Below are 283,505 nucleotides of genomic sequence, written 5' to 3' on the forward strand. Positions count from 1 at the left end.
TATTCAAGAACAGGGCTTTTCTCAATATTGCGGGCAGACTTCCTCTTCGCAGCCTAAAGCCTGCAGAGCAGATCTCCGCTGTCACTTGACTCCTGGCTGATCCAGTTTTCCAGCGCTCTCTCTGGGCTGGCCAAAGTCAGCGCTGAATGCCAGCCTGCCAGCCTCAGTCTGCACTGCTGTGCCATAAGTCCGGCTCTGCTTTCAGAGTTGATTTGTTGAGATCAAATCAAAGTTTATTTATCAAATGCACAAGCATACAGCGTGCAGCAGTAGTTGCTGGCAATGAAATGTCTTTTCTGCGAGCTCACAAAAATCACAAAATTTAGGTTATGAAAATAAGGTTACATAATAATAGATGTAATAGAAATTGAATAAAACTCAATACGAGTAGGGCTGCTATGTTTCCATGGTGTGTGCAATATATACAAGTAGTGCAGTTATGCTGAATATAGTGAGAATTGTGTGTCCATGTAGTCATTACAGGTGATTTGCTAAGGAGCTACAGGTTGGCTATTTAGCAGTCTTATTGCCTGGAGGTAGAAGCTGTTCCATAGTCTGTCTGACTTGGACCAAATGCTTGGTACCGGACGGTAGGAGGGAAAACAGTTTGTGACTGGGATGACTGGGGTCCTTGAGAATAGACCTGGCCTTCTTCAGACATCTAGCTGAGTAGATATCCTGGATGTTTGGTAGTTCACAGCCGGTAATGGCTTCAGTGCGGAGACATCCTCCTCACTGGAGCAGAGCCTGCAGGCAGCCAGCAAAACCGACTTTGTTGTGGATTTCTCCAAACGATTTAACGGGGAACTGCAGTCTCTCACACCAGTTATTAAATCTCAGTAACAAAAAATAAATTCATTGACAGTATGGGGGGGGGAAACACACCAATGTTGAATTAAACACAAAACTCGAGAGTTCACTCGCTCTGCAACATGTTGTGGCCCTTCCTGCTAACTAGTCACTGTAATAACGAGTGTAACGTGCTGCACGAGCGAATACGTACAGGTTGTGCAGCAGACATTTCGCCTCAGAAATGTTCCAACGTGATCTTCATGCAGAGTAAACGAGTAGTATTCTATCGGATTTAAAGTGATATATTCACAAGCTGGCTTGTTTATAATGTAATAGGGCTGCATCACTTTCTTGTCTGGTTCTGGGCCGCAGAATATTACACTATGCATACCTGGAAGTTTCTTCTATTTTGTGTTGTAAACGGGAAGTTTTACAAGTTACTACTGTATACATTTGAAATGCACTCATCAATACTAGTCCTTTCTCCAAAATATAAAAATAGCGTTGCCGTTCCTCTTTAATTGTACAAAAAAGGCACTCTTACACGACCTAGAAAATGTAGAGAAGAGGGAAAACGTTTTGGATGATTATTCATTATCGGAAATTGTTCTGCTGTCCTATCATTTTAAATTCTTTCCTCGCGGAGAGGGTGCCGCCCAGCTAGGCCGTGAACGGGATCGTCAGTGTGATTCAGTGCTTCTGTCACCATTTTGCGGCATTGTGGTGCGACTCTCGACCACACACACACACGCCACCAGTCTGAAAAGAAACCATCAAGGGCTGAAACTGTGGCTTTCTGAGCGCTGCTCTCTGCTAAACACCCCCTGCAACTCATCCTCCAGACCCCCTTTTTTACATGACAATAGTCAGTCTCCATCACAAAAACAAGGCACAACTGTTTGAAAAAACTCTTTCAGGTACATCTCGGAGAAAGCCGCCCAGCCCATCAAGGGCAAAGAAAAGAAACGTGTACAGGGACTGCAAAGGAACAAGTAAAGGTTTATTCCGTGCTGAAGAGAGAAGAAAGGAAACACAACGAGCTATCTTCAGGTGTGGGGGAGAGAGGAAAACCAGCAGCAGACGAGGCACGAGAGAACCCCTCTCCCCCACACCTGAAGAAGGCTCCACAGCCGAAACCTCTGTTTCCTTTCCTTTCAAAATGTTTCCTTTCTTCTCTTTTTAGCACGGAATAAACCTTACTTGTTCCATTGCAGCCTACGCATGCTGACCCAGCTCCCTACTTGAACTACATGTACAGGGAGGTCTTGGGGAGCACACTTCTCTCTGCCAGGCCTCTGCTATTATTAATTCCTCAACTTCATTAAACAAGGTGAATCACATGCTTTTGTGGAGCATTTAAAGCAGAGTTACAGTAGACAAAGGTGGGGGGCAGGTCATTTAATCAGCACAGCAGGACTGTACACATTGACACATTTTTTCACAACACTGTACCATCCTTATTCAATTTGGGTGACTACATTGATTTGCCAGGCCTCTGGTCTGTAAACTTAAATGGGAGACCTAGGCACAGGCACTAGGCATTATTAGAAATGACTTGAGGAGTCTGGCCTGTCTGCGGCTGCTGGATTAATTTGTCTAATGCACCCGTGTCAGAGCTGGGGTGTTCACGAATAGACGTCACAGACTAGCGAGTCCAGTGAACCAAGGGGTCAACCCATTTTTCTGTTGACAAGAGAGCTCTGGCGACGCAGTGGCCTGATCAGCTCGTGGCGCTTTTGACCTTTTCTTTAAAACTGAACAACGAATTTTGACCTTTTCTTTCAAACGGAATAACGAATACTTGTAACATCATAGAAATTAGTGGACTTTAAAGATGCCAGGCCAGCTTCTGCTCAACCTCTGTTTCCTATCAACACCACTTTTTTTCTGAACTGTAACTGAATAACATTCCTGAAATATTTTTGGAGTTTTTCTCATGTCGTTCTACTGCTTTAAGAATAACGGGACCAAAACCAGCATTCAGGGCTGTGTTATGAAAACAGCTGTACGTTTAAAAGCAGCACAAGATGTAATAAAAACAGAGTAAAAGCATGATATGAAATCAAATGCAATAACTAGTTTTAAGATTGTAAAGCATTTAAAAATTAGGGATAGCAGAGTGGTGCAGAGGTCAGCAAGTTCCTCCCAGGGTTTTTTTTCTCGTGTCTTTGAATCTGGCCTGTACTGGGTACCTTCTGTGAGGAGTCTGCATGATCTTTCCCTGGAAATCAGTGGCACTAAAGTGTCCCTGAGGGCTTGTAGGCCCCTTGCTATGGACTAGTGCAGTCTTGCCCTGCACCCTGCGCTTCTGGGATAAGCTCCAGGTTGCTATGACCCCTATCAGGAATAAGTGGATGGGTGGGCATTCAATACAAATGACGCTTGGCTTTGCTGCGCTAATTCTTCTACCCTCTCTGACTGTGTCAGACTGTGACGTTTAATGATGTCACCTTCTGGCTTGTGATACTGCTTCAGAAAGCATTCTGACATCAGGGTTACTTCCTTCATATTCCTTCAACCCACTGATATTGATGATGATGAACCTGCTTCGTCCTCCATGTGCCACTAGCTGTCACTGCACCGCAGGTCAGGATGGGAGGTGAAGAATCGCTTCACCTGTTGCATGAAGGAGGACCTTTATGAAGGCCAGAACACAATTTTGCCTGGACATTAGGGTTTGTGTCCTTATGCTGGCACATAGCAATGGGATCCCTCTCCACAATAATGAGTGGGTAGAGGTTTAAGCCTCTCTTTCCTTTATAGCTCAAGCTCCATCACTTTGCTCTTTCTGAATAGCTGCCGTAGCCTCAGGAAGGCAGAGGAATGAAGGTTGTACTTCTGGGTCCTGTGATTAGCGGAACAGGTCCACGAAACAGCAAGAGAGAGAGAAGCCAGGCAGTGACAATGACGTGGGGGAATCAGTGTCTCTCCTCAGTGTGTTACCTCTGTGTAACACCAGTTTACGCACTGTGTGGACATTCTGGCAGTGAGCCCCAGAAGTCTTTCCTGGTGATGTAATTAGCATGGCTAGTAACTGAGGCTGAAACAAAAGGAGATAAATGAGCTAAACCTTTTGATCAACAATCTCATTTAGATAATTTGATCTTTTCCTTGGAAGCATTTGTAAGAGCCTCCAATGTGTTTTGCTTGGCTGGGAGGTCAACCCAGGTGTGAAACTGCAATCTGTGTTGCCAGGGAGCAGTGGTGTTTTGTGTGGGGGGTGGGGGGTGAGGGGGGATTTCAGGAATTGCAATAGGAAGCGTGAATCCCTGTGCTTCCTGACTTTCAGCTTTGAAAATTCCTAGGTGTCTGTCAAAAACATTATTTATACAGCTACGATGGCAAATTCTTAAAAAGTGAATACAACAAAGAGAAGTTGAATTCAATAAAACTTTGTGAAATAAACGACTGTGCCTTCAGTTGTGCTTTTTTTTTATAAGCAGCTGTCTGAATATCTGAGTAGGGTGTATGAGAAAATTACATTCATGTTCTCCAAAGCAGACCTTGCTGATCATAAGAGACCTGGAATGTCCTATCCTGCACAGAACGGGAGCTGCGAGGTAGTTTTAAAGGATAACCACTACAGATCAGGGCTATTATCCTTGCTACATATTGCCTGTGTCACTACAACTGATACTACTACTACTAATAGTAGTACTTGAATGACTAGCTCTTGTGTTTTGACCTGATTGTAATAACACAATAAAGGCTGCTGGGAATGGTTTAATGTGCCTTCCCTGCTTACAGGCCTGGACGGTAAGTCTTCAGGGAACTCTTTCACATGGAAAGAAGGATCTCTTCGAGGTCATATGTGATGAAGAGGTGTCGATCATAAAAACCCGGGCTGTGTGGCCTGATCTGCAGTCCGAAACCTGTAGTTGCCAAATTACGTTGCACCCCAGTAACGACGACAAAAGCCAGCTCCTCTGTGATGTCTTCTGTCTGTTTAGAAAAACACTAGCTCCCTGTACTGACCCCTCCCGGTGTTCCAGCTCACACATCACGATCCTGGTCTCTTGGTTTCACCTGGCTGTCAGCGGCTGTCAGCTGGAGCCCAGGGTGTGCCGTTGTTAGAATGTAAGAAGGCAAGAAAGCCTACAAAGGAGAGGCGGCCATTTTGAGTCTAACTCACTTAGCGGCTTGTAGCTTATTGATCCAAGGAGGCCTAAAGAGTTTGGCCAGGCAGCTTCCACACTAAATCCTTAGCATAAATAAATGACTATTGTTTCAGTCCTAAATTCACCTAACCCCCCCTTGTCATCTTCTCTGTTCAGAACCAAACTGGTTTACGGACAGCATTAAACTCTGTCACTCTTCTTTCATCTGATTAGATAACAGCGATGTCCTCGTGTGAAGGGAAACTACTCCAATTTACACATTATTTTAAATCAGAAATGACTCATTTGTTGAGGAAACAACATGTTTTTGCTTGTTTTGCACTTTTCCCTGCAGATCCGAACACACAGAACATATGCGAAGCTGTTAAATCCAGTTCAAGGGACAGTTGCCCTACTCCACAGGCCATCAGAGTGAAAGAGAAGCTGAGACTTGATGTCAAAGCTAGTAAAATGGTATATGTCACACGTCTTGGCCAGTGGCAGGACTGGGCCCTGTGTCAGGTAGAGAGCTCACGGTATTCACCCTTCCCCCCTTCAGATGGACAATCAGCAGCTCGGACGAGTGCAGACAGAGCGCTTTGCGTTTGAAAGCAGAGGAGCATCAGTCCAGCTATAGGTGTGAACGACTGCATACGATGTCAAATCTCTTCACATTTCAGCCCCGGCACTTCTAAACAGATGAGGCCTGTTTTGTCATTCGCTGCAGTTCAAGACTAAACATTCTTTTGACACTTTTGTATTTTTTTTATAAAACATTACTTATTTGTAGATTTCAGCATACACATGCACTTTTACATCTGGTTTTATTCCTACTTGTGTTTCATAGCACATATTTTAAACAGTTACACTATCCCACTGGCCACCACAGTGACCAGGACTTAAATAAGACTTTGAGACTTGATATGTCTGATCTCTGTGTGGCCACTAGTTCGAAGCAGGTGAGTGTTTTGTAACTGTACTTGTGAAGGAAAATATGTAGATCAGATGAGGCCTGCAACATCATCCACTGAAGTTGAAGATGAAATATTCTTGGGACAGGACTAAACTCTGTCACTCTGCTTTCATCTGATTAGATAACAGCGATGTCCTCGTGTGAAGGGAAACTACTCCAATTTACACATTATTTTAAATCAGAAATGACTCATTTGTTGAGGAATCAACATGTTTTTGCTTGTTTTGCACTTTTCTCTGCAGATCAGAACACACAGAACATATGTGAAGCTGTTAGATCCAGTTCAAGGGACAGTTGCCCTATTCCACAGGCCATCAGAGTGAAAGAGAAGCTGGGACTTGATGTCAAAGCTAGTAAACTGGTATATGTCACACGTCTTGGCCAGTGGCAGGACTGGGCCCTGTGTCAGGTAGAGAGCTCACGGTATTCACCCTTCCCCCCTTCAGATGGACAATCAGCAGCTCGGACGAGTGCAGACAGAGCGCTTTGCGTTTGAAAGCAGACGAGCATCAGTCCAGCTATAGGTGTGAACGACTCTGCATACGATGTCAAATCTCTTCACATTTCAGCCCCGGCACTTCTAAACAGATGAGGCCTGTATTGTCATTCGCTGCAGTTCAAGACTAAACATTCTTTCGACACTTTTGTATTTTTTTTATAAAACATTACTTACTTGTAGATTTCAGCATACACATGCACTTATACATCTGGTTTTATTCCTACTCATGTTTCATAGCACATATTTTGAACAGTTACACTATCCCACTGGCCACCAGAGTGACCAGGACTTAAATAAGACTCTGTGTGGCCACTAGTTTAAAGCAATGTGTCTTGTAACTGTACTTATGAAGGAACACATATAAATCAGATGAGGCCTGTTGTAGATTCTAACATTTACCAGCAAGACTTGAATAAGACCCTGAAACTTGATGTGTGGTCATTAATTTTAGCAAGTTAAGTGTTTTGTAAGTGTACAATACTCTAGACAGTAACATTCATTTGAAGGAAATCTAAATCAGATTAGGCCTGTGATGTCATTCACTGAAGATCAAGATTTTTTTTTTTACTCTTGTATCTTCTTTAATGTATTTTATAAAGGATTACTTATTTGTAGATTCAAGCATAAACCAGCCCTGATATTTATCTGGTGTTTTTATTCCTACTGGGCTTACAGAGCATAGTAGCTATTTTGAACAATGATTAACTGAATATCTGCAGGTCTGGATAATAAAATATCTCCTGTATATAATACAGTAGCAACTTTTTTTATCTCAAAAACCCTCTGAAATTAATACATTTTTCGGTTATAAGGACCAGACTAAGCTCAATGAACCAGTTTGCGATTCCCAGTAAAGGTGCCCAAATTATCGTATTATTACACTGCTCATTATTTCTTTCTGTTTTCCAAGTGATTCTACCACCAGCTACTGTTCCAAGCTTTCTGGCTGACATGGGGAATCGGCATTATAGCACCCGCTGGCAAGATAATGTGGCGAATATAACCACACGCTTTTCACTTCAGCCCTGCAACAGTTTGTATTGCTTCTCGTCGACACTTTGCCGTGCAGGAAGTTCGATCGGCACAGCCCGACCGCGGGACCGGCGCCCGGGTCGCAAGCAGCGCAGCTGACGGGGTGCCCTGACGGGGTTTGGGGGTGCCCTGACGGGGAAGCCCGCAGCTGACTCTCGCAACGTGTTCCCCGGCGCACACGGCCGACAGCGCCGAGGGGAACCGAAATCGAAACAAAGCGGGCTCCCGCTCCGTTTTAACACGGCGGCGTGGTGTTCCCCCCAAAGCAGTCAGATTCGCCCTGCGTTACTTAATCAGTTCAAGCCACAGTTTCGCAGCAAGTTGCTGGGCCTTCTTGACTTCTGAATGAGGTGCTGCGCCTGTCACTCACTCCATGATACCTCCGACGGGCTCCCGCTTTCCTCGGGCCGTGATTGGATCCGGCGGGCGCCGGGGGAGGGACCTTCCCGACTCGGGCTGTCAGATTGGCAAACCGAGGACAGAGCTGGTGTTTGCCTGCAGGTAGACGGGCTACAGCGACAGGAACACTGACACAATTGATCAAGACTAATTTCTTTCAGGACCGTCTCCAGGAGCTGGATTTAAAAGCCGGACGAGGCAGGGACGCTCTTCAGTGGGGGGTTTCGGCCAGGGAGAAAGCAGAAGCGGTCGCATGCGACGCCAGGCGCTGGAAATTCCCGTTTTGTCAGTGACTTGTCTTGGTTCACGGGCTTTTTGCGAAGAACTTCAAAAAGACTGCAGCCTGGGAGCGAAAGGAGCCCTCTTCCATCACAAAGAATGAAACCTTTCAAGAGAGGTGGGTTGCATATTTCGGCCTGGATCTTGTTCTTTTTTGTGTGTGTGTGGCGTTTTCGAAGCGGGGCTTGTTGTAGGCGGACGGTGGCGAAGCCGCAAACGAGCCGTGCGCTCGGCTGTTGTTTTTAAAAGGAATGCGGCTTTTTGTTGCGAGTAAATGCAGCGTGTGTTTGGGTTTGAATTTGGAGGGACAGTTATGTTTGGAAGCAAGCATGGTGTCCATCTGGCGGAGCCAAGGAGAACAGTAGGGAGAGGGGAGGGTCGTGTGTGTAAGGGGGCTCTTTGTACTTTTTTAATGTATTTTTTTGGGGGGAATTGTGTTGAAATGCACGGGTTCAGCTCAGGATTCCCCCCCCTCCCCACGGTTTTGTAAGTCGTAAGCACAATAACATCGAGCTGTGTCCGGGCCAGAATATTTGACGGCGTAGTCCGGTTTATATATTGAATAAATGGGAAAATGTGACCACCCAACAAAAGGTAGACTGGAACGGCTCCGTCTTTTTAAAGTTTTAGGTCTGTTTCTCTTGCGGATTCGCAAGCGATTCTATTTGTATTTTTCGAGTAATTAAGTAATTGCTCAAATTTAAGGCGCAAACTACCGATGACCATAAGTACGAGGGTAGCCCTGATTTAATTGTAAAATTATGACTTGTGTGCAGCAGTTGGGTCATCTAGCTTGTTTTCCTCTCCAGTTGTGAGGATGTGCAGTTTGACGTGCTCTCCCAGAATTATTTTCCGAAGCCACGTTTCTGCCGCCGAACTTTTTTGACAGCTTGAGAAAACCGCGCAGCTTCCTTTTTTTCCTATTTACTATAAACAAAGACGGTGTTCAGGCTTCTGCCAGGTTCGTTTCACATCGTCTAAAGCGTGGAAAGGGGGCGATTTGGGGATGAATGTTTGACTTTTAACATTCCTGCGAACTATTAATGGCAGCGTAAATGCAGAAGTGTAAGCTGCTCCAGATACTAATTCCGACAGCCTCTTTGATTCAGCTCCGTTTAGATTCAGCCCTGTTAATCCAGTGGATCTTGTATCGAATCTTACGCTGTTTTTATTTTTAAAAACGTTTCCGAGGTAGAACAGGCCGTCCTTGTCCACCGGAGCTCGCTTCCACAAGTTACCCTCACAAGTTATCGCCGACTTCGACGAGTCCATTCAGAGCGACACAACTTGTAGCTTCTCTCCCCTGTGGGAATACACACGTGTGTCTCGGGCATGATAGCGTTTCGAGTTTTGAACGGGGCTACAGCCAGCTGTAACGCCCGTTGTTACACGTTTTCAGTGCCCAGACCCGCACCTTTCCAAGGCGGTACAGTATCGGCCGTGGCCGCTCGGTTATACCTGCCCCGGGGCCACGGGATTTACGGCAGCGCGCCGCCGTGCGAGACGTGCTCGGCTCTCCCCCGGGCGGACGGGGGATGCGCATTGTCCCCTTTGTCAGGGCTGCCCGGAGGAATTCCCGTATTCTCCGCTGCGCTGTGGATCAGATTACAGGAGGGGGGTTACAGCTTCCCTTGCACAAGGGATAGCAAACGATTCAGTGCGCGCAGACCCGCAAGACTGCTGGCTCAAACGTGTCACTCGGAGTTGTCTTCTGGGGAGGTGCGAGTACGCAGAGTAACGGCTTGCAAATCAGTTTGTACTAGCGGGTTTGGGTGAAAGTGGTAACTTTTTGTTTTTCACGCGTTCGTGGAGTGTATGAGAGGCAAACAAGCGTTCCTTTCATTCAAAAACATGTCCCACCAGAGAAAATCGCTGTTATTACAGAATTTTTGTTTTTGCGGGTCCTGCATGCTGGGCTGGGTCACCAGGTGTGTAGATTAACCGCGGCGCTGTTTAGTGTGTTGTGAAAGGTACGTGTGGTTTTGTGGAGCTCATTCGCCTTGGGTTTTGGGTCTGGCCTTGGGCTCGCTTCGAGCTGAGGAGGAAAGATCCATGACGGTACAGTATACCGCCATGGGAACACGTTTCTTGTCAATAATAAGTACGTATGAAAAGGAGTATCCAAAAGACAAGACATGAGTTGAGCACATACAACGTATTGAATACATAAACTGTTGATAAACTATCAAATCTCTCCATAAAATTAGATGTGCTGATTGAGCTGCCAAACTGTTTGATATTCACTTGTAGTCATTTACAAAGAACCAGAGGTTGGAGGTCTTGCACATAATTACACAGCCCTTATTAAACTAAAGTCTGAGTTGATAAAAGATGCCTTTGTAGGCGTATAGCATTTAGCAACATTGCCCCCTAGTATCCCAGAGCAGTCCAGTCCTGCCACACTGAATAAAATCCTTTGAAGCAGTAGCCACTGAAGAAGAGCTGGTTAAAGCAGTTAATCTAGCCATCATTTACTAGCTGATTCTGCTTTCTTTAATAGCTGAGCTGTAAAGAGTATCTGAAGGCGCACCAGCTGCCCAGTACCGATTGAACACTTTTGTTGTATCTTTAGTGTCCTCCCAGAAACTAAATGCATCAGGTCTGGCTGGTATCGGCATGGGGGACTTCTAAAGAACGGTTTTGGTGTTGCTGGCCCGGTAGGTGGCACCCTTCCTCCTGGACTAGAAAATTGTCTCGCGGTGGTTACTACAGACACTGTCCTGTAGGAGGTGCCCACCTTCAGTTCTGACATTAAAGATCCCATGGCAGTGTATAACCCCTGTCTCCTGGCTAAACTCCAGGTCACAGGGCCCAATCTGGCCTCTCAAATGTCTTCTTCATGTGATTAGTGAAGCAGTTTCTCACTTCTCCACTCCATCTGCCTCATCCTGGGGCTGCTGCTGTTACCCAGGCGAGATAAGTGAAGTGGCTTTCCCTCCTGAATGCTAAGTGCTTTTCACCGGTCAGCTCTTTCCTGCTGGTCTGTGATGGCCTGCTGCACACCTCGGTGATCTGGATCAGGTGGCCGTTTGCCTTGCCCCATCTTTAACAATGGAGGCGCTAACGAGCACTGGAGACCCTGCTGTGCTGTGCGTCTTGACTGGCCGTTGCTGCTCGATGGTAATGCACACAGCAACAGGCCTGTTTACAAATGGCCTGCAAACAGTGAACACGCATAGAGCAACCACTTCACTGGGCAGAAAGCTGCTGGGCCTGGTCAGTTTCCCTTTGCCTCACACTGAGCCCCCATTCAGCCTTTTTAATTATATTTCTAACAGTTTCTGAAAGCGGGTTTACCTACCTCCTTTCGCTCCATCAAGGCAGTTTATTAACTGTTGCTCCCGTTAATTGGCAAGTTCAGCAGTGCCGTTAAGATGCTGCTCTCTGTTGGAAGTGTGGAGCTGGAAGAATCTGCTCAGAAACCGGTTCACGTGCTTTCTCGGTCTCCAGCACGGAGCCCGCACGACCTTGTGCGTCTCTGCGCTCTCCAGGTGCGTAGGCCCCAGAAAACCGTTGGACGTCGTGAAGCACAGAACAGTATCTGGGGCTCCCACTCTTAACTGGAGAGCTCCAGACCTTCAGTGATCATGGGGTGGGTGGCCTCCAGTCAGTGGGTAAAGCACAACCTTTTAATTTGCTTAATTGAGCGATTGGAGCACACTCCCGAAAACTCTGTAGGATGCAGACTGGGGATCCTGATACTTTGTTAAATGGAACCTGTCTGAGCCACTGTTGCCCTACCCCCCATCTCGCCACCTTCGCTCTTCTAATTCTGGTCCTAATCTGTCCCCCAAGCCCGTCTACACTCCATGGGTGACTGGGCCTTCTCCTGCTGCGCCCCCAAAGCTCTGGGACTCTCGCCCAAGTATATCGAGGAGTCACCTTCTCTACACCCCTTCAAATCCAGACTCAGACCCTTCTTCTTTAGAAGAGCCTTTACTGAACTGGTTCTGTTCTTTCCCCCTCTGCTCCTACTGTATTCAGTACCCCCATCTACTGTCTCCTCATTGTGTATTCTCATTGTGCATATCTTGTGTATTTTTTTGTTGTTGTCATTCTGTAAGACACTTTTAGAAGCCACGTTTAAAGGCGCTGTACAAAAACAAAAGTTTACCTAGGTTATTTAATAATAATAATGTAGTGTGGACAGGCCAGGACTAGAAGGCCTCAACGTGTCATTCACCAGGTCTCGCGGTTTCTAATGTTTGACTCCTCGGCCCGCTGTCTTCCAGCCCCCCAGGACAAGCGCCCCTCTCCGCCCGACCTCTCGGCGGTATCGGACAGCGACCCGTGCGAGGACGACGGGGACGGCGACGGGTCCCCCCTGGACGCGCAGGCGGGCCCGGGGAAGCGCCGGCGCCGCGGCAACCTGCCGAAGGAGGCAGTGCGGGTGCTGCGCGGCTGGCTGTACGAGCACCGCTTCAACGCCTACCCCTCGGAGCAGGAGAAGCTGAGCCTGTCGGGCCAGACCGGCCTGTCCGTGCTGCAGGTGAGACCGCGCCGGGGGCTCGGAGCAGAGCTGGTCCCGCGCCTGGTAATAATGATAATTCCTGACGCTTATATAGCGCCTTTCTGGACACTCCACTCAAAGCGCATTACGGGTCATGGGGATCCCCTCCAGCACTGCCACCTGGATGATGCGACGGCAGCCATAGTGCACCAGTACACTCACCACACACTCAGTGGGGAGGAGAGCAGAGTGAAGAAGCCAGTTCAGAGATGGGGATTATTAGGAGGACATGATTTGTAAACGCCAATGGGGAAATTTGGCTCCTGAGTCAGTCCCGCAGGCCGAGCCAGTCTGAGAGGGGATCGGGAGGACCGGTCAGGCTCAGGAATAATAATTCCTTACACTTATATAGTGCCTTTTTGGACACTCCACTCAAATCACTTTGCAGGTATTGGGGATCCCTCCACCACCACCAGTGTGCAACCCCACCTGAATAATACGCCAGTACTCGCACCACACACCAGCTCTCAGTGGTGATGAAGCCAGTTCAGAAATGGGGATTATTAGGAGGCCATGATTGGTAAGGGCCAATGGGAAATTTGGCCAGGACACTTGGGTTACACCCCTACTCTTTTCGAGAGACGCCCTGGGATTTTTAATGACCCCAGAGAGTAAGGACCTCTGTTTAATGTCTCATCCGAAGGACAGCGCCCTTTTACAGTGTAGTGTCCCTGTCGCTATATTGGGGCATTAGGACCCCCACAGACCGCAGTGAGAGCGCACCCTAATGGCCCCTCTAATCCTGCTTCCAGCAGCAACCTTAGTTTTTCCCAGGAGGTCTCCCCTCCAGGTACTGACCAGGCTCACACCTGCTGAGCTCCAGTGGGGCTGCAGGGTGATACAGCTGCTGGTATAAGATGTTTTGGCTGGAATCAAGTGCTCCATCTGTTCTTATAAGTTCAATTCAAAATAGTTTATCCATCCCCAGGGAGGGCACTTTAAGCACAAGTTATTAATCGGAAGAGGGATTCGGACCCTCGTCTCCAGGGGAGACTGCGAGCTGAACGTAGAGCCCTAGGCCTTGAGTGAGGCCCTGTGCCCAGTGGCCACAGTCCACCCAGCTGAGGAGATGTGGAAACAGAGAAGCGCTTCAAGTGCTTTCTCTGTTTCCACCTCAGCCCCTGCCTGGGTGTGAGGAGCTCAGAGCGGGCAGCTGCCTCTGACTGCGCTGTTAGGGAGCCCAGAGGGGTTTATCCTCCCGAAAGAGGGAATGATGGTACAGGAGAGAGGAATGATGGTACGGGTGTCTGAGGTGGGGCAGGGCACACAAAGCTATACCTAATAAAATTAGCAAGGAGCCTTTATTCAGGTACAGAGTGCCTGCTGGTGCACTTCACTGCCAGTACAGCTTTACAGTGGGGATATCCACAGGTGCGCAGACTGCTTAAGTGGTGCCGAGCTGAAAAGCATTCAGGTTGTGCCTGGTGCCCTTTAGGCTGAAATTGTCAGAAAGATTGTGAGCTTGGTGATTTAGGCCCAGGGCCTTGTTAATGCCAGCTGTTGGAAGCCTTTGTGACCACTGGAGGGCGCCAGTCTTACTCACTTGATGGAGGAGAACAGCCAGGCAGGGAAAGTCTAGAGGAATCCGCCCGTCTGCTATTGGGCTTTTCTTGATAAACGGAATTAAAGCCCCGTATCTGTTTTCCTTCCTTTTTATTTCTGTAGCTTTTCAGTTGCACCAGGCTTTTCTAAATCTTCCTCGGTTGAATTTTATTCCTGAAAAGATGGGAGATAGGCCGGAGTCTTCTCAGCTATGATATTGCACCTGTACTGAGCTTTTACTATTCAGAAAACTACGAACAGTGGCGGGGAGATACAGATTTCACTTGAGAAGGTGTGGCCCTTGTGAAAAATAAAAACGTTTTAATCTGGCCATAGCTTTTTTTTTAAAAAAAAAAGAAAACAAAAGCGGCTTTTGTAGGAGGTGGGAGGCGAAGGCGTGTTTGTTCCTCCTGCTGACCGCTCTGTGTTTTCCTTCCCGCAGATCTGTAACTGGTTCATCAACGCTCGCAGGAGGCTCCTGCCCGACATGCTGAGGAAGGACGGCAAAGACCCCAACCAGTTCACCATCTCCCGCCGCGCGGGCAAAGTCCCGGAGGTGCGCGGGGCAGGGAGAGCCAGCCCCTCGGACAGCAGCCCCTCCCCGCTCCCGGCCCTGCGGCCCTCCGTCATCCGCCCCGCGCCCGCCCTGGACCTCGCCCTCCTGGGCAGCACGGCCGCCGCCATCTTGGCGGGCGCCGGCCGCCTGACCCCCGCGCCGGGCTTCCTGAACAGGCCGTCGGCGCAGAGGCTGGTGGACTTCTACAGCCCCGCCCCCCTCCTGGGGAAGACGGGCGAGCCCGCCCCCTCGTCCCCGGCGACCAGGCCGGATTCCGCCAGCCCCACGGGGGGGCTGTTCAACACCCCGCCCCCCACGCCCCCGGAGCTGTGCCCGCAGGACTTCAGCGACCTGCGCATGCTGGTGGACGCCGCCCTGCAGCGGGCGGCCGAGCTGGAGAGCCAGCAGAGGGCCCAGACTGGCGAGGGGGCCCCGGGGAGACCCCAGAGCCAGCCCCCCACGGCCGGGCCGGACACTGCCGCCGCTAGCGCAGGGGGAAGGAGCGCTGCCAACAGCGGCAGACAACAGCGCTCCTCCGGCCCGGACGGCGCTGTCAGGAGGCCGGAAGGGGGCTCCCTGCCCTCTGGGGGGCGCGTGCTGCTGGAGCAGAGCCCGTGGAGCGCTGAGGGCGCCCAGGCCAGGCCGGGGCCACACGCCTCGGCGCCCTGTCTGTGGGGCCCCCAGCACAACCTGCTGGCCGTGAGAGAGGCCGTCAACTAGCGCCGAGTCTGTGCTCCTGCCTCAGTTCTTCTCTCTCCCCGGAGAGATCCATTCCTTCTCCTGACCCGTCATCCTGTTGGGAGAGAAGATGCGGGCTGGGCAGCCTCTACTGCATGTCGAGTACTTCCAAAGTATGCCTTCGCAATCTTCGAGATCTTTCTTTTTTTCAATCCAGGCGTCCGGACATCTGCGAGTCCCTTGTTACACATGGTGCGAGCAAACCTGTGCCCAAGAGGATGGACCTAGAGGACAGTCTTTCTGCAGGTGCTCTGGGCCGACTACGTTATTAGGGCTTTTTAAAAAAAAAACTATTGCAGTATCCGGAAGATGTCCTGGATTTCAACACTGTAAAACCGCATTCCAAGGATTCTGGCAAGTTTCTGGTTTGAAGGAAGGAATGTAGATGTTTTCCTAATGAAATGGAGAAACTGCAGTTGGATGTTCTTTCGTAGTCTTGCCCAGAATGGATATAACTAAATGTCGTTCTGATAAGATTTTTTTTTATTTTATTTGTATTTAATTTGGGGGGGAATTTGAGGGGAGGTTCTAAAACTATTCTTGGATTATTCCAATATCCGTTTTCTCAAAACTAAAGATGTGAAGACAGGCAGGAGATAATCTGTGATCGTGATACCGTGAAGCTCAAATAAGGCCTGTTGGAGTCTGAGGGAAATGCTGATGTTCTGTTTTTGTTAGTGCTACCAGCCCAGTTTTAACCTGATCACGACCAGCACTGGACTTGTGTGGGATTGCATTAAAACTAAAGGGTCCTGCTGTTTGATAGGTCCTGCTGTCTCCCTGTTAAAGCTGAATCTTAGCACCATGAATGTCCTTGGCAACAAACGTGCCCCTTTTTAAGAAACCATCTCCTCTGCATATTGCTGCACAGTGGGCAGATTGATCGTGTTCTCTGTCCTGTTTGTCCAAGAGGCTGCTGAGACGGTCGTCTGCTCAGGTTTAAAAGTAAAGCCTCTTCAAGTCTCTCTTGTTATCTTGTAGAAGAACAGGACTCTGTCCCTCTACTGTAAAACTGTGAAGTTCCCTCAACAGTAAGAATTTAATGTAAGTGTGTTGCTGGTGACAAACTGTTGAAAACCACGCTCACTCATAAAAATCAACCACACCAGGCTTTTGTACTTTACTTTCTCAGTTCCTTCGCACTGCTTAGAGTGAATCTTGTATTCGTGCCTCTTCAGGTGACTGTAGTTTCCATTGAAACAGAACTATTGTTCCTATGTTTTCTGCTGCTGCTCCCTTATCCCCTGTTCTCCTGATGCTGACTTGTATGTGTGAGAGTCTGTGTGACTTTGTTTTATGTGCTTACGCTTGATGCAGTGTAACACAGGGGCACCAATGAATGATCTTGACGATTTAGGACTTCTTGAAGAAGCGACCAGTAAAACGAATGAGTTTGTTTAAATTTTCAGCTGATTTGCTCCAGCTCTTCCAGCCCCATGAGAATGTGGTGCGCTTGGTCACTGGGCATTGCCAGTGACTGCAGAGACACAGACTTTCAGGTAGTAGGAAGGGAGATAGGCCCAAGGGAAAAGCTTTTCTTGTATGAAGACCTTTTGTCAGTGGGGATCAAAACCTCTCTCCAGTTTTATAAGGGAAGTTTTTTTTGTGATGCTCGTCTTGCAGGTAAAGATGTGTATATATAATGTACTTTTTTTTTTGAGGGTGGGGGTGAGAGGAATGGACCATACAAATTAAATTTTAGATATTCCAGTCGTTTTATTTCCATGTAGCTCCATGATCTAGATTCTCTCTCTACCCCCCCCCCCCCCCCCAGTCCTGTTTTCAGTTTTACCTGCTATAATACTGGATTTTCAGCTTTTTGTTTTTCCCTTTCTGTAGAATGTAAAATTATACATCAAATGTAGCTGCTAGGTAAGTGTAAGTGCTGAAGGTGCCATATCTGCCTATTTAAATGCGTGTGTCCATGACTTATTTGGGCATTTACTGTGGCATACAGTTCAGTGTAGCTTATATCAAATTTGACCAAATGTGTTTGGACTGCCTGGTGCTCTGGAATCCCTCTGCCAGAGGAACATGCTGATCATCTGGACTGTCTGATGTTCTTAAATCACTCCTGCGCAGGGACACGCTGATTGTTTGGATTCCCTGGCGTTCTGAAATCTCTCTTGCCCAGGGACATGCTGATCGCTTGGATTCCCTGGTGTTCTGAAATCTCTCTTGCCCATGGACATGGTGATCGTTTGGATTCCCTGGCGTTCTGAAATCTCTCTTGCCCAGGGACATGCTGATCGTTTGGATTCCCTGGCGTTCTGAAATCTCTCTTGCCCGGGAACACTGTTGGAATGTGGAGTGGCAGGTGCCTTACAAGGGAACAGGATGGGGACATGCGTCCCTTTTCAAATAAAACTGTTGGATAGTCTGTGCAATATATGGGGGAAAAACTTTAAACTCCTTGTTTTTGTAGCCTTAACTATAAATGTTTTTGTACAATTATTTCAGAGAATAAAAGCTGAATTTTCATAGTGTTGTTTATTTCTGTTTTTATTTTTATTGTGAATCTTTCAGTGGGGCAGTAGTTTGCATTGCTGCCTCACTGCCTGGGGCTCGGGGTTCAATTCATGGAGTTGTATGTTTATACAGGTTTCCTCCCATACCTCCCAAAGACATGCTGGTAGGTTAATTGGCTTCAGAGAGAATTGGCCCTGGTCTGAGTGTTTGTGTATGTGCCCTGTGATGGACTGGCATCCTGTCCAAGGTGTATCCTGCTTTGAGCCCGTTGTTTGCCTCGGTAGGCTCTGGCTTCCCCTCAACACTGAACTGCAAAAAAAAGTTAGGAAATGGATGGATGGAACTTTCACTATGTGAGTTTTCAAGCTAGTTTTATTTGTACCAAATGTAATATGGAATTCAGCACAACAAACTAGAAAGGATTTAGTGAATTATTCATCCTTATATATATATTAAAGTTTAGATGTTTTCAATAATACTACCTCTGAACAGAAAATAAAGGCTTAATTCTACACGTGGTAATTATCCTGAATCAGAATCCCTCAGGTCTCCAGCATTCATTGGCAACTCTGTCTGGATCGATTAAAATTGGGTTAAATAAAACTAAGAACCTTGACTAGATAGGGTTATGATTTTATTTCTTCCATAACAGGTTATAAAAGAAAGAAGAAAACTGCATGAGAGGTTTGGGAGTACAATTCCCACACCTGGAGTAAATGAGGCAGCTTGCTGGTTCTCTTGGACACTGTGCAATCTTTGGTTTGGAATAATGTGGAGTATATAGGTCCTCAGGTTGGAGGTAGGTATCTTAGTATTGGATTTCAGATTCTTGTTATACTGCTGCTACTGTTATTTATTTCTAACTTTATAATATATATCTAGTATGAAACTGCACAGCCCCTGCTTCTACAAGAAGGTAACGTGGGGGGGAGGGTGACCGAGAGGGGGTGCAGGTTCACCCCTTTCCTTTCTGACCTAATTTCATGTTTTTGGCGGCCGGCTCTGGCTCTCTCCTTACTGACAGGATGCCGACATCCACAGTGTTTCTGTCGCAAGCACAGCACGACACCGGTTTAAAACGAGGAGCTGAAGATGCATTTCTGCGCGCGGAGGTTTTGTTCTGCTTTTCTTGGATGAAGGTGTGCGAGGGATCTTTGCGCGGACTGTGGTAGAGCAGGGGAAAACAAACTGCACCCTCGGGGCCACGATCCCAGCAGGCTTTCCACGACACCTGGCCGCTACCTAAAAAGGATCGACTGCTGAAGAGCCATTGAGAAAGAGCTGAAGTGGCCCAGTGAAGGCTTTTACTAGACCAGCTTCACTGGCCTGGAACTACCGATTATAAAAAGAGCTGGTCAGCCTGCCAAGCAACAGCTGTCTGATAACTACATCTCTGTCAGAGTTTTGGGGAGTGGGAGAAAACTACAGCAGCAGAAAGGTGAACAGGTACACAGATGAGTGAGGGGGACCTTTTTACTGGCTGATGGAAAAGACAGGAATCCTGTTTGAGAGGCTGCACAGAAGAAAGGTTCCAATTCACCAGCGTGGCCAAGGGCAAGGAGTCTTAGGAGGCAGTGTGTGTCCCAGGAAGAATGGGAGAAGCTCTGGGCGGAGTAGCCAGGGGAAAGAGAAGAGTCCCAGCTGGGCAGCAGTGCTGTAAGGGCCAAGGGGAAGCAGGGAAGCAGTCCTAGATGTCGTCCTTGTCCTTGGCGCCATGCTTCAGGATGCGGGTGAACTCAGTGTAGTTGAAGTTGCCCTTCTTGTCGATGGGCGCCTCGCGGAACAGCTCGTCCACCTCCTCGTCAGTGAAGCGGTCGCCCATCGTGGTCAGCAGCTCCCGCAGGTGGTCCTCGTGGATCACGCCTGCGGAGACCGAACAGCACGGTGACCGAGAATCCCCATGGGAAACCCCCTGGCTAAAGAGTCTGTCGGGTGTTAAACTTCAAAGAGAAGTGTTTTAAGGCTGGGGAAAGCTGAAAGAAAGTGTCAGGGTGGCACTGAGTTTAGCACTGTTGCCCCCCAGCAGCGGGGCCCTGGGTTCAATTCTGGACCTGGGGGTGCTATCTGTGTGGAGTTTGCATGTTCTCCCAGTGTTGACATGGGTTTCCTCTGGGTACTTGGATTTCATCCCACAGTCAAAAAAAAAAACATGCTGGTGGGTTAATTGGCTACTTGGAAAATTGGCCCTGGTGTGAGTGTGGTTGTCTGTATCTCTCTGCCGTGATTGGCGTCGTGTCCAAGGTGCAAGGTGTACCCTGCCTTATACCCATTGCTTGCCAGAATAGGCTCCAGTTCCCTGGCAACTCTGAACGGATAAAGAGGTTAGAAAATAGTTGGATGGATAGAAGAATGGGAATCTGAAAGAAGCGCCTTGAGTCTAGACCAGGACTTCGGCTTCTTCCTGTTTTTGACTGATGCAACTCTTAATTGAATTTCTGATTTGTCAATCTAACCTTTTTGTTTTCAGCTCTGAAAGCTATGGAAGTTGAAATCTTAATCAAGGTCTAAAATAGAAGGAGCACAACATCCTAAGGACCAGGGTTGTTACAGTTGTTATATTATTATTAATAATGTTACCATAGTTAGCAGCATTTTATATAGTGCTTTTCATGTGCAATTACACTGGACATCAGATAAAGATTTGAGGACATACTTCACCTACTTAACCAAGGGGGATAATAAGTGAAGCCCAGAGTGAGATTTCGCCATGACACCAGGTTTAGTACCCCAACTAGAAGAAAGTCTTTGAATGATCATTAATGATTGAGAAGTCAGAACCAGTGTTTAATGTCTCAACTGAAGGACAACACCTCCTGCAGAACAGTGTTTACTACCACACTTTCACTGGTTTACAAATTATGGTCCAAATGGAGTAAGTCCATTAACACTGCTTTATCACCAATCAGGTGTTAGGAATATGTTTTCCTTAGAGATCTCACAGTACTGGCAAGGCACAGCCTTGCTGAGCTTCTGAGATTCAAACAGGTCAGATTACAATGTGATAAATCCACTCTTATTTAGCATATAGCTTTTTTCTTGCAGGTCTCCCAGAAGGGAAGAGATCTAAGTATCCAAATTCTTTAAAGTCAACCCATTTGCATTTTTTAACCCAGAGCAGAAGGTACTGCTTTACCCAAAGGGTGGTGGGAGTCTGGAACAAGCTGGCCAACCATGTTTCTGAAGCAGATATCCTGGCTTCTCTCAAGAAACAGCTGCATGAGATTCTTGGATCGATGCACTGCTAATTAGAAAATGGGCCAGATTGTCCCAGCAGTTTCATTGTCAAATTAATTGTGTCATTATTTATGAATGGAATAATTAGGGGGCTAAATGGAGCAAAAAGTGGAGAAAACTGGACGGGCTGCAGGTTAAATGTTTCTGCTCTGAAAGAACGATCTTGAGTCCTGGGCCCTGAGAGGCTTACAGGTTGCATTAGGGACTCAAACTCCTCACAAGACATGCAGTTCAGGCAACAGAATAAATGAATAGACCCTTAAATAGGTAGAATGAAAACCAGGTGACCCAGTGACTCTCAAGAAGCAGATGTGAGAAGCACTACTTTAGAAGATCTTGGCATTCAGGCAGAGATTGTTAGATTTGTCAATTTACTAGAGTAATTTCAATGCTGTGGTTTTGTGGCTGGACTCTGTAGAATGTGAAGAGCAGAAATAGAGTAGCTCACAATAAGGACTTATCTGCAAACAGTCTCAGATATACACAGATACACAGATATGGCAGCTGTGCGATCATGCACATTTCTAATTATTTCGTATCGGCTCCAAATGAAAGCACAATGCAATGAGCTTTATTATAATGCCTGTTTTCCATAATTTATTTTATTCAGACCAGAGCACTAACGGTGTTCATGTGACAAGATTCCTCAGGAGAATGATCCATCCATCAAATTTTCCAACCTCTTCTTCCAATTCCGGGTCGTGGGATTTGAGAGTGAAGTATTGCTGTAGCCGAAGCCCATCCCTGCATGCAACGGGCGCGAGGCAGGATCCACGCTGGATGGAACGTCAGTCCATCACAGGGCGCACACACTCACACCCGGGCCAATCCTTCCAGAAGCCAATTAACCCAGAAGTGCATCTTTGCACTGTGGGAGGAAACCGGAGCACCCAGAGGAAACCCACACAAACATGGGAAGAACATGCAAACTCCACACAGACAGCACCCCAGGTCCAGGAGCCCAGGAGCCCAGGACCCCTGGCCTGCAAGGCAGCAATGCTGACAACTACGACACCAACTTTACTGGAGCACCCCGAGGAAACCCACACGAACACGGGAAGAACATGCAAACTCCACACATATAGAATTGAACTGGAATTGAACCCAGGCCCCCAGCACTGTGAGGCGACGATGCTGACCATCGCTCTGCCATGACACCCTGAGGGGGGGGGTATTTCTTGTTCAATTAAATGACATGAAAAGAAGCCTGTCGGGAGTCTTATGTCCCCTCTCGTCTCCGAAAGGCCAGGCGCCCCCAGTGTTACCTACCGGAGCCCTCCTCGTCGAAGCAGGCGAAGGCGTTGCGGATGACGTCCTCGGGGTCCGTGCCGTTGAGCCGCTCGCCGAACATGGTGAGGAACATGGTGAAGTTGATGGGGCCGGGCGCCTCGCTCATCATTCCTTCCAGATACTCGTCCGACGGGTTTTTACCTGCCGGGGGTGGGACAGTTCAGGAGCCGCCTGGGCTGTAGGATGGTGGCCCGAGCATTGTGTGTGTGACGGGTTGTATTCTGAACCTGGGTAAGGTCTGTGCATGCTGAAGCAAGGAGACAGACACCGGGGGGGGCATTTGCAGAAACGTAATGCGAAGCTGCAGAGATGCTGGACAGCGAGGAGAGGTTTTGTCAGAAATAGCATTGTACTTTGCGTGATCACCTTAGATGTTCAATCAAAAATATACACTGGTTTTAAACAAATGCTCATGAAGCATCTCTAAATTTCAAAATAGATACTGGTCTAGTATGTATTAAGTTAAAATATATACTGGTCTCAAATGCTCAAGGAGCATCTCTAAAACTGTTATTTCTAGTAACTGAGAGAGATGTTTTAAAGTGTATAAGCTGCTTGTAAATATCTACAGTATGTACAGAGCAAATAGGAGGACCTCATTGTATGTTTCTATTCTCTGCTCTCCAAAGAGGCCTTTTCGAAACCTATTAACCCTCTATTCAAAACTTCACTGAACTGTTCTATGACTTCTAGCATCCCTACATAACACACAAATGTGTAGGCACAACCAAGTGGAGCCCTTTGCTTTTTATTGGGGTAACTACTGGAACTCCAGACAAGCTCTGTTTCTTCTGAGCAGCGCCAGATTGCTGTTAAAGCCCCAGGATAGCATCCACTTTCAAAACGTCACCCAGCATCTGTCCTGCCAGTAGGAAGTGCAGCTCACAGCTTTTAAAACAGCTGGTGTGTGCAGGTTCCTCTTTAAACCTGGGCAGGAGCATTTGTACGAATACTTTTCTATTCCGCATCCCCCTCAAACTTGAAGGGGTGGACAGAGTTGGGATCTTTGGTGGGTAGTAAGGAAAGGATGCTTGTACACATCTCTTGTTACGTTATGTAAGCTTTTGCAGATTTGGGGGGATTCAGAATAGAATTTGACTTGTTCTACGTAATTTTTTAAACCAGCTGTGTGTGCAAATGAAAGAACTAGTCAAAACAGAAGATCATGACTTAAATGATCAGACGCCGTCCCCTCCCCACCCCACCCCACCCCCCTGGTGACGATACCTGGAAAGCTCTGATCAGGGCTTACTCTGCCCTCTCTATTGTCGGGAAGGCAGAGATGGGCAACTTCAAGTGTGTCAGGGACAATAAGCAGTGCCTTCCCAGCTTGTGGGGCTGCTCTGCACGCCCGGGCAAAGAAATCAAGTTGAATTTTCAGATCACTTCCAGGGTGGGTGGTTGGTTTGACGTGACCTGGATGCCGGGCCAGGTCGCATGAGGGGCCCCAGGTTGCCCACCCGCTCTGCTCTCCCACCCGGTCTTACCCAGCGAGGCCAGCATGTCGTGCAGGTCCTCCTTGTCAATGAAGCCGTCGCGGTTCTGGTCGATCATGTTGAAGGCCTCCTTGAACTCCTGGATCTGGGACTGGTCGAACATGGCGAAGACGTTGGAGGTGGCCCGCTGAGGGCGCTTCTTCGTCGTCTTCCCCTTGGCGCGCTTGCTCGACATGGTGGCGGCTGGCTGGATCTGGGCGGAAAAAAACATCAAAAGGAGAGACAGGGGGTCAGGAGGCCTGCAGGAACCACTGAGCTGGGGGCCACAGAGACACCCTGACACCGTCAGGTCAGGTTAGATCAGATCACTTTACTGGCCTTATACAATTTCTTGCATTAGGAATTTGTCTTTTCACATAACCTAGCTTGCTCTCCATGAGACACACAGACAGGGAGAGAAGCTTGGGGTTAGATTGCAGGGTCAGTCATTTATATGGCACCCCTAGAACAGTTAGGCTTAAGGGCCTTGCTCAGGGGCCCAACAAAGTAGGATCCCTCTACCAACCACGGGATTTGAACTGGCAACCTTTCCAGCCACAGGTGCAGATCCTTAGCCACAGAGCCACTGCTCCGCCCCAGGTCACGCTCATCCACTGAGCACATGACTGAGCTGTGGGAGGATAATTCAAATCAAGCACAGCCTTTCAGAACATCAGTTTGAATTACTTGCACTGGGGGACACCCAGTGAGGAAGGGATAAAGCCATGGACATTAGCCAGGAACCTCTTTAGACTCTGTTCTCCAAATCCGACAGAAGTGCAGAAACTTGGGAAGACAATCAGGAAAGGTTACAACAAACTCCTTACAGAGTTACAGCAGAGGACAACTGCATATTGAAGTATTTTGATAGAAGTGAGAGGCGAAAACATACTGAATGAAGCGCAAAGACTTATTCGTGAATTCAGGACACAAAATTGATGTTAGGTTACCCTACATCGTCCTGTTGGAAGTTTAATTTAAAACGCTTCTGTTCCTTTGCACATTTGGAAGTCCAGCCCTACAGCAGCTTCATTTCCTACTGCTTTCTTAAAACAAGTCAGTGGGCACATTGTTCTTTCGGGCTGGAAGGACCACCTGGTCTGTTTTCCTCTGTCTGGGAAGAGAAAAACTCGAAGCCTAATAGAAATTTGGAATTTGACCTGACACATTGGCTACTGGGAGGAACGCTTCCTGCCAGTGTGCCGTCTCCAATAACCCTTTGACAGAACAATACCAATCTATCAGGTATTCTGCAGTGTTGGAGATGTGGAAAGATGCCCCAGACACAGTGCCTTCCCCTGAACTGAAGCAGAGAACAGCGTCCCATGATTTTGGAATCATCTCTCAGCTGTTTTTCTGGGTCCAGTCCTACTCCCTCCCCATTCGCTCAGGCCGCTGCCCTGACCCAAACAGGAAGGGCCTGCATGTCAGCTACAGCAGGCGTTGACAGGATTAAGAATTTACAGTAATTGCAGGCAGAGGAAGGAGCATGTTATTTCAGCTCGGTAGATAAGAATCCATTTCCCTCTGCCGGATTTTTCAAAGGGCAGAATGAAAGGAGCTTTTTTTTTTTTCGTTCTCGTCTCACCCTCAAGTGTTCAACAGACGACATGTACTTCTCTCCTGGTGTCCATGGGTTTACAGCAGGGGTGTACAGGGTGCCCGCAGCTTGTCCTGCAGGACTGGGGGACTTGTTACACTACCCAAGCCAGTAATGATCTGATTCTCATTCTGAATAGCTGAGTTGAAATGAAAACCTGCAGAGACCAGGACTGATCAGCCCTGGGTTGCAGAATCATGGGGTCTGTTGTATATGTCACAGTTTACTCCATCTCGGGCTCGTAATAAGACCCTATGCAAGCGTTAGAGTCTGGAGGAAAAGGAGACGTACTTAGGTGCAAACAAGCAGGGATTTATTCGTGCAGAAACAGGGACAGCTCATGAGACGGGGAACAGGAGAAAGAGACACAGGTATCCAATCCATAGAAGAGTCAGGGCACAGGCCAGGGGTCCGAATCCTAGTAATCCAGCCAGCGATGCCGCGAGGTTAAAATCCCCGGGAAGGGGAAACACAGACACGACAAGACTAAGGGATCACGGGGTGAGGCCCTCCAAGCCCCGGGCTCAGGATGAGGGAGATGTCGGGGATGAAGCCTATTGTCACGACCACCAGGCAGTCAAGACCAACTCTTAAGCGAGCTAATCAGCACCAGCAGCGGGTGATTATTAACAAACGCCGCCGCACGAGTGCAGACACTCCACCATGCGGTGCGCAGTGCTATTTATCCCATCTTCACCTGCTCCCGCTGCTCGGTATTGAGTCTACTCCTTGAGAGCTCTACCTGGCGTTTTTTCCCATACCTCGTTTATTCTGGTTATTGGACTCCCCTTCTGCCTTTTCGACTTTGCACCTCGCCTCTCGCCTCGGACTGTTTGCTACCGGAGATCTTCCTGGATTACTATTTGCCTTACGCCTTTTGACGACGACCTTGCCTCTCGTTTTGGTTTGTTCGCCTGCCTCATCGATTACCCGTGCCTGCGTCTGCACAGGATCCTTGTATCTTCCCACCAGGGATTCCTAGCACCTATGCCCTCAGGCCACGGACGTGGGGCGGCCTGGTGCCAGGCGGGCCTCACGACATCCATATGCTAATGCTGAGCCCTGGGCTTGGGAGGCACTGGGATTAAATAGAGAGACAAACAAGACACACCGGGAGGACATAAACAATCGCAAGGAGCTAGTGAGAAGGGAGTAGTGGAGCGCCCTTTAGGGGAGGGAAGTACAGCTGTCAAAGCTATCCCAACATCAGCCTCCAGGCTGACGCCTCAGAACCACAGACATCAGAAGCATGAAAGACCCCTGGTTGTACTTCCAGCTCCAGGTCAGACAGAGGTTAACGTTGTTAAGATGTTTTTACCTCGGGGATCCAGAGCTGTGGAAAGTGTCACGCCCTCTGCAGCCCTCTCCTACTCTGTCCAGTCCCTAGTTTCCTGCTTTGCTGTCCTTCCGGTTTCCCTCTTTCCTTGGGCTAGATATTTCCGGGTCACTTATTCTGCCTCGCTCGGCATTGACGTTCGGATGTCCTGAGACCCGCCTAGCACCAGGTCGCTGCTCCGTCCGTGGCCTGAGGGCACAGGTTTCTATACGGCACTCCAGAACTCTTTGCGCTGCTGAGCCCGGGCTAACTTCCCGTTCTGCCGCCTCACATAGGGCCTTTTTCGCTCTCCTGCCTCTCCACGGTTCGTCCCTTCCGACATCCGTGACAGAAAGATGATGTCTTACCACAGCCCTCTGCACATCAAGACAGATTCCCCAAGAGCGTGTTCTAGAGGCAACAACACCGCCTGCTGCTGTACCCCCGAGAGCACAGTCTCACACTGCACCAGCAGCAGACTGTTTATCCAGAGCACCAAGTCAGAGCTGGCTCTAGAAAGCACCCGCTCAACAGGGTGTCACACTTCAGAGAGACAGAAGCCTGCCTGAAAACACCCCTGGAACCTCAGGTTCGTGAAGGTCTACACAGTTATTTCTTCACCCTGGTTTGATCCTGCTCACACCCCTGGCTTTGTGTCTGTGTTACTATACCACAATGTACCATAAACCTGCTTTGACACATTTTACTCTGCGTTTTTGATACTATGTCAGAGTTGATGCAGAGAGAAGTAGTTCAAGTAGGCAGCTGCGTCAGCAGGCGTGGGCTGCAAAGGATCAAGTACAGGTTTATTCCATGCTGAAAAGAGAAGAAAAGAAACACAACGTTTCGGCCGTGGGGCCTTCTTCTTCTTCACCCCAGGGGTCCTATTGGGTCTACAGAGTCCATTCATACCTGCCCCTGCAGGTGTGGAGTTTTTAGCTGTTTTCCATGTTGCTATTCATGGGTTCATGACAGTCTTTAGTCTTCATGTGTGCTGCTATATAAAAGCTAAATCGCAACATCTGCTCCCCTTGCAGAGCTTGGGTTTTAATATCCTTGCTGTCAGCAGCTATAATAGTACAAAAGTTCTATACGTTCCAACAGCTCCACCTGTTAGATAACACTGGCTCGGAAGAACACAAGATCCTATTGTGCTCCTGTATCATTGCCAAGCTGTAAAAACAAAACTAGTGTGAGAGAAACTATGCAGCTCTAATCATTAACACAATGTCAGCAAAGGGTATCAATCCCTGTGCTGTGGCAGAGGACAGTGCCCATCTCGCATGTCACCTTCCAGAAACAAGGCCACATTATGTACCTGGACCTCAACTCTACCAAATAGGCAAATCCGCCCTCTAATCACTCAAGCCCACACACAGCCAGCTAGTGTTGCCTACAATCAAGCCAGCAAGGCCAGACACTAAAACTACGCCTCCCTGCCATGTTTTATCACTCAGTCAGTTGAATTATTGACTCACCACTGAATTATTTTATTCATGTGCGCAATTTCACCCCTGTAAAAACCTTGCTCAATTAAGTCATCTTGATATTTTCCTGCCTTTACTGTAGGTTTATTTTACTGTTCGACAGGCCTTCTCTGTGCTTTATATAGCAGTTTGGAGAAAAAGACGTGCAGGAAGTAATTATAGCATGGACATTATAGTGTGTTACCTGGTATTACACTGTTAAAACCAAATAAAAAATCACATCATCTTCGCATCGCCTTCAATAACAGCTTATACAATTCAGAGTCATGTTGGTATTGGGCCCAAGGCAGAATGGGACATTTTTATTCCAGGGCACACACAAACACAAACACACACTCACACCACGGCCATCTTTACAGAAGCTAATTGCCAATGAACGTACCAGCATGTCTTTGGGCTGTGGGAGGAAACTGGAGCACCCCAGGGGAACCCATGCGAATGCAGAGAGAACATGCAAACTCCACACAGACAGCACCCCTGGAGTTGAAGCCGGGGGCCCAGCGTTGTGTGGCAGCAATATTAACCCTGTGCCACCATGCCACCCACCACCATAAAGACGCCGAACAAAATGCACAGCAGTTACAGTCAGTGGCACAAAAGCATCTTCGGACAGACAGGAAGAAATCCAGGGTTTGCTGACAGTTCCAGGTGTACAGGAGCTGGAAGCACTGTGCTGTACAGGAAATGTTAGGAATGTACAGGATAGGAACCTCCTGGAGATAAGAAGAACCGCGTGCATAGAGGACAAATCCCACCCGAAGATAAGATGACCACAGCCCACCACAGTGCAGCTTGTCAGTAGCCTTTTTCTTCTTTTTACCTTCTGCTAAACCCGACGATGCTTCTGATTCAGCGGAAAGTTTCGAACCCAGTGTGTATTTCTGCCTGTGTCTGCTCCATCCTCATTTTCCTAAGCTGTGCTCTTTATCATTACAGTTTTTTTTGGGGGGGAGGGTCTGAAGCCAGCTGAGCTACAGGCGGGCTGTTCTCACTCTGCTCCGGGAGCCTGCAGTGCCGGCTGAGGAAGTCAGGAAGCGAACTACCATTTTGAAGGAAGGACTTTTGAGCCTGATGGCGCTGGAATCCCAAGGGCCCTAGATGTCCGTGTTTTACGTTGTTTAAAACAAAACAGGCAGCGCCGAGTTCCAGCAGTGGATGCCTGGATTCTGAAGCAGTACAGTTCCTCTGGGAGGCAGACTGGGGATGTCCTTTCTTTCTTTCACTGGCGGCTGTGGTAGGGCGCGTACGTCGTAAGTGAAAACCTTTATCGCAACTGCTTGCTAAAGCAAAGCACCAGTCAACCGTAAACACCGTAACACAGTGTCCCTTGCCTACTGCCCGTCAGAGTCACACCTTTCTACTCTTTCCTGATGGAAAAAGCAAAGAATATGGTGTCTAAATATAATCCAGACAGCAAAAAAATCTCATCACAGTCATCATCTTCAGTCTCTTTCGATCCATTTGTCATTTGAAATAATGTATACTTAAGCTAAATTCAAACCACGCTGTGCTGTTCCTTATGCTACAGCTCACATTAACACCAACTATGCGTCTTTCCTGTAAAGGTTAACAAATCGGCACGCACCAGTGAGAGACTTTAATTTCCAGGCTATTTTCGACCCTGTGTGTCTCGTCATCACAGCTAGGCCATGTCGTCGGTTTTTAACCTGACAGACCAACCTGGCTAACAGTGCTGAGTGCTGACACACAGTCTCTTCGTCTGGCTCACTTCTAATACCCTGTAAAAGAGGACAGACTGCAGTGCCCTTTTACTGAAGCAAAACCGCTTAGTGAATCCTCTGGTTTAAGGGGGGAAAAATCAATCAAAAACCCGGTTTAAGAGAAACTTCCAGAGAAGAGCTGAAACACTTTGAGGATAGTGGAATACTTTTATCTAATCCTGAGTCAGCAGGGATGGAGCCACATAAGTCCACAGTCAGGCCGGGCTGAAGGATTATATTACCTGGAAGAGATGATGCTCAGGTTTTTCTGCACCTCTTGCCCTGTTCCTGAGCTCCCACCCCTCACACAGCTCCCACCCAGTCTCTGAGGATTACCCAGAAAACTTAGCCCCATCACTCCATGAGATCTGACACTGTACAGAGAATCCCAGTTTCAGTGAAGAATCTATGAAAAAGTGGGGAGAATACACTGCAGCAGGAGAAACATTTCCAATAACAGAAATAACAGCTTATCTCACCTCTGGGTTTCGGGTGGTGGTGAGTTAGGACGTCTCTCGCCTTTGTCTGGAACTGCTTCCAAACCGCTCAGTGAGCTAAAAAGTTTGTTTAGAGCATCAGCTCGGTGAGCCACACCTCCTCTCCCCCTCCCAGCCAATGGGCTGCTGAGACTGTTCCCAACAGGGCCCGCCCCTCCCTGGGATTTACCCATAGAAGGCAAAAGAATGTGTGAGCAGAGGCCTGCTGCTACCACAGTGGATTTTGGGATATTTGGGAGTTATGCCGAAGTTCCAGGAACGTAGATAAGGCTGCCTTATTTAGAGAAAAAAAGGGGCAGCGTATGTTTGTGAAGGCTCGCATCTGGAAGAGGGCAAGAGGGGGGCTGTGTTTTCCTGCTCTGAGACACAGACCAGACAGACTGACTTCCCAGGCTTCACACTCCTTAATAAGGCACTGAGCTCCCTGCAGCTCCGGGGGTCTTGAGTGCCTCTGTTTGAAGAACCTCCATCAGGCGCACAGAGCTCCCTTCACTGACCTATTCCCTTCCTGGGGCACAGCAGACCTTCCCTGATCGCAGTCATAAAGCAATCCAGTGAGCCAGTGAACTCTTGTGCAGAAGTAACTGGAATGTCAGGACTGCTTGAACACGGCCATCTGAGCTCTGAACATTGGGAAGGAAAAGTAGGGCTCGGTGTCTACATTACCGATTGCTTGTCCAGGAAAGGTGTCACAGATTAGAGATGATATGAAAATATATTCTCTTTCTGGAGTTCACATAACAGAACTTTATTACCCACATACAATTTCCTTGCATTAGGAATTTGTCTTTTCGCAATACCCCAGCTTGCTCTCCATGAGACACACAGACAGGGAGAGAAGGGAGAAGCCTGGGGTCAGAATGCAGGGTCAGCCATTGTGTAGCACCCCTGGAGAAGTTGGGGTTGAGGGCCTTGCTCAGGGGCCAAACAGAGTAGATTTTCTTTGCCAGCCATGCGATTTGAACCGGCAACTTTCCAGCCACTGGCACAGATCCTTAGTCACCGCTCCACCCCTTAAAGGGTTTATCCATGACTAACTAAATTAAAAAGGTTGGAATTTAACTGAAGCAGAAATAGACCTAGGTGCCAACCAGATATTGAGTCCACGGAGCAGACTAGAAATGTCTTTTTGATGTATGAGCTCGATATGAACTAAAGTCATTGGGTCTTTAGACTGTGTGCAATTAAGATCAAGTACATCTTATTTAAGATGATGGATTCATCGCGTTGTGTTATACAGAAGCATCAGAGAATAGGAATATACAGTATAGATGTAAAAGCTGACAGTTTCCACTTTATCCTCACAGTTTTAGTAAGACTACAACACCTTTAATAGGAATTGTAACAATAAAAACTGTTAAAAGGTTTCTTACATCTTTTCCTTTAACTTTATGGTCGACAGCCCTTAATTAAGTCACTTTAGTGACAGTGACTCTAGGAAAGTTTTCCTACAAGGGTTTACCATAGTATAGAAGACAGTTCTTTACACAAAGGGTTGTGAGAGTGTGGACCTGGCTACACAACAATGTTATTTTCAAGAAATTACTGGATGAGATCATTGTATCAATTAGATACAAAAAACCAAATGGACTAGATAGGTCAAAAGGTCTTCTCTTCTTTTATAACCTGTCTTGCACTTGGACAGCATTGTACTGGTCTTCTTTGGATTTAATTGATCTGTCTGCTGTTTACCACAGTGTTCTACAGCACACATGGAGGATGGGCAAGAACATGGCTGAAAAGGGCAAGATGGGCTCTCCAGTAAGTCCACAGTAACACTGGAACTTCACCCCACAGCTCACAACTGGCTGCCCACTGGAGCTCAGCAGGTGTGAGCCTGCTCAGTACCTGGATGGGAGACCTCCTGGGAAAGCTAAGGTTGCTGCTGGAAGAGGTGTTAGGGGGACCAGTAGGGGGCGCTCAACCTGTGGTCTGTGTGGGCCCTCATGCCCCAGTAAAGTGATGGGGATGCTATACTGTAAACAGGCGCCGTCCTTCAGATGAGATGTAAAATTGAGGTCCTGACTCTCTGTGGTCATTAAAAATCCCCAGGAATTTCTCGAAAAGAGTAAGGGTGTAACTCTGGCATCCTGGACATATTTCCCATTGGTCTTAATTATGTCCTCCTAATAATCCCCTTCTCTGAACTGGCTTCATCACTCTGTTCTCCTTCCCACTGAGAGTTGGTGTGTGGAGAGTGTACTGGCGCACTATGGCTGCCGTCGCATCATCCAGGTGGGGCTGCACACTGGTGGTGGAGGGGAGTGTCCAGAAAAGTGCTATATAAGTGTAAGGAATTATTAGTATTATTATAGCTCTGGCCATCTCAATGGAGGTCAGCGTTGACTTCATGGTCAGGCACATAGCCACCCCTAACTGCCTCTCAGGGGATGATTATAACTGGGGCACACAGGAGACTACAGCTCCAGCACGCAAGTGGGAGTAAGTGTAACTGAAGACATCCTTTGCTGGTTGAGAGGGCAGAAAAACTTCTAAATTTGGCAGTGGCAGCTCTGCTGGGTGTAGTTTATTGTGAGCGGAGAGGCGTTGAGCCTGCCAGCGCACTCCCTGCAGCGGTGCTCCAGTGTGGTGTCTTCTGTTGCCTCTGTCACACCCGTGTGTGAACACACTCGGAGGTTGTGGAATTTGGGTTGGGATTCAAAGCTATGGAGTTCCTGGCTGTGCTCCTCTGCCTTTAAGACAGTTGGGATATATTCCCTATGGCATGCTGTACCTTATTTTATATTCAGAAATGGGCACAATGTACTTCTGTATTGTGAATAAAATTCTGGTAGGTCTTGACTGCCATCTGAGCAAATTCTGAATTAAGAAGAAGTTAAAAACAAAAGGCAGTAATAGGCACAGGAAACTGTATATTAAATAAATTAAGAAAACATAGTTTCTGAATAATTGAATTCTGTTTTCCAGGGGCATTGACTCTTAAATGAATTACACAGTGCTTTTTAATTAAATTTTAATGACTGTGACGTGTGATATGTACACAGTAAGACATACAAGTGCATATTAAAAAATTCTTAAAGTACATACAAGTAAAAGCAGCTTCAAAAGAAACTAAAATGAATTGGTAACTTTGTTACAAATGCTGGGTGCCATGTATGCAGATTTTCATTGCAAATTTTCGATCTCTGAAATGGGCATTGCTGAGGTCAGAGTCTGCCCACCCCACTCCAGCAGGAAGACTGAGCTCTTAAATCGCTGACTGATCTGTTTGTTTAGCGATGTCTGCACTGCGTCCTTGGTTAAAAAAACAACTTTACTTCAGGAGTGTTGTTTTTAATAGTTTCGGCACGCAATGTCTCCTTAACTACCTGTTTGCTCTCTTAATTCTTATTAAACAGCTCTTCATAAATGATTAACACACAGCCGGGAATAACCTGTAAGTCTCACTCCAAAAATAACTCTTTTCCCTTTTCCAAAACCATTTCAGATAACACACCTGAATCTGGGAAATTCCTTATCTCGGAAACTAACTGGTAAAAGTCTGGTATCAATTACCAATCCCAATAAATGTTTCAGAAGCTAAAAGCTATTTACGAAATGCCCCAAAAGGTTGGATGGAATAAATTGGTCTGTGATTAAGAAGTGTGGTAGAATAAAACATAGAAGAGAAGACTGTCCACGGAGATCAGGTTTGGAATCTGTTGGTTTACGTAGCAAAATTGTAGTAATTTCGTGCACAGTAAGTAACGGTCGCCCTCTAATGGCCTCAATAGTAATTAGTAGTTCCCCGTTCCTGCCTCGCAACGACCAGGTATTATTTGTGCTATTACTAGCAGTAGTGGTGTTTTATTAGATTTTACAGTTTCTTTTTTTTTAATCTCCAAGGTGTTTCAAAGGTGAAAGAGGCTTATATAAAGTGAATTCCAAACAGGACTTGATACAACTAGGGTAGACAGATTTTGAATTTTGTAGCTCACTACGAAAATACATACCGTAAAACAAATCTAACATGAAATTTATAGCATACACTCTATAGCTAAATTGTAATGTAGTGTAGATGAGGAAGTCTCCCATGACACCTGTTTTCTCGAGTTTGGTTAGAGGTCAGATAATGGTCAGTAGCATAACAAGGAATAAGAGATACTGCTTCGGATCGCGTCAAATATGTGAAAAATATTTTATTGTTCTTTTTCTAACTGTAGCCACGCACATACTTTGCTGTATTTTTAATTGCAATTTGTATTTAAACTTCTGGTCGTATATTTGACGTGCGGGCTTCACAAATCTAAAATTGAGAAATCCCGGTTAAAGACTGGGATTTCAGCACCTCGCTCTGTCACTAGCTTGATTATGAAATTCTGAATTTATTTGAACTTATATGCAGCTGTTAGACGTGGTTTAAAGCAGATTATGCTAAAAGGAGAATTGGTGAATTCGGTAACCTGCTCTGAGCAGATGTTATTTTTTAAATTCCCGCTGATACACTGCAGTACTACTATTTCTCCCAAGGTTCAGCGTCCAGAAGTAGGAGGGACTCAGATTCCTTATTTTCTTTCCGGTGTGTCCAGAGGCGGGGCTAACGTCTTCTCTAGTTTTGTGATTGGTTACTGAAGTTCAGTGACATTAGAACGCACCATCTGAAAGTCACCGGAGCTCAAACACAGGAAGCCGGAAGTTGGACGCTTAGATTTCACGGTGGAGTTGCTTTCCTGATGTCAGAGTTCCGTCTGCAGAGGTAGGTGGCATCTTGTAAGCAAAATTAGATTTTGCTGCTGTAACGTATTAATAACTTCCAAATGTAGTTTTATCTAAATGCGTGAATAACTGCGGAGAACTTCTATAGACAAAACATCCTACTTACACCACTGTTGAGTCCCTACTGTTAAGTGAAGTCTTGTTAAATAAGATTGTCTTGTTAATCGAAATGTAGTATTATACTCGCCGATTTCTGCACGAAAGGTTACAATGTATTGTGTTGTTTAGTAGTGTCATTAAACTGTCTGTGGTGAGGACATGGTTGCAGGCAAGACGAAAGGCAGATGCGTGTAGAAATCACCAAGCGTGCTCTGTTCTGTAGTCCGTCTCCGTCGCAGTTTAGGACACGTTGAGGGGTGTTATCAGACTTTGTTCTGTAAACAGTGTAAACAGAGGGTGGTGTTTACGTGTATGTACCCAGTAACGTCAGGCACGACTGTATGCAATAAAGCAAATTGACCACAGTTTATGCAAGTGTTGTTTGCTAATTTACGCTGACTTAAATAAATTAACTTAAAGTAAATATCAATCAAAATTGAAAAACCTTGGGGTTATATTCGATTCTGGCTTAACATTCGACCCACATGTACAGCATACTGTCAAAACATCTTTTTTTCACCTTAGAAATATCGCAAGACTACGCCCTATGCTATCATTAACTGTGGCTGAAAAGCTGATCAACATATTTGTATTCTCTCGAATTGACTACTGCAATGCTCTACTCCCTGGGGTATCTAAATCTACTCTGAACAAGCTGCAGTATGTCCAAAATTCAGCAGCCAGAATCCTGACCAGGTCTAGTGCAAGTGTTCACATTACTCCTATCCTGGAGTCCTTGCACTGGCTTCCGGTCAAATTCCGCGTAGACTTTAAAATCCTCATGCTCACCTATAAGGCTTTACATGGCTTGGCACCTCAATACCTGTCTGAACTTTTATCGCCCTACTCCCCACCTCGCAACCTCTGCTCTTCAAATTCTGCCCTCCTTACTGTCCCCCAAGCCCGTCTACATTGTATGGGCGACAGGGCCTTCTCCTGCTATGCCCCCAACCTCTGAAACTCTTTGCCCAAGGATATTAGAGAGTCACCTTCTCTAAACTCCTTCAAATCCAGACTCAAAACCTTCTTCTTCAGAAAAGCCTTTACTTAACTGGTTCCATTCTTCACCCCTCTGCTCTTCTTAATACCACCTTCCACGGTCTCCTCTATTGTTATTGTTGTAATTATAATTGTGTCCTATCTTGTGAAATCTTCTTATTTATTGTTGTAGTCTTCTTATTTATTGTTATTGTCATCCTGTAAAGCGCTTTGAGAAGCCACCTTTAAAGGCGCTATATAAAATAAAGTTTATTATTATTATAATAGTGTAAAATTTAGTAATTGGTTGCAAATCCTTTGCACGCATAACTGCATCAAGCCTGAGACCCACCGACATCACTAAACTCTTGGTTTGTTCTTTTTGAGATGCTTTGCAGAGCCTACAGCTATTTTCAGTTCCTCTTTGTTTTGGGGGAGGTTGTTCTGACTACAGTTTCCTTTCCAGCACGTAAAATGCATGCTCGACTGGATTTAAATCAGGAGATTGCCCTGCCCAGTCTAAGACTCTCCACATTTCCCATGGTGAACTCCTTGGGGTGTGTTGGCAGTGTGCTTTGGATCATTGTCTTGATGCATGATGAGGAGCCAGCCAATGAGTCTGGAGGCAGACAGGATGTTTCTGTGCACTTCTGAAGTCCATCTGCTGCTACAGTCATTAGTTACATCTTCAATAAGAGACAGTGAACCAGTTCCAGTGGCAACCAAGCATGCGCAACCTATGCCTACCTCCACTATGTTTAACTGATGAGGTGGTGCTTTGGTTCATCTGTAGTTTATTCCTTTCTCCACAGTTCCTACTTGTCCTACTTTGGTAGAGGTTTATCTTTGTCTCATCTGTCTATAACACTTGATGTTAGAACTTATCTGGCCCATTTCTGTACTTTTTAGTGAGTTGTAATCTTGCCTTTCAGTTTTTGGTGTTTGCATCTTGCAGTGTAGCCTTTATAATTTTGCTGCTGACGTCTTCTGCAGTAGATTGTGATACCTTCTCCCCTGCATTATGAAGGCAGTAGGCAATTTCAGCGAGACTTGTTTTAATGTTTTTCTTCACAGCTCTGATATCTTTTCTATCATCAGCTGCAGCTGTTTTCCTCAACCGATCTGGTCGTTGCCAATTGCTTTGTACACCAGTGGTTTCTTTCATGTTCGAGACTCCAAATTGTGTTTTTTGCCATGCCCAGTTTCTGTGACTTGAATGTCCATGTAATGTATAGAGGGCAGTGCATATTTGTTCATACAGTATATACAGGAGCTATTAGCTGGCGTTATGCACCACGTCATTTTCTCTTCTGTTTGCTCAGTGTGCTTTGCTTTTAATGCTAAATGTGTCACGCTTTTCGTACAGGTAGAGTCTTTCATGTTGAACTGGATAGAGGAGAATTTCACTTCCTTACATTCTGCAGAGTATTGAATACTAGATGACCTTAGCCCATCCTGAGATCTATGTTGTAACAAAAATAAAACAGGGCTTAAAGTCAACTCCGTACTGCATTGAAAATGCACATCGTGATCCGGGTGTTCAGAACCCTCTAAACTGTTAAATCAAGGAATTGCCTAAAACAAAGGAAATTTTAAAAATCTGCCTGCTCAGAGTTGAGAACAAAAGGCATATTTTGACACAAAGAGTGATGTCTTGCTCAAGGTTCCTAGCTGTGTGGTTGCAGTACCCTGAGACCTTTTTTAACAGTGACTGGACAAGATTTTGGATTTGATTAGAAATGAAGAAAGAGAAGGTCTTCCTATTCTGAGTAGTGTGTGTTCTTTCATCACGACTGCAGCCACGAAATGTTTGCAGTCCGACAGGACTGAGCCTCGGCTTTAATTTCTGAAGACAAGGAAGACTGAGCCTTAAAACAGCTTCAACAATAACTATATCAGCAGTGAATGTTCTAGCTGTAACCAAGACTGCAATGTTCCATCGTTTGTTGGACAGAAACCGTGTCAGGGAGAGAGTTACCAAGCTGGGGAGACACTTTCCTAACTCTGTAAGTACTGCTCTGCCCTTCCTCTTATGATCTCAGACCTCCATGGTCAATGTAGGTCATCATCCACCTGGATAGAGTTGATTTTCACACCGTCAGCTGCAGCCCAGTCTGTCCCAGCTGTGTGCTTGTTGATCTGTAGGCCAGCTGACGGTGCATCCTTCCCCCTCCAGCAAGTAGAGTTTAGCCAGAAGATGTGGGCGCACTGAAAACCATTTTTGCATGGCTGAAATACATATTCCTCTGGCTTTTGTAATACTTGCCTGTTGGTCATGAAGGGGTGAGTCGTTGTTCACAGCACTGTAAATGAGCCCACGTGCAGATTAAATGAAGCATTCAAGCATTTCTCTTTGTGTTCTCCACATCTGGGCATGCCGTTCTGCTTAGTGCGGTGGTCATATCACCTGTGCAGTGGAACAATGCTCAGGGCCTCACAGGTGTGCATTCCCCCTTTACCCGAGAGAATTGCTCAGACGGCGTGACATTATGAACTATTCAGTGTTCTTTTCTGAACCTGAAATACCCACAGGGAGGTTTCTTTTGTCTTTACGGCTGTGCAAATCTTTTCTCCATTGCAGCGGACACGCCTAACTTTTATGAAAACGAACCAGCCACAGACATAACATACCTTCCAAATTTGTGCTGGGTGGAAGTCATAAGACAATAAGTCAATAGTAAAATGCAAGTCCTATACTGAAGTTGCTTCACTTGCTAAATAAAGGCTTTAAATGAGATGAAGCCATTAGTAGCTAATTGATCCAAGGATCTCATTCAGACATTTCTTGAGAGAAGTCACAGTATAACTACATGGCTCAGTAGCTTGTTCCACTCTCTCACTCCCCTTTGTGTAAAGAGGTGCATCCAATACAATAATACCTTATGAGTAAGCTTTCTCCTAGTCCTATAGTGCATCGATCAATAAACTGCATCCCGATCCATCTGTGTAAAGGTGAAATTTCCACATAATGACATCGTCTGTTTTACATGCCGTACCCTCAATTCATCGTACAGTAAGTTACCTGTGCATGTCTGCATGAGGTTGTCGATAACATTCTGATTTTTAAGACTGTAGAGTTATTTTCCACTTGCTGGGGATTAATCAGCCAGGACACTCGCGCTTGGTGATGACGGTGAGGGACGTGCCCCTGATAATCCTATTCTTTTTCCTATTTCCAATGTCACCACAGAGCACATAATGGTGAAGAGCAACACTGGCCCTGTAGGTGCAGTGTCTCTGCTGGTTTCATTCCATCTCTGCTCTTAATGGCGTTAATCAGATCCTTATTGGCTTTTGTCTCCTAGGCATCTCCGGTCATAACATAAAAATGTATTAAACCATGTCCTGTCCACTTTATATAAGGCCTAATGAACAGATGACTTGAATTAAATGAGTGAGAGACCCACACACCAATCAGCATTTTTAAATAGGCTTTCTTTTAATTTTTTAAGGCGTCACTGTATTAAGAAAAAGTCTATGCAACTTTGTTGCAAAAGATGCATTTCTTAAATTGTTTCACAACATTGTTTATCTGGTTCACTCAAAAGCACTACTTCTACCATTTCTGTTCTGAAAATGAGTCAATTCCAGAACTTTTAAATGACTGTAGATCCATCTACAGTCTACATCTACAATTGTGATCTAATGCCTTTAGGTTTGGTGAAATCAAAATGGATTTTCCAGATTGACCCATTTTGTTTGGTCAATTAATTGGGTTTTCAAGTATTCCACTAGAGACAACATACTGGAGTACTGTTACTTCACCATTAGGGCACAAAACTGCACAAAAGATCAAGGTATGACCCAGAAAAAACTATCAAGCTGCCTAAAGTGGAATACAGAGACAAATGAGAAAAACAGCTTTGGGACACCAACTCGGGGTGTGTGGTAAGGCTTGCAGGTTAGCACTAACTATAAAGGCAACACCAGTGGTATTTCCCCGGCTAATGCATTTCCAGGTGAACTGGACACCCTTTACTCCCCCTTTGAGGCTCACCGAGCCCACTATCAAGGCTCCCAGCGAGCCAGGGGACTTTGTGTTGCAGCTCTTTAAACATGAGGTGTGTAGAGTCTTTAAGAGAGTGAAAGGTGGTGTCTCCCCTCGTGTCCTTAAAACCTGTGCTGGTCCGCTATCTCAGATTAATAATAATAATTGCTTTCATTTATATTGCACTATTCTGGACACTCCACTCAAAGCACTTTATAGGTAATGGGGACTCCACTCCACCACCACCAATGTGCAGCCCCGCCTGGGTGATTACTGATCACAGATTACTGCCTAGTGCCTCTCACTTTGTGGCTGTAAAGTGCCTGCAAAGGTTAGTCTTGTCATATATCAACTGTACCTTCCCAGACTCCCTCCACCCACTTCACTTTGCTTACCACTCAGAAAGGTCTGTTTATGATGCAGTAGCTCTAGCACTTCATACGGCCCTTGGTGAAGAGCATTTAGACAGGCAGAGCACCTGAGCCAGGATGCTATTTATAGCTCACAGCTCAACCTTGAACACAGTTGTCCCTGCCATGCTGGTCCCGAAACTCAATAATCTGGGCTTTTGTAGCTCCGTCTGCAACTGGATACTGGATTTCCTGACTGGCAGACCTCAGGTAGTGGCAACTGGCAATAAAATCTCCTCTACAGTGATCCTTAATACTGGAGCTCTCCAGGGCTGCTTGTTAATTATAAAAATGTTCAGATTTGCAGATGACGCCGCAGTTACTGAGCTGATCAGTAACAGCGATGAGTCCGCATATGGGAGTGCGGTGGTGCCATGACAACGACCTGGCTCCGCACGTCTACAAGACAAAAGAGCCTATTGTGGACCTCAGGAGACCCAGAGGGAGTCGCGTCCCAATCCGCGTCGAGGGCACAACAGTGGAAACTGTCAGCTGCTCCAGATTCCTCTCTGTGCTCTTTTTCTGCAGCGGCGTAGAAAGTGTCCCCACTAGTGGCGTCACTGTGTGGTACAGCGATACTACCATGCATGACAAAGACGCAGTTAAAAAAGGTCCTGGCAATGGCACAGAGAGTTATAGCATGTGATTTACCACCAATCAGTGAGATTCACACCATCTGCTGTCACAATAAAGTCCAATCCGTCATTCATGATCCCAGCCATCCTGGCCACAAACTGCAACATTAAAACACGCATTTTGTGCTGGCTTACTCGTATCTATTGTCCTGTGTGTTCATTGTTTTGTGCTACCCGTTTTATGTTGTTGTGACTCAGTATTTATTGGTTGAAGAAGTTCGAGTAGGGAACGGTCAGCTTGCATAGGCTGCAAAGGAACAGGTAAAGGTCTATTCCATGCTAAAAGCTGCTTATTCTCTTTTCTTTTACTTTCAACATGGAGTAGACCTTTATCTGTTCCATTACTTATTATTTACTGTTCTGTAATGTGCACATCCCCAGAGAACAGCATAAATAAGAATCCCAATGTACATGTACACATGGCAAATAAATTCGGGGTGTCCAGCCATGGCCCAAAGTATTCCCTCTATTCTTACAGGTGACCCTAAATCGCCTGTTATTCAAGATCAGGATCACTTGTTGAAAGCAGTTGATCAATTAAGGGAGTAATGTTTGAATGAAGGAAGTGCTGGCCCTTGATGGATATTCTGATTTTGATCCTAGATGACCTCTAAATGACTTAATTGGCAACCCCACCTTTTTAATTGATAATGGGAATATTTTTCAGTTCTTGGTAAATCGGTGATTTAAAAGCTACCCATCACACGTCCTGGAGAGCACCAGTCCAGGATCAGAGTTAGAGGGGTCCAGTTTTTCCAGAAGCAGTTTGGGGTTTTTGACTCTGATTACTGTGAATTGCCTGTTTAAGTTTGCATTTTGTTTTACATAAAGGGCGTTTGTACCATTTCGCCTTCTCACAGTATTTGAGGTACAAACCTGCATCGTTCGATTTGTTTGTGTCCAATTTGGCAGTTCTCACAGTGCCTTTCAAGGGCTATTGCTGTCTGCTTTAGCTTTCCTGTGCTTTAACTTGAACTTGAACTTTATTGCCATATGTAACCGGTACATGTACTGTTACAATGGAATTCTTACAGAAAGTCTCTCGATTGTAAAACAAGTGTAAAAACACAAAGTGCAAACAGTGCATCAAGACAATATACAAACAAAAAGTAGACAGTGTACAAGTAAACATGTAGACAGTTTGAATGTAAACAATACAGACGTGTAAACAATGACTGGAGATGTACAATAAATAAGAAATCATAAAGAGGTAGATGGTGATGGTGTAGGTGTGGTCCAAGGGGGTTGGCTAAATGTGTTCGCCTATCTCACTGCTTGTGGGTAGAAGCTATTGAAGAATCTAGTGGTAAGTGTCCGTATGCTCTTATATCTCTTGCCTGAGGGCAGTGGGGTGAAGAGCTCATGCCCGGGGTGGTGACTGTCCTCTGTGATGGCCAGAATTCTACCACGGCAGCGGTCCTCATAGAGCTGTTTAATCTCGGTGAGACCACAGCCGATGATCTTCTGGGCCATATTGACCATTCTCTGCAGTGCCTTTCTTTCTCGGGAAGAGGTGTTGCCATACCGCACGGTGATTCCTGTGCTCTCGATGGTGCAGCGATTTAGTTTTTATATTTTTAATTCTTGATTTCAAGCCGAATTTCTCACTTTTGTCAGATATGGTATAGCCACATCCTCGCACCGGAAGAAGGCTCCACAGCCGAAACGTTGTGCTTCCTTTCTTCTCTTCTCAGCATGGAGTAAACCTTTAATTGTCCCTTGGTTTGATATGGTGTTTGGGAATGGATTCAGTAATATCTGAATTCTCTGATCTTTCGGTGCATTTCTCCAAGATGACTGGTTCAGGTCATACAGGGGTGCTGGGCTGTCAGTGTGGGGTGCTGTGCCCTTTTAATGTCAGATCGGGTGTTTCGCGTTTTGGCCTGGTAGTGAATGCGCTCATAGAGAGAGGTTCAGGTCCGTGACAGCACGGTCCACCACATTACCGCCCAGAGCTGAGCTGCTAGTGAACTTTCCCAGAGAGTCCCCCTCTGATCCAGTCATCGACGATATACGGAGCAGGTCCAGCCCACGACGGACCCGTAATGGCTATTGTTGGCCTGTGTTTGTCACAGCAGGTCTCTCTCAGGGTGGGTTCTCCCTTGGCGCTCGGTTGTAATGCCTCAGGAGGAAGCTTCGCCCCTTTGGCTTCTCAGCCAAGCACAGACAGAACCTCCTCTTCCTCTTACACTCCGCAGGCTTTTTTTATTTGATTGCGGCAACACCTCAACAGCAGGCTAAAACCGACCCCCCCCCTCCCGCTGTCGGTCTCTCTGTCCAGCCCTCTCCCTGTCTGTCCGAGCTCTCTCCCCCTCCCGCTGTCGGTCTCTCTGTCCGAGCTCTCTCCCTCTCCCGCTGTCGGTCTCTCTGTCCTGCCCTCTCCCTGTCTGTCCGAGCTCTCTCCCTCTACCGCTGTCGGTCTCTCTGTCCTGCCCTCTCCCTGTCTGTCCGAGCTCTCTCCCTCTACCGCTGTCGGTCTCTCTGTCCTGCCCTCTCCCTGTCTGTCCGAGCTCTCTCCCCCTCCCGCTGTCGGTCTCTCTGTCCTGCCCTCTCCCTGTCTGTCCGAGCTCTCTCCCTCTACCGCTGTCGGTCTCTCTGTCCTGCCCTCTCCCTGTCTGTCCGAGCTCTCTCCCTCTCCCGCTGTCGGTCTCTCTGTCCTGCCCTCTCCCTGTCTGTCCGAGCTCTCTCCCCCTCCCGCTGTCGGTCTCTCTGTCCTGCCCTCTCCCGCTGTCGGTCTCTCTGTCCTGCCCTCTCCCTGTCTGTCCGAGCTCTCTCCCTCTCCCGCCGTCGGTGTCTCTGTCCTGCCCTCTCCCGCCGTCGGTGTCTCTGTCCTGCCCTCTCCCTGTCTGTCCGAGCTCTCTCCCTCCCGCTGTCGGTCTCTCTGTCCTGCCCTCTCCCTGTCTGTCCAAGCTCTCTCCCTCTCCCGCTGTCGGTCTCTCTGTCCTGCCCTCTCCCCGTCTGTCCGAGCTCTCTCCCTCTACCGCTGTCGGTCTCTCTGTCCTGCCCTCTCCCTGTCTGTCCGAGCTCTCTCCCCCTCCCGCTGTCGGTCTCTCTGTCCTGCCCTCTCCCTGTCTGTCCGAGCTCTCTCCCTCTACCGCTGTCGGTCTCTCTGTCCTGCCCTCTCCCTGTCTGTCCAAGCTCTCTCCCTCTCCCGCTGTCGGTCTCTCTGTCCTGCCCTCTCCCCGTCTGTCCGAGCTCTCTCCCTCTCCCGCTGTCGGTGTCTCTGTCCTGCTCTCTCCCCGTCTGTCCGAGCTCTCTTTCTCTCTCCCCCCGCACACCAGCTGACTCCACTGATTCGGGGCTTTGCAGCTGGACTCTGAAAGTGCTGCCTGCTGCAGATCCTTTAACTGAGCACTGTGTCTGTACACAAACGGGACAACAACAACAAAAAAAAAAAGCTCGCACCAGCCAGAAGCCCCGGGTGAGCCAGCAGCGGAGGGGCACAGCACTGCTGCCCGGGACCATTCCAGTCAGTTTTGTACTCGTTCACATCTGCCTTTCTACCCGACGATTCCTCACACAGCTCTGCCCATTGGTGAGAAAATCGGATTCCCCAACAGGGGCACTTTCTCAGTCCTGTATCCCCCCGCCCCCACACACACACTCACACACCTGTCTTCCTTCCTGTGCCCGTAATGGGATCCAGATACTCTACCTGCCTGCCACCCTCGTGGTCAAGGACAGCTCCTCCTCCCTCTGGCACCCCACGATCGGAGGTGCCACACGCCACATGTACACGGTGTTTGGTTGCGCGGCTTTTTATAAAAGCCCCGTGAGGCCGCTGGGTGCAAAAGTGCCCGATTTATTTAGAAACTGCTGGCTTGCAAGCGGCGGTCAAGCTGTCATGTGCAGCACGAGAGGAAGTGTGAATGCACAGAGCTGGGAGGGGGGTGGGTGGGCAGGGGCTGTGTGTGAATGTGCTGGGCCCCTCTCTCTCGCTCTCCCACTCTCTCACTCTCTCAGCGCAGTGGGGCTGCAGCCAGAGAGACAGGCCCAGGGTGGCGGGGGGGACACAGCACAGCCCGGAGACCACCAGCGCGGCGCTGGCCTGGGGAGTTCGCAGATCTCGAGGAAAGGGAGAAAAGCAGGGGGGGGCGTGGGAGACGTTCACCGCAACGGAGGCATCAGAGAAAAGGAGGGTCTGGGGGCCAAGCGATTAGGGTCACTTGATGTAGCGCCCTGTGAGGAGCTGGTCCCCGATTATAGCAAGCGAGACCCAGAGAGGCCTTGTCAACACCCGGGAGCGCCGCAGTGGGGAATGCTGGGAGTGTTGTCCTCTGATGGCAGCTGGGGGGACCCAGGGACAGAGCGTCGTGGGGAACGAGTCCCTGCACCCCTCGCTGTGGGTAAGCAGCTCAGCAGCTTTCGGGTTTATTTTCAGCTTCACTGCTTCTCCGTGGTGATCTTATTTTCCTGCAGGACAGCGAGGGTTGTCTTAAGTTGCAGAGGGTGTCCACCTTTTTCGAAAAAGGAAACAGGCTTTCTTTTCTTCTGGCCACCTCATCTGCTTGGAGTGCAGAAAGGTCTTCATCTGCCCTTTAGCTGTGAAGCTTGAATGCAGCATGATGCTCTTCAGGCTTGAGCTGTGAGGTCAGACTCAGGTGGCTGTTTGATTTGTGTACCAAGTCCTAGTCTGCTTTGTTTCGTTTGCCTTAATGGGTTGAAATGATCATTTGCAGTTGTTGGCCCTGTTGTACTGTCAGAACAGTAAAAACTGATTTAAAATGAAATGTGTGGTGAGACTAGAGAAGGGTTCTTCCTGAAACACATGAGGATGAAAATTGAAAATTGAAAGATGCCCATCTATAGCTACACTTACATGCAGATCTTTTCAGATCATGCTTAGCACGTCATTTAAAAATGTAAGAGACTAAAATCTAGGACTTTCTGCCTGTCTGCCTTTAATCTAAACTTTGACCTATGTACCAGTTACAAATTACAAACCCAGGTTGTGATGACAGCTTGTATCAAAACAGGGTCTGACCAGCAGGTTTGAAGTTTCCTGCTGGCTTCAGGAGTACTTTTTCTGTCTGCTGTGATGCCATCCAAGAAAACAAATAACGTTCTTGTTGTCTTATCTCCCAAGGGTTTCTGTTCATTCTATCTAAAAGAAACTGCTGCACGTTATTTGCAGGTTTCAAGCCTGCTGTTTTGGAGATCCCTTGTGTATTAGTTACTGAAGCTACAGTCGCCAACCTGTGACCGGCTGGATACCAGGTGCCTGACAACTGACACCCTTTGTCTTTTGCCAGGGTTCTTTTTAGTTTTTTTTTATTTATTGTCTTTCATTTATTTGATGATTTGGTATTTATCCAAAGTCGCACCTGGGATTCAAACCCACTGCCTTCCTTTCCTTACAAGTCTAACTCTTACATTCACTTTCTTTACTGATTTATACGATGTACTTACGACTTACTGGAGTAATTTGTGTGAGGTGGCCTGCTCAAGGGCACATCAGCAGTGTCTCCCCTGGGGTAAGAACCCACAACCTTCCAGTTATGAATCCAGAAACCTGAACATTGCACCATTCTGCTGCCCTACAAATGATGACAGCCAGCATGAAACATGAGCCTGTAACTCCTGAAGCAATTCGAAACAACAAACAGCACCTGTTTGGCCACAGTGTCTTACACATGCTGTATATCTATTATATATTTTTGTGACTGGCATTCCTAGTGATGAGCTCTAAATTGCAACACTGCACTATGCAGCAGTGTAAACCAAATGAAATTCATTGATAGAATCATTAAAACACAAATTACAAAGAATCCCCAGAAAGAGATTAATTACAGGTGTTCGAAGTATGTTGATGTGACAGTGGCATCAAAGAGCATTGTGTTTACTTTGGCTGCGATCAGGCCTGCAGCCCTTACTCAAGAAAGTTACTGCACAGGGAGCTGCCCAGGGCAGACAAATCCACTGTGTGGTTCCTCAGTGCGTCTGTCCTGTCTCCAGGTGTGTCAGCGTGTGGTGCTGATGCTTCTGTGAGCTCTGGTAGTCTTCAGAAAGGCTCTCTTGTCCCGTGAGATGGAGACTTTAGTGAACTAGAATCATGCGTTCGAATGGCAGCAGTTTCATGTTCTAAGTAAAATCCGATCGTACGTTGTGGAGTGTTGTGATGAGTTTGTGCTCCTCAATTATGTCACATAGGAGTTTTTACTTTTAAGAATATGACACTCCTTCTGTTTTAACAACTGTGTTGTGTGCTCTTCTGGGTAAGAATTAGTGTACATCCCTTTGTACTGTGTTGTGAGGGTTCACTGGGGATAGTGGTTCCAGTCCTTTCTGTAGTCAGGGGGATACCCACAGGTTTCCCTTCTCCTCCTACCTCTTTCGTTGCTACATATCCAGACCCTTTTTGTCCACTATGTTCAGATCGGCACCTAGGAGCCACCTTTTTAAATGCAACTGTGTGAACAAGTCAACTTGTTAACTTGGAACACTCCTTTTTGACTATAGACAGTAGTAGCCTTGTATAATATCTGCTGTACCATAGTGCCTACTGGAAAACCTACTGTCTTTAAGAGAAAGAAGAGGTGTTGCCATAGATAGATACCAGAGATACCATCTGAGACTGAGGCTTGTCTACTAGCTGACAATTCTGTTCTGTTCAGCAACATGAGCTAAGATGATGTGCTTAGGTTGTTTTTCTGCATCTTTTCCTCCAGTAATAAATGATCACAGATCTACAGCAGTCGTAATGCAGAGGGCTGGAAGTTCTGACCTTTCAAAGAGGAACACACAAAGCCTTGCATCATTCTGCTGTTTAAATAAGATCTGTCCCCTCCCAGGAGCACCTAGAGAGAGGCATAGGTATGTGTGCTGTGATCCAGGTCCATCAGCGGTCAGGGCTAGCCCTCCCTGGAATGCAGCTGTAAATACTAGATAAGTGTTAGACCTTGGCTGCTTGCAGGGAAGTGGGATTTCTGGACTGCAGAGTGTAACTGGATCCAAAGGTTAAAGCTAATGCAATAGGATATCATCTTCAGTCCCTGTAATGGACAGAAAGCCTGCCAGCAGGAGCTAGTTAGAAAGTAAGTAAATTTTTTCATTCTCCAATGCACACGTGCAGGTAAGATTTCTTAACCTATGCCTTTGTTTTCTTCTGCTTCTTTTTGATTTCCCACACTTCAAATTGTATTTTTTGTTCATGTTAACGGTCAGAAACAACATGTTTGCGTTGGTTCAATAACGTTGCTCCTGGATGCAATGCCATATCCTCTATGGTTCAATCAGTACTGAATCTGTTCCTCTATAAACTATATTGGTACTTGTTTTTTTCTGCCTGCGTCCGGTTTACACTCCAGAGCTGTTTTGTACAGCTGAAAATCTCCATCCAGCTTGTCAGGAGGAAGTGGGACTCACTGTCCTGCACACAGAATGTATGAAATGGTCTCATATCCAATGCTCACCAGATCTATGTGAAGACAGGCTGAAAAGAGGCTTTTTAAGATGCTCTCCAGTCATAAGATGTGTCAGAGCTACCATGCTCTTCATAACTGCTTGATACTTTGTGCACAATCTGTAAAAGGGTCGAATTTATTCTCTGATGACCCAGCAGGGTGATGGCTGTGAAGGGTCTGGAGGAGTCCCACTCAGTGGTCAATGAGCTGCACGCTGGGTGTTTCCCGTTGGGGACAGGAGGAGCGTGTGTACTAACCCTCTCTCGCGGCAGCACAGGCTCAGTTTGCATGAACCCCCTCGCCCTCTCCTGCAGTCTCAGACCATGAACTACGTGGGCCAGCTGGCGGAGACGGTGTTCGTGACCGTGAAGGAGCTGTACCGGGGGCTCAACCCCGCCACGCTGACCGGCGGCATCGACGTCCTCGTCGTGCGGCAGCCCGACGGCTCCCTGCAGTGCTCGCCGTTCCACGTGCGCTTCGGCAAGCTGGGGGTGCTGCGCTCGCGCGAGAAGGTGGTGAGTGAGGGGGGGGGGGGAGTCCGCGGTCCAGTCCAAGTCTCGCTGGCCGAACCCGACCAGACCAGGGAGGGACTAAAGAGCTCTGACAGGCAGGGGAGCACAGACCTGCTTTATAGAAGGGCTTCTCATCCTCATCCCTAGAGCTTCAGTGTCGGTTTGAACATGCCTTGTGTAAAAGTTTGAGTTTAAGTGCAGCATATTTCATTACGCCGACTAGCTCTGTTGGTGGAGCACGAGACTCATCCTCTCAGGGTAGTGGGTCCGTGTCCCACGTCGGGCGCCAGGTCCTCCATGTTGGAGGTTGGGCAGAAGGCTAACCACCCTGTCCCGTGAAAAAAACTCATGTTTACGGAAACAGCAACAGGATGTTGCTGCCCCTACAAGCCGGAGGGTATAACGGGCAAACATCCATCCATCCATCCATCCATCCATCCATCCATCCATCCATCCAAATTCATGATTTCCATAACATGATTGCTAATCTCTTTAGACATTGAATACCGTTGCTGCTCTTGAGGAACCTGTACAAAATTATTCGTACTACTTTTTCATTTATCCTGCTCATTAATATGAAATGATCGCAGGCTGTGTGCGTGAAGGAGTGCAGGACAGTGAAAGGGTCCCACTGACACAAGCAGGGGGCTCCCTCCTCCCCATCCCAGCACACCTGTCCAGGATGGGTATTCTTTGGGAGGGGGTGTCATGGCCTCCGCTTGAAGTCGCCGGGAGTGGGCGCCGGTTGAGAGCGGCTGTGTATACCCAGCCCTTTGGGCTCAGTAACGGGTGGCTCTGGCCTGCAGGTGGACATCGAGATCAATGGGGAGCCGGTGGAGCTGCACATGAAGCTGGGCGACAACGGGGAGGCCTTCTTTGTGGAGGAGAGCGAGGACCTGCAGGTTTGTCACCGGCTGCTCCCAGCAACCGTGAAATGTCTGTTTTTGCCAAATTGTAAGTGTGACAGTGGAGCACAACTCCCACTGCACTCCCTGCTCAGCACCTGAGGCTCATCAGGTCTGGTATTGAAGAGATCTCAGAAGTGGTTCAAGTTCTGAACTAGCGTTCTAACGAAACGGCTACTAAATTATTATCCCTTTATAACATATAACATCACTTTATTAACCCTTTACAATTTCTTGCATTAGGAATTTCTTTTTTGCATACCCCAGCTTGCTCTCCATGAGACACACAGACATGGAGAGAAGCTTGGGGTCAGAGCGCAGGGTCAGCCATTGTACAGTGCCCCTGGAGCAGTTGGGGTTAAGGGCCTTGCTCAGGGGCCCAACAGAATAAGATTCCTCTGCCAGCTGCGGGATTTGAACCGGCAACCTTCCAGCCACAGGCGCAGATCCTTAGCCACAGAGCCACTGCTCCGCCCCTTTAGTGGAAAGACTCTTCTTTGTATAGAGCGAAGAAGTCTTGTCTTATGATATGACGACACACCAGCACACCGCTCGCTTCCTGGCTAAGGAAAGGAGTGCTCTGCCGGTGCTCAGGCAGTCCATGCAGATCCACACTCTTACAGAAGAAACTTGCCACACTTATCTCTCTTGTTGTTTGTAAGGCTGTTCTTTCCTGCAGTGCTGTTTTGCCGCTGTGCTTCTTTGTCTTTCTGTCAGTGGTATACCAGACCACAGCACTTTCCTTCCTGATTATAGGTAATGAAAGAGACAACAGTACCTGGACTGTCTGTCTGTAGGCACAGTGAACTTGTTAAAGGTGCATGAGAACAGTATATAAATGTGTACAGTTATTAAGAATTTTCAGAATTCTATTAGAAAGATACTTTATTGATCCCGTGAGGGAAATTGCAGAATTTACAGGCTAGTTATGTGTTTGATATAAATCAAATCAAAGTTTATTTATCAAATGCACAACAATACAGCGTGCAGCAGTAGTTGCTGGCAATGAAATGTCTTTTCTGCAAGCTCACAAGAATCACAAAAATCACAAAATTAAGGTTGAACAAAATTAAATGAACTTTATATTTCCATATCTTTCTCTGCTGTCTGCTCTGCCTGTATGTTGCCCAGGCTCGGAGCACAGATTAAGCTGTATGGTCAAGGTGGTGCCGGGCCACTGGGGTTGGGTGGGCAGTGAAACGCGCCCGAGACGCCTGTGAGTTTACAGGAATAGATGTACCGCTCCTCCTGTCCACACTGACTAACTCTCCTGCGAGGACTGTGTCGGATGTCCAACGCAAGGGTGGATCTGTATGAGGAGCATGTCCACAGGGGAGTGGACAGCTGGGTTGCTACAAGAAAATAACTGATTTCCAATCTCTTTAAAAGACTTGAGTGAAGCAAGAAAGTAATCCACTTCGTTGCTTCAGTCATAAATAAATTAAGCTGGCTGTCAGATCAGTGAGTGCTCCTGACCCCTGCCAACTGAGTTAATGATAATAATATTTGTGACAGCAGCCAAAGTGCTCCAGTCTGCTCACCACACACCAGCTATCATTGTTGAGAAGAGCAGAGCGATGAAGCCAATTCAAGATGGGAATTATTAGGAGGCCATGATTTGTAAGAGCCAATGGGAAATTTGGCCAGGATGCCGGGGTTACACCCCTACTCTTTTCGAGAAATGCCCTGGGATTTTTAATGACCACAGAGTCAGGACCTCAGTTTTACGTCTCATCCAAAGGACGGTGCCTGTTTACAGTATAGTGTCCCTGTCACTATACTGGGGCATTAGGACCCACATGGACCACAGGGTGAGCGCCCCCTACTGGCCTCACTAACACCTCTTCCAGCAGCAACCTTAGCTTTCCCAGGAGGTCTCCTATCCAGGTATTGGCCAGGCTCACACTGCTGCTGTGAGCTGCAGGGTGATATAGCTGAGTGTTGAGCCCGTGTCTCTCCCGCAGGACAGGGTCCCAGCGCACCTTTGCACATCCCCCATCCCCCTGGAGAGCGCCGAGGACTGCGAGGCCCCAGGGACGCCTCTCAGCGGCGCCTCCCGCAGGAAGAAGCGGCGACGCAAGCGCACGCGTTCGGACGCCCCCTGGCGGGAAGAGGGGAGCTCCTCCTCCGATGAGCGGGACGTCCCGGAGAGCGAGGGATCTGGGCCAGAGCTGCCCGCACACCTAGCAGCCAGGTTAGTCTGCCAGCATGGCTCTCTGGTCTTTTCAAGATGGATTTTAAACCTGATAGTATTTTTCAAGCTCTTTGAAATCTAACCTTGAAACTCCCCGCCAATCTATAGTCATCACCCAGTTCCACAAAGCGTCACGTTAGAAACAATTTGATGGGCCAGTGAATGATGACACATCCATTGCAGCTGCGTTATACAGCAGCTACCGGCATGTAGAGTAGAGTTTATTGTCATATGTCCAATAAACATTGCATTGGAATCCTTATTCTTATTCACGCTGATCTCTCAGGACATACACAGTACAGCAGACAACACCACACAATGTAGACAGTACGTTACAAACATAAATATTAACAGGAGCCATAAATATGTAGTAGTGAGAAAACCACATGGAAGACCATGCAAAAAGTGCATGGTGCAGGTTTGTATTGAGTCTGAGGCATTGCAGTTAGCTGTTGAGGATGCATACTGCAGTAGGGTAGAAGCTGTTCTTAAGTCTACTGGTCCATGTTAGAAACTGTTTATGCTGTAGTGTTGACAGGTGTGGCTGTTAATGTGGCAACACTGACTCTCGCTTGCACCTTAGTGTTTGTTAGATTGGTCCAGGTCTCCTCATATGATGCATCACTGGCATTCCTGTCACTCATGGGTAGGAGAAATCAAAGTGCAGATCTGCTTTCTTCCTTGTATCCAGATGGAAACGCACCATCAAGTCCTGAGTTTGGGTCATTCAAAAATGTTTTTCAAAGTTTTAAACTCAGCATCACACTAAAGCTTTACTCCCGGTGTCTCAACAGCAGTTCTGTCTACTATTCCTTTTCGGAGGACCCGGCGCTAGAAACAGGCAACATGCTGTCCCGAGACGTCCATCCCTATTCCGATGGAGAGTGGTCGCTCTCCGAGAGGTGAGCTTGTGCTCGTATGGTATAGCTCCCCACTGCTTTTCCCGAGGCAGGAAGGTGTGACCCTTCAGCAGGTGTGAGCCTGGTCAGTACCTGGATGTGAGATCTCCTGGGGGAAAAAAACTAAGGTTGCTGCTGGGAGAGGTGTTAGTGGGGCCAGCAGGGGGCGCTGACCTTGCAGTCTGTGTGGGTTCTAATGCCCCAGTGTAGTGAGGGGGACAATATACTGTAAAAAAGGCGCCGTCCTTCAGATGAGATGTAAAATCTCTGTGGTCATTAAAAATCCCAGGGTATTTCTCAAAAAGAGTAGGGGTGTAACCCTGGCGTCCTGGCCAAATTTCCCATTGGCCTTTACCAATCATGGCCTCCCAATAATCCCCATTCATGAATTGGCTTCATCACTCTGTTCTCCTCCCCACTGAGAGCTGGTGTGTGGTGAGCGTACTGCCACACATTGGCTGCTGTTGCATCATCCAGGTGGGGCTGCGTGGTGGTGGAGGGGATCCCCATTACCTGTAAAGCGCTTTGAGTGGAGTGTCCAGAAAAGCGCTATATAAGTGTAAGCCATTATTATTATTAAATGGAAGCAGGTGGCTGCAAGCACAGACCTTGAATCTGGGGTTTGGTATTCTCAAGTCAATACTTCTCTCTCTTCCAGCGTGTTCCAGAGCCGACCCTCATCCCCCAAAAGTGATTCAGAGCTGCTGGTCCGCCCACAGGAGTCTATGGGGCCCCAGATGCAGTGGGCCTGGGGCCGCTTCCCGAAGGTAGGCAGCCCTGAGGAACAAGAAAGATCTGGGTCAGGTCACTGCAGGCCTTTCTACCTCCCAGCCCTGTTTGAACAAACTGGTTCCACCCACTGTAATTGTCAGCCCATGAGTGTACCACAACCTTGTCACAAAATCGCAGACAACCTGTTCCTTAAACCAGTTGATTCACTAGACCATCTTAACTTCCACAAGCTGCTATATCATTTAGCAATATTTATAACACATGTATTAAATTAGTGAATACGCTTTCTTGAAATTGAGGGCGTCCGTGTTTACATCTGCATTTGTACAGCTGATCGTAAGTTAATGATATATTAAACTTTATATTATATTGCAACTTTAAAAGTAGCACCTTTTCCGGTAAGTGTAAGAAAAGTTATAAGGATAGCAGATTACAAAATGAGCTTATAAGGTACACGAGCAGATAGAGGTGCAGCAGAAAATACAAGATAATTAGAAAATAGAGAAGACACAGACAATAATTAAATGCCTTTCTGAAAAGAAATGTTTTGAGGACGGATTTAAATGCTTTCAGGGTTGGGTACTCAGACATTCTTGGGGATTGAATTCCAGAGATTTGGGTTGTAGCAAGAGATGTCCCTTTCACCCATGAGTGTAGATGAGCTTGGAGAACATATAAAAAAGTGAGATGAAAAAAGGTTGCGAGATGAGCAGTACACAGATATGTCTACCCAATGTACTGAGGTGCCAAGCCATGTAGAGCCTTATTGGTGAGTACGAGGATGGTGTTGACCCCGAACCTAATAGAAACCTAGTGCAAAGACTCTAAGACAGGGGTAATGTGATGGCTTGCATGCAACCTGCTCAGGATTCTGGCTGTCAAATTCTGAACATATTGGAGTTTGTACAGTGTGGATATAAATACCCGGGTAGGTTAGGGTGTTGCAGTAATCAACAGTCTGGTGGTATTGAAAAGAATGATATTTTTACAGTATTCTTCACATGAGGGTTAGAAGTCAAGCCAGAATCAAATCCATCCTAGGATAGGATTCCTGCATTGGTTTTACATAGTTGCTGTGAGGTGCCGAGCAGAATGACTTCAGCATGGTTGCAGTTTAAGCAAATTTGAGTCATCTAGGTTTTTACATCAGAGATGCAACTAGAGCAGTGGTTCTCAAACTTTTTGGACCAAGTACCACCCCTGATCAAACCAAACCATCCAAGTACCACCTACAACTCATCTTCTTAAAGGAACCCCAGAAAATCACAATGACCAACATGAGCGCCCGTGTGCGCACACACTCGCATACACATGTAATAAATATTAAAATAAACTTTATTTGATATAGCACCTTTTAAAGGTGGCTTCTCAAAGCGCTTTAAAGAATGACAACAGGAACAACAGCAATTAAAAATAAATAATGAAAAAGCACCATTTCAGCGAGAGGGGTGAGCCTGTTTAGTCGAGCAAAGCAGAAGGGAATTCATTGGTCGAGCCTTGATACAATACACAACAGAGTCAAACAGATTTTAATCGTTTAAATTTTCTTGACGACCAAGGCCTTGCAGTGGATGCTGCAGTGCGTCCACTTCATATCTGGAGCAACCTCTCTAATTCGTGCAACTACTTGTGCGTCGGCTTGTCATCTTTGTAGCACAGTCTGTACAAACTCAGACGCATTTTATCTAGTCGAGGCCATTCTCTTCGATAAATTTATTCAGAAACTGAAATATGGGCTCTCCTGCAGTTCCTGTTGGTAGCGGCTTATGGAACAGAAAGTCCTCATGGGACATGCCCTCAAACTCGTATCGAACATAAACGAGTAAACTGGCCAAATCAACGACATCTACAGACTCATCTAATTGCAGTGAAAAGCAGCTGCTTATCTTAACTCGCTCTATCAGCGTACTTTTGACATCATCCGCCATATCAATAATTCTACGAGTGACTGTCTTTCGGGGGGGGCAGCAGGTCGAGCTGTTTAGCAGCCTTTTCTCCACACATAATACGTGTCAGCCCTTTTGCCAACGGTAAACAAAGTTCTTCACAAGTAGTTTGGGGCTTACCTGCTTTAGCAATCCGCAAGCTGGCATTTATCCCCGTTTCCATTTCAGGAGTCCGTCTCAGAAGTTAAAAGAATGGGAGCGAAACACAGAGATGCTCGGTGTATTTTTCTTAAATTAACCTAGAACAGTTCTTAAATATTTTTCTGTTATCACGCTTTCCTGAGCTCCCAAGATTGCCAGCGTTTGTAGTATGCATTTCTGTGCTCTCCTGTGCTCACAACATTGGCATTGTTCCAAATTCACGCACAGTCTCCTACCTCCCTATTTGCTGGAGATCACTTTTTTTAAATACAATTGGTCAGTTACATTCGTAGCATGCATTCCTATAGAATGGTATAGAATTCCATAGTAGCTCTTGTGTCCACTCAAGTATTAGCGTGCGCTGTATCGTAGTATGTAGGCTGTGTATTCGACAAACTAATTTTATTCAAATAGAAAATATGAAAACTCTTCCCAATTTTTAAGTGCACTCAACAAAGTTCTAGGGTCATATGGCGTACCACATGGCAGCGTACCATAGTTTGAGAACCACTGAAATAGAGAGTGCAGAAACAGTTACTTTAGTGTCAGGTTAAGTGTGGATGCAGATCTGAGTATTATCAGCATAAGAAGCTGATCATCAGTTGCTCAGAGATTGGAAAGCAAGATAATGAAGAGAGCAGTCGGCCAACCTATTGTGGTCAACTAATCGCCAATTTCAAATTTAATTGGTAGTGATGGCTACATTGGAGTGAAGTGATAGGTTTGATCCATTGAGCCACACACAATCCATTTTTCTTCCAGAAACCAGCCTGATTAGATGATGACATGTAAAGAAAGGGTTTCCAACTATTGCCATTTGTTGTGTAATAACAAAGGGGGCATATTTAACTTCCGTGTCTCAACTGCTGCAGGTCAAACAGAGTGAAAGACCTAAGTCAGAGGCCCAGGTAGGAGAGCAGTTCTCTCCGACTATCCAGCCCTCGGTGAGCACTCACTTCCGGGCCATCCAGCGACAGGACTCCTTCGAGATGGATGTGCCACCCGGGGAGAGCTTGGAACAAGATGGCAGTGTGACGGTCCTGAGGCCCGAACCCAGAGCGAGACCTCCAGGGCTTCAGATCCCAGAGGAGAGGCCACATCACGAGCACCCAGAGCCCACTCACACCACATGTTCTGCCCTGGGAGAAAACACAGACCTCCAACAAGCACCAGGCAACCTGGAGTTGGACAACGCAGGCCCGCCACTGCCAGAGACACTACATGCCGAGGGGATCAGTACCCCAGGGCCTGCCCAAGAAAGCAGATCTGAAACAGCAGAGCCCTCAGCAGAGACCTTGGCAGTGCAGGATGCTAGACCTGACCAATCAGTGAAGACACAAGAAGGAAGTGCTGAAGGGCAGACAGGAAGTGTGGACAGGCTGGAGGTGAGTGGTGAAGCAGGGCTGACGGAAAAGACGACTGTGTGCCCCCAGAGCAGTCAAACCACGGAGAACGTCGGGGTCACAGAGAGCTGTGAGCCAGGGGAGAGTTCAACGGGAGAAGCTGGGCTCACTTCTTCGGAGACCGCCATGAAACCTGAATCCCAGGAGAAAAAGAAAGGTACACAAGGCACTCTTCCTTTTTCTTTTTTCAGCTGACATAATGTTGTGTCTGGAATGTCAAGAAGCATGCTGAGAAGGCCAAGAGTATCTAATCATACTTAACTCTGTACGTTTCATAACAATCTGCCAAGTCAATGTGTGCGGAAAAGATCAAACACAAAGCAGGCAGTAAAATTAAACATTGAGAAAGGCCACAGATTTAAATCGGCATCTGGAATTACAGACAGACTCAATTCCTTGACAGTCATGTGAAGACAATTCCTCACCCTTTGTGCTGGGACTTGCTCTCTAGTCCCCTTAATGCAGCTGAAACTAGGGTGAGCTCTTGTGGCTCAGGTGAATCCGTGTGGCTCTGGTGTTGGAGAGCTTTCCGAGCAGCCTGGCTGCCAGATGCGTTTGCTGCCAGTTCATCTTCCTCGTTGGTTAGTAGTTTTGACAGACTTGCTGAAGATGATGCCTAAAAGTATGTCTTTCCTCCCAGCGGAAGCTGCTTTGCTGTTGGTTCAAGACGATGATTGAACCTTCTTCCCCCTCAGGTAAACGCAGCCAGCACCTGGGCCCTGCAGACATCTACCTGGATGACCTGACCAGCCTGAACCCGGAGGTGGCAGCCCTGTACTTCCCCAAGAGGTACGGCCCCCCGCTGCTGCCTTCACTCCTCGCCTTTGGTCCTGTGGCCGAGGGGGCAGTTTGTGAGCAGACTCTGCATTTCCTGCAGAGACTCGAGGCCCGGACTCAGGACACGGCTCGACTCAAGTCCGGTTCTGCTTATTCTTGGAAATTTAAGGCCCTACTGTTTTGTAACATTTTTTCGGAGAATTTCATTTCTGTGCTGGCTGGCTGGAGGTGGTCTTGAATATTATTTTTTAGGATAGGGATCGGTAAATCCCATTCCCAAGAGCAGCAGTGTCTTGGATTTCATTACACCTTGGATTGGAATTTCTTAATTGAGCTGGTAATTTGAATTAAAAATACGTAAATCATCTTAAGCACTTAAAGACCTTTAGGAGTCCATATTGTCCGAAAAGTAGTTTTTTTTTCAGAAAAAAGGAACGAAAGTTACTTTTTTACAACCTTATTAATTACTTATTTACAACCACCCTCTATAATGTTACAATCCAAACGATGTTCCACTCTCAGATACTGACTACTGCCACGTATGAGGGGTGACCATTTCCTGTTTCTTGTTTCCTGTTTGCAGTGACAGTGAGATGGGCGTGCGGGGGGGGGCGGACCGAGGATCGCTGTCCGGTACCCAGTCGCCGCAGTCGGTGGGCAGCGGGGCTATGGACAGCGGCACCGAGTACCTGTCCGACTCCACGAGCGACATGCCTGAGGTCACCATGTCGCTCTGTGGCAGGGTGGTTGATACCAGCCTCATCAACAAAGGTAGCGTAGAGGCAGAGGCAGAGTCAGCTGTCATTGAAACAGCCAGGTGACAATGTGGTCAACCAGGAGATTTAAATTCACTTTCTTTTTATCACTTTAACAACTTGTTTGTGCAAATTAAGTAGCTAAGTTAGAATGAATACAGTCGAGGACAGGGGACCAACTCCAAGGAAGAATTTGCTTTGCTACATCCTAAATTGGAAGGGCCAGTGCAAGTCCAGCTTAATGTTGGAGCTCTTAAAAGCAGGAAGTGTTACTGTGATGAGAAACCTCCACCTTACCTTACCTTTGGGTTTATAGAAAAGGATACTTATGCAGAAAATGCACACTCTTCAGCTTTTGTATAATCGCATCCGGTCTCGATCAGTTGGAACACCCACTGTGTATAACTGATATCCAGACTGGTTTAGTCAGCGGAGTTACAAATGATGACAGAGGGGTTTTTGCTTTGAATTGCTTTTGCCTTGGTTGTCAGACTGTTCAGCCTACAGTCTATAAGTATTGTTTTGCCGTAGAACAGTTTGGTTTTTACCAAGACCAAAACCTGGAGTGTGCATGAAGGATTCCTCTTTCTCACCAGGAGAATCAGTACAGAGTTTTGCAGCTGTTCTTCTGCCTGATGTATTAATCACTTCAGTCGGGAGCATCGTAATAAAGCCCTAAAAATAAATGATTGCATGATTTTTGCCTTACCAAGATGATAATAATAATTGCTTACACTTATATAGCGCTTTTCTGGACACTCCACTCAAAGCGCTTTACAGGTAATGGGGACTCCCCTCCACCACCACCAATGTGCAGCCCCACCTGGATGATGCGATGGCAGCCATAGTGCGCCAGAACGCTCATCACACATCAGCTATCATTGTGAGGAGAGCAGAGTAATGAAGCCAATTCATAGATGGGGATTATTAGGAGGCCATGATTGGTAAGGGCCAATGGGAAATTTGGCCAGGACACCGGGGTTACACCCCTACTCTTTTCAAGAAGCGCCCTGGGATTTTAAATGACCACAGAGAGTCAGGACCTCGGTTTTACGTCTCATCCGAAGGACGGTGCCTGTTTACAGTATAGTGTCCCCGTCACTATACTGGGGCATTAGGACCCACATGGACCGCAGGGTGAGCGCCCCCTGCTGGCCCCACTAACACCTCTTCCAGCAGCAACCTTAGGTCTCGCATCCAGTTACTGAGCAGGCTCACACCTGCTTAGCTTCAGTGGGTTGGCAGTTGTGAGTTGCAGAGTGATATGGCTGCTGGCTAAGATGCATATTGAGTTCCCCATTGCACCTGTGCTAGTCTTTTCAGTCCTGGGATTAGACATTTGCACACTGTTTGTGATGATCAAACTGATCTGGCCTTCACTTCACCGGTCTCTCAGAAGCGGGCAAGTGTTTCTGATCTTTGATCATAATGAAACCTACATTCAAGGAATGAGACAAAGAATAATGAATTGAAAAGAAGCATTGTGTCCAGACTGAGTCACATTAGTGTTGTGCAAAAGTGCACAGAAGTTCTCGGCAACAGTGTCATGTTTGTTAGCTCTCTGAATTGGTTAAAATGTTTAAGTTTTCCTTTTCTTCTTTGTTTCAGAGAAATTTATGGAGCACCTGGTCAGCTTCCAGGACTTTGTACAGAACCCTGGAATCATTGAGGACCCCAATCTTGTCATCTGCATCAACTCGAAGTCAGTCTTTTGCAAGAATTATAAACAAAATAGTATATTCATTAAATTTATATTGAATATCCAGACTTCGAGGCATTCTCTGTTACCTGCTCATATTTCTTGGTTTATCAGAATTAGATGATTTAGGTAAGCAAATCAAAAGTATTTAAGGGATTTTTTGTTTTTCAGGTTGGCAATTGTTGAGTAGTCCTCTGTGAAGTAGGTTTTGGTCTCAGATGACAAATTCATTTTCAAAACAAGTTTTTTTTTTATTTTCAGGTATTATAACTGGGCTGTTGCTGCACCAATGATTCTGTCAATGCAGGCTTTCCAGAAGACCCTACCAAAGGTACTGTCGCTGCTTGAATCTAAAAAACAGACAAGGCATAATTTCTCCGAGAAACAAATGATGTCGAAAGCCCCGGGTTAAAACCAAAGTGTTTTTCTTCCGATGTCATCAAATCTATACATGGATTTACTAAAAATGTACTTGTGTATTATACTGTACTCCTCAGTCATATCAAATCGCATGGTTGCAAATACAAATTGCTCGACTGAAAAGCAAAAAAAAACTGTTTCGACTTTGCTTTCCCAAAACCATCTTCCAGGTCTTGTAGTTGTCCTGGGCAGTTTGTTGCTTTAGTATAAACAGAAGTTTGAAAACAATTCTGTCATGAGTGGGCTCTGCCTCACCATGCCCTGCACTGAGATTCTCACTCTCTCCCCTTGTGCAGAGTGCTGTGGACAAGCTAGTGAAGAACAAGATGCCAAAGAAGTCTGGAAGGTGGTGGTTTTCCTGGCGTCGGAGAGATCTGGACACTAAACAGGTACAGGACTGGGACCTCACTGCTCTTCACAGCTCGGGAATACCAGGCCTTCATGTCCAGCAATAATCGGCACAGGAAAAGAGTACTTTAACAGGATGTTTCCCATCCTGTTGGATCATGTGTTGATATAAGTTGAGCTACCCATCCATCCATTGGGTGGAGCGATGGTACTGTGGCTAAGGATCTGTGCCTGTGGCTGGAAGGTTGCCTGTTCAAATCCCACGGCCGGCAGAGGAATCCTACTCCGTTGGGCCCGTAAGCAAGTCCCTTAAACCCAACTGCTCCAGGGGCGCCGTATTAATAGCTGACCCTGCGCTCTGACCCCAAGCTTCTCTCCCTGTCCGTGTGTCTCATGGAAAGCAAGTTGAGTATGTGAAAAAGAAAAATTCCTAATACAAGAAATTGTATATGGCCAATTAAGTGATCTTATCTTATCCCAATGCCAGTAGTTTCTGAGAGCATCTTTCAGAGGAGGATCCGAGGGATGGAGCCTGTGACTGAAGTAGTGCTGGACAGGCTGCTTTTCCTTGACAGCTGTCTTCAGACTGTCACTGGTGCAGTTGGCTGCTGGGCTCCATAGCAGTTGGTTCCCCTTAAAGATGAAGCTAATTAACACAAGAAATGACAAAATCATTATGCAAAAACAGGCACAATTGCAGAGAGCGTGGGTACATACATGGCTCTGATGCTGGAGAGCAGCAGGCACTTGTCTTTTTATTCCAGGGAACTCGGAGTTACATATGTAACTAATGTCTTACTGAATTGAACCAGTTTATCCACAATGTCAAGGAAGTGGCCAGCTGAGAAGGAGACATCTCAACTTAGCTGAACATTGGTCATCAAGAAACATGGCTAACGAATTGAGCCCAGTAGTACAAGCAGACTGAAGAGAAGCAGCAGGGAAAACGTGTAGGACATTTCAGTTCTGACTGCAGATCCTGTTTTTTCAGCCCGAGTCGAAGGAAGGCAAGACCGGAGAGCAGATGGGGACGGCCGCGGCTGATGGGGGCGTCTCCTCCTCTCAGTGAGCACTGCGCACTCTGTACTGCTGAAGGGGTCTCTGTGTCCCCAGTGTCTCCTCAGTCTGCTCATGCTCTGAGCTCCGGGCCACGGGCCTAACCTTGATAAATTGTCTGCACTCTTTATCTCCGCAAATGCTGTCGGGATATTTTTAAAGTCAAAAATTTTAAAAAAGCTTTTTTTTTTTTAATCAGTGTTTCCTATTGTGGGCACATCTGAAAAATGTGAAAGCCAGCGTAGGGTGTCTCCCCTCCCTCTCCTGACAGCTCTTATTCACTGTAGGATCTAGAGTTACTTCACAAAGCATTTTTTAGTACCATGTGCCAAATTATTTTTTTTTTGCAAGTCAAAAACATTCTCCTGACAGTGCGAGAGTGTTTTTGACCATCTAAGGTGGTTCGGAGTACAGCTGCAGATGTACACAAGACCCTCTATTCTGAATCGGCTGATTCCTGCCTTTTATTTGCAGACCAAGCCAGTGTCTAGTATACAGTGTCTTGTATACCACAAGGCCAGGAGTGTCTAGTCCTGGTCCTGGGGGGACCAGTGTGTCTGCAGGTATTCTAGAGCTCTTCAAAGCAGCTGCACCTAAAGAGCTGGGAGTAACTGAAATTCCTCTCTTTAAATGAGCTGATGCAGGTTGTTAATGCTGAGTTTAAATGGAAAGAGAACCTACAGACGCACCTGCTCTCCAAGACCAGGGCTGACCGTCCCCGTCTTGGGCAGACGTGTGGTTTCAGAGCTGGAGGAAGTCGTACGACTGCAGTTCTTGAGCCCGGACTGACCGGCTCTCGTCCCCGTTGTCTTAGGGCTAAGCAGGACGGCTCGTCCAGCGAGGACGACTTGGGATCAGCCAGGGAACTGCGGCCGGGACAGCCCATGAGCACATCACACTGCATCAGCCAGATGTACCGCAAGTCCCTGCGTCTCACCTCGGAGCAGATCGTAAGCCTCCTTACTCCGTCTAAAGTGCTGCAGTCACGCTGGGGGGCCTTGAACACCTTCTAGTTTCTTAACCGTCTGCTTGTACTTGAGCAAGAGACAACATAGGAAGTGTTTCATTATTTTTATCGCTCATCGTGTCATGGTTTCATAAATTTCATGATCCACTCATTGGTGGAGTTTGGCAGTCAGGGGCCTCGGTGCAAATATTTCTATGGGCCCTTCCTCCTCCCCTGCCGCAACCTGGTGCGGTCATAGAGCCGACTCGCTCATCTGAAATTCATCCTCCGGACATCGCTCGCCCCAGAGTCTGCAATCCTTTTGGTATGATACAGTATGCTGCTTTACTTGTCCGGTTGCATTTTCCTTCTCCGTCAGCCGGATGAAAGTCGCTGCCCGTGTGGCTGCTGGAGGTCGCTGGAGTGGCGATCGTGTGGCTTGTGCTCGCTCTGTTCAGTATAGCGTTTCGCTAGAGTTAACAGTGGCTCCGTGTCCAACTGCTGTTGGTTGCAGCCCAGAAGAGTCTCCATTTCAGTCCCTTTGGTGGCTCATGAATGTCTAGTCAATTACATAAATGTATTAAGTAAGCTTCAATTACATTTGTTGTCTGTACAACAAACCCCAGATCTAATCTTGGCCATAGACAAGTTCCTTTTATTTTGTTGGGATGCAAGGATTCAAGGCTCAGTCCAGTGAAGGTTTGAGATGAGTTTAGTTGTAAGGAAACTTCCAGAGAACACTGAAGGAGACATAGACAAGGTGTATTTTCCACAGTGCCCCAAATTGAAACAGTTTTACAGGGGTTTTTATAATTTTTCATCATGTTATCACCATGAATGGGGGTGAAAGAGTCCAAATTCTACTTATGGTCCAATGGCTATTCTTGATGATGTCCCACCTTTCAGCTTTCACCTTTCTGTGGTGTCACATACAACGGCAGGTGTCTGTTTAAAATTTCCTCAAGCAAGGTTTGGAGCAATGACCCCAGGCCAGAGTCAGATTGCTACAAGTTTTCCAGAAACTATGTGAATATCTAGTGATTCCCACGAGAGAGACAAACCTTCAATGTTAGTAAAGGTTACAAGTGAATTGCAGTCAGTATCAGAGAATAAAAATTTCTTGTCACCTCACTGTGTCATGCTGCCTTAGAGAGCCCATGTTTTGATGTGGGGGGCTGCAGTGAGGTCCCACTGACTCCTCCTCTAGCTCTGCCAATGTAACCACATGTAACCTGTGACTACTGATGGGTCATGGGAGTGTTGCTGTAATTCCACTTGTCGTCCTGCGCAGGCCCGCCTGAACCTGCGAGAGGGGGCGAACGAGATTGTGTTCAGCGTGACCACTCAGTACCAGGGCACCTGTCGGTGTGAGGCCGCCATCTACCTCTGGAACTGGGATGACAAAATCATCATCTCCGACATCGATGGCACCATCACCAAGTGAGTGAAAGTTCTTGGCTCTTGTTCTGTCGGGTCTCAATGAAAGATGCGTGGTAAGTAAAGTCAAGGATTTTTTCATGCTTTCAAAAGCTTGAAGGAAAATTAAAGTAAAGAACAGCAGAACAATGTGCAGTAAAACCCTGGTACTTGCCATCACGAGTCTGTACCCCTGAGTATCTGAGTTTTATCTGCTGGGGCGGAGTGGTGGCACTGTGGCAAAGGATCTGCGCCTGTGGCTGGAAGGCTGCCGGTTCAAATCCCACGGCCGGCAGAGGAATCCAACTCCATTGGGGCCCCTGAGCAAGGCCCTTAACCCCAACTGCTCCAGGAGCGCCGTACAGGTGGCTGACACTGCGCTCTGACCCCAAGCTTCTCTCCCCGTCTGTGTCCCAGCAAGCTAGGGTATGCGAAAAGACAAATTCCTAATGTCCAGAAATTGTATATGGCCAATAAAGTGATCTTCTCCGCATTACAGATCCGATGCCCTGGGCCACATCCTTCCTCAACTGGGAAAAGACTGGACTCACCGAGGCGTTGCCAAGCTGTTCCACAAAATCCACCAGTGAGTGTCCAGGAATCTGCATCCACTGCACGGAGGCACGACTGACCTTATCAGTGTGCTGTGTTTTACTAGATCTGTTCAATCATTGATTTGCTCCTCAGCCGAAACCCGGGCTTCACTGTTGATCCAAAACTAATCCAAAGAATATGGTACTATAATGAGGTTTGCAGCTATATGCATTGCACCAACTTGTTAAGCAGTCGAGGACAGCTCAGTGCTGTGATGCTGCGTGCTGTTGACTCAGAGCAAGCACATACTGCTTCGGGTGTCTGTGTACAGTTTGCCTGTTATCCCCATGTTCACATGAGTTTCCTCCGATCTCCCAACGACACGCTGTAAGTTCTTCCTTTTCTCCATGACTGTGCGGTTGGTATCCCACTGTGGTCCTGCACTGTGCCTCCTGCTTCCGAGATCTGCTGTGGCTTGCTGTGATCCTCACCAGGACAAGCAGCTTTCTGAGAATAGATGGATGAAAAATTAGCAAGTAACCTTGTTTGAGAGAAATACTCTGTGCCCAAACAGCCCATCAGCCCTGTGTACTAACAGAGCCTTGCATTTGTTTTCTGCCAAGGAATGGCTACAAGTTCCTGTACTGCTCAGCACGAGCTATTGGCATGGCTGACATCACCAAGGGCTACCTGCAGTGGGTGAACGACAGGGGTGCCGTCCTGCCCAAAGGCCCCGTGCTGCTGGCTCCAAGCAGCCTGTTCTCCGCCCTGCACAGGTGAGCTGCCCACACCTGCCCTCCTGGAGGGGCTGGCGCGGTGCTGACCGTCCTCGTCTGTCCTGAACCGAGATCTCTGCTTCAGGGCTGAAGAGGGAATCTGTGATCATGAATTCTTCAGAATATTAGTTGTATCTTCTTCTGGGCTTTAAGCATCTGATGAACAGATTTAACGGACTGCTTTAAAAAGATATGCTTGCAGGTGATGTTTCTTTCATTTTCAGTTTTTCCTCCGAAGATCAGCGCAGATAAAACTTCATTTCTCTGCAGAGCCCAGGGCAACTTTTAGAAGAACATGTGGGCAAGAGGATCATGTTCAGAAAATGCATTTAATTCTTAAATCAAGTAAATACAGTCTAAGTAGGGAGATGTGTCAGCATGCGTAGGCCGCAAAGGAACAAGTACAGGTTTATTTCATGCTGAAAAGTGAAGAAAAACGCACCGTTTGGGCAGTGGAGCCTTCTTTGGGTGTTCTTGTGTTTCTCTTCTCTTTTACATATTAAACACAGTCTAGTTCAACATTGTTGACTGCAGCTGTGATATTGAAGGGATGATTGAGGGTCAAATTCACCACGTCTGGCTCTCTGTTGTGACAGGGGCAGCAATTGAGAATACCGCGGCTTCCCCACAAACTACTGATCTCTTTTGCCTTTTGTTCATGACAGGGAGGTGATAGAAAAGAAGCCAGAAGTCTTTAAAATCGCCTGTCTGACGGACATCAAGAACCTCTTCAGCCCACAGAAGCAGCCCTTCTATGCAGCCTTTGGCAACAGGCCCAATGTAAGCTGGATTTCTGGGCTGCTCAGGGGGTTCTCGGTCTGAGAGGAGCCTGTAGGGGGCGCCGTGTCACCGAGCAGAGATTGTGGGGTGCTGTTCTGTATTTCAGCTTCATTATCTGGCATCTTATACGTTTGAAATTCTCAGCTTGAGTTCCAACTTGGATTTTCAGTTATCATTGTGGGTGGAATTCACCCGGCTCTTCGCTCTGCATTTTCAATGGCTGGAAAAATGAACTGGCTGCTGTCCTTGTCTTTAGTGTTGCTGTGGTCATCATCTCGTCTGGTGTACTCTAAATAAACACTGTGCGAGTTCTTAGTTACCAATGGCTTTGAAATAATGTTATGTAGAGTGACATTTTGGTGATATCTAATACATTCTTAATGTTTACATATTGTTGTGAAGAAACAATCATTTTTTCTACTCAGCATTACTTGTCGTTGAATGTCAAAGCTGTTTTCCAAGATGTCTCTTGTGCTTGTTGAACATGCATTTAGCAGTCCTGCTTCATGCCTGTGAGGGAAGAGCTTAAAAGCAGCGCAGCTCTGTGTGCAGTTTGAAAGGATACAGTTGGAGTAAAGGTTTTGTTGAACCATCAGTGAATATAGCACATAATGAATATGGTGTTTTAGTGAATTCATCATTTTAGGACACAAGAGATCCTCAACAGGTGACTGGATGGATATAGATCCTTGGCTCAATAAGCTACTAGCAAGCAAATGAGGGCTCCTGTCATCCAGTAGTGTTTTTACATCCTAAGTTTTCCACTTCTGCTCAGAACTGATTTTCTCATCTTTCCACTCAGGATGTTTACGCCTACAAGCAGGTAGGAGTTTCAGAGTCGAGGATCTTCACTGTCAATCCCAAGGGAGAGCTGATCCAAGAGCAAACCAAGGGCAACAAGTCATCGTAAGCATCTGGCTGTTCTCAGTCAGGCTCTCGGTATAATGACTTAAATCTGCAGCTGCATGTGTGATAAGTATCCCCACCTGTCCTTGTCATACCTAGACCGTGAGTTGTGTTTTAAAGTGTTTCTTTATGTTTATCTGTCACTTTGACTCCCAATGGATTATCCCACTAGGATGACCTAGCTAGGATATGAGGATGATAACTTTGTCCATGATATGCAAAGAAACCTACAGAGACTAATGTGCTACTAACTAATACTACTAATACTAATACTGCAGCACAAACCTCTTTTTCTATTCTATGCAAAAAACAGAGTTACTCCAGCAGAGAAACACACAATGAGTCACTAGTGGAGCTAGGCTAGGAGTATAACATTTATTTAACAAGCTGAGGGGTTCATGGTTTGATTAACCTGTGGTCTCTCTTTCTGCGTCTCAGGTACTCTCGTCTGAGTGAGCTCGTGGAGCATGTTTTCCCCGTGCTCATTAAGGGCAGGAACTCATCCTTCGACTGCCCAGACTTCAGCCAGTTTTCCTACTGGAGAGAGCCTCTGCCAGCCCTCGACCTCCGCGACCTTCAGTAGTCTTCTGTCTGTGCCACCCCTCCTGTAGTCCTGTGCGGCCACGGGCTGTCCCCCCGGTCTCCGTTCCCCTGCTGCAGGTCTCCAGGGGTCACTGTCCTGAGGAATCTCAGTGAGGCCTCATAAGTTGTTGTTTTTTTCCCAGCATGCTGCTTGCAGCTCTTCTGTCGGCGACAGCCCAGAAAGCCCACAGAAAAACAGACAAAGGCTCTGAACTGGATCCAGGGTCCTCGGAGAGGTGGAACTTTTTGGCCACAACAGGGCAGATATGTCGGTTTGGCCCGAGAGCAATCTCCTGCCTCTCTCCTTCAGTCTGTACTGCCCAGCCCACCAGGGACAGTGGTGTGTTGACCTTCCTGTGTCTTATCTCCTGCAGTAGACAGGCACGAGTTGTTTTTTTGCTGTTGACAATCCCAGGTTTTCAGGTTTGTTTTACAGATAGCACCTTTTTTTTACTGAAACTGGATTGTTTTGGGATGTATAAAAGGATGTTGTTTCGTATCAGTAGCCTCTACAGATGCAGAAAGTAGGTGCAAAAAATCCTTGGTATAATACTTTTATACCATCTGTCGGGATTGTTTTTAAAGTGTATTAAGTAATTCCCCCCCTACTTACAGTTTTGTAAGTAGTTCACAAAACTGTCTTTGAGTCAGTACACAAGTGTAGTCCCAGTCTTTAACTATCGTTTTTGCTCTACGGTCTGCTCAAACGAAGAATAATTGATGAATGAGATTCCAGTCTCATGAATTGAAATGAATGAGTGAAACTTTTTCTTGGAAATGCTATAAAATAATATAAATGCTATAAAACATCTTGCTCAAAATCTAAAGAAAATGGCTACACAAAGAAACTGGGCCAAACAGAACAACTGGTCTGAGCCTTTCTTCCCCAATACTGGCACAGAACATAAATGGATGTACGCTCTCTGGCGCTGCTACAATAAACTACTATTCCTGAGAAATAAATACGCACAATGTTCCATAATTGCTGCCCTTTTGTTCAGTTGAAAGTATGTTGATGTCTAATCCTGAAGCAGACTTGTTGCACAGGTCTGAAGATACAGTAACAATTTGGTTTGAGGTAAACCGAGACGGAAAGTTTCGTGGATCGACTCTGTAGTCTGGTTTCTTTATGAAAGGTGAATCGTTTTTCCTGCGCAACTGCCATGCTACCTACTACACTCGTAGAGTACGTCCGCAGGGTCCAGCAAGAGGATTCAATGTGCAGAATTGACGAGATAAAACGACTAAATTTGGTTAAATTGGCAGCAAAGACTGGAGCTGTAGTGAAAACATCTCTTGTCTGAAGACCTTCACCTGTGCCGTTTTGTAAAGCCAAAGCATAAGCTTGACTAAACTGCAGGGATCGAAGTGGAGATGCGAGGCTGTCGATAAAAGTACCTAGTGATGCCGACACTGGTGTGCGCATCAAACCAGCCCCCAAATCCACATCGGATACTCTCAGGGACACATCCCAGGGAGCCGGAGCAAGAGCCAGCTCTGTGCGGGACTGCTGTGTTTCCAGCCTGCTTTACTGTACGAGCTCAAGACCATGAGTTCATGAGACTATCGGAATAAAGGGCTTTATTTCAAACGCAGCTGTATTGCATTGGTGTGTAAAGCGGAGGACTCTTCTTCTTGTGTGAGACGATCTCAGAAGAGTTTGCAAAACAAGGACAGCCTTTCAAACGTGTTCCCATCCCGAGATTGTCATTTTAAGAACTATCGAAAGATTGCGTGCAGTGGGCTTCAGCAAGTGTGATCTCTCCCTGTTGTGTTGTGGGGGGCTGCCTTCCTCCTTAGAGGAGAAATACTGAGAGTGGAAATATCTGATGCACTGGGAAGCTGAATCCAGGATTTCTCTGGCAAGAAAAGACACAAGTATTGACCCCCTTTACACTTTGAGAACAAGGAAGAGTTCATTGACCAATAACTATAGTTCAACAAACATGATCGTGGACTGAATGGATTCCACTATTTGTGCAGCCACTGCTGTTGTCAGGCTGACTTCTTTGTTGTCATTCAGACGGGAAGGACTGTCCAGGTACTGAACATTTCTTTTTCTTGTAACTGCGGAAAATGTAGATTCAAGAGTGATTTCTTTGTGCAGGGTTGCACATTTAAGTCTATGAATACAATTTTGACACTAACAGAGAAAAGTTGTTCAGTCCGGTGAACTGGCTCTGGGTAAACTGTTTTCAATGTTTACTAAAATTTCATATGCAAAAAAAAGGAAATATTCTGTTATACTGTATTCCTTAGCTTGTGCTAGATGTTCTGTTTTTGATTACTGAATCTCCTTTTTATTTATTTTTTCTTCTTTCTGATACTTTTCACAGTTTATATATATTCATTTTCTAAGTTCTTGAGTAATAAACTTTGATTAAAGAAAGACAGCATTGTTTTCTTTTTACCACACATTCAGTATAAAATCCTCCTGGCTACAGTTAGACAGACCTCTTGATTTCTGGGTTGTAGAAATGAACAGTAGTTGAACATGCATGCAGGGCCTGTCTTTAAGAAACAAATAGCATGTCCCAGTGTAGCATCACCTTTGTCTTTACCTTCCTAATCTGATGATGTTATAACTTAATTCAGCCCTTATCCCCGGAGGTGCCTAATTTTGGTATAGTTCAAAAATAATGGTGCGAGTGTGTGAATGCTTGTCTGTGTGTGCCCAGTGATAGATGTCCTGTCCAGAGTGTATCCCGTTTCTTGCCAAGATGGGCTTCAGCTCCCCCAAAGTATTAGGTAAAGCAGACAGAAAATGGATGGAAGGACAGGCACCCATAATGCAAATACTGTAAAAGGTTTATTCCATGGCATTGTAAACAAAATTTACATTATATTCTGGTTCAATGTGTATTCACATTTCAATTTTACAAAGTTTTTTTTTTTTAAATAAGCCATAATGTGTGGAGGTAGATGGGGCGAACTGTTTATCTACTGGCCTAGAGGCGTTATCATGAAGCCAGAAAAATCCTTTTTTTCTATTTCACACTTACCGAGAGGCTTGAGTTAAGTTCTATAGTCTCGTTCGCCACCAGTTCCCTTCACGAAAATCCATCATATTAATACCCAGGTCCTGACCTCACCTTCTGTTTCTCCTCGTTTCTGTTGGCTGAACATCTGCTGCTATTACACCTCAACAGTGCCTGTCTTGAGAGCAGTTGAGCTCCATGGGTCAGATGTTATGGGCTCAAGCCTGGGTTGTGTCAGTGATCACCTGGATTCACCAAACAGCAGCACACACCTGGCTGAGCACCACCAAGGTGAGATAGAGGATGGGAATTGTTGCTCTCTTGACAGCACAGTGCCCCTTGTGGCCTGAAGGGTTGATGTCAGTACATAGGATTATGCGTGGAGCTGTTCAAAATTGAGCTTCTGATTTGCCAATATTGTTGTTCTGTTTTTGGTAGTAAATATGGTGGTAAATATTCCGAGTGTCTTAGGGTCGTTTTGAATAGTGTGTTATTTTGCAAAGTAAAATTGAGTTTGGGGATGTGTGTCGATTGCTTTTGACATGGTCAGGAATTGAGTTTGAGCAAATGAGAAAAAATGTAATGGTGTTCTTCTACTAGACTTAAAGTGCAGCTTTTGAGCTTGTGAATCATGGCATTCCTGCTGGATTGCATGGACAATGCGCTCCGGATCACGGCAGGGACATCCTTTTACTTGACTGGCTCCCATCCGATTGCAAGGATCCACTTTGGAAATCTTGGCTGTTTTAAATCGAGGTTGTCCTGCTTACAGAAGGTGTTTCACAGGGTTGTGTGATGGGACTTAAGGTTTTTTTTTTCCTGTTTACCAACTTCCTATTGGTGAAATTATTCAGCGTCATGGACTTGGTGTCATTGCTATGCGGATGACAATAAGATTGATTACTTGATATAAGAGTGAGAGTGATGTATCACAGCTGTAGTTTCTGCCCACACAGGTGTCTGATGTTAGAATGTTTTCATAAGGAACACTGAGCTTGCGATAGTTACCTGTGGGATATTACGTTATGGCTTTATTCCTTGACTGCACCTGTCAAATGCCATCTGCCAGCTGTCTGACGAGTCTTGAATTACACCTGGCTTTGTCGAGAGAATTTCACGAGCTGCCTTTGGAAAAACACCTGTTTCTTTAAAATTAAAACGGTTAGACTGCCATCAAGCCCTGAAGATGTATTCCAAGTTCTTAAACCGGAAGCACATCCGAGTTTTCCAATACTGTTTCCTACAGCGCTTCATCCTTCCTCAGCCTGAAGTATGTTCAGTTTATTCCTTGGTTGAGCACCTGACTGAAATAATCATTTAACACGCCAAATGGGACAAACCCCTCATCGAAGCCCAACAGAGTTCTGTGCAGAGAAAAACATTTAGCAGGGCTGAATTAGGGCAATACCCACTGCTAATCAATATACATTAGAGAACAGTACAACACTGGTTCCACATAAAAAAACAGATTGACCACGGAGGGCACTGTGAGTCCAGAGAAGAGCCTCGTCAGTGCAACCCAAAAAATGAAAATCAAGCAAATCGCAGCACAATCACACAACTTCCTTACCCATTGGGACACTGAAGGACCCTAAAAAGATCATTCACACCAGCTATCTGACCAAGGTGAGAGACAGCAAGGAACATACAGACCTGGCAACACACAGCTAGATCTGGCTGCCCAGAAAGGACAGGCTCAGTGACCGCAGCCTGGCCAGAGCCACTGGGAGACACAGGCTGGTCTGACTGCCCAGAGAGGACTATGCTCTTACTGCCAGCAGGGAGAAACGAAGACATACTGCTTCTGCTGCACCGCAGGAAATACTCATGGATTAGGCAAACATTCTAAAACTAAGAAATCCAATTCCAGGATTCCTACTCCTGGCAAAATCTGAACAGTTTCCAATTCTATAGGGGGAGTGTATGTGATCTGTCAGTCTGAGGAACAGGCAGTATTGTCTCATAATGTTTTGTTAATTTTGCTTCTACCCCACTTGAGCCAAATAGGGGGGTCTGTATTGTACAGGGGATGTTTGGGTCTAACCTTTGATTTAATCTAGCCCCACGCCAGGTGGTACCACTGGCAGAGTTTATTGTAACTCAGTGCATCTTGCAAACTTTTAGATTTAAATCCGTATAGAGGATATACTATTATGACGCATTTCTTATATGAATGTATGGCCGGATACTAGCCAGAACTAGCCTGTCTGGTTCCAGCAGATGGAAGGAGATCAGATGTGCTCTGATGGGGGTTTGTGGAAGGTGACACTGCAGAATCTGTTCTCGTTCACCACCTCGAGCCTCTTGCCCTCCTAAGCTGAATGGTCTTTCTCGTACTTTAAAAGCTGCCTAAATGAAATAAAACATCAAGCTTACTGAAAAGGATATAGAGAAACCAATGAGGTTACCAGACAGACCCAGCTGTACTGAAAATAATTTCAGACAGCAGTGTGAAATAGGAGTGGTATTAAAATGCACAGATTACCTGGAAATAGGATAAAAGCCAACCGTGGACTACGATCATGTGTGCACTGTTCCTCTCAGCTAGCTCTCCCCTCCCTGTGACGTGCCCCGACCCCTTTCCTCCACCCACCTGCTTTCTTTCTCAAGCGTGCACACACAGGACGCAGCCCGACGTCTCTCTGCCTGCAGCTCTGCACCGAGGCCGTGGGCCTGTCCTGCATCGAGGAGAGTGAGGAGAGCACAGCAGCCCAGAGTGCCGGAGCGAATACCGAGGGAGGGCAGAGCCAGCGGGGGCTCTGTGGTCACTGCCTTGGGAAGACCTGCCTGAAGTGTGAAATACATGCGTGCTCCCTGCAGCTACATGGGAACAAACAGTCCTTCCAAGCCCCCTCCCCCAGGTGTAGGCCATGTCAGAACAGCAGTCGTGCCAGGAGCAAGCCGCTGAGAGCCGGAGCAGGGAGGAACCAGGCCCATGTGAGCTGAGATCCAGGCTGCAGCTCAGAGGAGCTCCTGCAGGAGGGAGCAGCAGCCCAAGCTGCCACAGCTGCATGGAAACAGGGCTGTGGAGCTGTTAGACCACATGGCGGAGCTGGTGAACAGCTACAGAGCTGGGGGGGGGGGGGGTCAGTTAAAACATTTCATGCCTAACAATGTTCCCACGTGTCAATGTGTCTTTATCACACACACACAATCCTTTCTGTTGAATGCAACTCCCCAACAAAGGCCAGCCATTGACAAGTGACCCCCAGTTCAATCCCAAAGCCTGTAATCCTACCAGGGGTTTAAAGGGAAATCTAAAATCTCAAAGCCAAAGAATCCCCTCACAAGATGAATTTCTAAAAAGGTGTGCTAGGATAGCCCAACCCAATACAAACCACATGCCAAACAACCTGCACTCCACATATCCAGCGACACACAACAGAATGACACAGCCAAACGCGAAGTTCCCAGAGGGAATTTGCGGTCATTTTTATTGACATTGCTTTACAGCTGACAGTGATCGCCCATGGCTTTAGAGACCCACACCACCGCAGTGTGGTGGACGCTGCAGGCAGCCCGTTGTATAGCACCAGGTCTGGGCTGCCCCTCTGCTGCACAGCCACACTACAGCAGCCTCCTGCTCAGACAGGAACCGACGCCCTGGCTTCGGCTGCGTTTTCAGCTGCACGCGCCATCAATGTCCCAGCTGCCTATTTTGGAAGAGGTAGACATGGCGAAGTCCCTTGTTCACTGTGTCCTACAGCAGACGTCTCCCTTTTCCATTTTGCCTGATCACTTCAATCGGGTTTCAGGAGAATTAATGATTTAGAAATTGTGACAAGCTGTGATCAACTAAGGATTACAAACTTAATCAGAAAGGCTATAAAATATAAAATGGAACAGGCACTTTGAAAGAAAACTAAAAGCAAAGCAGCCTGATAAACCAAAGAGTTTTGAGACCTTTTTAAATGCGGTTTTGGTTATTTTTCAATAAATAAGTAAAGGGATGGAGAATAAAAAGTAACTGTTAATAAACACATGAATATTCCTTTCTTTTAGGCCACAATGACACATTTCCTAAATCCGTTACTGATCTAATTCATCCTGTACAGAACTAACATATTTACAACCAACACGTTCAGCTTGGCTGCAGGCATCGAGAATCAGCAAGATCAATATCGGGGAAACCAACAGTTTTCTAGTTTGGGAGTTGAACACACGGGTTTTACTCAGGCGCCCTCAGGAGAGGAGAGTACCAGCTCTATGGAAGAAGACCAGTGAGACGAGTACAGGGCGGTACGGACTGGTCTCTGCCTTGCCGCCAGCGAGGGGCTGCAGGATGACGCCCCGGGCCCCCGGAGAGGGAGGGGCAGAGGGTTTACTCGGCGGGCTGGGGGCCTCAGGACAGGATGAGAGCACGGTTGGGGGGGTTGGGGTTGAGCGCCCGCAGGTATCGCCTGGCCTTCTCCGTCATGATCAGCTGGTCCTTCGTGCGGCCGCACACCACCGCCTCCCAGGCCTGGGACATCTGCGAGTCAGACAGGGGGGTGAGGGACGGAGCCCCAGAGCGGCGCAGTACACGTCACTCACACCCACAGCCCCCTGTGGGCCCCGTCACTCACCCACTCACCCAGAGCCCTCAGTGGGCCCCGTCACTCACCCACTCACCCAGAGCCCTCAGTGGGCCCCCATCACTCACCCACTCACCCAGAGCCCTCAGTGGGCCCCCATCACTCACCCAGAGCCCTGAGTGGGCCCCGTCACTCACCCACTCACCCAGAGCCCTCAGTGGGCCCCATCACTCACCCACTCACCCAGAGCCCTGAGTGGGTCCCGTCACTCACTCTTCATGAAGGAGTTAAGCCTTGGTCAGCTGGCTTTCCGACGTGGGTCAGGACTCACCGGGGTGGGAGGTGCCGGGCTGGGGTCAGGGGTCACATCGCCGGGGGCCACGATGAAGCCCTGGTCCAGGACACTGTCCTCCTTCTTCACGGAGGCCGAGGAGGAGCTGAGCGAGACGGACTGCAAGTTCTCCGCCTGCAACAGACACCAGCCACTTCAGCCCTGGTACCCCGTTTCTCCAGAGTCGGCTCAAGGTGCAACAACAGCATCAGCTTCCACACACACCGGCAATACGTTCACAGAGTTAAACACTCGGACATCCGCACACAACCCCAGTTCTTTTCTTCCTCTCTTACCGAAACAAGTCTACTATTGTAAAACACCCGTCAGAAAGGTTGCAGGCAAAAATCGGGAAATGTTCCCTCTCTCGTAGTTTTACACAATGCAAAAACACTGAGAGGATGGTCCGCTTTGAATTGGCTAAATCCAATCCGGCCTTTTTTAACTACTGAACATTTACAAACCTGCCCGAAACAGAAAACTGAAATCAATTCTCCTGTGATCAAGAACTCAGCCGGATCAAACGCCGGAGGTGACAGTGGATCTCCTGGAGGAGCGCTGAGGTCCGCTGTGCTGCTGGACACTGGCCTGGGCGGTTTGTAAGTGGACAGGAGGATGGTGTGCCCCCAGTAACGGATGTGCTTTATTAATGGGAACAAGCATAGCAACAGCCTAACTACTGTCTGAGCACTCGAGTCATCGGTCAGATTGCTCTGGCAGCTGTACCTCTGGGCTGGGCCTGGAGTGGGCTCTGTGGGGGTGAGGTCTCGCTGTGGAGCTTTCCTTGTCCATCACGTCCAGAGCCAGGGACTTCCGCACCTTCTTCATCGGGGGGCGGTGCTGAACAGAGAGAGGGGGGTTAACACAGCGGACACACACCTGCGCAGCCAAGGACACGCCCCATCTTCTCACAGACAACACTGGTTTTGACCAGCGTGTGCGAGGAGAGGCTTGTGCTAAATGTGCTCGGAGCGTGCTGAAGGAGGGAGAGACACCTGGAACGCTTACAGAGTCACGCGACGTTTCAGACCTACTGGATTTCCGTAGTTAAAAATATCCATTGTACTACGTACAGAAATTTCTCATTAAGTTCTAATGTATATGCAAGAGTCTGTCTTTGCAGTTACTTATTGCAACGGAGATGATCTGAAGTATAAAAGCTGCTTGGAAATGTGAGTGCAGAGCATTACGGAAAAACGCACTTGTGTGTGCGTGTTCTCCAGAAATGGTCGTTTTCGTGACAAAGTAAAACTCATTTCAAACGTGGGGACTTCTTGCAACCCATCCGATCAGGCCCCCCGAGCCCCCCCACCACGCTCACCCCCTGCTTGCGTCTCTGCTCCTGGGGGGTCTTGTCCTCTGCGGTCAGCTCGATCCCTGCCTCGCTGCGCAGCACCTCCTTCAGGTCCTCCTCCAGGCTGGGGGTGGGGGGCTGTTGGCGATTTAATATACAACAAAGACTGCAGCCGGGCCGTGCACTCAGAGCAGAGACGGTCCGCAGGCGCCAGCGTGTCCACCCAGACCGCATTCCGACTCGCGAATGTGCTGGTCAGCGCACAAGGGCCCGTCGGTTTGGACCCGGAACAGGAACCTTCTTCAGAGCACTGGTGAGCAGGAGGGGAGGATGCTCACCTCTTCTTACTCATGTGGCTACCGGCAGCTTATTCAACTGAGAGTCTCATCCAAGAAGAACAAGAGAATAAAAGCCCTTTCGAGCTGATTTAGCCTCAGTTTTCTTTGTGTGGATGGACAGTGGGACCCAGTGTTGAGATCATGCCCTCCTTACAGGGGGACGGCACTTGGATTGACTGCTGAGCGCTGCCACGAGCCAGCCCTTGGCCTGATCACCACCCCTCGCAGATTCTCTGTCATCAACTTAATTTAACCCCTGAAAACAGGCCCTTGAGGAGGCTGGTGATGTCGTGGGAGTTACCTTGGCCCAGAAAACAGAAATCCTAAAATTAATAAATGAAGCCACATACAGACATGCCGATAGCATGCCAATACAACTCAAATGAATCAACTATGCATGCCACTGATAAAAGAATAAAAAGAGATGAGGTGCAAAAGACAGCTCTGGGGAGTTTGACAGAGCTGCGCAAGTGTCCTTAGTCCTCTTTTATTGTTAAATTTGAGTTGCAGCATGCTATCCTCCTGTTTTCAAGACTTGATTTTCAGTTCCCATGGGGCTCTGCAGGTATCCTGCGTTACTGGGAGCTCAACGGCGCTCCCGCGCGACTCGGGGCGCAGGCTCACCAGGGGGCGCAGCGGGCCGTACTTCTCCAGGGCGGTTCTAAAGGGCGTGGGGGTGCGAGGGGTGGAGCTCAGGTCCGCCTTGTGGTTGGGAGTGATGAACCTGCAGGAACACAGAAAACAACGGTCACGCACGCAGACACAGACTGATCAGTGGCCCCTGCCCTCCAGAGAAACAGACAGCTCGAATCGCCTGTGTAAGCCATAGGATAGGATTGGCCTAGAAAATAATTCCAAATCTGGGAAGGCAAACACAATGCATTTGACCTTTGAACTTCACAGCAACAGCAGAACATCCAGTGACGAACTACAAATGCCAGAAAAACAAAAAAGACTCAATTAAAAATACAAATGATTAAATATTTCAAACATCTACTTTTGGTATGCTCTGTTCTTGTATATGCAAGAGCATTTAAAACTGAGAACAGGAGTCCTGTTCAGAAACAGAGACGTCCCAGCAGCCAGAACTGCTGTGGGCTATATCCTAAGAGGAAACAGAGGGTCTCTGCCCATCGGGGGTCTGTACGCACACAGAGCCGTCTTTCTGGTTGAGGGGGGTCTTGTCCCGGTGCAGGGGGGTGCTGACAATGGCCTTCTGGCTGCAGACGGGGGTGGAAGTGAGCGAAGGGTTCTCCAGGTCCAGAGTGTCCTGCTTGGTCCACATGTTGAGGAACTGCAGACAAGCACACGGACATGATCACTCAGCCACTGTCAGACCCTGTGCTACTGCACGCATAAACACATCAGCTACACTGCCCACTGCTAAATACCCCCACTAAAATACCCATATAGAACATGAGATACCAGAGACTCTCATTCGTAATGCCTGCCAAAATCCAAGACACAGGAATTTATACTGTATACTTACAGGTAGTAGACAAAAACAAGGAAAGAGCGGACTAAATAAGGGATGTTAAATATATAACACATGTAAATATATTAAAAGCGAGGGATTAGCAGGCTTAGGGTCATGTATGAGTATAAAGGACAGGCTTGTAGTTGCTTACAGTTATTACAATAATAATCCTTACATTTATATAGTGCTTTTCTGGACACTCCACTCAAAGCACTTTACAGATAATGGGGACTCCCCTCCACACCACCAGTGTGCAGCCCCACCTGGATGATGCACCAGTACACTCCCCACACACCAGCTCCCAGTGGGGAGGAGAACAGTGATGAAGCCAGTTCAGAGATGGGGATTATTAGGAGGGCATGATTGGTAAGGGCCAGGGGGAAATTTGGCCAGGACACTGGGATTACACAGCAAGAATAGAAAGACTCCTAGCTGGCTACAAGAAACATTAGGAAGCTGTGATTTCTGCCAAAGGAGGTGTTACTAAGTAGTGACTGACAGGGTGTCTAAACTTTTGCAAATGCCACACTTACTATTTTATCTTTTTTCAATCTGTCAAACCGAGCAAATAAATAGTAACTGTGCATTAAAATGTGCAGAAATATGTCCTGTTTAGGTCTGAACCCTGCAGAAGTTGTGTAACTTCTTTTCACTTAGAGATTCTGTGAAACATGCCCAAACATTTGCATCCGACTGTAGGGCTGCCCATGGTTTGTTGAGCCGGGCAACGTCATCCATGTGTCATGAGCTTCTCCGTCGCCAGATCCGAACCCAATCGAACATTAATGGGATGTTCTGGAACGATGGCTGAGACGGTGATTTCCACTTCCCCCAACGAGGTGTAGGATGATTGACTTCCTTGTGGAAAAATGGTGCCCTCGTGCAAAATTCCACAGAATTCCAGGTGTGTCTAGACTAGTCCGTAGTGCATAAAAGCCACACAGACCAGCAGGGGTGGCTCAATGCCCCTATTTTTTGTCCACTACCTGTATCTCAGCAGCAGCCAATCTGCGTTACCCTGTATCCAAGGGAAGATTAGTTAGATAATGAGATGAAACACCACCTACTGATCACCGATAGCGGGGTACCTGCGAGGGCGAGAAGGGCAGGATCTTGACCGGGGTGCTCTTCGGGGTCATGGAGTCGTTGAGCTCGATCAGGCTGCTGCCGGGGGACTGCGCGGGGGGCCGGCGGCGGGCGCGGCGCGTCAGGATGGAGGGGGGCGTGGCCCCGCCGGGAGAGATGGGGATCAGCTCCCCGCGGCTGCCCCGGCTCAGCTCCTGCAGGGCGCTCCCCTCCAGCCGGAACTGCAGCACCTCGGAGCCCTGGCTGTCCTCCGACAGGTCGAAGGTGGCCAGGTCACACCAGCCTTCCAGGTCCTGGAGAGGGAGAGAGGGAGAGGGGGAGACTGAGGTCACGGATCACTCTCGCGGGGCTCCGGGTCCCACGTGGGTGCACAGCGACCCTCTGCACCAGCAACGCCTGGGGTCACCGCGCCCCTCAGATCCACTGTAACGTACGCGCAGATCAGCCTTCCTGTTTCAATACCAATAAGCCAATGAAGTTTGCATTTAAAAAGTGCCGTAAAGGCGAAGATCTACTATGGACAGCTGACATTTTAGATATTGTCAGCATATGGCACCGATATGCATCAGATATGCACCAATAAGCCAAGGTCGGAGACAGAGAAGCTGCGAAATAAAGATCTGAAACTCCACGTGCTTCATTCCCAATGGCATGAAAATACTTCACGGCAGACAGGTATACTACCAACCAGAATAGTTAGGACCCCCGTCCTGTCTGGTTTTCAGAGCAAAACAGCGGCTGACAGGGCTAGGACTTATCACTGAGGGTCCTACTCACTACACCCTCAGGACGCACCCAGTGAACAGAACTGCTAATACCACATCAACAGAACAAACCCCCTCCTCTCCAGTCACTCTAACCCCTCACTATACACTCAGTGACAGTTCTATCGTTTTTTTTAATTCGTCACAGAACACTCTGCAGAACGGTGAACTGGTATTTTGGCAAGCCAGAATAGCAGCTCTGAAAAGAATAGCTTTAAACCTCAAAAGGATCCACTATAAAGACAAACTAGAATTCCTCTCGACTATCAGAGTGGCTTTGATTCTGCTCAGGCAAAAAAAAGCCTGAACGTTTTTCAGATGAGGCTCAAACAGGTACGTGTCAAGTAAAAAAAATAAGTGCTCCCAAGCAGGGAAGAAAAACGTTGAACCCTTTAATGCACCACTCGGAGAAGTGGATTAACAGACCCAAGATCACTCACGACAGACGAGATGCACTTTTTTCATGCTTCTCTCCAGGGCAGAAAGAAATAAAATTAGCCAGCAGCACCACATTCTGAGCTCAGACCCGATTCCAAAGCCCAAAGCACCTCACCCTAAAGTCACAGCATACCGATACGCTAAACGCACTCCAAGCACTAGGCTTGTTATATTGACATGTCGTTTTAAACAATGCAATGCATGTCTTTCAGTTAGGAACTGCTTAATAGGTAGGACACACAGAGGAGGGATAAATACTCAAACTGAGATGTCAGTATCAAAGTACTTCATGGATCAGTACTGGGACCAGTGCTCCTCTTAATATAACGTAGATTTTGGTGGTCAGGAGAAGCCAAAATAGAAGGATTATCAACTATTTTACAAACTGTAGAGAAGAAGAGACAGAATACAAGACTGTAAAAATCACGCAAATGGCCTTTAATGTAGGCAAGTGCAAAGTGTTACATACACACAGCACAAACGAGCCTTTTCTAATGGGAAATGCTGAACTTCACACATCTATGAAAGAGACTTAATTGTCTGTGTTCATAGTTCCATTTACTAGGCAAGGCAAAAAAAACTGCCAAAATAGTACCATATGCATTAAAAATGCATGATTTATTTCAAGGGGTGTTATTACAATTGTACAGTGCACCAGAACAGAATACAGTGCACAATTTAAGTTACTGCTTCAGAAACAAATACACTCCTGTCCTGGAGCTGAATAATGATGTGTGTGAGTGATGCATTCCCAAGCTTAAAGGGATGTCCTACACGTTTTACCCAGCCATGTTGTTGAAGCCGATAACCTTGCTTTTTTCAATTAATGGCTGAAAGGATTCGGACTAATTGGCTACTAACCACCGAGAGAGCCAGATGGGGTGAACAGCCTTCACTCGTTGCTCTTATGAGTCAGGCAGCAGGTTAAGAAATTCAAATGTGCTCATGAAGCCTGTACTTGAACTTGGTTCAAAGCCCTGAACCCAAACCAAGACAATTATTTACTAATCAGCCTTGCTGACTGAGTGCGTCTCTCTTCTGCTCAGCTCTCTCTCAGCGGGACGCATCAGGGAAAGCAAGCGGCGCGGTCTGTTTAGCAGGGCACGTCAGCACCGCCTGGCTGGGGACGTCACTGGAGTAAAGAAAGTTCACCACAGAACTGCTTTAGGCCTGTCCCAGTACTACCATCACAATCGACTTCTGTGGAAGCTTTCCTGACACATCAGCCAAAAAGGCAGACCCTCAACGCGCACAGCACCAGCAGCTAGTCCGATCTCCCTGCTGCGTAACGGCAGGCACTCTGTAGCTTTGGAGACTGTAATCGCTACGCGCAAAACTGCAACTTGCAAGAAAAATTTTGAAACTCACAGGAGACAAGGTAGTGGACATTATTTTTTAATGCTAAGAAATCTTAAAGCAGCATGAAATTCATCGGGAGATGCACAATAACCAAATGGAATGGTCGCTAGTGTTCGTTAGAACTCAAGGCCACTTTTGACAAATGAAAACAAAACAAAAAAAAACTGAGGTCGCTTCCAAAGTACTCAGGTCTCATACACACTGATTAAAGGTTTAGTTAGGTCTATAAAAGAAATGGCTGCCATAATTCTTAAAGATTAAAATGAAAAATTATAACTCCCATGCTCATGTATCAGAAAAAGCAGCTATAGAGTACTATATTCCGCATGCAACTTAGTTTTAATACAAAAAAACGAACATGATTTTGATGTTGTAGATGAAGTTTGCTCAGTAAATATGCATACGTATTTCATATACCATACATTAGACCACAAAGCACCACAGATTCAGATTCGCCAGCATCCCAGGACTACATTCACGCGTTTTAACACTATATAGAATGATTTTTCCGAAATGCTAAATAAGGTCCTGACAGTTAAACCTACTGGGCTACGTAAGCACATGATGGGGCGACATTATGATACACGCTTTCACCAACAGAAGAAATAAAAGGGACGCTGAGGGAATGCTCACTCCCCTTCTCCACAAGTTACTGCCTCACACATCGCTGACATTGGAAATTCATTTTTCCTGCAGATGGGAGAGACAGGGACCAGTGTTCATGTCCACTCGCACCAGGGCCAGAGCCCTGAAATCCACACGCTCCACATAGCTCGTTTCCCCCCTTGTACTACACTCCGGCACGGACCACTGTTAACGGGCGGGCTATCTGCCATCCGCGCTCTTGAGCGCCTCCCTGTACAGGAGGAGCCTCTCGGTCGTGTGGGGGGGCAGCTTGCTCCTCCTGGCCCGCACGATGCAGCCGGCCAGCGGGAAGAGCCGGTCGAAGCCCCCCGAGGTGGCCGGCACGGCCAGGAGCTTCCTGGACAGGCTCTGGAGGCGGGGGAAACGGGCAGCCTCCTTCCAGAAGGCCTGCGGTGAGGCGTCGCCGTCCAGCAGGTTCTCCGCCAGGTAGAGGTCCACCTCGGAGAACTTGGCGGTCTTGGCCGGGGGCTGGAAGAAGCTGAAGATCTTCTTGTGCTTGAGGTTGGAGCTCACGGGGCCGGCTGACTCCGCCTCTTCTGGGTCTTCCTCCTGGCTGTCCTCCTGCTTCACGCCCCCGTCCTCCTGAGCGCCCCAGACCCCCAGGTTGACCGCCGTGGACTCCACCACCATCTTGGCTTGGAACTTGGTCGGGGGGGTCAGGCAGGCGTCCTCCTGCTCCTGCTTCCCGTCCCGGAAGGGCTGCAGCTTGATCCGGGGGTCCAGCACCGTGGCCAGGATCAGGTCCCTCTGCAGGATGAGCGGCTGGAACCTGGCGTGCAGGCCAGCCCGCAGGCTCTTGCAGAAGTGCGCGTAGTTGGTGGACCTGGTCTCCAGGGTCTTGTCGAGGCCCACGAGCGAAGGGATGATGAGGGAGAAGGTGATCCCGTCGCCCTGCAGCACCTGGGTGGCCTCCTCGAAGGGCTCCAGCAGCCCGATGATGTCCAGGACCTGCTCCCGCTTGGCCCGCACCTGCGGCGGGGCGCTGGACGAGTCCTTGGCCTCGATGCGCGCCTGGGCCAGCAGGGTCATGACGGAGCCCCACACCGCCTCCTGCACCATCTTGCGCAGGGACACGAAGGTGGAGTTCCAGCGGAAGCTGCTGGCGGAGTGCGGCGGGGCCAGGGACAGCCCGCACTCCTTCACCAGCACCTCGGTCCAGTAGGCACTGCGGCGGAAGAAGGCCACCACGTTGTGCACCTGGGAGAGCAGATTCTCCACCACCCGCGAGCTCTTCAGGGCCTCCTTGATCACCAGCTGCAGGAGGTGGGCGATGCAGCCGGCCCGCGTCCCGAACTGGATGTCCAAGAACTCCATCTCGTCCATGGGGAAGAAGTCGGCCAGGAAGCTCAGGATCTCCTCCTCGTCGGGGTCGCTCTTATGGGCGGCGCACATCAGCCTGTAGTCGCAGAACAGGTCGTAGGTGGAGATGGCGCTCTTGGCCTCGCTGGCCACGACGTAGCCCACGTTGTGGGGGAACAGGCCGTAGCTCAGCAGCACCGCCTCCAGCTCCCGCGCCACGGCCGCCGAGACGTTCTTGCGGTTCAGGTGGCGGAAGGCCACGGTGGGCCGCTGGACGTCCCAGTGCTCGTCGAAGAAGTGCAGCTGGACGCCGATGACGGGCTCCCCGCAGCGGCTGGCCCACAGGTCCAGGGTGGCGTGGATGACGGCGTCGCCGCCGCCCGTGGCCACGCAGCTCTTCAGCTGCCTGATCAGCGTCGGCTTGACGTTCTTCTCCACCTCGTCGTACAGCTTCAGCCCCACTGCGCGCTGGGACAGCCGCGGGTAACGGGGCTCCACCACGGTCATGAAGTTGCGGAAGCCGGAGCCCTCCACGAAGCTGAGCGGGAGCATGTCCTCGGCGATCATGCGCAGCACGGCCTCCGTGATGGCCTTCTGCCGGAACTGTAATGAGCCGGAGCCGGAGGGCTGGCTGCCGGCGTCCTGTACGGCTGCAGGCAAAGGGGAGATGGCCGCCTGAGGTGGGGAGACTTTTCGCGCCTTGAGCGCAGGGCCCTCCTTCTTGATTTTCACCTTTATCCTTTGACCCACTAAGTCCTTCATGTGTCTCGTCTGTAAGAGAAGAAAATGGGGAGAAAAACGGGACACGCTGTCAACGGCTGCTCAAACTCGTAGCCGGTCACAAGAGAGGAATTCAATCATCTACACGATTATTTCCTGAATTACGGAACAGAGTAAATGAACGATAGGAGCCCCTCCTGGACAGATGTGAGAAGGTTAAGAGCAAAAATCTAGTCCTCTCGGTCTCCAGCACACAGACAAAAAAAAAAAGACTAACATTACTCAATAACTATTCTGGGAGAGTAGCGACTTTTTAATAATTTTACTAAAACAAGAAGCGTAACAGTGTTCAAGACCCTTTTCATTTCATGAACTACCAACAGACAAAATACCGCTCCTCTCCACAAGCTGAAGGGCACTAATGTAACTGCAACGGTGCGGGTGGACACGCGTCAATCAAGCCCAGAGAGCGAAGCTCAGCCAGGCTCAGGCTGGGATCGGCTCTCTGGTATGAAAGTGACACAGAGGCCGAGGCAGGACTCACCTTGATGTGCCGGAGGAAGTTGGAGGTGGTGCCGGGCTTCGAGTGGACTTGGAAATGACAGAGCTTGCAAGTCATTGTGGAAATGCCACCCTCGTGGTACCGCAAGTCTTTAAAAAAGGGCTTCAGCGAATCCGGGAGACATGACTCGCCACTGCTCCTCTTTTTGCAGGCTGGCTTGAGGCGAGGAGAAGACTGGAATTTAAGTGATTACAAGTTGCAGGATCGACCTCAAGAAGGCACCCCTTCACAACCAGCACCTACGCTGCCTCCGCCCCGAGGGCGCGGTGCCACCCTGCCACGACCTAGGACCCACACGCTGCTCCTCGACACCGCCACATGCAGCGCAGCCGCCACACTGCCCATTTCAGCCTATCGCCGTGAGCTCTGCTCCCCGTGTTTGGCAGCAACACCTCTGCACTGATCACTGGCCCCACACATCCGACACCTGCAGGCACACTCGCTCACGCCGCCAATCGCCTCCAATTAGAAACCAGGTCCAGACGGGCGGGGGAGAGGTGCAGCGCGCAGCAGCCAGTCAGACTGGCCGGGCGGGCACGTTCGGCCCTCCCGCGACCCCCCTCCCCCCCGCCCGCGGGCACTAGGAGCGCGGAGAGGGCTTGCTCGGGACCCGCCCGCCCCAGCGGCCCCCCGGCGAGACTCACCCCCTCGATCAGCTCCAGCGCCTCCTTGAACGCGGGCAGGGGGGTGGGAGACAGGAAGCCCGCGCTGTCCACCACCCAGCGGCTGGGGCAGGGGTCTCCCGCGGCGTCCGCCTCGCTCTTAGGGGTCAGCGCGCCGGCGAGCTGGGGGAGGGGGGGGGACTTAGCGCACGGGGCTTCTCCCGGAGGGGGGCCTTTCGGGACCGGGGCTGGGTCCTGCAGGACAGGAGCGGAGATACGGCTCAGCCGACGAGCTGCCAGGAGCATCTCTGCAGACAGGCTCCAGAAGCGGTCAGGATTCGTAACCTGATGCAACTTGTGGTGAAGACTTTCCACAACCAAAAACTCCACAGAGTCCCCGTTTGTCACCGCTTGGCACCTGCTAACCGTCAGTGTCCAATCCTGAACACTCAAACTCAAAGTGGAAAAAAGTGACGCTGCCTTGAGAGACTACCCGTGTAAATTTCCCGCGGTAAGGACTCCAGACTTCCATTCATGCACCGACATCAAAATCTACTGCGGCAGAACTCGGGAGTGTGGAAGAACCTCCCTGGACCCCTGAGGCATCAATCAGCCCAGCTGACCGGCGAGACCTCCTCACGGGCAACGTCAGAGCAAGGGCGGGGCTCCCGACTGGCTCCACCAGCACAGGCACGGGCCTGACCCGCTGCGTGCGCAGCTCCGTGATCACGGGTTCGAGCCCCCAGGCGATCAGGGACCGGGCTCCCCCAGCCGGGGCTGGAGGCGAGCGGCGGGGCTCTCTGTGAGCAGAGCGCGGAAGCTTGGCGGTTCGCGGTTCTCTCACCTGCTCTGCCGGGACCGGCTCCGGGTCGACGTCCATCACCACGTCGCACTGGAACTCCACCTGCGGCGAGAGGGCAGCGGTCAGCCAGATCGCTCCTCTCGGTGGGCTTGACTCAGCGTTACAGGCTGTGCAAACTATCCTAGGGAGGATCACGAGCTCAAATCTTTCCTGGGCACACCTCAACACCGAAACCCAGCACTGATAATGATAAACCTAGTTACTAATGAAGGGTATCAATCCGTTTCTCTCAATTCTACCATTTCTGATTGATAGATACTTTATTGATCCTGTGAGGGAAATTGCAGTGCAACAGCAGCTTAACACAGACAACACAGCCACAGTGTAACAAATTATATAATAATAGTACAATACATACAATACAATACAAGAGTTACTCACAGTCCGGACACACAAGAACAAACTAGAACAGAACAGTACACAGAAAAATCGTATCACACATATGAATATAAATATAGATGTAAATATAGATATAGATATAAATATAGATATAAATGTATTGCACAGGTCCCTGGCATATATTGCACAAAAAACGGTTGTAAACGGGAAAAGAAAAAGAAAGAGAACAGATGTAGCAGTAGATGTTGTAGATGCGTTCAGTCCAGAAACAGGTCATTGTCAATGTTGCCTCTGCCCAGACACAAGGTGGATGCGTTGTACAGTCTTATGGCAGAAGGCAAGAATGACCTCCTGTTGAGTGGGAGCTGTGTCAGTGTGCATTAGGTGTAAAGGAACAAGCAAAGATAACCTGCCAGGAAAGGCAATGTTTCAGCTGTCGAATCCTCCTCCTTTCTACATTTCAGCACAGAAGCGACCTGTTCCTTTTAATCATCGTGTCACTATGGGCTTTCAGAGATGCGCCCGAGGAATTTTCTATGAAACGGAACAAAAGGCGAGCTGGCCAGAGCCTGAGGGGTTCGCCTGAACTCGAGGAGCACGCCGCACAGCTGTCACCAGCGGACGACCCACGACAACGCGGTGTGGAAACCTCATCATGGTGTTTTACCCACTCAGGTTCTCAACAAGCAGCGAGCACGCTCGGGTTTGGGTCATGAAAGCGGTTTCCTGTTTTGCAGTTACGCCTCTGCCCTGCAGTTTTGGGGTACAGGTTCCCCCCCCACCCTGCCTACCTCCTCGTCTTTCCCGGCGCACGCGGCGACAACCTCTCCCTGCTCCAGCTGGGGCACGACCGTCACGGCCTTGTCTTGGTCGCCGGCGTAGAAGCCCATCTCCACCTTGCGCTTGATGGTGGAGTTCCAGTGATTCTTCACGGCGTTGTCCGTCCTGCCAGGACACCAGCGAGAGGTTAACCGGCTTTGCCGACAGAAGCCCCGGTCACTCGAACCCGCCGCCTGCCTCGGGGCACGCGCTCCTGGCCCAGAAGGGCCCCAGCGCTTCTGCCCTGGGGGGGCCGTAACTCTCCGCACTGAGCTCTTCACCCAGCCCGGTCCCGACTTCAATCAGGCCCAGGACCAAGCGGCAAGAATCAAAGACACTACAGCCTTCCTGGAATAACCACCAACTTCATCTTATATAGCATCTCAAAGCGCTTTCGGGTAGGTGTAAGAGACAGTTTTAAGGACAGCAAGCAGTCAGACGTGCAGCAGGAGATACACGGTCATGAGAAAACGGACTTTCGCATGACGTCTGTCCGGAAGGAAAGGTTTGGGGTCTGGATCAAATGCCCTGACGCTGATATCCCTGGGGACAGAGTCCCAGGGCTCTGGGGCGTAGCGAGAGAAGGCCCTGTACCCCCCCCCCCCCCCAGAGCAGAAACGAGCTTGGGGGACCCCCAGGAGACCAGCAGGTGACCGAGGAGCGCCGCCCACGTACCTGCCCGGGAGCAGCTTGGCGATCTCGGCCCAGCGGTTCCCCAGGATGCGGTGCGCCTGGTAGATGATGCGGTCCTCCTCGGCGGTCCAGGAGGACTTCTTCACCTCGGGGTTGAGGTGGTTGTGCCAGCGCTCCCGGCACTGCTTGCCCAGCCGGCCCTTCAGGTGCTTGGCCACCATGGCCCACTGCTTGGTGCCGTACTTCTTCACCAGGTCGATGACCTGCGGGGGGGGGGGGGGGAGAGGGGCGTCAGGGTGGGCAGCGGGGAGGCACGTGGACGCCCCAGTTTGACTGGACCAGTGGTGGTGGAGCCAGTAATAATAATAATAATTGCTTACACTTTCTGGACACTCCACTCAAAGCGCTTTACAGGTAATGGGGATCCCCTCCACCACCAATGTGCAGCCCCACCTGGATGATGTGACAGCAGCCATAGTGCACCAGAACGCTCACCACACATCAGCTCTCAGTGGGGAGGAGAACAGAGTGATGAAGCCAATTCATAGATGGGGATTATTAGGAGGCCATGATTGATAAAGGCCGATGGGAAATTTAGCCAGGACGCCGGGGTTACACCCCTACTCTTTTCGAGAAACACCCTGGGATTTTTAATGACCACAGAGAGTCAGGACCTCGGTTTTACGTCTCATCCGAAGGACGGCGCCTGTTTACAGTCTAGTGTCCCCGTCACTATACTGGGGCATTAGGACCCACATGGACCGCAGGGTGAGCGCCCCCTGCTGGCCCCACTAACACCTCTTCCAGCAGGGACCTTAGTTTTTCCCAGGAGTCTCCCCTCCAGGTACTGACCAGGCTCACACCTGCTGAGCTCCAGTGGGGCTGCCAGTTGTGAGTTGCAGGGTGATATGGCTGCTGGCAAAGAGAGCTGGTAAAAGGCAGGGCCTGGTCACTGAAGGGTGCTTTGCACGGAGCTACTCTCCGGCCCACGGCTCTGGGCACCCCCCCCACGGCTCAGGGCTCCAGGGGCCTCCCCCCTCTCCGGCTCACAGAAGGGAAACGGCGTCTCTCTTTATCCTCTGCACTCACCTTCTCATCCTCCTCTTTCGTCCAGGGGCCCTTGATCAGGTCCGGGTTCAGCACTTTAAACCAGCGGTGCTGGCACTGGTGCTCCGTGCGGCTCTGGGGGCGAGAGAGATCGGCACCTTCAGCCAAACAGCCTGATGCTCAACAGAAGCCCAATATCACCCTGCTATGCCTGGGACGCGAGGAGCAGGAGGCTCCTAAATACAGGGGCGAACTATTCAGCACGGTTCAGGACTTATTCCACGATCATCAGGACTGAATTCCTTCTTCCAGCCTCTGGCGGGGGGGGGGGACTTACTGGTAAGAAGCTGGCAATGGTCTTCCAGTCATTCTGGCCAAAATTCTGGACCAGGGTCTTCAGGTTCTCGTCCTGAAACCGAACAAGGCGAGACGTCAGTAGGCGCAAAAACAGGACCAGCTTCAACACGGACCCAGACAGAACCGCCCAGACCCTCAGCGGAGCGGAAACCAGGGAGGCCGCGGGCGCGGGCGTCGGGGCGACTCACCTCCTCCTGCGTCCACTTCACCTTGACCCTGCCACTCTCCCGCTGCTCCGCCACGTCCGAGTCCGTGTCCTGATAGACCGTCTCCTCGCCATCCTCCCTGCGGCACAGAGGGAGGTCAGAGGTCGGCAGCGTCACCCTTGCCGCACGTGCCAGCTCGACTGGTGTGGCTCCCACCCCAACCAGCAGGGCCACACGGCAGGGCAGAGGCGAGGAAAACCCACATCTGCATGGGGGGGGAACATGCAGACTCCACCCGGACTGATCCCCTCACACACACACACACAACGAACCTCAGCCCCTGTTATTTTTGTTTCCAATTAACACCGATGATACACAACAGGCTAACAGCTGGCATGCCAGGTCTTTCCTGCAGTACAGCACAATGCAGTCTATCGGTCACGTCCCTACTTCCAGTATCCCAGGATCTTATGAGTTTCCACACCCACTTCTCACAATTCCAGGGCAGAGCTCTGGTGAGCTGCGGACCACCTCGGCTCAACCTGGTTGACACCTAAGGCCCCGTGCTCAACACGTTGAAACACAGAACTCGCCTGGGGTCTGCGGCAGGACGTCTACAGCTGCGGCCACAGCCAATTCCACGATCAATAAGGCTCCCTTCGTGCTTCGGACTGCTCAGCAGGCAGACGACACTGTCTTTAAAAAGACTCGCTGGAGTCATACTCTGCAGCAGCTTCACTTAGGCGGAAGTGTTTCTGGGCTACTGCAGGTCACACGCAGTTAAAACCCCCTTGTAACAGCTGAAGATCGAAATCCCCTAACATCCCTGCACGCGTCTCCTTGGCTGCAGTACGGCACTGTGTGGGCAGAGGGCGTGGGCACCCCTGCTTACACTTATATAGCGCATTTCTGGACACTCCACTCAAAGCGATTTACAGGTAATGGGGATCCCCTCCACCACCACCAGTGTGCAGCATCCACCTGCCACAATGTGCAGCCATAGTGCGCCAGAACGCTCACCACACATCAGCTATCAGTGGGGAGGAGAGCAGAGAGTAATGAAGCCAGTTCATAGATTATTAGGAGGCCATGATTGGTAAGGGCCAATGGGAAATTTGGCCAGGACACCAGGGTTACACCCCTACTCTTTTCGAGAAACGCCCTGGGATTTTTAATGACCACAGAGAGTCAGGACCTCGGTTTTACGTCTCATCCGAAAGGACGGCGCCTGTTTACAGTATAGTGTCCCCATCACTATACTGGGGCATTAGGACCCACACAGACCGCAGGGTGAGCGCCCCCTGCTGGCCCCACTAACACCTCTTCCAGCAGGGACCTTAGTTTTTCCCAGGAGGTCTCCCCTCCAGGTACTGACCAGGCTCACACCTGCTGAGCTCCAGTGGGGCTGCCGGCTGTGAGCTGCGGGGTGATACAGCCCTATCTCAAGAAAGCTTCGTTACAAACCGCTACAGGGAAGCAAACGGCACAACAAGAGCACGTGTATAAAGAGTCTTGCACAACCCGTCCACTGCGAACAGCGCTGCCCTGAGACCCCGGAGCGGAAGAGCCGCTCCGTTTCCACCGTCTCCCCTCAGGCCCTGAGTAACACAGCCGCCGGCCCGACAAAACAACCAGCTTCCCGCACAAGACGTGCTTTCACACAATACCGATACTCCCTAGCGAACCTTAAATAAAAAAACAGTCAACAACTGCGATGACGCCTGGTCCCGACTGCGACTGGGGCACCCGAACCGCCGGCACCGAGCGACCGGAAAACGTCTTTTTTTTAAAATAAAACCTGGGCCCGCAAAGGTCACCGTCTGCCAGGTTTCGTGTCAAAACCCTCGCGAGCGCAGAGCTGCACCCCCCAGTCCGGAGAGGGGGAGGGGGGGGGCTCCCCGACTCCTCACGCGAACAGCTGTTCGGGCCGCCCGGTGACGTCACCCTCCCCCGCGCCACAACTGCTACACAACGGTGGTTCCACGTTTCAAACAACCCAAACGTCTGAAAGGGTTTAAGGATTGCTGGAGCACACAACGTTACGCAAACATGTACTTTCTTAGTGTTGGGGAGAACCTGCGTTCTAAAGCATCTGCAGACAATTGTTCAACCAAGTTTGTTTGCTTGGGGGGAAAAGCGCGATCATTAATTTCATCTTTAAAGACGATAACGTGGGAGTTCTCGGTTTCATCTTCCGTCCGTCGAATTTCAGCCCCAAGGGGCATCGAAGACCTGAGACGAAACTTGGGAGCAACTCGAGTTGCCTCGGCAGCTCCCCACCGCCGCAGTCACGAAAGAGATTTAGCAATAAATCAAATATTTCCGACAAGCTCCAACACGTGCACCTTTTAAAGCCTTTTACTAGCTTCCAGAGCTAAAAAAAACAACAAAACAAAGCTCCAAAAAACGAGCCCCGGTTTGCAAACTGTCCGGACTGGCGGGGGGGAGAAATCGCGCGATTATTTCAGCCAAAAAAAGCGCTTAAAACCGCGCAATGGAAGACGCTGCCGTGCGTTTTGTACCCAAGTTGTTACGGCGGCTTCAGCTACGGCGATGCACTTTTGTAAATACCCAGAGTTTATTCTCTCCCCCCCGGCTCCCGGATTACAATAGTATCGGCGCTCCTTACCCGCGCGGCCACCAGGACATTTCCCCTTCCTGCGCTCCGGAGCCCCGAAACCCCCAGAAACCTGCGACCGCAGCCTCCTCTCCGCGCCGGGCCTCCCGGTCCTGCCGATTTTAAAAAGCCGGGAGAAAATATCCCCGGGTTTTTTTCTTCCCTGCCTCCCACCAGGACTGCGCGGTTTCGGGGGCTCGCCAGGCGCTGCTCGCGCTCCCAATCGTTTCTATCTCGCGCCGAGTCTCTCCCCGGAGTGACGCGCGCGCGGGAGGGGGAAACAGGAAACTTGGCGGGTCGCGCGCGCGGCCGCGTCCCGCCCAGAGTGAGCCGGCGCGCGCGCGCCCGCGGCCGCTGGGTCACGAACCGGCCACACTCGCGTCCGAGACCCGCTGTGAGGGACAAGTGCGGGTTTATTCCGCTGCCGAAAGGAGAAGAAAGGAAACACAGCGTTTCGGGTGCGAGCGGGAGAATTTTAAATTCAGCACGTTGTAATTTTAATATTGGTTTTCGTACTGCCCTGTTTTTCTTACACCCGAAGAAGGCTCCACAGCCGAAACGTTGTTTCCTCTCTTCTCTTTTGAAGAAGAAATGGGCTTGATAACTGCCCATTTAACACCTAAAAAGCACACGACCCTGTGCAATACTGTAAGTGGACAGGGGGGAAAAGCGAGGTTTCATTTTGATGCGATTTCTACATACCAGATACAAGCTTAGCACACATTTCTTTGACACTGGAAGTTTATTTTATCCTCGCACAATCAACTACAGTTCGCCCCCCCAAAAAAAAATATTTTACTATCCCGTGGTAGCACACGATTCCCATCACACGTACAACCTCGCTCGAGCGACTGGTACCATGTATTCATGTAGACGGCTTAGAATAACTGCACCTTGACGATCAGCTCGGTGCTGTCCGGGAGGGTCGAACCTGCCCGCCTGCTCTGAGCTCCGGGCCTGCCGACCCCACACGCACGGCACGGCGCACATGATCACTGACCCACACTACACACTTAACCAGGAGTTCATTGTTTATAAAAGTAATAGCGTGGCCTGTAATCCGGAGAAAAAGAACTGTAAAGTTCTCATTGAGTTTTCACGTTAGTGGTTGACGGTTGCCAAAGACGGGGGGTCCTTTAGCCCAGCTAACTGGTTTGTTAACAGTTAATTGATCCGGAGAAGGTCGTCCAGCCGTTTCTTGAGAGAAATCAGCGTATCAGCTTCGACAAAATGGCTGCGTGACTTTTCCAGACTCCCCCCCCAATCGTTTGTGCAAAAACAAACGCGCCTCTTGTTGTCAGTTTTTAAACACATCCCCCCCGCAAATGACGCTAATTACGGATCGAATATAAATAGGAGAGCGGACGATATAAAACAAGCCGAAACTCACCTGCTGGCTCATGTGATTAAGGAGAGACCATGGAAGATGAGCTTCACCGGGCTGGTAGGCAACCCTTTCGAAAAGCTCAATAACTCCTTTACAAGAAATTCAGGCTAATCGGTTTTGATTTTAATCTTTGCAAGCCAAGGTCCATTTTGTGCCGAACTATGTCCGGTGGGTACCTTCCTAAGGCTGCCTCGTTCTCTTCGCTTTCGTCCGATTGATCCTTCTCATGCGTGCGGTGGGAGTTACATTAAGGACATTAAAAGACGTTACTTTACACTCTGAGGCCGAAGCAAGTTTCGGTGCAAAAATTCTAACCGTCTAGTACGCGAGACAAAGTTTGGTACTAACTTTTAAAGCCCTCTAAATACTAATTCGAGAGGTGTGTGTGTGTATATATACACTGGGGGGGGAACCAGCCAGCAGCCATATCACCCTGCAACTCACAACTGGCAACCCACTGAAGCTAAGCAGGTGTGAGCCTGGTCAGTACCTGGATGGGAGACCTCCTGGGAAAAACTAAGGTTGCTGCTGGAAGAGGTGTTAGTGGGGCCAGCGGGGGGCGCTCACCCTGCGGTCCATGTGGGTCCTAATGCCCCAGTATAGTGACGGGGACACTATACTGTAAACAGGCGCCGTCCTTCGGATGAGACGTAAAACCGAGGTCCTGACTCTCTGTGGTCATTAAAAATCCCAGGGCGCTTCTCGAAAAGAGTAGGGGTGTAACCCCGGTGTCCTGGCCAAATTTCCAATTGGCCCTTACTAATCATGGCCTCCTAATAATCCCCCTCTATGAATTGGCTACATTACTCTGCTCTCCTCCCCACTGATAGCTGATGTGTGGTGAGCGTTCTGGCGCACTATGGCTGCCGTCGCATCATCCAGGTGGATGCTACACATTGGTGGTGGTGGAGGGGAGTCCCCATTACCTGTAAAGCGCTTTGAGTGGAGTGTCCAGAAAAGCGCTATATAAGTGTAAGCAATTATTATTATTATTATTAACCGCAACATTTTCTCGAATGAGAATACTATAATTACGTCTTGTTTTTTTTTAAACCAAATTGTCGGTTTGTTTTAAGCTCTCTGACCTACAGTACAGTTTGTGCGGTGAGGGATTGCAACTTGCCAATCGCACGAAAGCTCGTTAGGTGCTCTTTGACCCAACGAGGTCCAGGTGGAGTAAAGCCTGATTGGGTTACCTTTTAAAAAGGCCTTAATTCAAAGTTTAGGTCATGGCAAGAAAAAGGCCACACTTGGTGTTTTCTGTGCCTTCCATTACACCTTGAATGTCACGAGAAGCAAGGGAGAGGGCCATTGGCATGCTGCAGGCAGGCATGTCATGTGCCACCATTGCCAGACATTATGGAGTAAGCTTCTACACTGTCCCGACTGCAGAGAAGGTTTCAGCAGACTGGCAGGACAGATGACCGTCCAAGATCTGGTCGCCCTCAAGTGACCACACCAGAGCAGGAGCGACACGTCTATCTGAGAGATAGTTTCAGATCTGCCACCTGTACTGCTGCTGAAACTGTTGGCAGACGCAATGCCCGCATCGGTGACAGGACAGTGAGGTTTCATGCTGCTGGCCTTGGAGCAAGGTGACTTATCAGGGGCCCTCTACTCACGCCTAGATATCCCACCTGACTAGCTTGGGCCAGACAGAGGCTGCGATGGACTCGTCAGCAGTGGCATCAGGTCCTCTTCTCAAATGAGTTGCTCTTTAACTCGTGTGGAGGAGTAGGTGTTTCTTTGTGTATGTGCATGTATGAAGGGTTTGACTGTGGATTGCTCGCTTCTGAAAAGCTACATTTCCATGTGTGCTGTTATAAGATATGTCCCCAGATCCTCACTAACTTTTACAGATGCACTACAGGAAGCACACTGACAGGCTGCATCACAGTGTGGTATGGCAACTGCAGTGCTGCTGACTGCAAAGCCCTACAGCGGGTGGCAAAAACTGCCCAGTCCATCTCTGGGGTTAACCTCCCATCTATCCAGGACATTTATGACAGATGGTGCTTGAGGAAAGCTCTAAGCATCATCAAAGACCCCACACACCCCAGCTACAGACTTTATGATCTGATACCATCTGGAAAACAGTACTGGAGCATTCGGGCCCGGATTACCAGACTCGGAGACGGTTTTTACCCCCGCACTATCAAACTGTTAAATTCCCAGCCACTCTCTCACCTATGATCTGAACCTCACAGTGCCTTCTTTCTTTCTTACCAAAAATCCAAACACACATTGAAAATCTACCTCTACCATACATGTCAAAAGCTCACTCCCCATAACTTTTATCCCTTTATTCTATTTTGTTGATGCATATTTTTGCACATCGTTTGTTTTTTGCACACTGCCTGTTGTCTTTCTTTTGCTACACAATTGTTTTTTTTTTCCTCTTTGTACTACTTATGTCCGAGAGCTAGCTAAATAGCATTTTGTTATACCATATACCATGTATATGAGTGTAATGACAAACTTGAAACTTGAACTTATTTGGTTGCACACTGGCTGATGGGTGTAAACTGGTACTGAAGTTGTCTCATGATGGGCTGCCACAACGCTGCACATGTGATCAAAGCTGGAGATGAAACGGCATGATCCCTGGCTGATAATTACACTGGGGCAGAAGTGATTGGCCTGTCTTTCCTCTCCAGGCTCCTCGGACCTGTCCATGCTCTGTAGCCAGGAGAGCTGGTCCTTCCCAGACCTGGAGAAGGCGTTCATCCAGGACCACAGCCTGTCCATCTCGGCTCTGTCCGGCCTGGCTCCCCGCTCGGAGATCATAGTCGAGTATGTGGAAGGGCATGCTGGGATGCTTGCTCCCCAAAACCGCTCGCCGGCCCTCCTGTCGCCTTCCCCCATGCTCCTGAACGTCTCCCTCGCGGCCCGTCAGCCGGGGGTCGCCTCCGCTCCCTTGAACAGCAAGTCTTCCACTCCCTGCGAGGGACAGTACCCCAAAAAGCCCACGCTGCAGAGCTCCCCCGAGCTGTCGGGCTCCGACCTCTCTGTGCTACCACCGGCCGCCCAGCCCCCTTGGGAGATCTCCCTGATCAGAGGCATCCAGGACAGCCCGCAGTCCCCCCTGGAGTCCAGCCTGCTGGACGTGGCCGAATCCACCTGGAGCCCTGCCCTGAAGTCGGCCCCCTGTTCCTTTCACGAGGGCTCGAACTTGCCCTGGGGTGGCCTGCCTAACCAGGCCAACCTCAGCACTGATCTCCAGAGGTCCTGGAAGGAGTCGACCACTCTAGGGTATGGCCACGCCCCCTCTCTCGCCCTGCCCTTCACTGAGGACCAGTGGCAGAGGTACATTTCCACCACGTCCTCTGGTGCAGAGAGCAAAGATCCTGGCCTGAGCGGCTAACCAGTTCCAGAAATCTATGCAGGGCTTGAAGGGGAGCACTGTTTATCGATTCCATAGTACCGTTTAAAATGATGCTTTTACACTTGGGGCTCCCCATCAACTATACTTCACTTCAGGCTGTGAAGTGTAAGAAGATATGAATGTATTGGGGAAGGATAGTGTTGTCAGATTTGAAATGTTTATAGAGTTAACTTATTTCAAGCATTAAATAAATAAAAGTGACTTCAAATAAGGGGTTTTTCCTTGTCTTTAGTAGTTGCGTCAAAGGCCAATCTTCCAGTTTAAAATTAGCCATGTAACTAGAGAACTGAAATACCACACCCGAATGTGTGAATTGGGGGGTGGTGTTACTTTCAGCTTGGATTCCAACATAGAGCAAGAGATCATGGAACATGCTCCAAATCAAAGGAGCAGAACATCGGAACTAAACTATTTTGTAATACTGAAAGGTTAAGCAGTAGCTCAAAAAGAACAAGGGTTCAGGTGTGGACTCCCCTCCAGCACCTTTTGTATTAAAGCCCCTTTTATAGGGGGAACTGCAATGCTATTGTTATATTTTGAGTTGGAAAGAATTGGCGCTGAGGACTGTTTCAAACTACAGTGCAAGTATGCTCATTGCTGTCATTGTCTATGACTTGGAAGGCGTGAACAAAACATCCAGCGGTGTGAGGCAGCCCTCTTACACTGTAAACAAGCTGGTGGGAGAATGCGTCTCTTTTGACCGACTAGAAATCCTAGTCTTGCTCTTGTTGACAAGTCTTGAAATCTACTTAACTCTGTGGGGAGATCGTGTTGGAACATTTTTTTTTTTGCAGTGGGGAAAAATGTGTGCTGCACAACCTGTACATTAGTCATTTACAGGTACTAGTGATCAGGAAGGGCCATTTCACATCCCAATTCCCAGAAACTCTTGAGCAGGGCTTTGCCACAAAATGGCAACTGTATATTACTTTCGCCAAGTTCACGATTTTGTGCTTACCATCCATTAATATACTTAGTGAGATGTAATAACTGATCTGGACAAATTGGGACTGCAGTTTCTCCCCCCTTCAACACCCTTTAAGAAGCAAATCCTGTATTTCAGCAACATGATGGTTCAATGAAGTATCCTTAGAACTCGCAAACAGGACAAGCAGAGTGCATACAGGCCTTAGCCTGGTCAGGTGTAATTAAAACTGACCAGCATAACTATAACACCCTTTGCCTTAATTCACTGTTGAATGTCTTGGGCTGATAGATCACCTAACTTTGAAGGTACAGATGCCTCACACCCTAACAAGCTGGAGACAACTGACCAACAAGGAGCGCCGATAAAGGCAGGAAATGGTGGTGGGGGACGAGGGGAGTGTAATTGGAAGGTAGAGAAAAGGATTTGCTTGAGTGGGTTCCTGAGATATAATGAACAGTAAAAACGGTAGGGAAAAAAATAGCCTTTAATAAAATGAATAGATTGTGATGCATATAATGTGTACATACAAGGTGTGCTGTCTGCTTTTGATTTTTGAGGATTCTTGGTGTAACTGGGATGCATGGTGCTGAGATTCTTCCTCTCTGGAGACTGTGGGGGAGCTGGCTCTGTGGAACTCTCCCTCTCAAGGCTCTGATTTCTGGTTTGTATTCTAACTGGCTTTTGAAACGCAACTAGAGAAACTGCTTCTTGTATTCTGGTCTTAAATCTGTCAAGTCTGCCGTTTCAACCAACATCTTAGACTGGAAGAATGGAATTCACTTTGACTGCTTGAGCACGGGGAGAGGTTTATTTTACATTAAAGTATAAAAACTACACATTTGAATTTGCCCTTTTACATCAAAACATGAACATCTCTTGGTCTTTCACCTTTAGGTTAATAGGGAAGGTCACTTTAGATTTTAAATGCAGATAAATAAACTTAAGTTGTTTTTAACATGTATAAAAATATGCATTATGTAGAAAAATGAGAAATAGAATCTGAGATCAAGAACCATTTTTTTTTTTTAGAAGTAGGTCTTGTTGATTTGGAGCAAATGGTGGCTTGTCTAGGAGTCCTGGAATAGTCTAACCCCATCTTATCACTTCTGCAATGATGGATGAACTTCTGTATTGAGGGAAAGTGATTCAAGTGCTAAAAATACAACAACTGAGGTCAAACAGCATTTGTGTGAAACTCCTAAGCTGCTGCTCTTTGGGTGTTCTCCCAGGAGAAATCTTTACAAAAAAAAACAGGAAATGCTTAATAAAGGACATATCATACTTATTACAATAAAGTACCTTCCCTGAAGCTGGTTAGTGGGGGGAAAAAAAACTTCTGGGATCAATGATAAAGATTGAACAAGGAATCCTGAATGTTATAGATCTAGTGTGGTGTGCGCTAATCACACATTTGGGAGAAATGGACTAGGTAGTGATTACTGATGCATATACAAAATCATTTATGCTATTGCCACATGACAAATTGTACATGTATGCAAACACTGTTGCACAGTCAGTATTCCATAGCTACCATTCCAGGCCTTTCAATGGTAAAAATAAAGGAGAAAATCATTATCCCAGATGAGCAAATGTAGCTGGGACACAGTTTCCTTAGAATGGAGAAATTCCTGCCTCCGTTGTGTCAATGTCGTGCTCCTAGGAGGTGAGAGGAAACATATCTTTAGACACAGAAAAGTCTCTACTGAAAACCCAAATTCTGATCTTTGATTCCACAAAGTGATCATTCAGATTTGAAACAACTTTGCTACAATGCTTAAGAATAGAATACATTGGCAAGGTAATAAGAGTAGGAACCGTGATTAATTATTCAGTTAGAAACAAAATATATTTTGCTCGTATAAATCAAAATATGTAATTAAAAAGTAAATACAATAAAAGATGTCCATGCAAACTACACAATAATGCATTTCATTTAAAAACTAATCAAAACCTCTCCGTGGTATATTGTACACAGATGGATGCAACTTAATTTACAAAACCTGCAAGGTCAGGTCTTCTGTAACAAAACAAGTGAAAATACAGCCTGCCTGCCGACAAAGTCAAATTTAGTTTGGACAGAGACGTTGATCCGCGTTAATATTCCCCTTGAAAAACACGCATTTCTCAACAGACTTGTAATAAAGAGCACAGCAATTCCTAAAGCAGTCAACCCTGTTGATTTGCACAACAAAAAATTAAAGAACTGATCAAAATACCCTAAAATGTATCTAGTTACAGTACTGACACATACAAATGTAAAAGATCACTATGCTTTGCGCATTTTGTTTTACAAGGACAACGAAGTAACAGTCAACTGACAGTTATTCTAGCTGATCCATGAATTTCTCTGGTGGTGCTAGTATTGTAAACTGTTTAAACTCATTTGAAGTGGATTTTTAAAACCAGATTTGTCTTGGACAATGCCAGTTACATGTAATTATATGCTTTGAGGCTTGCTTCCAAATTTCCAAATACATTTGACATGTAATGCCTTCCCATTAGATTCCATTCCAGGCTCTGATGAGGAACATAGATCAAAAGTGAACATACACAAACACCACATGAAAGGAAACAGCAATGTAATGTATTTGGAGAAATGCTGGAACATGTTTACAGCTTCATTTCGCAACTTAACAGGAAAGGGTGAACAGAATTTGCCAGATGTAACCAATCCCATGGATGCTGAAAGAAGTGTTTTTTTTCCTATAGGCAGGTTCACACAACCATGTCAATCCATGAATGAAGAATGAGTGAGCCCAACAGCAAAATTAACAGTTCAAAAAGGTTTCATTCTGTAAAGTGGCTTTCCTTACCTTTCTGGTTTGTACTGTTTTTATACAGGCTACTACAGCTGAAGTATATTATATGATTATTATAATGACATGATTATTATAATTTTCTGATTTAGTAGCTTTCATCACTTCAAACAGAACTATCTTGAGACATAATATACATTCCATATCATTTTAACCTATTAGCACATTGTGATACTACAGAATAAAGTGGATTCATGAAAACATATCAGCAGTCATATATATGTTGGTCATTCAGGTGGGTAGCTGCGTCAGCATGTGTAGGCTGCAAATAAACAAGTAATAGGTCTATTCCTGCTGAAAAGAGAAGAAAGAAAACACGTTTCAGCTGTGGAGCCTTATTCGGGTGGCTTATTCACACCCGAATAAGGCTCCACAGCTGAAACATTGCATTTTCTTTCTTCTCTTTTCAGCATGGAATAAACCTATTGTTCATATATATATATATTATGACTGTTAATACACATACTTATGTATGTAAGCTATAAGTAATTAAATAACTACAGTAAGTCACCGATAGATTAACAAAAGGCATTGGAATATGTATACCATCCTCTTGTTGCAGGAGGAATGTTAAAAAAGTTAACCTAGACCCCACTTCTAAGGCATGTAGCATCCCAGTCCTAATCACCATATCAGCCCCTCACTCGATTTCAGATGATTACACCTCGCTCACCTGATTGAGCTTCTTAAACTCCACGACCTGGAAGAAGATGTGCTCCAGGATGCTCTTAGCATCTCTTTGCTCCTTGTTTAGTTTGCTGGTCACCCCCAGGATGTCACCACACTTGCGAACGTAGAACTCCAGGTCATCATCTGTGCCTGTGGAGAGTAAGAAGGCGAAATGAGAGACAAGATGCTGCAAGGACATACTGTCACTGGGCCGCTGATCTCACAGTGACCACCGCCACTCCAATGCAAGAGTGTGTCTGGCGACGAGAAGATCATTTTAGGTTTTGGCAGGAGGAGAGCGGGGCTAAGGACTGCTTTCAGCTTGGCCCTGCAGTGCGGGACGGTTTGAACTCACACTTGTTGGAAAGCTGCGCCAGGCGCACTCGCTCAGAGGAGAAGGTCTCGTCCAGGTCAAAGAGGTCAAGAGCTGGCGGAGGAAGGTCGCGGAAAGCTGGTGGGAAGACCTGGACAAACGGCAGCAGCAGAAAACCCCCCCCCCCCAAAACGAACCACAGTGAGATGCCCCGTCTTGCACAGCGTGGGATTTCTTACTAGAGCGGAGGAGGGCACAGGTGCCTGCGTTACTCACGGCCGGCTGCAGCGGGGGCAGAGGCGTCTCGAACTGCGGCTGGATCAACTGGAGTGGCTCATGCTTCACGTTAACCTGTTTGTAAGAGCTGCAGGAAAGAGAATAAAAGAAAACGGTTTCCCTCGAACTCTAGAAATCGAACTCTTTTCTGTAATAACAATTATTCCTTACACTTATATAGTGCTTTTCTGGACACTCCACTGAAAGCGCTTTACAGGTAATGGGGACTCCCCTCCACCACCACCAATGTGCAGCCCCACCTGGATGATGTGACAGCAGCCATAGTGCACCAGAACGCTCCCCACACACCAGCTATCAGTGAGGAGGAGAGCAGAGTGATGAAGCCAATTCATAGATGGGGATTATTAGGAGGCCATGATTGGTAAGGGCCAATGGGAAATTTGGCCAGGATGCCGTGGTTACACCCCTACTCTTTTCGAGAAGCGCCCTGGGATTTTTAATGACCACAGAGAGTCAGGACGGCACCTATTTACAGTATAGTGTCCCCATCACTATACTGGGGCATTAGGACCCACGTGGACCGCAGGGTGAGCGCCCCCTGCTGGCCCCACTAACACCTCTTCCAGCAGCAACCTTAGTTTTTCCCAGGAGGTCTCCCATCTAGGTACTGACCAGGCTCACACCTGCTGAGCTTCAGTGGGCTGCCAGTTGTGAGTTGCAGGGTGATATGGCTGCTATAGTGTCTAGCCCCATAGGGATAAGCCTTAGTGGAAAGAACAACTATGACCAGTAGACTCGTGGGTGGGTAATGAGGATGGGAGCCCCACTGCACGAAGAATTGATGAAAAGTGGAATTTATAACGGCCATCAAACCTCGCCTGCATGTTTCTGTAAGAGGTGGAGGTGCATCTGTTGAGAACCACTTTATCATGCAGACTCCACACACGCACACAGATGCCCAAGACTGGAACTGCACACAAGATCCCGGAGTTGTACAACCCCAGGACGAGCTGTCATGTCACTCCATGCCCCTTCCACATTCCCAAATCAGTTCCTTTTAAAAGGGAATGCTGAAACGTGCTAATTATCTGCCCTCACACTGGCGGAACACTGCAGGTACAAAAAGGGCTGCCCGCTTCCCCGCGCCAACGCTGCCCTTCCTGGAGGTACTGACTTGATGACCTGCGGCAGGGCGCTGGTGGACAGCCTGAAGAGTGACGTGCTGAAGAGGGAGGTGAAATCTCGCGGGTTCTCGTCCCCCTCCTGGAGACACACGCGCAGACGCTCGGACAGCCGGCCCGTGTCCGGAAGCATGGTGTAGTCGGAGATCTGTGGGTCACGCACGCAGGCACACACATCACTGCCCGGGTCCCCAGAACCTGGGACAGGACTTGCGAACAGTTTCTACGGAAACAGAACGGACCGAGCCGCACACTGTCCCCTCACCTCGGGGTCCTCTGCATCAATCTGGTTCAAGTGAATCTCATCGGTCATGAGCCACTGGAAGAGAACGTCCTAGAGAGACGGGGAGCACAGGGTCTTAAGCAATCGTGTTTCTGGAAAGGTATTGTTCCTCAGTAAGATTTCATTTGAAATGCAGGATACAGACACAAGAAAACTCACATCACACCCCCGACAAGCTCTACGTAATAAATATGACTTTCCTTGACGAGAATGACGAGAGTTGTATTTTCATTCATTCCAGTCAGTAATTACACTACATCTGCAAATATTCATCTGGACCCCTAGTATTCAATGTCCTACCCCACAATATTACCGAATTAGGTCTTCCGAAAATTCCAGAAGATGTGGTACGCCCACATTTAGAACAATGATCTGGGTGTGTGTGGCGAGCTGAAGGGCTTACCATGATCTTACTGTTCTCTTCCTTGTCCAAGTACTGATCACTGAACATGTGACAGGAGCCCAGCACTGCCAGACGCCCTGCCTCCTGCAGCACACCAGGAAACAGAGCAACCAATTAACCACCGGCTTCATGTTTCATGTGCTCGCAGAACACACATCGTGCAGGCTTTTCTCTATGTTGAGGGGAAAACACAACTGTATGTGGCTTCTACAGCTTCCAGGATGAGAATAATGAGAATGAGGAAGAAATCTAGCTTGTCTCTTTCTAAATTGTCGTCAGGCATGCTTGTTTTTGTTTCCTGTGACACTGTTAGGCTGGTCTTAATCATGTCATCAATCACGCTTTTGAAATATAGCTGCTTAGCTAGTTTTGGAATAAAAGCTACACTGGTTAATCCATCTTACACAGAAATTAGAAGGTTCAACATGTTGTAGAACTCCTGGTCTAGGGCAGAAAGATTCAGGGTTCAGGGATCTGGGACACTGTGCTCTGTTCAGGAACAGACAGACACAAGCTGGACAGACTAAGGGAACAAAATCTTATTAGCCCGGAGCACATAAGGGTTTGTGGGATGCGATTCAGGCATCCATTATCCTGAAAGTTATTCACCTATTCAAGTCAACATCAGCAGCAACAAAAGCACCCAGGGACACAAGCAGAACTGACACTTAAGTGTTACTTAGGAAGGAAAATATGAAACACTACTAGCAATCAAATGAGCAAAACCGTCCGACGTGTAACTTAACGTCTTACGAGTCAAGGAACAGAAGGAAAACTAAATTGGGAACAAAGAGGGCAAAATTGAGAGAGAGGACGCCTACCCAGTTAAAGATAGGACAGCTTGCAAACAACAATTTCTTTTAAACTACAGTGTCACAATCCAGATTTCAGCCATTTGTTTACATCTCCAAAATGTTAAGAAAGGGAGAGTTAATTTTAATTCGTTTTTATAACTCTTTAATCAGTGATAACTTTGGCCAGTGACATCGAGAACTAGCCGAGCTGGGTAACGGGCAGGTAAGGGTGGAATCAGCACCTGAAGACCCCTCAGTCTCCAGGGCTGTAGGGATGCAGCCCTAAGTTTGCATGGAGAACGGAAAACAGGAGAAAGGCGAACTGGGAGGCGGGGACAGAGAGACAGCCGAGGCCCTACACTCGCAGCGGCCCACCTTGGCCTGGTGGAAGGCGAGGACGGGCCTGTTGAGCGGGAAGCAGACGGAGCCCGTCGACAGCACGGCCGCCGCTGGCTTCATCACGCTGAGCGTGGCTCCGTAGGGGTACACGAAGGTCAGAGCCCTGCAGGGGCACACAGCAAGACCCGCAGCAATGGGAATGAGCGGCACCCCGAGAGCTGGGGGTGACCACACTTGAACACAACAGACCCGTACGGAAACTGATCCGACTTTCTGAAAAAATCAGAAGGATAAAAACCTTAACCCTCCAGAACACCAGACTCTTGGAAGATGTTGAAAAATGTGTATTTAATAATAGGAATAATAATTGCTTACACTTACATAGCGCTTTTCTGGACACTCCACTCAAAGCGCTTTACAGGTAATGGGGACTCCCTTCCTCCACCACCTGTGTGCATAATACACCAGTACGCTCCCCACACACCAGCTCACAGTGGAGAGGAGAGGAGTGATGAAGCCAGTTCAGAGATGGGGATTATTAGGAGGCCATGATTGGTAAAGGCCAGGGGGAAATTTGGCCAGGATAAGACCCCTACGCTTTTCGAGAGACGCCCTGGGATTTTGAATGACCACAGAGAGTCAGGACCTCGGTTTTACGTCTCATCCGAAGGACGGCGCCTTTTTACAGTCTAGTGTCCCCGTCACTATACTGGGGCATTAGGACCCACACAGACCGCAGGGTGAGCGCCCCCTGCTGGTCCCACTAACACCTCTTCCAGCAGCAACCTTAGTTTTTCCCAGGAGGTCTCCATCCAGGTACTGACCAGGCTCACACCTGCTGAGCTCCAGTGGGGCTGCCGGCTGTGAGCTGCGGGGTGATACGGCTGCTGGTTATTTCCCTTTTTGTTGACAGAAACAGTATAAAGACACACCACACATTGGCTGACATCCCTGTAAGGAGCACTTACTGTGAATTATTCCCCGTGCTTTCATCGTCAATCATCCCCGTCACCACTTTGCCAGCGGCACGACTGATCTCCCTTGAGGGGGGGAAAAAAAAAGCACAAATTTCAAAGTCAGTTACTAATATATCACTATTATTAAGAAAACAACCCAATGCACGGAGACCAGCTGAGCACAGAGCACTGAGGCTCCTGCTGCTGACCCTTCTGTTTCGGTTTCTTTCGTCTCCCCTGCAGCCTGTGTCTGGTGGGTTTCTGCGTCTCCCAGTTTTGGAATGGTAGGGTGGGGGGAGTATGGAAGAAGATAGACTCAACTCCAGCCTCCTCATTGAGCAAAACCCTAAATTCCTCACAAGCATTTTCTTTCTACGTCTCTGCTCTGTAAGGTGTAACTGTGGAGTACCCTGTGGGGCAGGGCCGTTTAGATACCCAGACATGATCGGTTTGAAAACCAGGCGCAAAACGAAAGGAATCATCTTATATGTTTGTCTTTCTAGTGTTGTAAATGACGCAGTGTCCTGCGACAACGGGATAAACGATTCAGCCACTAAATTCTTAACCATCAAATGTTTCACTTAAATGTTCCTCACAGAGAACATTTCTAGTCCAGGGGTTCCTAGTTTCTGAAAAGAGAAGTGAGGGTAACTAATGTGGGCCTCTCATAGTGGCACAAATGGATCCGGCTTGCTGGTCCGATATCGGCTACAAAGCTGGCGACGCCGTGTTGAGAGCCTCTGCTCTTGTCACTGGGTCCTGGACAGTCTTGATATCTATATGGAACTTTCATAGCTGCTTGGACGAGTGGTGCCAGTAGGGGGCAGTGGAGGCTTGGAATAACGGAGCTCCCTGAGCCAGAAGCATGTAGCCTGGGGGCACCATTGCAGAAGTTTGCCTGTACATTAGATTTTAGAGATGCCTGTGTCGAAAGTGGGGAATGACTACTTTTATTTATGCCTTGCATCTCCTTGTCTGAAAAAACAAATGTGTTCACATAAAAGAAAATACTATCGTCCCACTCAAGGTGAACACATGAGTAGCTCAAATCGAACAGAATTCTAACCGCCTTCTTGCTGATGCTATCTGTCCAAATCGCTGAAGCCACAGGTTCATCTTCAGTATAAATAAAACTGAAACATTCACCTGTTTAATACCCCATTGGAGACAAGAGCTTCTTTGGGATGAAAATACTTGTAGTACACGTTCCTAATCACTGTATCTGTCAGAAAGGAAGAGAGAGAGACATGGGTTAGAATAAGAATTAGTAGTGTATTAATCGACCTTGCTTTTTAGTTTGGTCCTTGGGCAACACAGAAAACTGCAATCTCTTGACCACAGGTTTACTGTTGCTCAGTAGTAATGCACTAGCACACTGGCCATTAGAGCAATCGATTCTGGATGACATGAAACCCAGAACCAGCTTTCCAGCATGAGTTACAGAAAGGGATGGTCTCAAGAATGCAGTAAAACAAAGATAGATTTTGCCAGCAGTGTAACATTTTTCACATGGACCTCAAAGGGGGAGGCAAATCAGAGCACTGGGACTTTAAAAACTCCTATAACAACTAATATTCTGACAGCTTATTCTGACAACCAGGCAAAAGGTGACGAATTTACTCAACTCACGTAGAAAACAAACTGTAAAAGGGCTGTAGATGGAGATAAGATTTGAATAATAATAAAGCAGCTTAGCTGATTATAGAGATCATATATAGAGAAATGCCTATTAAAAGATCCCCCTACCTCACAACCATTACATTTAATTTGCAAATCCTTCTGCTGCACCCAGTTTAATTTTTAAAATATTCATAAATACAGCACAGACAAAAGGATTTTTTCAAAACATTTCCCCCCAGATCACTGGCAGGCACACCACTACTCTACGGCAGGAGCACCAGGAAAGAAAATAGGACCGCTTCCGCCATGGCAACGGACTGTTCCACTGGGCAGGAAGATGGGGGTGGGTCAACCATTAAGACTGTGCTTCTGTTACTGTACCTACTGAAATGCAAAAGAGTGGGAAAACTGAAGGATTGAAAAACTGAAGAAATATTAAATGTGCATTTTATGTAAAATGAATATAAAATGGTTAAAAAGGACCTGACGGGATTACATAAAGGTAAGACCAACGATGAAAGGAGAGTGGTTAAAGGAATCCACTATGCCACCAAAATCTTTCTAGCTGCAGTGAGATCACCCAGCCAGACCCAACTCTGTCCCACTGAGTAAGCGGGAACATCTTCGTCTAGTACAAAGATGAAAAAACAATTCCAAAACTTTGCTACCTTAGCTCAAGTTAGCTCAAGAGAGGCAACAATTGAGATCTTTCCAAGTGTGGTGTAAAATGTATTTATTAAATGCACACATGGGCTGGCAAAACCTAGACCAGGCATACAATGTTTTCATGCTGTGGAGATCGCAGACTAGGCATTTATATCTTCCCAGCACTCATATACCCAGAATAATATCAAACTTACTGCGTTCTAGTAGGAATTTGGCCGGGAAGTTAAAAAAAAAGGTGATCAGAATGTCATAGTGATACAAAAAGCAATTTTTCTTGACAGCTAATCACCCACGGACCCCAATACAGAAACTGGAAACTCCTACATAAGAAAATCAAGATACCTGCTGCTTTATACTCTGAAGATATAGAGGCTACAACATATGACTGCTACAACACATTCATGCAGTCTGTGTGTGTGCGTTTCACCCTGAAACTAGACTAATAGGAGTTCATCGGTAAATAGCTGAGCAGTTATTACTGAGACTTTTGCACAGACATGGTATATTAGAATACACTGGTCTGTAGTTGTCGAGTATATCATGAGCCATATTATTCTTTCTCAGGATCAGAGTCAAAGCAGCCTTTTTTACTAAAGGAGGTACAATCGCAACTCTCAGCAACTCATTGCTAACATTTTACAACAACGGACAGAGAGCTGGACAACTAGACTGAAAGGGGAAGGAAACAGAACCATGTAATACATCTTAGAGTAAGATCAGCACAGTCAGTAAACAGGGTACCAAAAATGTGTGAGTATCAAAATTAGGATCGGAAGCACTTATTGATCTCTAAGCATTATTCACTTAATGGAAGACGGCCTGGATAACCCGTAGGGTAGCAAAAGTAGCACAGGCGTTCAGTGGAACCAAACCTACAGGATGAGAGAGGCTAAAGACTCACCACTGTTGACCATGATTCCAAACTCCTCCAGCAGGAAATTGATGTTGGTGTCAAACTTGAGCTCCCCCCCCTCTCCCAGCATGACCAGGACATTCCCTCCGCCGTCCAAGTATCGCTTCAGCACCTCCAGCTGCACAAGGAGAGAAAGCGCAGATGGAACACAAGCACAGCTCTGCAGACAGGAACCACCAGCACTCTGGAAAGTGCTGAATCATCTGCTCAGGTCAGACAGATGTAAATATCAGCGGCACGTTTTTCTTCTCAAGATAGATTGAGATGTACCTTTCATCAAAATGTGTTTGCCTAAACAACTACATGTCATGTCCACAACAACCTTCCTCTCCATCTGTGAAATGTCACTTGTGTAGGAATTGGTTTGTGTCTCTTCACTGCTGGGCAAGACTGAGGCATCTCAAACACAATCTTTAGCTACAAACATGTATGTTATGAACATCAGAGTTTTACTCCAAGTCTTGACTAGTGTTTTTTCACATTATAATAACTTTGTTATTCATACACGTCATTTTTTGTGAGTAGAACCCTAATCTTTAATTCACATTGATTCAAAAACATGATCACAACAACACAGAGTAAATGACACAAGCACTAATGAAATAGTAGATAAACTATCACATTTACTTATCTAAAGTGGTTAAAATTTCAGAAGAGTGTGAAATTTACATAATTCTTACAGAAAGATGTAAAAATACTGAGGTATAAGTGTAGAATAGTATAAACTAAGACTTCTGCACTGCAGTGTAGTTAATGGATCAATCAAGTCACATTTAAATCTGAGGTCTACTTTTTGGCATTCAAAATGAAAAACAGCTGAACCAATCTCACAACAGTTTAAAACAACTTTTCCAGGCCTAAAAGCCTGGACAACATTCAGACAAAGTTATGACTTAGTTAATAGAGTGATCAGAAGGACATGTAGTGCACAATCTGGGCTATCTCTTAACAGTCATATTGTGGAGTGTGAAGTCATTTAGAAATGTGCATCACTGCAAGTTAAATTATATGCAACTGCGTCTCCTGTGTATTTTACTAGATAATATCCTGTCTTGCACATAAAAAGCTCCATCTCTACCTCAGCTGCTGTGAACTTCTCTCGAGGTCCTGCTGTGATCCACAGCTTCACACCAGCCAGTTTCTCCGAGGAGAGCTCTTCTTTAAAGCTGGGGGCACAAGCATTCAGAGCTGTGTCAACTGTTGAGGGAGCACGGTAAATGCTGATTTCAACCTAACCTCTGAGGAAAACCTAGGTACCGTATGCAAGAAGACCCAACAGCAAACTTTAGAAAGAGTTAAGAAACGTTTAGTTTCTTCCTAAGAAAATTTGGCTCTTTCAATGCCTGTACCACAACACTGACTTGATTATATAGATCTTTCATTGTATAATCTTAATGCACAGAATAAAAAACTGAGCAGGATTGTGAAGGTAGCCAGCAAAATTATTGGTGCACAACAGCTACAGCTTTCAGACATCTATGTCAAACAAACGTTGCAGAAAGCCAATATAATCATCTGAGCATTGATTTTAAATACCTAGATTCAATTTAGAATTAAGTTATCTTTTATGCACAAGGCTCTTAACCTGCTTAATCTTGGACTAGTCATTACACATTTTACTTTATTTACATCTTTCTTTCTCATCATACATGTATGGCTCTTATTTGTCAATGAGTTCATCTTGTGTTAAATGTGTTGTATTGTATCTTTTACCTGCATGCAAAGCAGATTTCATATCTGGGACACTAACAGGAAGTAAGAAACAATAACGCTCATTAGTTATCTGCTCTGCTTAACGTGCTGTACCTCTGGATCTTCCACTGGGCTCTCAGCTTCTTCTGCAGTGACTTGAAGCCGTTGCTAGCCGTGAAGACCTCTCTTTTGGAGGCGTTGATCACGACGCTGTTGCGCTGCTCTTTCTCCATTCTGATCGTGACAGGATGAATTTCCTTCTCTTCATCGGAGGCTGAAGCAAACAAGCAGCATCCCTCACAGATCTGTTCAAACACAGCAGTGGGAGCCTACAGTGCACTCCTCGATCTACCGCTGCCGTAGGTACGAATAGACGGCGCTGATGAAGACTACAACAACTCAAGAGTTAAACCACACATCTTTAACAGAGTGTAGAAAGATAGGAACGTGTGGTCTCCAGATGGGTACCACGGCTCAGCTCATATTCTATAAGCGATAAATGTACCCGCATTATTCAAGACGTATTGCAGAATAAGGCATTACTGAGCATCAGCGTCCCATGACCCAGCTGATCATAAATTGACTTTTACGGGGGGGAAAAAAACACCGCCATCCGATCGCTAAACATTTATCTGTAGATGTTTTTGTTCATATCTCTCGATACCAGAACACTGACAAACAGTAGCTGCTGCATTCCCGAACTTCAAATCAATCGTGTTTAAATAAGACTTAAAAACCTAAATGTTTTAACTAAACCGCCATCATCAGCTACTCGGAAGTGTGGCGTTTGTCCGCTTTACAACTACTTTTCATAAACAACTAATTAACTCTATTTTGACACATAAATACAAACTATCCTTACCTGCGAATCAGGACACCATCTTCAAGAGGCCGCTCGCAGGGCATGCTGGGAGAACTCTAAAAACACAACGGTAACTAGGACCGCTTCCACTATGGCAACGGGCTGTTCCATTGGTCAGGGAATATAGGGGTGGATCAACCGTTACCACCGTGCTGCTGTTGCTGTTCTAAGTGCAAAGCAAACAGAGGGAGATGAGGAATAAAATTGTGGAAAAATTGAATAAATCAACGTGTAATGTGTAATGTGTAATGAACAACAGATGTTAACTAACTTTTAAAGTGAAAGATAAATCTGTAATAATACATCTTTATTTGATAATAATATTCTAGTTAGCCCACTGGTCTACATTGTGCCAATGAGAGAAGTGAGGACCTGTGTCTCCCGGAGAACATTCCAGTAGAAAAAGGCTCAGCTGGTACCAGCTGGCGACGGGTACCTTCCAGCTCAGAAAGTATCAAACCAGGTAGAAACCGGCTCACCTTTAACAGTGGGAACGCGATCGCCTTCTTAGTTAACAGGTGAGAAGTTTAAACCAGTTCATACCAACAAACACCAGCAACAATTATAAGAAACCAGTTGCTAATGTGTACTGGAGCCAACAGGATTTTCCACTGGGAAGGAGCAAGGGGGGATTAATTCCACACTGAAGAGAAAAGAGAGAAGAGGCTCCACAGCCGAAACCTGTGTCCTTCTTTCTACTTTCCAGTGTGTATTTAACCTCCTTTTGTTCCAAAGAGTAAAGAACGCTGAACTGTCAAGTATGTATGAACGTCAGGAAAGTTACAACTGTGAGGCCATCCAACCCATCGAGCTCGTTTGTGTGATTGAGCCAGGGATCTTGTCCGAGGAGCCTGCTCCATAGTCCCACAACTCTTTGTGTAAGTGCCCCCTGTCCGCAGTATTCTAAATAATAATAATTGCTTACAGTTATATAGCGCTTTTCTGGACACTCCACTCAAAGTGCTTTACAGGTAATGGGGACTCCCCTCCACCACCACCAGTGTGCAGCCCCACCAGTCCGCTCACCACACATCAGCTCTCAGTGGGGAGGAGAGCAGAGCCAGTTCAGAGATGGGGATTATTAGGAGGCCATGATTGGTAAGGGCCAATGGGAAATTTGGCCAGGACCGCGGGGTAACACCCCTGCTCTTTTCAAGTGGGATTTTTAATGACCACAGAGAGTCAGGACCTCGGTTTTACATCTCATCCAAAGGAGGGCACATTTTTACAGTATAGTGTCCCAGTCACTATTCTGGGGCATTAGGACCCACACAGACCTCAGGGTGAGCGCCCCCTACTGGCCCCACTAACACCTCTTCCAGCAGGGACCTTAGCTTTCCCAGAAGGTCTCCCTTCCAGGCTCACCCCTGCTGAAATTCAGTGGGTTGTCAGTTGCAGGGTGATTCAGCTGCAGGTTTAATGAGTGCATCTACTAGATATTTACCCAGTCATGAAGACTTTTTAAATTTTCTTGGCAGCTTCTCCCATATTTTTTTTCAATCCTCTCGTTTTTGGTGTCATCTGTGAATTTGACTAGTTTAGTAACTCGACCAGTCTCGATCTTTGATAAAAGATTGGAGGGGCAGTTGTCCGGATGCAATTTAATGTACAGTTTCCATTCAAAAGATGGCACCACCATCTAAAAATGAGCAGTTTTAAACGAATGATATAGCTATGTAATAACATAGTGTACGTCAAACTGCTGTGCAAAAAGAACTGAAAAAGAAGGAAGCTTTATGTTGTATTAAACGTTTAAATGATCAAATGCTTTACTGTCAAGTTGTTGAAAACATCTGTGGGTGATGCATCACCATTTCACAGCAGATTTCACACTAGATTCTCCACTTCCAAGAAACCTCATGTTTTGCTGGGAAAAGCTTTTGTTTCATAACACAGACGATTCTTAATTTAAGCCTATTAAGCCAGCAGCCATATCACTCTGCAACTCACATCTGGCAACCCACTGGAGCTCAGCAGGTGTGAGCCTGGTCAGTACCTGGTTGGAGACTTCCTGGGAAAAACTAAGGTTGCTGCTGGAAGAGGTGTTAGTGGGGCCAGCAGGGGGCGCTCACCCTGCGGTCCATGTGGGTCCTAATGCCCCAGTATAGTGACAGGGACACTATACTGTAAAAAGGCACCGTCCTTCTGATGAAACATAAAACCGAGGTCCTGACTCTCTGTGGTCATTAAAAATCCCAGGGTGTTTCTCAAAAAGAGTAGGGGTGTAACCCCAGCATCCTGGCCAAATTTCCCATTGGCCCTTACCAATCATGGCCTCCTAATAATCCCCGTCTATGAATTGGCTTCATTACTCTGCTCTCCTCCCCACTGGTAGCTGGTGTGTGGGGAGAGTACTGGAGCACTACGGCTACTGTCGCATCATCCAGGTGGGGGCTGCACATTGGTGGTGGAGGGGATCCCCATTACCTATAAAGTGCTTTGAGTGGAGTGTCCAGAAAAGCGCTATATAAGTGTAAGCAATTATTAATTATTATTAATTTGATCATCATCATCATCATCGGAGTGTTGAGGAACTGGAAATCCTGTTATGTTCATTCAAAGAGATAACTTTATTACATTTCCTTTTCTCCACCCACTAGTTGAGTGTATTTTGTTTTCATAACTAATGCAGAAAACATCTGCATATTTGTATGTAAAGGTTCTGTGATTATTTAGAGCCTCTTATTGCGATTGTTACATTTACTGATGGTACCTGTTAATCTGCATGAATACACAAACAAGTGACTTTTAAAAACAACCCACAGGGGCCAAGTCTCAATGTAAACCAAGCCTAATTTGAGGTTCTTGTCCCTTCCCTGTGAAAAGAGCAGGGGGTGTTTTTTTTTTAAAAAAAAAACAGCACACGCTGGTCCCAGAGAGCTCATCTGTTCACTGGTGTGGGCAGCTCTGAAATCCATTTGAAAATGGAAACATTTTGTTTCAACACACCAGAACTCTCTCATGGAGAAATAAAAGTTTAACCCTATAGTAAAGTAACAGGAAATATTGCCTCAAGGCCAAATGAGTCAATAACCATATTCACAACACAGAATTTTGGGAAGATCTCTGCGATTTGTGGTTCGTTTGGTTGTGACCAGGTGGTGATGATGACAACTAGTAGTGGCAAGTGTCCAAATCATTTTCAATGTGCTCCGTACTGTTAGAATTTTAACCTGGTTGATATCACAGGTCAAATATAGCACCACTGACACAGATGATGAAGGACATGTAGCACAGTGCGTGAAGTCCTCATTTACATTTTTATTTATATTGCAAAATAATACATTATAAACCATTCGTCTCAGAAAACAATTAAATTGATTAAGACACAGGCAAGTTTCCAATAACTAAACATGACCAGCAAACACGTCGCCTAAGTGTTTACAATTGGTTACAATCGGTTACAATTCTTCTATCATTGTTAAATTGAATCAATGTACTATGCATATCTCCTGCATCGCTGTGGAGTCCCCTAAGATTCTCTGGGATCGTAAATAATAGTCTTAGTTACATAAGCCTTAGGTTCTGTGGTCAAAGGCTATTTTTACTTGGAAATAAACAAACAGCACAATAAAAGTTTAGGGCGGCTCACTGCAGGGAAGGACTTTACTCTTGGTAATAAAAGAGTGACTCTCACAGCACAGACATGGAGTGGGAGACATTGTCCTACACCCACACACTTCAGCTAATGGACAGCGGATATTTACATACTGCAGTGCAATTAAAAACCAAAATAAAAAGTTGTCCATTACAGAAATGTTCCAAACCAGCCCACCGGAGTGTTAGACAAGACTGAACAGAACCCCATCAAAATTAACTGGTACTGAAGCACATCTGATACAAGTCATGCAAAACAAACACAAAAAAAAAGACCCAAGTATACGATCAACCAATCAATAACGGGAACCAAGTGGACATTTCGGCACGTCCGCAGTAAGGGGTGCAAATCGGTGACGAACGTCCCTCTCTGGCACAGCAAGAGCTGTCGAGATATTGCAGTAGTTACCTCTTCTTTTGTGCAATTCATCACATAAAGTTGGAACAGAACTGTCTCCTAGGAAATGTCCCCTCCACCTCCCCATCCCAACCACAGAGGGTATCCTTCAACAATGCATAATTTAAATGGAATAACATTGTCCTTAACTGTAAAAGTTGCCAAAAAGCTTTATGTTCTTAATTTTGATAACGATGTATCTGTGGCCACAGAGCAGGCAGGGTCCAAGAGAGAGACATGGAGAATTCTCCAAGCCTGCTCTGTGACGTAGGGCACGCAACGCAGGAAAGGCTGGGGGTGCAGGAGTCGGCTCTTCGCTGCACGGGCGAGGGGGGTTTTACAGTCCTGCTGAAGACAGCCTGGCGCATCTCGCTTCTCCTCCTGGAGGGGCATCCAGGGTCCGTCTCTGGCAAAGGAAGCTTCTCGCAAGCCTCCCCTCAGTTTAGGAAGGCCTCATCACCCTGCACGTAGGAGAAGCCCTTGAAGGCGTTGGAGCTGCTGGTGCCCAGGCAGGAGCTGAGTTCAGGGGTGCGCCCCACTGAATTGGGGACCATCTCCTTGGTGAACTCCGGGTCAATGTGTCGGAGGTCAGCTGGGCCGTTCTAGAGCAGAACGAAAGCGTGAAAGAGTGTGTGTAACAAGCCACACTCGGCAGTTTTATATTTTAGGAAGGGCTTCACAACCTTTTGCGACCCTGTAGTTGCCCCTAGTAATTCCTGTAGAGCAGTCATTGCACTCCGTTTCTCTAACGGTCTGAATTTTAAGATGAAATGTTTGACATGACTTGGTTTTGCAAAATCAGCTCACTTTTTAATGCATTAGTTTAGAGACTGCTTGCATGCGAAAGCTTCCCAGCGACAGTACGCGATATCTCCTACGAGATCGTTCGCAGAGAACGGTCTTTAAGTTTGTTCAAAGAACAGGCTTAAAGACGTTCAAGCAGGGAGCTGCGTCAGCATGCTTGGCCTGGAAAGGAACAGGTAAGGGTTTATTCCATGCTGAGAGGAAAAGAAAAGAGACAACTTTTCGGCTATGGTGCTAGGAGAGGCTTAAAGAATGCTTTCCATCTAAGAAATAGTCGAGCTGCGTCCTACGCTGCCTATGTCTGTAGTGGAATCACTGATTCACAGTTTCATTTTTAGAGGGGCTGCAAGAGTCTCTAAAAAACAATATTAAAATGACAATTTGCTGAATTTAAAATTCAAGGCTGCACTTAAATCGAGCTTTAATCTTTTTATAGAGTCAGTTTTGTGATTGTCTTAGCTTTGGTTTTTTTTATCTGCAGCTTCACAATTTTATTTATTTGCTACTTCTTCAATATGGTAAAGCACTTTTAGATTAACTTGAAAGAGATGATTTTTTATTCTATTCAACTCGTTCAATTAATTCTATTAGATCTCGGTACACTAGATGACACGTCTCACACACATGCAGTTTCTGTGACAGGAGAGGGCCTGCTTACCACTTTGGGGTTGTAGGGAGGAGTGATCCTCTTATGATACAGGTCATCCCAGTTTATGGGGGAGAAAAACACATGGGTTTTAAGCTCCAGCTGGAAAAGAAAACACTTTCCATTCAGATGACACGTTTAAGCAATTTGGGAAGGACATTCATATTAAATACAAACAGCAGGAGGAAGCAGAGTGAGAATGAGCAGACAGACTCTTCTTCCAGCATAAAGATAAATAATAGGTGAAAAATCATAAATATTATACAAAATACATATATATTTATACAAAAATTGGTCTATGAAGTCATTATACTATTCCTTTATCTATATAGTACGAGAATGAGATAGAAAAGACTTAATCTCCTAGTGCCGTGTGAGGATCAGAGGAGGGGGGGTGGGTGTGTGTTCGCAGGGACTCACAAAGTCGGCCTTGGCCCCCATGCGGTGCTGGGGGTTCTTCTGCAGCAGCCCCCTCAGCAGGTCACAGGCTGCCATGCTCTTGCCTGGCGGGAGGTGCAGGGGCTTGTGGAGAATGTGGTCGTACATCTCCGACACGTCCCGGCTGTAGAACGGGGGCTGCAGGGAGGGGAAGGACAAAGACCAAATTTGCACACAGTCCCGCTGGCCGGGCGCCGAGATCTGGCCCACAGCCGCGCACAGATCTGGGCCCACAGTCGCGCAGAGTCCCGCTGGCCGGGCGCCGAGATCTGGCCCACAGCCGCGCACAGATCTGGGCCCACAGTCGTGCAGAGTCCCGCTGGCCGGGCGCCGAGATCTGGCCCACAGCCGCGCAGAGATCTGGGCCCACAGCCGCGCAGAGATCTGGGCCCACAGCCGCGCAGAGATCTGGGCCCACAGCCGCGCAGAGTCCCGCTGGCCGGGCGCAGAGATCTGGCCCACAGCCGCGCAGAGATCTGGGCCCACAGCCGCGCAGAGTCCCGCTGGCCGGGCGCCGAGATCTGGGCCCACAGTTGCGCAGAGTCCCGCTGGCCGGGCGCCGAGATCTGGGCCCACAGCCGTGCAGAGATCTGGGCCCACAGCCGCGCAGAGTCCCGCTGGCCGGGCGCAGAGATCTGGCCCACAGCCGCGCACAGATCTGGGCCCACAGTCGCGCAGAGTCCCGCTGGCCGGGCGCCGAGATCTGGCCCACAGCCGCGCAGAGATCTGGGCCCACAGCCGCGCAGAGTCCCGCTGGCCGGGCGCAGAGATCTGGCCCACAGCCGCGCACAGATCTGGGCCCACAGTCGCGCAGAGTCCCGCTGGCCGGGCGCCGAGATCTGGCCCACAGTCGCGCAGAGTCCCGCTGGCCGGGCGCCGAGATCTGGGCCCACAGTCGCGCAGAGTCCCGCTGGCCGGGCGCCGAGATCTGGGCCCACAGCCGTGCAGAGATCTGGGCCCACGACCACGCAGAGTCCCGCTGGCCGGGCGCAGAGATCTGGCCCACAGCCGCGCACAGATCTGGGCCCACAGTCGCGCAGAGTCCCGCTGGCCGGGCGCCGAGATCTGGCCCACAGCCGCGCAGAGATCTGGGCCCACAGCCGCGCAGAGTCCCGCTGGCCGGGCGCAGAGATCTGGCCCACAGCCGCGCACAGATCTGGGCCCACAGTCGCGCAGAGTCCCGCTGGCCGGGCGCCGAGATCTGGGCCCACAGTCGCGCAGAGTCCCGCTGGCCGGGCGCAGAGATCTGGCCCACAGCCGCGCAGAGATCTGGGCCCACGACCACGCAGAGTCCCGCTGGCCGGGCGCCGAGATCTGGGCCCACAGTCGCGCAGAGTCCCGCTGGCCGGGCGCCGAGATCTGGGCCCACAGCCGCGCAGAGTCCCGCTGGCCGGGCGCCGAGATCTGGGCCCACAGCCGCGCAGAGTCCCGCTGGCCGGGCGCAGAGATCTGGCCCACAGCCGCGCAGAGATCTGGGCCCACGACCACGCAGAGTCCCGCTGGCCGGGCGCCGAGATCTGGGCCCACAGTCGCGCAGAGTCCCGCTGGCCGGGCGCCGAGATCTGGCCCACAGCCGCGCAGAGTCCCGCTGGCCGGGCGCCGAGATCTGGCCCACAGGCGCGCAGAGTCCCGCTGGCCGGGCGCCGAGATCTGGCCCACAGCCGCGCAGAGATCTGGGCCCACAGCCGCGCGGGGTCCCGCTGGCCGGCGCAGAGATCTGGGCCCACAGTCGCGCAGAGTCCCGCTGGCCGGGCGCAGAGATCTGGCCCACAGCCGTGCAGAGATCTGGGCCCACAGCCGCGCAGAGTCCCGCTGGCCGGGCGCAGAGATCTGGCCCACAGCCGCGCACAGATCTGGGCCCACAGTCACACAGAGTCCCGCTGGCCGGGCGCCGAGATCTGGCCCACAGCCGCGCAGAGATCTGGGCCCACAGCCGCGCAGAGTCCCGCTGGCCGGGCGCAGAGATCTGGCCCACAGCCGCGCACAGATCTGGGCCCACAGTCGCGCAGAGTCCCGCTGGCCGGGCGCCGAGATCTGGCCCACAGTCGCGCAGAGTCCCGCTGGCCGGGCGCCGAGATCTGGGCCCACAGTCGCGCAGAGTCCCGCTGGCCGGGCGCAGAGATCTGGCCCACAGGCGCGCAAAGTCCCGCTGGCCGGGCGCCGAGATCTGGCCCACAGCCGCGCAGAGATCTGGGCCCACAGCCGCGCGGGGTCCCGCTGGCCGGCGCAGAGATCTGGGCCCACAGTCGCGCAGAGTCCTGCTGGCCGGGCGCAGAGATCTGGCCCACAGCCGCGCAGAGTCCCGCTGGCCGGGCGCAGAGATCTGGCCCACAGCCGCCCAGAGTCCTGCTGGCCGGGCGCAGAGATCTGGCCCACAGCCGCCCAGAGTCCTGCTGGCCGGGCGCAGAGATCTGGCCCACAGCCGCTTAGAGATCTGGGCCCACAGCCACGCGGGGTCCCGCGCAGAGTACTGATCAACGCAGCGATCACGCACACAGAGCATGCATGAGCTGAAATGCACGTGAAGACTACAGGTGTGATCCTGAAGTTCCCGTCTGATTGCGAGATAAATTACAGCACTACCAACAGGACACCTAAGCCTATAAGGATACCTGGCACGAGCTGAATAGTAAGAAATCCACAGCAGTGTGGCCACTCAGAATGAGGTGCAAGAATTCTTCGCCATTTCAGCGGTTTTCCATTCCACTGCTGTGGTACATTCCAGGTGTACAAGTGCTTACAGGCACAGCGCCGCCCTGCAGGCCACACTCACCAGCCCATACAGCATCTCATAGAGCACAGCTCCCAGACACCACCAATCCACCGTGCGATCATAGGGCTGCTTCCTCAGCACCTCCGGGGCCAGATACTGCAGAGACAGAGGGAGAAAAAGAACATAATCACCACGGAGACCTCAGTAGGGCTGAGACATGTGAAAGGACATTCGCCACACCTGCACCACAGGCCCTGTGTCACACCGTCATCCAGGCATTGACAGGCCTAGCGAGACGCTTCTTACCTCTGGAGTCCCACAGAAAGTGGAAGTAGTTCCTTCAGGCTCTATTCCCTCCTTGCACAGCCCAAAGTCAGTCAGCACCACATGTCCCTGGACAGCAGAACACAAAGCACCTCATTTCATTAGAGCCCTCAACCGGTAGCCTATACACACTCTCAACAGCTGCACAGAAACACAATCAGCAAGCTCTGGGCTTGTTTCTGCATGAGACTCTGTACATAAGCCCATAAATTAAGAGATAAGATAAGATCACTTTATTAGCCCTATATGCATTAGGAATTTGTTTTCGCATACCCCAGCTTGCTCTCCATGAGACACACAGACGGGGAGAGAAGCTTGGGGTCAGAGCGCAGGATCAGCCATTGTACAGCGCACCTGGAGCAGTTTTGGGTTAAGGGCCTTGCTCAGGGCCCCAACAGAGTAGGACTCCTCTGCTAGCTGCAGGATTTGAACCGGCAACCTTCCAGCCACAGGCACAGATCCTTAGCCACAGAGCCACCGCTCCACCCATAAGGCTCGGCAGTCAGTGGTCTTGAACCCGGACCTTAACCGATTGCAGTTTATTCGGCGGATTTGAACCCGGGCTCTCGCCACCAGATGAGGTGGATCACGAGCCACAGTGCCGCAGTTACTGCAACGATTTTAAAAGGACAGAAGGATCTTTACAGACTCCTGACAAGGGTGCATCCAGTGGATCAAGAGGCATCGCATAGCCATGAAAATGCACCAGTGTATCCATGAGGTTTTTAATCTGGGTGGACGGAGGAGTTCTTGGCAGGGCCTGTATGTTATTGCCGGTCCATGGGAGACGCACCTGAGAGTCCAGCAGGATGTTCTCTGGCTTCAGGTCTCTGAAAAAGAAAAAGTAAGTAAGAGTTTAGGTTATAAAAGTTATGTTTCTATTAATGTTGAGTTTGCAGTGTATGTCTTATCATCACAGCTAAAAATGTCAGTCACCCTTATCATGGTAAATGACCTGCAAACGCTTAAAATGACTCAGGTAGTCGACAGGGACACCGTGTTTGGAAAGAGAGGCAGTCCAGGCTACTGTACCAGACAGTTTTCAACAGCAAGCTTTATCTCTGAACGTGAAGAGGTCTTATTCAGTCCTTTAACACCATCGAGTCCTCCTAAGGTCTTAAATATCTAATTGTGCTTAAAACGATTTATGTGGTCACAGTCTAGGAACCTAGTAAAGCCAGACTCAGTGAACTGGACCGTTGTTCCAATAATTTTGGTAGCCTAGTTAGTCTGAATAAATGGTTTGATGAGTTCGCTTTGCAGTTAAATGTTTTAAAAACAAAGGAGCTAGTCATTGATTTTAAGAATAAATGCGACATCCCTCCACCCTACTGTAATTAATGGTCAGACTCTGGAAACTGTCAATGACTACAAATACTTGGGACTGGTTATAGACAAAAAACCTGAGTTTGGACAAATGCTGCAACACCATTTATAAAAAAAAGGACAAAAGAGACTGTTTTCTAAGGAAGCTAATCTATTTCAAGGTAAATAGAACCATCTTAAGACTTTTCTACAAGTCTTTTACTGAAAGAATCTTGACATACTGCCTCAACTGCTGGTTTGGTATCATCAGTACCATTGATTGTAACAGTAGAAAATGAGTCAAAATAAGTAGGAAATTAATTGGGGTCAATCAAATCTCCTTAAACATCCTCTAGAAACAGAGTGTGGCAAAGAAAAAGTGTTTTATGGATTGTCTCTCTCACCCCCTTCACCCCTTCACGCCTCTGTGTCCCCAAGTATATTAATAGACGCAGGAAATCTTTCACCCCCACTGCAATATCTCTTTTAAGCCATGTTTTGTAACTATCCTCTCCCTTATCTTGCTGTAACCCTGTTGCACTGACTTGTTGGCTAGTAAAGTTTGTGTCTGTCATTGTGTCATATTTTCCCCCAGCTGGGGCAATAAAGCCTGAATTGTGCCGAGCAAGCCCACCGACGCGAGAGCGCACGGGGGGGGGTCACCTGGGCGCAGCGGGGGAACGGACCTGTAAACGATGTTGAGGGAGTGCAGGTAGCCGATGGCGCTGGCCAGCTCTGCAGCGTAGAAGCGCGCCCTGGGCTCCAGGAAGCAGCGCTCTCTCTGCAGGTGGAAAAACAGCTGCCGGGAGAAAGGGGAAGGGAAAGGAGACTTTGAGCGCTTTACAAGTTCAAACCCGACAGCACAGTATAATCCCTTCCCAACCCATTCTTTACGCCATAATTCTTCGTACCACACTCACACGCAGGCTGGAGTCTCTGGCTGTGCTCGTGATAATAATATTATTATTATTTGCTTACACTTATATAGCGCTTTTCTGGACACTCCACTCAAAGCGCTTTACAGGTAATGGGGATCCCCTCCACCACAAATGTGCAGCCCCACCTGGATGATGTGACAGCAGCCATAGTGCGCCAGAACGCTCACCACACATCAGCTATCAGTGGGGAGGAGAGCAGAGTAATGAAGCCAATTCATAGATGGGGATTATTAGGAGGCCACGATCGGTAAGGGCCAATGGGAAATTTGGCCAGGACACCGGGGTTACACCCCTACTCTTTTCGAGAAACACCCTGGGATTTGTAATGACCACAGAGAGTCAGGACCTCGGTTTTACGTCTCATCCGAAGGACGGCACCTCTTTTTACAGTATAGTGTCCCCATCACTACACTGGGGCATTAGGACCCACACAGACCGCAGGGTGAGCGCCCCCTGCTGGCCCCACTAACACCTCATCCAGCAGCAACCTTAGTTTTCCCCAGGAGGTCTCCCATCCAGGTACTGACCAGGCTCACACCTGCTGAGCTCCAGTGGGTTGCCAGTTGTGAGTTGCAGGGTGATATGGCTGCTGCTCGTGATGAGGTTTTGCAAGCAAACGACTGCTGTGGAACCTTGGACCCTCCTCAAATAACCAAACCCGAGCAGACAAACCTCTGGAACTGGCTTCCAAACTGGGGGAGCCAATCCTCTAATCCCCTCACGCAAATCTGGGGGGGGATTCATTTTCTCCCCCTTTCTGGAGTGCCTTTACACCACCCCCTGGTGGCCTAACCCGGTTTTGACACTGCAGATCCGGCTGCGCTGGTCTGCTCCCTAAAGCCATACAGTACCTCCCCGCCATTCACGTAGTCCAGGACAAAGTAGAGCTTCTCGGCAGTCTGGAAGGAATAGTGCAGCCCCACCAGGAAAGGGTGTTTCAAGCTCTTCAGCAGCACGTTGCGCTCGGCCATGATGTTCTTTTGCTGGTAAGACAAAGAGCACGTTCTCATAGAAAGAAAGTGACCCAAGTGGAAGATTCTGCCAGCATTCGTCACCAACAAACCCTTTTGTCACTAGATCTCATCCACAGCCTATTGAAGGGATTCAGGGTGGTGTTGATTCCATGAGACATGAATTTACAGCTTTCCTGTCAACAGCGTGTGTGCATTTTTCCAGCCATGTCAAGGAAGGTCTTGCAGATTTTAGAGGCAAAGGATCCACTGCATACAGGGCACAAACGCGAGCTGAACAGATTGGCAAGGAAGGTGAAAAACAGGACACGGGGTGTTCAAAATAAACAGGGGGGAAAAACAAAGTATTGTAAATGTAACAGAGGTAAATTATCATCTTCTCAAAACAAGTGTGAAGTTCTGTCCTTTGTACTCTGTTGGCCGGACAACTGCAAGCGAGACTGATTAGATTACGGGATATCATTTTCTGAAAACACTCCTTGGCATCTGAAACCAAGCAGGGAAACAGGTTGTTTCCGATAATGAAGGGACTTTTAACATAAGGTAGAACTAAACAGGCAGAGTGAACTAGATTGACCGAAAGCAAGCCGCGTGGCGAGCATGATGTCCAACCTCTTTTTTCTTCAGTATGACTTTTTTCTGCAGAACTTTCACAGCATAAAACTTGTGGTCCGATTTCCGCTTGGCTAGCAGCACCTGAAAGACAGTGACGCCCACAGTGAAATATCTCCTAATCTCAATCAGATATCTCAGACAGTTACCTCTCTATTCAGTTCTCCAATACTGTGCTTCTTTGTCACCAGAGAGCCAAGCTTACTAATTTCGACTCGTTTGACTTCATTCGTGAAGCACACTTTATGCAAAGATCAAGAAATATAAAGCATATTGTTAATAACACTTATATAGCACTTTTCTGGACACTCCACTCAAAGCGTTTTTACAGGTAATGAGGATCCCCTCTACCACCACCAGTGTGCAGCCCCACCTGAATAATACACCAGTACTCTCACCACACATCAGCTATCAGTGGGGAGGAGAGCAGAGTAATGAAGCCAATTCATAGATGGGGATTATTAGGAGGCCATGATTGGTACGGGCCAATGGGAAATTTGGCCAGGACATCAGGGTTACACCCCTACTCTTTTCGAGAAGCACCCTGGGATTTTTAATTCCACAGAGAGTCAGGACCTCAGTTTTACGTCTCATCCGAAGGACAGCACCTTTTTACAGTATAGTGTCCCTGTCACTATACTGGGGCATTAAGATCCACACAGACCGCAGGATGAGCGCCCCCTACAGGTCCCACTAACACCTCTTCCAGCAGCAACCTAAGCTTATTCAGGAGGTCTCCAGGCTCACCCCTGCTGAAATTCAGTGGGCTGCCAGTTGTGAGTTGCAGGGTATATCGTGTGCAAGGTATATCAGGCATATCATATATTCTTGTAATGCAAGAGGTCACCATACCTTCCCAAAAGTTCCTTTCCCAATCACAGTTAGGAAATCAAAGTCTGTAGGTCTGGCTCTAAGGAAACAACCAAGGAACAAGAAGTATTAAGAACCTGACCGTACTATATACAATCTAATCCTGAAATCCTTCTGAGTTAGATGCAAAGAGGTCTGCATCTCACTGTGCTGGATACAAATAACTTCCTCGCTTTGAGCTACTGTAGGTTTTAAGGCTCTGAAGAGATGGAAAGGCAGCAATAGGGGATTAAACTGATCTCTGTGAGGCAGTGCGTAAGAACTGTCCCAGAATTGCGAGATTCCCAAAATCATGGGCCTCATTTCAACAGAAGTGTGCAAGGGGATGAGTTTGATTATCCCTGAACAGCATACTTGGTATTTTGAGATGCATTTGGGATTGCTGTAATATACAATTCTTTCCATCTTTAGGTGAATGACTTTTTTTCCCCCAATGTCTAGATGAATCTCATTTATGGTATGAACTATTGTTTTTCCATCTAAATAAAAAATATCCAGCTCACTTTTTTTTTTTCCTGAAGAGCTCAAGGATTCTGCAGGCCAATGGCTATGCCGAGTGTGGTTAATATTGCAATAGATTGATTTTAGATTTTAGAAAATGGCATGTGCCACTGTGTGCTGCTGTGTGCAACACTGATCAAGGGGATTCTTGCAACACTCCCAAAACAAAGAGTCTGCCAACTTACTGACTTCCATCCAAGAGCTGAATTTGTGATATACTTTCAAGAAAAGCACAAGTAAAGCAGTTTTGTGTACTAAGGCCAACTTGATTTTGAAAACAAGCATTTCACCCTAACCAGCATCTTTCAGTGTAACTATTGACATTAATAATATTATGATGTTCTCTGTGGTTGTTCCTTTGTGTTTGTGTGGTTTCACAATGGTGCATCACAGAAACCAAAGACCCAAACACAGACTAATGACTGTCCTTCTCCTTGCAGTACAGACTAAATTCTCCTGGCACAACTATTTGCTCTGCTTCTACTCAGAGTATCAAAAGCTGCACGTTTCCTACATCACCCTATTTAGAGTGAGAGGAAAAAAAAAAGTTGTATACAACTTTGTAGAAACAAATGGAAAGGTGGAATATTTTCTATTTACAGTTTTCTTAGGGCTGTTTCTTGGGAAACGCGTTTGTGGACAGCAGTGAAAGAGCAGTTCATTCTGCCCCAGAATGCACTTCACAGGTGGACATGCAACCACCAGGAGGTTTGCAAATGGATCATCAAGCAGCAAAATGTCTGTGCGATTACGGATAAAAATGGGCTTGCTCTTTGTATGATGCTTCACAAGCTCGTCTTGTAAAAGAGCTCTTAAAATCACTGCCGAGCACACTCCTCCTTACTAATCCAGCTACCCTCTCCTCCAGTTCCCCTGATGATCGCAATGACACAGGGCTAGCAATTGCATAGAGCTCTGGGTTTCTCAAGGGGGCTCTTTAAAAAAAAAAAACACTTTAACTAGAGAAGAGCCATGTTAGAATAACTGAAAAATAACTCTCACACATGGGAAGTTACCAAACCTGGTAGCGACTACTCAAAAATGACTTCATGACATAACTATGTGGGATGTACAGCAGATGCTCAATACACAACAGTCACTGCAATGTTCCCTCTAAGTTGTGCGCATGTGCCTGCGCACACAGGTTATGAAATCAGCGCACATAGGAAATTGAACTGCGCACAAAAAATTAAATTCCCCCCCCCCAAAATGATGATAAAACAAACACGGTCATCAATTGAAAAATGCTAAATTGACCACATGGGACTGCCTGCCAGATGCTCAACTTGGCTGTGTGCATTAATATTGCTACTTGATCATCGATATCTATGCTCTCCTAGTCTCTTACCTCCCTGCTCATGCTCGCTGGACACTCAGTCTCTATGACTGGGCTCCCTGAATCGCTCTCCCGGTCTTTTAAATCTCTATGCTTCTATGTGAATGACTATATTAACAAAAAATAGTTTCAGGTTTACAATTTTACATACACGTAGTTTAGTGCGCACAAGTGAAATTGCACAACTTGAATTTTTTTGCGCACATAAGCCATTAAAAATTAGAGGGGAACATTGACTCACTGTGGATTGGCAGACGGTCCCAGATTGACATCAGTGGAAGAGGATACCCGAAGCTAGAGGAGAGAGGGAGCCGTATTAAACAATCACTGCACAGGACGTCCTGAACAGACTTCAGTTTCACATCGGGGAGTCTTTAACAAAAGACTCTTCACACAGAGCTCCAGCCACTGTGGTGAACTCAAAATTTTACCATATCCAGAATCTTACTTTTGGGCAATTTCAAAATCTGGGAAACAGTCATATGGGCAGCAGTGTGGTGCTGGACTCCGGTAACAGGGCCGGTTGTGGGTTCTAATCCCAGGTGAGACAAAGTGCGTTGTGCACAACACAATCCCAGGTGTTGTACCCTCAAGCAAGTTGCTTCACACTAATTACTCCGGTAAGATATCCAGCTATAGAAATGAGCACAAATGTCTGCTCGGGCAAATCAATTAGTAACAACAGTAATCACTAAAGGGGTCTGCAGAATGTCATGTTGCTGGAACCAGAGAACATCACCTTTCAGCTCCTTGAGATGCAACATGAAAGATGCTATGCAAAATAATCAGTTATCGTCACCACTAACTGCTGTCATGGGTACAGGTGGCTGATAATTTGGTCAAAATCACTTGGCCTAACATCACCTGCGTGAGCCAGGGGCTTGAGGAAAGAGTCACTGCATTCAGGCTGGAGCTACAAGTTGCTGGCACAAAAACTTACTTCCATACTTACAAATCCCAGAGATCACTTGAGATTGTGACAAGGCAGGCAAGCGCCAGTAGATCTAGTATTGCTCTAGTGGATAAAGTGTTAGTAATGCTGCTTAAAACACTGGGACAAAAGTACTCATATCAATTTATCAGAAAATGCTCCCATCCTCAATTTTCTTCAGTATTCTTCCTAGCTAGAAAACTGTGTGAAGTGCCACACATATCCTTCAGTGTGCTACTTTAAGAGACTCTAAAATGGGTTTAAAGGTTTCCACTTTTGGCAAGTTTGGAGTTTCTTCTTTTTCAAAAGAGGGGCAGGTCGCTTATTCTGACTCCAGTGCTGAGAAAATAGTAAAGATTTTTTAACAGTAGTGCACTCATTAAAAAGGTTTCTTGGCAATTGATCATGCAAATCTCCAGTGCCCGTGCAGAGAGATGCAGAACTGCAAGGGAACCTCTCTGAAAGTGCTTTTCTATTTGGCTTATTTGATTTCTATAGAGAAGGGATAGTCTGTGTTAGTTTTAAGGTTGTTTAAGGTTGAGATTTTGATGTTCAATATTTCGGTTGTAAATGAAACAAATGCCATTTACACTCACTCTCACACAGACTCATAACCTCACAGACTGGACAGGAGATTGTGATTTGCTGGTCATGCTACTCTGAGACAATCCAATCTACATTTGTATGTCTTAAGTAGGCAGAGCTGCGGGTGGCCAGATATACATCTCACTGCTTGAAAGGTCAAACCTATGAAGCTGTTAGAAGGACAACGAAGACCTACGTGGTTGTTGTTAGCTGTGTGTTTTGTCCGATCCATCTCCAGGAGAGAAACCGCTTCAGAGCTGTAAGGAAATGAAGAATAAGTGTTAGCAGGAGAGAAAACAGTTCATCGCTATCAAACTGATCTGAGTATCTGCATGCGTTCTGCTTTGCTTGCGTCTTCGTTGCAGGTTTGACTTCTGCAATTCGAGATGCAAGACGTGCTGGTTTTCAAAGGGTGGAAATGGAAACTGGCTTGGGGTCTCTCTGAAGGTCAAGTAGTTAAATCAGTAACCAGTGTTAAGGTACAAAACTTAAGGTAAAACAAGCTGAATGCTCAAAATAAAAACACCTGTAAAAACCAGGAAAACCATTCCCTTTAAACAAGCTGGCATCACAGTGCTCAGACATTAGACACAGAAAGGGAAACAGTAATTTAATTCTAACAGCCCTGATCAGTAGAAAATTATCCATTTCCGTTTAGCACTAAGGGTCATCTAAAAGTTAACTAAGGAAATAATGTAAATAATACTAATTTGGTCAGTAGATAAACCAAGCATTCTCTACACTCTTGGAATTGTAGATAGACACACACTGACAGATTATGGGAGGGTAGTGAAAATGGAGATTCTTGTCTGGACAACATTCCCCAGAATGCTGTGGGAAATCCTCCGGAGGAACTGCAAGTATGGAAAGAGCTGGAAGAGGCCTGGAGAGAAACTTGTGGAAAACCAGTAAGGAGCTTAGCTGCCCAGTTTGTTAGTTAGCGACTAAAGAAAGCAGTCAGGGGCTTGAAGAGTTAGGTTTTGTTGGATTTTCTGCTCCTGCGCTGAAAATAAAATGGCACTTTGTTTGTACCTCGTGTCTGCTTTGAGGTTTGTCTCATCCTGACCCAGTTGTCAAAATTCCCACTTCAAGACACTCCGCGCCAGGGAAAGTCACAGCTCTGCACCTTAACCCTCGGCTCGTGTGACTTGAGATTTGCATGGCAGTGTTTGGAACAAGAAAAGAGAACACGACTTACTATTTGCATAGCGTCTCTTTCGTTTTCTGGATGAACTCTTGAAATGTACCTCTTCTTTTGCTTAGAAACTCTGCAAAACAGCAGTTAGGCCACGTGAAAAAAAAATGGATTTCTACAAAAAGCTCCAAAGAAGATATAAAATGTAGGACAGCCTTTTCCCTCCCTGAATGTAGTATACATTCCACCCCAATCCATCATTAGTTTATGCCAAGGCACTTACAATATGAAAAGACAATAGACTCTCTTTTCTCAGGGGGCAGAAGGCCCCACACAAAATCAATCTGTGCTCAGTCGAGGACGCCTGTCTTGCGTGATCACAGAACCACCAGCTCTCCTCTCCTCTTCTCTTTCAGGGTTAACACATCCCTCCTGTCTCACCTACAGAAGGATCTCTGGGATGGCACTAAACTGCTCCAATAGCACAATCACCAGGCGGAATCTCAGTCCTCATTTTAACAAAATAATATAAACTTGGAGTGAAACTTTTACAACTGTGAAGATATCATCTGCATTTTTTAAGGCGTGGCATTTCTTATTGAACGCTCCCCCAACCGCCACCAAAGACCCTTTTCCCAGGACCCAGATCTTCTACAAATTCTCGGCCACGCTCAATCCAGACATCAGCTTAACTTTGTTCTCAGCAGCGCCCTCTTGTGCTGGGCTCTGAGGAAATTCAGGGTCAGCCTTTGTGGCATTCAGGGCAGGCCTTTGACATGGTCAAAGGTGGGTGGAGCGATGAGGTGGTGTTGGGCAGGGCGCAGTCACTGGGGCAGTTCTGTACATCTTCATATGGAGCGGGGATCAGCCAGAAACAGGCCGCTGAATGTGGGGGAAGCCTGGAAGGTTCTTTCGTCCATGACTTTAAATTAAGATATAAAATCCCTCCGATACTATCAATTTCATTACCATACACCCATTTTCTAACCAACTCAGGGTCACAAGGGGGAGCTGGAGCCTATCCCAGCAAGCTAGAAACATAAGGCAGGATACGCCCAGTCCACTGTAGACAGGCATGCACACACACTGGGGATAGTTTTCCCTGAAGAAAGTTAATCTACCAGTACGTCTCTGGACTGAGGGAGGAAACCAGAGAACCCAGAGGAAAGTGACATAAACAGAGGAAGAACATACCAACGTAGAGACAGCACCCTCAGAATTGAACCCAGGGCCCCAAGGCAGCAATGCTACCCAATGTGCCACCAATCCACACACATGTGGATAACTGTTTATTCCCTGCCGAAGCACTGAGCACAGTATTATTGTATCCTGTCCAGGGAAATAATATATAGCTGACAGTTTATCCTTCTGAGAAAAGAAGAAAGTAGTTCCTTCAGAACATTGCTCTTCATAAACACGTCCAAGACACGCAAGGAGGCCATGGTGGCTCTGGTCTGGAGTACAAATAAAGATGTGATGGAAATACAAGAAAAAAAAAGTGGGTCACATGTTGTAGCCATAAAATATTTAATAATGTTTCCACTCAATACAAACCTGGAGACCTCTTCCAGCTACTGCTGTTCAGTAAAAGCCATGTGACATTATCACGATAAGCAAGACACTTTTTTCCCCATCAGAAATAACCACACCCTTTGTTTCTCTGAACTGCACAGCACGTTTTGTTGATATGAAGTAAAAGAAAGTCAATTTGTCTAGACCGAATCATAAAGATAGGCCTTAACACCCTAGATATTGAACACTCATAATGTGGTTTCAAAAACAACTGCTAGTGCTTTTCAATAAAGCTAACTGACCTCTTTAATACTAGAGCAAATACAGGTCAATTCTCAGAGCACAGATTCAAAGCAGAATACCTGCATTTTGGAGAAGAGTTAATTTAATGGATTTAGGCAGGGCTACAATGCAGATCTTGGAGGGACACTATAATATCTCCGTTTTCATTTCAACACAGCCCTAAATAACATAGGCAGCTCATTATTGGCTTAATTAGTCCAATTAATCTTCCTCCAGTTTTCCAGGTTCTGCTGCATGTCCAACACCTAGACACAGGTTCTCCAGCAGCAGGACTGTCCAGGTCTGGATGAGGCAGTGCACTCGACACACCTGCAGGAAACTGCTTTATGCTTAAGAAAGTGTCTTGTATGAGCCCAGTACAATACCCTCACTTCCAAGAGCAGAACACAACCCAACAGTGACTGAAAACGAAACCTTGTGACCAGCTCTCCAAACAATTTGAAACATTTATGTTTCGGTCTCTGCTATTAGTTACTAATCTACAAAGGCATCACTGTTGTAGGAATATTGCCTACTCCTGGTTTAGTTCCTTTATAAAGCTAGGAATCAGGAGGACATGGAAAGACAGAGGAGAGGAACCCCAAACTCCTTAGTAAGGAGACAAAAAAAACTCTAGGGTTCCAAGGTCAACTGGCTGCCCAACCCCTTTAGGCATGCTGACACAATATAATTTAAAAAAGGAATAAATTAATAAAGGTATTAGTCCATTCACCATGTCTTCTGTATGTCAGTACTCCATGCACATCTCTGGCATGGAAAGACCACTTTACCATTTTTATTAGTTTAATTCCAATGCCACTCATTTTCTGGCTCGTTTACACTTTTGTTTCTGCTCCCCGATTTTTGTTGAAAAAACACCCCAAATTTCTGCACGCATGAAGTTACACGTTTGCTCCCTTATTTATATGAAGGCTGCTCCTAATAGGCAGTCAAATGCAAGATTAACAGGCAGGTCTTGATGACAGGTCACACTCATCACAATGAGTGGTTTGTATTTTACTTCAGTCGAATTCGTTACATTTTAGCGGACACACCTGAATGAGGGACGTTTTTAAAGTCCGTAATTGGCACAGGGTTGATTCCAATCACAAATTCCGTTTAAAACACAACTAATGTAGAATATTGAAAGCAAATTACCAACAGTTACTAGAACTTGCTCTAGTAAATCTTCGAGACAAACCCCTTTACCATGCTCCTTAAACCAGAAATAAAGAAAAGGCAAAAGCGAACAATATTAAAGAAACTAGAACGGATTCGGGCTTCGATTTAAAGACTTCTATGTAGATAGCCCAAGTTTACGTGCGCTAGTACCTTTTTAAAAAAATAAAAGACTCTATAAGCAATAGACTTGTTCAAAACCAAACGATGACATAAATTGACCTAAATCAGAAGTCTGCTTTTTAATCCAACCTTGAAATGTCTCCGGCGCCTTCAGTTTGCAAGGGAAGCACGCGTTTAGTTCCATTCTGACGGATTTTCACTTTTCCCAAAAGAAGCAGTTTGCACGTTACAGCAACACGGTACACCGTTGTGAAAAGAGCACAAGCAAGCCAGTTGACGGTGACAAACTGGTTTACAGGCTCCCCTGGTCAATTAATCACTACAGCACAATACTGCGCCGCTTTCCGTTCTGACGTGTGAAGAAAACTGCATTAACGTGTTTCACCTGGGAAGGACCTCCGTTTAAAATGTATATCTAGTATTTACATAGCTGTAGTGTTACTTAGCAGAAGGGAAAAATAGCAGAACGCCTCGTCTCGTCAGGTTTATGTGTTAATCGTCAATTTAAATTGGTATACCCCAAATCAGATACCTTAAACTTGAGCTAGGAACGCATTTCGAAATTAGGACTGTTGAAAGAGATTGCAAAGAGAAGGCCATTTGCCCCCATTTCACTAATTTGTTTGCGATCACACTTGCTAATTGGTTCGCCGACCATAATCCGGCCGTTTGTTTAAGGACGCCACAGCTAGGAGTGAGATGTTCCTTTTAACCAAAAAGCAGGGGACGTAACGTTTCCTTCGGTCGGAAACAACGAGATCTGTCGTGATTCACCTTCACGTCTCACAAAAGGGAACCTTTAATTTTCTTTTCCACGTCAAAGGCAGTGCAGATGTGAATAATGTTAACACGCGTTTTCGGCCAAGTTAAATTATTTTTCTTTAGATTGTCGACACGCTCCATCGCTTAAATGAACTTTAAATGTTTTAACCTATAATTTAGTTAGGACAGAGAGCAGATTATTTAAGTATATAGAATCCGTCTATATAATACAATTTTGGAAAACGCATTGAATGGATTTAAAACCATAGACGCTCCAAAAGAGGGCCTTGAAGAAGGACGACTGCCCGTGAAAGCCCGGATAGCAGAGAACGGCAGCACTCACCTGAACGGTCTACATCCCTAACAGAAAAACAGGTTTGATGAAACGGAGTCCGTGTTATCACGACATCACCTCCCACCCCCGGGAGCCGCCCGGTGTAACCCGATCCCGGTCGCTTTGCGCGACAACTCACAGGTCGCCTTTCAAAGTTTTTTTTTCTCTTCTTAATTTATCACATAGTCACGGTTACAACTGCGTTTGATTTCATTTTGAAATCCAACTAATCTTGAGAAATGCAAGATTGAAAAGACAAGGGAAAATAACTGTTGAAGCAGGGGAAGACAAAAAAAAAACTTTTAAAGCGTCCTGACTGCTTTATTGTCTGCTTCCTCGCTCCCTCTTCTTTACACTGTGGTGCTGTGTGTTATATAATGAGGGGAATCTCAAAAGGGCAATTTTGGCAAGGTGCATTTAAGACCTTTTCGCTCAGGGTTGTGGGAGTGTGGAACAAGGTCCACAGCCCTATCGTTTAAGTTGATACCCTGACGTCTTTCAAGAAATGATTAGATGAGAACTACATTAGCGACCAGCAACCAAACAGGTAAATGGGTAGCGTGGCCTCCTCTCACCCACTTTCTTATGTTTTTAAATAAAAACTTCTGCTGTTGAAGTAAAGTGCTGGGGTTTGTAACCCGACACAAACACACTTCCACACATTCTCAGTGCTCAGGGTGGAGCCTCCAGCCAGATTCATCCCTGGCACGACTCCCTGGTTCTCTCTGTTCCGTGTTTCAATACGCCTTCAAGCTCTCTACCCTGATAAAACATGCAGATAATGAAGACCTGGTCAACTAGGCATGCAAAGAGTGTTGGATGTTCTCCTATCTGTAGAGATCTTAAAAGCACCTTGCCAAAAGTGCCCCTTTCAGGCTCTCCTCTTTATGTAATACACAGGGGCATAATCATAGTGCAATGGTAACATTTAGCAGAATAAAGGGAGAGGGAGTGAGGAACCAGAAAATGATCAGTCGGAACGCTTTAAAAGCTTTTTTGTCTTCCCCTGCTTCAACAGGTTTTTTTCCTTGTTTTTTCAATCTTGCAATTTCTCAAGATTGTTGGATGTCAAAATCATTTCTGTTTTGAAGAGTTTTATATATTTTTTTAAATCATCGGAAATACATAGCCTAGTTGCTGGCAGGAAGGAACTCTGATTTGACGGGCTGAGTGGTGGCACTTTGGCTCTGCGCCTGTGGCTGGAAGGTTGCCGGTTCAAATCCCCAGGCCGGCAGAGGAATCCTACTCCGTTGGGCCCCTGAGCAAGGCCCTTCACCCCAGCTGCTCCAGGGGTGCCGTATAAATGGCTGACCCTGCGCTCTGACCCCAAGCTTTGCTCTCCCTGTCTGTGTGTCTCATGGAGAGCAAGCTGGGGTATACAAAAAGATGAATTCCCAATGCAAGAAATTGTATATGGCCAATAAAGTGATCTTATCTTAACTCATAACTTCCTTTTGGTACCCCGTCATTCTCTCTAAAAGCTTTGCTCTTGCTTTTTATCAAAGCACTGAGTGACTTTCAGCCCTCTCCCGGGTTTCACACTGAGCAAAGAGCTGCTCCAATGGACCACATCAGGAACAACACGGGCTCAGGAGCACCAGTGGGAGAGAAGAGATCCTGCGTTTAGGACAGGGAATGGAAAAAAACCCCAGCTCTGTTCAGAGTGACAGAGGAAGTTTTCCAGCCATTTTTATCATTCGCAAAGTGGCTGGTTCAGATCCTTGGATGAATTCGCTTTTAATAATTAATTGATAAGATGGTAGAAATGCCCTCCTCTCAAGGCCTTTGGTTTTTCACAACTGCCACCGCGTTGGCACAGAGTGACCCCCCCCCAGCGTTGTTCAGTTTTATTGCTGAGATGGCAATGGTTATGTGGCAGAGAGATTTCTGGAAAAATAAAAAAGTGTCCCAAAGAAAGACAAATGCGATAACAGCAGTTCCCTACATTGTGCAATCTTTCAGGCAGCCAGAACTGTTTGCTTTCTCACAGGAAGCAGAGCAGTGAGGAGCTCTCCAGTTACTGGCACAGCCCTGCCTGGTGGTTTCTGCTCAGGAGTGCCTGAGAGGAAGACATATCTCAGGGGCAGTGCCGTGCAAAGCAGTTGGCCCTCTGATCTCAATTGGAGAGAATGCGTTTGCCTTTTGCGCTCATGAGCGAATGTCCTTTTTCTTCCTCGAACTCAGCTGACCACATTCAGGCAGTTCATCTTCTAGTCGAGATGCATTTCTGCTGAAGAGCCCTGCTACGGTTGCACTTAGCAAAACTGTGGTCTTACGGATTTCTTAGTATTCAAATCCAGACTGAAGACCTATTACTTCAGCCTAGCCTACTCACACCTTACATCATAGCCTGCTGCAACCATGGCTGCTGGTGCTGCTGTCTATGCCATTGTGTGTCTCTATGTTGGCCCACCAGGTAGATACATCTGTTCTGACCAAACTATCCTATTCTCCTCCCCACATGTCCGGATGGCGCCCGGGCTGGGCGCTGCATCACTGCCATGGATCCAAGAGGGACATTGTGGATATAGCTTTCGTTTAGGAGGAGTTTGCAGGTCTACAGAGATCTGCATGGAGTACTGACATACAGAAGACATGATGGATTCATACCTTTATTCATTTATTCCTTTTTTTAATTGTATAATGTTAGCATGCCCAAAGGGGTTGGGCAGCCAGTTGACCTTGGACCCCTAGAGGTTCTTTTTTTCTCCTTACTAAGACGTTTTTGGTTCCTCTCCTCCATAGTCTTCTGGTCTTTTCTGTTCTGTATTCACAACATGTGTGGTCACTTGCTTCATTAAGCGCCTTGGGGACAACCTTGTTGTGAAAGGCACCATATAAAAATACATTGAATTGATGTGAATATTCCGTGCAGCACATCCGCAGTGTTTGGTTGCACAGTAAGCTAAAAACTAGCTGCAGTCACCACTGAGTGTGCCCGGTCTGTCCGATTGACCTCGCTGTTGGAAGAGCGCTTCCACTTTCCTCGCTGTAGAAAGCGCGCTCCCCTCCTCCTCCATTCACGGAAAAGTACATGTGTTAAGACTAGCCCTGAGAAAGAAGAGAATCCTTATCTGTGTGGAAAAATCGGGATTTACTGCTGCCTTGGCACTCTGTACACATTCCTCTCCTGTTCACACTTCTCTGTTTTACAGATCTGGCGCTAGGCTGTTTATGTAACATTATTCATCCGAACGGTGGCTGCTGCGTCAGCGATTGTCGGCCTCAGTTTACACGTTCTCAATAACCATGCAGACCTTTACGATCACCGCATTTAATCACGACACAGCTAGTGTCAGCATTTGTACAACTCGGTCTCCATTAGGAGTATAAATCGCGATTAGACGTTACGGAATTGTAACCGTTTCGATCCCCACCCTGGTCTTGCTGTATGTATTACGATGCCATCTGTGTTGGCTGCCGTTACAACATCCTCAGTAATACGCATTTGCCCAGTAGACATACATCGTCTAAAGGCACTTTAGGGAAAACTGACGAAGGCACTGAAGGTGGCTTTTCATCCATCGGCCGAGAGGAAGTACTGCAATTTGTACCGGTGGTTCTTCACCAGAGGTCCTCACTTACTGTCCAGGTTGTTCCCTGGGAACAACGAAACCTTGCAAACCTGGACTGACCCAGTCTACTGTGTTTCAGATGTTCAAATTCAGATGTTATAACCAACAGCAAAATTATTCATAACTAGTCCAAGTAGGGAGCTGCGTCAGCATGCGTAGGCTGCAAAGGCACAAGTAAAGGTTTATTCCACGCTGAAAAGAGAAGAAAAGAAACACGGAGACTTCTTCGGGTTTCGGATGTCAACCCGAAGAAGGCTCCACAGCCGAAAAGTTGTGTTTCCCTTCTCTTTTCAGCAGGGAATAAACCTTTACTTATTCCTTAATTATAACTACACTTTATCACAAACTAGGGCTGTTTTTGAGAACGGTATCTTTGAAAAAACATCTTAAAATTCAAGTGCCTGAGAACATTTGCATCACACTGTCCTTTAGGTACAGAAAGACACCTCAGTGTTATAGTCTGGTTCCTACTCCACTCATACGCCTGTCATTCAATTAACCTACCCAAACCACAAACAGCTTCTGGCAAGGTTACCACTACGATTTAGAACTAGGAAGTACTCAATGTTCACGCCAGTGCAACCTAAACTGTACGCGCCTTTACTCCGTAATCAACTTTTTCTTCTTCGTTCTATCTCGCAGAGAAAACGAACGAAATCTTCTCAATTTCCGACAGCTTCCTCTGCGCCTTTATCGACGAGACAGCTAAGTGGAGAACAAGCAGACCTAAGAGAACAAGAAGCCGGGGTTTGCGCGTAACAGAGCTGAGGAAAGATTTTCGAAATTGCATTAAAAAGTTAAGCGTTTTAATTTTCGCACCTCGTAGTGGATATTGTCTGACAGAACGGAAAACGAAAGGCAGACGGCGTCTGAGTGGGTTTAAGTTTGCTCTGAGGTTGACTAAGATCTTGTTTGTTAATTACCTGTCTGTCGCTACAAAGACGAGTTGTTGCAGCACCCCGTCTGAAGTCGCTGTGCCCTTTCAGTCACGGTGCAGGTAACAGTATGTTGTTCTGCATCATTAACACCCGAGTGCTTGACAAAGGTCAGGTGCTTCTTTACCTGTTGGTGTAGTTCCGTTTTCCAGCAAGTAAATGATTGACGGATTGAGGGTGGTTCAGATCAGATTCTGTATCTGTGTTGCTATGCATGCGGGAACAGCGGCGAGTTTCAAAACCTTCCCAAATAGCTGCACAGCACTGCCAGAATGTCTCCCGTGCGCTACGTGGGGGTAACCTTACCCACTTTGGGATGTGACGGATAAAATATTCGTTATATCCTAATTCTGCCTGCAGCTGAGTAATTGACATGCGAATACTTGAATTCAGCAAAAACAGAAATCTGTATTTGTACTGTAAATGCGACACGTTTACAGTAAATCGCCGAGGTGCTTGAACGAGGACAGGTCGCGGTCAGAAAAACACGTAGGTGGGCCAGGCTATGTGAGTAGGGCTCGCCCGGGAACATCAACAAGTGGCTGTCGGTCGCTGTGGGGAAAGATTCGCCTCGCTGGGTCAGAAACAGGACATTGAGTCCGAGGCGGCTGTGAAAGAACAGTTAAAAACAAGGAGACCCGAAAGCAGCTGTAAAGCCTGAGGCAGGATAAATTTCTCCCCCCTGCATCCAAAGTAGGACAAATTAACATGGAAGTCATTTTAATAGCATTCTGTGTGTGCTGAAGTTGCTTATCCCTGGGCGGCATTGAATTACAACAGTTAACATGACATGAAACAAAAGCTACAGTCATGTTGAATAGTTCATGCTGGACACTTTAATCTCGTTGTCATTTGCAACCAGTCAGATCTCTTTCTCACTGTTAAACTGGCATATTAAGTCCTCCCGACGTTTTGCTAGGAGTGAGCCATGCGGATGAACTGCCAGTTTTGCTTAACAAAAATGTATAAACCACACGATTTTACTCCTCTCCTCTTATCAACCTGGCGCTGTTCCCTGCCCACGTCCCGTTAATGCCCGTTGAGAAGGTCAGTCAGCGGTCGTTATTTTCGTTAATATAAACACTTGCAAGGGCAAAAAAAAAAAGTATGTGACCGAAACAGCGGCGAATTACGCTATACAATACCGATTTGACTGAAGACCTAGCGCGCTGACCGCAGCTCGATCGGAGCCGAGCCCGGTGACGCGGGATGTCACAAGCTGTGCTCCCGAGTTGCTCGACCATTCCACGGCACATTTTTGGGGAAAGGAGGTGAATTAAATAAAGCGTATTATATCAGTACGGGCTTGTAAGGTGGTTGGCATGTTATTCTTCTTCTTCTATTTAAACACGTTTTTTATTCCAGTTAGCAAAACAAGTCGAATTGATTGACAGCTTTCACCTTACACTACTGTTGAATAACATTTACTGTTATAATGCTATTAAAAACTAACTTCTCATGACAAGTTCAGAGTGCCTGCATGAGTGTACGCATTGATCTGGAAAAAGTTAATTTAAAGGAAAATACAGGCCTTTAAATAAACACCACAAAAACAGTGTTTTTCTCCTTAAAGAAGGCAGTTGCATTTGATTTGTACTTTTCGTCTCCGTTTTAGAGCTTGTTTTCCTAAAAAAAAAAACCCGCATTGTCAAAGTTTAACACGGCTCCTTTTGATTGCTCACTGGAGTAGTTGTTCTAGAAAACTGTTAAGTCATTTTAACGTTTCACGTGAGAACTTTCGTGTTAAAATGTCTAAAAATGGCCTCGCTCCGTATTGAAAATCAAATTTTTAGATTCCGCGCTCTTAGGTTCTTCTAGTATTTACACGTCCTATCTATCCACTACATTCAGAATTCTTTACAACACTTTTCCCGACGCTAAACACATCACTGCTCCCTACACAACCCCTGCAATGGATGAGCAGATAATCAGAAAATGCGAGCGGTGGTTTCATCATCTCGACCCTCCCTTATGATGTCAAGCCCAGAGACAAACCTGCATAGCTTGCGAACAGAGATGCAAATTCACTGTAGTTATAGGCAGAATTTTTAAGATCAGCAATACTTGTCTACAACTATTTTTTCATGACCATTTTCTTACTATATTATATCATTATAATCATATGCCCACCGGTATTAACATTGGCATTTATCCTCATCTATTTTCACAGGTTATTGCGGTTTTTTTTAGTGTAATCATTTTCATATCTTTTAATTTTGTTCTAAATGTTATATTCTCTTTTCAATTACTATAAAGTGAATGCAATGAAACAGCTATTTAGCCAAATCTTCATTTAGCCAAATAGTAATGTACACTATTCTAAATGAAAACAGAGCTTGACAATCCCTGAGGCATCGTAAAAACAAACCTCAGATTCAACACAGAGAGGTTTTAAATCTTCAGCGGCGTGCAATCCTGAAGTATCTGCCACAGACCACAGCGTCCACTTGAACCAAACATTTATTGATTTATGGTGTGAAAGACATACTGACCGACTACTGAACATCTCTATAAAACAGTTTAAGCCAGAGAGAAACTCCAGAACAGGGCAACATCTTACTCCAAGCTCAGGTACAGTGTTTCTCACGGCCTCCACGAGTCCCAGAACAGCGAACAGATGCCACGACCTTGTGCTGCCGTCTCTTGGCAGTCAAGCGCTTCAAAACTGCCAATGCATACAGATTTGGGACATCCTGTCGTTTACAATTCTGACTTTAATTGGCTAATAAAAACGTTCCAGAGTTCCAACGCCTATTGCGAGACTTCGCTGGAGAGGTAATGTATTCACAGGGCTTTACGCCTATACTGGAGTGGGGCGTTTCTCAAAGGAGCCCCCTCTAGTGTTCAAGAGGAATTATTATTTTTGGAGGGAGAGCAGCCTGTTTTTTGTTTAAGAGCAAGACCTTCTGGGAAAAGACTCAGTAAACACAACTTAGCAGCACAATCCATACACTGACCAACTATGAGGTGAAACCTCCTGCTTCTGTTCTGTAATGTCTGTGACACCATTAAATGTCAACATTTTCCCTGCTCTTCAGTCCTCAGGTCTTCAGTAATGACAGAGGCTTGATGTTTTTAAACCTTTGACTGCCTTCCATGGTGTCTTTTGTGCTCTAGAACACACATACCACTGTAAATCTCAAGGTTTGTACCCATGACTGTTAATAAAATAGAATGAGATCTAGAATCAGACTCTATAGTCTGACTTTCAAAGACCAGGCCTGAAAATCATTCTTGTCACACTAATGCTCAGTTAATGCTAAGAGCTGCAGCAGAGAAGATGCAGAAGAAATTTTCTTGGGCCTTAACCGCTTCATGACTGCCAGGTGTACAGTAGCCATCAGATATAGTCTGCTTCAACTGGATTAACAAATAAATGCAAGTTAACTTACTCAGTAGCAGCCTGCATCTAAAACTGCTCTACACCCAAGCACACATCTGAGCAAAGAATAAATACAAATATCAAAAGAGGAATATTTCTCTTTGCCCCCCTTTTCAAACTGCGTTTCTCTGTGTTTTTTACATGCACGCCTGCCATTGCTCTCATTTTGAACTTTACTCTCCCCATGTTCTGAAACTGGGAGACTCTCGCGGTTTCCGGGCTTCCAGGACCCACTGAAAACGGGATCCCGGCACCAACATATTTAAAAGTGTCAAACAAACCCAAACCGGATCATCGGGAAAAGAGCAGTCTCGCGCCGTTGTTAAGTACCGAGACGAATTTCACCTGACCCTGACGCGAGTTACAGGAAATGGCCGCCACAAAGAAAACAGTAGGAACACTTAAGTAAACAGATACATCAGTAGGAACCAAAGTTAAGTTTAAACACTGGCACATGAACACAGCTTCCCTGTTGCCCCTGCCGCTCACTGACAGGTGCGCATCAGACACATGGAGGAATTGTTTTTGGTGGATTGGCACATATGCAGTAGCCAGTGACCATACTGGCTCTGTCGCAGGTCTGGCTGGCATCACTTGAGCCCGTCATCGGTGCTCTTGAACATCAGGATGGCATTGTAGATCTTGAGTGCCGGGCCAAGTTTGATGCTCATGATCTTCACGATGTCTGTTTGGGTCAGCAGGAGGAAGGCTTCTCCATCAATCATCTGGAGAAACACAATGGCTCAGCTGCTCAGAGGCTGCTATGCTTATGATAAATATTGGACACATTTCAAAGAGGAGCTACCACTGCAAATCAAAGATTCAACTTATTAAGATTCTGTTCTCCAGTGTTATTTTGACATTCCGAAGCTCAGTTTTAAATGATTTATACCTCTAAGTATGAAAATCAATCAGTCTCTGCAAAATGACTTGGAGTGCAAGCCAGAGAATGTCATTTTAGGAAGAGATCCAAAAGCATCTTTGTTTTCCAATCATCCCTGTGTCAGAGAACTGGGATACAGAATCGGTGATGTAATCATGTCTCCTTGATCAGGGGAGTCTGCCAACATATCTCACCTCATCTTTGAAGAGCCGGGCTTGATCCTCACAGCCAGTGAGATTCTGGACGAAACTGAACACCTGTTTTGAAATCACAGAAGAGACATACAATAATATATGCCATTATAGGTTTTTTAATTTCAATTATTTTTCCTAATAATTATCTATTTGTTTTTCTCTTGAATGTTGTTGGTGGCAAGGCCACATTAAAGATGGGAACATGTTTGACATGATTTATCTTGATTTCTAACTTTACATCACAAAAATCTGCAATTTCAATAAGGGTGTGCAGACTTTTTATATCCACTGTATATCCTTAAGGATAATCATAAGGATCCTACATGTCCTAGATATTTGTACAGCCTGGTCACAAGCCCCAAAAGTAATCTAATCCTCATCCCAATCCTCCTCTCGTTGGTAGAATTATCGGATATTATAACTGCGTAGCTATTTGATACAACCAGCGTGCTCCAGTTCTTTCTATCCCCCTTTGGAACAGTTTTCCAGGGCCTTTCCAAGTCTGTGTCCTGCCCTCCTCCTCACCTCCTCCACAGTCCAGGTGGCCACTTTGCTGGCATGGATGCCCGCCACCCCTGGCAGCAGCTTGCAGTGCTGCTCCCAGCAGAGAGACAGGGCCCGGTCAGGGTGGGCCGACAGCGCCGACATGAAGAGGGAGGGGTGCACGCCTTCCGACGACATGCCTGCAACACACGAGAGCGCACGGCACACGTCAGGCTGCCCGAGCCAGCACACCCTCTCGCCCCCTGCTGGCAGGAAGACTGGGCTCACTTTCTCAACTGGCTTTGAGGCATATGAAACCGTGCAAGAGAATCCCTGCGGCTGACACCTCACGCTGGAGCCAGGAAGGCGTTAGACCCCAGCTTGACCTTCCTCTGTTGCCTCCCCATCTCTGAGCAGAACACTGGGTTCCACGACAGGGTTCGCTGACCACACTCCCTTCCAGTCCAACCCGCCCAGCCTTCTGGCTCAACCAGTACCTGCACTGCTGTCCTACCGGTTACCAAGCCCATAGCTAAGGACGCAGATGCCGCACAATCAATCACAATCACAAGGTCACCCGCGGGAGGGTCATCAATGGCAGATGTTTTAGAAATGCCACTCTTAAAATACTTGAAATGGACCCAAGTAAGAGCCACGAGGAAAAGTCAGCTGACTAATCAACGGAAGCACCCCATTCAACCACATGGGAAACAGGCAAATCTCATCAGGAAACAATATAAAAGTGACCCGGAAGAACTCAGCGGCGTGGGAGCCAGTGGGGTGGATGCAACTAGGAGGACGTAGCGGTAATACAGAAGAGTTTGAACAGATTGGATTTAGGAATAATGGACTGGAAACGGAGATCAAAAATTCGGACTGCGGTTTAGGATATGCTGTTGGATTTAGTGTATGGTGGAAACCGCGGATTGGCATTTGGTAGAAGAAGAAGATGGAGGAGAACCTGGAACCAGAAAATTTAGAAGGAAACATTGTGGCAATCAATCTTATCTCGGGTGGAGTGGTGGCTCTGTGGCTGGAAGGTTGCCGGTTCGTATCCTGCAGCCAGCAGAGGAATCCTACTCTGTTGGGCCCCTGAGCAAGGCCCTGAACCCCGACTGCTCCAGGGGCACTGTATAAATGGCTGACCCTGTGCTCTGACACCCAGCTTCTCTTCCTGTCTGTGTGTCTCATGGAGAGCAAGCTGGGGTTTGTGAAAAGACAAATTCCGAATGCAAGAAATTGTATATGGCCAATAAAGTCATCTGATCTTTTGGGTTGTTCAATCCCCCTGTTGACACCATAAGCGTCACAGGTTGAGCAGCCCTGGTCTTGAGTTCATTCTTACAGTAAATACATCTCTTCTAATCCATTAGAAATAATGTTTCTGTTATCTAGGCCTTATTCTGTTATGTAGCTGCTGCTACACTGTTACATCATGGGCTACTGCCACATAAACAAGCAGTGTAAAGATGGAGCACCATTTACATGTAGCAAACATGTCTTATATAATCATATAGTATTTGATATTTAATATGTTCAATATGCTTCATAAAGCATTTAGACGGAGTATTTTTTATGAGTATGATGGCTTGGCGTCACTCACTTTGGTAAGCTCTTTGTTGGCTCTTCCTGTACTTGGGGGGACGTCCTATCCTGGAAAGAGAGGCACAGTCAGACACTCAGACCAGAACGCGCAACTCTGCCCCCTGTTGTCACCTTATGGAATCACAACCTCCTTTTTCAGGGGGAGACGGCACATCTCTTCACAGTCCCTAAACAGCGCCCGGACATATCTCGCAAATGATGAATGGGGGAGCTGAATGCAAAAAAATGATGGGCCAAGAAACATGCCAGTGAGAAAACAGTTCTAAAATGAAAACTCAAAAAGCTGGAGCTAATACATTTCCTCGGAATGTGTAATTGTTTCACTGCCCTCTTAATAAATCATACAGCATTAAATCTGTCATTCTCCTGGAGCAATAATTTTTATATTGAAAGAAAAACTGACCAAAACTGAAGGAATGAGGGGACATAAATATACATCACTGACTGCACTGAGTTTACACAATTTACCTTTCTCTATTAACCTGACATCCAATAGAACTGTTAAAGGGGACCTGCAATGCTATTTTTATATTTCGGGGTTAGAAAGAATCGGCATTGATGAGTGCATTTCAAACCACAATGAAAGTCAAATGTACACAGTAATGTAAAAAATCTCCAATTTACATCACAAAATAGACTAAATTTCCAGTTACTGTATGTAAAGCACCATGTTCTGTGATTCAGAACAAGGCAACAAAACCTCCAGTGAGGTGAAGTGGCTCTATTACACTGTAAACAAGCAGGCTTGTCAATACATCTCTTCTAATCCAATAGAAATAATGATGTCGACTTCAACACAGTTTTGCCGAACTTACTTGTTAACTCTGCATGCAGATCACGTTGGAACATTTCTGCGGTGAAATATCTGCTGCGCAGTCTGTACTAATTCACTCGTACATCACATTGCATTAGTTATTACAGTGACTAGTGAGCAGGAAGGGCTGCTTCATGTCACAGTTTGTGGGAATTCTCGCTCTCACCAATAGTGAGACCAGGGGTTTGCGACAACATGCTGACTTACAGTACCTTAAGTATTACGTATTTTGCGCTTAATTTGGAATTTGTCAGTTTTCTCTATACTCAATGAATTTATTTTGTTACCGATATTTAATAACCGGTCTGAGAAACTGGGACTGCAGTTCTCCTTTAACTGTCCCATAAATCTTTCAGGACACAGATGCAGGAGTCCAACCAAGGACTTAACAATCCTTTTAGATTCTACAGCCCGGGGGTCTGATCTGCTTTTGCTCAGCAGCCCAGTAAGCAGAACGCAGCAGGAGAGTTGTGAGTGTGGCTCTCTGTGCAGACAGACTCTGGCCTGGGGTCATTACTCCTGAGCTGGCTTGAGGGGATTTTAAACAGACACCTGTTGTATGTGACCCCCCAGAAATGGCTGAAAGGTGGGATAACATCGTCAGGAATAGCCACTGGACCATAAGTAGAATGTGGACTATTAAAAACCTCATTCATGGTGATAATATTGCTGGACACTGACTGTAACACCTCTGTAACACTGTCATTGTTATAATTCGGGGCACTGTGGGAGATACACTTCACGTGCGTATCCCTCAGTGTTCTCTGGATGTGGTCATTTTCAATATAGCTAAACTCATCTCACACCTTCACTGGACTGTGCTGTGACTCCACGCATCCCTAGACAGACAGCCGCTGCGTTGGTAAAGACCCTATGCGAGACGGAATAATAATAATAATAATTGCTTACACTTATATAGCGCTTTTCTGGACACTCCACTCAAAGCACTTTACAGGTAATGGGGTCTCCCCTCCACCACCACCAATGTGCAGCCATAGTGCGCCAGAACGCTCACCACACATCAGCTATCAGTGGGGAGGAGAGCAGAGAGTAATGAAGCCAATTCATAGATTATTAAGAGGCCATGATTGGTAAGGGCCAATGGGAAATTTGGCCAGGACACTGGGGTTACACCCCTACTCTTTTCGAGAAACACCCTGGGATTTTTAATGACCACAGAGAGTCAGGACCTCGGTTTTACGTCTCATCCGAAGGACAGCACCTGTTTACAGTATAGTGTCCCCATAACTATACTGGGGCATTAGGACCCACGTGGACCACAGGGTGAGCGCCCCCTGCTGGCCCCACTAACACCTCTTCCAGCAGCAACCTTTGTTTTTCCCAGGAGGTCTCCCATCCAGGTACTGACCAGGCTCACACCTGCTGAGCTTCAGTGGGGCTGTCAGTTGTGAGTTGCAGGGTGATATGGCTGCTGGCTGGTCCGGAATAGTCCGGAAGTGTCTGGAGAATGACGTCGGGGACAGCACAGTGAGGTAAGGTCGGGATGACAGACAGGGGGCGGTGACTGGTGATCCGGAGCACGGGGAGAGTGCAGGCGATCGAGCCCAAAGGAGGTTCAATGGAGTTGCCGGGTCACAGTCCATAATCCACAAAAGCCAGGAGATCCATCCGAGACAAACAATTAAACTGAACTGAACTGGAATCAGGAACGTGGAGGATTAAAAGCATAATGGGACAAGGTGCTCCTAGCCCCAGATCAAGAGGTCAGGATGCCCTGCTGAAACCTATGCCCTTGGGCCACTCCTTGAATAACCAGAGGGGAACAGGGGACAGGTGCACGTAATGAAGGTAAATAATCCAAAAAAGGTGGGAGCGCCCCCTAGAGGAGGGATGGCGACCGTGACAGGCGGTCTCACCAGGGGTTCGAGGGCGCGGCGTGGGCGGGCCGGCGAGCGCTCACCTGCCATGGTGTCGGGACTTCTTGCCTCGCTGGCTGAACACCAGCAGGTTGCGCTTGGCGCCAGGCCCCTCGGTGTCGGACAGCTCGGTTTTCAGCCGGCCCTGGTTGCGCTCGGCCAGCGGGCACCCCGACAGGCAGTGGTGGGCCGTGAACCTCCCGGTCACATGACCCGAGCCATCGCAGCCCGGGGTGGGGCACTTCCTGTGGGAGGAGCCGGAACATTGGCAAACAGCCTCGTGTGAGACCGAGCAACCGACTGTCATTATCATTAATTATAACTGACAGCATTATTATTATCGGCAGCTCTGAAGGGTTCACCTACAGCAGACTAGCATCCCTTCTTGTTTTGTAAATCCGGTAACTTCAGAAACAGGAAGGATTCTCTGGCACTACCTCTGCGGATCTTCAATCTTAACAGGAACATTGCACATTGCACAAAAAGGCCACAGCCACAGAAGAAAAACTCTGTAACTGATAACAAAACTGTCCTTAAACTGCAGACAAATACCTAGAAGCTCAACATTGTGGCAGAAACCAAGAAGGAACAAGTCTCGTTCTGCGAGTATCAATGTGCGGGAAAACGAGGGTATAAGTTTGTTAGTTCTAAAGAAACGCTACACTCTCAGACGCGAGTGACACATACGGCCTTTGACTCCTGCTGGCGTGAAAAAGTCTAGTCTAGTTACAGGAGGCATCTTGTTTTCCTGCATCTGAATTACGAATGTATGCCATCTGAATTAACTGAAGCGATTAATTGCTTAATTAGTTAAAAATAAAACAAACTTTCTAATCGCGGTTCAAAAACACTTGCTTAATCTGGAGCTGGGTTAGCATCAGTAAAGTTTTTTGTGTGTGGTAAGATGACGGAGCGCAGCGACAGACACTTTGCTGCGCCAGAGCTTCTCTTTAAGGATTTTAAGATCTGCACTCAACTGTCTCCTGACCTGCTGTGTTATTTCCTACATCTGGCTTCTACAAAAATGGAGAAGAAGACTACAGCATCCAGACTGGGCTACACCCCCAGGGAGATGTGCCGTGGTGTGCCAGCACGAGCTGGTAGGGCAGTACTGACCGGTGGTGGAAGCTGTACTTGCTGGCTCTGGAGTGGGTCATGCCTTTGCAGGGCAGAGAGGAGTAGCTAGTCTGTCCAGAGGCTGAGGACTCCCGCGGTCCTGCACACACAGAGATGACACACACACACATGCAGAGAAACAGCCACGCAGAACTGTCAACACAGATGCAAGTTACCGAGAGGTTCAGCAGTATGCCCGCGTTTGTAAGGTCAAGATGCATCACTTAACATGAGCTTCTGCTTATCACCAGGAGTCTTCAGTCCAAAAGAGACCCTTCCTGGCTGCGCTGTTTCAAGATGAGCAACTGCAAACACTGATCGTTCAGCACACACACCTGGCTGAGGACGCTATGTGATGAGGAAGGCTTTGGCTTTTTGGAAACCTTTCTACAGGAGAGACAATCCGTGCAGATATGATGGATTCATTATTCATTATCCATTTAGGGATATGTTAGCTGCTGTCTCAATTGCTATCTGTACTACCACTCAAGAGCTGTACTTTACTGTTAATTGGAAAAACTTGCAAAATGAAGCACAGCCGGTCTGAAGGAATGAATATCCATGACAGGGAAAGGAATTAGCCAATCCTCTGTGCTAATTAAGAGGCTTATAAGAACTGCTAGGAGGAAAAGGGTTTCAGCCTGTGTCTAGGTTGCAGCCTGGACTTAGGGAGAGAGAGAGAAAGCTCCAGGAGTGAGTTCTCACTGTAAATGGAATGGAATGGAATTGGACTGGGCTGGGCTGAACTGGCTTACAGGCTTGAGTGACTCAATGAGTAAGGGATGTTTCAGAAAATACAGCTTGGACTGGACTACAGGGGTCACAGGTGCTAGAAGCAGGGAAGAAATAACACTGCTTATGATCATGTTATATATGTATCTTCTCTTTGAAAACGTAACAAAACAGAATATTTGACTATCAAATCAAGGTAGATCACATTCATTGTTCATTCACGATACTGAATCTGCTTTTCAGTACTATGCACCAACCAGAGGACAAAAAGTGAGATTCAGAAAACACAGAAACGTCAATCAGCAGAACCACGATACGAACAGGAGGCTCCAAACTGCAAGGTGACTTCCTCATTTGCTTCTCTGTTACACAGCCAAGACAAGTAGCAGTAAAAAGAAAGAACTCTTTGGAAAAGGGGGCAAACTGAGTCACCTGACCCCAACGGGAGAAAGTTAGAGCGAATAAGGCCATTGATGTTTCAGCAGGAGAAAAAGAATGCGCAGCAGGCTGTCCAACATTTTCACAGTCCCTAGAGCAGAAAGAGACAAATGAAGAGCCCAGGTAGGCTAGCTGAGGGCTCAACAACTCTTCCTCAGCTTCCTCAGCTTAAACCCCTCACCCAAAGCAAATGTTCAACCGGACTCTTAAAGGAAACTAAGGTGCTCACAGCACCACCTAGAGAGCAGGCATGAAAAGAGGAAGGGTTCGGCTGTACCGGGTTGCGGGGTATTCGCCTCACGGAGGGGCAGCTTCAGGGGGTGCCCAGTGGCCTCGCACCAGCCTGCCGGGTGGATGTCTGGGTGGTCAGCATCGATCCACTCGTCGTACATGTGGTTCCAGCCATCGAAGTGAATCTGTGAGACACACGTGCAGCAGGGCTGAGCTCGCCCACACAAGGCTGTAATTGCGTGGCTTATCACTCTGAGCGGTGGGATTTAGACACCTCTGGTCCCTGTAAATGAACTCCGACCTGCCCCCTGACCTCCGACCTCTGACCTGCAACTTCAGCTCTCCAATCAGCTGAAACAGTTCTCGTGCAAGTGGCTCTGTTCCTCTCACACTACTGGTTAGCACCCAAAACCTAGGAAATAGCCAGCAGTCATATCACCCTGCAGATCACAACTGGCCGACCCATTGATGGAAAACCTCCTGGGAAAAACTAAGGCTGCTGCTGGAAGAGGTGTTAGTGGGGCCAGCAGGGGGTGCTCACCCTGTAATCTATGTGGGTCCTAATACCCCAGTATAGTGACGGGGACACTACACTGTAAAAAGGTGCCATCATTCAGTGAGAAACCGAGGTCCTGACTCTCTGTGGTCATTAAAAATCCCAGGGCATTTCTCAAAAAGAGTAGGGGTTAACCCCAGCGACCTGGCCAAATTTCCCATTGGCCCTTACCAATCATGTCCTCCTAATAATCCCCATCTCTGAACTGGCTTCACTGAGAGCTGGTGTGTGGGGAGTGTACTAGTGTATTATTCAGGTGAGGCTGCACACGGGTGGTGGTGGAGGAGGGGAGTCCCTATTGCCTGTAAAGTGCTTTGAGTGGAGTGTCCAGAAAGGCGCTATATAAGTGTAAGCAATTATTATTATTAATCAGGCTGAGCCCGACCGGTCCTCCCGATCCCCTCTCAGACTGGCTCGGCCTGCGGGACTGACTCAGGAGCGGATGGAGGGGAACAGCTCACCTTTATCCTGTGCGGGTCGATGTCCTCCACAGTGGCCAGGCGGAGGATGGACGGGCTCCGCTTGTCCACCGCCTCCAGCTTCATTCCCACCTGGAAGCCATGGGGAGGGCGCTGGGAAAGACAAGGGCAGCGGTGTTCCTCCGGGACAGAGTCAAGGCTGACTCACGTCAAGCTTCCCTCCAGTGGAACACACTGACACAACCATTCTCAGCTACAAAACACTGTGGAACCAGTGGGGACGACCCCCTGCAGCTTCCTAGCTGCTCCCAGCTGGACGCAGTCTTCATGAGACAATGCAGAATGACCCCACCTTGTCCCACGCCCTGTCCTTTGTGTATTCCGGTCAACAACGGACTTTACTCACTGGCTTAAATGTGTGAGCCGGGACAGCCGTTGAGCCAGTCTCCTCCAGGTATTTCTCCCAGGAGAAATTGTCTGGATCTGGGTAATCTGAGTGGAGAATAAAAAAAAAAGATATCCACCTGGCCAGATGCTGCATGCTGCGGGCGATAGGACTGCCCTGGCTGTCACTCACCTTGTGGAGGGGTCAGAGGGAGGCCCCGCTCTCGGCACCAGCCAATGGGGTGGATATAAGGGCTGCTGGCATCACACCTGGGATTGGGAAGGAAAGGGCAGACTGGATAACAGGAATAATACAGCTAACCCACAGACCCTGACACACTAGACAGGTAGGGCTAACTCTTCCCTGAAGAGAACTCTTCCTTGTCTGAGGGTGACAGTGTGTGGCCAAAACTACCTAGACAAAGCACTGATCTGCTCTTCCCCAAACATTAAGCAGAGATGATGCCTTTGGTATATTTGCAACAGTCTTCATCAGAATATCATTCTGCAACGAATACAGCTGCTGACATAAGCATTGGTTCGCTGTATCTGAAATGAATAATACATTCTTGAAGGGGAACTGCAGTCCCAGTTCCTCAGACTGGTTATTAAATCTCGGTAACCAAATAAATTAATTGAAGGCGCTGCAGCATTTTACAAATTCGAAGTTAAGCACAAAATCGCGAACTTTGTAAAAGGACTGTAAGTCTCCATGTTGTCGCAAACGCCCTGACTCCGGGGGCGAGTTTGAGAGTTTTGAGAACTGTGACTTAAATCAGCCCTTCCTGCTCGCTAGTCACTGTAATTTCTAAAATAACGTGACGTACGAGCGAATAAGTACAGATTGTGCAGCAGACATTTCACTGCCGAAATGCTCCAGTGTGATCTGCATGCAGAGTTAAAAAGTAAGTAGTATTTGTCAGAAAAACCGTCTCAAAGTCGAGAGCAATATTTCTTGTGGATTAAAAGAGATGTATTCACAATCCTGCTTGATTACAATGTAATAGGGCCACATCACGTCATCGAACGTTTTGTTGCCCTGTTCTGAATCTCAGACAACGACAGCAATATGGTGCTGCACATACCTGGAAATTCAGTCTATTTTGCGATGCAAATTCATTTCATTGTAGTCTGAAATGCCCTTATCAATGCCAATTCTAATCCAGAAATATAAAACTAGCATTGCAGTTCCCCTTTAAAAACATCTACCGGCTGTCTGGATGAATGAGTTCTGCATAATCCTGCAAGAAACATCATTTATAAAATAAGTATAATTCAACAAAACAATGTTTCTGAATAAACAGTGGCTTATCTCATTTAACATGCAGTGCCAATAATGATATTTGCCATGACATAAGTGTTCTCAGAAAACAACCTCCACAGCATCAATACCAGCTTTGTTTACAAAATCAAACATTAAGACTGCCTCCTGGAAGTGAATGCATCCTTCTAAAGAAACTGCCCTACAGCATTATCACATGGCAGTGAAAAACACCTGGAAACATGCCCTAAGCTGTATTTCTATCCCTTCTGAGAACTGGGCTTCCATGTGTCCGTGCTCACCAGTAATCATAGGTGTCATCCCAGTTGTCAAAGTGAACCAGGAAGCGATTGTCTACCACGTCGGTCACCGTGGCAACGCAGATGAGGGAGGGGTTCATGCGGTCGACGGCCTCCAGCTTCATTCCGACCTCGAAGCCACAACAGACGTCTGTCTGAGGAAGAGGAGGGTGGCACAAAACAAGAACTCTCAACGCCCTTTTCCTCAGTCCTGCAAACGCACACTTACTGTATTAAAACCTCCGTATGCAGTTGGCCTACAACAACGCTCAAGCTTCCCACAAACCCTCTGTGTAAACACACCAGGATTCAGCCACCAGTGCTCAGATGATTCTCTCTCACTGCACAGACTCCTCACTAACTACGATTCCAGCTCTCTCACCCATGACCAGTCTGGTGCAACTACGACGCTTCTCATTTACTTTTTATCCTTTTCTCTCCAACATCATGAGGTCTCCAGTCAAGTAACGTGGAGAAAGAGAACCAGACTTACTCTCCCAGGACTAGCGAAGAGTTCCTTGGGGGCCACCTGTGCCTTGGCGAGCCTCAGGTAGCTGGACCAAGAGAATTCCTCCTCTTTGCACCCTGAGGAGAGAGAGAGGGGGGGAGAAGTGCCAGGTTTGGACAGTGGCGTTCAGTAACTTTCCTGAGCGCCGTTCTCACTCGTGAGAGACACGCAGCGCTCTGAGAGCAGAACTCTGCCGTGAAGGCAGAGGGGCTCTGAATCATCTGTGTTTGATGGAGGGGCTCTTGGCCCCATGGATAAGAGACGTCAAGTCTCTAGTCAGGTCACACGAGAAGAATGAAGGTAAATCCAGTACATGGAAACATCCCAGGCTGCAAAACAAGTTAAAAAGAACTTTGTAGTAAATAAATCCCTGGACAGCCTTATGTATGAGGGCTCTCCCATGCCTCTCCTTGGGATCTTAGCTAAGATTTACTGAGTCCTCTCTGCCTGCATTCAAATGAAAAAGTTGCATAGTGCTCAGAAACTCGCTGAATGCCTGCCTGTGTTGGGAATTCTGTCAAAGACAGTCACATCACAAACATGGCTGCTGACCACTGAGACCCGTGACCTTGAGAGCATAGTTATACAGCAGACTTGTGTTTTTACGTACAAATATTTTTACACAAGTTCGTCTAAATGCAGTAACCAATGAAACATATGTGAAAAATAAAAGAATGTGGGGAATTTCACAAATTGATTTGAAAGAAATGATTTGGGAACTAGTTACAGAGCGTGTAGCTTCCTTTATCAGTCAAGAAAAGTGCTCAATTTGGAGTTAAAAAAAGATTTTAAACAAGTTCATCGTCAGTAGCTGCACATTCTATTCATATTCTATGGGCAGAGGGGTGGACTTAAAAGTCAATATAGCTATGACTATAGCCATCATTTTTCTACAATTCTCCCAGGAGAATTCTCAATTATTTGAATTGATTTTCTTCTGCTTATCATTTGAGTCAAGATTGAGGGCACCTCACAAATTCTGAAAAGCTTTAAAAAAAGTTTTACTGAGACATCAAGGAGATGTCTGCCTGTGGCTGGAAGGTTGCCGGTTCAAATCCCCCGGCCGGCAGAGGAATCCTACTCCGTTGGGCCCCTGAGCAAGGCCCTTAACCTCAACTGCTCCAGGGGCGCTGTACAATGGCTGACCCTGCGCTCTGACCCCAAGCGTCTCCCCCCTTGTCTGTGTGTCTCATGGAGAGCAAGCTGGGGTATGCGAAAAGACAATTCCTAATGCAAGAAATTGTTTATGGCCAACAAAGTGATCTTATCTTATCTTATATTCATCAACAGTATGACATTATAGTCAGTGTTCCCTGTATTTTATTATTATTCAATTTTATCTGATCTATTTTGTATACTAAAGGAACCCGAGCCTTGTTATGAGCTAACAATGAAGTATTTAAGAATTGTTTTATTGCTTTGCATATTTCTAGCGGGCCAAGGTCTCTCGAACGGAGCTGTAATTCATGTATCCTGTTTTAGCAACCGATTTAGGGAAGGGAACAGGGAACTTGTTTTATTGCCACGGCAGACCTTAAGTTAAGTGCCTGACTCTCTGACCTAGTTTACACATTATAAGGCAGCATGCAGTGACTGACCAATCATAAGAATGTCCGTTTTTGGATGGAACTTTTGCTCGTCTTCAAGAATAAAAGCCAGTGGTTCTGTTTGAAAAAGCGAGTGAGAGACGAGGTTAACCTGTTATCTGTCCTCCTTTATTGCAATAAATAAATCACGATTTGATTCATCAGAACCATGCGTGTGTCACAATTGTAGTCCCTCCTCCTTAAGGGTGCTCCGGCTCTTTTCACTTCTGACCTAATTTTGTGCACCTGGCCCTTGTTCCAGCCTCCTTCCCATCCCCCTTAAAAGCCAGACACCCACTCAGTTCGGGGCTCTACATCTGATTCCCATATTGTGGGAGCCCAGGAACTGTAATCGCCTGGCTCCGTCATGTTTTTGAGTTTCCGTTCCTGTTTCCGTTTCCCCCGCTGGTTCCGACCCAGTTCCTGTTTTAAACCTGTCTGTCTCGTATGGATCGCCTGGCTTTTGGACTTTTGCCCTGTCTTTTGGATTTTCCGTTCGTCTCATCCCTGGATTGTTTGCCCCGGTCTCACCCCCCTGGACACCCGCGCACTCTGGACACGCCCCCCTCCTGTATACATTCCCGAATCCTGCATGACTTTTTCCTAGTGTTTCCTCACTCCCCCCTGGATTGTGTCGTCCGCATAGGGTCTGGAAAGAACTGTTCAATACAGTGTGGTTTTCTTTGTCGGGTCTACCAATACCGTACAGTACTGTATTTGCTGTATTACTGCATTCATAATACTTTAAACTACATACACGTACTCATACCCTACCGGTGGATTTGACTTGTTTAAGGGTAGGGGAATAGGAGAGTATCAGGGTGCTGTTCCGATTATATGCGATTTTGAGTATACGCGGTATGTTAGGAACCTAACAGTGTAAAACAGTGTAAAACGCGAGTCTGCTGTATTTCAGGTAACCCAGACACGTTCCCCCAACCCCACCTCCTCCAAACCTTAACCCAGCCCGGCCACGGTTTGCCCTCTGACCTTTGGGGGTGTAGAGCTTGTGCCCAGTTCTCTCACACCAGCCGGCCGGGTGAATGTCCGGACAGTTGGCGTTCACCCAGAAATCATGGCACTCCGAATAGCCGTCAAAGTGCATGCGCATCCTGTATCCACACACCTGCAGAGGGACAAAACACGGTGTGCTTTAACTACCTGCCAACAAAACAGCAGCTCATTCCTCTTAAAATCAGGAGAACCTATCCCAGTCACGAGGCACCTGGATCTTCGGAACTATGAGTCAACATGAATATGAACCCCTTGATGCTTCAGGTCTGCTCCCTGTGGCTCCGTACGTATTTAAGAAGGTATGCAAGAATGCTGATAATTGGCAATCTGGAATCTTGCAAACCTTCTTAAATACATCAATATCAAACCTGCAGAGAGAAGCTGGCAGCCATTAAAGAATGAACACTTTCAACAACAAGGTGAAGGTTTTTGAGGCTCGGAGCAAAAGGACAGGTTCAGAGAGGCTCGGCGCAAATCAGGTCCCAGAGTGAGGCTCCTCACGGTGTGCTGGGAGATAAGTGTTGAAGAGGTGGGCCAGTGTCTAGGTTGCTAAGCAGCGGCTCTCGGAATGTTCCGGGCAGAAGCAGAGTTCAGAGAGGAGTCAGAGCGAACTTGGAGAGGGAACCTGTTGTTTAGGCAGTTTATTCTCCAGCCCCACCTCAAGTCACGTGAATTGCTATTATATGAATCTCTGATTGTCTGATTGTGAATATTGAAGGATTGGATTGGATGTTTTGTATAACAGAACTGTAACCAGACCATTGTTAACCTGTAGCCAACAAAGAATTGCTTTTATATCAAGTTTCGATAAAAAATGTTTTTGTGACATTTGATAAAAAAAACGCAGACAGTTGACAGGGACAAATTATCTGATCAACAAGCTATGTATAATTTGATAAAATCAAAGGACCAGACTGCAGATTTTTAGAAATACCCTAATAAACTCTAGTAACAGACAAAGGGAGAAAGTTTGCTCCTAACTACAGGATGAAGTAATTTGTCCATTTAGCCAGCAGGAGAAATGGCTACTAAGTTGCAGGTTTTGAAACAAATGTTACCGACAGAGAAACTGGCAGAGCTCTCTTGCTCTTGCTCGCTGCTGCTACTGTGCCTTGACTTCAGAACAGAAATAAAGGCTTGCTGATCTCTTCAAAGCTGTAGCCTGGACTCTCTTTTTCCTGGTCTGCTGAAGAGGTTTGACCTCACCTGTCCGCCTTCACTATGCTGAATAATGCAGAAATATTAAAGCTCTGCCAACCCCAACTAATTAAATAACTTTGTACACACCCTTGTGAGCGTGTCTTTATGAGCCCATATAATCCTTTGTTTAACTGAGAATACTCTTTACATGACGTACAGTGAGAGTGGGGGCTTTTGATGCTGTAATAAAGCTGATCGACTCCACTCTGCTGTCTCTTATGTCTCTGTATGGCCTGACCCAAACTCCTGTGCTTTCAGAGGTAGTGGGAAATTATAGGTAGCAAACAATAAACTACAGCACTTAACCTTGAAAAGACGCTTTAACCAGGAGTCAATCAATCCTTTATCAGTCCAGCAAGTGACACTGAGGAGTGTTTTCCTCAGGCTGACTCCTGTCGTAAACTGTACTTAGCCCGTCCTTCGCTCGCACCTCAGCCACTGTGAGGACGAAGTACATGGATGGGTGTTGTGGGTCGATTCCTTCCAGCTTCATCCCCAGACGGAAGCCATTCTTACACTGAGGGACCCGCTGGTACTAGGAGAGAGAGAGACAGACGAGCAGTCAATGTAGGCGTCTCAGTGTCTTCAAACAGTTGAGCACCGCATAGCGGTGAAGAAGTCTCAACCCCATCATTGAGGTGTCTTTGTCAACCTAAGAATGACAGCAACATTTGTGGTGAGAAAAAATACAACTAACAAAATTGCTAGTTGCATGAATGGGTTGTCATGTGTTATGGAACTGAACACCACAACTGTAGCTTATTTTCATGAGCCCTTCTGGTTGGAGAAAACTGGGATGAGGATGAGAAACTGACAAGAGTCTACTGCACTGACACAAGATTTATTTCAGCTGGCTGCCTTTCACATAAAATAACAGTCCATGCAATTAGATCATTTTACTAGCAGCAGATTTCTAAGTGGAAACTTATTGAAAACATTTTAAGTGTCTTTATGGGCTTGACTCTACTTGATAATGAAATTCTTTCCAAAATAAAGTATCAAAACAAACAAAAGACAGGTGAGCTGTGTGTACTGGGCTATCCCAGGAGCAGACAGGTGAGCTGTGTGTACTGGGCTATCCCAGGAGCAGACAGGTGAGCTGTGTGTGTACTGGGCTATCCCAGGAGCAGACAGGTGAGCTGTGTGTACTGGGCTATCCCAGGAGTAGACAGGTGAGCTGTGTGTGTACTGGGCTATCCCAGGAGCAGACAGGTGAGCTGTGTGTGTACTGGGCTATCCCAGGAGCAGACAGGTGAGCCGTGTGTGTACTGGTTTTAACAATCTACCTCCTGAAAAAGTCTGGGTGCGGCAGCCATGGCCTTCTGCTCCTCCAGGTAGTGAGACCATGACCACACCTCCTTCTTCCCCTCCGCAGGCCCTACACACATCATGTTAGCACACAGTTAGCACATTGTTAGAGCAGAACCAGGTTTTACAGTTTTCTATTGACGGAAAAAGAAAGACATTCCAGTTTCATATATTCGAAGGCATTTTCACTCTTTTTTTTTGCTCGCTTTTGTTTGTTGGAGCACAGGAATTTCCCTCTTCTGCACATTGCAATCCATTTCGCTGGAGTGTCCTCCCACAGGTGGGCTAGCGGTATTTTAGGGAGTGAGTTACATCACTAAGGACCCAGCTGTCACGAAGCCGAACGCTGAAATGGACTGGGTAGAACACCAATCAAAACGGCTTTACTGAGTTCTCAAAATCTACTGCTCTGCAAAGACAATCAACAGAAAAGATGGGTACTCTGATTCAAATGGTTTCAGTTACACAGCGGCTGATACACAGACATAAGGAAAAGCTGGTGAGATATGGCAACAAGCAGTGAAGCAAAGCCGGGCTTGGCAATTCTGGGATAGCCGTCATGGTCATGTTTTAGCAAAGTGTCAGCAGAGCAGAAGCATCGCCTTTTAACAATACTGCTTCATTTAGAGAGACACGTTCAGCACCGTGGTGCCGGCTCACACTTGTGGTCCTAACACTGGCCCATCATTACGAACCAGGTTTTTCTGTGGGAGCTGTGTCAGCCGGAGGTGTCTGTACCTGCCCTGCTCTGCCTGCCTTCTATGACAGGGCCACAGGACTTCAGTTCCTCAAGCTTCTCCTCCTACAAAATACAAAACACCGCAAAAGGAAAAGAATTACAACACTCACTGAACCAGCTCAACCCTTCCCCACAGATCTGAAGCTCCTGACGACTGACAGAGATTAGGAGTTCCCCTCTCTCAGAATGACGCAAAGCTTCGCTCAGCTGCTATTTGCTTAAAATCAGCAGTCAGCAAGAGCAGCTCAGTAAATCTTATTAAATAAGCTTTACTGCAGTCCCAATTTCTCAGACCGGTTATTTAATCTAATAACAAAATGAATTCATTGGTGGGACCGCAACATTTGACAAATTCCAAATTAAGCACAACACTCTTGTGAAAGTAACAAAAAAAAGTCTCAAAGTCAAGAGCAATATTTCTATTTGATTAAAAGAGATACATTCACAAGCTTGCTTGTTTACAATGTCTGTACATACCCAGAAATCGAATCTATTTTGTGATGTAAATTGGAGGTTTTACATGTTACTGTGTACCATCTTACTTTCATTGTGCTTTGAAAGGCATTCATCAATGCCGATTCTTTCTAACCCTGAAATATAAAAATAGCGTTGCAGGTCCCCTTCAAAGAGCAGACTGCACTCCACTCTTAACAACAGGAGTGGACCTGGACACACAGCCAGGCAAGTAAGTACCTTGATCTTACATTGAACCAAGGCCTTGAGCATACCTGGGACATGTGGCTATTTTCTGCAATTAAGCCCAGTTTGTGAGTCTGTCACATTACTAAGGACTGGCTTACAGCAAAACCAGACCCTGTAGAGCCGAAGACCAGATTTGACCTTCACATTGCAGCACAGAAATCAGCTTTCAGAGAATTGTGAGGATGCAAATGGCGTCAACTGCATAATGTACTTTCCTTTAACCTTACAATACACAACTCAAGAGCAGTACTGGGACTCGGGGTAATGTCAGACCAAATCAGACCTCTCTTCCTTACCATAGCCTCCATCTCAGACTCTTCTTCAGAAGGACTCATATAATCCTTCCTCTTCCTCTTCTTCACTGGTTTCAGCAGCTCAGGGTTCAAAGCATCCAGCTGCATTCCCGTGGCCTTCTCAACATCTGCAGGCCTGAGAGAAGACACAGGTTTCTCTATGGATGTCCTGCCTGTCGTGGAGCAGTCTATCACAAGAGGCACTGTGTGGGCACTACAGGGACCGTCAGGGCTGATGTAGCACTTGCCTGTTCAGTGAACAGTTAGAACTAAAAAAAAGGTGAAGGTTTTTGTGGAATCTGTTCAGAGGAGACCATCCAGGTATCTTTCTAGACATGAAGGAATGTCCTACATGGAAATCCATGTCAAACAGGAGCTGCGTTTTTCCATAAAGGGTTGTAGGTGTATGAAACAAGCTACCCAGCCATGATGTGGAAGCCGATATCTTGGCTTCTTTCAATAAACAGCTGGATCAGATCCTCAGATTAATTAGCTACCAAATGGCCTAGGAAGGACAGATGGCTTCCTCCTTTTTGTAATCTTTCTTATTTTCTTAAAAGGTCAACACAGGAGCAACTAAATGCCCATTATAACACGGCTGCAAATCTTTCTCTCAAAGAATGTTTTGACAAGGGGTAAGCTTGTTTAGCTTTAGCTGTCACGGTGAATTGACACCAGTGCAATGTCAGCTGCCTGTCTCGCAGGCTGTCCGTCTGCACTCAGGCTCTTACTTGTCTGTGATTGGCTCCCTGCGCAGCTGCTCTGTGAAGCCCCTTTCTGCTGCTGGGCTGCGGCCTTCATAGCTCCCAGAGCCCCCTTCCGGCAGCGGCTCCTCTTTAATGGTCTGTTCCGGTTCCTGTGGACAGCCAGTGGCAGGACTGTGGGAGATACCATCTGGAGAACAGGGGGGAAACCGTCAGGCACCTCAGGACACGTTTCACTTCAAATGTTACCTATCACCAGGAGTTATTTACAAATTACAGTCATACACGGCAAAGTTATTGGGATAATTCCATCTGATTCTCTACCAATAAATACAAGTTAATATTTCAATTATATTTGTGTTTTACGCAACAAGAGGATAAAGTGTTCAAAACAAGCTTTTTGACCTGCACCAACCTGAATGGGTCAGCAGCAGAAAAATATAAAAAGAAATACTGCAATGTCTTCTTTTTGTCAATAGAGGAGTCTGCACAGAAACCTGCTCCCTTCACCTGGTTTAAGGGCTGACTTCCCGTCTGTCTCCATCTCCTTCCCAGCAGCCCCTTCTGCACTGGGATCAACGAATGGCACCTTCCTGTCACTGACGACTTCCAGCGTGCCAAAGTCATTCATCCGGAACTGCGGGACACACCACCCCCTTTTCAGTACACGTGTAAGTACGCGATGAAAATATTCCAGGACACCTATTAATAGACCGACTGGGAAGTAGAACCACTCACTGAGCATCTTCAAGAGAAATGGAGGAAATGAAAAAATGAAAAGTGAACGTAGCTAAGAACGTTTCCAAGAAAGGACCTTAAAACTGAAAAGGAGCACAAGCTCTGAACATCGAGCGTTCACCCCCAGTGTTTCTGCAAAACATGATGATTTCAAGGGTCAATGTTCTGAAATCTGGGACATTTAACTAGACATTCACTCATCCTGCACCTCTGGTTTAGTTCCACAAATCAACAGCTCTTACAGCTATTTTACCAATATAACCTGCTTAGGCTCAGTATACAGGATTTAAGTCAGCTAGAGGAACTCTGGATCAAAACCTGGAGGACAATTTAGGGCAGACAATCAGTCCTACCCTACAGATTTTGAGAGGTGAGAAAAACCGGAGCACAGCACTGGAGGCAAACACAGAGAGAACATGCAAATTCCACATTTAAGGTACTCCAGTCCAGAATCAAACCCAGGACCAGAGTGCTGTGAGGCAGTAGAGCTAACCACCATATGTCCCTTAGGACGAATTAAAGAAGCAGACAAAACCATACCTGAGGCATTACAGTATATCTTCCCAATCTGGTCCTTGTGAGGCCAGTGCCTGGTTTTCAATCCAACTGAGCTCTCATTTACTTAACTGAAACCTTCACTGAAACCTAATTAGATGTTTGCTCGTAATTTTCTTTTTCTGATAAAACTGGTTGATTGCTATTATTCTTCATAAGAAAGAATACAATAGTTCTTAAAAAGCAATTTAAGATCAGGAAACACAAAGTAATCTCTATCATTCACTAATCGAAATATTTTCTCAATTAAGGGTTTGATTAAGTCATCAAGAGCTCAACTGCAATGAAAACCTGCAGACACAGGGCTCACCAGAATTAGGGCTGATAAACCCCATGTTACAGTCAGTCACATGTTCCGTCTTTCCAATTAGAAGTTTCCAACGGAGAAGTAAAGGTATGAGGTATGAGCACATCAATCACAACAGGGGATGCAGCTCCATCCTCATATCAAACACCTGACATTCCAATTTCAAAAGCTCAAATCCACAAATATTTCCCAGATTACACATTGCAAGAGGCCACCATTTTGGCCGAGAGCTAACTGGCAACAGAGGAGATTCAAGGAGTGCGGCGACCCAGGAGACGACAAGGCGGGAAGTCCCAGAATACCTTGAGGTTGGTGCCAGGGAGCACGGCCACGCCTTCCTTCCACTCCAGCACGTGGACCACGCTGCAGGCTCCGCCCACCTGCGGGGTCAGCGCGGAGGTCACCGGCTCTCCAGCCCCGCCCCCCTTCAGGGGCTCCATGTGGCCCCTGGGCCCCTCCCCATTGCGCACGCCCACGAGAGTGGAGCTGGGGGCTGGGAAAGAGACAGCAGGCTGGAGGAGCGCTGGGCTGGGGGGACCGCGTGCCCTCCAACACAGGGCACGCTGGAGCCTTTCACCCACACGCGCCGAACTGACTCCTGCCCTCAACGGACAAATAGCCCCCAATCGGTTTTCAGAAACAGAACCTTCATTTTTCAAGCTACTAACTCTGATTAGCAACAGATTCTGAAAGCCCGATTAAGGTTTCTTCCTGTTTTCTGAAGAATTCTGCTGATCAGTGCAACCCATAACTACAAATTAAGTTTCCTATCAGTCCCTGTCTATAAATGAGCCACTACTCATATAAATGAAAGAACCTGTGGCCTTTTCTTTGTCCATCATGAATGTTTCTGAATGGCCGATACAACAATATTTCAAACCTGTTACTGACTCACACACTGGCTACTTCCAGTTTGCGTGTGGTGCGAAAGGGACTAGTCAAGACAGCTGTCTCTCCGGGCCTATGTTTCTAAGTTCTCTTAATGGAGTTTTGCGTTTAATGCCATTACTGAAGGGTGTGATGAAATAAAACTGGTTTTGCTTTTCAACCATCCACAGGCAGTAGAGGTCAATAGCAGAGGTCTGTTCATTCCTATTCCTCTGTTCACAGATGTTATCACTGTGTTGAAATGTCCTGCCTCTGATACAGCAGTGTGGTGCAGTGGTTAGGGGTGTTGAATTTGGACCTACATGGCTCCGGGTTCAAATTCCACAGGAAACGCTGCTGTTCTACACTTGAGAAGGCTACATCACCTAAATTAATTCAGTGAAACACCCAGTTATGCAAATGTGAGTCACCGCAGTCAAATAAACGAATCACTACAAAATGAAATAAATCAGAAATAATATCACATGGTTCAGAATGCCATGCAACTCGAGTGCTGACACTTTAGTAAACAAGTCCAGAAACCAATGTTAAGCTTAATTTCTCTGAAAAACCTGGAGAAACTAAGGAAGACATTTGTGATGCTGTCGTGATACTTCATGAGCTTTCTGGACATTTCATCAAGCTATTAGTGCAGAATCTTAAATCGCTAATAACACAATGACTAATTACCGCTTAGCGAAAAGGATAAAGTCACCATCTAAGGATCTGAGTCTATAGTGGCTGATCGGTCTCAACCTGCTTGCCATCAGGTGGAGCAGTGGCTCTGTGGCTATGGATCTGCACCTGTGGCTGGATGGTTGCTGGTTCAAATCCCGTGGCTGGCAGAGGAATCCTACTCTGTTGGGCTCCTGAGCAAGGCCCTTCACCCCAAGTACTCCAGGGGTGCTGTACAATGGCTGACACTGCGCTCTGACCCCAAGCTTCTCTCCCTGTCTCCCCTCCAAGAAATTGTATATGGCCAATAAAGTGATCTTATCTTATTATTAATCGAGCTTATAAATCCAGCTTTCATTCTCCTGCATTTTGACTGTGGGCTCGTTAGTGCCCAGGAAATGTGCGTCGCATTAGCAGTGTAATGAGAGCCTTGTGTGTGAATGGCTGTGCTTGAAACTTCGAGAGCCATTCCTGGGGCACTGTGTGTCAGAAGACTAGAGATCTAGTCAAGAAAAGGCCACAATGGAACAGAAGAATCACATCACAATTGTGTGAAGATGAACAGCAGCATTAATACATGAAACAGAGCACTACCTTTCTGATCTCAGTATGTTCACTGAGTTTATAACTTCATACTTAAGCAAGTATATAACCAAGCTAACATAGTACTTGCTTAACTGGGCAAATTTGACATATTCTATTTTTGCAGCTTTTACAAATTTAAAGAAATATATGCTGTGATTGCAGAAGAACTATGTGGCTAACTTAGATGTACCCACCATCCTCAGATCAGTACGCCTATAAGCAACCAAAATAAGCAACAAAGATCTCCTGTGACAAGATAGAGCAGAGCTTTTCAATCAACGTCTCCGTCACACAGCACACAGTGTTTGCATAAAGACAGTTCAGGAGCGATCAGCAAGTTTTTTTCAGAACCCATGGGTTTTTCAAGAATACAGAGTACAAAGCAAAGCTCACTATGTTTTTTTTTTTAAATTAAAGTCTATTTTGCTGTCATTTGACAATGTTGCTATTGCGATGCAGACATCCTGGGCTAGTGTGACCTCTAGGTCAACATTTCCATAGTTTTCATGGATATAATTGGAAGAAATCAGAGAATTTTCTGCTGTCCTTACGGCATCTCAGAGCTGATATTTTCTTTGCTCGGGCTGTGATGGATGCAAAGGGAAGTCAGGGATCACTTAGTTCTCATGTCTTGCAACGATTATTTAAGCTGCAGAGCATTAATACTGCACCAGCCCCTGTGCTGCACAGGACTGTGCCGCTGGGAGTGACCTCACCTGGCAAAATGAAAGCAGTGGTCTGGGCCTGGGGGCGTGTCTTCTGCACTGAGATCTCATTGGCTGGGAGGGGGGCGTTGCCTTCAGTGGAGGGGTTGTCTCCGCCCACCACCAGCACCTCAAGACCCACTTTCCTGCTCATCTCCTCGGGGACTGGTGCCACCGTCTGGCTGTGATGAGAGGCAGGTATGGGTCAGTGCTTGCAGCGGTATCCCAGAGACACCCAGGTGGCCCTTGTGATGATGATCCAGACTGATTTCAGCCAAACCAGCGCCTCATCATTAGAAAAGCCTCATAAATTAGGCAACAGATGTTGCAGATTTTGAAAGAAATTACAATATTCCCAACAGATTCTTGAGTGACGTAACTTTCTTTCCACAGGTTTCATGCAGTGAATGGAGAATTTACCCTATTATATACAGAAGTATTCTTATTTTATTATAAATCAGATAAGATTTCATTCAGGTACCCAAATGCACGTAGTCTGGGATGTCTTTAACAGGGGACTCTACTTCTGCTACAGGGAAGTGCAGTTAAATCTGAGAACAAGATGCACTACTTTACACAAAGGGCTGTGGGAGTCTGGAACAAGCTTCCCACCCATATTGTCAAAGCTGATACCCTGCTTTCTATAAAGAAACGGGGGAGACCCTGGGATCAATTAACTACTAACTACCCTACAGACTAGCCGAGACGAATGGCCTCCTTTGTTATCTCTTCGGCTAGTTACAAGTAACCCGGAGAGCAACACACTTGGCATTCCCCGGATCGTTTAATCGTAGCGTTCATAAAGCGATTGTTTGAGCGAATTACACTGCTAGACACAGGAATGCAGTCAGCTGTGATCTGATTTTGGAAGTTGTATGTGCTGCAACCTGAAACGCCATTTAGATCAAACGCATCTTTCACGTTCAAAACCTCTAGCGGAGAGGCGGCGGTCTCTCCCCCTGACATTATTACCCAGACGGCGTGAAGTACTGCGGAAACTCGTGGGCTTTTCTATTTCATAAACATATTACCATTACCGGTACCGGTGGCGGTTTGCATTCGGTCCTGACAAAGATTTATCCGTAACATCTTTCTGAACCATGTGAGGCAAAACACTGGCTACACGTTACGGGGGTTCTCCAGCACTGTTAAATAGTATATACTATATACCGTCTTTGCGCCAGGGTACCTGCAGTACGCTAGACGCCAGGAGCGCTGAACCTTGAAAGCAGTATTAAAAACAATACAACCATTTTTTTACACTTAGTCCACAGCACCGACCTCGTCTGCGACTGTGAGCTCCTTCATCTCAGTCCCTTATTTCACAAAGAAACCAGTTTGTCATAGAGAGTAGCCGTCTGCTTTCTTCCCCCAATTACAGGACCATTATTAAAATGTGAAACCCTAGCAATTTATAGCAAAATGGCGGCATGATTTAACTCTTTCAAGAATCTTGTGCGATGTAGGATTCGACATGCAGCTTTTCATCAAAGTGCAAGGCGTTGAATGTTTCATCTACTGCTGACAATATTTAATTTAACGTTATGCAACAGCAGAGTGGAACCCCATTTCCCCCCTAGATTTACTAGACAAAGGAGAAACCGAAAACTACCCCAAATACCAAAACTGAGGTTGTCAAAAAAACCACAGCTTAATCAATATGGGTTTATTATAATAAGATGACTATACATTAAAAATGAAACATGCTTAATGAAATGTAAGAAAACTAAGAACCTTCTCAACACCTTAAGATAATGCTTATGACTACAGTTAATCTAGAACACCCCATGCTATTATTCCGTTTCGAGATGTAGAAATAATAAATCGGCACAATGTGTGTGAATGAACCGATCGGTCTTACCAGCGGTTGGTTCTCCTTGCGGCTCCGGGCGCAGCACTGCGCATGCGCGAGCCGCGCACCGGGCATGCACACAGGACTGCAGCGGCTTCACAGCCCAGCCGCGCCGGGTATACGTTTTAATTCACACTCGACAACTGTCCGTCAAACTCCGCACTTTATTGGAAATGTTTTTGTTGGCACAATCACAATCAAAGCCCCTAAGAGCGTGTTTTTTTCTCCCGTATTCCCGCGACGTCTTCACTCATCTCTTCTCGCCCTCCTGGGTTTCCCCACCGCGTCCGGCTGATCGAGATGAACCGGCAGGAGCCGCTTGAAGTACAAGCCCGGTCTTTCCTGCATACATCGCAACACCGTCTTCTCACATGCACCTCTTAAGTGAGACTACAGACGCAGCCCCCGCCGCAAAATAACGCTTCCAGCTCGTTTCTCCAGCTCTGTCTGCAACACTCCGCTTCATTGCTTTGGTGTGGAGTTGACCGATTACAAACCCGATACCTAAACCCACGGAGGCCACAGTGTCTGAATTGCGCGCAACATGAGGTGCCCTTGATATTTGCTCTTAAATTCAAGAGCAAATTAGCACAAGCAACTTCAGTTTCCAGTTTTAATGAAAACGGGTGGTTTATTGACCTAGGGCAAATCTGCACACAGACCCCCCACTTTTTATCTGGGCTCAGGGGTGTTGCAGGCACTATTATCATGAAGCAATTTCACAGCACCCAGTTCCCTTACACAAAACGAGCCACAGTCATAAACTACCCTGTTTCTCAGCAGTTGAACACCTAAAAAGAAAACAAACTTCACATTTTTCCATAAGAACCTTTAATAACTGTACAGTAAAAAGTTCACATGCTTATTTATGGATTACACTTTAGCAATAAAAAGTGCAACTCATCATGAAATACACATCCAGGTAAAGTCCTTACCACTGGCCAATTTTCCAAAGCTGGTCTCAAAAGATCCAAATGTTTGAACATGTCAATTTGACTGCTGTGGCAACAAAGGTGGAGCCAAATTGTCAACATTATACCAAGGCAAGGGACTCAAAAGAAATCAAAATCACTGCGGTAAAACAAGCCACAGGATATTCTGAACTTTTGGGGGGGAAGCAAAAATTGCCTTTTAAAATGCAGATACAACCTAGGTGTTGTGGATGCACAGGGACACCCAATACTGACTCAAACCAGGACTGCAGGGGCGATCAAAAAGTGAAATAAAAAAAGGTCAAGCAAGCCAGGCATACACAAAACTATGACTGTGACACCGATGTCTCCTAGAAAAATATTAAACAAATCAAAGAGTTCATCAGGTATTCAACTCTTGGCACCCCATATCCTGGCTCACATATGGTCTCAGGCCAAACGTACAAAAATCTGAGTTATCATTAGAAACTGCAGCTATTATCTCAAGCACATGAAGGAGAAAAAAAAAATTAAGACCACCGACCAAATCTTCAGCGCTCAGAGCTGCGTTTGATCAGCTTAAACCAATTACAAAATCACCCCCTCCTCCGAAATGGGGCGGCCGCCCCCGCGACCGGGCCGCTAGTCCCGCGAGCCGGACCGGGACCGGGAGCGGGACTTGGAGCGCGACGGGGACCGGGAGGGGGAGCGCTTGGACGGAGACTTGGAGCGGCGGCTGTCTGCTTGGGGGGAGGGGGAGGGGGAGGCCGACTTGGCCCGCTCCCCCTTGCCGTTCTCCACGGGGGAGGGGGAGCGGCTGCGCGACTTCTTGCCCACGGACTTCTCCTTGGAGCGGCTGCGGGAGTCGCGGTCGGACTTGGCCTTGGAGCGGCTCTTGGAGCGCGACTTGCGGGTGGCGGACCGGGAGCGCGACTTCCTGCTGGCCGAGCGGCTGCGGGACTTCCTCGTGCGGGACCGGGACCGGGACTTCCTGGTGCGGGAGCGGGAGCGGGACTTGTGCGCCGGGGACTTGGAGCGGGACTTGCGCGCCGACCTGGAGCGGGACCGCCGCTTGCTCCTGGAGCGGGACCTACAAGGGAGACGAGCTCGGCGTGAGAGGGGTGCGGCGTGTCGAGTGCTCGGAGGAGCCATGCTCTGAAGGGTACGCGAATCTAGAAGGGAGGCTACTTTACCGGGAGCGGGACCTGGAGTTGCTGCGCGAGCGGCTGCTCCTGCGGCTCCTGCTGCGGGACCGGCGCCGACTGCGGGACCTGCCCGGACAGAAGGGTGTGGCGGTCAACAACCATGAGAACAGCATTCATCAACTGCAGCCGCGAGAGGACACCGACAGGAGAGGCACCATCACAACACACGGACACAGCAGGTGAATGGGCACAAAGCAGGCCTTTCCAGTCAAAAAGTATGGTTAACTACTGCATGTCTGAGCAACTTAATGCTCAACGCCTGATAACCGGGTAGGAACTCTGGGTAAGAAACAAGGGGCACCCAAGACAAGACATCTAAAATGGATCATGTTGCACATTAACTGGACCACCACCGACTGCACACCGCGGCCATCGGAGGAACCGTCCAGAACCACCGCAATGAATATACCGCACCTGGACCGGCTGCCAGAATAGGAACGCCGGCGCCTCGGCCTGTCCTCCACCAGGCGGATCTTCCTGCCGTTGATGTCCGTGCCGTCCAGCTTCTCCAGAGCCCTTCTCATATCGGAGTAGGAGCGGAACTCGATCACGCCCTCGTTGGTGCGCTCCTTATGGGCGTCTGCATACGTCACCTCTCCAGCCTGCCGCATGAAATCCTGCGAAGAGCATGAGGGACAAGCGTCTTGGTGATCTGAAAACACAGCTACACAGAACTATCAAATAATGAAGGCATGTTTCAATGGCCTCTTTCTATCAAACCAGACTAAACTAGGAAATCCAACAAAAGCTCCACCACCACAGTAGCAAAATTACCTTTATTTAAATGGGGGTATGTTTATTCTATTACTGTTAGTAAAATGTAAAACCACAACATTAACCTGTCAAGATTGTGAGCAAGCCACTGCAAGGGGAGCTACAACGAACACTATGGCTTCTACCCCCTAACCAGCCGGTAAAAGACCCTGAACTCACCTTAAGGTCTTGCCAGCTGCAGCGACTGGAAAGGTTCTCCACAATCAAGCGGTACTCAGTGCGGACAGGAGGCCCATACTTGTCTCTGCCGGAGCGGCTTCTGCTGTAACCACTACTACCTTCAAACAACAGGGGAATACAAAGTCAGCAGTGCATCATGGAGAGCTGGCAACTTCTCCATAGGGAGTTAAAGGGGAAAAAACAGCCACTAGCGGGATATCAACTACGCATGATAAAGATTTGTGGCTCTAGTCCACCAAAATAGTTCCTGTGGACTCCGCTTTCTCATGCACAGATAATACCCACAGAAACAACCTGTTCCATCTTAACTCTGGGACAAGAAAATGGTGTTCAGGCAGCCTTGGCAGGTGTGGCTTTCTATATCTTCAGTCAAATGCCAACCTGTGTACTGTACAAATGTTACTGTACAAATACTAGGAAGTGTTTACATTGCTGTTCTCTGCGCACCGGCCAAAGAACAGTAATGCACTTAAAACGGTGCCAAAAGCTTAAAGGACTTATGCAACCAGTTCATTGCCATTCACTGGGTAATGAACCCACAAAAAGATAATATCACAGGATTTAAGTCACTTACTCAGGTTACTCGGCTCTCCAAACCACGAATGCATTTTACAGGTAGGCATTAACCCACTCGCTTGCTGTCAGGATGTCTTAACAACAAGGTGAGACTACTGGCAATGATTATAAAGCTTAACCACTGCCATACTAAGGTTGAGCCAATCAGACTCACAGCAACTGAAGCCAACTGCTCTTTTACAAAGCAGGATAACAGATGGCGGTAACATCTTGCGTTGGCTTTAACCGCTCCACTATTTGTTTGAACATAAAAACCAATGGGATTCCTCACCATCACCCTGGTCTATTGGCAAAAGGCTGCTGTCATCATGGCTTCCGGTTAGGTCAGCCAAAGGGTCAAAGGGCAAAGGTCACACACACATTGTAAGGTGAAAGCCAAGGCCAAACGGGACAGGCAGTCATCTTAGCCTCAATGGACTCGGACTCAGCCTCAGCCCGCACTGGACTCTTTCAAATTGAAACATCAAGGACTTTGTTAATGTTGAATTCAATAGTAAACAATGCAACACATTTTTAGGTTATTTACATGGCAGCTGGGCTTTGCACTCCTTCACACTTTGCTACGAAAAATTAGGAATTCTGGGTTAAGCTTCACTTTGCTACCTAGCCCAATCCCCACTGAGCTGCATATACAAATGCCCTGAAACAATAAGTCCACAACACACAAAGGCAGCTATCCTCCACTACTCTAAACCACCTAAATAAGGCCAAATTAACACACAGCTGCCATATAAATAGACCTATCCTAACATACTTCTCCCCCCACTATTTAAACAATCTGAGCTTTAGCTTGAGGGGCCCTCCACTGCAGGACTGCAAACCCTTCCATGGCTTCTGACATCCTGGAAAGAGAGGTCCCTACACAGGACCTATGCCACTTGACCAACGCATGCCTATCCAGCTGAAGTGAACTTCAGACGGCAGTGCAGCAACATGTTCAAGTCCTCCCTCACAACGCAGGTACCCCTTCTTGAGCCTGTAACCCCTCCAGTATTACCCTAGAATGGGATTAAAACTTGTTGGTTTGAATAATGCAAACGTCATTTAAGAAGTCACCCTCTTCAACACACGAAATCCACAAAACTACACAGGAATTTGCAGTTAAACTCATTTGGTGTATTGCAATCTGAAAAGCTTGGCAAAAGTCAGAGGATACTTTTAGCTTCCCAAAACAAATCTAGCATTCAGATGTTACAAAGCAATACACGGTCAAAGCATGAAATTCAGTTTCCCTAGCCCACTGCCCAAGCAACGTGTGTAAGATAGCTTAATGTAAACTGGCAGCACATATCCAGGAATCTGCAAAAAGTCAAAGATGCTCAGATTATTTGATTTGGCAGTAGACGGCACTTACTGCGTCCGCCATAACCCCCACCGTATCCATCTCTGTCCCTTCGTGGTCCTCGGGCGTGCTCCACGATCACCCGCTCCCCGCACAGCTCCTTCCCGTTCAGCTCGTACACGGCGTCGTCCGCGTCGCGGGTGTCCTCGAACTCCACGAAGCCGTATCTGCAGGGGGTGGAAACGCGTCACGTTTGTCGGATCAATGCACGGCGCGGAGGAGAACACGAAATCAACATGACCTCCCTCCACATCGTGATGCGCGTTAACATGAGCAGAATCTCACACCCCCCCCCCCCACCAGACCACAACCACCCCTAAACTTAACCAAAACACGATTCGCGTTAGAGCAAACGTGCCCTGGCCCAAACCTGTGCTCCTCTTCACGTTTAAACAAAGGACTTGCGCCCGCAGCGATGCAACTTCCATTTGAACGCATCGATCCTCCGCCGTATTACCAGTCAGGACGGGCCTGCCGCGGGCTGCCCGCGCCCCCTCCGCGGCCTACATCCTCCCTTGCCCGCTCTTTGTCCGCACTCTCCGAAAACGCCGGGCCTGCGGACCAGCAGCGCGTCACGCGTGGCCGGGTCGCCTCCTCCCGGCGCGGCGTGTCCAGGCTCGGGGAAGGCGCGGGCCTGCGAGCACTCGCGCTTGGCTCCCGCCGAGAGCCGCGTCCCTCCAGCCCCTCACGGTCCTTGTCTCCAGCGCGGCCGCCATTTTGTCCACGCGGCAATCTCTCACCGGGCGGCTGTTTTTTTCCTCTTACGGTAGCTAAGCAACGAATTCGCAGTACGGGATTCCCACACTGCGAAGCCTCATAATCCGGTCCAGCCGTGAAACGGCGCTCGTTTTTCCCACAGCGCAGTAAACACAAACTACGCATCAACAGTCGGCGCACGCACCCTACCCCCACCTCTCCCTTACCCGTTCTTCAGGTCGATCTCCAACAGCTTCCCGTAGCCGCTAAAGAACCTCTGGATGTCCTTCTCACGGACATGGTAGCTCAGCCGGCCAATATACACACGGGGCATGTCTTCGAAATGCTTCGTCTTCCTCTTCTGACGAAAGAAAGCGCCCTTCTCTAACCTTTACACAACAACAGCCACCGTCCAACCTCCCTGCTGGCGCATGAAGGAACCTCGCAGCGCTCACGCTCGGTACTTATACTGGCGTCTACGTCACCCTACGCGCTACGCTACACGCCACGAGGACACGGGAGAGCGCATGCGCCCCCGGCTGGCTGTGAAGTTAGGTTGCAGACACAGTTGTTTTTAGCGCATAGGTTTTGACAGGTTGCGTGCAGAAATCAATCAGGGAAAATACAAGTTTAATTCTATATGCTGTGCATACTGCTCCATCATTATGGTAGACCGTGTGTATTTCTCAAGTTACTCGTAGCAGCAGGCCTGCGTCCGTAGGTTTAATTGTTCTTTCGAAACCAAAGTTTTATGAACTCTAAAGTAATTGAAAAGAAGAGAGAACTGGAGTTGTGTTGCACCTAATAATCGTGCAGTTGGAACAGTTCATGAGATGAAGTTTTCTTATTGATAAGATAGTAATATGCTTCTTTCGACTTTAGTAAGCATGGAAAACTGGCAGCACAGTAAACGTTATATCATTTAATTAATTGAAGATCTCCGATAGTCATTTTTCACTTTTGTTCGAAAAGTGAAATTAAGTTTCTAACCTGTCCGTGCCGTGATACATATGTGGCGACTGGCAAATAATGAAATAGTACGATATTTCAAATTCAAAGTTTGAGTTGTTTTTCCACATAAATATAAACAGCAAAAAAATATTTATACCTTGGGACTAAATATACAACAGATATTAACAACAACAACAATAATAATGGGCTGTAACATTTAACACGAATACATTACAGGGCAACAGGAAACTGAATCGGATTTCAGTCTGAGAAAGGTCGATTCTTTCACCTCGAGTTATCGAGCGTTATCGACCGTTTTGGTGCACTTTCAACAGCGACTTAAAAACCACTAGGTGGCAGTGGGGGAACAACACATTTACTATTTTAGAGCAGGTTTTCAAAACGTTCTGACTGGCCGGTGACTCCCTTTTAAGAAATGCTGAGGAACAGTTAAGAGGTTTATTCCGTGCTGAGAAGAAACGGCCCACTCGTGGAAAAAGCTCCGTAGCCGAAACAGTGTGTCTCTTTCGTTTTCCTTTCAGCATGGAATAAACCTTTACCTGTTTCTTTGCATCGGTTTCTTGCACGGTTTCATGTCGAATGAAACACTGTGCAATACAACAGTGAGAGCTCATTTAGAATATTGTACGCATTTGGTCACCGTCTTTCACGAAAGGTATTGCTTCTTGGAACGAGTCTAGGGAAGAGTCCTGTGTTTAGGGGAATGGTCCACACTCACAGGCTAAAGGAACTGGATTTTTTTTTTAGTTTTGAACAGAGAAGACTTTAACTTCAGTTCAGAATCATCCAGGGAAAAAAGCAACCCCAGTGGACATCTTTGGAACCATTAATGTGACATGAACCAGGGCCCAAAGAGGGGACATACTGGTTTATGTCTCATTGGGGGACAGTGCATATAGAACTAATATTTTGAGATTTTTACACAAAGGGTGGTGGGAGTGTGGAACAAGCTGCCCAGCCATGTTATTACAGCTGATATCCTGTGTTCCTTCACAAAACAGCTGGATGAGACTCCCAGATCAGTCAGTTGCTATCTACATAACAGGCTAGGAGCACTGAAAAGGCGCCTCTCTCATGTGTTTTCTTGTGTGTTTTAATTCAAACAGATAATGAAATTAAAGTCTGCAGTGATAGTGATTACAACATTACTAAGGTTTCATCACAGTCTTTAAGAGCCCTGGCAGATCCCAGGTTTCAAGGTTAATAGCTGCTTGCTGGCTTAGAGCCCAGTGTCACTGGGGATCGAGAGCAGTCCTGTTACTAGCCCTGTACAAGAGCTGTGATAGCTGAAAGGTTCAAGATTAAAGAAGACTGGGTTTCCTTTACGAAATCAGTAACTCAGTAAAATATAATCAAAATGCTTTTTCTGAACTGTTTTTGAAGGTTGTGGAGGAAATGCAATATCACAGACAATATTTTTGTGAAATGTTGTGTTTCTTTTCTTCTCTTTCCAGCATGGAATAAACCAGTACTTGCTCCTTTGTAGCCCAGCTACCTGCTTGAACTAGTGTGAATATATGTGTTGGAATCTCTGTGGTCTGTTTTTTTCAATTCAACTTTATGTGTCATTATACTTACACAGGTGCATAGTATAGTGAAAAGTGTTTGTCCTTAGTCACTCAGGTGCAGTATATAAATAGAACAGAAGATAAGATAATAGACAGTCACACAATAACAGTGTAATAACATAACAGTGTAATCAAAACTGTGCAAATACGCAAACAGAGAAAGAATACAACAGGACAAAGACAGTGCAAAAGTAATTTGGGGAACAGTGCAAAAATTGTACGGTGATTAATAAATATTACAACTAATACAGTTTTAAGTACAATTTCGGCTTACATTCAGTTGTCGTGTACGTAGTGGTGTTGGAGTACAGTCATTTTTCAGTGTTCATTCCCTGAGAGATGACTTGTGTCACGCCCAGTACACCTAGAGAGCGCTCTACATCTCTCCTGTTCCTAGTTCCCTGTGATTATTCATGTCTTTCTGGTGTGTCTTATTGTATGGCCCATTTACTTCCTGCTTCGGATCTGCTCCTCGCTTAGCAGTGAAGTTCGGATGTCCTGAGACCTGCCTAGCTCTAGGTCGCTCTTGTCTGTGGCCTGAGGGCATAGGTTTCTATATGGCATTTCCTGAACAGCTGAGCCTGGGCTAACCCCTGTCTCGCCACTACATATAGGGTCTATTTTCGCTCTCTTGCCATTCCACGGTTCGTCCTTTCCAACATCTGTAACACCTGTGTGTCAACTTCAGGAGAGATTTCTTGTGCTCAGAGTGGCTGCCCTCGGGATCAGGCAGGATCACACGAGGAAGCCCCAGAAAAACACAGCCCAAGATCGGGAAGCAGCAGGCCTGCAATTGCTTCAAGGTCTTCTTGTAACTTGCTGGGCTTCTGATTAACCATGCTGTTGAGTAACAATGCCGGTGATCATTAACATAAGCAGTTCCAGTGTTGGGCAATACAACACACACCTCCCCCACTTGCCTCAGTCATGTTCATTATGCATGGCTCGGCATGCTGGTTATCATTCATGATGAGAAATTATGCATGGCTGGGAAATGTTTTATTAAACATGGGAGGATGCATAGAAAGTGATGTGTGGGCACACAATCCAGTACTGTGTTACAGTCATGTTATCATGTTATAATAATAAGGCAGAGAACCGATGCACAGCTTTGACAATATCCATGGCATGCTGACTGTGTTCAGGATACGAGTCGATAGATGAACTACTATTGTTGATTCACTGTATATTACGTTGCACACAATGAATCCATATATCACAATTGAAAAATATCTTGCATGGGAAAAATTCCTAAAGGATATGGTCCATTTAAAAACATGCAAATGTGTAAATGATAATCCATCCATTCTCTAACTGCTTCGTCTAATTCAGGGGTGCAGGGGAGCCAGAGCCTATCTTGACAAGCCACAGACACAAGCATCCACCCTGGATGGGACACCAGCCCATTTCACAGCAGAAACACGGACACACACACACAGCCATTCACAGCAGGGCCAATTCTCCCAGAATTCAATTAGCCTCATAGTGCGTCTTTGGACTGTGTGAGAGCGTACAATAGCACCCCAGAGCTGGAGTTGAACTCAGGGCCCCAGCACTGGGAAGCATCACTGCTAACAACTGTGCCACTGTGCACAGAAGAGCAAGAAGAGCTGACCACCATTTCTTTCTCAGCCATCAGACAACCACAGGTACAGGAGCTGCTGCCCTGATTGACTTAAAACATGGCAGGTGCCGTGACGCCCAGGCCTGCTTCGGTCTCGCACCACGCATTCTGTAGTTATTAACTGAGCAAATGCAAAGTCCTTGAGCCAAGCGATAGTTTCTAAACGGGCTGTGTTGGGGGTGTGTAGTCCTTCACTGAGACTGTGACGTGGGGAGGACCCTAGGATGGGCTGGGTAGTTTGCTCTGTCCCTTTAGGAGCAAAGAGGGCTGCACTGATACCCAATCTGTTGAGGCTGGCAGGACATGGACCAGTCCTAAAGCAGTCTAGAGAGGACCACTCTTTCTTGGAAGGTGCAAGCTGGGAGGTTGTTGTGTGGGGCATGTGAAGAGGTGCTTGTTTGTTACAACCAGCGATGCCTATTCTTGAGCCCAGGTGGAGTCTGCGTTGAAGTCTTGTAGCGGAGGGTTGTTCCAGGTTGGCTTTCTTGAAGGCAGATGTATGTTTGGTGGATTAAATATATCCTTGTGAGGTGGCAGGTGAGGAGTGTCTTGGACCATTTTGAGCATTTCTGGGGGCTATTGCGAGTTGTTGGGTGTGTGGAGGAGTGATATCTGCTACTGGTGGCTATCTTACGGGCGGAGCAGTGGCTCTGTGGCTAAGGATCTGCGCCTGTGGCTGGAAGGTTGCCGGTTCAAATCCTGCAGCTGGCAGAGGAATCCTACTGCGTTGGGCCCCGGAGCAAGGCCCTTAACCCCAACTGCTCCAGGGGTGCTGTATAATGGCTTCTCTCCCTTTCCGTATCTTATGGAGAGCAAGCTGGGGTCTGTGAAAAGATGAATTCCTAATGCAAGAAATTGTATAGGGCTAATAAAGTTATGTTATGTTATGTTACTGTAGGACAGGGAGCCAGGGGATCGGGGTGGAGCTTAGGGTTCCAGTGATGTTGCTCATGGTGACGTTCGGCGGGGTGTCTGCTCTGTGAGTATGTGATGATCTTGACCAGACACAGTATTCTGGTGCTGAGAAAGACAGTGCAGGGGCTGAGGTCCAGAGGGTGGTAGTGGCAGAGCTCATTGTACCAGCAAGATTGGAGATCAGAGTGTTCAGTGTTTTGGTCTTGGCTGCTGCTGTCTTTAAGGGCCCCTGGCAGGTAACCGTCTTGTCTGGGTCACTCCAGGGCATGCTGGTGTTCACACTGCTCCCCCGTCAGTACCCAGGCATGTCTGGGGAGGCTGTCGATTTGACCAGCAGACTGAACTCTGAGAGAAGCTTCAGGAGTCTCTAAGAATCCTAGTCCAGGTTCCAAGGCCAAGACAATAAACATGCTGAGGTGGCACATGTTTATACATGTTTATACATGGGGCGGTGCAGTGGCTCTGTAGCTAAGGATCTACACATGTGCCTGGAAGATTGCTGGTTCAAATCCTGCAGCCAGCAGAGAAATCCTACTCTGTTGGGCCCTTGAGTAAGGGCCTTAACCCCGACTGCTCCAGGGGCACAGTATAAATGGCTGACCCAGCGCTCTGACCCCAAGCTTCTCTCCCTGTCTGTGTGTCTCATGGAGAGCAAGCTGGGGTATGTGAAAAGTCAAATTAGTTCTTATTGCAAGAAATTGTACAGGGCTAATAAAGTGATCTTATCTTACATGTTACAACCCACACGAGCTCCAACATTTGTTCTTATTTGCAGTTTATTTGGATTGCTAAGTGGAGTGGTTGGACACCCGTCTAAATACTTATCTATTCCAGGCAGTAGCTATTCCTGCCAGGGCGCATGGGTTAACACGAATCACAGGGCAGCTGGGTGTAATAGTCTGGCTATGATCATTCACAAGAAAGCGTCGGATGGCTTGAGAACTACAATTCCCATAAACGCACGGGGGGTGTCTTCCCGAGGGCGTCTGCGTCACGAGTCCTCAACTGCCTGGCTGTGGTGACGTCACGCTAGCCCCTCCCCTTGCTGGCTGCTCCAGTGTTGGTCGTCCGTCATCAGCGCGCGCAGAAGGAGCTCCCGCGGGATTCACTTATAAAACTTTATAAAAACATTTTTAGAAAGACCCATGGGAGGGTTTCGAGGTATTTACTAGTCGGGAGTAGTGTAAAATGGTAGTAGGGATCTCACTACGCGCCTGCGTGAGCGCGGTATTCCCAACTCCTGTATCACTGCCTCATCACCTGGTTACACTACCATGACAGCTTCCCACAGTCCTGTCAAACTAGACGGTTTTCCTTTTTTAATTCTAGTTTCCATAACCGTACATGCAATAGACTTAAGACATCTGGAATATAACCACTTGGCTTGTTTTTTCACCCTCTGAACTGATGGATCTTACCCTGACAATTTTTCAATGGGAATAATCCTTGTCCATTGAGATGATCTATAGGCAACATCCCTGTTTTTCTTTAGTACACATTGAAGAGTACCCATCTGCCCTGGAGATGTGTTTATCTTACATGATTCTAATACCTGTAAAATGTTTGGCTTTTCTACGCCAACAGAACTGTGTCCTTCTCAGCATGAGCGATAATGTCCACTCACCGTGAGGCAGGTTGCGCTATGAGAAGCCTGTCATACAACGGGGTGGCCAATAGAGGTCGCCAAAGCAGCCCTCGGTGACTACATGGACTGTGAATGTCACCTGTTCAAAACGCTGGGAGTAATTTGCAATGTGTGCATTGTGTTCACATAAGGACACTGAGGAAAGTCAGTTCTACTGAGGTAGGAGTTGTACTAGTTGGAGTACTTAAGGGGTGGTAGTAACCACCCTTTAAAGCCAGTGGTATTTAACATTACTTTATTAACCCTTTACAATTTCTTGCATTAGGAATTTGTCTTTTCGCATACCCCAGCTTGCTCTCCATGAGACACACAGACAGGGAGAGAAGCTTGGGGTCAGAGCACAGGGTCAGTCATTTATACAGCACCCCTAGAGAAGTTGGGGAGGGTTAAGGGCCTTTTCAGGGGCCCAACATAGTAGGATTTCTCTGCCAGCTGTGGGATTTAAACCGGCAACCTTCCGGCCACAGGCACAGATCCTGAGCCACAGAGCCACTGCTCCGCCCGTTTATTTGTGCAGTACCTTATACTTATATTCAAGATTGAAAAGTCTGTTTTGTTTTTGCAGAAAAATATTGAAAAGAAATCCAAGAAACCTCCTGCATTTTCAAAAACAGAGTACTTTAGATGCTTTATGCTACCCAAAATGAGAATATTTCACTCTTGGCAATAATTCTACAATATATACTGTAACGCTTACGGCCGACAGGCACTGTGTAAGAGCCGGCGTACCAGAGCGAGTGACGTCACCGCCCTTCCCTGTGATAGCAGGACCACAGCTACTGGGCTGTGGAGAGATCTCTCTTTAGCTCACGGGGCTAGGTCACTGCAGAGAGACGCGGGAGTCCCGGGTTCGAGCCCCTGATGGTGGGGGGCCGACCTAATGCGGCAAGGGCGCCCGCCTGAGCCCCCGTTACGTTACAATACGAAATAACACCACTCCGTTGTACATTATGATTACAGATCCCTAATAGTTTTCTCGCTTGTTTTCTTTAACTTGTCTTGATTGTTCCAAAAATAATAGGACACATACAGGCATTCAATCTTTCAAGAGCTCTGACAGACTAGGTAAAGAAACAATTGTTAGCCGTGTCTATTATGGGAGTTTCAGCTTCTGAGATTTTCCCCAGTGTTTGGAAATTTTAAATCTCTTATTAAAAAGACGTTTTCTTTCATTCCTGATTTCATTGAATAAGGCTGTGTTATATGCGAGATATGAATTTGGTGGTCTGTAGCATCTCCCTAACACTGGGTCTCTTGAATAGGAAACGGGTCTTATCTGCATTAGAAGATGTTGACTCTGAGACCCTTAACTACCTCTAGAGATGTGTTGTGTGCCTGGCCTCTCTTTGAGATACATAGTGCTACATCATAACCTCTTCCATTTGTCCTGTCTCTCCGGAACAGTGTGCGAACACTATCTATCAGTCAACATTATTAAAGGATTAAAGGGGACCTGCACCACTTTTTGTATATTTCGGTGTTAGAAAGAATCAGCATTGATGAGTGCATTTCAAACCACAATGAAAGTAAAATGTACACAGTAACTTGTAAAACCTCCAATTTACATCACAAAATAGAGGAAATTTCCAGGTATGCACAGCGTACAGAACAAGACAACAAAACTTCCAGTGAGGTGAAGTGGCTCTATTACACTGTAAGCAAGCAGGCTTGTCAATACATCTCTTTTAATCCAATAGAAATATTGGTCTTGACTTTGAGACGGTTTTGCTAACAAATGATACTTACTTGTTTAAATCGGCATGCACATCATGTTGGAACATTTCTGGGGTGAAATGTCTGTTGTACACCTGTACTTATTAACTTGTACATGCTGTTACATTAGACATCACAGTGACTAGTGACCAGGAAGGGCAGCATCACGTCACAGTTCGTGGGAACTCTCGCTCTTCCTAGTGGCAAGACCAGGGGCTTGTAACAACATTGTGACTTTCAGTACTTTCACAAAGTTCACAATTATGCGCTTAATTCAGAATTTGTCATTTGTTTGCGATAACATCAACTAATTTATTTTGTTACCAAGATTTAATAACTGGACTAAGAAATTGGGACCGCTGTACCCTTTTAATCTAACAGTTCAATTAAACGTAAGCGAATCCATTTACGATTTCACTCTGATGTACCGTAAGTGAAACATAACTCAGAGAGAGTTTGATTCAGTTATTTAATTGTTACGCCCATTGGCCAAGCTCCTGATTAAACCCTGCAGGGCCGTGGCTGGGAGATCCATGCAGGTGCTGAAGCGAGGAGCGGATCTTCGGACTGTAGATGCCACTGCGCTACCACGGGAAGAGTTAACAAACAGGAATGTTTTCTCTGACGCCCATGAGGCCAGTATGACACAAAGCAAGCAATCGGCACAACCTTGCCTGTGGAAGGACCTGAGGTGCAGTGGATACAAACAGACAAGACAGGCATTAGCATGGCCTAGTAAAACAGAAGACCTTGAGAGCAGCTCTGTCACAGGGCTGGAGAGGCAGTAATGTCCTCTGATCAGAACCCTGAGAAAAGTGTCACTACATGGTGTAGCAGGCCAGAATGGGAAGGCACAGTTCACTAAAACCACAAAACAGGGCCTCAAAGACTGATATTATAATTCACCTGGGTCTAATCACATGTAGTATCGTTCATTGTAATGCACTCTTCACACGGCCTGTGTAAGACATCCGTATGAGCTTTAGTTTGGAGTTTTTGTTACTATTAGTTTTGTTTAAAATTAATAATAATAATAATAATAATTATTCCATACACTTATAGGATCCCCTCCACCACCACCACCAGTGTGCAGCCCCATCTGGATGATGCAACAGCAGCCATAGTGCACCAGTACACTCACCACACACCAGCTCTCAGTGGGAAGGAGAGCAGATTGATGAAGCCAGTTCAATTTGGCCAGGATGCCGGGGTAACACCCCTGCTCTTTTCGAGAAACGCCCTGGGATTTTCAATGACCACAGAGAGTGACCAGCAGCCTAATCTTTCCCAGGTGGTCTCCCATCCAAGTACTGGCCAGGCTCACACCTGCTGAGCTCCAGTGGGACTGCAAGCAGTTGTGAGTTCCAGGGTGATACGGCTGCTGGCAATAATAACAAGCAATAAAATAAAAAAATAATACAAGTTTTTGGTGTTGTAAAGACAAAAGTAAAGGCAGGAGAAATCAACTACCTGAGACTTTAAACTGTAAGTTAATTTCTGGGTATTTTAGGTGCACAGTACCCCGGAGCTGTGCTGCCACAAGCTGGGGGACTATCACAGCGGTCAACGCTGAGGACTGCCACTTTAATTCAGACAGGCCTCTCAGCTGGGTGCAGAGGCAGCACTGCCAGCTCTGGCAGCACAGGAGCCCGTGAATGAGCAATCAAGTAATTAACGATGCCGAAACCAGGATGAATGAGTACTGCAGAAACTGGGGACTGGAGGTGATTGTGATGCACACAACCAGACCATTGTTCCACAACGTCAGTGTCTGTCGCCTTTCGGTGCTGCGCTGCAGACAGCCGAGTAACAGGGGGTGGAAAAATGGAAGAAGCGTTTTCTCCATCAAACAGAGAAAGGATAACTGTTCGAGCTGCACTGGGGGAGCGGTTTCCTGGGAATGGAGGTGCCGTGACGTGAATGGTAGATCTGTCTGTGAAGTCCTGCCGTTAATTTGAAAGGATTATTCCTGCTCTGATGAGCAGTTCACGGGAGCAGTATGGAACTGCAATGCTCACAGGAGGGCCTGTCACTATACACTCAGGCTCAGTACCCGCAATCTCATGTCTCCTTTCTCTAATAACAACCATAATAATACTAATACTAATACTACTACCACTAATAATAATAATAATAATTATAATATTTGCAGATGCACCATGTAAACATGAATGTCAAAGGTGCACTGACTGCTAATGTAGTCTGTCGGTACAACATACAACTTTTATTTTCTATCATCACAAAGCACCATACAATAAAACAAACAATCAAAAGAGACAGGTATACACAACTGAATATAAGATAAGATGACTTTATTAGCCTTACACAATTTCTTGCACAAGGAATGTGTCTTTTCACATACCCCAGCTTGCTCTCCATGAGACACACATACAGGGAGAGAAGCTTGGGGTCAGAGTGCAGGGTCAGCTATTTACACAGCATCCCTGGAGTAGCTGGGGTTAAGGGCTTTGCTCAGGGGCCCAACAGGGTAGGATTTCTTTGGTAGCCATGGGATTTGAACCTGCAACCTCTCAGCCACTGGTGTAGCTCCTTAGCCACAGAGCCACCGCTCTGATCTGAATAGAGCCAATTCAACAGTTTTAAAAGCTAGAGGATAATGGCTGGGAACAGCAGAAAAAAACATAGCAGGGTCTCTCAGTGTCCAGCGCCTCTGAGGATGACCAGTATCTGAAGAGGGCAGGTGGAGGGGGTCAGCGACGTACTTTTTTAACTAGTACTTGTGCCCTATCACAGCTGCAGTGCACTAAGGCCTAATTAAAACTTCCACATGTCCACTTCGGCTACCTTCTGAAAAACAGGTAAAGTTCCTAATACTACCACCTGATTACCTTTTTCTGAATGATTTTTTGTGTAAAATGATCTGCCAAAGGTAAATAATTTAAAGATTAGAATTCCAATCAAGGAATATTATGGTATTATGGTATAATAATAGAATTGACTATCAAGGCTTCATTTAGAACTGTGTTCAGTTGTGGTCACCAAAACAATTTTTTTGTCATTTTGAGTGAGTATTGAAATAAGTGTAATAATTAACTGTAATAATAATAATAATAATAATAATAATAATAATAATAATAATAATAATAATAATCTAAGTACAATAATTTCAATGGATTTAGGGAATGTCTTGCACTAACAGGCTGAAGAAAATAAACAATTTCAGTACTGAACTCAGACAACTATGAGGAGCCCCGATTCAAATATTTCAGATCCATTGTCAAATTAAAAACATTGGTAACTATGATGGGGAAGTTCATTTAAAGGTGAGAATGGGAAACACATATTTACACAAAGGAGAGTTGGAGTGTGGAACAGGTTGCTCAGGCACATTATTGAAGCTGATACAATGATAGTTTGTTTTAAGAAATGACTGGGTAAGATCCTTGGATGAATTAGCTACTGACAAACCTAATGATCTAGTTGGGCTGAAAAGCCTCTTCTCACTTTAAAAATTCTAATGTTCCAGCTATCATGTGTCTAGTTAGAGGGTGACACTGACAGGCTTGTAGAATTCTGCAGGATCTTTTTGCCCTGAGGTGTGATTTATGAGGACACAGTGGGAGACTGTAGTACACAACACCACTATGCAATAGATCATAGAGAGGAATAGTATGCCTATTGAACAGAGTTAAACAGCTTCCACAGGCTTTTCCTCCGAGAACATTTCAGGGGAGACATGCTGACATCAGTCTTATTTCCTGCCTTGTTGTGCAGCATTATGCCTCTGGGTTACTGGTACATAACAGTGTACTATAACATCTACCTTTGTGCCACATATTCGTTGATGCCCATTCTGATGTTACTGTATTTCAAGTAAAAAGCCTACATTGTGGGCCAATAGAGTGCAATTTCTCTTTTTGGTTCTGTACTACTGAAATTTGTGTACCCGATCAAAAGGTAAATTAGGCCAAAGTACAGTATTTCAGGTTTTATTTCTGGATCTTGTTATGCATATTTGTTTAACCACATTAGAACAAAAATGGTTTTGTGTTCAATTCCCCCCCAATTTGAGGTCAGCATAAAAATTGGGACAAATTTATTTTAAAGTAAATAACACCAGTGAAAAGTTGCATAACCTTATCCAGACAATGACTGCTTCAAGACTGCAAACCAGCAACGTCACCAGACTCTTGATCTGGTCCTCTGAGAAGCTTTACTAAGGGTTAATCCTACACCACTTTCAGGTTTGGTTTGTTTGTGGGGTTTTCGGACTTTATTTTTGACAGGTGTAACACATGCTCAGAAGGGCTTGAACTCCTTGCTTAATTCTGCAGTAATTTTTGGGTCATTGTCTCGCTGCAGGGTGAATTGCTGCTCCATGAGTTAGGAGGCATTTGTCTGGACATGGGCAGACAAGATAATGCTGTACACTTTAGAATTCCTTCTGCTGCTGTCGTCATCAGTTACCCCATCAATAAAGATCAGTGAGCCAATTCCAGGGGCAGCCATACAGTACATGCCCAAGCAATGACACTATCTCCACTGTGCTTCACAGATGGGGTGGTATGCTTAGGATCATTGTCAGGTCCTCTCTTTCTGTATGCTGTTTTCTTTCTGTCTCTTTGATAAAAGCTTATCTTCATCTTGTCTTTCCATAAAACTTTGCTATAGAACTTTTGGCATTCATTGTTATACAGTATGTCTTTGCAAAGTCTAATCTGGCCTTTCAGTTTTTAGTGCTGATGAGAGGGTTTGCATCTTCAATAGAGCCCCTGTAATTATCCTGAAAGCCTTCTGCGCTCAGTGAATTGAAATACTTTCACAACTGCAGTCTGATTGTCTGTTATTTTGGGGGTTTTCTTCCCAGCTCTATTGAGTTTTCGGTAATCAAATGCAGCTGTCCTCCTATGATAACCCGGTCTTTTGCTGACTGCTTATTCCTTCAGTAGTTGTCCTTTTTTTCTTTTTCGATACATTCCAGTTTGTTGATTTTGTGATGCCCATCTCCCTGCAGCGGTTCTAATGGAATATTCGCCGCTAAATAAATATTCTTTGCTCGCCTCTTCACAATTCAGTCATACACGGCTCTCTGCTCTTCATCGTGGTTTATACCTTCTAACTCTAGAGACGGACCCAAAAAGTAACCAAGGCCACACATTCACAGCTCTCATGTTTAGCAATTAGAAACACCTGTCAGCAATTTATCCCAATACTTATGCTCACCTGAAATGGAAAATTTCTAGGGGGATTTATAATAATAATAATTAATAATTGCTTGCACTTACATAGCGCTTTACAGGTAATGGGGATCCCTTCCACCACCACCAACATCCACCTGGATGATGCGACGGCAGCCATAGTGCGCCAGAACGCTCACCACACAGCAGCTATCAGTTGGGAGGAGAGCAGAGTAATGAAGCCAATTAATAGATGGTGATTATTAGGAGGCCATGATTGGTAAGGGCCCATGGGAAATTTGGCCAGGATGCCAGGGTTACACCCCTACTCTTTTTGAAAAACACCCTGGGATTTTTAATGACCACAGAGAGTCAGGACCTAGGTTTTATGTCTTATCTGAAGGACAGCACCCGTTTACAGCATAGTGTCCCTAGCACTATACTGGGGCATTAGGACCCATATGGGCCGAAGAGTGAGTGCCCCCTGCTGGCCCCACTAACACCTCTTCCAGCAGCAACCTTAGTTTTTCCCAGGAGGTCTCCCAGCCAGGTACTGACCAGGCTCACACCTGCTTAGCTTTAGTAGGTTGCCAATTGTGAGTTGCAGAGTGATATTTAACACAACATATTCTTTTTTTTCAACGTGGTTTAACATGCATGCAAAACAACACCCAGAAACAAAATGGCATTTCTGTTCTTTTGCCTTATGTCTTTTGATCAGAAATACAAATTCCATCGGTACACAGCAAATGACAAATCCCACTTAACTGCACCAATACTTTTCATTGTCTGTATGACCACAGGTGGGGCTTTGGAACAGGGGTCTTCTTAAAATGATGTGAGATCATTTGGGGAAGCAATTCCGCAAGGCTCTGACGCCTTATGCTTAGGTGCTGCTAGATGAAGCCAGACCGGCTGCTTGAAATTGCTTTGAGAGCGACACACCAAATCCGCACTGAGCTGCGAGTTTCGTGATACACTGTGATGTGCTCTGATGGCTGCTATTTTGAGCCACACACACACAAGGATTATTCTCTACTGTTACCCAAGGATGGGGAAGAGCTCAATTAATCTGAATGGTAACGGAAATGAAAATAAAAATGGTGTTAATGAGGGAGAGAGACTTTATCTTTCACTTCTTCACGAGGTACAAATTGCAGAGTGACAGCGTCACACTCTGCTGCTTTTCCTGCCTTCTGCATTCACAGGCAGTTATTCCTGAGCCACCAGCTCAGCATCCCCGGGGATCTGCTGCAGGGAATTCACTTCCATTCCGGTCTGGTCAGAATTGGGCTGCTCTCACAGCGCAGTCGGGGCAGCAGGCCCAGCAGAAGCTCTCTGTGTGATGACAACGCAGCATAAAGAACACATTTCTGCCCCTGCAAGGCACAAACAGAGAGAGGGGACCCATCTTCAAGGGCATGCTTGTGGACTACATCGTTTGGTTTGAAGGAAGCCTTACAGAGGCCATGGAAACATAATAAACATAATAAACAGCAATCAGACACTCTGAGAGGAGGCGTGATTATAAATGCGATACAGAGGAGACACAGGAGCATGTCACCTGGGGATACCCTCATGCTAAAGCTGTCATGGATGATGGAAAGGGCATGCCCTGGAATGGCCAGGAGAGCAATAATGACCCTACGCGTGGCGGCAAAACGAGGGTTAGCCCGGGGTCAGGAGGTCAGATGATGTCAGGTAGAAACCTATGCCCTCAGGCCACGGAGGAGACGACCTGGTGCTAGGCGGGTCTCCAGACATCCGAACCTTCAATGCTGAGCGAGGAGGAAAGGGTGACCCGGAAATATATAGCCCCACACAAAGACACACTGGAAGGACGTGCAAAGCACAGGGAGACTAGGAACAGGACAGAGTAGGAGTGCCCTCTAACTGTAGAGGGTGTGAGAAAAGCAGTGTGTGGGAGACTGGGTTTCATGAGGAATGACAGCAGCCGAAGACTGAGAGAAAGTAGAATTGTTAATTGAGATGTGAAGACCTATCTTAACCCGCTTGGCTGAGGGCCATTGAGTGGGGAGGATAAGGCCCCCGTGAGACCAGGGGGCTAGCTGCAAAGGTGGAGAGGGGATGGAGCAGGGATGCGAATAATGAACAGGAGAGGGTGACAAGTGGTATATATGGAGACCGAGCTCTTACGTCAGGATTAGTGAGAGTTGTGGCATCTTAATTTAAGGCACGGTTCATTAGTGTTTTTATCCTTCCCGGCCTTTCGTTCAAAACTCCGTAACATAGCCCATCCTCTGGGAATGAGGAAGTTTCTAACCTAGCAGGGCATGCTGCCGGGGCCAGTGCAGACAGGAGTGGACAAAAATGGTGTCCATTAAAAGGAGAAGACTGAGGAATGCACAGAGGTTCCTCATCCAAACCAGCATGGAGCAGGGAGTCAGGAAGGTGGAAGGCAGAATCCTTGTTAACCTATAGTGGAAAGATGAAATAGGGTTTTTGCAAGTGGGGGCAACTCCACAGCGAAAGAGGTGGAAGGGACTATGAGTGTTACAGAAAGGATGAAAACAAAAAGCCACAGAACTGGTATGCCCTATACAAAACTGCTCCTGTGAACGACCAGCCTCTCACAGCTGGAGAGCCTAACAGCACGAACATCTTTATTAACTTCGGGACGGCGTGGTGGCTCTGTGGCTCAGGATCTGCGCCTGTGGCTGGAAGGTTGCCGGATCGTATCCTGAGGCCTGCAGGGGAATCCTTCTCCGTTGAGCCCCTGAACAAGACCCTTAACCCCAACTTCTCAGGGGGTGCTGTATAAATGGCTGACCCTGTGCTCTGACCCCAAGGTTCTCTCCTTGCCTGTGTGTCTCATGGAGAGCAAGCTGGGGTCTGTGAAAAGACAAATTCCTAATGCAAGAAATTGTATATGGCCAATAAAGCGATCTTAATTTATCTTTATAGACCTGCAAGGCAACACATGAATCCCAGACAATGGACTGAGAAAGTGCAAATTCACGTGTAAACAAACTAGAGAGTCTGGACGGACTGTTTCACACCTCAAAAGTCTTAACTCATACTTCAGCACTCAACATGGATCTGAGAACTAGACCTCAAACACTGCATCATATTTCAAGCTGTATTTAGTTCCCCTTCTCTGTAGCTGGACACTATGTGCTACTCCAACTTATTTCTCCAGCGCTGACGAATTCCTATAACTTTCTAGGTTTCAGAGGGCTGATGCTGTAATGTACATTCCTCATGGCTTAATGGCTGGAGGCCGGGAGTTGTTTCAGAGTTGCAGAGCGCTCAGAGGAGAGCCTGTGGTAAGGAAGGTGAAGTAATTTTACAGCAGGATAAATTCTACCTGAAAGGACAAGACATCAGGACAGGACACACCTAGAGAAGGCTCCACAGCCAAAACGTGTTTCTTTTTTTCTCTTTTCAGCATGGAATAAACCTTTACTTGTTCCTTTGCAGCCTACGCATGCTGGCGCAGCTCCCCACTTGAACTACATCAGGACAGGGGTGTTTACTCCAGTGATATATAGTACAGCACTCAGAGAGTATTGCAAGGGTCTATTGTGCAGCATTACAGACTTATCTTATGGTTATTATGTACTTTGTAATGCCATGTAATACTAGTGTGTATCAATGGATTAACATTTCTACAATGTTTAAGTGTAGTCTGAATTATAATTTAAATTGCAGGATTCTAAACCTGCCTCTACATTAAAAGCACAAGAATGTAGGAGAGGAAATGAAAGGAGGCCATTAGGATTGTTTGGTAGATTAGTAGTTAAGTAACACAATTTCTTTTTCTATTGTAATGTGGGAAAATGTAAATGTTCCTAAAAGTACCCAGAATGTGGGCTCACTCACCTGGTTATAAAGGCAGTTCCTGACATACCAATGCTATAGGTGAAGAAGTGTTTCTTATTCTCTGTCCTAAATTAATTCATTTTAGTTTCCAATGGTGACCCTGTATCCTTGTTTCACTATGGAGTGTGAAAGTTTCCCCCTGCTTGACCCCCTCCATAGCCCTTTAGGATCCAATGGACCTGGATCAACCCTTCTCAGTCTTCTATGATCTAGACTGAAGAGACGTTCCTTCAACCTGTTTGTATGGGACATTCCTATTCATTTGTTCAGTCATTCATTCAATTTTGTTCACAGATAGGACCTTTTAATCCAGAGCGTTCTCAATGCACCTTACATAAAGCATACATAGAAAAATGTACAGTAAGCAGAAAATAAGAAAATAAGAAATCACAAAAAAATGTAGCAATATGAAATGAAAAGCAAGTGTTAGGTTAAAAACTGAAGGCCATCAAAAACAAGTAAGTGTTAAGGTGAGATTGAGATACATCAGCAAAGGGGGTGTTTTTAATGTGGTGAGGAAGAGTTTTCGAAAAAGACAAGGAGCAACTGCTGAAAAGGCTCAAACCCCTGACATACAATGTTGGGATACTGAGGAGCCAGGACTACCTAAACAAAGTGGTGGAACTGGGATATGTGGGGGAAGTAGCTCTGGGAGGTATGGTACACAGGAGACAGACCATGCAGTGCCTGGAAAGTCAACAAGCAACAAACAAGTCACTCCTGTAAAAGACTGGTGCTCAGTGCAGGATTTTCAGCACAGGAGAAATATGCTTGGTTGTGTTAGAATTTGCACAGCACTCGAGCAGCACAGTTCTGTACAGACTCTTGTTGTTTCCCAGGTAAAAAAATTCAAAATAATCCAAGCAAAAATATGTTTTTTGCAGTAGTCTTATCCTAAGGAGATAAAAAAGCACGAACTATTTCTTTGGTGTCAGCAAGAGAAAGAATGTATCTTATATAAGATGCCTTGCAAACAGAAGAAACATGCATTGCAGCCTTAGATAGGGAAGAGCAGGAATCAAAAACCACCTCCATGTTTTCAACAAATCTGAGGGAACAATTTCTGTTTCAAACAAAAGCCAGTTTAAGAAGTTTGCGTAGGTAGCTGCATCAGCAGGCGTAGGCTGCAAAGGAACAGGTAAGGTTTAATCCAAATGAAAAAGAGAACAGTCACAATATTTCGGCTGTGCAACATTGCCACATTCTCACCGTCTTGGAGATTTCAGATGACGGCACATTACCAGGTGGCATCTACTCCGTCCTAGGACAGAAAGAAAAATTAAAGTCTCCCCCCAGGACGATATTATTACAATCCATAATAGTGAGTTGCCCAGATACATCAATAAAGAATTGTTCACCTTGTTCAATTGGAAGAAAATATACATCCCATCACCACTTCTTCCCCAAATAGTAATCCCTTAACTATTACCACTCTGCCTTCTTTATCCACTTACGTTGAGTTGACTGTAAATGGGAGATTCTTATGAATGAGAATAACCAACCTCACTTTTTGATGAGTAATAGACTTGACCTACCCACTCTATTTTAAGTATGGGGGGGGGTATAGTTTTTTATGGTCCAGGTCATTCAAGTGAGTTTCCTGTACAGATGCTATGAAAAAGCATAAAAATGAATGTTTCAGCTGGGACTACTCTGTAATATTTGGTAAACAAAATGGAGAAAAAAAGACACTGCCACATTTTCACAGCCAAAGCAGTTAGACAGTCTAACTTTGAGACTTGACGGGGAGAGCCTTATTCTTGTTCAGCTGGAGATAGTTTTGAGCCATCCACCACTCTGTATCTTCAAGACATTTCATTAGTGTTGAACGAGTAATTTGACGATTTGGTGATGAGATCAGGAATTGCTCTCGTGGTTGCAGTTTGAACTCTTCCTAAGGCTATAATATCCTTTCTTGTATTACGGTGAGCAAAACTGAGCACAACATTGTAAGTGGGGTCTTATGCATTATAGAGCTTAATCGTAACTTTCCCAGATAAAATCCACTCACTTTTTGTTGTATACTGAAGCATTCTGTTGGCTTTTTATGACTTCTCCACATAAAGTGCATTAGTAGTTGATGATCTGTGGTAATAACATTTGACTGCACTGTTACCACCCTGCAGCTTGAGCTAGTAAGGTCTCAGACGGTCAGCAAGGCTGGTCTTGGACAGTACTGGTTTGGGAGATGTGCCAAGAAACTCAGTGGTGTTGATGGACCATTAGGTGGTGCTCTTCCCTCTGGACCAGCATGGTGACAAAGGACACCTAGATCAGTCTATTGGCCTCTTCTTGTTTGTGACCTTTCTTTCTTATCTAATTCAGGGTCATGGTTGAGCCAGAGCCTCTCTTGGTCTGCACAAGACATGGTGCACCATGGGCAGGACGCCAGTCCATCCCTGGGCAAAGTAACAGTTTCAAAATAACAACACTTATCTGTTGCATCACCTTTAGACTGCCATTTAGTTTTGGAAATTAAACTTTAAAACCTAATAGAGTTTCAATGAAATTAAAAAGCCATTAGTTCAACTCCCTGTCTACAGTGTGGGCAGCAGTATGATGGTGGAGAAGTGGTTTCAATACACACCTGCCAAGGGCGACCCTGAGGTCATAGATCAGCGCTTTAGTCCGCTTGCTGCTGAAGGCATGGCTGCTATCATGAATTTTTCATCCGTGGAATTTGAATGTAATGCTAAAAATAGATGTATTTGTCCTGCGTCTTTCTCAACAATGTTGCAAAGTGCAGCACACAAAACAAGTCATCCACTAAAACAGACAATAAAATGTGACATTGACATAGCCCTTAGCATCAAAGGAACAATAGAAAACCACCAGAATATTCCACCACTGTTTGGAAACCAGCATGTTGGGGTAGTGTTACAGTATTACACTTCATCGGGACGTTGTACAACCTGCAGATACAGCAGGGAGAGGAGAGGCACTAGAGCCCGATGAGCTCATGGTAAGCTAATGTGGTTTCCCTCATGGGGAAAATTTCATACCACCATTCCACCCTTAACGAGCCATTTTCTGGCAGGCAGGAGGAAACTGAAGCACCCAGCAAGAACTCAGCTGGGCATGGTGACGACAGACAGGAGCCCCCAGGCCAGAATTAAACCCAGGGTCCAGGAGCTGAGAGGCACCAGTGCTGACCCCCAGGCCATCCATACCACGATCCCACTCTTATATTTTGTGGTGGAGGCCCGATAGCAGTTGAAGCAGCATGTTGATGTTATTCACAGGGCAGCTCCAAAGATCAAGCCCACAGCTGCCTTGTGATCATAAATAAGCCTTTGAAAAGCGGCAGCATGTGGGACAGCTATGAGAGGAAATAGAGGTGTGGCTGAGACTTATCTCCTTCCTCACAGAGCCTCATTTGCTTTGCAAATGCAGAGCAGCGATGGTTCTGCCTGCAGCTCGCACTGTGAGCTCAAGACCTAACTGGGGCGCACGCTTCGCTCTCTCAGTATCGCCTTCCTTAAACTTGATTGTCATTTTTTTTTGCCTCATCGTTTTTGACAACACCAAAACCGTAGCTTTTATAGAGTTCATCTTCTATGTTAAAATAAGGAAAATAAGCATCTGGAACTCTTTGTGGTTTCATCTGTCTGTCTCCGTGAATTTGACATTTGTGAGCTCCAGGAGCTTGGAGCGAGAGGTTTTTCCTTTTGATACTTTTTCTGTTTTTCTCATCTTTTGCTTTTTCCTTGACACCAAGGGTTATAATAATAATAATAATAATAATAATAATAATAATAATAATAATTGCTTACACTTATATAGCGCTTTTCTGGACACTCCACTCAAAGCGCTTTACAGGTAATGGGGATCCCCTCCACCACCACCACCAATGTGCAGCCCCACCTGGATGATGCAACAGCAGCCATAGTACTCCAGAACGCTCACCACACATCAGCTCTCAGTGGGGAGGAGAGCAGAGTAATGTAGCCAATTCAGAGATGGGGATTATTAGGAGGCCATGATTGGTAAAGGCCAATGGGGAAATTTTGCCAGGACGCCGGTGTTACACCCCTACTCTTTTCGAGAAGTGCCCTGGGATTTTAATGACCACAGAGAGTCAGGACCTCGGTTTTACATCTCATCCGAAGGACGGCGCCTGTTTACAGTATAGTGTCCCCGTCACTATACTGGGGCATTAGGACCCACATGGACCGCAGGGTGAGCGCCCCCTGCTGGCCCCACTAACACCTCTTCCAGCAGCAGCCTTAGTTTTTCCCAGGAGGTCTCCCATCCAGGTACTGACCAGGGTTGTGGGGGTGTGGAACAAGCTACCCAGCCATGTTGATGAAGTCAATACCTTGGCTTCTTCGAACAAACAGCTGGATGAGATGCTTGGATCGAGCATACTAGCTACCACGTGGGCTAGGTGGGCCAAATGGCTCTCACTGATAACCTCATATATTCTTAACTATAGCTGAGTTTATTTGATTATATAGGAGTTTATATTGGGGTTTAGTTTGCATCTGACTTTAGTCTATGATGGTACCTGCAGACAGTATCTGAAGGTACAGAAGACACAGAATCTGACTGCAGATTTTTTGTAATTTCTGACAGGAACACAGACTAAAAGAAGTTCACCTCCTTCTGTAGCTTTGCAGGTAGAAGGGAGAGAAAGTGAAGGTTTGGGAAAAGAGATTGCTCAGTTGTAAACCCAAACCCAGGTGAAATGTAGTCTTGTATCTGGGACCAGAGTTTTTGAGCAGGGAGATGATGTGTCTGTGAAAATGGAGTCGATTCCTGCAGCAAAACACAACCCCGGGGGCAGTATAGGGAGGTAAAGTATAGGTAAAGAGACAGCAATGACAGTGCCAGAAACACTCAACTTTGAATTGTTCTCCTCATCAAACAAGGCGGCTTACAGAAGGTACAGTACAAAAGGTACTCTAAGTTTTCCTAGAGGTGATCAAGTGTAGATGTCAGTTAAGAGTGATAGAGCTCTGATCTACAGAACAGTTCTTTTTAAGTTCAGCACAGTATTGCGCAATGCAGCTGATTTAGGACAAGGCAAATAAAGAAAGAGATGGGTTAAAACACATGATAAAATTGTGTGCCTCTCCGACAGCAATAATGTATTTCCCTGAAACATTATTTCTTTCTCCCTCTTTTTGCTGGTTTACTTATTAATGTAATTTTCTTTCATTTTTCCTTCTAACTCTAAAATGCAGGCTCCTAATGTAGGCGCTTTAAACATTAATGGAGGAAGAGGCCTATTTAAGAGAACAGCTCGTAGTGAATATCTTGAGCAGGGGAAAGTAAGTATTGCTATGCTTCAGGGAACACACACTGACGAGAATAATAAAGCAGACTGGGTTAAGGAACGGAAGGGCAAGTCGTGGACCTAACTTCAGGGCTGGAGGAGCGATTTTGTCTTCTCAAGCTTTTGTGACTGATTCAGCAACAGTGAGTGAGTTCATAAAGGGTGTTGGTTAGAAGTTCTGGCGTGTGAAGGGAGATTCACTGGAAAGACGGATTTCATCTGTGCACCAAGCTGTGGGAAAGTGTGAATACTTTTCTTTCAGGCCCTGGAAACGCAGCCTAGAGATATAGATGTATTAGTTGGGGATTTACTGGAGCCCGTCCCTCTGTCTGTGAGATGGTTACAGTTCTAAAGGGGAGCTGCAGTGCTATTTTCGTATTTCTGAGTTGGAAACAATCTGCATTGACGAGTGCATTTCAAACCACAATAAAAGTAAAATGCGCACTTTAAGTTGTAAAAGTAGCTGCAGTTTCTATCGCAAAATAGATACAATTTCCAGGTATGTGCAGTGCCATGTTCCACGACTCCACGAGGCAACAAAACCTCATCGCACTCTAAATAAGTAGGCTTGTGAATACACCTCTTGAAATCCAATAGTAATATTGACTTCGATATGGTTTTGCTGGCAAATTCTACTAACTTGTTAACTCTAATCATGATGGAACATTTCTGCAGTGAAATGCCTGCTGCACAATCTGTATTTATTCTCTCGTGCATCACATTACATTAGTCATTACGGTGACTAGTGAGCAGGAAGGGTTGCTGTAGGTCACAATTTGTGGGAACTCGAATGCAAGTTTGGAAACAACATGGCGACTTGCAGTACTTTCACAAAGTTCACGATTTTGTGCTTAATACCGTCAATGAATTTATTTTGTTCCCGAGATTTAATAACCGGTGTGAGAAATTGGGACTGCAGTATTCCCTTTAACAATATGATTTGGAAGATGTGTGGAGAGCAGTGAACCCTGATTGAAGGCAGTATAAAGAAGCTCTTCTAACTCTTGTCTGCTCTCCTAACTCTGGTCTCCTTCCTGTCCCCCAAGCCCGTCTACATTGTATGGGTGACAGGGCCTTCCCCCAAGCTCTGGAACTCTCTGCCCAAGGATATCAGAGAGTCACCTTCTCTAAACTCCTTCAAATCCAGACTCAAAACCTTCTTCTTTAGAAAAGCCTTTACTTAGTACCACCATCCACGGTCTCCTCTGTATATTGAAATTGTGTTTTATCTTGTGTTTTCTTTTTATTTATTGTTTTTGTCATTCTGTAAAACGCTTTGAGAAGCCACCTTTAAAGGCGCTATATAAAATAAAGTGTATTATTATTGTTATTATATCTGGGTTAATAGGACTACAGGGAATATTTGTCTAGCTCATCTTAATGTGTGCTTTTGTTTTTAAACACCAGTTTAAATTTATTTACTAAATATTCAATCTACTCTTTACAATTGGCTTCCGCTGGCTACACTATCATTGTATTGATTGTGATCTTCCCCTTTTCAAAGGTTTGTCATGTCCGTATTTCAACATGAAATGTTTGTGTTACACTATTTGTTTCCAAAATAGTTTTTAAACACAAGAAGGGTTATATATGAGATGAGGTCATTTGGCCTCTCTTGTGATTAGTAGCTTAGTGATCCTAGGATCTCATCCAGCCATTTCCTGAAGGGATCCATGGTACTGACTTCAACCACGTGGCTGGGTAGCTTGTTTCAGACACCCACAACCCTTTGGATGAAGAAGTGCCTCCTGTTTTCTGTTTTAATTCCACCTCGAGGCAATGTCCTGTTGTGTCCTCTGATTTCTGTTTTACTTCTCAGTTCTTACAGCCCTTGAGTTGAAGACAGTTCAGTTTTGTTCGGTTTAGTTCCTTTAAGAGCCAGAGGCATCTGGCTGCTCTTCTGCGGACCGATTCTTAATTATGTAAAGGACAACTGCCAGTACGAGGCAATATTCCAAAATTAAATAGGACCCATATTAAATTGTAAAGTACCAAATGAAAAAATTAAAAATAAAACTGCAGTCTGTGTGGTTATCAATTTTTAAAAGTTTGATTTCTTAAAAACTTTTTTTTATCACGTGTGTGATTTGCACCAGTACACTATGTCAACAGCTGTGAAATATCTAGAATGTCCCTGGTTGGAACATACTGTCGGGGAAAACCCTTGCAGATGTGTGAACCCACAGCTCTATACAGAAGGCGACTCAGGACAGAGCTGCACCTGGGACTGAAGTGTTCTGAGGCAGTAGAGAAAAGCACCGTACCCCCACAGCGCTGACCAGTCTCTAAAAAGCCAATTAGTTCTTGAACATAACAAAAAAACATCATTTATGATGTCTGATAACTCAAAACTAACTTCACCTTCTCGGGATCGGGTTTTTGCACAGTAGCAGCAATATTTTCTTTTTATAATTTATATGCTACCTCTTGGCCGAATGATACGCAAACATGGTCTTCAGTTTCACTGTTATGTAGATGATACTCAGATTTATGTCAAAACTTCTTTCCCTTTATGGTCTCTGACCTCTGTCACCTCTCTCTTGTCTGCGTAACATCAAGCTCTGGTTGGTAAATTCTCTGAAGCTAAAAAGTGACAAAACAGAAATTTTACTGGTTAGCAGCAAATGTCAGTTGGATAAACTTACCCTTTTACAAAGGTCTAAGTTTGATTGCCTATAGTCAATTTGTGAAAACTGCTGTTGTTTTTTTGGCATTTACTCTTATTGGACTTTTCTTGTCTATTTCTTTATTCAAGATGTACAGTGTCCTTGGGTTTGGAAAGGCAATTATTATTATTATTTTGGAAATTGGAGACCAAATTGTCACTAATCACACTCTCGCGTGCACCTCTCGGCCTACACACCTGCGCCCTAGTTAACAATTAGCACTGCGCTCGCCCTTTTCCCCATTTAAACCCGCTCACTCCTCTCAGTCCTCGCTCACTGTTGAGATTGTCTAGCTCTTCTCTTGTGCGCGGTCTCACTAAACTGACTTTTGGATACCGATCCTGTTTACTCCTCGGCTGTGTCTTCGTCTCTGTCTAGCGGATTTTGATTTGGAAACCTTACTGACCTGACTACTGGCTTACCGACCCTGCTCCGGCTTCACCTTCGTCTCTGTCTAGTGGATTTGGATACCTTACCGGCCCGACTACTGGAACCCGACCTAGCTTGGCTACCCGACCTCGTATTCTGTCTTTCGCCCTTTGGGTTTCTGGACATCTTTTCCCCTGGCATCGCAAAGGGTCCGATCACCTTCCCCACTAGTAATGGGGATTAGCGTGACACAAATATGAACATGATATTCTAACTGTCATGACTAATGCATTGTACAATCTGACCATGACATCCCTCGATTTAAATTCTGCACTTTTGACCAGGGAGCCAAACATTTTGTTTGCCTTTTTATTGCTTCAAACATTGTCTGGAAGATGTAAACGATGTATCCAAGTTAGCACCCTGGACATGCTCAGAAGTATCCTCATCAAGCTCAGTAACATTGAGAGCAGGCTTTTTAATAGAACGTTTAAACTGTGACAATACAATAATTAAAAAAAACAAATCTATTTTGGGAACGGTCGGAAAGCAGACAGCAGAAAGAGGCTTTGTATCTCTCAGTACAGATCGTGCTATTGTCTCAGCAGGGTGCTGAACATGAAACAACAAAATGGGGCATCACCTGTTTGAAGTCTTCATGGGGAAAATTTAATTAGGGACTAAACCTGATCTGCTCTTTGTGCAGTGTGTTTTTAGGGCATTTGGCTTTGAAAAATTGAAATTGAAAAACAAATGAAAAATTCGGAAGGTAATTGAAAAACATTTAAGCTGCTCTGCAGTAACATTTCTGGCTTACTTCAGGCCGGTAGGGCTCTGGAGTAGAGGGTGATTTATCAGGGCTGCTCGCTGTCAGGCATGCTCAGAGTCAGCTGAACCCCTGCCTTAGGAGCTGAGGACACTGGTGACTCTCTTATTGGTTCCAAACATGTCTGTGGAACATATTGCACTGGTAGCCTATGCTGACATGACACCGCATGTGTTGTACAGTAATTAAGTGTGATGCCTAAGACATGCAAGCATTCACTTGAGGTTACTCTGCAGAAGTACAGCTCTTGCAGAAGGTTTCATCTGCTAAAGTGAATTGAGATGAGAGCAATGCTTTCCTACTGGGTGAAAGGTGAAAGAGCCGGACTTCAAGTCTGCCTGCTGGGCTTTAAACAAGGTCAACAGCTGACTGCAGAGCTTGTGATGGTTTGAGACTGAACTCTCCTACAGAGATATGGGATTTTGTTATTGTGCCTTGTACCCTCAATGTGCAGATCGCACTTTGAATAATAAAAGTTAATATTATATAATAAGAATTAATAATTGCTTACACTTACATAGCACTTTTCTGGACACTCCACTCAAAGCGCTTTACAGGTAATGGGGACTCCCTTCCTCCACCACCTCTGTGCAGCCCCACCTGGATGATGAGACGGCAGCCATAGTGTGTCAGTACACTCCCTACACACCAGCTCTCAGTGGAGAGGAGAACAGAGTGATGAAGCCAGTTCATAGATGGGGATTATTAGGAGGCCATGATTGGTAAGGCCCACTGGGAAATGTGGCCAGGATGCTGGGGTTACACCCCTACTCTTTTCGAGAAACACCCTGGGATTTTTAATGACCACAGAGAGTCAGGACCTCGGTTTTACGTCTCATCCGAAGGACGGCACCTTTTTACGGTATAGTGTCCCCATCACTATACTGGGACATTAGGACCCACACAGACTGCAGGGTGAGCGCCCCCTGCTGGTCCCATTAACACCTCTTCCAGTATCAACCTTAGCTTTCCCAGGAGGTCTCCCATCCAGGTACTGACCAGGTACTGACCAGGAACTCACCTGCTGAGCTTTAGTGGGCTGCCAGTTGTGAGTTGTAGGGTGATATGGCTGCTGGCCGTAAAAGCAGGCTATGTGATAAAGGTTAAAAAGACATGGAAGAAGAATCTCTCCGGCGCTTGGATTGGGGTGTGAGGTGAGTTAGACAACAGTTGCAAGCTACCTTGGTCAGGACAGGTGTTTGCAGGGAGCAGATCTCTGTAGCCAGAGTCCCACTGTTGTGCTGCAGGAGAAGCCTGCTGGAGACACACGCTGACAACCTAGGACTGCATCTCAAGCTGGGGGCATACATGCTGGATATATACCTTATATGTTTATAGCTTCCTCTGACAGAAGAATTGGGGTGGACAGAGGAGATGTCGTGGAAGGAGATGGAGGTATGTATGGTTATTTATTGATTTATCTGTAGTTGTTTTCCCGGGATTATGATATTGAACATATTTGTACAATTAAGGGGGTGCTGATGTGATGGGGGCTACAATCATATGCAGAGTGTTACTATATGATGTGGGAAGAGGCCGATGTACAAATAATGAGTGTGAGCTGAATTGTTATTTGTAAAAACCGTATCTTTTCTGGATCCGTCCTACCTGTGTTTTGGAAACGGCAGGTACCTCTGATGGACATTTCTGAATGACTGTGTCTACAGAAGCGCGTTCTCAAACTCCTCCTTCAGAAACGAAACTTGAACTTGAAATTGAATTGCCCACTGCAGCTCAATGAAGAGAGGAGGAAGAGGAAGAGAAAGGTGTGTGAGTATCTCCTACTCCATGGCGCTGTGCTGGACCCAATGAAGCCTCCCAGTGTGTTATGTCAACCCGTGGCAGAGTGGGTAGTAGATGGACCCTATTCGGTAGTGAGAAGCATAGGAGGAGCAGGGGTCTAGAAAACCAGGTGTAAGAGATAAGATCAGATCTCTTTATTGGCCATATACAATTTCTTGCATTAGGAATTTGTCTTTTTCGCATACCCCAACTTGCTCTCCATGAGACACACAGACAGAGAGAGAAGCTTGGGGTCAGAGCGCAGGGTCAGCCATTCATACAGCACCCCCAGAGAAGTTGGGGTTAAGGGCCTTGCTCCGGGGCCCAATGGAGAAGGATTCCTCTGCCGGCCGTGGGATTTTAACCGGCAACCTTCCAGCCACAAGCGCAGATCCTGAGCCACAGAGCCACTGCTCCACTTAGCTGTAAATCGAAATCCGGAATCGTTGTCAAGGGTAATCGAAGTCCAGGAACCAGGAACACAGAGATCAGGAGAATCGCTGTGAAGGCAAGACATGAAGCTCAACAGGGAAACCCAATACTGAGCATCCAAGCAGCTGTGTGCTGCTGTTAACCAGTCTGGAGCTGGAAGGTGTGGTAGTGATCGGGAGGGCTGATTGGATAATTCATTCGGAAGTCTATGCCTTCTGGAATTGGTGGAGGCTAGTGTTTGATTGCGGGAGGTCGTGACACAGTGTAGCTGTTACCTGACATTCACAGCTGGTAAGACACACAGGAGTGAGGGGGCACCACAGTGTCACTCACCCCATGACCCACACTGCGGTCCCCTGCCCTACAAATCACGCTCCAGATGTTCACAAGGAATAAGAGACTTTCAAGAGTAGAATCTTTTCAAGATTTTCGTTGAACTCTGTGGCACAGAGGGTCCGTCATGATACGAGATGTGAATCTTTTTATGGGATTCGAACGTTGGCTGTGAAGCACAACAGACAAGCAGACAACAGACTGGGAGACAGCTCACAGAACCCCTTTTGTTAACAAGAATACAAAGCTCTTCAGCTTTGCCTTTTACCCCAAATTGAATAAGTGGAATTCATAATGGGTTTGAAATGAATTTGTTTTTTCCGTTTACTTTGCTCAAAAGTTTAAGTCTTTAACAATGCACCTATATGAGCAACACTCCACAGTTCGGTGTTTGATCTTTTTGAAGTATGGAAGTTTGTTTCTTCACTCAACTCCTCATTAGAAACGGAGCCCAAACTCCTATAGCACTCAGCCTTATCCCTTCCTTAATTAATAACCCTTAACCATAAAGATCTCATTCTAGAGCCCCTGAAGTGAACCCTTGGAACATCTAGGAGATAAATAAAATGAGAAGGTAATTAGTGTGTCTGTAGCCCCTTGGTGAAGAGCTAGTACACATCCCCACTTTGTATCCAGTGTCAATAAAACCTTTTGAAGAATTTGGCTGTGGGGATGATTTGTAAAACTGGCAGAATAAGATCAATGCAGTAAGATCCACAGAGGTTCAATGTGGTAGCAGGCAGTGAGGATACTCATCCAAGTATGTAAATGCATTACAGCCGATATTAGTTAATAAAGATGATGTAGTTGTGTGTCTCTCTATCTTTACATCCCTCAATTGTCTGTGGATGGTAGTCTTCTGCAATTGATAGCTTTAGCTATTTGCATTTAATTTACTTTGATTGAAGAGCGATATTAAAGACAGGAAAACATTGAACTTCCAGGGTTAGAGAAGTGATTAACAAAACTTTCTGAATAGTTGCTAATGCATTAATAATAATACCATTTTTCGTGCCAGCTGATTTACACATGCTTGTGTCTGTAGTTCTCATAATGGGAAAAGCAGTAAAGGTGAATAAAGTTGGGCTGAAATTGCATTTGCCATATTTCAGCTGTGCTGTTTGACTAAGGCTTTGGCAACGAGCTTGCTGACTTGTGATATACAGGCTGCCTTGCCGCAGTGCCTAATCTTCTTTATCTGGCAATAAAATCACCAGGCTGAGGAGAAGGTGAATGGTAGGACAGACACAGAGAGGACGCCACACAGATTCATCAGAAAGGCCAGGACTGAGAGATGCAATGTGGTTAAATCTATTATTTCTTTTTATTAAATCTTCATAAGCAGTGTTTTAATAACGTTGATATGAAATCTAATGATGAACTTCAACTTGTCTGCCACCCATTCTGAGACTGCTGATCTCAGAAGAGCAGAGCTGCAGTGTTTGCACTGTTTATATTCTCCTTTAGTCACTGGCCTCTGCTCCTGGTGTCAGTGAGATGTGCTGTCAGACTGCTGTTCTCTTGGTTCTGTCTTGCATGAATGAGGCCCGTTCCTCTGATGAGCTGAGCTCAGCTATTTCATGTCTTTCCTGTGCAGACCTGTGCTTCTCTGACAATTACCCTATCTCTGTGAGCAGCCCTGTTATACTCATTACATTGTTCATGGGCCGGATGGGACCACCATGGACAACTTCTGAGGCCCTCACACTTCCATCAACTTTTTACACCAATCACACAGCACACTGATCACACAGCACACTGATCACACTGCACACTGATCACAGAGTAGACTGATCACACTGATCACACTGCACACTGATCACACAGTACAATGCTCACACTGCACACTGATCACACAGCACACTGATCACACCACACTGATCGCACAGCAGAATGCTCACACTGCACACTGATCTCACTGTACACTGATCACACTGCACACTGATCGCACATTAGACTGATCACACTGCACACTGATCACACAGCTCACACTGCACACTGATCACACTGCACACTGATCTCACTGAACTCTGATCTCACACAGCAGGCTTAATCACAGACATTAACTCCAGATTACTTGCTACATTCCCAACTACAGCATCCAAACTGTTAGCCAATTGGCCAGGACCATCTGTAATAAGAAAAACAAATGATTGTGAAGGCGTTGTGAGGTGGAGACACCGACAAGGGAGATGCGTGCCGACTCCAGTGTGTTACTCCTCAAAGCTGTGTGAGGGGTTGCTGGTGGAACACTCCGCAGCCTGGAGGGACGCTCGAGCCAGCTGGGAATGGAGCTTCCAGCTTGTCCGACTGCGCCTCTGGACTGTCTGGGAAGTGGTCTTCAACGGCAGAAGGCAGATCAGCTGGACGTGGTTCCTCTCCAGGTGAAGTACACCCACCTTGTCGCCCATCAGACATGGACAGCTCCCGGAACCGGGATTCAGACCAGGACAAAACACAGTTTTTCAGGGGGAAAATGCCGGAGCTGGTGTGCATCACACAGGAAATGGAGCAGGCCTGTTGTGCTTGCACCTCAGTCTGATAGGATAAGTCGGTTTTGTGCAGATGAATAAAATCCACTGTATTTGGATTACACCAGTCTGTAACAATGTCTTTTGGTTTGTATGGAGGTCTAGCTAGGCTCGTGGACAGGCTGCTTCCCCTGTGTGCTGCCCACACAGCAGCCTTTATTAATGATGTCATTCATTATGTTTAGTCAGGACTTGGTCCAACACCTCAGGGATCTGCAGGCACGTCTGACTACCCTGAAGGAGGCTGGGCTGTCTGCAAACAGAGTAAGTGTTCAACTGGAAGAGGGGATGGTACCTGAGACTCCATGGGCCCTAGCCACATTCTGGTGGGGGGAAAGTTTGTGACAGACCTGCCATCGTTTCTGATGAGACATATCCTTTATGTTTCCTGAACTATGTTTCATAGACACATTAGGTCTTCATCATAAATCTGCAGTGAAACAACTGTCGCAAGCCGTGATCTCTGACAGGCAATATCATACAGGTGTTAGTGAACCTCCCAGCAGGCAACTGCCCCAGTGTTTTTATCCCTGAAGTGAAACTGAGTAACACAGTTTAATAAAGTATAGTTTGGGACACATGAATTACAGAAGTTTTAAAATTAAAGACAATTTATATTCAAAAACACTCAAATGAGTAAGAACGTTAATGTTAAAAAGGATTGTAGAGTCTTATTCATGTCATAGTGCTGTCGAGAACGCATTATTTTCAGACCTTATAAGGAATATCTTCCAGTGTTTTCTTTTTAAGTCTGCAGTAAAGAAGATTAACAAAGGAAATCGATTTAAGCCTAAATCTATTTAAATAGATGCAAGAAAAATGCAGGAAATAAAAATTCAGCAAAATCTAATGGCACCAAGTGCCAAATAACTAGAGGCTGAAAATGTGTAACATAGCCTGTGCCGCAGCTGAAGTGAAAAAACCAGCAATGGGAACAGTCAGTTTAAACTCTCACCAAGAGCCAGCAAACAAACATCAGTCACTAAAATACGCTGAGGAGGGCTGAATTTTAAAAATACCCAGCCTGCAGCTTTCTGGAGCAGCTAAGGACAGGAGGGGGAAAACAAACAAGAACTACCTGAATCACTGCAGTGTTCCTGAACACAGAAGGCAAGCTCATGCACTGGTACCACCGTTCAAAAGCAGTGGGAGACGTGGACACCATCAAGGAAATAACACAATTAGTCCTGTATGCGCACTTCTCCAAGAAAATGGAGAAACCGGCTACATTACCACCAATAGCAGTTGACAGTGTAATGATGACAGTGCATTTATACGGTAATAAGACACACTTTGGAATGAATTTGTGTGGTTGTAAGGACATTATCAGTCCTGAAACTCAACCAGCATTGTCTTAGCAACACTGACACAGCATAATTCTGGGGAGCAGAATGAAAATTGCTTTCCTTTACTGTACATCCTGCATTTTTAATGTGGACAGGCGAGTTATTCCCGTTGTCACAGAAGAGCCTGCGAAAGCCAAGTTTGTAATGAGGGAGCTCAAATATTGAAAGCTAAGCCAACGATCTACCCTGATAGGTTTGGACAGGCCCGTGAAATAAACCAGAGCAGTCCCACAAATGCCAGAGCAGTCTTTTCTAGCCATTTGGATCCTTAGGGCTTGATGAAAAAGATCCTGTGTTGTTTGTGGCGGCTAACCGTGTTTCATATCTCTCAGCGTAACACTTAACCATGATTTTCTTCTACTGAAAAGATTTTCGATTTTAGTAACACATGCCTTTCACCATAAACAAACATGCCCTACTGTACCTCCTGTTATTTATTCTGTATGTGACTTAAGATCATACTAACATAAGAAAGATTATAAATGAGCTGGGCCATTCAGTCTATTAATTATTGATCCAGCTGTTTCTCGAAGGATCCCAGGCAGTCTGCTTTGCCAGCCAGGCAGGTCAGTGTGTTCTGTCCTTAAGGAGCGATTCAGTCCTTAAGTCTTTATGGGCGGAGCGGTGGGTCTGCGCCAGTGACTGGAAGGTTGCCGGCTCAAATCCCGTGGCTGGCAGAGGAATCCTATTCCGGTGGGGCCCTGAGTAAGGCCCTTAACCCCAACTACTCCAGTGGCGCCATACAATGGCTGACTCTGTGCTCTGACCCCAAGCTTCTCTCCCTGTCTGTGTCTCATGGAGAAAAGCTGGGGTATGCGAAAAGATGAATTCCTAATGCAAGAAATTGTATAGGGCTAATAAAGAAACATTATCATGAATGCACCCTTCTTGACTGTCCTCTGGTGTCTTAAGCTCCTTGTTTCAGTATTGGTCTTGAAGTTGTTTGTCTGTTGATTTGCACTAGCACTATATTTCACATCACCACTGAGAACACATTGATCGTGTCTCTGACCCGCCTTGATGCTTGATACAACATGCCCTGAGGGAAATGAAGATCAGACTCTCCTTCTGAAGACACTTCATTCACACTCAGCTAACAGAACATACACTACCCTTAACGTTGCTAACTCAACATTCCATAGCAAGGTGACCATTTCATGACTGAAATACAACCCCACCATTGTTTGTACTGTCCAGATCCCAAATAACTAGCGCGCAGCTCATTAATATGGCCTGATATTTATCAGTAACTGTCAAGTGACCTTGATTGTTTCTTGCAGGTTGGTGGCTGCTTTGCAAAGTATCTTTTTAAAGGTCATATTCATTGAACAGGTGAAGACACAAATGATGACTGCATGTTCCCTATAACCTTTCTTAGACATCATTAATGAGATGAAAAAACTCAAGACTGAAAAGACGGAACAGAAGTGATTTTAGACGAGCATTTCACATTTATTTACAGTAGTGGAAAAGATGTTGAACAGTAAAATTGAAAGTTTAAGTGAAATATTTAACTCTGTGCTCAATATTGCACCTCTTCTCTGTATCCTTGGCTCCCCTTAACTGAAAGGAAGTCCAAAGTAGTGACCACCTAGTGTCCATCTCTCCTTCAGACAGAAATCCACACCAGGGCAGCCCCTCACTGATGGTCTCAAGCAGGCAACTTGTTTGTGAAGCTGTCAACTAGACTGGGATTCAGACGGCAAATTAGACTGCCACTGCAAGAATTTTATTTAGTTGAGTCCTCAAGCTTTCAATTTGATTCCACGTGCTCTTTTCAATTAAACAAAAAAGTTTACTTATTATATTGCAGGCACTTGATTTAAGTGCTCAAAAGAACCAGTGTTCCTATGGTTATTAAGCTTAATAATTGTCACTTAAGCAAACTTTCACAACCAACACAATCAAAAAATGTCTCTATCCTTTGTACTGGTTCAGATTCCAGCTTTTATTTCTTGTTCCTGTCCTTGATCCTGGATTTATTATGCAGCACACATGAAATCTGTTTAGTTTCCAATTACAGCATGACTGAGAGGGCATCTCTCTGAGTGTTAACACATCAAATGATTTCAGGACAAAACAAAAATTAAAAATACATTATGCAATCAACAGTTTAATCGCGCTTCATAATTTTGTTAGCTTAATCTGCACATTTTAATGTCAGGACACGGGGGTATTTATGTACTGGAGGCCAGTATCGTGGATTTTAATTAATTGAAAGTTCTGAGATGCAGTCAGCTAAATATTTACAGTGAGTGACTGGACTTGTTAATGGGCAGGGAGGATGTAGCAATCAAGATACTGATACAGGCTGGCTATGGTGAAATAAAGTGTAATAATGCTCAGAGAAATTATAACAGAACTGTAGCAAAACACAGAGCTCTGATGGAGGAAACGGGTAGTTCTCACACTTGATAAATGCTTCTGGACATGGTCTTGGGGTGAAGCCAACACCTGCTTCACAGACAGCAATGGGAGCAACTACACACAGAGTCGAGAACTGCATCTGCGGCTCACACAGCAGCATCCTCAATACCTGGATTCTGGTCGTTTAAACTTTTGTAGTTATTTCGAGTTTTACAAGTTGCCTTTTGTGTTTTGACCTTCTTCGCAGTGGCTGTAACAGGTGGCAGTTTCAATGCTTAAATCACACCGGGCTATAGCAGTCCCCTTTTTTAAAGAGCAAAGCTAGACTCATGGTGCTACATAATTCTGCAGAAATGTTGAAAATGCTGATAGGGCCCTTTAATGAGGATGACTGATTTGATCTCCCACATCAGCCTGAGTGTGCTGTTTTCTCATGAGGAAGACACAGCGGGAGAGAGCGCAGTCATAAAATTTTAATGAACAGGGGCTCTTGGTGTTTCAGACTCGGGCTCTTGATACCAGGAGAGTGTGGAGGACGTGAGAAGGAATATATCCCAGCATATATATCTTGGTTGTGCAGAATGGCATGACCCCTTCACCCGATGCAGCAGGGCACAACGGGGCAAACAGCGCTCAGATCGTGAGAGAAAGAGCAGACGAAAAACACAGAACCGGATTCAAATTCACAGAGGGACAGTTTAGATTCCATGCGTAAGGTCACTTGTTATCATTCCTGCAGGAATGCAATATTGGGCTTAGTTTCCTTTAAAAAACAAAAATTGATTTCTGCGCCAATACGCGAAGTACTATACCAAACATTAAAGAAGTAGTTGAAGTAGGGAGCTGCGTCAGCGGGCGTAGGCTGCAAAGGAAGAAGGTTTATTCCGTGCTGAAAAGAGAAGAAAAGAAACACAAGGTTTCAGCTGTGGAGCCTTCTTTGGGTGTGAGAAAGCGAGGAAATTTCATTTAATTTGATTTATGAAATAGGTAAGTGGACATTTGGGCTTTATTCTGGACCATTTATAGTATACGGTAGCTGTAGTGGGTATTGTCATACCTGGTTCACACCCACATCCTAGCAAGGTTGTTTCCATATTGGAGCCTGAGCAGCACATTTGACTGGAGCTTATCATGGTTTCCATGGCGCCAAGCAGACTAGAGAGCACATCATGTCCCCTCCCCCCCACACACAGACCGGACCGTGACCTCTGTAGTGCTCCCACTTATACAGCTGAGTGGACTGGAGCCACAGGGGTAAAGTACCTGAAGGTACAACAGCAATGTCAGCAGCAGGGACTCAAAACTGCAACCCACTGGTTATGAAACCAGAGACTAACCCCCCCACCTATCTCACAGAGCCACTGTGGTTTGTGTAGAGTGCACCAGCTGTATGGCTTGGATCTGTACAAGCAGGAGGTACGAGGCCACGAGACAGCCAGAGCTCTGCACCGACCACAGAGGTGAGGGGGCAACTGGTCGCTGACGAAAGGCAGCAGGTTCCCAGACGAGACTGGGAAAGGACGCAGCCAAAGGAATTGGACAACAAGCTGAAGAACCTGAACTGGATGACTGTGCACCAGAGGCTGGCCACCAGAGAGGTCCTTGACAGACAGTCGCTCACCAGGAACCCGCACTGCCCCCGGGACACGAGTCTCGTCCAGCAGACTCAGGAGCACGTGTTCTGGAGCTGCCCCTTCGCCAAAGCGGTGTGGGGCAGAAAGGACAACACTATGCCACTCCCGGGAGCGGGAGCGGTGCTCGGTTACCAGCGCATCCTGCTGGGGCTGAAACCCACCGGACCGGACAAGGGGACGCAGTCCTTGGTTTGGCTGCAGGTGTCCCTGATAAAACAAGGACTGCGGAAGGCGAGGAACTCTCTCATCTGGCACAACGCAGGGTGGGGAGCGAGGGAGCTGGAGGAGAGGATTCTTGCGGATCTCAGAGGGAAGATGAAGCGAGACGTTGCCAAATTGAGCTTCTTCATGGCGAGAGGGCACTGGGAGGGACGTTGGGCCCTGTACAGGGACTAAAGTGCAAATCCCTGTTGATTGAGCTCCAGCCCCGCAGTTTCAGAGCTGGGTTATGTCAAGAAGGGTTCCTTCAGGACCCAATGCAGACAACACAATCTGGGGAGGAGTGAGGAAAACATGGGGAACAAAGCATGCAAAGGGGCTGGCAGGAAAACAGGGGGCGTGTCCATGGTGCGCTGGTGTTCGGGGAAGGTGTGGCCGAGGCAAACAGTCCAAGGGAGTCCGAGGCAAATCCATGAGTGTAGCAATCCAAGACTGGGTAATCCATCCTGACAGACAAACAGAGTTAAAAGCCAGAGTGGGATCCAGCGGAGGGGCGGGGGAATAAAAGGGGGGTCACGGGACCAGACACTCCCTAATCCCGGACTCAGAAGGTCAGGACGCTGTGATGAAGCCTGTGTCGTCGAGTCGCTCCTGGACTTGTGGATAGGCGGGCTTCTGGGCGTCCATCTTCCAAAGCCGAGCCCAGATTGGCAGGAACGCCTGGCTTTTATAGCACGGGGGGCTGGAACCGGAGGCAGGTGCGGGAGACGAGTATAAAACAAGGAAGGACTGGAGCGTCCTCAAGAGGAGGGGTTAACGAGCGTGACAGGTTAGGGAAATGCCACGGACAAAAGCGAGTGGCAGGGCGTGGAGGGACTCTTCCATGGCGCAAATCTGGCCCCATCATCCACTTGCACTGATGGATAATGGACAGTCACCTCTTTCGGAAAGTTTTTATGTGATGATAGGTTGAGATTTTGTTAGGACGTGTGCTGATTGTGAGATGTTTTCTTTGAATCTTTGGATCTTTTGTTCATAGTCACTTGTGACCTTGTGTGTTTTTGCACAGCCTCTACGCCCAAGAGAAAACCTGACCACATGTACGGACCCCAGTGTTGTACCTCCTGACAGCTCGCAGGAGCTTCATCTCAAGGTGAGATTGCTACAGGCTGCAGGTCTAGCATGAGGAACACTGACCTCATCCTGCTGCACAAACTGGCTGGGAGCTGGCAGGATCAGGCTGCTACAGGTGACACAGCCGAAGGGGAAAGACTGAGAGATGTGTCTGAAAGTGCATGCATAATGAACAAACCAGGCCGCATGTCATAGGCAATCATTCAAGAGCCTCAGCTCTGTATCCTGTTTGGAGACTACACTATGAAACCTCCCAGAAAATCATTATTTGTAGCAGAGGCAGCCAGTTCTGTAAAAGATTTAGAAGCTATTCTCGGTATTTAAAATACAGTCAGGCTTGTTGAAAAATTGGGAGCCTGGTTGTGATAAATTAATTAGCAGCGTGTAGACTGTGCTGCTTGTATATTAATGCCACAATCCATCAGCCAGCTGCTGCTAACAGCTGCAAACTGCTCCTAACCTGTGGTCTCTGGCGTATTCACAACACTGTACAGCATGGTTCTGGAGATGCTGTAGGTTCATACATCCATATGAGCTCCCTGTAGTTGTGCTATATTAGAAACATGACAAAGACATTGAAATATATAGGTTTATTCCATGCTGAAAAGAGAAACAAACGTTGTGTGTTTTCAGCATGGAATAAACCTATTACTTGTTCCTTTGCAGCCTACGCATGCTGATGCAGCTCCCTACTTGAACTACTTCAGTGGAATAAATATATATATGTAAGTATTCTTAAGATCCTGGAAAAAGTTTTAAGGTCCAAATGGATTTCTATATACAATCTGGCATTAGATCCTTTTATATACAGTCTGTGCAATTCCTTAAAGTGTGGTTCTGCAAAACATGTAAAAAATAATTTCAGCCTTTTTCACATTGAACCCAGACACTTACGAATCAAACATGACATTAAAACCCTAGGAATGGTATTTTTGACTGTATAGAAAACCATGGAAGGTCAATTCTTGAGTACAGTTCTTGAGTACTTCTAACCCAATGATATATACATTATGAGCTTCAGAGATGCCCAGCATCCCAGGAATTATTGTGTCATTGCTGGGGGCTGAGTCTACCTTTTTTTTGGTTATAGTTTGGTGCATTCAGTGGATCTAATAAATGCTTAAGAAATGATATGCTTAATGAATATAAACAAAAGTATTTGGGGAGGTACAGTAAGCATGATGCAGGATTTCGCCAGTTGAAATGTTTAATCACAGTACTCTGATGATACCCAATCAGTGTGTTACTGGATCATCAGTCTCTCTGGTTAACCTCATCAACACCGTACTTGATGATGTTGAGCCAAACTGGCCCTGTGTTCCTGTGGGGTGCGAGTTTCACAAAATGGGCCTCTCCTTGGTTATGTGGTTATTGGGTTAAGTGGAGCCAGCAGGGAGCGCTCACCCTGCGGTCCTTGTGGGTCCTAATGCCCCAGTGTAGTGACGGGGACACTATACTGTAAAAAGGCACCGTCCTTCGGATGAGACGTAAAACCGAGGTCCTGACTCTCTGTGGTCATTAAAAATCCCAGGCCGTTTCTCGAAAAGAGTAGGGGTGTAACCCCGGCGTCCTGGCTAAATTTCCCATTGGCCCTTACCAATCATGGCCTCCTAATAATCCCCATCTATGAATTTAATCTACATTACTCTGCTCTCCTCCCCACTGATAGCTGGTGTGTGGTGAGTGTTCTGGCGCACTATGGCTGCTGTCGCATCATCCAGGTGGGGGTACACATTGGTGGCGGTGGAAGGGGATCCCCATTACCTGTAAAGCGCTTTGAGTGGAGTGTCCAGAAAAGCGCTATATAAGTGTAAGCAATTATTATTATTATTATATGCAATGTAACCGAAATAGGAATTCTGAAAACACACTCCCTTAACTGATACATCCTATTAACGTATTACACGACGTATTTTCCTCCTCTCTTCAAAAATATTGAAACTCCTGAAAATGATCTCTATCACAAGAACTTGCCGGCTCTTGCTTGGACACCAGGTGGAAAATGTGGCTCATATTGTATGGATGGGCAGAAGGTTAGGGCACATCTGGGAAATGCATGGAGTTAGTGGTAAGGGCCATGGGACTGATCCATCAAATCCATGTGGAAGAAGAGTCCTGAAAAAAAGGGAGCGGAGCAGTGGCTCTGTGGCTAAGGATCTGCGCCTGTGGCTGGAAGGTTGCCGGTTTGTATCCAGTGGCCGGCAGAGGAATCCTACTCCGTTGGGCCTTAACCCCAGATCCAGTTTCCTCCCACACCCCAAAGACGATGCTGGTAGATGAATTGGCTTCTGGCAATATTGGCCCTGCTGTGAGTGTGTGCGGGGTTGTGCCTGTGTGGGTCCTGTCCAGCGCGTATCCTGCCCTGTGCCCATTGCTTGTTGGGATAGACTCTGGCTCTCTGTGGCCCTGTATCAGATCCAGAGGTTTAGAAAATGGATGGATGGTCAAGGGTCTGAAATGCTTCATGTAAAGAATGATTAATTTCTTGAGCTGTTATTATTCAATTCAATTTCCTTTGCATAAAAAACGAGACTGCTACCAGGGCGTCCACAACCACAAAACAAACAGGCCGAAAATGTTTTCAGACGATTTCAGACTGAGAGAGCTGGCCTTTCGGCAAGCATAACTGCTTAATGAAAACTGGGCCTCGAACAACACGCTCAGAGAGTCCGAATTCATCAGCCCATCATCGTGCTTGTATGTTCAGGGGGGAAAGTTGGGGTGTTTATTGAATTCCCGCTACAAAGTGTCACTGACAGGTTGCGAAGCCTGGGAAAACCGAATCGTCCAGTTTAGAGTTTGAGCTGGACTTGGTGTTTCTACATTATTGGAGGGGGTCTTTGTCGCTGGTGAGCCCTCTGGGAGTTTTGCCCCCGGGGAACTCAGAGGCTCCAGGGGTGAGGCACGCAGCATCGTTGTCTTTGTGCAGAATGACATTGCGGCACTCCACCTGAGCCACACTTCGTTTTACTTGGTATTGATTTTTCCTTCCCAAATCTGCAAAAGGGTCAACATAGGACGGCACATTCAGCTCACCTGGTTACTTTGCAGGCACCGACTCTCAGAACATCCCTTTCGCCAGAGCACTCCGCAGGCTGCTCTTCCGGATGGGTATGGACTCTGTGCTTCGGGAAAGTGGCATTATACGGCGTGTGAGTGTGTGCGTGTGAGGGGGCGGTTTTTTTTGCTCTCGGTAGATGGAGCCAAGTGGTAGCTGCGACTGCGTTGGCAATAAGAAAGCGGTAGCGACATCCCTGCTTCACAGAGGCGCCGCGGCTGGACGATAATGGTCAGCAGTCAGCTGCAGCAGGTGAGCCTTTTCATCTCCCTCCAGCCCTTGTTGGCGGATTGTGCAGCCCCGCATTTCGGCGGCAGGGTAAAAACAGTGGGAGTTTATTCGGGGGAGCGAGGAACAGGAGGAGTAAAAAGAGGCGGACAGGCCTCCCGAGTGGCGAATCGGAGTTCCGAAACGCTCTCGCTGCCGTGCGCTTGGCGAAAAGGAGGCAGTGCCTCGCATTTGAATGCGCCCGGAGTCTGATTCGCTTCCACTCCGACGCTCTCTGGGATCCCGTGTCTTAAGAAAACGTCTTTCGCTCTCTCGCTCTCTCTCTCTCTCTCTCATTCTCTGTCCCTCCCTCTCTCTCTTACACACGCATCTCTCTGCCATTCCCTCGGAATACCTCCCGTGTCAGGAAACAGCGGGGCGGTGGCGGTCGTGGTCGTGGATTGCTTTGCTCGGTGCGCCCCCCCAGTCTTCAATGAGCCACATCTGGTCTACTGACTGACAGATCTCCTGGAAAGGTAGGCGATAGCCAGTACTGCGACATTTTTTGTTATTTCGACTCTTGCATTTGTTCTTTTTTTTTTGTCCGTCGTTTTTCTACCCAAGACATCCTGTTAAGTTAGGCGGTCTTTACCTTGAAATGACTGGTGTCCGTGTCGACGCACCTCTGCTGTCGATGTCAGAAGGGTGAAGAGCTTAAATCGCCCGTGTTTTTGTTTTCCGCTAACACAACCGGCGAGCGCTGCGCTGTCAGGGCTGTCTCGTGATTTTCTGCTGCGCCTGTCTTTTTAAATCGGCGCTGCTTTCTTTTCCCCATTCTGTGCTGGTTTGTCGTGCGCTTGATGGCTGTGGGTTGGGTGGGTTGACCAGCCCGTGGCCAGAGAGAAGGTAGCGAGTGGGACGCTACCACTCAGGCGTCAGGCGCGTGGCTCGGTTCGGTGCTCTGCGAGAAGTGCGTGTCCGTGGAAGACGGTAGCCGTCCCCGAGATCTTGAACAATGCAGTTTTGGCGAACTGGAGCTCCACGGTGCACTGTGACGCTTTGCAGGGGTAGCCGTGTGTTCAGTGGTCCATCCCGGGGAAAGAGCAAGCAGTACACAATGTATTAAAAGGGCAGGGAATTGCATGAGAAGCCACAGAGGTGCGTTCAGACAAAGGGTGTGTCCGGGACATCTCCTGCCACAGCCGGGCGCTTGGAAAGGGGCCATAATGCGAAGTGATTGTAGCTCTCATCTTTGCACCTCTATATTCTTGACAGCTACGCTACGACGTGTCGCTATTGCGTTTATTTTTGACGAGCGCTGCGCCGCTCCACAGCCCATTTCAGCCGGTGTTTCTTTGCACGACGAGTAAACCTCCACCACCCTAATAACCGAGGGAGTGTGTAACGCTCTGTCTTCGGTGTCAGGGCTGAGGTCTAGGTGTTGAACAGCAGGGGACGTGCGAGTGACGGTGTTAGTCGGGGGGGTTCCGTAGAGATACAACGGTCTGGCCTGGCTAGTCATGAGAGAGCCACCGGTTGAAACCTCCGACCAGCTGGGCCAGCTGCTTTGTTCACACGCTAAGGATGCCCAAGCTCTGGCAGGCGAGCCTTGCAGAGCTGCGGGTGGAGTCTAGGGTTGTGGAGCTGCCTGGCAGGGACGAGGCTGAATGAGGCAGCCTGTTTGATTGGAACTGGAAGCAGCGTCCCACCTACAGCGTTGAGGTGAGGACTCGGAATGCTGGGAAGTTGCGACACCAGCTAGTTGCAGGGAAGATCATCTGTGCGTTAAAGAAGAGCGCTGGCGCTGTGTGTGCGAGCTTCGTGTACATAGAGTATGCAAGGGCGAGAAGGGACTGGGATGAGGGTTCCTCTTGATTTTGGAGCAAAACATCATTAAGCGCCACAAAGTCCCACAAAGGTAGATGTGCAAAATTCTGAATTGCCCCAGGTCTCAGTTAAAAGGATAAATTGGCATTGTGCTAAGCACCTAACTTGGAAAGAGGGATTGATAACAGCCAAAGCTGACAGTCCCACGGTTCGTATACAGCTTGTTTTATGACGCTAAACTCGTTTAATCCCCCCCTTTATTAATGAAGGGGACCAGAGGAAAATCTCCGCTGGTTGTGTCGGGGGCGGTAACCTTTATTTTACATGCCCGCCTGATCATGACGCGTACAGAGCAGGAGCCGAGCTGCGCTCCGGGTCGGCGTCCCCTCGACAGGCACACTGGCGGTCGACAAGCCGGCTGCCTGATTCCCTCCGGCGAAGGCAGCTGCAGTGGAGGGGAGTGTCGGCACATCGCTCAGGTCACGCTCGACAGTGCGTGTCTGTCATATGTATAGAGTATATACACGTAAATGCAGCGTGCAGCGTGCAGCGTGCAGCGTGCATATAAAATACCCTGAGAAAAGTTCCACCATGTTTCATCTGCATTAGTATTTTCACAGCGATCCATTCCTTATGGCGTCCAGTGCTTTTGCATAGTTTTACCCTTCCTGATGATCTTTTACCATGCTGCTGATTTTTTTTTCACTATACCTCTGGTAGTTTCCTCTGGTTTTACAGGCGTAAAAGATGAGGTCAATGCTCTTATATTTATGGAATCCTTAACAGTATTTGTATCATGGCATGAGTTTTGAAAGCTGTTTATACAGTATGTTGTGTAGAGTATATGCATGGCTATGATTCACTAACCCCCAGTGATTAAATCTGGCTCCTGCACAGTGCATAACACTGTGCTGAGAACAGCACACAGTACTCTGCTGCACACTGACTCACTTGTGTGTTTCACAAAGCCTCACATCTTGGGGTTGTCAGTTCATTATATCATCACAGCAACAGGATTAAGAAGATACAGTCTTCATGATTATCTGTGCTTTAAACTGTATAAACGTGTCTATAAACACTTAATATTCAATTACATGATATATGTACTTGTAATCTTAAGTGAACCGCATTGAAAATGTTAATTTTCCATTTTCAATAAAGTGAACACCCAAAACAAGGGGTTTTAGAACACTAAAAGAAGTTTAAGCTTGTCTTTGTTAGATGTTTTCACAGTTAACTAGCATGTTACCTCATTAAACGTTTGCCACCAATTATCGGTAAACAGGTGAGGGTCCACGATTACTATAAATATAAGGAACATGGGCAAAAGTTTGTAATTCCTGCATGAACATGGTGAACTTTGCTCAGTTAAGCAAGGAACAAAAGCAGTCTATAGTTACTTTACGAAATGAAGGCCAAGCTTTAAGACAAATTGCAAGAACTTTGCAAGCGTCAGTAGATGCTGAGGCCAAGAATATCAAACGATATGAAGACACTAGCGCTCATGAGGACCGCAAAAGGTCAGGCAGGCCAAAGGTGACCTCAGAATCAGAGAATACGTTCATTAGAGTCACAAGTCTGCAAAACTGGCGACTAACTGCCCATGAAATACAAGCTGAGCTCAATGCAACTAGAAGTACAGATGTTTCAACATCAACTGTTCAGAGGAGGTTGCGTGAAGCTGGCCTACCAGGAAGAATTGCTGATGAGAAACCATTGTGAAGAGGGCAGAATAAGAGGAAGAGACTTGCCTGGGCCAAAAAACACAGAAACTGGAGCTTTCAGGCCGACTTCACGCAGTCTGGTGAAGTGGTAGGTTAGTTGGCTTCTGGGAAAACCGTGTGACTGTGTTTGAGTCTGTGTGTGCGATGGCCTGGCGTCCTGTCCAGGGTGTATCCCGCCTTACGCCTGTAGATTGTCTGGATGGGCCCCAGCTCCCCTGTCACCACGAACTGGATGAAGCAGTTGGAACACGGCTGGTTGGCTGCGCCGGTTTGCCTTCTGCTGAGAACTCCTGACGCTGAAGAGCGTTGCTCGCGAGCATTGGAAAAGGCATCCAGTTCTTTGGGCGGCTGGAAAAAAAAAACGGCTGCAAATCTTGTGTGCCTGTGGTGAGCTGGAGCAGGAGATGCAGGAGGTGCAGCTGGTGCCGAAGGAAGGAGGCGGGGGGGGGGAGTGAGGCCTGATGGGATAGTCAGGCTTGTCAGCTGCAGGTGAACGGAGGCTTTGACCACACCGCATAGCCATACCCTTAGGGACAAGAGAACCTTTCCACTAAAGACATTTTTGAAAGATATATGTGCTTCCCCTCAGCTCTTTGAGTACTTATTATTCTTCCCTGGTTGCTGCATCAGTAGTGGTAATTGCACCCGCAAGTGAAGTCCAACAGGCCTGACCTTGTCTCCTGTGTTTGCTCACTCTGGAACTGTGTGATAGGAGCCAGCTCCCTTTTTATTGAGGATAAACGCCACAGGAGGCCTTAAATTTAACTTTTACCATCTTACAGCATACAGGTGCTGAACAATGTAGCCGGCAATGTTCCCTCTAAGCTGTGCGAGGTTGTGCGTGCACACAGGTTATAAAATCAGCGCACACAGGAAATTGAACTGCGCACAAAAAGTTTAATTCCAAAAGAAATCTGATAATAATAAAACAAATGCTAAACCGGCCACGTGAGACTAGCTGGGAGAGGCCCAACTTGGCTGTGTGCATTATTATTGCTACTCGATCATCGATATCTCTGTACCTCCCTGCTCAAGCTCGCTGGACACTCAGTCTCTATGACTGGGCTCGTTGAATCACTCTCCCGGTCTTTGGGATCTCTATGCTTCGATGAGAATGACTATATTAACAAAAAATAATTTCAGGTTTACAATTTTCAATTTAGTGCGCACAAGTTTTTTATCACTGCACTGAGGAAACAATTTGCACAACTTGTAATCTTTGCGCACACAGGGCTTTAAGAATTAGAGGGAACATTGGGAGCAGGTACGGTATATTAGAAAGCACTTTTGTGTACCAAGAATGACCAGTGCCTGGAATATTACCAAGACCCATTGCAGAGATACTGACGCTGGGATCTTTCAATACTAGGATCAGAGATCAGTGCAGTGGGGAATGGAGGTCTGCAATTTTGGGGCTGAAATGCCTCTTTGTGTCGTACAATTTCAGTCTGTCCTCATTCTGGCCTGTATGAAACTCGCAGGGTGCACTCTGCCTGAAAATGTGGATTAATCTGGATCAGCATTTCTGTAATGTTTTAGGTTTTCTTGCCTAATTGTGCAAGTAAAAGTACTTTAGTCTTCACCCTAGCATTAACAGGACTGACATTTCTGTAGCTGGGTGGACTGGTGCAGTCTCAGTTAAGTACCTGGCTTAGGGGCACAGCGTCAGTGTCTTCAGTCAAGCACACATTTGAGAATCGAGAGCCCTAATCTTTGCTCTGTACTGCGCCTTTTCTTTGGAGATGTCCCCTCATTGTGCAGTATCGCATGCGGCATATGCAATGTTTTTTTTTCTTGAGGAGTGTTTATCTTACCTGCCTGTATAAACTAGGTGCTATGATAGGACGTGGAGCCTGGTTGTGCCACTGAGATTGATTAGTGAGTAAGGCTGTAATCTGTTAGAGTGGAAATTCCTCAGCTCTGGTGAACCAACAGTGCTGTACGTGACATTCACGGATGCTTTCAGTCATACAGCCCTTGAGAATGCCAGTGTTTTTTTTATAGGTTCTCCATCCTGCATCCCGATCCGCTGCTGTTTAAATTCGTTATTTCCAGGCGGCGTGTCAGCGATTGTTCTCGATGTCTCCTCTCCCCTTGATGCGTTTCACTTCCCCCCGAAGCTGCCTCTGCCTCTTTGAACCGTTACCTGGGATCTCATTAGGACAGAGACGGATCTTCGTCGAGACGCTGGGAATACTCCTGGCTGCTCTGGGCAGGTCTTCAGCATCTAAAGCGAATCCCAAAGGGGGGGTCTGGTGGGAGGTGCTGACTGACCCCCTTGTTTCATCTGTGCTTAACACACTGCTGTGCGCCTGCCTTGGAGAGAGAAGACGGCACGATGTCTCCCTCTGTGCCAGGGCATTCCAAGCCCAGAGCAGCTCAAAGCTGTGGCGGGCGCCCTGCCTCGTTCTCCCGGCAGCTGACGATTGATCTGTTTGGGGAATTTTGCAGGGCGAAGCCTGAGGCAAATGAGATTTTCCAGCCCGGTCTAAACGGAGGCAGGGCGTCAGCAGTGCCGCCGCAGAGCCCTGCAGACGGCCAGACCTGCTCTCGCCCTCTCTCTTTCTCTCTCTCTCTCTCACACACACACACACACAGCCCCAGCCTGCCGTGGGCCGAGCAGAGTTAATCAGCTCAGAGTCTGAGCTAATCCTTGTCCTGCAACCGGGGCCCGGCTCTCCTCAGCCTGCTCTCCGACACTGGCACAGGAAGGAGAGCCGCAAGCAGAGAGGCATTTTGCTGCTTTCCTTTAAGTTGTTAAGAACATATAAAAAAGGTTACAGACAAGAGGAGGCCATTTGACCTGTCTTGCTTGCTGTGTGCCGAGGGCCTCCCTCCTTCAGGCAAAGGGTACACTTGCTCTTGCTTTCCAATCATGCCTGGCATTCAGGGCTGTGATTCTGTCAGGTCTCTGGGCTGACTTTATAACATAACATCTTTTTATTAGCCCTATACAATTTCTTGCATTAGGAATTCGTCTTTTCACATACCCCAGCTTGCTCTCCAGGAGACACAGACACAGAGAGAAACTTGGGGTCAGAGCACAGGGTCAGTCATTGGACAGCACCCTTGGAGCAGCTGGGGTTAAGGGCCTTTCTCAGGGGCCCAACAGAGTAGGATTCCTCTGCCAATTGCAGGATTTGAACCAGCAACCTTCCAGCTATAGGCACAGATCCTTAGCCACCTCTCCACCCAGTGAATGGCTTTCAGTATTTTGAGTGCTCATGAAGATACACAGAAGATTTAGGCCAGTTAGGCAGTCTTGTTGATTTGGTTGTTAGTAGGATTACAGTATATAATATTATATACTTAACACTCCACATTTAGTACTTTTTTTAGAGATGTGTAGTCTTAGCATTCCCAGAGGGGCTGGGCAGCCAGTTGACCTCGGACCCTTAGAGGTTGTTTTTCTCCTAACACAGTTTTTAATTCCTCTCCTCTGTTGTCTTTTGGCTTTTTCCTCTTTCTGTATTGTAATGTCATATATTGTCACACAGCTTTGTTAAGTGCCTTGGGACAACCTTGTTGTGAAAGGCGCTATATGAAAATTAATTGCATTGAAATTGGATTGAGTATATGATTGTTTAGAAGCAGCTTCAGCAGCATGGCTGGGGCAGTTTGCTCAAGTCATCCACCTCTCTTTGTGTAAAGATTGTTGCTTTTGTTCCTCAATGCACTCTTAATTTCAGCTTGTGTCTTTGGTTTGGTTTTACATTTCTAGTTAGTCCAGAAGTAGTTCTCTTGGTTGTTCTAGTAACAAGTCACCCATGTCTCCTCACTTCAAGGCGGAAGAGGTTGAGTTACTCTAAGTAGTCTGTTTGAAACCTTCTTTTAGGGCCATGGACCATTGTGGCCTTCTTTAAACTGATTGAAGAACACCAATGCTCTTTTTTGTAAAATCGTGACCATAAGTGTGCAAATAACGTCTCACCAGTGCACTGTAAATGTGAACTTTTTCTTGAGGTTACAGTGGAGTGTCCATGCTCACCTAGGCTAGTAGAGACACCCAGGGCTTAGACATGAGCAGAGCTGCAGTGAGCTGGAAGCCACCAGGACAGTGCGAGGATTAAACTGCACAGAGAAGAGGAGGGACTGGTATTCAGTTCTAATTGTAGTGGCTTTATCCTGAAGGCAGTTTCAAAGAGGAAACTCGTTTTGTAACATGAACTGCGGTAAAGGCAACCTGTAGGAATGTCAGCTGCTGAAGGCTGGTGTTGTCATAAACATCCATTACAATTAACAGCGTTTTATTCATCTATTATTTTTTGCTGCGTGCTTGTTAAGACAGGTCCTGTTATAAAAAGCTTGTGTCCCACTGAAACCATCGGAGTGATTGCAGTAGCTTATTTTACCAAAAACAAGAGTATCCCAGGAGCATTCCACTGTCCTGGGATATCTTTACCCAGGCTTCTGCAACCCCACATAACGGACAGGTGTAATCATGGTATCTGGTCAATGTGATTGATCATTGATTGTGGCTGTTAGGCAATGTTTGATCATTTTAAGAGCTAGGGGACAGCAGCTGGTTATTTGAGCCCTTCATTTGGCTGTGCTGAACAAACACTGATGCAGAAATGATGTGGGAAATGACTTAAGTGCAATCATTCAGGCCCCTGTGGGAACCATATTGTAGCCCAGTGAAAAGGGCCATTGTTTTGGGCTCCTGAGGAGAAGAGAAATTCTGGGTTGCAATGGGAATCAGGGTAAACTCAGAATGGATTGGGTTGACAGGACCGTCCTTGTTTGACATCTCTGTTTTACAAATGTGCCCTCCGGCGTTTACTGTGCCCTCCAAGTAGTTTAAAGTGATGAGCACAGGAAGCGACAGGGATGTCAGGGTAAAAGCTTATAAGAGGTTAAAAAGGTAAAGTTAAACATTTTGCTAGCTTTAAAGCTAGGTCAAAGCAAAAACACTGCACAGTCCTAGCATGGGACGATTGTGAACCTCTATAGGCTATTTCCATGTCACTACACTGTGCTAATTGTACTGTCATGTAGAGATACTGTACTGTGGCTAGCTGCCGAGGCTGATGTGAGAGCACTGAAACAGTGAAACAGAGGACTGTTAAGCCCATTAGAATTGGAAATCATGGTGTAATAAGGCACAAGCAGTCTCACCAACATGGGGTAGAGTCTGGGATAGCAAGGAGCACTTTCGATAAAATCCATATTCTACTTTATTCCAAAGTCCTTGGCCTGCTAGCCTCTATAACAGGGCATCATGGTTTGTGCTGTGCCTTCAGACGTCTTTGTGCCAAAAAGGGAATTTCTGCCTTCTTTCCTTTGTAAGGTCACTAGGAAACATACTGCCCATGCCTGGCTTGCTTTCTTTGTTCAACCCTTGGCACTTCTTGTGTTGTGGCGTTTGAAATTTCTGGTGGCTCGTCGGGTGTTTTTGCGGTCAGTTGCTGCAGACAGAGGAGCTGGGTAGTAGCGTATGTGCGAGGAGGGCGCCGGGGAATCGCACGGGGTGCAGAGCCGAGCTGCATTTGCAACTCAAATGCAGGAGGCTGACTCTGGGGCATGTTACAGTGCCTCAGAGGCTGAGACAGGTGGCTCAGTGCCACAGGGGCCCATCCTTCCAGAGCAACCTCCCTGCTCAAGACCAGGCACAAACCTGTCCAGACCCGCACGGCAGCTGGGCTCAGTAATTAGTGCCGAAGTCAGGGGCGGGTGTCCACGCTTTGTGTGTAACATGGAAAGTGTTGTTTGTCAAATGTCTTATCTGGCTGAGCACATTATCTCTTCACACACGGGGGATCAGGTGCACTAACCTAACCACCCAAAACAGCCTGTCAATGCAAAATAAATTCCTTACACTCACTTTTATTTCATGGCCTTTCATTTCAGCCACTATAGCTAGTGTCAAGAGACAAGACGAGTGTGGAATATGCTACAGAGATTTGCATATTGGAGCACAAACACAGTGCTGACCTGCCTGGTCACAGATTAGTATCTGTGTTCCACAATTATGAGAGCAAACATTTTTTTTTGCTTCTTCAGCATATTAGTGTGGGCTGTGCAGTGGCCTTACTGGGACTGAATTGTTGTACCAGTGTGACAGGGATTGTGTGTAAAAGAACTTCCAGTTTATACAGATGTAGGGATTTCACAGAACATTTGACTGTTTCACGATACCGTTTAAATTGTCCTTTTCTAATAAGGTGCTTTGTAAAGGACAGCAGAATGAATCACCAGCTGTAAAAAAAATAAATAAATAAAATAATAATAATAATAATAATAATAATAATAATAATAATAATAAACTTTATTTTATATAGCTCCTTTAAAGGTGGCTTCTCAAAGCGCTTCACAGAATAATAACAACAATAAATAAAAAGAATACACAAGATAAAACACAATTTTAATATACAGAGGAGACCGTGGATGGTGGTACTAAGAAAAGGCTTTTCTAAAGAAGAAGGTTTTGAGTCTGGATCTGAGGGAGTTTAGAGAAGGCGACTCTCTGATATCCTTGGGGAAAGAGTTCCAGAGCTTGGGGGCATAACAGGAGAAGGCCCTGTCACCCATACAATGTAGACGGGCTTGGGGGACAGTTAGGAGAGCAGAGTTAGAAGAGCGAAGGTTGTGAGGTGGGGAGTAAGGCGATAATAGTTCAGACAGGTACTCTGGTGCCAAGCCATGCAGAGCCTTATAGGTGAGCATGAGGATTTTAAAGTCTACATGGAATTTGACCGGAAGCCAGTGCAAGGACTCCAGGATTGGAGTAATGTGATCATTTGCACTAGACCTGGTCAGGATTCTGGCTGCTGAATTTTGGACATACTGCAGTTTGTTCAAAGTAGATTTAGATACCCCAGCAAGTAGAGCATTACAGTAGTCAATTCGAGAGAGCACAAATGTGTTGATCAGCTTTTCAGCCACAGTTAGTGATAGCATAGGGTGTAGTCTAGCGATATTTCTGAGATTAAAAAAAAGGTGTTTTGACAATATGCTGCACATGTGGGTCGAATGTTATGCTAGAATCTAATATAACCCCAAGGTTTTTCAATTTAGATTGAAGCTCAAGTATAGAACCATCTACAGATAGGGTTACAGGCTTTACGAAGTTGATGGGGGGTGCCAATAAGCATGATTTCAGTCTTGTTGCAGTTAAGATGAATGAAATAGTGAGTCATCCAAATTTTTGTCAGAGATGCAATTAGATAGAATAGAGACAGCCACATCAGTGCTGGGTTTGATGAATGGGTTGATGTGTCAAGCCAGCAGCGGCATGAACACATGTCACTTCAGGCTTCTTTGTTTCTGAAACAGGTGACATCGTTCCACATCTTGAGGCCGTGTGCGAAGATGAATGTGCTAATCTAGGGACTCGGCTGTCTAGTGTCTTTTCCTGAGGGGCTGTCTGCCCGCTGTCGTGCAGGAGCTCTGGGGCATTGCTCTCTGAAACATGCTACCTCAGGCAGGGGGCAGGACATTTTAACCAGCTGCTCCAGTATAATGAATATAACCGGGGAGTAATAGAAGATGATTGTCAAGGGAGTGGATGAAACCGGCTGATAGTATTGAACATTACGCTGTGCAACATCAGTAGTGAAGTAGAAATACTGTACACATTTAAAATGACTCAGATTCCAATAACACACCTTTTGCAAAAAGAAGAGGAGGCTTCTGTTGTGTAGGGATCCGCATACGTTTCCACTGTGGGTGAGTGTTTTTTGGGGGATAAGAGTAGCTGGGAAGATCAGACACAGGGCCTGCAGTGCATGGACTGATTGGATAGCGTGAGTGGAGAGATGTCTCGGGGTCAGGGGTTATTCCAAACATTTCGATCATAGCAGCTCGAGGGAATAAACATGCTTCTGACTCAAGAGCTGCCTGTCATTCCAAATGGCTGCCCCTCAGGTCACAAAAATAAAACCATTGCGTTGGGTTCTCCTGAAGGACTCTTAAGAGGCATTCTGGGTTGAAATCGTGCAGTCATTTCATCAAAGAAAAATGCGATTCTTAGCTTATATATCCACAGGATGTCCTTTTGCTTCTTGTACATATAACCTGTGATTTTCCTCAGCTGTTTGACGTTGTTGCCAGCTGTTAAACATGCTGCACTCATTGCCTTTGGAAGCAGTTCAGATTGTTTTCCATTCAGAACACATAGATTTCCTTTCAGAAATCTCTCTTTATATCAGTCCGGCTGCTAATCTGTCTCAGGGTGGGGATTCTTAACCTTGCTTTGGCTTTTAGCAATCACATTCTTCCTTCCCTTCACAGTGAGACTCAGAAACCTGCCTCCTCACCACACACAGCACTGTCACTATTTAATCGTTTATGGTAATGGACACTTTTTCTAGAAGGCGCATATCCCTGTTAAAAGGTTGTAGTGTTTGAAGGTTTGTCGTTAGGATGTATTGCAGAAATATTCATCCCGAAGAAACAGGCTTTTCCATTACGGTTTTGTGACATTTGCCGAAATGTATTTGCTTCTTGTGCTATTCTGACAGATGGATTTACATTCTATTTACTTTCTCTTAGTCCTGCACTTCTGAATATTCTCCTGGGTCTTACACATTGTTGATGGAAAATATTAATTATTCTAGGGATATTCATCCCTAGAGGAACAAGTACATGCCTGTAGGAACGTGGAAAGCGTTCTTTAGGATGCTGTAGAGCACAAGCCCCAGAGCTCTGACTGACGGTAATGCTCAGTGAGTCAGCAAAAATGTGAAACAATGTGGTTTTATCGTGGTGTTTTTTTATTCTTTGCTGAGTGTCTCCTCTGCCCCCACCATCTCGCTGTAATGCTTCAGGCAGGATTTACACAGGCTTGAACCTCAAGTTAGAAACTCCTTTTCTTCTCCAAGCCTTCAGTTCAGACCAAAGCAGCAACACTCGGGGGAAAGACTGTGTGAACTAAGCTGTGTTGCCCCCGGTCTTGGGTTTGCTGTTGCAGCATCTTATTATTGAATTCTGTTTTTTGTTTTTGCTCTAAAAACAGCTCAGCAGCTACAAATGTGCATTTTTATGTAGAAAAGCAGAGTGTGAAAAACGTGGCCCAGTGCAACACCCCAGTGATCACCTCCAGTGTTGTTGAAGTCTCAGAAATACCTTGTTGACACTGTACATGAAAAAGCAGGAGCAGAAAGGCAGACCTCACAGCAAGACAGAAATACGTTTACTTCATATCTATTATATATCACAGATTAGGTCAGGTACCGGAGCCCTTAAACATAAAAATCTCTGAAATAAACAAGGCAGCGTGAGATATTTAACCTGTAATACATCTGTAAAACACTGGCTCTAATACCTCTATGCTGATGGATGGCTTTTAAAGATTTGTGGCTCCCAAGTCAAACTCATTTTACAAGTTGTGACTTCAAACCGAGTTCATTTTCCATTATCTTGTCCCGTTGAGAGGAAAATCTTGATTTCATTTCTTTTTCGGGGCCAGCATTGACATTTACTGGATCGGAACATATAAACATAGACACTTTGGTTTAGAAAATGCGTTTTGCTCAAATAGCACAGTGTTCTCTGATGAAATGTACTGAAGGCAGGGATGCCCAATGACTTGGCGATGAATTGGTTCAGTTGTGGTTTATCGAGTGATGGGCTTCAGTCGCCTGGGGTATCTCTTGTGGCAGCTTCCCCTGGACTCTTGGCATCTGAGAGAGCTGTGACTTTTGCTGGCATTGGTGAGACCTGCAGTCTCTGTGACTCTTATTGGAGTCTAGAAGGCTGAGACCCCAGTGGGGCAGGAGCTGAGACCCTTGTGGGGCAGGATGGCCTCAGTGAAAGCTGAGACCCCGGTGGGGCAGGAGCTGAGACCCCGGTGGGGCAGGATTGCGTCAGTGAGAGCTGGGACCCCTGTGGGGCAGGATGGTGTCAGTGAGAGCTGAGACCCCTGTGGGGCAGGATGGCATCAGTGAGTGCTGAGATGCTGTGACCCAGGAGCTGAGACCCCTGTGACGCAGGAGCTGTGAGTCTGGTTACTTGTGATGGTGACAGAGTTTTGACCCGATGACTAGCATGGCGCTTTACTGCTCAGACTGGTACTACTCTTCATGAACGGAGGATGCTCTGACACATTAACAAATGGATGCATGTCTAGCTGAAACGTGAGGTGCTAAGAGCAGTGAGCAAAGCTGATTCTCAATATGAATAGAAAATAATGGGCGATCCCAGATTCAACAGGAAAAAAAAAACATGGGAGTTGAAGAAGGTATTGAACAAGAAGGAACAGCCTTGTGCCCTTCAGATCTATTCAAACACCAGATACAAAAGAATCACAGAACACCATATAATGGATTGAGTTATGCAGTGATTAATGTGTCATGCTTAAAAAAATCTAATCATGCTACACTGTAATCATTATAGCATTGAACAGAGCAACGTTATTGCTGTCACAGATCATTTAAGCCCAGAATAGACAAGGGTCACATTCATTCGTACCTCTAGGTATTCCTTCCACTAAAATCCAGCAAAAAACATAGTCTACAATAACATTCTGCTCAAATTTGGAGAATGTTTTTAAGCTAGATACTCTGCCATTTGAAAACCCTTCTGTTATGTGATGTTTGTTTTCCTATTTCATTGGGGGGTACAATTAAATCTGTATGAATTTTCCTTATATCAAAATGATGGGGAGTTGGAAATATCTTTGCAGCCTCAATGTAAGCAGTCTTTATCTTCTCTGTAACCCATTATCCCAGAACCCGGCACCTGTGGAGGCTTGGCTGACACATTGAGGTCTCGGATACCTTCTTATCTGGGGCCCCTTGACTGTAATCCTTCTGAATGTCACATAGAGGGACACATGAGTGACACAGAATTTCTGTGTTTGAGCATACCACTGCAGGATTAATTCGAAGGATTATTTAGTAAATTAAGAGGGGCATCAGAATGATAGGAAATTGTGGTGTTTAGAATGCTTCTACTTTGCAAGCTGTGTAAGGAGGGGATGATGCTCATCTTGTGGCTGTTAAGATGAAGTGCACCCGAACTCGACAGGAGATACGATGTTGCCGACTTCCAGAGAATCTACTCCTGCCTCCCTGAGTCCAGGGTCTGCTTGTGTGTTGTGAGTCCGTCTGCAGGGTGCTGTATAGCGAGTAAGAGGCTTGAGCTTGCTTCTCCAGTATTTTGCCTGGGTGAGGATGCTGGGCTCACAGTCGAAGTCTTCTCTGCAGCAGTAGCAGGCTGGCTGCTGCCCTGCTGTGCCCGTCTTTGTGGCTTCCCAGCCTCACAGCTCCCGTCAGAGCAAACCGGTCTGACTGGTCTGTGGGCAGAGCCCAGGGAGCGCTCTCCTCAGAGCCAAACAGCTCCTGCACAAACATTGCAGACTGGGGCTCTCTTCTGACTGCTCCACCATGACAACACCGCTTCGCCTCGCAGGTTCTCCTGACAGCCTTTCACGGCAACAGACAGCCTCTCCATTCCCAAAGACCCTTTGTTCCCTGCTGATCGTGCCGGCGTGCACCGTGCCCAGGAACGTCATGTTAATAATTACCACGGGAGCGCTCCCATCTGCAATCATGATCCCTAATAATGTCACCAAAGCTCTTCAATGCTCACGTCAACTCCGGTGTCTAAATACTGAAAACCGAGCCACTCCAGCGACACTGAAGTGTCTTCTGTCCACCAGAACGCTCCCTTTCCAGCTCTTCCACATTCATCACGAGAACTGAAATATTATTTTCTCTGCTCTCCAGTGCGATCTGCCCAATCTCAAGCTCTTTCATTGTCGGCTCCTTCACTGCGGGTTGGCAACATTCCTCTGTTAGCCCTTTAAGACTGTCGCATTCCCTGTTCAACAAGCCCATTCTCCAGCAGGCTTGCATCATCTCGCAACGATCAGCTCTCAGTGTTTTTCATAATGCCAAGGATGAGATGAGCAGATTCATAAATGACCTGCTTGGAAATCTGAGAGACGTTTATGGCCGTTTGTGGTATCTAACGTGTCTTATGTCCTTAAGAGCGAGCTTCCCTTGTTTTCCACCTTTCTTATGTTCTTAAACGTGAGCTCCCATTATTTCTAACCTGCTTATGTTCTTAACCAACCCCGTGTTTCTCATGTTCCTGTGTACCAAAGCATCCCAGTCTGTGTTTTTCTATATTTTCACAGTTGTCTTGTTTCGGAATGGAGATAATTATAAGGGCAGCAGTTATTCTTGAGGCCACACTTGATCTCGTGAAAAAAACAGAATAAAAAGCATGAGTTTGGGTTATTACTTGAGCATCTGTCTGCTTTAACAATCTCTCCTAAACAAGCTTGCATATTGACTAAAATATATCTGACGCCTATTTTCCCAGTGAACCGTGGGCAAACTGTCCACTCCACAGGTAATCAATCACATTGGAATGTGTTCAGTTTTTGTCCACAGGGAATATTTACATTATTGCCCACGAGAGTACTTTTGTCTTGCCATTAGAGGTGTATGAGAATTGTGCAGTTGATTGAGATAGTTGTAGTTACGTTAGTATTAAAGATACTAATGGCAATAATTCATTGCCCGTCACAGATCTGCACCTGCACATCCTGGCAAGCCAGTCGTTCACTCTCACTCTCTGTGCCAGATGTATTCAGCCTCAGGCAGTTTTTTCCTGTAAAAATGTAATGGAGAATCCATGTTCCTTTAAAACTCAGTGGAAAAGACTCTGTCTTATCAGCATTGACGCAGTCCCTGACAAATAAGAGACCTTAACAGTTCAATCTGAATGTGTTCTATTCATCTGTGCCCAAGTCTTCTTGTTTTCATATTACTAAAGATCCAGCTTCAATCCTAAATACTGTACATTTCACGTACAGGCATGTTGCATATTTGCACGTTTCAGATGTGGACAGGCTGTCAGTGGTCAGTGAGGTTGGGAAGGGACAGGATCAGAGGGGGAGACTAGCAGCTGTGCTCCATCATTGGAAAATGCATCTGAGATCAGCACTGATCAGTGAATCCAGAATTATGGGCTGCTGTGTTCCCCCAGCATAGAGCTACGTCTGTACCCATTACTGTAAAAACCGTGATACGTTGGCTCAGTCTTTTCACAGTTTATCCTTGACCTTTCCAAAACTAGATCATGGACACTCTTTGCATTTTTATGAAGCTGTATTGTGCTTTACTACACCTCTCTGTGCTGTGCTATGGTGATCTTTGCTACATTGTTCTCCGCTTTTAGCGCGATATGTCACAATAAACCTTGGGATACAAACACAGTTTGTGAAGAAATGTTCCACTTAAATAACTCAGAAAATGAAGAGCTTTTGGATTCAGTGTCTCATTGTTTCCTGTTTTGGAGTGAAGCGGGTGATGTTGCCTTTAACAGAGCAGAGGACAGAAATATTTGAAATGCGCTGCTCTGTGAATACAGCTTACAGTGCTTCAGTTCCTCCTTGGCAATTGTGCATGTGTCAATCAGTAACAGAATATTTCAAGGCCAACAGAGGCCGAGTATGTTGCAGTGCTCAGTGAGGCTGCCATAGTTACCGTCCTTTCCGAAACGACTTTATTGTATTTTTGTGATAAACACACAGTTATTTTTTTGTGTTGTCATTTCCCTTTTGTTCAAAGGAGAGTTTTAAGAAAGCAGTGTGTACAGTAGTAAGAGGCAGTGAAGAGGATTCCCTTTGTTGCGGTGATTGACAGGGCGGATGTGGGTGACAGTGGCGGCCATGAGGGAGAAACTGCCGGGTTCAAGGCAGACCAGTTCTTCCAGCAAAGCTTAGAGCAGGGCTGGGGTCTGTGGGAGAGAGGTGTGGGACTGACAGGACAAAGAAACATGTAGTCTTTAAAGCACGGGGCTGGGGAAAGCTACTGTACTGTAGGTTACCCTCATGGAATTTATATACTGTAATCCTTACACTTATATAGCGCTTTTCTGGACACTCCACTCAAAGCGCTTTACAGATAATGGGGACTCCCCTCCACCATCAACAGTGTGCAGCCCCCACCTGGATGATGTGACAGCAGTACTCTCACCACACACCAGCTCTCAGTGGGGAGGAGAATAGAGTGATGAAGCCAGTTCAGAGATGGGGATTATTAGGAGGCCGTGATTGGAAGTGGGAACATTTTGCCAGGACACTGGACATTTTAATGAGAGAATCAGGACCTCAGTTTTACATCTCATCTGAAGGACGGGGCCTTTTTACAGTATACTTTCCCCCCTACTGGCCCCAGGGTAGTGCTAGGAGGTAGTGCTCAGGACTGAGGGTGAGCGAGGAGGTAGTGCTCAGGGCTGAGGGTGAGCGAGGAGGTAGTGCTCAGGGCTGAGGGTGAGCGAGGAGGTAGTGCTCAGGGCTGAGGGTGAGCGAGGAGGTAGTGCGCAGGGCTGAGGGTGAGCGAGGAGGTAGTGTGCAGGGCTGAGGGTGAGCGAGGAGGTAGTGATGAGGACTGAGGGCGAGCGAGGAGGTAGTGCTCAGGGCTGAGGGTGAGCGAGGAGGTAGTGCTCAGGGCTGAGGGTGAGCGAGGAGGTAGTGATGAGGACTGAGGGTGAGTGAGGAGGTAGTGATGAGGACTGAGGGCGAGCGAGGAGGTAGTGCTCAGGGCTGAGGGTGAGCGAGGAGGTAGTGATGAGGACTGAGGGCGAGCGAGGAGGTAGTGCTCAGGGCTGAGGGTGAGCGAGGAGGTAGTGCTCAGGGCTGAGGGTGAGCGAGGAGGTAGTGATGAGGACTGAGGGTGAGCGAGGAGGTAGTGATGAGGACTGAGGGTGAGTGAGGAGGTAGTGATGAGGACTGAGGGTGAGCGAGGAGGTAGTGATGAGGACTGAGGGTGAGCGAGGAGGTAGTGATGAGGGCTGAGGGTGAGCGAGGAGGTAGTGTGCAGGGCTGAGTGTGAGCGAGGAGGTAGTGTGCAGGGCTGAGGGTGAGCGAGGAGGTAGTGATGAGGACTGAGGGTGAGCGAGGAGGTAGTGCTTAGGGCTGAGGGTGAGCGAGGAGGTAGTGCTCAGGGCTGAGGGTGAGCGAGGAGGTAGTGATGAGGACTGAGGGTGAGCGAGGAGGTAGTGCTCAGGGCTGAGGGTGAGCGAGGAGGTAGTGCTCAGGGCTGAGGGTGAGCGAGGAGGTAGTGCTCAGGGCTGAGGGTGAGCGAGGAGGTAGTGATGAGGGCTGAGGGTGAGTGAGGAGGTAGTGCGCAGGGCTGAGGGTGAGCGAGGAGGTAGTGATGAGGGCTGAGGGTGAGTGAGGAGGTAGTGCTCAGGACTGAGAGTGAGCAAGGAGGTACAGTAGTGCTCATGGCTGCTCTCTTCTCACTTGCTCACTTCATTCCAGGAGAGTGCCCTTTGAACAGAACTGCTATGTGGAAATAAATAGTATAACCCAGCCCAGCTCTGCACTGGGACATATTTTCTCTACCTCACTGTTAGGAAAGCCTGAAAGATGCTATGCCAGGTGTGTAGGTCAACTCTGAAGTGCCTCTTCGGTGTCAACATATGTCCTTCAATGTGTCCTCAACATGTGTCCTCACACAGCCTTGATAACTCTGTAATTAACAGCATTTTTACTATTTAACTACTTTAATTTTGGAATAATCTAACCACCCACCCATCCATTTTCTAACTGCTTTATCCAGTACAGGATTGCACAGTAGCTGGAGCCTATCCCAGCAAGCAGTGGGAACAAGGCAGGGTACACTCTGGACAGGACACCAGTCCATCACAAGACACACTCACACGAACACAAACACACTCGGGCCAGGGCCATGTTTTCCCAAGAGCCAATAAGTTTCCCGAAAATAAGTTTCTGGACTGTGGGAGGAAACTGGAGCACCTGGAGGAAACCATGTGAACATGGAGAGAACATACAAACTCCACACAGATAGCACCCCAGGACACAGGTCCGGACCCCATGTCCGAAATTGAGCGCAGAGGCAGCACTGCTAAATACTGTGCCAACATGCCGGTTTTGGAATAATCTCCCGTTTGAAAAAATGTAATTAATTTTTTTTTTCAGGTGAGCAGTTGGCCATGTTTTGTTCTAGTGCCTGTTTCCATGGCGACCAAAATAATTTAAGGCTTATAGCCAATGGAATGCTATTTCGCAACTTTAAGACGAAGAAAACTCTGTGATAGGATTAGCATGCTGCCTTTTTGTGCGTCTTGTGTTTAGCATGGTTTGCATTCAAGACCAATTCCAAAGGTAAGAAGCCTGTGAATAAAGCCATAGAATCTGTATCCTTGGAAAATAAGAAAACCTGCATGAAAAGGAGGTATCTGTGGGCTGGACTGTGTTTTTGGATAGTCTTTGCAAGGTGTCCTTGAGTGTTTTGGAGAAGAGACTGTTTGGTGGAAATGAATATCAGGGCTCTTTGTTCATCCTCTTCAATTATGGGCTCAATTTCTCATGCAGGAAATAGAATAAATAACCTGTTTTATTTTTTTGTTTGCTTCCAGGGTTGTGCCCCACACAAATGAAAGAGAAATACTTTTATTCTGTTACAATCTGTTCCAGAAGAGAAATATGCATTCCTCCCTCAAGGACATGTAGAGGTGGGCTCTGAGGATCCATTATGATTATCAGATCTGCGCCCATGGTACTTGTGCAGGAAAAACAGAAACCGACACTGTACTGATGAACTTGTAGTTTATTTTACATAATGGAAAATACTAACAACTCGAGTACAGCGGATAAACCTGTAAAACACCTGTCCCAAATGCATGCTGGTTTATTTACAGTAGACAAGGCCGGGTTGAGTCTTGGCTGCTTCTGTAATGAGCTGTGGGTCCTACATTGGCTGAGTGCCACCCAATCTTCTGATTGACCAATGAGGGCTGGGAGTGCTGGGCACCTGATTCACGGTGACCTGTGACCTGTGACCTGTGACCTTTCCCCTCTGGTCACCTGCCACAGCTCAGTGTGAGTGTGAGGCAGGAAGGCTGATATGTGCCCAGTTCTGAGAACGTGTGTGTCTCAATTGGCTAAGAACTGGTGAATCCCCTGGGGCAGGAAAAATAAATTCTTGTGAATTTTTGCATTGATATTTTGATACAGTTTATGTTATGTGACGGTGGGAGGCTCTGTGGCGGTAAAAAGTCAACGGCCCAGGTGAGGGGACTGAAAACAATACAAAAAGAGTGAAAAATAATGAACAAAAAGGCAAAAAGAAAGTGTACCGCTGTGCCGCGTGACCTCCAGACTGGGCCTACCCTATAGAACGGGGTCCAGCCTGGGAAAAAAAAGAGCCGCCAGCACAGCAGTGACCGGACTGGACTGACCCTGTTTAGCGGGGTCCAGTCTGGTGAGCAGGGCGCGGAAGATGAAAACAAAACAAGAACTGAGTGCGGAACGAAAAAGGTGTGTGTATGTCTGCCCGGTGAAAGTGCGAGATGGGACAGGCAAAAAGAAAAATGAACGGAAAACCTCAAAACCTGAAAACCTTACGCGGTTGCAATCCCCTTCCGTGACTGTCGGTGAGAACTCCCCCTTCCGGGGGTGGCCCTGTTCGTCCCGTCGGGGGGTGTCCAGTGTGCCTTTGTAGGACCCGCCACGCGGGCGCTCATCAGCTGGAAGCTCAGACAGCCGGGACTACAAAGGCAGGTTGTCGCCCTTCTACCAGGGCTCCGCCTCCACACTGTCATGCCACAGTTAGTACAGCAGGATGACATTCAGTCTCTTTAGATGAAACCCTTTTGCACCTGATTCAAAGTTTAGCCACTGCTCTGAAGACCCTCACCCTTCCCTGAGCCTGTGCCTTGGCTGTGACTGTCCCTCAGTCTTACAGTATCGACGGGGGGAGGCTGGGGGATGACAGGCTAATAGTTTCCTCCTTTTCCACACTATAGCAGCCTTCCAGCAGTAGAAGATGAAAGCGGCGTTGATGGTGGCGTTGTGGAATTGTCTTGCCTTTCTTTCGAATGCGCCTGAATCACAGATTCATGACTGCTGCTGAGCTGTGGGCTCAAAACAGCAAAAAGAATTCTTGCTGTGAAATTATTGTGGCAGCCGCCCCCTTCGACAACTATAGGTCCTTCGCCATTCACTGCTGGAATAATTTACCGTGCAAATAAAGGCAAAATCAGAAGGCAAGATTTGGATAATTCCACCTTTAGGGAAATGCAGAGCTGCTGTATTAAATATAATTGAAGACGAGACTGTTGTAGTGAGGGCTCTTCACTGTGTTGTGCTGCCAAGCAGTCAGTAAGGTTGACAACTAAATTGTTTAAGGCTGCTATGTCCATTATTTGTGTGTAGTAGGCAACAGTTTACTAAATTATGAAGGGAATCTAATCTAATAATCCTTTTTGTGTAACATTGCACTGTTTAATTTAGTATGGACAAACACAAGATTGGCTGGCCAGGAAGGCAGCACCTTTTGTCCTGCCAGACACTCTGGTGTGACGCTGTGAATCCCCTGCCACAACAGTTTTGCGGAGCTGTGGGCATGCTGTGCCAGTGACAGTACTAATGAGACACATGGCAGGGGGAGGTCCTGTGCTGAGGCAGTTAGATGGAGGCCCTCTCGACTCTCCCTCCCAGACCTATTCCACGCTGCACCACTGCCAGCACTCCCTTGCTGACAGCAGCTCTGTGTCCATGGGTTGCCAGGCAACCAGTCTTCCTGGAGGGGCCTGTATTGACCTTTTGTAGTGCTGTTTTCCTGGTAGCTGAGGAAAGCTCACACAGTGAAGAATCCTTCTGATGCCTCTGGGGTCTGGGTGAATGTGTCTGTCATTCAGGCATGTTAAGAGATGTGAAACAGGGAGAATACAAAAGGCTGCAGAGTCATATTACCTGAACATTCAAAGGAGCCGCTGTTTAGTGCATATTAGCGTCCCCTATTCTACCAAAACAACAAGTCAGTTGTACTACAGGCTCTATGTATTGAGATGTACATGAAGAGTTTTGAAGCTTTATGTTGACGTATTTTATAGGTTTTTGCAAATACCTTGAGACTGAGTCCACAAGTTTTACATTTTTATTTTTTGCATTTTTACATTTTTCTTTTTATTGACAAAAATATGCTTAAGGAGTTAACAGAATCACTATTTCAAATTAAGTTTAGTGTGTGGAATGTATGGTAGTGCATTAAGATGCCAACTGACTAACTCTGCACCAATAGTAGTCAGGTCTTTGTACTCTGAGAAATATCCTGTGTATCAAGATCTGTCAAAACTATGTGTGACAGAATCACTATGTGCCTACGAATGTCGCAAACCCTGATGGGCCAAGTAGGCTGTTACTCTTAAGTTCTTCCTTCTGACGAGTCCTGATCTCTCTTCAAAACAAGCAGTGCTCCGTAAACTCAGTCAAAGGAATGGGCTTGTATTGAGATCTGCATTGATGTGAGAATGTCATGTTAATTTTGGACTGCTTTGCAAACTCATTGGTGGTCCTCCATGTGTTTCTTGTCATCCTCTGCTGATGTTGGTCGCATGCAAGTTCTGTGATTGCCTGGCCTGTGATAGAAAGTGCTTGTGTTGGCCGGGGCTCAGTGTCTTTAGTGCCTGCCCTCCTGGCTGTGTGCTCACCTGGATTGTTTGCTCTGTGTTATTGCAGACTTTCACCTCAGGATTGCAGTACAGGTTCCAAAACAAATGCAGTTGTTACTGTGCAGTTGTTTAGATAAGAACTAGGCTGGTGTGGGATATTGAATTTGGCCCATTCGCTCATTTGGTTTGTTGTGGGAGAGGAACTCAAATTCCCTCCAGCCTTTTCTTAAAAGTGCAAAGAGATTGAATTCTGTTTTTATCTCTTCAGTGTCAGTTATGCTATAATTACCTAACACTCTTATAAATTTTATTTTACTGTGTAATGAATACTATGTTATAAATATCTAATTCCACTTCTACAGTTTGTTTTATAGTTGTAGTACTGGAAAAACACGTTACATTATCTTTTGGCTATAGAATATTCTTTTCTTTCTACCTGCAATGCATACAGTATGTCTTTTTGCATGTGTGCCTGAAGCTCTTTATACTCTTTTTCTGCCTTTAAATCTTGGGCCTTTTACAAAGTCTAATAAGCTGCCCCCTCATTTTATTTATATTTTCTTAATATCTCCATTTAACCATTTAGGCCAAAGTCTCCTAGACCCGGACTTTATTTTAAAGGATGGATTTGTTTTGAATGTTTCGGCTTGTGGTTTTGAAGAATAAGCATCCTTCTCCCATTGACTGTTCCCAGTTCATTACCCTTCAGCCCTGCCGTTCCATCACAGTCTGCTTTATAAAATTATAAAGCCTTAATTTTTGGCTCCAGTTTTAGAGATTGAAAGATATTTTAAAAAATCCATACATTTCAATAAAATATTGCATTGTAGCTAACATTTTCCTGTTTATTTTGTTAATTATATCCTGGTGTTTGAAAGGATTAGGTCAATGAGACTTCCTAGTTGGTTTAATTGAGTTAAGAAGCAATCATTAACCCTTAATGATTAATGCTCCATATCAGTTTTAGCTCCTGCATTCAGGAAGGAAATACAGGGAAGTTGTTTTGAGATATAGTGTGGTGGCTAAGGATCTGCGCCTGTGGCTAGAAGGTTGCTGGTTCAAATCCCGCGGCCGGCAGAGGAATCCTACTCCGTTGGGCCCCTGGGCAAGGCCCTTAACCCTAACTGCTCCAGGGGCGATGTACAATGACTGACCCCGTGCTTTGACCCCAAGCTTCTCTCTCCCTGTCTTGTGTGCCTGTGTGTCTCATGGAGAGCAAGCTGGGGGTATGCGAAAAGACAAATTCCTGATGCTAGAAATTGTATATGGCCAATAAAGTGATCTCTAAGAGGAGAGAAACAATAACTATAATCGTGGTGGGGACCCCTTCAAGAAATATCGGTAGGAAGTGAAAAGTGGGTAACAGCAATGCTGGTGACAGGCTTTCATAACAATGAAGCTGTAGTTTAGGGAGGTGTGAAACCGAGCTGGAAAAGGGCTGCAGTAATTCACGTGAATTATTTACCACTCGGAGAGAAGGAACAAAAGGAACCGCTTCCCCTTGTGAGAGAGGAAATAAATCCTTCATATAATTGTGCAGGTTTTATTTAATCGAGTGGCACACTTCTCTTGTGTCTAATTCGTGGAGCATTCTCCCCAAGTATGTCTTTTGTGGGTAACAGGATTTTTGCCTCCTTGCGGAACAATTGAAATAATGAATAAATGACGTTCGGTTCTGGAGCAGAGAAAGGTAGTGACAGAGAGTCGCGAGACTCTGGAAGAGTAAAATAAAGCATCCCGCGAAAAACGCTCTTTCTGAATGTCATCTAACATGGTTCTTTCAGTAGGTTGTGATAGTTTTTTTTTAAATAGCCTGTGGATTTAGCAGTGCATTCATCATGGAGATTTGCCTGTGATTTCCCTGAGCTGTCAATGTGAGCTTGCTGGTAAGAGCTTCTTTCTGGTTAGAGCTGAGCTTCACAGTCCTATCCATCTCGTTCCGGGCTCTGGCGGGGCAGGTAAGAGGAGGTGTGGAGAGCCAGGCCTCCATTCCTCATATCCCAGCACCCTGCTGCTGTCACCTGGAGGTCGCGGGAGAGATTGATGTGTGAGATGTGTGAGTTGTATACTGTAGTAAGCCATGTGAGCCTGAAAGTTGCAGTGGCGCTGGTTGCCATGGTGCAGCAGAAGAATATTAAACGTGGTGAGGTGTGTGATGATCAAGGCTCACCTTGTCAGCTCTCCTGCTGTTCCGCTGACTAATACCCGAGGCCTCTGCTAGAGCTGCAGTGCTCTTCTCAAAGTAACTTCTGTCAAAACAGAGGGCTTATCATAGACTCGGCTGAGTCCTCGCCTTTTGATGTCGTTTAAGTCCCGGGAATGACTAAAAAGGTAAAATCGTCTTTTCCCCCGTGGGATTGTTGTGTTGTGTGTGTATGTGTGTGTGTGCACATCGGTTGTTTTCAAAACCCCCTGTGCTAACCCATCCTGTCGGTGCCCGTATCTCCTGCTGCAACGCCTGCTGGGAAATCGAGGGCTGTTTCCGACGCCGTCTTCTGCGACTTGATCGTTGTGTGTTATGGGACTGCGATTCCGACACGTTGGGGTGTCGGTCACACCAGGAGGAAGCATTCAGGCTCCGGCGTGCTGTCAATGAAACCCCAATTTAAAATTCAGATGAAAGGAATCCTGTGAGTTGGCTCTCTGTAAGGGTTTAGGAAGCAGCAGCTCACCAGAAAGGGGGTGTCTGCAGACATCTTTCGTGCGGTAAATTTGATGAGATAACGCCAGGGCCTGCAGGGTCCTTCAGTAAAAGCCTTTCCCAATAGGGAGTCCAGGTTGTGCCGTTTGCTTCTGTAGCGTCACTAGTTGGGAACAAAAACCTGGGCGACGGTCCTAGGGACTGTGGTGGAGGGAGGTTGCTGGACTTGACTCATGTATAACCTACAGTACTTGCTTTGCAGTGTCAGTCCTTGTCACTGCCATGGCTTAATTATCCAGGGAGGTTGTGCTGAAAAGCAACTGGGGATTCCAAATGAGGAGCAGTAATAAAATCCTCTTATTTCACCTGCAGTCTGGTATCAGGGGCGGTGCAGTGGCTTTAAGGATCTGCGCCTGTGGCTGGAAGGTTGCCGGTTCGTATCCCGCGGCCGGCAGAGGAATCCCTTAACCCCAACTGCTCCAGGGGCGCTGTACACTGGCTGACCCTGCGCTCTGACCCCAAGCTTCTCTCTCCCTGCCTGTGTGTCTCATGGAGAGCAAGCTTGGGGGGGCGACAGGGACGTCGGGGGGGGGGCTCTGCGGTGCCTCAGAATGGTGGTGCCTCAGAGCAGAGAAGCGTGGCAGGCTGGGGAAGGTGAGGGCAAGGGTGAGCGACTGTGAGAGAGCTCTGGCTGCAGTGCTGTTTATCACTGCTTAAAAAGCACATGATTCAGCAGGGGAGATCTGGCACTGGGACAGAATATGCAAAAGTTTCCACTGCCAGGCTGCGAGGCAGGCAAGATAACCAAGGTACTGCCATAGGCAGCAGGGGCCTGCAAGGTCATTTAAACCCGCTAGACTGTAACCTGCAGTCTAGTCTTGTGCAAGACGTGTGCTGGTACTGTGCCCATGAAGAATAATAGCTAGGCTAAAAATCCCAACATTTGAGTGTTTCACAGAAATACCACTGTCCCACAAGCACGTACACCCTGTGCTTCTGGGTTGGGCCACACGTGGGGAAGATTTTACCAGGAGCTGCAGCAGAAGGAATTTGAAAGTAAGAAAACCAGTGGCCACAGTCACGTCACAAGCAAGAATAGGATTCTTATTTCTGACAGGCAAAAAGTAAAAAAAAAATGTCTTTAATTGGCATACTTTGTTATTAACATGGCTGCACATTGTCTTATTTCTCTTATTTTGGAAGCTGATGTAATGCTGGCTCAGTGGTAAATGTCTTGCACACATGGCCAGCAGTCTTATTAACATTCACTCCCAGAACAGCTTTCCTGGCTGAACATAACTGTTGGACAGCTTCAGCAAATCTCAGTGTGAGCAGTGTGCTTTCGGCACTTTTCCCTGGACTTTATGAGTCCAGACACTGTGGCTACTGTGAGAGCACATACAAGACTTTCCAGCTCAGACTGGTGAGCTTTGAGAGGTGGCATCAAATTCTGACTGGGTAAGACTGGCAGGTCTTTTTAGGCTTTTAATGGACATCTCATCAGTGATGTGGCTTTTCTGGAGGGTTTGGAGGACCATATTCATGCACAAAGAATTTTTAAATTGGTTTTAACCAAGACAACTTTATTTATATCCTTCCTTCGGCCGAGACGTAAAACCGAGTGTCCAGAAAAGCACTATATAAGTGTAAGCAATTCTTCTTCTTATTATATCTCCCAAGGCAGGTTTAGAGAACTGAAGTCCCCAGTGACGTGCTTGTGTGAAACCTCCAGGAGCTGTGGTGTGACAGGTACTGCAGCTAGGGGGCAGTATTGCCTCCCCTGCAACTGGAGATCAGAATGATCATTGTCCTCAGTCCAGCTGCTCAGCCAGGACACACGTTGAAAGGCCAAAATGAAATGATGAGACGTATTGTACCTTTTTATTTCCATCAGCATTTTACCGTCGTATTCAAAACTTTGGCACTCCTGCTGCTGGGCCTTATTCTTTCAGGGCCAATCTGTCGTTAAACATTTATGTTAATCTGGACTAATTAAGACAACGGTTGGGCCATGTGTGCTGCAGTGGTGGAGAACAGGCTTGGAATGAGAACGTGTGGAGCCAGTAGCTGTCTGGGAGCAGGGCTGGAGAATCCTGGAATGTAGGCTTTCCTGGTATCAGGAGGGACTGGTGTAAGGAGTGTTTGATTAGATAAGATAGATAAAATCACTTTATTGGCCATATACAATTTCTTGCATTCGGAATTTGTCTTTTCACATACCCCAGCTTGCTCTCCATGAGACACAGACAGGGAGAGAAGCTTGGGGTCAGAGCACAGGGTCAGTCATTGTACAGCACACCTGGAGCAGTTGGGGTTAAAGGCCTTGCTCAGGGGCCCAATGGAGTAGGACTCCTCTGCCGGCCGCGGGATATGAACCAGCAACCTTCCAGCCACAGGCGCAGATCCTTAGCCACAGAGCCACCACACCACCCCATTCCTCAAACAGGATATTTCTGCTCACTGTAGTTTGCTCCCTGCAGGCCTGGGCTGTGGACAGTTTGGGGTCCCCCCTGACAGCGCGCCCTTGCAGATGGTGTGCTGTGCCGCAGGGGAGGGGGGTGTCATATCTGATATCACGCTTTAGCAGATTGTGCTCCAGATGTCTGATAGTTCAGCGTGCGGCCGAGCTTCGCCAAATATGTTTGCGTTTGGCTCAGCGAGCCGTGAGGACGTGTGAGAGGATCGATTTCCCCAAGCGATGTGGCTTTTGTCATCTTCCTCAGACTCAGGTCAGCGCCACAGCATCCTCCCCATTTATCTCCCTGTGCTTCAGTCAGCATTTTTCAGGGTGGCATTCATGAACTTTTTTTTAACAAAAGAAAGAGAAAAGAACACAAATAAGGCACTATATTAAGACAGATGAGATTCTGGTTCTCGGGGATATCATTTCCAAAGCCCGTCAGCGACTGCGCCGAAGATATATGGATTTTTCCATTTTTATCTGCGTTGTCTGAGAGAGGCAGTGAGGGTTTGGATGTTTGTTCTTGACCAGAGAGTTGAAGCTGTAATTATTCACCACAGATAAGCAGTGCAGCTGATTGGAATGTGTGACTGTGAACTTCCACTGACCAGTATTGGAGATGCTTGGAGTTCTGAGGGAAAGAAATATGGAAATTCAATAGGAGTACTGGTGATATGCAGGCAGTGGGCATATTTAGTGTTTACAAGAGTCGCAATCTTTCATTGTTTCACTGAAGCACGCATTGCGCTCCTGAGTATGTAAATGACAATTAGGCTGTCAAGAACATAAACAGCCTTGTTATTATTTGGGATTTCTGCGTGGGTGCAGAAACTCTTTTCCTTTTCTTTTTCTTTACTTCAGGCTTGGTTCCTTGAACAGTATGTTAACCCATGTGAACCCCTGTTTCCTTGGTAGCGGATGATCTGTAAGAGGGCCACTGCCTTGTGATTAGCATCAAGACAGTGAGCAGCTGGAGAGCCGGAAATCTTCATCAGAGCACCGTGACCGAAAACGTTGTCTTGAGCCATTCAAATACGCATCTGCATAAAACCAAGGTTGAATCGGACTTTGCGGAACAAATTTCTAAACGAGCTGATGGGGTCAACCGGTGTTCGCTAATTATACTGCAGATTCAATCCACGTGTAGGCCGATTTTCTTAACTGTTGCTTTTACAGACAAGCAATACCAGCCTCCTTAACGTCAGAGAATAGTTTTGACCAGACAGTTTGTCCCTGCTCAGCAGAGGGCAACGTTGAGCAGTTCTGAACTGTTCATGTCACTGGAGACTCAGAACTGCAGTCTTGTCATTTCAACAGCCCCTTAAGAGTCATTCAAAGTCTGGCCACATCCAACCGAAAGCTGTTGCTCTTTCCCTTGACATAGATGATTAATTTTAACAATCGGAAAACAAGAGCCGTTATTGACTTGCTTCCTGATTGTGCTGCCACATTGTAATTAATTTGTCAGAGCTGCAGGCTTTCTCAGTCCTGATCTTTGCCTCTGTTCCCTAATGGCTGCCCCCCTGCTCCACCCTGTAGGACCTATTGTCAAGGCGCAGTGCAGTTTGAGGGATTATCTCTTGGCTGTGATCAGGGCAGCTAAGCTCCAGGCGAATCTTGTGACTTGTCACTGGAATGCCTGAGAGGTCTCAAGTAGCCCCCTGAGTCTGTAGTCCTTGACCTTTGAACAAACCTGCCCATAACTTGGGGGGCATTATTCCCTCCTGGGGGTATTTCTGTGTTTTGCAGAACCAGATGTGCCTGACGAATCTGCCCTTGATCATAACCTCTTGGCTTGAAGTAAGATCTAGTTGTTCAGTCTCTTGATTTGGATTGTTTTGCGTTACTGATGTTCTCTCATCTGCAGAATCAGATATGCTACTTCCACCCGTGCTTAGCAGAAGAAATCTCTTTCTCCTGGCTGGCATCTTGGCACTCCTTTTAATTTTCTTTGAAATGGCTTACCCCACGATCTGTGTCTTTTATACGTTTTCGGGGATGGTTAAACCAGTAAAGCAGGTTTTCAGTACCCATCTGTGCTGTGGTTCTGATTCTGCGAAGGAAGACAGGGTGATTCATTCTGCGCCGCAAAAGGAGCAGGAAAAAGCACCTGGGTTCGGCTGTGGAGCCTCTGCAGGTGTGAGGGAGAAAGAAGGCAGGAGCAGGGATAGGAGGCTGAGGAGAGGGGGAAGGTTAAAGGGGGGGGCCTGCAAATCCCAAAGGAAGTATGGAAGATGGGAATCTGGGAATGAAAGGAGTTGTAAAAATAAATCAGGCGATCAGAGCTGGGGGAAGGCGTGAACATTAAGAATGATTTTGGCTTCTATTACAATTCTGGGTCCTGAAATGATACGTTGTGCAATGCTATGTGTAAAATATCAGCACCTAACAAAATGTATTTCTCTGAAGGAGCCGTGTCTCGGGTGATTAGCGAACCCAAATGATGTGTGTGAACGTATTTGTCCTCTGCTGCCCTGAACTGGCTGGAGTCTCCTACATAAAAGCCTCACAGCAAGGCACTGCCTGTCGTTTCAGCACTGTTTTTGGCTTCTGTACAGACCGGCTGTGCAGCGGCCAAGACTTTGATGAAACAATTCATCTACCTTTCCCCTTCCGAAGACTGGATTCTATCAAATCAATATCAGATGAAAAGAAGAAGAGACTGAATTTTTCAGCAGCCTTCTGTTCTGACATTCTGTCTCTTTCTGCTCTAGGGAATACCTTGCAGTCTTTGGTTGCTCTGTACTATTTGGCTTTTTGGCTGTCTCGCCCCTCACAGGAGTAAGTGCTGTGTGGGATGATAGTGCTTTCTCAAGCAGAGTTAACGTGCAGCCTTTCAAACATCTTAAAAGACCAGTTTAATTCCCTGGCCTGTCAGGTCATTTCTCACTTCTCCGAGAATGTAATGCACTGGTTTATAGCGTTTCGTGTGTTAGGTAGCAGAATTTTTATCAGAACAAAAGTTACTTTTGGGATTCACCAAGTGGTAATTAAGAAAGTAATTCCTCAACAGGCTGACCATGTAACTCCAGATACACTGGGGCACTTTGGGACGGCCTAGGATTTTAAAAGATCCCTCAGATTGGAAGACATTTATTTGTAATTTATCAGTTCTGGTGTATGGTGATCCTGTAGCACTCCCCAGCTGTGCACTATAAAAACTGGCCAGTAATGACATCGAACATAAGAAGAGTTAAAATCAAGAGGAATCCATTCTTCTGTACTACAGTATGTAACACTGGCTTGGTGACACCTTAATAACATTATAAATGGGCCAAATTCATGTGGAAATCCCATCATATGAAGTCACTGTTCTACAGAGATGTGTGATCATGACATCCAATGTGATGAAAGATTGAATAACGTCTGCATGGCTGTTCAAAATATCATTTCCTTTTCTGAGGTGAATACAGTAGTTTCTTTCAATGCGTCTTCCTGGCTTTTGGAAATAGACCCATCACTTTTCTCAAAAGAGCTCTGTAAAGCCTGTTGTCATGCATCTTTATAATTCTTTTATTTCATATTGCAACTGCAGCAGTCAAGCACAGTGAGTGGGTCTGAACACAGCTTATATCATGTATCATAGTCTCTTGTCTGAGTCTGCAGAGTCATCCCTCATAAATGTCTCAAAGTAATAGAAATTATTCCACTCAGACGGAGATCCGTTGTCTTTGAGGTGGGCTAGCTAGCTTTTAGAGGGCATGTGAGGGTCTCAAAGAAGTTGAAGGTGTATCTTCTTCCTCACTGATTGGTAAGATTTTCACAATTCTGAACAGTGCAGTCCAAACATCCTACTGTACCTCTATAGAAAGTGGAGGGTTGGGTGCAAACTGGTTTTGTCATTTCTAGGCTTGAGTTCACACCTGTATTGAGATTGAAGTGTTGCAGGACAAGAGTGTCACAGGTCAGCTCTCGTTCAGAGAGTTTCTCCTGTGCTCTTGAGGAGAATGAAGTGGCACTCTGGAGCGGTTGTCTTCACTGTGAGCTGAAGGAAAATTGAAATTTAATTTGAAATAAGATGTGAATGGACATGTGTCTGTCTTCCCCTTGGGATCAGGGATAACAATTCTCTCTCCCCCCCGAAACTGCCACATCCTCAACTGTCTTTATCACTTAAACTGAAATCTTCATCCTGCTGGGCAGCTGGCTCTCTCAATGTTGGTCTTGGATGTTCGTGCAAACTATTGAACAAGGCACCCTTTTCATTTCAGGAACAGTTATTTCAGAAAGTGTTTACATGCTGCTGTGTGTTTATTGTTTATTGAATGCTAAGCTTGCTTTCAAAGCACTAAAATTACTGAGCAATACTGGACATCAATCTGACTCTGGTTTATTGGTTTGATGTGCTGACTTCTCACCGTGGCACAGAGGCTGTGGCCCAAAACTAAAAGCCATTTTATAATTTTACGGGCTAGAGTTTAACTTGAAATTGTATGATGTGCACTTTACCAGAATTAATGCACAAAAGACCCATTCACTACTTGGATGTTAGTTAAAGATTCAGTGGAGTAATATGATGTACACAATAACAAGATGGATGAGAATTAATATTCAAATCTACCTTAATGATAGAAGAACACCCTTCTTTTTGACTGAAAGAAAATTTTGATTTGTGTCAATAGGAGCTACGTCTTGCTACCTGATATCAGTACCTAAGCAAGGCTTGGCAGTACGGAGATAGGAGACCTCGGTTTGCTGTAAGTGGCGTTGATAGACCAGTAGGTGTCACTCCTCCCTCTCAATGAGACTTTTCAATCTAGTTCCCCACTATAGATACAGGGGAAGCTGCTCAAGGAGGTGCTGTCATTGCCGCCATTGTTGAAACACCTCTTGAATTCTGTTGTGGTAACTGAGGAAATAATAAAAACCTGCACCATCTGGAAGGCGTCTGAGGCAGTGACTTGAATAATGTCTAAAATACGTTGTAAATCTGATTCACAACACTGCAGCCAAGGCCCCTTGTTCTCGCTAAGCCTTTTGCTAACAAAGATTGGAAAACTGAAACAGAAACCATGTTTTATTGTCACATTTGACATAAGAAAGTGTTGCTGCACAGTAGATAGATACAGTAAAACATATGAGCAAGATACAGTAAAACACATGAGCAGTATATACAGTATAATGATTGCAGAGGCAAGGGGTGTTAATTTTGTGACAGATTACGTCTGTGCATGCTAGGTCTTGTGATTTAGTTAGGAAAGTTATAGGCTGGTGTAGTTTCTGTTCCCCTGTTGTTCTCAAAATTCTAATTAGAAAAGTGATTCCTGAACACGGTGGCCATATAACTCTGAAGTCGGTAGCTTTACTGTTGATAATCACACTGCAAATCTGTATTCAACACATTGGCCATGTCTTGAGACAATTGTTATACATCTTGGGCTCGAGCTTAGGGTTTCAAAGAAGGCCAGAATTCTTTTTACTTGGTAAACAACTGCAGAAAAGCAATGGGAAGTGTTTGGGAAGCTCTAAGCTAGACAAGTTTGCCTTCAAGGTCACTGAGAATAGCTCTGGTGCTTCTGTCTTCCCTGAGGTGTGGCTGAGTAGACACTAAGGTTCTGTTAAGCAACGTAACGGCGAGATCCAAATGTCTGCTGAGGAGGAATTATCGACGTGATTTTCTTTTTCCTTGAGCATGAGAACAATTTGGAGCAAATTGAGCTGACACAGGGTGCATTGCCTCTGCTAATAAGGGGCAGAGTGGTGGCTCTGTGGCTAAGGATCTGCGCCTGTGGCTGGAAGGTTGCCGGTACAAATGTTGCAGCCAGCAGAGGAATCCTACTCCGTTGGGCCCCTGAGCAAGGCCCTTAACCCCAACTGCTCCAGGGGCACTGTACAATGGCTGACCCTGCACTCTGACCCCCAGCTTCTCTCCCTGTCTGTGTGTCTCATGGAAAGCAAGCTGGGGTACGTGAAAAGACAAATTCCTAATACAAGAAATTGTATATGGCCAATAAAGTTATCTCTTATCTCTAATAGACATCTGCAGATATTTAGCTGCCTAATACAGTGGTTCCTTACCCTTTTCATAATATTATGAATATATATTATTATTATTAATATCATATATTATTAAAAAGGGCATTTCTCGAAAAGAGTAGGGGTGTAACCCCGGTGTCCTGGCCAAATTTCCCATTGGCCTTAACCAATCATGGCCTCCTAATAATCCCCATCTATGAATTGGCTTCATTACTCTCTGCTCTCCTCCCCACTAATAGCTGATGTGTGGTGAGCGTTCTGGCGCACTATGGCTGCCGTCGCATCATCCAGGTGGATGCTGCACATTGGTGGTGGTGGAGGGGAGACCCCATTACCTGTAAAGCGCTTTGAGTGGAGTGTCCAGAAAAAGCGCTATATAAGTGTAAGCAATTATTATTATTATTATTATTATTATTATTATTATTATTATTATTATTATTATTATATATGGCAATCTCACTCAATGAAATGTTGAAAAACCAGGTCAATCTAATTGACATACAGTATTTATCATCTAAAATGCTTTTAACAGTGGGCAGCATGGTGGCATAGTAGTTATCATTGCTGCAATCACTGTGTTGGGGGCCTGGGATCAATACCTGGTGCTATCTGTGTTGAGTTAGTATTTTTATGTGGGTTTCCTCCGGGTTTCCTCCTATAGTTTCCTTCCTCCTAAGTCCAAAGACATGCTGGTAGGTTAACTGACTTCATGGAAAACGGACCTCCTGGTGTGAGTGTGTGTTTGTGTCAGTCTGCGTGTGCCCTGTGATGGTGCCCAGGGTGTACCCCACCTTCTGCCCGTTGCTTGCTCGGCTCCAGCTCCAGGGCGACCCTGAACTGGATGCAGTGTTTAGAAAAAGGAAGGATGGAATTCAGTGAACTGCCGCCAGCAATGCGCTTGGTACTAGGCACTTCCGTCCTTCAGATGAGACGTAAAACCAAGGTCCTGACTCTCTGTGGTCATTAAAAATCACAGGGCCTTTCTTGAAAAGAGTAGGGGTGTAACCCCGGCGTTCTGGCCAAATTTCCCATTGGCCCCTACCAATCATGGCCTCCTAGTAATCCCCATCTATGAATTGGCTTCACTACTCTGCTCTCCTCCCCACTGAGAGCCTACGTGTGGTGAGAGTTCTGGCGCACTATGGCTGCCATCACATCATCCAGGTGGGGCTGCACAATGGTGGTGGTGGAGGGGATCCCCATTACCTGTAAAGCGCTTTGAGTGGAGTGTCCAGAAAAGCGCTATATAAGTGTAAGCAATTATTATTATTAATTACCAAGGTGTTTGTTTATGTGAGTGTGAGGACGGTTCAGAGGAAAGGGCAGAACCTGATGGAACTCCATTCTCCAGTTGTCGTGGAGCTCTGCTGTCTAGGAAGAGAGCTGAGGCTCCATTATGCACTGTACTGCACAGATAAGAGAGACAGGAGTAAGAAAGAGACCAGCCAAGGCATCCTTGATTATGGGATTGTACCTGTTGTGGGGGGGGATTATGCAAGGAGAGAGAGTACTGTTTTGGATCCCAGGAAGCAGCATAGCTGCCTTGCTGTGCCTGTATAGAGGAAACACAGAAGACGCTTAGTTAGAGTTCGACAAGGAGCTAGGATTGAGTTCTGTTTGGTTTATGTTTTGGAGGTTTAACTGCCCTACGTGAACATATGTTTGTGCCTCTCACAAATGAAAACTTTATACTCTGCAAATATAGTTGTGCACACACTGGATTTGTTGTGTACAATATTAATCTCATGTGATAATGTCAAATAATCCCAAGGATGACGTTGATCGCATTCAGTGGCAGAGCAGGAAGAGAAGGGTGTTTGTCTGCCTGCTTCAGCAGGGGGAGGGAGTGGGTGTGCGCAGGAGAGCTTGCCAGAGCCACTGGAGGGACTCCAGAGCTGTTAGAATGATTACTAATTAGAATGGCTCTATTTATTGTCATGGTTTTTAATGACCATTAATATTGCTAAAGTGAAGGGATCAAGTGATTAAAATAAAAAAAAAATGTCTGTCCTTTATTAACAGTTATGCTGCTGGTGCTACCTTTGGCATTGTTGTAGCACAACATGGATTCACGACCTGAAATTTTGCAGTCTGAAATCAGGGTTACTGGGTGCTCTGTTGTATGACACATGGGTTTGAAGTCAGAATTCAGGGGTATTGGGAGCTCTGTTGCAGCGCACCTGGGCTTGCAGTCTGAAATCAGGGGTACTGGGGGCTATGTTGCAGCGCACCTGGGTTTGCAGTCTGAAATCAGGGGTACTGGGGGCTATGTTGCAGCACACCTGGGCTTGCAGTCTGAAATCAGGGGTATTGGGAGCTCTGTTGTATGACACATGGGCTTGTAGTCTGAAATCAGGGGTATTGGGAGCTCTGTTGTATGACACATGGGCTTGTAGTCTGAAATCAGGGGGACTGGGTGCTCTGTTGTATGACACAGGGGTTTGAAGTCAGAAATCAGGGGGACTGGGGCCTATGTTGCAGCACACCTGGGCTTGCAGTCTGAAATCAGGGGTACTGGGGCCTATGTTGCAGCACACCTGGGCTTGCAGTCTGAAATCAGGGGTACTGGGGCCTATGTTGCAGCACACCTGGGTTTGCAGTCTGAAATCAGGGGTATTGGGAGCTCTGTTGCAGCGCACCTGGGCTTGCAGTCTGAAATCAGGGGTATTGGGAGCTCTGTTGCAGCACACCTTGGCTTGCAGTCTGAAATCAGGGGTATTGGGTGCTCTGCTGCAGCACACCTGTGCTTGCAGTCTGAAATCAGGGGTATTGGGAGCTCTGTTGCAGCGCACCTGGGCTTGCAGTCTGAAATCAGGGGTATTGGGAGCTCTGTTGCAGCGCACCTGGGTTTGCAGTCTGAAATCAGGGGTATTGGGAGCTCTGTTGCAGCACACATGGGCTTGCAGTCTGAAATCAGGGGGACTGGGTGCTCTGTTGCAGCACACCTGGGCTTGCAGTCTGAAATCTAACAAGCAGAAGAACAGGAACATCTGGTCACAGCTAGAGAGAGGTGCGGTGTTCTCCAGATAGCAAAGGGAGGGAGAGCAATCAAGTAGCACAGCTCGCTTATTCTATAAAAAGAAAGGGGATTTATTACTGTTTTCTTAGCAGATGTCATTTTCCAAGGTGACACACGGTTCATAATAAAGATTTACTGTAAGTGCAGGTATAAAAGGGAACAGTAATATAGTTATTACAAGAGCCAGCACCATAAAATTACACCATAGGAAAGTACAATGAAGCTACTAGAGAAGGTGCAATGCAAGAGAGACACAAAAACAAAAGAAAAAAATACAAAAGAATTTAAACTACCATAACAGTAGCAAGCATATAATGAGTGTGGATGCGCAGCCATTGTTTTTAGCCATTTAATTACAGCTGAATATGTGAAACAGGTTAATTCCATTACCAAATGGAGACTTACATGAATTCAGTGAAACACTCATTTGAGAGCTGAGGTGTTGCTTAAACAGGGGTCTTGAGGAGGCCATAAAATGTGGTCCAGGACCGAGCGGTACAAATGGCTGTGTGCACTTCATTCAGCCGATGAGGAACATTAATAACTACTATTTATTTCTATCAATAGTAGTAGTATTTCAAAACCTTAACTATTTTGGCTTCTTAAGGCTGCGTTCTTAAACTGTATCCGTTTTCACTGCATGGGGTTCAGTCCAGAGGACCCTCTGCCTCTGTGCAGGTTCTCATCCTAAAGTCCGGACAATCTCTGCACTGTGGCTGGCAGAGAGACTCCCGGCAGAGAGGAGCTTTTTCCTCTCCCAACAGGGACTAGGAGAGGAGCCGCTGTCCCAGGCCTGTATCACAGGCGTCACCTCATTCTCTTTCTCATTGTCATTGGCTCAACTGTTAGCCCTGTCACTACAGGCTGTTCTCAAGGCAAGACTATAGACCGTTTTCATTGTGTGTAGAGGCTCCCTGTATTGCTTTAGACTGCCCATTCCTCCTCGCTAAACAAAACTGCTGTTTAGTATTATGCTGGTATTCGAGTGTAATTGCATATCTTCCCACCTGGGTAAATTTAAAGGTAAATGCAGAGACAAAGGTGCACAAGACTCAGTGGTAGAAGCTTTTTAGCGTTTTATTTAGGGGGATTTGACCTTATGGTTTAGTTCAGGCCATGGGACTTGGGTAATAAAAACACTGATTCTTCAGGCCAAGACAGGGGAAGATGGGAGTTTCAGGCAGGAGAGAGTAGAAATGAGAGACTGATCAAGACGGTAAGGCTTTGTGCTCACTGCTGTAACCAATGGAAGACGGTGTGGATTGGAGAAGTGGGACTGAGGGCCTTTCTGCCCTTCAGCTGTGGTACTAATAGAAATCGGCCTACACTTTCTCAGTAATTTACAGACACAAATATAATTAGTTGAATTAGAATGATTGCCTTTGTAAGTCTGTAAACTTAGAGGGAATGTTAGGAATGAAATAAGCTTCGTTTCACAAACATTTCACATTACGCCTAATAAATTTGACACTCGCTTGTTTCAAATGCGAGTTATCGGAGCCTGTGGATGCAGCTATAGCACAAGGCGAGTGCCAAGGACTGCAGAAGCCCATGTGGCTGAAAGCAGTAGGGTTCGCTCTTGACTAGGAGGCTCCCTACAGCAGCTCCTGCAATATTGATGGTGCACATTTGCAGGGCTGAAAGCACAGATTGTTCGGCCAGCCATGGGACTCGGGAGAGTCCTGCAGGGAGGCAGCCGTTCGTCTGTGGGCGGGTGAGGGTGGAGGCGGCCTGCTGGGTGACCTGAATCAGTGGGTCTTTGTTCTGTCGGCAGAGCCTACAAGACTGGCCCTCAGCAGTGCAGGACTCCGAGTGTGGAGCTGCCTGCAGCTCGCCTCAGAAGATCTATTCCAAGGAGAGGAACTGACTGCGGGTGTTAGCCCTCGATCAGTATTTACTGTAAAGACGCACAACGTTGCTAAGTGGTTTCACTCTTAACGCTGGCATGTTCAGTTTCAAATGCCATCTTGAAGCTTTTTATGCCCCCTTACTCTCTGCTTTGCTTGTCTGATCTGAAACAAACAGAGCCTGACCAGAATACTTCTTCAACCCAGGCAGGGCCTGTTCTCTCAGCTCCTGCTCCCACCTGTTTTCTGCTGGATGTAAGATAAGATAACTTTATTAGCCATATACAATTTCTTGCATAAGGAATTCATCTTTTTGTGTACCATAGTTTGCTCTCCATGAGACACAGATAAGGAGAGAAGCTTGGGGTCAGGGGTCAGGGCCCCAATGGAGTAAGATTCCTTTGCTGGCCGCAGGATTTGAACCAGCAACCTTCCAGCCACAGGGGCAGAGCCTTACCCACAGTACCACTGCTCAACCCCAATGTGTCGTCACAGCATCATGGAAGAACTGTCAGTGTTTTTGTAGATGATTTTGTTGGGATGACTTATGCTGCTGTAACTTTTGTTTTTATAGAGTTGGACACCATCTGAGGCAGATTGTAAAGTTGGCTGTTATATTTATGCAGTGTGTTGAATTCAAAAGACAAAACACTGGAACGGATGTCTCATGTTGGAATGTGAATAAAAAGCAGAAATATGGGAAATTTGTGAGTGACAATATAAGGAATATTTTAACATTTTCAGTGGTGCTGGTCAGGCCAATTGTAACAGTGCAACAAGACAGCGTGTATTTTGGCTTCTAAATCACATTGTTTGTTACTGCAGTGAGCTTTGAATGTAGTTCTACAGATATCATAGTAAATTCCATCGTCTAACTCATTTCTTAAAGCTGTGGGTGGAAAGTCGGACAGCAGGTAATGAACAGTTCTGAAAACAACAACAGTAAAAGGTTTCAGGTTATTTCTTAAATTGCCCACCCACCTGCGGAGCCAGCTACCTGGAAGAATGGCTGTTTGGGAACATTGATTTCAACCGGTCCTGTGTGGATGACAAGTTTTGACAAGGAAGAGAGCTGAGTACTTTTGGTTGTGTAGTTGTCTGGATGTGTCTTGCCTGTTAAGAGCACGACCTGTTCAAATCCGCCGGAACACCACCCTTGTTCTGAACAAGTCTCTGTCCTGTGGCAGCACGCCAGTAATGTATGGAAAGGCGCTGTGGGAGACTGGCTAAGTCACGAGAGACACTGAGACACAAACAGAAACGTTGTGAAAGTTACGATAAAAGTGTTCGAGGAACCAGAACTGCCACACATATATTTCAGTAAGCATTTATATCAGGGGGCTGAAACTGCAGTCTGCTGTGACTTGTAATATGTCTGGTGTTTTAGCTTTTCTTTCTGCTGTACTTTTTTCTTGGGGCTTTTTTTGGCCTAGGGTGAAGGCAGGGCTGGGACGTTTCTCAGCTCTGACTTGCCCATCACCTTCTCTTTATCTCCTACCAGTTTCGCAAAAGATCAATAAATAAAGAAAGAGAAGGCAGCACTTGTTTTCTTCCCCCCCCCTGTATTAAGAATATGGGTTTTTCCAGTTTCCTGATATTTCTAAAACCTTGCAGAAGCTACAAGGGGCTGGAGGTTTGCTCTCGGTGTAGCCTGGCTCTGCACGACCCTGCCTGTGGGGCAGATTCACAGCCCGACAGCCCGGACTGCTGGACAACTCCAGCTCGCTGGGGCGTCACGTCCCCTCGCCACATCCTGTTTGTGCCACGCCTCGCTGCTCGGCTCAGATCAATCGTCAGGGCTGCGTTTTGTCAGCCTCCGCATCGTGCTGCAGCTGGAATGGGACGGAAGACACTGGGCCACTGACTGGGGGGATATGCGATTCCACAGGAGGCTCATTTCTAACACACCCGGCTCCAAATTACCACAGTCCGCCCTCTGTGCTCAGAAACAAACACAAAGCAGCTAAAGACTGCGGTTGGATCTATGAAGCCACTCTGTAGAACCTGACGTTAGTATCTGCTGTGTCCACATTGATCAAAACTCAATTTCCCTCCTGACTGTATTCAGATAAGCAAGAACTGACCCGTAGATTTTCACTGCGCTGTTTAACAAAATGTATATTTTACTCGTGTTTCTTGCAGAACAGCACCGGTTTGTTTTCACAGCAAATTGAAAAGCAAGGAGGCTTTGGCAGGAGATAACATTGCCCCACAGTGGAGTAAAAAACAGGCAGCTGCCGGGAGTAAACGCTGCCCTTTGAGAATCTCAGGTTCCGGCACAGTGGGCAGCAGAGCTGTGACAGAGGAGGCTGGGAAGGGGACCAGGGTCAGTGAAAGGCCCAGAGTCCTTACTAGAGGCCTGCTGGGTGCTGGGGACGGGGGGGTATTAGGACTGTGGTGCAATGGAATACTAATCTTGGGCAGCAGCTCTTGCTGTACTGCTCATTGCTCATGACAGGAAGCCCCCCCCACGCACCACCACCTCCCGACAGGCCCCTCGCAGTCACATTGTGCCAGAAAAGTGTTTGAAATGCAGAGTGGTCTCCATGGCAACCGAATCCTCTGTTCCTAGCCAGTCAGGGCTGGGGGGCAGAGTAGAGGCTTTTATCAGCGTGAAGGGAGAGAGAGAGAAAGAGAGAGAGGGGAGAAAGAAAGAAACGGTACGACAAGGGAATACAATAGAAAGGACCGTTTATGGTCTTTTTTTTATTTTTGACTTAAGCAGGAAAAACACCGGGAATATTGCTCGTCTGAATCCAGGCGGATCAGAGATGCCTCAATCCACGAGCTTCTCTGATGTCGAGAGCTTCCCCAGAGTGTGCCTGTCGCCCCGGCGATTTCCTTCTCCTGGCGCTGCTGCAGCAGCTGCCCGACACGCCCCGGAGGAGCATCAGACATCCGCTGACAGCCATCAGTCACACTGGGCTGAGCGCTGTAGTTCTAGCACACAGGACTGGATGCTTTCTGAGTCACAGTGTTCAGGAGTGGCCTGAAAGACACGTGTGAGGCATGACGGAGGAGCGCACCTCAGTGCAGTGTAAGAAATCTGTAGGATAGGTCCTCACTGCAAACCCTAATTAATATTAGGGTTTGTAACTTGACTCCAGTTAACTGAGTAGTGTTGTAGCCATGCAGTTTTATAGTGAGATTCTTTCGTTGGGAGAGTAGGGATGTCATGAGATCTTGCGCTATCTACAGTCACTGGACAGTTACTGACTTCTTCAAACTGCTCCTCTGTGTCTGAGAGAGAGGCGAGTCCGATGTCAGTTGTGGTGACATGTGAGCTGCTCTGTCCATCTCCTTCGTTAGCAGCCATGACCGGTGTGCTTCACCCTGCAGTCCCTCCGCTTCAATCAAATTAATTCAGTCTCCTAGCCTACACTGCTCTCTGTGTCTTTGAAAGGACATTAAACCTTTCATCTCGCATGTTTTTAACTTTTTCCAATCTTGCCTCGATACCGCCAGCCCACGGCCCAGCCCGTCATCACAAAACAGAATTGTGTGTTTGTGCCGGAGTGAAATTTGCCTGTGGATGTGGGGGTTGTGTTGTGTGGGTGCTGAGTAACTGGAGCAACAAGGAGCAGTATGTGTGGAGTGATCAACCAACTGCCTGTATTGTCAACCCAGTGGAAGGGAATGACTGTGTGCAATTATACATGAAGTAAACCGATTTCCAGCTTAGTCACAGGCGGCTGTTCTTTCCTGTAAAATTAAGTGTATGCTGTGTATCAGATCTGCAAATGATCAAGAACAGACATCTGAAAGGATTTGTTAAAAAAGAATTAAAAACATGTTACGTGCTCTGAAGAAAAATGTACTGTATCTTCAAACAGAATCATTTAAAAAAGTGTATGCATTCTCTTTGGTGGTGAAAGAAAGGGAAAATCCCATCAGTTTTTATTTTCATCAGATAGTCGGCAGCCCTTAAAAACAATCTTCTAGGATGTAATGGAATGGAATGTATTTGACACAATAAATAGTGAAGAGGCTTGGATGCTGGAGTCTGGTCGCTAGCCCCCACAGTGACCTCGTCTACAGCGAAGGCTGGATGCTTGGTAATATTCTGATTTCAATAGCTGAAGCGAAATTATATATATTACAGCCCACCACCAGATGAGCTCAGTTGAACTTGACAGTGGGAGAAAATTAGCCCTAGAGCAGGCAGACACCACGCATTTCATCATGAAAAAATCATTTTTCCTTTTATTTCTAATGAAAGGAGGTTCTGTCCTGGTTTCTGTGCTCTTATAATTAAATGGTAAGCAGCGTATTCTCATCTGTAAGCAGTAAAACAACCCTACGTCCTGGGCTGAAATGGATTCATTTGTCCCACAGTCTTAAATACCGGGGCCAGTTTTAAAGTCTTTCAGCCATTTGGCGAACAGAGTTGTTATGATTAACGTCTTCAGGGCTTCTGGTCTAGAAGGCCCAATTGACCTCTCATTCAAATGGACTAGACTAGAACGACCCTTTGCGAAGAGTTTTTCTTGGCGTGTGCAAGTCTTTTAAAAACTCCTGTCATGGCAGAGGGAATTGGCCCAAAGGTGGACAGAGTTACTGTAGGAAATCTGCAGTTTACACGGCCAGTGTGAATTTGGTGCAGTAGTCCAGGGAATGACCTGCAGTGCTGAACTGGGATGTGTCCCACCCTGCCGGGATATTGCCTGGTGCGATCGTGTCCTTTGTTATGGGTTGAAGATTGTGAATATTTATATGTGAGGTAAAAGACAGCGCTGGTAACGAGCACTTTCCTACACCCCCACACTCCCACTTATCCCCAGAAGAACGTGGCGAGTCGCTCTGCTGAACCTGCCAGCAGAGTAGTTCTGTTTTTCCATCTCTTTATCTTGCTTTCAATTCTTCATCTCCTCCTCCCCTCCTTTCTGCTTGCCTTGTTTTTTTCTTTCAGGGGGGGATGCTGTGCTTTCTCAGATGAAGCGACACAATGCACACTTGCAGATCGCATCTTAGTTGTGCATCCCAATAACAGATACAGAAGGAGAAAGTCTAATTTGCCTTTTGTTGCTGTCTGGGGTTTTTTATCGTTGTCGATGAAGAATCCGTATTGGCGGCTTGGAAATCCACGTCCGACAGATAGGGATCTGTTCCTGCCACATTCTTATCGTTTTGAATTTGCTCGTTGTCTCTGTGTGCCAGTGCACTGCGGAGACAATGGAATCACGTGGCATGCTGAAACAGAGAGAGAGGGAGAGAGAGAGCTTTGCGTCGCCACAGATGATACCTGCTGTAGATGTGTTTAATTAGAGGTGGGGAGCCAGTCAAGTGCTGCTGACAGGGATATTGCAGTCTCACCCTCGAGAGGGGCAGCCTATTTTGTGAGAAAAAAAAAACACCTTTAGAAAGCTGCCAATGTAATGTTCATCCTGGATTACAGAAGAGGTAAAATCTGGTGAAATCAGGTAAAATCAGAATAATATGAAATAGGGCACAATGAAGTCATAATAAGCGCAGTCTTTAAACACAGCAGAGGAGTCAGGGAACAAAACCCTTTAGGGACAAAGACTGCGAGGCGAAGAATGTGTCAGGTATGACTTAGATGAGCTTAAATTCAAAATGCTGTGGAAAGTTGCCGTCATAATCTTTCAGTAGGAGTGACACTGAAAAAAACGCATTTTTCAGCTAATTCCATTTGCATTTGCATTCCGTTGTTTTAAACATTCTGTACTACAGCTTGTCAGCTTGGGTTATTCTGTTCATTATTGCGAGTTCTTGATAGGCTGAAAGCACATCCCAGCACATCTAGGAAAAGCTGAAGGATTCAGGCTATTCTCCTCTGCTGTGTCTCCTCTACAGTTCGTTTCTTCCTCTCAAGGGTTTTGTGCTGTGCCTCATCACCTGTGGGACACAGGGGCTGATGCTTAACCTGCCAGGCAAAGCCAGAAAATCTGGAGAGTTGTAAGGATATTCAGACCTGCACCTCAGGTGCCTGTGCAGTCAGCTGAGGGGAAAAGGTAACACAAGTAAAAGACACAGAGGAAGAGTTCAGATTTGTGGCAGACACTTTCAGAACCAAACCAAATAACACAATATTTATATGAATGAATTCTGTTTGTGTCAGAGCTGATGCCTCTTTGTTGTGCACTGGCTGAACCTTGCCTTTTCTCTCGAAACGTTTTTTTTTTCCCACCCTGTCTCAGGATAGCAGGCGCTTACTATGACAACGGAGACGGGATCGGAGTCGGAGGTGAAGAACGCGGCGGAAGAGCCTCCTCAGCAGAAGGGGGCGACGATGAGCTCACAGGACACTGCAAATGCTGATGGCAAGAAGGCCAAGCAGGTAACGTCTTACCAAGAGCATCTGGGAGAGATTGTGTCTTTGTACCTCAGGTGGTCCTCACAGTTGACAGTGAGCACTGCTGACGAAATACTGAATTGAGTGTCCTCTCTATCCATGTATTAGTCTTGTGTTATACTTGTTCTAGTCTTGCTGAAAGGGGGTGCAGTGATCCTTCAGTCCTCTTCTCAATCATCAGTGAAATACTCGAACCAGCTACAAAGACTTTCCTGAATACGTCCCTCTCTCAACTGAGGAAGGCAACACAATACATTATATTAATTCCCCAGTTCCTGACCTCACCTCCTGCAGTCATAACATCTCTGTGCTCTCCTGCAGGTGTGCATTTCCTTTAACTGCTGTTGTTGCTGCTTATTGTGTCTAAGTTGGTTGCTAAAATGAGACCAGATGTAATTTTCCTAGTCAACTCTAGATTTCCCAGCAACATTCCCTTGTGCACGGATGAATAACTTAATACAGAGACTCAATGAGACTCTGAAATTTGGTCTAGTTCCTGTCAGCTTAACGTCTGCTGGTGTCATGCCTGTATATGTACAACTCAGCCGGATACCCCAAGTACAAGTGCCATCAGTTTGCCTTTTCTGTAAAAGCTATCCTATAGAACAAGCAGTGGCAGGTCAATTGCAATCTAGTGAACTCTGTTATTTGCAGTCAGGGTTCAGATAAAGGTGCAGCACTGACACTGTCCTTAAGACAATCGATTAGTCTTCTGCTTCTTCAGCTTTTGAAACCGTCAATCCCAGCTGGATCAGACCGAAAATTGTCTTAGGGATCATTTGTACCTTGTTGGCTTGGCTTCTGTTTTGCTACCAGGAGCCAGTTTGCAGATCTTTACGGTATTAAAAATGAAGTTGTTCAGCTTTGTCAAGGTGGCCCTCAAGGCGCTGTGCTAGGACCTTTACTTCTTCAGATTTTCACGGCGTCTCTTTGTTCAGATTTATTTCCAGGTCAAATCTAGCACTGCTGTGGTTTCGGTACTTTACAGGTGCCAGTCTGCCACTGAGACACGGATGCAACAGAACTTTAAGTCTAAACTGTGCCATAGGCTCACAACAGCTTTGCCAAGCTGATGACTTCAGTGTTGTTATTAACCCTGTGTTTTCATTGGAAACTTATGGTCCCAATGTCACAATGGTATTTCGTCCGTTTGTGTAACATTTGCTTCCTTGCACTTGTCTATCTGGTGCTAAAATACTGTTTAAATGCCTTTCTTTGGCGCTGCCCTGCTGTGACACGGACACCTGTGCTCCTGTACTTTCTGTAGTTTTTTTTTTCTTTATTCCTTATTGGTTGGTTATTTTCGTTGTTGTTGTTTTGCTCTTTTTCTTCTTTCTTTTGGTTCTTGTTTATGTTTGCTTTTTTTAAAAGTGTTGTAGCATATCTAGTTTACTAAACTACACAACACTGTCACGAACAGTTCTTTCCCGGCCCTATGCAGACGACACGATCCGGAAGGGAGTGTGGAAACGCTAGGAAAAAGTCATGCAGGAGAGGGTATGGAGACAGGGGGCGTTGTCAAGGGGTGCAGGTGTCCAGGGGGAGTGAATCCGGGGCGAACTATCCATGAGTTAATCCAAACGGGTCATTCAAGACAGAAGGTAGAGTCCAAGGCCAGGGGATCCATCCAGGAAATAAAACCATGAACCGGGTCGGGACCGGCATGGGGAATCGGGAACAGAAGGTTAAAACCATAACGGACCCAGACACTCACGAAGCGGGATTCAATGAGGAACCAGGAGTGACGTCTGCGTCTGGCTTTTAAGGTGGAATGGAAATAAGAAACAGGTGCAGGTAATGGGGCAAAACAAGGAAGGGCTGGAGCACCCTTAAGAGGAGGAGTAGCGATCGTGACAAATACTATTTTCTTATTTTTTGTAATGGAGCAATGTGCAATGTTTTTCTTTCTTCTCAGTTTTTTTGTTTGCATTCTGTCTAAATGTACAGGAGTGCTGTGTGTCCATAAAAAAATCCCTCAATAAAATCTTATATAATTAAGTGTACACTACTGAAAAGTTTTTCTTAAAAGTGTTTCTCCCCTATTCTGGAAATTGCACAGGGTCCTTTCTAAGTTTCTTCTGCACACTTATTAGACTCAAAAATAATTGCATAGGTGTAATTCAGCTCTTAGTCTGGGATCTGCTAATTCAAGCCTTCTTTATCTGCAAAGGACCAGGCTTCACACAATGAAAGATACAGCTTTCTAGTGTGCAGCACCACATCTGTGGAGCTCACTGCCCCCAATCCATTAGAGATTCTGTGACTGTCAACGTTTTCAAGACTGGCTTAAAGACCTGTCTTTTCTCTAAAGCCTTTTAATGTATAATTTATTTTACTTCTGGTTCCAATAAGTCAGTCTGCTGTGCCTTTTCACTTTTATTTTGCTTCTGTTGTGCATTATACAGCATGTGAGCAATTGTACGGCGCTTTTGAGTTTCTTGAAAAGTGCTCATAAATTAAAATATTATTACTGTCTGACATCTGTATATCATCTGGACTATATCCAACCATCATTCCATTATCTTAAAGACTGTCATTCCTGGCAAGGGTCTCGGCCACCTGGAGCTCATTCTCGAAGCACAGGTCACCTGTTTATCGCAGGGGCATCTGGATTAGAAATGAATGGATTTTACATTAGAATCAGTAGAATGCAGGTGTGCTTGTTTCTTCTGTTTTCTAGATCTTTTCTGCAACTGAGCACAGTACTTCCTTTATGTGATTCTGCTCTTTGTGAATATATTGTATTCTTTTTGCGAGTCAGAGGGGTTTAAGCATTTGCAAACGTTTTTGGAGGGAGGGAATGTTTCAGTGTTTCTCTGGTTTAAATGAATCCAGAGAGTTCCCTCATATTTTGACATTCGAGTTGAATCCAGAGTTTTCGAGGGAGATGCTGACCAGATGTCACTCTCCTTGTCTGGCAGTTCTCACCAGATGTTTCATAGCATCAGTCAGCCAGTAATCCAGATGTTACTCCTGTCTCTTTTCCTGTAGCACACTGTATCATTAGGTTAAAACGATTAGTAAAATTTGATAAAGCCCTATAATAAACTGAACTGACAATACAAATGAAAAAACAGTAAAAACATAGCATAACTACAACATTGCACAGTCTTACCGACAGAAGTAGAAATTAGTCTGATAACACGTATGAGCCTCTAAATGAACTTAATTAGATTAGTAGTCATTTTGAAAATGAGGAGCGGCAAACTTCAGTTTTCTTCAGTTCCACTTGGAATGGAATAACTTTGCTTGCTGATGTAGCACAAGTGTCATCTTGATTAGGGTGTGACAGTCCTCACCTTTCTTCCAAAGGATCATGACGCCAAACATCTGGATGACAAAGACCACCGGGATACAGATGAAGCCTCGGAGAAAACAACTCCCAGCAAAGCCCCCAAATCCCCTCAGAAGACCTCCAAAAGGCCCAAAACTGTTCTCTTCAAGGTGACTCTGCTCGACAGCTCCGAGTATGAAGACGAGATCGAGGTAAGTGCTGGGTCGATAGATACCAGAACGTTGTTGAGATGACGTTGGCTTATTGACTACATTTTCAAATGACATTTTTTCAAGAATTGTAGCTGGAACTTCTTGGCTTTTCTGAAGTAACACAGTGCAATTGGCAAACTCACCAGCCGCAGGCCTCTGTGAAGCAATTGTTCATCCCGATTCGGGAACATGGAAGTGACCTCTGTAGCTATGGGTCACAAAACCAGCGTGCTCTCATTCTACTTTCCGGTGGTACTCTATTTTAGCAAAATATAATAAGGACTGGGCAAATCATAATGAAATAAGGCCTAGAGGTGTGATGAAGCAAGATATAGTCTTGTATGGCAATGTCAGTGCGTAATTTGGAAAGCATGACGAAACACCAAAAAACAGCCAGAGAGCTCACACATGTTCAGAGCAACAAAGAACAAGGTTCAATCAGAGCGGTAAAATACGCAGGCTGTCAGTTAGGCTACATTAGAGAGTGTGTTGCAAGCCGCTCTCTTAAACAAGCCTGGTGGAATTTGTCCAGCTGAAACAGGAAGAGGAAAGGCTGATTGGAAAGGCAGCAGAGTTCATGACCCAGGAAGGTCTGCTGTCTCTCCCTTTGCGCACGAGTGGAGCCCGTTCAGAGTCCCGCTGGTGTGCCTGCTGACGGAGTGGAGCCCGGCTTGTCTGCACGGAGGTGTCCTTCCTTGTTTCACGTGGGTGGTGCTGTTTGAGTTGACGGTACCTAATTGGGCAGATCTCTCCTAAGTGTCGCCACACAAGGGTCCCCCTCAGACTCTGGTAGGGATGCCCCCATGCAGTGCTGCAAAAGAGTATCATAGGTCAGCACTGGCAATGACAGAGGTGAAAATGAGTTTGGTAAGAGGACACTGAAAGCATGGTCCTGCAGATGAGGAATCTAGTCTGCTTGTCACGTGCTGCCAGCTTACAGTAGATCTATTAGTTTCTCTGGCATCATTGCTTTTTTATCCTCGGTGATGTTGGATGTGTTAGGTAGGAAATGAAGCCTGCTGGATTCCTTGACTCTTTGAGGCAAGATCAGATCATAGCAGCGCACCTTCATAAAGCTCTCAGGACTCGGACAGTCTCCTGGGACCCTTCTGTGGTCGGGGAGCAGCTAAGGTTGCCATGGCGGCAGTGGAACTCAGGTGCTGAAGCCTGGAGCCGAAGTGGGCCCCGCGGACACAGCGTCATCGAAACAGAACCCGAACAGAACAGAACTGGACTGAGCGAGAAAGCATTCGTGTCAAGGCTCTCCCCCTACACTGCCTTTGTGAAGAGCGATGCGTTATTCCATTACCAGCTGTCTCCATTTTCTCATTGGACCTGAAATAGACTTTGCAGAGGTTGTCTGTTCCATCTTCATCTTCAACCCCTCCCCAAGATGCACGTGAGCAAAAACAAATACTGTACGCAGCAGGATTTGGGGGAATCTCTTCTTTTACCATTGTGCAGGGTATCAATGGAGTACTGTGGTTTTGTGTGTTTGTGTTAATGGGAAGATGATAAGGTTACAAACAAGAGAAAATAAAAACGTGTGTGAGGCCTTATGCTGCCTGAAGCCTGTCTGTGTGGAGAAGCACAGTCTGAAGTGTCATTTAGCAGCCTGACACTACCATGTTAGTTCTGATTGCTACCACTCTGTCTGTGCTTCAGAGATACACTCTTGGAATGAATGCTAAACTCTCTCCTCTGCCCCACGCAGTGTTCTGTGAGAGCTTTTTGTGAGCCTTTTTTTTTATGTCACCAGAAACAATATAACAATCCTATTAGGTATGTTATTAACAGTTCCTGCTGAAAGGAAACAAAAAATCTACTGTAATACTCTACTAACACAAATAATAAAGAACTGAATCTCTGTTCTACTCCCCCAAGACCTCAAACCCCTCAATTTGCTCTTCCTGTGCCATTCAGCAGATTGTACTGTAGGGCTGCAATATCAGCTCTGCCCTCTCGGTGCCCTGCTGAGGGCTGAGTAATGGCAGTGTTCAGGCAGCAGGCTGGCAATTTGTGTCACTCTCCCAGCGAGGGACTGTCGCGAGTGAGGGTTAATTAACGGGCCTGTGACAAATGCTAAATATCTGAAGTTACCCCCGGCATCATGCGGAAATGCTCTTTCTTCAAACTACAGTGCACTTCCACTTGGAATAGCTCAGTGTGTATGTTCAGGCACAAGGCTTGACTTGTTGTTCTTCTGTGCCTCTTAGTCCTGCTGAGCACTACACTGAACTGCGTGCTGCTGTGGAACACCTGACCAGAGGATTCCTTTTGCGCTGTAGCTGATTTTACACTATGGCGGTTTCTTGATTTACAAACCACACTACAATGAGTTCTCATCCCTCTGCCCTGTCTAGGGCTGCCAGCTGTCTGGTTTTGACACAGTCCGGTTTTAAACCCCAGCTCCGATGTTCTTCACCCATCTGGTCTCCCTCCTCCCTCCACGCCCCGAGAACTGATCCTCTGGTATTGTTGAAGGCATCCAAATGCAGGGGAAAGCATTGCGAGAGAGCCCAAGAGAGAAGAGTGAAGAAGAGATGGAGTCGTGGAGGATCAGTACCTCTCCCTTCATTCCCACCAGAAGCAATCAAACTGGAAAGGTTTTGAGTGGGAACCTTCCTGTGCTTTGCCCACAAGGTCACATTCATTGTAACTGTTTGCTATTTTACACCAAGGTACTGTACAAACGCAGTGAAATAATGGGACAGAAAGTGGCAGAGGTGTGAGAGAATCCATGACTATGAACTTGCTTCATCACTCTGTTCTCCTCCCCACTGAGAGCTGGTGTGTGGGGAGGGTACTGGTGCACTATGGCTGCCGTGACCTCATCCAGGTGGGGCTGCACATTGGTGGTGGTGGAGGGGATCTCCATTACCTGTAAAGTGCTTTGAGTGGAGTGTCCTGAAAGCGCTATATAAGTGTAAGGAATTATTTAGTTATGACAGGCACCATGGGAGGCCATGGTAGAGTGAATGGATGGAATAATCTGTATAAGTCAGGGTAAAAATGCCAGTGTACATTTACCATGGGAAAGCAGCTGTCAGAGGAGTTTGTCCTTCACTGATGAGGGAAAAGCCTGAGGTGTGATTTGCACCATTGGGGACACAAGGAAGACGTATTGATTGTGAAGTGGGACACGGGCAGGACCGGGGGCAGGTTCGCGCTGAGAGACGTGGGCTCGGGCTGGGAGGTGGGTGGGGTCACTGGGAGCAGCCCCCACCCCCCGGTCTGGTTCTCCTCAGGCGTGTATCTTGAGCAGCAGGGAAGCGTTACTCCGAGGAGAGATGCGATTATGACAGCAGCGTCATCTGCAGCAGGTTCTGTCTGCAACCTCTCTGACCCAAGAGCAGAACCCGCCTCTCATTCGTGGATCAATGTTTCCGGTGAACCGGGCTTTGATAGAAACACAGGAAAACTCACACCGTGCCACCCCGGTTTCTCTGGCAACACTGCTGCTCTCCCTGTTGCCGTGGATACGGGGCTCCAAGGCAGGCTCGCTGTGTGACACAAAGAGGTTATACCCCTGGACTGGAAAACTGCCACCTTCTATCTGATCTAAGCACATCTCAGCAGCTGGGCTTGGTCTTTACTGGCTTGAGATAAGGATGAAACAGATTACTGCTGTAAGTGGACCAGTTCCAAAACATCTTGACCAATGCACCAGTATTGTTGACCAAGGCAGATCTCTTGTAAGTGGTTTAATCCTTTCGATGAGACATTAAACTGAAGTGCTGGACTGCTTGGTAATTACAGACCTTGTGGCACTGTGTGAATTGACTCTGGTGTCCTGGCTAAGGTCTCTTCTGGGCTAGAATAGTGTGTCCTATCTAATGTTCCCCCTTAATTCAACTGATGAAGCAGTTTCTCTCTCCTGCACCTCATCTGCTAGCAGCGGGGCTGCTAGTGCAGGAGGTGCTCCACTGCAGTGGTAGGCAGAGTCATGTAATTATAGACTTCTATATAGACAGTAAGACTTATGTTAAATGACAGGTTATGAAAACGAGGCTTAGATCAAACTGTAATCTTAATGTTTGTAGAACGTAATCTTAAAGGCTTAAATTCAAATCCATCTCTAAGATGGCCTATGAAAAATGAAAGGGGATTTTAAGAAAAAAATCAAAAGACTGAGAGCACTCCATATGCTTCATAATAGGGCTAAGTATCAGAGGTAGGTAAAGCGTTTAAGGCACAGCTGAAATAAGCAATTAGAAATAAGGGAGACTGAAAAGAATATCACATTAAAGGTAAAACATGCAGAATATTTTTCCAGTACTACAACTGTAAAAGTGGGACAGGTTAATAATAAATGAATGCCTTCTTACAGTGCTTTATCTGTGTAAGAATTATAAAAGCAGGAAGAAACACAAGAAATGTACAAGTTAATAACGAATTTCTAATAGAATATATTAAATAAATAGTACGCTTTATACTAAATAGCGAACCTACAGATGTTTACTAGGGAAGACATCAGTATCTCCATCATGCCCAATGTTATAAAAGTGTTCCATCCATGTTGCAGAGCACTGCCGCTTCTGTGAGTCACTCCTGTGAAATAGCTTATGGGGTTTTTCTTAGATCAATTGGCTAAGGTTACTAAATGAGCCGGTGGGCTTTCTTACTGGAGGGGTTTCCTGCCAAGCCTAGATAGAAGCTGGGAGCTGGGCACAGGCTGCCAGGCTAACCAACACCACTGTCCTGTCAAAGGAGACTTAAACAGTACCAGTCCACAATACTGAGGAACCAGCCTGGTACCAGTCCACATTACTGAGGAACCAGCCCACAGCTCTGTGGTACCAGTCCACAATACTGAGGAACCAGCCTGGTACTGGTCCACAATACTAAGGAACCAGCCCACAGCTCTGTGGTACCAGTCCACGATACTGAGGAACCAGTCCACGGCTCTGTGGTACCAGTCCACGATAATGAGGAACCAGCCTGCTACCAGTCCACGATACTGAGGAACCAGCCCACAGCTCTGTGGTACCAGTCCACAATACTGAGGAACCAGCCTGGTACTGGTCCATGATACTGAGGAACCAGCCCACAGCTCTGTGGTACCAGTCCACAATACTGAGGAACCAGCCTGGTACTGGTCCACAATACTGAGGAACCAGTCCACGGCTCTGTGGTACCAGTCCACAATTCTGAGGAACCAGCCCACAGCTCTGTGGTACCAGTCCACGATACTGAGGAACCAGTCCACAGCTCTGTGGTACCAGTCCATGATACTGAGGAACCAGCCTGCTACCAGTCCAGGTTACTGAGGAACCAGTCCACAGCTCTGTGGTACCAGTCCACAATACTGAGGAACCAGCCTGGTACTGGTCCACAATACTGAGGAACCAGCCCACAGCTCTGTGGTACCAGTCCACGGTACTGAGGAACCAGCCCACAGCTCTGTGGTACCAGTCCACAATACTGAGGAACCAGCCTGCTACCAGTCCACGATACTGAGGAACCAGCCCACAGCTCTGTGGTACCAGTCGATACTGAGGAACCAGCCCACAGCTCTGTGGAACCAGCCCACAGCTCTGTGGTACCAGTCCACATTACTGAGGCACAATGCTGAGGAACTAGTACCAGCCTGCAGCACCAGTCCCAGCTCTAATTTGCATTCTAATGAATTCCTCCGTTTTTAATTTTATCAATAAATACCTGCTGCCACCATGAATATACCATGAAAGATATTGTTTAAGCTGTTTACTGTTAGCAGGGATTCACAGAATACTCTATCAAATTTGCAAATGTTTTGACAGTGATGACAAATCTGTCTGTGTCTTTCCTGAAGCGTTATTACCGTCAGCCTGTATCATTAACTTGACAGAACAGGGCTTTTAAGCAGAATCTGTCTTTTGCCTTGGAATCTGAATGTAAGTTGAAGGATTTGGGGAATTCTGGTCCATATGAGAAGAAATGAAGGAGAACAGTATCTGGGAGAGGAGGAATATGACCCTGATGTTGGGAATGATTTCAAACACTGCCTGTGTAAATGTTTATGAGAGATTTACAGAGATTGAGATCCCCACCAGGAATGAAATAGGCAGATTCTTGTCTTTAATTTCAAAGCAATAAAGTACTAAGGAAAAGCCTGAATAAAAGTGCCTCCATCTCTATTATGAGATTTTCTAGAACAATATTAAAACAGAACTTCAAATAAACTGTTTGTATGTTGTGTGAATTTAAGATTTTAATTAAAATACTCATCACCCCTTTCTGAGAATAAGAGAACACCCATTTTCCAATAATCTTGAGATTGACACTTATTTGTTTTTCCTTTTTCGTACAAATATCTTGCTGGCTGTAAGGGATTTGGCAAATAATAAAGCCATACATCACATCTATAGGCCTTTCTACAGAATTGCCACATACATCTTTCCAGACAAGCCTCATGATTTATTTCCCAAGCGACAAGACCTGATGTTTGTATCATCCGACTGCTTTGGAATTGCAGAAATGAACTGATGGTATCTTCACACGACAGTGATACAGTACAGGCATTAGGGCCCCATGTCTCCAGGTCAGACTGCCCTGGCAGTACAGCAGAACGCCGGGAAAGTGTTTACCCATGTTTGTCTCTCTGTTTGGCAGAAACACTCTCGTGGACAGGTCCTTCTTGACCTGGTGTGTGAGCATCTCAACCTGCTGGAGAAGGACTACTTTGGCCTGACGTTTTGCGATACTGACAGCCAAAAGGTTAGTCCTGTCTCGCGGAATACAGGCCTGGTCATTGTGAAGCCCACGGTAGGTCCTTGAGTACAAGTTCAATTCAATTCAATTCAGTTCAGTTCAATTCAAGGTGCTTTATTAGCATGACCGATTGGTACATTCAGTGTTGCCAAAGCAAAGAAAAAATGAAATTCACATGAAACAAAACAAAAAATAAAAGTAAAATAAAATCTACAGACATTTACAACAAAGACATATCATAAAATATTTACATATACTGTAGACAGATGGAGCATTATTGGGAGACAGACTCACTGTTCCTTAGGCTGTGACAGGAAATCACATACTGGGCTGCCAGTTCAACTAAGTTCCCTCCTCCCTCTCCCAGTAGGATTGGGACCTGTTGTGATTCTGGCAGGTGTGGGAACTCTGGGTTAAGATTTCTGAATTTAGGGAAGAATGTTTCTCTAATCCCAGAGTATCTGTCACAGTGCAGTAGGAAGTGCACCTCTGTCTCTATCTCTCCCCGCTGGCAGTGGGAGCACAGCCTGTCCTCTCTGGGCAGCCAGGTCTGCCTGTGTCCAGTTTCTATGGCCAGGCTGTGGTCACTGAGCCTGTACTTCGTCAGGGTCTGATTCTTTTTGTTAAGTTCAAGTTCTCTCTATAGTCCTGCAGTTTCCAGTCTTCGTCGTAGAAGAGCTCTGTGTTTTCTGGTTTTAGTTCCAGCAACGTTCTGGACGGCCCACAAACTGATTTCACTTTTGTTTCATAGTTGTGCCACTACATTTTGGTGACCATGCCTTTTTTGTCGCTGCTCCAGTGTTGTGGAATGACCTTTCTCAGACTGTACGAGAGATGACTTCTTTCACTCTCTTCAAATCTAAACTTTAAACTTACCCTTTTATCAAGGTCTACATCTGATTTCCTACGTCTGTGAAAACCTCTATGCTCTTGTTTTTTGCTTCGTTTATTTTGATTGTACTAATCTTTTTCTTTATTCATGATGTACAGAGTCCTTTATAAAAACATTTTTTATTATTATTATATATTTTCTTTCAGCTCTTAAAATATTTTATGGGGTTTGTGATTGATATCGACCCTTGTGCCAATTTCTGAGGTTCAGAACTCCTGTCCACCAGGTGTGTGATCAGCAATATGAGCCCACTGGACTTGAACAGAAGGAAAAACACTTACTCAGGGCACATTTGACACACTGTCTTTCCCACCTGTGTCTATTCCTCATCAATTGATCACCTATTAAGAGCTGTGTAGCCAGGAATAAGGGATAAGGGAGCAAATTCTTATAAGGTAAGCTAGGGAGACACAGTCTTAAAGGTTTTGGAAATAACATAGGTTTACTAGAGTATTTTCATAACCAAGGCCCATGTATTGCAGAATAAAAGTCTAAACAAATAAGCTGGTCAGGTGCAGGCACCAGTCAACCCGGGTAATCAAGGGAGAGCTGGAACAAAAACCAGCAGAGGAGCTTAAGGACTGGGATTTAGAACCACTGACCTAGGCCTTACAGCATGGTTCGTCTCTCCGGGGTCTCTGGGTGCCTCTGGGTTTTCATTTCCAGCTAACCTGTCAGGTATTTAATTGAGCCCTTATTTTGAACTAACCGTAATCTGCATAGCTGGAAACCTTATCCAGTTCATTTGACAGTATTGCACTGAATTTTAAGATGCGTACGTAGTGAGAAATCACAATAGGAGATATTATGATGAAATATTTTAGTATATTAGTAACTTCCAAGCTCATAAGTAGTATACTGTAGTTCAGGGTTCAATTAAGTTAGGACATAAACCAACAGGTCTGTGACATCCTTCCTGAAAACATATAGTTACAAATTTAGAATAGTAATAACAACAGGAACAGCACAAGATGAACCTCAGGAACTCTGGATTTGTCGCTACATTTACCCTACAGAGCAAATAAATGACACCAAACACCACCCACTGACCAGCTGACTGGCAACATGACCCCCGAAACAGCTGCTCTCTTCTTTTGTTCTTTTGCTGAACCTATAGTTGTTTGCTGAACACTGTAATTGTCGCTGATTCATTCCCAGTTTGCCCCTGAGTGAGACTGAGTTTAAAAGGAGTTTAATAGCCTTGTCATTCTGCCTTCAGGCAATTATGTCCTGATTGTGTGCTGGGCTTTGGGATTTATTCCTCCTTCTCTTCAACACACTCCTACGCCACTGATCAAATAGCTCCCCTCCAGTGCTGTTACTGGGTGAAAATGTTCCTCTCGGTTAATGTTGTGATCCATTAACAGAGAGCACCCCGCTCGGTCTGTTCAGACTGGGCTGTGTGCGGTGACAAGAGCATTTTACAAACTGGGTTTATTCCAGTCACATCACCCCTGGTTTGTTGCAAACCGAATGGCATATATTCTGTATGATTACTTAATTGGCCTGGTTTTTTGGCCGTTCATGAGCCTTATTAAACCTGATGGGCAGCAATTTGGTATTGGGGGCGAAGACAAACTTTATGCAGTGCTCTGAAGCCCATTGCTGAAACACTTGTGCAATGCTGAAACAGTTCCCACCTCACTTACTCACTTAATAATCAATATTAACTTCATAACAGCAATTCTTTGGCTCATTCTATTGGAGTAGATGTGTACAGGCAGATAGCAAATCTATCTGCTCAGATGCAAAATGAGAGAGCTGGCTGTCGGGATGACTAAAGACTGGACTTTATTAGACTATGCTTGTGATATAACATAACCACACCAAGAAATTAAAGGTGAAGGACTGAAAAGATCAGAGGATGATGACAAAACAAAATCCCCTGTAAAGGAGTGGGATTTTCAAAAGTGAATTCAGCTCCTTGGGCAGATGGTGACCTTAACCTGTGTGCGCTTGATTGAAATGTCATTTCTGAGCTGAATGTTCGAATTGTAACTCCATATGGAGAAGGATTTATTCCATTATGGTTTCCTGAACTATGACAGACCTGTAGCAGATAACACAACAATCAGTCCTGTTATTCCCTGAAGACAGATGAGCTGGAACCCTGAATTTAAAGCAGAAGCTTTGGTGTCTAGGGTTTGAGACATTCTGTGAAGATCCGAGCACTAAAATTATGAACTGCTCTTGGCCTTTCAGACGTTAAATTGTATCAATCACATCGTTGATCGTTTCAGCTCATCAATTTATTTAGCAGGCCTGCTTACTCAGATTGGGAGGCGATTTTTCTGCAACAGTGACATCCACAGCGTACTTTCGAATTAAATCTGAAGCATATAACAAGGCTGACAATGTTTTTGCCCTCGTGTTAGGCTAGCATTTGAACTTGGGTGAATGTTCTTCCCTGCAGTGGTAGCCGTTGTAAGGCTGTACAGCAGCAATTATCTTTAGGGGAGGATGGTCATGTGTGCTTTTGACTCACGTGGGTTGGTGTGTATTGAGCCCAGGTGTGGTCAAGAGACCCAGCAGAGAAGGCGTGTTGGACAGGGGTGAAGGCACCTGTCTGGGGCATGTCTACTGAGCTGCGGCGCCTCTGATGCAGGAGGAGGCAGCTATGCAGATCAGACCTGCTGCGAGGAGTCTGACGGTGCAGTGTGGGGTAGTTTAGCACTGCGGCTGGGCAGCAGATGCTCCAATTTGCACTCGCTGCCCCGTGCTGAAGATCACAGCAGGGCAGGCGGATTCCTTCACTCACTCAGTAAACGCAGGCAGGATAGGCTGCCACTTGGAAGCTGGAGTAGCCAGCCAGCTGAGGTATTTGAATGCAGTCTGAATGTCAGGGGCTGGCGTGCCTGGGGGCTGAACACTGTATCAATTTGAATTTGTCTTCTGTGTTTCAGAACTGGCTGGACCCCTCCAAAGAGATCAAGAAACAGATCCGCAGTGAGTGTCTTTCTTACTGGGTGTGTCGCTTACCGTTCAACCAGGCCTAACCCTGGAGAAAAGCTGCTTACAGTTGAAGTGGTTATCTTCCTATAACCATCTCTTGACACCAAGATTTAAAACAAAAACAAGAAATATCCTACTTTTACTTCCTTTTTATTGTTCCAGATAGGAAATTTGCTTTGCAGGCAGGTAGAAGACATAACACAATACATTTAACACAAGATGAACCCACTAACATATAAGAGACATTTAGTAGGATAAGAAAGAAAAACACTTGTGTGAAAATAGAATCAAATATACAGTCAATTGTGCAAATTAAGGAGGTTAATAGCTGTGATAATTAAAGATAACTTAGATCTCTTGCATCTGAGTTTAAATAGTAGTTTAAATCAATGCCCAGATGGAAAGATGCCCAGATCCAAGGGGAGGTCATGCAGTCAGTGATTATATAGGCACTGTCTGCGAGCTGTAGCTGTTGTGCACCAATAATTTTGCTTCGCTTGTTACCAGTTGTAATCTCTAATTGCTTTGTGCTTAATGCTGATGCTCCCTTCGATTTCCTTCTTGAAGTGGGTATTTTGTTGAAATTACGCAACAAAAAAAACAACAAAAACAGAGCCGCAGCATGGAGACAATCAAGACTGTCAGAAGTTTTCAGTAATAGCAGTTAATGTAGTGATAATGTAACAGAGGGGCAGAGACTCAGGATGATCAGTGTCAAGGTACAGAGGCCATCTTCTGTTGACCTAAATGCTCTCTTCATTTTTTATCAATGTGAAGCGGAGCTAGTTTGGGCACGGTGACGTCATCGCCCTCCCTGCGCGTAGCAGGGACCTCAGCCGCCTGGGGGTGGGGGAGGTCTCCTTTAGCTCATGCAGCTGGCTCCCTGTTGTGTTACGCCGGAGGCCCGGCTTCGCGCCCCAGGTATTGTGGGACGAAACGGGCGGGGTGGAGCGGCGGAGGGCACGTGCCCGCGCGGAACTGTGACAGTCCCAAATGTTAAACATAATGTTGTCACCGGTACGGTGGCTCTCTGTGGGGTGCACTGTGGCTCAGGATCTGTGCCTGTGGCTGGAAGGTTGCTGGTTCGTATCCCGCAGCCGGCAGAGGAATCCTACTCTGTTGGGCCCCTGAGCAAGGCCCTCAGCCCCACCTGCTCCAGGGGTGCTGTATAAAATGGCTGACCCTACGCTCTGACCCCCAGCTTCTCTCCCTGTCTGTGTGCCTCATGGAGAGCAAGTTGGGGTATGAGAAAAGACAAATTCCTAATACAAGAAATTGTGTATGGCACAATAAAGTGATCTTATAAAGCCTAGTTTGCAAGATTGAATAGCTGTGTACCAGCGAGTGTGCAGTGAGATTCAGACACATTCCACCACTAACGCCACTGAAACAACACTTCCACAGTAACAGAAAAAAAGTCCCTTTTTGCTTTAATGAGACTGGAAAAGCCCAACAGAACCTGACAGCCTGTCAGAAGCTAGTTTTCTCAACACGCAGCCCTGCGAGCTCTTTCTGGATGTTCTCAGCAATTGCACTCAGCTTGTATTCTTGTCTCCCCGTGTCTCCAGCTGGCCCTTGGCACTTCAACTTTGCTGTGAAGTTCTACCCCCCTGACCCCTCTCAGCTGACCGAGGACATTACCAGGTAGGCACAGGTATCACGGTGCCCCTGCTGTGCCTCTCCGTCTTCCTGCACTCTTCAGTTCCCTCTCTGACCTCCGCCTACGGGCCCTGTTCTCCTTCTGCTTGCTCTCTTCCTCCTGCCCACTCTCTCTCCTCCACACTCCCCCTCTCTGCTGTCTCAGCCTGGCCACACGCCTTCTCAGCCAGAAGCAGAGCCAAAGAGAGCTCTAGAAACTTAGCAGCCATTCTGCATCAACACATTGGAGTTTGTGCTCCGAGTATAATGTACAGCGGTGGAGGATCGGCGCCTCACTCCCAAAGCCATCTAAGGCTTAGTTAGGACTGTATCAGCGTTGTTACCACCTTGTAGCCCAATTTTGTCAGGTCTCAGAAGCTACGGAAGACTGGGCTTGGTCAGTAACAGCATGGGAGACCTCTAAGGAAAACTATGTTCCTGCTGTAAGTGGTGCTGGTAGACCAGCAGGGGGCACTTTTCTCTTTGGACCAGAATTTATGGACCAGTTCACCAACACAGGGAGGAAGGACACTGTGCTGTAAGACGTGCTATCTTACTGCTTGGTTATGAAAGGTTCATTGACACTGTAAGGCTAGGGGTGTTAACCCTGGTGCCCTGACTAGATTCCCATTCTGGGCATGAACAGCCTTGTCTCCCTTAAAGTGCTTTTCAATTTAAATTTCTCAGTTCTGCTCAGCTGGTTCAGGGGGAGATGACGTGGGTGTGTGTAAATGCTCTGGGATCCTGTGAAATGAAATGCTCCGTATAAAAATTGCAAGCCAATTTGCTTATTACCACAAAATGCTATTTTCGTAGCTCGTGTGACAGAAAGGGGGGTTTCTCATTTGATCAGCCTGTAGAGGAACTCAGAGAGACTGCTGGTTAAGGTCTATAGTCTGGAAATTCGAGGTCCTAGGCTGTGATGTTGTTATCAGCCTACTTCCTGCGTGGGGAGCAGTTTAGTCTGTGGGTATCCTCAGTTTCTTACACACACCAAAGACCCTGCTGGCTTGCAAGATCTCTGCGAGTTTTCTGTTGTTGACATGTTGTTGACATTCTGTTGTTGTATTGTAAATTGCGGTGGTGTAATTTATTGTATCCTAATTTTTTTTTCCTTTTTGTTAATCGAATCCCTATAAATTCCTGTCCTTCTCCTGTTCTATCCGAGCTATAATGAGCCTGCAGACAAAGCATTTCATTGCGGACAACAGCGTTGAATTATACTGTACTGTTTGTGCATTGACAAATAAACCTTGATTGATTAATTGATTGGAGAGTTGCACCACTCGTCCATTCGATTAAGACTCTGCTGCAGGCACTGTGGGGCTCACAGCATGAGAAAAATGGCAAACGGCTCATTGGAGCGTATTTCCAAGAGAAGATGTTTGCTTCTGTAGTGATGGGGGGCTTCCAACGTTAGGCTGAGCTCGATGACAAGTCAATATTCCATACTGGGGTGTAGGAAAAGAAACAATATCAGTACTGGATTTGAAAAAATACACTTGTGTACAGGCCCTCTGAGAGCTCAGATGAGGCCCAGACCATTTCACATTGTGAGGCCTCCTCATTGTTTGGGAAGAGAGGTAAAAAATATTTTAATGTAAAGAATGGCATGATGGGAAGATTAAGGCGGGCATTTTGAAACTCCTAAAGAAGGGTAGATTCGGCACTGAAAGGGGGCCATTTTTTCACTGCCGTGGACTTTAGTTGAGAATCACGGTATATGGTAAAAGTTCCAAATTCAAGTCGGGAAACACAGCCAAAGGGTGCAAGTGGAGGACCATGTACCCTGGGCTGAGGTGAGCCCCCCCAGTGAGGTGAGGCCTGGGCCAAATGACCTTGCTGTCCCCCCTTCTCGTAGGCCCTGCTTGTGGAAAGAGGTCATGAGCTCAGATTTAAAAATGGCTTTTACAATTTGGCCCCCCTATAGTGCTGGTTATTAAGGGTTTATTGACACTGTAAGGCTAGGGGTGTTAACCCTGGTGTCCTGACTACATACCACTCTGGGCTTGAACAGCCTCGTCTCCCTTAAAGTGCTTCCCTATAGTGTTGTTGCCCTCCCCGGTGGTCTTCATCCTTCCTTCATCCACTCCTGGCCTCACCCTGCCTCTCGCCGTCCTCTCGCAGGTACTACCTGTGCCTGCAGCTGAGGGATGACATCCTGTCCGGCCGGCTGCCCTGTTCCTTTGTCACCCACGCCCTCCTGGGCTCCTACGCCGTGCAGGCCGAGCTGGGGGACTACGACCCCGAGGAGCACGGCACCGACTACGCCAGCGAGTTTCGCTTCGCCCCCAACCAGACCCGCGAGCTGGAGGAGCGGGTCATGGAGCTGCACCGCAACTATCGGTACCATCGCTAGGGCCGGGGGCAGGTGATGGCCCTGCGTTCAGGGGACTCGTCCGGCCGCAGGTTCTGGGTTTCGAAAAAAGTGGTTTAGCGCTTTTAAGAAGGAGGTTAGAATTAGGGTGACCGTGGTTAGTATTGCTGCCTCGCGGGGCTGGGGTCGTGGGTTCGAATCCAGGGTTTGGGTGTATGTGCTGTCTGTGTGGAGTTGGTATGTTCTATATTTCTTCTGGGTGCTCTCGTCTCCTCCCAAAGAAAAATGCAAAAGAAAGTCAAAAAGGCATGCTGGTACGTTAACGGCCTTCTGTCAAACTGGCCCTGGTGTGGGTGTGTGTGTGGATGTGTGTGTGTCTGAGTGTGCCCTGTGATGGACTGGCATCCCATCCAGGGTGTAACCTGCCTTTCGCCTGCTGTTTGCCAGGATAGGCTTTGGCTCCACCTCAGCCTTGTATTGGATAAAACGGTTAGAAAATGGATAGATGAGGGTTAAAGGTTCTGCTTTATTTGCCTTATATAAACTTTTCTGAATGATGAACCCTCAAAATACAGACTGGGAGCCCTTACAGATTTGTAGTATAGTGAAATACGTCATTGTGTTACTCGCCCAGGACAAGCGGCAGTTCATGAGAGCCTTGGTTTTTTGCACTAATTGAGTACAGGATACAGTAGTGAGACAATATGAATAACTGAAATGTATCCGAGCATGTTATTTTTAAGAACATAAAAACATGGTAATGACAGCAAACGAGAAGATGTTACTTGGTCAGTCTGGCTTGTCCAGCTGTTGGCAGGTTATAGGCCTTGTGATGTCATCCAATTATTTCTTGATATATCCCTGGGACTTCAACATTACTGTGTTAGATGGCAGGGGTAAGAGGCAGGACAGGATCTGCATTGCAGCTGCAGAGAGAGTCTGCAGTCTCTACTGTGTGTTCACCTCTGCATGTGGCTTTACTCAGACTTACTCAGACGTGGAGAAACTTGTATTCTAGGGTGCTTTCAATCTGTGCTTTAAATTCTGTTTATGGATCAATCAGTATGATTTTGGCCCAAGTCCAAAGTTGAAATTAGTTCATTTGTGGGCCCCTATACTGAAGAGAAGTCACATCCAGTCCGCCTCTGATAGCGAGGAGCTCCTTTTAATACATTCTCACTTCAGACATCTTTAGTCACTTTTAAAGATGAGATTTCAGTGATTGATTTAAAGCACAGGGTTGAGAACCTGCTCGGACAAATTCTATTGCTCAATCCAGTTGGCACGTAGGTCCTTGTATAACCTGTTTTTTTTAATTCTTAATGAGAATTCTGTTTTCTAGAGGAGTTGTCTTACTTGTGCTGTGATTGTTGTTGTGTCCAGGGGCATGATACCTGCTGAAGCTGAAATCAACTTCCTGGAGAACGCTAAGAAGCTGTCCATGTATGGGGTAGACCTGCACCATGCCAAGGTAAGCATCCTGGTCACGTTCAAGAGTCCGAGCTTCCCATCAACCACTGCGGCCCAGTACCTGCTGGAGCTGTGCTCCCTCTGGACATCCTGATTTCTGATCCCAGACCAGTCTGTTCCTGCCCTCTCTGTGACTGTAAAGGAGTGAATTAGGCCATCCAATGTCCAAACAGCAAATTTCCAAGACGTTGGTGTTAATATTGCAAATAGACGCATGCTACACTTTCTCCCTCTTTCTTCTCTTGCCGATTTTATCCCTTTGTTGTCCTCCTCTTCTGCTTCTCTTCATTTAACACCTCCCCACGCACACTTCAACACCCCGCCCACTCGCTCTCTCTGTCTCTCCCATGGGCAGGACTCCGAAGGCATCGACATCATGCTGGGAGTGTGTGCCAACGGGCTGCTCATTTACCGCGATCGTCTGCGGATCAACCGTTTTGCCTGGCCCAAGATCCTGAAGATCTCCTACAAGAGGAGCAACTTCTACATCAAGATCCGGCCAGGCGAGGCAAGCCCTGGGACCACACCGGCACCGCGCACAGTCACCGCCTCTCCCCGCGTTGAGATTATATCTCTGAAGAGCCATGCTCTGGCATGGTCCAGCTGTCCAAGAGCAACGTGACCTTTGAGGGAATGGGTCTTGCTCCTGACAGTACTCGGACTTCAGATGTCAGCATCATAGCTGCACTGTTTAGTGTAGCCTCAGCTACAGCCTGTTGACTCAGGACACATTGGAGAGTGAGAATGGGAGACCATCCTGACGAAATGAATAGGAACTGTGCAGTCATAGACGACTGTTAATCAAGCAGTGAATTCACTTTAGTCTTGGGATAAAGCAGGGATTTGCAAGGGGGAATGGAAGTTTTGGATCTATGTCTCCTTGTATGAGATGACAAAAGGGAAGTGTAGAATACAAAAAAGTTTGGAAGGTGTTGTAGTTGTCCTCCTGTGATGGCTGCCCTGAAATCCTGGCCTATTTTAATACCTCCTCTCAGCATGCCACACCTTGGCTGCAGTGATATATAGTAGGAAGGACGCAGTGGAAGTGGGGTGTGGTGTCTCCCAGGACTGCTCCCGCAGGAAGGTCTACAACGGGAGAGGAGACTAGGATCTCTGGCTCTTCCAGAGCTCCATGCGGTATCTTGCTGCAGTGTGTTTTATTCTACCAAGGGTGGCCTCGTTCCTTCAGCTCAGGCAAGTCACAAAGGCCTGTGAAAAGAGTCAGGACCACAGCATAAAGAGGTGCTTTTTCCAGGTCTGGGGCAGCTGCCAGCCTTCTTGTCACGTAGCCGAGTTTCAATTGTGATCATGAGATGCTGAATAGGAATGTGTGCTAGGAAATACCAAAGCAGTTAAGACTTACACAGCACCAGGGCGAGGGGATCAGTTTTCTTGTTAGTTAAATGCTTGTTTGTTAGTTTTCCTTTTTGCCTGTTTCGCTGGTGCTGGCCATGAACCCCACTCTTTCTCCCAGATGCACTGGTAGATGATAGCTCCGGGAGCGCTAGCTCACAGCTTGTACTTCACCGCGTTGCTCCAGAGCTCAGAGCGTTCTGCCCAAGGCCAGCAATAAATAATTGTGAGCTCTGTGTCTCCTGCAGAGTGAAAAAAGTCTAGTAAGCGCACTTTCAGACTTCTTGGCAAGCAATAGCTAAGAAAGAACTCTCTGGGCTCCGTGACAATTTCAGTATGAGTATTATGCAGCAGGTCAATTAAAAAAAAAAAAAAATGAATATATCCCTGTACAAGTCTGGTGTCACAAGTTTATTATTATTTTAGCAGTTTATTAATGTATTTGGAAGACCTCTCTTTGTCCTTCCATAAAGATTACACCTTACTTGCAGTATCCTTACTGTGGTGCTCAGTGCCAGAGTGTTAGTGCTATTATCCTGTTGTCTGACTGCCCTTCTCCTTCCCCAGTACGAACAGTTTGAGAGCACCATTGGCTTCAAGCTGCCAAACCACCGAGCTGCCAAGCGCTTGTGGAAGGTCTGCATCGAGCACCACACCTTCTTCAGGTACACACCCTGCGCCTGAACCCCTGAAGGGGCAGCCTGTCTCCAGCAGGCGACTGGGAAACTGGCACCGCAGTTCCAGAGGTTCTCCCTTCATTAGTCAGTCCTGAGTCAAGGACAGGGAGTTTCCCGATTCTCATAATCCTCTTTTCTGCCTGCCTGCTTCTGTTCACACAGCAAAGTGTACAACTTTTGGACTGTGATGCGGCTAAGCATAGCACCGTTCCTGACCTTTAACTTATTGGATGTGCTCATGTAGGACACAGGAAGAGTTGAGCTCCAGGTTTGGGTGCTGTCTGTCCAGTCTGGATTGTCTGGTGGCAGTTTGTAATCTTGCTATCACAGAGGGGGGCTGCTAGCTCTGCGATGGCGTTTTTTTCACAATGCACTCCCAGGTTAGCTCCAGATCGTGTCAGGCTCACAGACCCCGTAGTTTGGCAGGGAGCAGATCTTTATAAACAGTTAACTTGGCATTAAATATATTTTATATTATATCTGTGTAATAATCTGAACCCTGTCTTAATAATAATAATAATAATTCCTTACATTTATATAGTGCTCATCGTCTATAACATCTCATCCAAAGGACGGCACCTTTTGTATAGTGTCCCCGTCACTATACTGGGGCATTAGGACCCACACAGACTGCAGGGTGAGCGTCCCCTGCTGGCCCCACTAGCACCTC

The 283,505-nt window shown here is 46.7% G+C and overlaps 10 protein-coding genes across 44 annotated transcripts in view; 4 read left to right on the plus strand and 6 right to left on the minus strand.

Annotated features, from left to right (window-relative positions):
• Window positions 1-7,710: 7,710 nt before the first annotated feature.
• On the plus strand, window positions 7,711-17,994 carry tgif2 (TGFB-induced factor homeobox 2). The gene is made up of 3 exons (XM_088608361.1): window positions 7,711-8,189; window positions 12,304-12,560; window positions 14,566-17,994. The coding sequence occupies exons 1-3, from the start codon at window positions 8,171-8,173 to the stop codon at window positions 15,397-15,399; spliced, it is 1,110 nt and encodes a 369-aa protein (XP_088464487.1). The 5' UTR covers window positions 7,711-8,170; the 3' UTR covers window positions 15,400-17,994.
• Window positions 17,995-18,507: 513 nt separating this feature from the next.
• On the minus strand, window positions 18,508-30,614 carry myl9b (myosin, light chain 9b, regulatory). Of its 2 annotated transcripts, none has more exons than XM_088608372.1 (4): window positions 30,488-30,614; window positions 23,898-24,093; window positions 22,390-22,551; window positions 18,508-19,749 (listed from the first exon to the last, which is right to left on the minus strand). In XM_088608372.1, the coding sequence occupies exons 2-4, from the start codon at window positions 24,079-24,081 to the stop codon at window positions 19,574-19,576; spliced, it is 522 nt and encodes a 173-aa protein (XP_088464498.1). In that variant the 5' UTR covers window positions 24,082-24,093; window positions 30,488-30,614; the 3' UTR covers window positions 18,508-19,573. The 2 variants fall into 2 exon arrangements, with proteins under 2 accessions (XP_088464498.1, XP_088464499.1); XM_088608373.1 differs by having other exon boundaries at window positions 23,898-24,099; window positions 30,488-30,608.
• A 4,430-nt stretch (window positions 30,615-35,044) lies between these two features.
• Window positions 35,045-70,850, plus strand: LOC148648021 (phosphatidate phosphatase LPIN2). 5 transcript variants are annotated; one of them, XM_088607418.1, is made up of 21 exons: window positions 35,104-35,201; window positions 48,000-48,144; window positions 49,049-49,249; window positions 50,053-50,148; window positions 52,116-52,345; window positions 53,140-53,247; window positions 53,903-54,011; window positions 56,936-57,623; window positions 58,162-58,255; window positions 58,827-59,014; window positions 60,607-60,700; window positions 60,959-61,028; window positions 61,414-61,506; window positions 62,457-62,530; window positions 63,336-63,471; window positions 64,759-64,907; window positions 65,383-65,469; window positions 66,041-66,193; window positions 66,859-66,973; window positions 67,776-67,879; window positions 68,318-70,850. In XM_088607418.1, the coding sequence occupies exons 3-21, from the start codon at window positions 49,058-49,060 to the stop codon at window positions 68,460-68,462; spliced, it is 2,925 nt and encodes a 974-aa protein (XP_088463544.1). In that variant the 5' UTR covers window positions 35,104-35,201; window positions 48,000-48,144; window positions 49,049-49,057; the 3' UTR covers window positions 68,463-70,850. The 5 variants fall into 5 exon arrangements, with proteins under 5 accessions (XP_088463543.1, XP_088463544.1, XP_088463541.1 ...); XM_088607417.1 differs by lacking the exon at window positions 48,000-48,144 and having other exon boundaries at window positions 35,045-35,201; XM_088607415.1 differs by lacking the exons at window positions 35,104-35,201; window positions 48,000-48,144 and adding an exon at window positions 38,057-38,304.
• Window positions 70,851-74,846: 3,996 nt separating this feature from the next.
• mybl2b (MYB proto-oncogene like 2b) lies at window positions 74,847-93,990 on the minus strand. Of its 3 annotated transcripts, XM_088607682.1 has the most exons (15): window positions 93,701-93,973; window positions 91,114-91,210; window positions 90,906-90,977; window positions 90,611-90,703; window positions 89,564-89,784; window positions 88,861-89,014; window positions 87,713-87,772; window positions 86,911-87,123; window positions 80,482-80,772; window positions 79,068-79,210; window positions 78,541-78,640; window positions 77,606-77,716; window positions 77,011-77,124; window positions 76,285-76,419; window positions 74,847-75,910 (listed from the first exon to the last, which is right to left on the minus strand). In XM_088607682.1, the coding sequence occupies exons 1-15, from the start codon at window positions 93,718-93,720 to the stop codon at window positions 75,782-75,784; spliced, it is 1,953 nt and encodes a 650-aa protein (XP_088463808.1). In that variant the 5' UTR covers window positions 93,721-93,973; the 3' UTR covers window positions 74,847-75,781. The 3 variants fall into 3 exon arrangements, with proteins under 3 accessions (XP_088463808.1, XP_088463809.1, XP_088463807.1); XM_088607683.1 differs by lacking the exon at window positions 86,911-87,123; XM_088607681.1 differs by lacking the exons at window positions 74,847-75,910; window positions 76,285-76,419; window positions 77,011-77,124; ... (2 more) ...; window positions 79,068-79,210; window positions 80,482-80,772 and adding exons at window positions 82,105-85,755; window positions 86,249-86,440 and having other exon boundaries at window positions 93,701-93,990.
• Window positions 93,991-94,986: 996 nt separating this feature from the next.
• LOC148648023 (uncharacterized) lies at window positions 94,987-98,671 on the plus strand. Of its 2 annotated transcripts, none has more exons than XM_088607684.1 (2): window positions 94,987-95,132; window positions 97,733-98,671. In XM_088607684.1, exons 1-2 carry the CDS (start codon window positions 95,108-95,110, stop codon window positions 98,437-98,439), a joined length of 732 nt encoding a protein of 243 aa, XP_088463810.1. In that variant the 5' UTR covers window positions 94,987-95,107; the 3' UTR covers window positions 98,440-98,671. The 2 variants fall into 2 exon arrangements, with proteins under 2 accessions (XP_088463810.1, XP_088463811.1); XM_088607685.1 differs by having other exon boundaries at window positions 95,120-95,243.
• Window positions 98,672-99,854: 1,183 nt separating this feature from the next.
• On the minus strand, window positions 99,855-113,271 carry ift52 (intraflagellar transport 52 homolog (Chlamydomonas)). Of its 2 annotated transcripts, none has more exons than XM_088608360.1 (14): window positions 113,133-113,271; window positions 112,385-112,575; window positions 111,657-111,744; window positions 110,567-110,696; window positions 108,526-108,601; window positions 107,392-107,463; window positions 106,460-106,586; window positions 105,291-105,374; window positions 104,870-104,938; window positions 104,598-104,752; window positions 103,463-103,550; window positions 103,229-103,337; window positions 102,878-103,023; window positions 99,855-101,044 (listed from the first exon to the last, which is right to left on the minus strand). In XM_088608360.1, the coding sequence occupies exons 2-14, from the start codon at window positions 112,501-112,503 to the stop codon at window positions 101,000-101,002; spliced, it is 1,308 nt and encodes a 435-aa protein (XP_088464486.1). In that variant the 5' UTR covers window positions 112,504-112,575; window positions 113,133-113,271; the 3' UTR covers window positions 99,855-100,999. The 2 variants fall into 2 exon arrangements, with proteins under 2 accessions (XP_088464486.1, XP_088464485.1); XM_088608359.1 differs by having other exon boundaries at window positions 112,385-112,544; window positions 113,133-113,253.
• Window positions 113,272-116,373: 3,102 nt separating this feature from the next.
• On the minus strand, window positions 116,374-140,297 carry sgk2a (serum/glucocorticoid regulated kinase 2a). Of its 4 annotated transcripts, none has more exons than XM_088608133.1 (14): window positions 140,065-140,297; window positions 131,299-131,368; window positions 130,297-130,357; window positions 128,826-128,878; window positions 126,730-126,787; window positions 125,878-125,961; window positions 125,146-125,277; window positions 124,043-124,155; window positions 122,845-122,881; window positions 122,034-122,120; window positions 121,788-121,883; window positions 118,997-119,152; window positions 118,589-118,678; window positions 116,374-117,728 (listed from the first exon to the last, which is right to left on the minus strand). In XM_088608133.1, the coding sequence occupies exons 3-14, from the start codon at window positions 130,330-130,332 to the stop codon at window positions 117,564-117,566; spliced, it is 1,107 nt and encodes a 368-aa protein (XP_088464259.1). In that variant the 5' UTR covers window positions 130,333-130,357; window positions 131,299-131,368; window positions 140,065-140,297; the 3' UTR covers window positions 116,374-117,563. The 4 variants fall into 4 exon arrangements, with proteins under 4 accessions (XP_088464259.1, XP_088464258.1, XP_088464260.1 ...); XM_088608132.1 differs by having other exon boundaries at window positions 139,926-140,297; XM_088608134.1 differs by lacking the exon at window positions 140,065-140,297 and adding an exon at window positions 135,437-135,518.
• Window positions 140,298-142,379: 2,082 nt separating this feature from the next.
• l3mbtl1 (L3MBTL histone methyl-lysine binding protein 1) lies at window positions 142,380-169,619 on the minus strand. Of its 2 annotated transcripts, none has more exons than XM_088608128.1 (22): window positions 168,958-169,619; window positions 167,109-167,278; window positions 164,568-164,758; window positions 163,176-163,302; window positions 162,693-162,855; window positions 161,965-162,097; window positions 160,966-161,029; window positions 160,206-160,297; window positions 159,350-159,454; window positions 157,696-157,831; window positions 155,105-155,196; window positions 154,615-154,766; window positions 153,245-153,321; window positions 153,074-153,159; window positions 152,710-152,820; window positions 151,739-151,877; window positions 150,292-150,391; window positions 149,220-149,420; window positions 146,483-146,532; window positions 144,922-145,079; window positions 144,397-144,459; window positions 142,380-144,044 (listed from the first exon to the last, which is right to left on the minus strand). In XM_088608128.1, exons 1-22 carry the CDS (start codon window positions 168,999-169,001, stop codon window positions 143,910-143,912), a joined length of 2,589 nt encoding a protein of 862 aa, XP_088464254.1. In that variant the 5' UTR covers window positions 169,002-169,619; the 3' UTR covers window positions 142,380-143,909. The 2 variants fall into 2 exon arrangements, with proteins under 2 accessions (XP_088464254.1, XP_088464255.1); XM_088608129.1 differs by lacking the exon at window positions 168,958-169,619 and adding an exon at window positions 168,378-168,659.
• Window positions 169,620-169,762: 143 nt separating this feature from the next.
• On the minus strand, window positions 169,763-175,079 carry LOC148648027 (serine/arginine-rich splicing factor 6-like). Of its 2 annotated transcripts, none has more exons than XM_088608136.1 (6): window positions 174,860-175,079; window positions 173,970-174,103; window positions 171,998-172,116; window positions 171,479-171,681; window positions 171,053-171,130; window positions 169,763-170,949 (listed from the first exon to the last, which is right to left on the minus strand). In XM_088608136.1, exons 1-6 carry the CDS (start codon window positions 174,964-174,966, stop codon window positions 170,502-170,504), a joined length of 1,089 nt encoding a protein of 362 aa, XP_088464262.1. In that variant the 5' UTR covers window positions 174,967-175,079; the 3' UTR covers window positions 169,763-170,501. The 2 variants fall into 2 exon arrangements, with proteins under 2 accessions (XP_088464262.1, XP_088464261.1); XM_088608135.1 differs by having other exon boundaries at window positions 173,949-174,103.
• A 41,012-nt stretch (window positions 175,080-216,091) lies between these two features.
• Window positions 216,092-283,505, plus strand: part of LOC148648028 (band 4.1-like protein 1) — a 101,231-nt gene continuing 33,817 nt past the window's right edge. For 6 of the 21 annotated variants that reach the window (XM_088608137.1, XM_088608141.1, XM_088608147.1 and 3 more), the window contains exons 1-10: window positions 216,274-216,708; window positions 261,203-261,342; window positions 264,670-264,843; window positions 271,438-271,542; window positions 275,332-275,374; window positions 276,949-277,024; window positions 279,146-279,364; window positions 280,719-280,806; window positions 281,161-281,313; window positions 282,726-282,823. In XM_088608137.1, coding sequence (XP_088464263.1) covers window positions 261,220-261,342; window positions 264,670-264,843; window positions 271,438-271,542; window positions 275,332-275,374; window positions 276,949-277,024; window positions 279,146-279,364; window positions 280,719-280,806; window positions 281,161-281,313; window positions 282,726-282,823 — 1,079 coding nt within the window. In that variant the 5' untranslated portion in view covers window positions 216,274-216,708; window positions 261,203-261,219. Of the gene's footprint in view, window positions 216,218-216,265; window positions 216,709-261,202; window positions 261,343-264,669; window positions 264,844-271,437; window positions 271,543-275,331; window positions 275,375-276,948; window positions 277,025-279,145; window positions 279,365-280,718; window positions 280,807-281,160; window positions 281,314-282,725; window positions 282,824-283,505 lie in introns of those variants that run through there. The other 15 variants (XM_088608146.1, XM_088608142.1, XM_088608145.1 and 12 more) reach the window with 11 other exon arrangements.

The sequence above is a fragment of the Lepisosteus platostomus genome, chromosome 15 (genome assembly GCF_059453375.1).
Source record: "Lepisosteus platostomus isolate fLepPlt1 chromosome 15, fLepPlt1.hap1, whole genome shotgun sequence".
In the NCBI taxonomy this organism is placed as follows: domain Eukaryota; kingdom Metazoa; phylum Chordata; class Actinopteri; order Semionotiformes; family Lepisosteidae; genus Lepisosteus; species Lepisosteus platostomus.

Excerpts from the sequence above, each read along its gene's own strand:
- tgif2 (XM_088608361.1), top strand. Across the intron at positions 12,561-14,565 it reads CCGGCCTGTCCGTGCTGCAG|ATCTGTAACTGGTTCATCAA; the intron begins GTGAGACCGCGC and ends TCCTTCCCGCAG.
- myl9b (XM_088608372.1), bottom strand. The coding sequence starts at position 24,081 with ATGTCGAGCAAGCGCGCCAAGGGGAAGACGACGAAGAAGCGCCCTCAG. Across the intron at positions 22,552-23,897 it reads CGACATGCTGGCCTCGCTGG|GTAAAAACCCGTCGGACGAG; the intron begins GTAAGACCGGGT and ends CACCCCCGGCAG. Across the intron at positions 19,750-22,389 it reads CTTCGACGAGGAGGGCTCCG|GCGTGATCCACGAGGACCAC; the intron begins GTAGGTAACACT and ends CGGTCTCCGCAG.
- LOC148648021 (XM_088607415.1), top strand. The coding sequence starts at position 38,230 with ATGTTCCATCGTTTGTTGGACAGAAACCGTGTCAGGGAGAGAGTTACC. Across the intron at positions 50,149-52,115 it reads AGGAGAGCGAGGACCTGCAG|GACAGGGTCCCAGCGCACCT; the intron begins GTTTGTCACCGG and ends TCTCTCCCGCAG. Across the intron at positions 59,015-60,606 it reads TACCAGCCTCATCAACAAAG|AGAAATTTATGGAGCACCTG; the intron begins GTAGCGTAGAGG and ends TCTTTGTTTCAG.
- mybl2b (XM_088607681.1), bottom strand. The coding sequence starts at position 93,720 with ATGTCCTGGTGGCCGCGCGG. Across the intron at positions 89,015-89,563 it reads GCCAAGCTGCTCCCGGGCAG|GACGGACAACGCCGTGAAGA; the intron begins GTACGTGGGCGG and ends GTGTCCTGGCAG. Across the intron at positions 85,756-86,248 it reads ACTTCCTCCGGCACATCAAG|ACGAGACACATGAAGGACTT; the intron begins GTGAGTCCTGCC and ends CTTCTCTTACAG.
- LOC148648023 (XM_088607684.1), top strand. The coding sequence starts at position 95,108 with ATGGAAGATGAGCTTCACCGGGCTG. Across the intron at positions 95,133-97,732 it reads AGATGAGCTTCACCGGGCTG|GCTCCTCGGACCTGTCCATG; the intron begins GTAGGCAACCCT and ends TTTCCTCTCCAG.
- ift52 (XM_088608360.1), bottom strand. The coding sequence starts at position 112,503 with ATGGAGAAAGAGCAGCGCAACAGCGTCGTGATCAACGCCTCCAAAAGA. Across the intron at positions 111,745-112,384 it reads GCCCAGTGGAAGATCCAGAG|CTTTAAAGAAGAGCTCTCCT; the intron begins GTACAGCACGTT and ends TTGTGCCCCCAG. Across the intron at positions 104,939-105,290 it reads AAGAGAACAGTAAGATCATG|GACGTTCTCTTCCAGTGGCT; the intron begins GTAAGCCCTTCA and ends CCGTCTCTCTAG.
- sgk2a (XM_088608131.1), bottom strand. The coding sequence starts at position 134,515 with ATGGAACTAAACGCGTGCTTCCCTTGCAAACTGAAGGCGCCGGAGACA. Across the intron at positions 121,884-122,033 it reads CTTTCTGTGGGACTCCAGAG|TATCTGGCCCCGGAGGTGCT; the intron begins GTAAGAAGCGTC and ends CTGTCTCTGCAG. Across the intron at positions 118,679-118,996 it reads TGGGGGCCAAGGCCGACTTT|CTGGAGCTTAAAACCCATGT; the intron begins GTGAGTCCCTGC and ends TTTCTTTTCCAG.
- l3mbtl1 (XM_088608128.1), bottom strand. The coding sequence starts at position 169,001 with ATGCGCAGTGCTGCGCCCGGAGCCGCAAGGAGAACCAACCGCTG. Across the intron at positions 162,856-163,175 it reads GAAGTCAGCCCTTAAACCAG|ATGGTATCTCCCACAGTCCT; the intron begins GTGAAGGGAGCA and ends CCTGTTCTCCAG. Across the intron at positions 152,821-153,073 it reads CGGCTCACACATTTAAGCCA|CGCCCTCCCCATGGCTTCCA; the intron begins GTGAGTAAAGTC and ends TGTCTTTCCCAG.
- LOC148648027 (XM_088608135.1), bottom strand. The coding sequence starts at position 174,966 with ATGCCCCGTGTGTATATTGGCCGGCTGAGCTACCATGTCCGTGAGAAG. Across the intron at positions 171,682-171,997 it reads GCAGCTGGCAAGACCTTAAG|GATTTCATGCGGCAGGCTGG; the intron begins GTGAGTTCAGGG and ends TGCTCTTCGCAG. Across the intron at positions 171,131-171,478 it reads TATTCTGGCAGCCGGTCCAG|GTCCCGCAGTCGGCGCCGGT; the intron begins GTGCGGTATATT and ends CTGTCCGGGCAG.